Source organism: Bombina bombina, chromosome 6 (genome assembly GCF_027579735.1).
Source record: "Bombina bombina isolate aBomBom1 chromosome 6, aBomBom1.pri, whole genome shotgun sequence".
NCBI lineage: Eukaryota > Metazoa > Chordata > Amphibia > Anura > Bombinatoridae > Bombina > Bombina bombina.
This window is the reverse complement of record NC_069504.1, coordinates 389,198,428-389,420,144: the sequence shown is the minus strand read 5'-3', so window position 1 is coordinate 389,420,144 and position 221,717 is coordinate 389,198,428. Positions and strand designations below refer to the sequence as shown.

At 39.8% G+C, this 221,717-nt stretch overlaps 1 protein-coding gene across 1 annotated transcript; it reads left to right on the top strand.

The window, feature by feature from the left end:
* Positions 1 to 80,975: 80,975 nt before the first annotated feature.
* PCYOX1L (prenylcysteine oxidase 1 like) lies at positions 80,976 to 219,174 on the top strand. The gene is made up of 6 exons (XM_053717104.1): positions 80,976 to 81,098; positions 88,574 to 88,780; positions 119,352 to 119,526; positions 160,250 to 160,461; positions 166,336 to 166,476; positions 215,686 to 219,174. Exons 1-6 carry the CDS (start codon positions 81,011 to 81,013, stop codon positions 216,351 to 216,353), a joined length of 1,491 nt encoding a protein of 496 aa, XP_053573079.1. The 5' UTR covers positions 80,976 to 81,010; the 3' UTR covers positions 216,354 to 219,174.
* The last annotated feature ends 2,543 nt before the right edge of the window (positions 219,175 to 221,717 follow it).

The window sequence follows — 221,717 nt, the reverse complement described above, 5'->3', positions numbered from 1 at the left end:
TAGAGCTGTGGCTTCCACTTGGGCCTTTAAGAACGAGGCCTCTGTTGAACAGATTTGCAAGGCTGCAACTTGGTCTTCTCTTCATACTTTTTCCAAATTTTACAAATTTGACACTTTTGCTTCTTCGGAAGCTGTTTTTGGGAGAAAGGTTCTTCAGGCAGTGGTTCCTTCCGTATAGAGATCCTGCCTGTCCCTCCCGTCATCCGTGTACTTAGCTTTGGTATTGGTATCCCATAAGTAATGATGACCCGTGGACTGACTACACTTAACAGGAGAAAACATAATTTATGCTTACCTGATAAATTCCTTTCTCCTGTAGTGTAGTCAGTCCACGGCCCGCTCTGTTTTTTAAGGCAGGTCTAAATTTTTAAATTATACTCCAGTCACCTCTGCACCCTATAGTTTCTCCTTTCTCGTTTGGTTCTCGGTCGAATGACTGGGTGTGACGTAGAGGGGAGGAGCTATATAGCAGCTCTGCTTGGGTGATCCTCTTGCACTTCCTGTTGGGGAGGAGTTAATATCCCATAAGTAATGATGACCCGTGGACTGACTACACTACAGGAGAAAGGAATTTATCAGGTAAGCATAAATTATGTTTTCTCCTTAATGTGTTTCAAATGATTTGTTATACCAGCTGCAGAGTTTAAAAAATATGGGAAATTGCTCCTTTGTGTATTTTTATATATGAAATAACAATCTCTGCTAATCGAAACTACAACCCAATAAAATGGACTGAGTTTGTAGGAAGAGCAGACATCTTTTTCCTATAAAAGTCCTTCTCTTATTTGTCACAGTTTTCTCAAGTACTATTACTTAGACAGAACAATGGGACATTAACATTTTAATACCTCTCTGTCACAACCCCCACTGGGAGCATGATTTTATCTAAACATGTTTATTTGTAAACAATTTAATACACTCCAGCAGGTAAAATTGATCACTGGGAACAAATTAAAGAGGACTTTTTTTTTTTTTTTTACAGTGTGCTGTCCCTTTAAGCACTGCATTGTAAACAACCTGCATGCAAGATACATGGTTTTAAAAGCATTGAAACTAATTGTATTAACAAAATGTATGTTTTTGCAGTCCAGGGACGCATTTTAAGAAATCTTTCTTATACCCCTTTAAGCATGTGTTGTTGCAGCTCCAACAGTATCTTGGTTTTACCTTACCAGTTATTTCACTCTGTTAACACGTCCCCAGTTAGTTAGCATTTGAAGTCTTCATAATGATTTTACATTTTTAAGCTTTTATAACTTGTGGGTAGATTTTTTTTCAGGGTTAATTGTAGGGTTTATTTTGGCTGCCAATTAGGAACCTAACTTGGGAATCAGTGTTTGCAGAATTTCCTTTCTAAATACTGGCTAATATTAGAGATGTGCATTCAGATCCTTTGTGAGGGTCCAAATGTGAAAGTAGGCTGCCACTTGTGCCGTGTAGATCTTTTCATAGCCAGGTGTAATTCTAGTGAAAGATCACCACATTAAGCTCTGTGTAAATCCAGAGCTTAGTATGGGTGTCTCTCACTAGAATCAATCCGCCTACGAAAAGATCTGAACAATACAAGCGGCCGCCTACTTCCGCATTCAGAATAGATTCTCACAAAGGATCCGAATGCACATTCCTAAATGGATATTGTGTTTGGCAAATGGGAAAGATTAATGAAACCTACAAGAAAAATACATTTCTTCCACCTTTTTTTTAAGTTAGGAAATAACCTACGTACATTCATACAGCTGGGAAGTGATGGCTGCACCTACCTCAGTTACAGACAAAATAGCTAAAAAAAATGTAAGTGTCTACAAATTAATACTTTTTACAGAGAGAGGATTTGTATTGTATGTAATGTTTTTTTGTTTGCAAACTATATCTAAATAAAAAGCTCTAATTTTTGAAAGAATCTTTTGCATTCTGTGTGTCAAATGTAAAGACTTGTTGAAATCGTATCACTTGCACTTATGGTAACCAGCTGTGTTTTGTCTTGCACAGCTGAATGTGTACAAGAGATAATGACTTGCCTTCTGATAACCTAACGGCAAACTGTGCAACAGCTGCTCCTGGGGCACTCCTGTCCTACACTCTATAAAAGAAAATTTAAATGTAAAAACATCTTCCAATTACAAAAGCTATCCTATCAAAAACAATAAAAAAAGATGTTAACTGTAAACTGGATTTTTGGCTCCAGCAGAAGACCATTACAAGAGGGGAGCAAGATATTATTGAGATTATTATTTTGCAGTCTTTAGCATGTTAACACCCTGAAATATTCCAAGTTTAATTTTACAGTTTTTTTTTTTTAGTTTTTTTTTATTTGATTCATCTATACTGTTGGTGTGTGCATGCAGTTAAGTAATGTACTGTTACACATGCAGCTGTTGGCTTATTTTTAAAGAAAAAGTAAACTTGTATTTTCCAGATATGGTAGCAACAACTAAGCCTTGTGTATATTACACATATATAATGACCATTTTAATTTCTGCTGTGACCATAGTACCTTATCAGATACTCCATGATTGTTGACATTTATAGAAAGTGTATTTATATATTAAAGCTTTTATTTATTTCTAATGACACGGTGAGTCCATCATTAATTACTGTTGGGAATATCACTCCTGGCTAGCAGGAGGAGGCAAAGTGCACCACAGCAAAGCTATTAAGTATCACTTCCCACAAACCCCAGTCATTCTCTTTGCCTGTGTTGCAAGAAAGTGGTAAAGTTAAGGTGTCTGATAGAAATTTCTTAAATCAAGATTTTGTTATTTTAAAGCAGAGCAGGTTTGCTCTGATCTTTTCTGGGGTCTAGCCGTAGCCCACGTCAGTCTCTTCAGTAGAGCAGTGGTGGCTTTTAAGCAATTGGGAACTTGTGGGGTATAATCCAAACTGCACCTCTCAAACAGTTGTTGCTGCCCTACCTTGAAAGCCTGAGTAAGATTATTCAGTCTTTCCTTTTTTCCCACAGGACAGTGTGAGGGAGGATACCCTCTCAAACTAGGTGAGCTATCCTTTTGTTTGATCAGGAAAAATATGGCACTTCAGCAGTTAACTCTGTATGGGACGCTAAATACAAGTAATTCTATTAAGGGTTAATAGGATAATTGTAGGCAGATTATGCAGGCACTGGGGATAAGAGGAGCATTTATTTGAAGGGCTCAGTTATGGGTTTTTCTCCGGTTTTGTTCCGGACATGGTGGAAAGAATCAGTAGTGTATTTTACAGTGTGCAAGGTACTTTTGGCGGCTCTATTCTAGAGTTAATGGCGGCCTCGAAGTTACAGAGCTTTAGGAATGCCCTCGATTAAGGAGGCGGTCTTCTGAGGCGGCAAGATAGTTTTTCTGCGCGCCTTTCCGGATTCACTTCCTGTGAGTTCCGGAATAGAGAAGAGGTTTCGTTGCGGCGCTGCTGTATCAGAGAAGTCTGAGGAGCGATCGCTTAGTAGCCTGTCTGAGCAGCTCCGGATCAAGACTGGATCGTTTGCAGCTCTTAATACCGGCAACCAGCAGGACAGGTAGGCACCTCGGCAAAATTGCTGAGGTGTAGAGGCTGTCTGAGGTTTCTAGAGATCCGCTGCTCTGTTGTTGAGAAATAAAAATTTAGTTAAATATTTAAAGTGACAGTAACATTTTTTGCCAGCAATATTATCCAAGTTAAATAAAAGCAGTTTTATTTTTTTCTTTGGTTACTGGTTAAAGATGGACCAAGAGACCTTACAAAATGTAACATGTAGCCTGTGTTTTGACTCCCAGGTGGAACCACCAATCCCTTTTTGTTCTTCATGTATTGAAAGAACATTGCATTACAGGGATGGACTTTTTGATTCTGAGCCATCATTAGCTAAGGCGGATACTGTTCAGGGGTCTCCTGTTAAGTATATGCCGCAGCTTTCTCCTCAAGCGTTCCAAACCTTGTCTACTCATGCAGTGCCCTGTATTTCCTCTCTCACTCCTCTGCGGTAACTGATGTGCTGTCTGCTTTTCCCATGCTGCTGGGAAAGCGCAAGAGGAAATGTAAAGAATCAGTGAGTAAGGTATCTGACACAGTGGCTATTCCGAATGCTTCCTCCCAGAAGTCTGAGGAATATAATTCGGTAGCATCTGAGGGTGAGATCTCGGACTCGGTGTAATTCCTTCTTCTGATGCTGAAGTTGTATCCTTCAGGCTCAAGCTTGAACACCTCCGTTTGTTACTTAAGGAGGTTTTGGCTACCTTGGACAACTGTGATACGACTGTAGTAGTCAATCCTAAGAAATCTAGTAAACTGAAAAAGTACTTTGATGTACCCTCCGCGGTGGAGGTTTTCCCTGTACCAGACCGTACTACAGAGATTATTGCACGGGAGTGGGAGAGACCTGGTATTCCTTTTTCTCCATCCCTAATTTTTAAGAGAATTTTTCCAATAGCTGACTCTATTAAGAAGTCTTGGCAAACGGTCCCCAAGGTGGAAGGGGCAATTTCCACTTTGGCTAAGAGAACCACTATTACCATAGAGGATAGATGTTCCTTTAAGGTTACTATGGATAAGAAGTTAGAGGCATTACTAAAGATGATGTATGTTCACCAGGGTTTACAATGGCAGTGTGTATTGCTACTGTCACTAGTGCGGCAGCATATTGGTTTGATGCATTTGTCTGATTTTATTCAGACAGATACGCCTCTTGAAGAGATCCAGAATAGGATCAACGCTCTTAAGTTGGCCAATTCCTTTATCACGGATGCTTCCTTACAAGTCATTAAGTTGGGAGCAAAGATTTCTGGCTTTGTTGTACTGGCCCACAGAGCCTTATGGTTGAAGTCAGCGGATGTTTCATCCAAGTCCAAACTTTTGGCGATTTCCTACAAGGGTAAGACTTTGTTTGGGCCGGGCTTGGCTGAAATTATTTTCCTCCCTCAAGATAAAAGGAATAAACAGGACGTCAGAGTAATTTTTGTTCCTTTCGAAACTTTAAAGGCAAGCCCCCCCTCTTCCAAGCAGGAACAGTCCAAGTCTTCCTGGAAGACCAATCAGTCTTGGAACAAGGGGAAGCAATCTAAGAAGCCCGCAAATGATTCAAAGTCAGCATGAAGGGTCTGCCCCCGATCTGGGAGCGGATCTTGTTGGGGGCAGACTTTCTCACTTCGCTCAAGCCTGGGCTCGGGATGTTCCGGATCCCTGGGCGGTGGACATCGTGTCCCAGGGATGCAAACTAGAGTTCAAGACCGTTCCTCCTCTCAATATTATCTGTAGACCAGATAAAAAAAGAGGCGTTCTTACATTGTGTCCAGGATCTTTCCACCCTGGGAGTGTTAGTTCCTGTCCCAATGCAGGAAGAGGGTCTGGGATTCGACTCCAATCTATTTGTGGTTCGCAAAAAAGAGGGAACTTTCAGAACGATTTTAGACCTCAAAAGTCTAAACAGGTTCCTCAGAGTACCATCCTTCAAGATGGAAACTATTCATTCCCTTCTTCCCTTGGTTCAAGAGGGTCCGTTCATGACAACAGTAGACCTAAAGGATGCGTACCTTCATGTTCCCATCCACAGGGATTATCACAAGTTTGAGGTTCGCGTTTCTAGACAAACACTTTCAGTTTGTGGCTCTTCCATTTGGCCTTGCCAAAGCTCCCAGAATTTTCTCAATGGTCCTGTTGGCGCTGTTGGCAGTGCTCCTGTCGCGGGGCATTGCAGTGGCGCCTTATCTGGACGGCATTCTCATTCAGGCGCCATCTTTTCAACAAGCAAACTCCCATACGGAGATCTTGTTATCTTTTCTGTGCTCCCATGGATGGAAGGTGAATTTGTGGTGGTTGTCTCTCCCAGGGAACCTGCTTCTGCAGACCTACCTGGGTGATTGTGACCATGGATGCCAGCCTGCTGGAATAGGGTGCAGTCTGGGGCTCATTAAAGGCTCAGGGTATATGGATCTGGGAGGAGTCAGTTCTCCCCATAAACATACTAGAGCGGAGGGCAATCTTCAATGCTCTTCTGGCCTGGCCTCCGCTTCAGCCAAGTTTATCAGGTTCCAGTTGGACAACATAACTTCAGTGGCTTACATCAACCATCAGGGAGGAACTCTGAGTTCCTTGGCCATGACAGAGGTAGCCAAAATTATTCAGTGGGCGGAGACCCACAACTGCTGTCTATCTGCATTCCACATTCCAGGAGTGGACAATTGGGAAGCTGATTTTCTGAGTAAACAGACCTTTCACCCGGGGGAGTGGGAACTCCATCCGGAAGTGTTTTCAACTTGATTCTCAAATGGGGTCAGTCGGAGCTGGATCTCATGGCATCTCGACAGAATGCCAAGCTCCCAAGGTACGGGTCGAGGTCAAGGGACCCTCAGGCTGTATTGATAGATGCTTTGGCAGTTCCTTGGAATTTCAGGCTAGCAAACCTATTTCCTCAATTTGCTCTCCTTCCACGGGTCATTGCTTGAATCAAACAGGAGAGGGTGTTGGTGATCCTCATTGCACCGGCGTGGCCTCGCAGGATCTGATATGCAAACCTAGTGGAGATGTCATCTCTTCCATCTTGGAGACTTCCACTGAGGCAGGACCTTCTACTTCAAGGGCCCTTCCTTCATCCAAATCTCATTTCTCTGAAGCGGACTGCTTGGAGATTGAACGCTTAATTCTATCTAAGCGTGTTTTTTCGGCGTCGGTCATTGAGACCTTGATCCATGCTCGTAAGCCTGTGACTAGAAAGATTTACCATAAGATATGGTGCAAATATCTGTTCTGGTGTGAACCCAAGGGGTTCTTGTGGAGTACAGTCAGGATTCCTAGAATTTTGTAATTTCTCCAGGACGGTCTGGAGAAAGGTTTGTCTGCAAGTACCTTGAAAGGTCAAATATCTGCTTTGTCTATATTGTTGCATAAATGTCTGGCGGATGTGCCAGATGTGCAATCCTTCTGTCAGGCCTTGGTTAGAATCAGGCCTGTGTGCAAACCTGTTACTCCTCCCTAGAGTCTTAACCTTATTCTTAAAGTTCTTCAGCAGGCTCAGTTTGAGCCTATGCATTCCTTAGATATTAAGATGTTATCTTGGAAAGTTTTGTTTCTCGTTGCAATTTCTTCTGCTCAAAGAGTCTCTGAACTCTCAGCGTTGCTGTGTGAATCTCCTTACCTTCTTTTTCATTCGGATAAGGCAGTTCTGCATACTAAGTTAGGTTTCCTTCCTAAAGTGGTTTCGGATAGGAATATTAACCAGGGAATCGTTGTTCCTTCTTTGTGTCTTAACCCTTCTTCTCATAAAGAGCGTTTACTGCACAACCTAGATGTGGTGCATGCTTTGAAGTACTATTTACAGGCGACTAAGGATTTTCGCCAGTCTTCTGCTTTGTTTGTTGTTTTCTCTGGGAAACGCAAGGGTCAGAAAGCTATGGCTACTTCTCTTTCTTTGTGGCTATCGAGTATAATTTGTCTGGCCTATGAAACTGCTGGACAGCAGCCTCCTGAGAGAATCACGGCTCATTCCACGAGGGCTGGTTCTTCTTCCTGGGCCTTCAAAAATGAAGCTTCTGTGGATCAGATTTGCAAGGCTGCAACTTGGTCTTCTCTACACACTTTTTTTGAAATTCTATAAATTTGATACTTTTGTCTCGACTGAGGCTTCTTTTGGGAGAAAGGTTCTTCAAGCAGTGGTTAGGTTCCCTGTCTTGTCCCTCCCTTATCATCTGTGTCCTCTAGCTTGCGTACTGATTCACAACAGTAATTAATGATGATCCGTGGACTCACCGTGTCATTAGAAAGAAAACTGATAAATGTATTTTTTTCTTGACACGGTGAGTCTACTGCCCGCCCTGTTTTTTTTTCAGACAATCTTTTTGTTTTTTAAACCTCAGGTACCTCTGCACCTTGTGTTGCTTCCTTTCTCTCCTTTTCCTTTGGTCGAATGACTGGGGTTTGTGGGAATGGAAGTGATACTTAACAGTTTTGCTGTGGTGCTCTTTGCCTCCTCCTGCTGGCCAGGAGTGATATTCCCAACAGTAATTAATGATGATCTGTGGACTCACCGTGTCAAGAAACAAATAAATTTATCAGGTAAGTATACATTTAGTTTTTTTACTTCTATTTCTAGACTTCACTTGTGGCTGCCTGTGATTCATCATTATAGCCATTGTTTCTTCTGTCTAGTTGAAGGTGGGTGGTCTCTAGAATGACCTGTTGGTATTTAAAGGGCCATAAAAGTGTGAGAGTATGCTGGGGGGGTTGCAATTTACATGTATTTCAAGGAAAGAGGAAAAAAAACTTTTTCAACCCTTTTTAACTTCCTTGTAATGTGCCCCCTACTGCTGATATGGATGCATTGATTGTTGCATATGAACTATACATGCTTGGTTGACAGCCAAGTATAACTGGCACTGAGCATGCAAATAAGTTGCTGATTTTAAAGATTATACAATAAAATATGCAGGTTTGTATTAAAATAGCATTATTCTTACCTGAAGAAAAATTAGCTTACCAGAACTTTAGACATTTTTGTAAGTTTTATACTTAAAGGGACATGAAACCCAAATTTTTTTTTCATGATTTAGATAGAGCATACCATTTTAAACAACTTTCCAATTTACTTCTATTGTTCAATTAGCTTCCTTCTCGTTATCCTTTGGTGAAATATTTATGTAGGTAAGCTCAGGAGCAGCAAAGAACCTAGGTTCTAGCTGCTGATTGGTAGCTGCATATATTTACTAATTGTCCTTGGCTCACCCATGTGTTCAGTTAGAAACCAGTAGTGCATTGCTGCTCCTTCAACAAATGATTCCAAGAGAATAAAACAAATGAGATAGAAGTAAATTAGAAAGTTGTTTAAAATTGTATTCTCTATCCTGAAAGATTTTTTTTGCGTTTTATGTCCCTGTAATTAAAAGGGCACAATACCCAAAAATTGTCTTTCGTGATTCATGCAAATTTTAAGTAACTTTCTAATTTACTTCTATTATCAAATTTTCTTTTTTGTTTTCCTTTGTATCTTTTGTTGAAATGAAGGGCCCTACACTTTGGAGCACTATATAGCAACAGTTTTGCAGGAATGTTATCCATTTGCAAGTGCTGCCATCTATTGCTCTTGCAAAGGGATAACATTCTTGCAAAACTGCTGCCATATAGTTCTCCAGAACTTGCTTTATAAGATTTTGGGTTTCCTATCCCTATAAATCCTCTACTATCATTTTTGTATTTATATAAAGCCAGTGAATAAAAAACTGATTTGCTCATTGTGTTTACACTTTCTAATAATTAGACCAGGTTATAACTTGGGAACATACTGCTTTCAAGTGTTTCAGAGCTGTGGATACACAATGTTGTTTCCCATGGCGACCCAACAGACTTTGTTAGGCCTCATTTCCAAAAATGGTTAATTCTACAGGATTGTGCGGAAGGAAAGGAAAATGTCTTCTCCTGGAACATTTGGGATGTTTAAATTTAATCTTGCAACATAGTTTTCTCACCAGAACAGGACTGGAATGGAGTAACATTTAACATACTGAAAGCGTATTAACTTTTTATAAATGGACAAAGTGAAAGTAAAAAAAAATGTTTTTTTTAATTTGTGGATTTTTTTTTTTTTTTTTTTTTAAATATAATTTTTTTTTTTTTAATATTTTTTTTTGTGATTTTTTTGAATGCACCACTGATTGCTACTTCTAATGGCTGTAGATACCAGAAAAAAAAAAAAAAAAAATATATAAATATATATATATATATATACATACACACACACACACACACACACACACAGGAATGAACAACTGGCTCAATACCATTGTTAGCCTGTTTACCACCTGGGTGCAGCTTCTTTTTAGCCCAGCAATGCTTTTCACAGAGTGGAACCTTCCTGTAGTATATCAGTCTGATCCCTCCTATTACGGTCAGTCCAGCACCAAAATACCAGGCAATTACTCTCTGAACAAGGAACACAGCAACCCCAGACGATTGTTTCGGCCTTCATTGGGCCTCGTCAGTGAGGTGTAGTCATATTCCTCTAAGCACACTGAGCAAGAAGTCCAACGTCTGGTTGCCCCTTTTTCCCATAGGGAGACTAAATACACACAGAGAGAAGCACAGGAACGAACAACCGACTCAATACCATTGTTGGCCTGTTCTATGGCGATATATATATATACATATATACATATCTCCAATCTGTAAAATAAGCGCACAAAGAAGCTTCTCATATCATAGTCTGTTTAATAAAATAACAAGAATAAAAACACTTCCAGACTCACGCAGGAGACCTCAATCAATATGAGATAAGAAGTGTATCCACCCCCCGGGTGTAGTGTAATCATCCACGGCAAAACCAACTGTAATTTAGCTGATAAGTCCGTTCATGTGAACAGTCCGCTGTGCGTTTCTCTCCTTGTCTGTTTCACTCTAAGGCCGCCAAACAATGTTGCGAGAGGATACAGAAGATATACACACCGTGGACAATGGAACCGCTACAATCTGGATACAAAGTAACATGTCTGTAACAACTTCCTGCACTGTGGCGTAAGGTGGGCGTGGCCTAACACGTTTCACAGAATGATTCTGCTTCGTCAGAATCATTCTGTGATGGAGTAAAGGTGATGGTTGTGTGAATGCCTGCTGCTCTATTTGAAGAAAAAAAGCAGCGAAAGAACACGCCTTCCTCTTTACTCCATCACAGGCTAGGAATATCAGCGAACACACTGCTAATATAAAAGTGCCAATCAATATTGCTAATTACTTTTATACAGAATAACACATTCTGAATACATGATAAGTTAAATAAAAATAAACCCAATATAAAAACTTCTATCAACCTGACAACTATAAGTGGTTAAATCGGAGCATATTCACATATCTAAGTTATATAATGGGCTAGAATATCAACTTAGCACAAGATTTGCAACAAATATTAAAATCTCATAATTTTTTTAAAAAGAAAAGAAAATTATCTTAATAAAAAATTGTGTGTTTATTAAACAAAACTTAGCTAGTTATTAGTGATGTCGCGAACATAAAAATTTGGCTTCGCGAGCGGCGAACGCAAACTTCCGCAAATGTTCGCGAACGGGCGAACCGCCATAGACTTCAATAGGCAGGCGAATTTTAAAACCCACAGGGACTCTTTCTGGCCACAATAGTGATGGAAAAGTTGTTTCAAGGGGACTAACACCTGGACTGTGGCATGCCGGAGGGGGATCCATGGCAAAACTCCCATGGAAAATTACATAGTTGATGCAGAGTCTGGTTTTAATCCATAAAGGGCATAATTCACCTAACATTCCTAAATTGTTTGGAATAACATGCTTTAAAACATCAGGTATGATTTTGTATCGATCAGGTAGTGTAAGGGTTACGCCCGCTTCACAGTGACAGACCAAACTCCCGCAGTGGGTACAACATCATCATCATCACACTGTACGTCCATGTGTGTAATGCTGCCTGACTGAGACATATCCCTGTTATCTACATCCTCTGGCAATAATGGTTGTGCATCACTCATTTCTTCCAACTGATGTGTAAATAACTCCTCTGACAGATCAAGTGAAGCGGCTGTGGTGCTAGTGTTGGTGGTGGCGGCAGGCGGGCGAGTGGTAACTTGAGAGGTGCCGAAGCTAAGCTGGAGGAGGATGGTGCGTCAAGGTTCCGAGCGGAAGCTGTAGAAGATTGGGTGTCCTGTGTTAGCCAGTCAACTATGTCCTCAGAACTTTTCGAGTTCAGGGTACGTGGCCTCTGAACACTGGGCATTATTCTAGGGCCAAAGGGAATCACAGCACCACGACCACGACGGTCCCTGCGGGGTGGCCTGCCTCTGTCATTTTTTTTTCGATTAGTGGTACTATGCGTGCAAGCTACTGTGACAACAGATATGAGTGGCTCTGTGCACTGGCAGAAGTTGGCAGAGTAGACGCTGTAGGCCTGACACACACGCTTGCAGAAAACTAACTGCTATTCAATCTATTACAGTCAAAATTGTATTTTTTTTTAATGTACACTACTGTTACATCAGATATGAGTTGCACTGGTGTGACACTGTGCCCTGGCAGGCCCTGAAACGCACACGCGTGAAGGAAACTGACTGCTATTATTTCACAGTCAAATTTCTAGTTTTTTTTAACCTCTTAAGGACCAAGGCCATTTTTCAATTTATTTCCCTTAAGGACCATGTGTGTAATGCTGCCTGACTGAGACATATCCCTGTTATCTACATCCTCTGGCAATAATGCTTGCGCATCACTCATTTCTTCCAATTGATGTGTAAATAACTCCTCTGACAGATCAAGTGAAGCGGCTGTGGTGCTAGTGTTGGTGGTGGCGGCAGGCGGGCAAGTGGTAACTTGAGAGGTGCCCGAAGCTAAGCTGGAGGAGGATGGTGCATCAAGGTTCCGAGCGGAAGCTGTAGAAGATTGGGTGTCCTGTGTTAGCCAGTCAACTATGTCCTCAGAACTTTTCGAGTTCAGGGTACGTGGCCTCTGAACACTGGGCATTATTCTAGGGCCAAAGGGAATCACAGCACCACGACGGCCCCTGCGGAGTGGCCTGCCTCTGCCTGTCATTTTTTTCGATTAGTGGTACTATGCGTGCAAGCTACTGTGACAACAGATATGAGTGGCACTGTGCACTGGCAGAAGTTGGCAGAGTAGACACTGTAGGCCTGACACACACGCTTGCAGACAACTAACTGCTATTCAATCTATTACAGTCAAAATTGTATTTTTTTTATTGTACACTACTGTTACACCAGATATGAGTTGCACTGGTGTGACACTGTGCCCTGGCAGGCCCTGAAACGCACACATGTGAAGGAAACTGACTGCTATTATTTCACAGTCAAATTTCTAGTTTTTTTTTAACCCCTTAAGGACCAAGGCCATTTTTCAATTTCTTTCCCTTAAAGGGACACTGAACCCAAATTTTTTTCTTTTGTAATTCAGAAAGAGCATGCAATTTTAAGCATCTTTCTAATTTACTCCTATTATCAATTTTTCTTCGTTCTCTTGCTATCATTATTTGAAAAAGAAGGCATCTAAGCTTTTTTTTGGTTTCAGTACTCTGGACAGCACTTTTTTTATTGGTGGATGAATTTATCCACCAATCAGCAAGGACAACCCAGGTTGTTCACCAAAAATGGGCCGGCATCTAAACTTACATTCTTGCATTTCAAATAAAGATACCAAGAGAATGAAGAAAATTTGATAATAGGAGTAAATTAGAAGTTGCTTAAAATTTCATGCTCAATCTGAATCACGAAAGAAAAATTTTGGGTACAGTGTCCCTTTAAGGACCAGGGCTATTTTTACATTTCTGCGGTGTTTGTGTTTAGCTGTAATTTTCCTCTTACTCATTTACTGTACCCACACATATTATATACCGTTTTTCTCGCCACTAAATGGACTTTCTAAAGATACCATTATTTTCATCATATCTTATAATTTATTATTAAAAATATTATAAAATATGAGGAAAAAATGGAAAAAACACACTTTTTCTAACTTTGACCCCCAAAATCTGTTACACATCTACAACCACCAAAAAACAACCATGCTAAATAGTTTCTAAATTTTGTCCTGAGTTTAGAAATACCCAATGTTAACATGTTCTTTGCTTTTTTTGCAAGTTATAGGGCTATTTCAAAACCACTTTTTTTTTTTCAAAATGAGCGCTAGTTACATTGAAACCCTGATATCTGTCAGGAATACCTGAATATCCCTTGACATGTATATATATTTTTAGAAGACATCCCAAAGTATTGATCTAGGCCCATTTTGGTATATTTCATGCCACCATTTCACCACCAAATGCGATCAAATAAAAAAAATTGTTCACTTTTTCACAAACTTTAGGTTTCTCACAGAAATTATTTACAAACAACTTATGCAATTATGGCATAAATGGTTGTAAATGCTTCTCTGGGATCCCCTTTGTTCAGAAATAGCAGACTTATATGGCTTTGGCATTGCTTTTTGGTAATTTGAAGGCTGCTAAATGCCACTGCGCACTACACGTGTTTTATGCCCAGCAGTGAAGGGGTTAATTAGGGAGCATGTAGGGAGCTTGTAGAGTTAATTTTAGCTTAAGTGTAGTGTAGTAGACAACCCAAAGTATTGATCTAGGCTCATTTTGGTATATTTCATGCCACCATTTCACCGCCAAATGCGATCAAATAAAAAAAAATTGTTCACTTTTTCACAAACTTTAGGTTTCTCACAGAAATTATTTACAAACAACTTATGCAATTATGGCATAAATGGTTGTAAATGCTTCTCTGGGATCCCCCTTGTTCAGAAATAGCAGACTTATATGGCTTTGGCGTTGCTTTTTGGTAATTAGAAGGCTGCTAAATGCCACTGCGCACCACACGTGTTTTATGCCCAGCAGTGAAGGGGTTAATTATGGAGCATGTAGGGAGCTTGTAGAGTTAATTTTAGCTTAAGTGTAGTGTAGTAGACAACCCAAAGTATTGATCTAGGCCCATTTTGGTATATTTAATGCCACCATTTCACCGCCAAATGCGATCAAATTTAAAAAAAAACTTACATTTTTCGCAATTTTAGGTTTCTCACTGAAATTATTTACAAACAGCTTGTGCAATTATGGCATAAATGGTTGTAAATGCTTCTCTGGGATCCCCTTTGTTCAGAAATAGCAGACATATATGACTTTGGCGTTGCTTTCTGGTAATTAGAAAGTCGCTAAATGCTGCTGCGCATCACACGTGTATTATGGCTAGCAGGGAAGGGGTTAATTAGGTAGTTTGTAGGGAGCTTGCAGGGTTAATTTTAGCTTTAGTGTAGAGATCAGTCTCCCACCTGACACATCAGACCCTTTGATCCCTCCCAAACAGCTCCCTTCCCTCCCCCACCCCACAATTGTCCCTGCCATCTTAAGTACTGGCAGAAAGTCTGCCAGTACTAAAATAAAAGGTTTCTAATTTTTTTTAGCATATTTACATATGCTGTAGTGTAGCATCCCCCCTTAGCCCCCAACCTCCCTGATCCCCCCCAAAACAGCTTGCTAACCCTCCCCATCTGCCTTATTGGCGCCCATCTTGGGTACTGGCAGCTGTCTGCTATTATTTCACAGTCAAAAAAGTGTTGTTTTTTTTAAATGTACACTACTGTTACACCAGATATGAGTGGTGGCACTGGGCAAGTGGGCACAGTATACGCTGTGAGCCTGACACACACGCTGGCAGGCAGGCAACTGCAATTAGATTACACAGAGAAAAAGAAAAAGCAGACTGATGTTCTAGCCCTAAAAAGGGCTTTTTGGGGTGCTGTCCTTACAGCAGAGATCAGATGAGTCCTTCAGGACTGTAGTGGACACTGAATACACTAGCCTAGCTATCGATTTCCCTATTAAATCAGCAGCAGCTACACTGTCCCTCCTCTCACTAAGAATACAGCTTCCGAATGAATCTAAAATGGATGCTGTCCAGGAGGTGGGAGGGTCTGGGAGGGAGGGTCTGCTGACTGTGAGGTACAGGGTCAAAGTTTACTCAATGATGACGAATAGGGGGCGGACCGAACATCGCATATGTTTGCCTACCGCGGCGAATGCGAACAAGCTATGTTCGCCGGGAACTATTCGCTGGCGAACTATTCGCGACATCACTACTAGTTATATCTATATTGTGCATCATAGATTAAGATGTCCTAAAATAAGAATGTTTGATATAATGTAACCTATGTTTATACTGAAGCAAAGAATACATTGAATGGAGAAAATTATGTATATATATTTGCTAATTCTAAATTAATAATAATAATATACTTATAAGAATATACTCACTTGGATAAAATTCCAAGGAGAAAAATATATATCAAACCCTCTTTACTTTCTAATACAATTGAAGATGTGAAAATATTCACTACTCAACAATCAAATTTAGCTCAATGTATGTGTACTTATATACAGTATATAACCACATGCATATACACCCTAATACTCTCATTTCTATGTATACACTAGGGTGTCTTTCCAGATATATTTAAATAATTACACTATAAAGGCCTGGATGCCGACTTCTCTATTAATCTCTAAAGGTTTAATGTTTTTAGTGCATGTATCCAGTATGTCTTGCGTTGTCTTAATTTGAGAAGTCTATTTCCTCTTCTTTTATCCAAAAACACCTGCTCTATACCCTTAAATTTGAGGCTTGAAGGATCATTTGTATGCACTTTTCTGAAGTGATCAGTGACTCCATGTGATATATCTCCCTTCTCTATGTTGTTTATGTGTTCCAATACTCTCCTCTTAATAGTTCTTTTGGTTCTTCCTATATATTGTGTTTTACACAAACCCTCCTCCCAACCACTGAGAGTGAAGTGGGTTCCCTATTGTCTTCCTCACACCTCACTTCCTGCCCACTTGACCCTATTCTTTCACATCTAATACCTTCTCTGTCTCCCACCTTCACTCCAGCTCTTACTCACATATTCAACCTATCCCTTTCTACTGGCTCATTCCCTGCCTCCTCTAAACATGGAAAGGCCACCCCCATCCTCACAAAACCCTCCATTGACCCTAACTCTCCTGCAAACTACCTCTCCATATCACTGCTCTTGCTAGCTTAAAAAAACATTGAAAAACTACTAGCCTAAACCACTTCCTATCCTCCAACTCATTGCTCGACCCCCTGCAATCTGGCTTCCATCCCCAACACTCAACTGAGACTGCCCTCACCAAAGGTTACTAACAATCTCCTTTCTGCTAAAAACAAAAGCTACTACTCTATACTAATCTTACTTGACCTCTCTGCTGCTTTGACACTGTTGACCATCCCGTTCTCCTACGGACTCTCAGCTCTCTTAGGCTCTGTGACACTGCCCTCTCCTGGATTCACTCTTATCTCTCTAACAGATCCTTCTCTGTCTCTTTTTCTGTTGACTCCTCCTCTCTATTGCTTCTGTTGAAGTACCTCAAGGCTCTGTCCTGGGTCCTCTACTCTTCTCTATTTACACTTCTTCAACTTATCTTCAGCTATGGCTTCAACTATTACCTCTATGCTGATGATAACCATATATACCTATCCACCCCTGCACACTCTTCTTCTGTCAATTCTCACATCAGTGACTGCTTATCTGGCATTTCCTCCTGGATGGCCTCTCACCACCTAAAAATAAACACGTCCAAGACCGAACTACTTCTAATCCCCCCCCTCTAATTCTACTCCAGTTTCTAATTTTTCTATCACTGTTGGAGGCACCACTATCTCCCAATCACTCCAAGTCCGCTGCCTTGGAGTCACACCTGACTCAAATGTGTCCTTCATTCCCCACATCTAATTGCTCTCTTCCTCCTGACGCAAAATTTGTTTGTTTCTGAGCGCTGAAACAGCTAATCCACTCCCTGGTAATTTCCCAATTTGACTACTGTAATAACCTACTAACTGGCCTCCCTCTCTCCAACCTCTCTCCCCTTCGATCTATCCTAAATGCATCTGCCAGGCTAATCAACCTCTCTCAATGCTCTATTTCTGCTGCACCTCTCTGTGAGTCCCTTCACTGGCTCCCCATTCACAGCAGAGTTAAATTCAAAATTCTCACCCTTACCTACAAAGCCCTCACCAATGGTGCCCTACCCTACCTGTACTCACTCATCAACAAATATACTCCAGCCCACCGATCCAACAATGACCTGCTCCTTGCATCCTCTACCATCACCTCCTCTTGTGCTAGACTACAGGACTTCTCTCGAGCGGTACCAACCCTCTGGAACGCACTTCCTCGAGCTGTTAGACTTTCCCCTAACCTCTCCTCCTTTAAACGTTCCCTAAAGACCTTTTTGTTCAAGGAAGCTTATCACCCGACTCAGTAACAAATGAATTTCACTTACCTAACAGTTGCCCTCATCTATCTCCTTACTAATATCATTCTCACCTTTGCAGTCCCTACCTCCTGTTTCCCATCCTCCTATCCATCTAGATTGTAAGTTCCCACGGTAACAGGGACCTCAATGCCCCCTATATTTGTCTGTAAAATTTTGTCTTTTATTGTATTGTTTCTCTGTTGTACTTTTTATCTTTGTACCCATGGGCAGCGCTGCGGAAACTGTTGGCGCTTTATAAATAAAGAATATACGTATATATATATATTTATATATGTATTCATATATATATATCATTTGTAAAAAAGGAGGGCACTCACAGGAATTATTGATTCCAGCAAATGATAATGTTTATTCTGAAAACATCACAATTTTTAAACATGAATGGTCATAGTCGACATTTCAGCTCTTTCTTTGAGCCTTCTTCAAGACAAGTTTTTATCTTAATCGGCTTGTAAGCCGATCTCCTTAAGGAAAAATCAACAAAAAAATCACTGGTTGATTTTTCCTTAGGGAGATCGGCTTACAAGCCGGATTAAGATAAAAACTTGTCTTGAAGAAGGCTCAAAGAAAGAGCCGAAACGTCAACTGTGACCATTCATGTTTAAAAATTGTGATGTTTTCAGAATAAACATTATCATTTGTTGGAATCAATAATTCCCGTGAGTGCCCTCCTTTTTTACAAATTATCTACACTCGACATTTGAGGACTGCACTCAGGTTATTACTACACCACAGAGGTTGGAGTGCTGGGCTACTGGCTATTTGAATATATATATATATATATATATATATATATATATATATATATATATATATATATATATATATATATATATATATATATATATATATAATGTTGTGAAGCAGAAGTGACCAGATGTTTCCTACAGGAAGGTATGAAATACAATATTACTTTATAAGTCACTAGTGAAAACTGGAACAATTATTTGTAGGGCTGTTTTTGTGCTTTAAACTAAAACCGACACAAAAGATGCTTGAATGATTCCCAGGGGAGGGGGTAGTGAAGTAGCCCATTGTTAAGCTGACCACATAACATTTAGTGTTCAATGAGTGGGCCTTATGAATTGTGTTTGATAACTAAGAGACAGCTTATGCTAATTTTCCTGGGCTCCTTACAAGCTTCCTGTATATGTTATGCTGTGTTTGGATGATACTGGATTCCTCATGTCATGTTAGGATTGTGTAATTTTCTATAGTGGTACAATATATAATTTGCTTATATTTTATCTGTTATGTCCTGAAGATTGGTGCAGCAAATCATGAGAACTAATGTCTGTGAATAGAATAGGTGTAGCAAAATCTTTTGGAATTATTTTAAAGAGACAGTCTACACCAATATTGTTATTGTTTAAAAAGATAGATAACACCTTTACTACCCATTCCTCAGCTTTGCACAACCAACATTGTTGTATTAATATGCTTTATAACATTAAACCTCTAAATTTCAGCCTGTTTCTAAGCCTCTATAGACAGACTTTTATCACATGTTTTTTTATTAGAGACTGCGAATTCATTTGTGGCATATAGTTAACATTGTGCTCTCTCCTATAGAGTTGTGCATGACACACATAGCACTAATTGGCTAAAATGCAAATTAATAGATAATAAATAGCCATGTGATTATGGGGCTGTCAGAAGAGGCTTAGATACAAAGTAATCACAAAGGTAAAAAGTATGTTTATATAACCATGTTGGCTGTGCAAAACTGGGAAATGGGTAATAAAGGGCTTATCTGTCTTTTTAAACAATAAACATTTGGGAGTAGACTGTCCCTTTAAGTATCACCTGTCTGTACAGGCAAAATTCATATATATTTTTAAAGGGATATTAAACCCATTTTTTTTCTTCCATTAATCAGAAAGAGCATGCAATTTTTAGCAACTTTCTAATTTACTCCTATTATCAATTTTTCTTCGTTCTCTTCATATCTTTATTTGAAAAGCATGAATTTAAGCTAAGGAGTCGAACCATTTTTGGTTCAGCACCTGGGTAGTGCTTGCTGATTGGTGTAGCCAATATAGCCACCAATCAGCAAGCGCTAACCAGGGTTCTGAACCAAAAATGGGCCAGCTCCTAAGCTTAAATTATTGCTTTTAGCCCGCTATACCACCAACGATAGGATCTGCAGTGTAAGTAAATTGCCAAATCAATGCTGTGATTGACTATTTCCATTCATGATGAGAACGGGTCATCATGCACTCACAGGCAGCAATTTGCAGGATTGCTCGTCTTGAGCACAGAAGTGGTTAAAAAAATCTTGCATTTCCATGGAATGCAAAACAAGTGCAAGGGCTAATGTTTCAAAGTCCATAATAATACATGTTTAAAAACATATAGGGCACAGTTAAAGGGTCACGAAACTCATGATTCAGATAGGGCATGCAACTGTAACTTTACATTTTACTTCTATTCTAAAATTTGCTTCATTCTCTTGACATCATTTGTTGAAGGAGCAACAATGCACTACTGGGAGCTAGCTGAGCACATCAGGTGAGCCAATGACAAAAGGAAACACCCAGTAGTGTTTTGCTGCTCCTGAGTCTACCCAGGTATGCTTTACAACAAATGCTTACCTGATAAATTATTTTTCTCTCATGGTGGTAAGAATCCATGATCCATTACTCTTGGGGAATTACTCTTCTCTAGTACTAGGACGAGACAAAGATTCCCAAACCCCAAGTACCCTATAAAACACCTTCCATCTTACAAGTAGCTTAGTTTAACGTATAGCCAAGCAAAGTGAGGTATGAAAAACGAATAAGAGCCATAAAATGAGCAGGGAAAAAAGATGTGCTGAAGAAAAAAAAAACTACTCCCATTACTCCTGGGAGTTACTCTTCTCTGCCACTAGAAGGAAGCAAAGATTCCCAAACCCAAAGAAATCTATAAAACCCCTCCCACCTCACTGGTAAATTAGCCTGACATATAGCCAAACCAATAAGGTAGAAAAAGTAACGAGCAAAAAAAAAAGCAGGGAAAAAAAGTAAAGTTGCCAAATCAGGGCTGTACGATGAATGAGGTACCACGGACTACCCCATTTTGGCAATCGCCTGGGTTGTGAACAATGATGTGTGTGGTCTTGCATTATTGTGATGGAGCTGTATGGAATGAATGTCTGGATGTGATCTCTTCTTTATGATTGCCTCCTTCGTTCATTGTGTGACGTCCATCCAAAACACTGTTGTCATCACCTTCTGTTTCGATCTGGCAGACTTGAATTATTTGGGATGTGGAAAACAACTATAGGCCATAAGATCTACCTCTGGGAGACTCCATATGAAGAAAAAAATCTCCCCTAGAAGCAGCGACTGACAACTGAGAACATTTGCTACCCAGTTGCCTACTTCTGGAATATGAACTGCAGAAATTAGACAATTGGCTTCTGCCCAATAAATAATTTGAGGCACTTTCTTCATAGCTAGGGAACTGCAAGTTCCCTCCTGAAGAATAATGTATGCCACTACTGTGACACTGTCTGTCTGAAAACAGAGATAAGACTCCCTTAAAGGGATATGAAACCCAAAATCTTTCATGGTTCAGATAGAGCATGCAGTTTTAAACAACTTTCCCATTTACTTCTATTATCTAATTGGTTTTGTTCTCTTGGTATATCTTTGTTGTAAAGGATACATAAGTAGGCTCAGGAGCTGCTGATTGGTGGCTGCACATAAATGCCTCATGTTATTGGCTCACCCAATGCGTTAGCTCCCAGTAATGCATTGCTGCTACTTCAACAAAGGATATAAAGGGAATGAAACAAATTAGATAATAGAAGTAAATTGCAAATTTGTTTAAAATTGTATTGTTCATCTGAATAATTAAATATTTTTTGGGGGAATTCAAGTCACTTTGAATGGATACTAAAAAAAATTATTTCATGATTCAGATAGCGCATGCAATTTTAAGCATCTTTCTAATTTACTCCTATTATAATTTTTTATTTGTTCGTTTACTCCTATTGTCAATTTTTCTCTCTGGTGGCTACATTTAGCCACCAATAAGCAAGCATAACCCAGGTTCTAACCCTAAAATGGTCCAGCTCATAAGCTTAACATTCCTGCTTTTTAAATAAAGAAAGCAAGAGAACGAAGAAAAAATGATAATAGCAGTAAATTAGAAAGTTGCTTAAAATTGCATGCTCTTTCTGAATCATGAAAGAAAAAAAATTGGGTTTAGTATCACTTTAACAACAGAGGCCAAGACTGAAGGGCTCTCAAAATAGCAAGGAGTACTAGAACATTTATTGGCAACCTCGCCTCCCAAGGAAACCAAACCCCTTGAGCCCTCTGAGCCCCAAATGACTCCCTAACCTGAAACACTTGCATTGTAAAGATTACAGTCCAAATAGAACTAGCAAAAGAAGCCCCTGCATAATAAGCTGATGATTCAGCCACCTAGACAGAGACTGACTTGTTCTGAGATTTATCTAAATCTCAGAACAAGTCAGAGTACAATCCTAGCACCATAGCTAAAGTATACAAAGCTGAAGAAGCCTCATGTGAAAACGAGCAAACAGAATAGCATCCAATGCAGCAATTATGAGACCTAATGCCTCCATGCAAAGAGTGACGGAGGGAAAAGAAAGAGACGGAAGGTTTTGACACGCTGAGTCAAGCTTCAACCTTCTAAGTTTGTCAAGGAGAGACTCATGAAAACGGAATCTAACTGAACTCCCAGAAAAACAACCCTTGTCTGATGAACTAGAAAAACTCCATGGAAAACCAATTCTACTAAATTTAAAGATATTATCCAGGTAAGGAGACCCCACAATACCCTGAATCCTGATTATAGACAAAAGGGTACCCAAAACCTTAGAGAATATCCTGGGAGTTGTAGCCAGACCAAAAGGATGAGCAACAAACTGAAAAAGTTTGTGTCAGGGTTTCATCCTGCTTTCAAATTGTTATTTGCTGCTTGGCTGCCATTTTTACTCACCTGTCTCTCTCCTCGCCTGCTGCACAGTGTGTAACTCCCAGGCTCCCTCTTATGGCCAAACTGGAGAACATCATCAGTGAGAGACAGGTGTCAAAAATCAGAGGGTCACGTCTCTCTTTTTTTTTTCTTTCTTTTTTTACTGAAGTATATAACATACAATAAGTAGGGACTTGGGCGGAGCTAGCGGGTGGAAGCAGGGACACGGAGCTCCGTGTTCACAGAGACCTAACTGCTTACACACAAATATTGCCCACCCACTCTCCAACGTAGACACCTTGCTGTTCAACACCCCACGAACCAGCTGGCCACTATAGCGTGAAGGATCGCATCATCACCTTGACCCGGGGAGCCCAAATAAGATCGCGTCTCGGCCGCGTAGGCGCCATCTTGAAAGGGCCACTCCATCTACATCTGAGTGTGCCTAACACAGAATGCAAGCCAGTGTGCTCCAGGGCAACATACGGCAGTGAGCAAGGAAAAAGCCTGCCGACAAACGCAACACCCTCTGAGAGCACAAAACAACGCCAAGACTAGACGGACATTTGTCCAGAACCCTGAGAGCCGCACAGATGCCACGTGGATCAGAAAGAAAAGATCCTACAATGGCTATTACATCACACTTACTTGCATTTATATTTCCATACCTAATTGTGCCTAGCGCTCACCAGCAAAAAAAGCATCTAATGTTAATGGACTAACACAGACATCCAAACCCATGCCACTGCACTAATACACAAGCAGTGCCGGCAGCAAGGTAATACTGATTGCTTCTCCACATTCTTATACCTTAAAAGCCCTGCAGAAATGCAGCAGCTAACAAGGTATAAAGATATATACTATACACCATTACGGTGTCACTGAAGACACTCCTGCAACTGTGTGTTTGTTGAAACTGTCTGACTTGTTGCTTTGCCTTTAGTCCACTGAGACCTAAACTTGCTTGAGTGACAAAATAGCCCTGTAGCACCACCTTGTGGAGAACTGCAAGTGTCGTCCTAGAATTCTACTACAATATTCTAGCAAGTTTCCAATGATTATATGAAGGTGGACAAGTATTTTAAAGTCATACCTAACACACTGGAAGGGAAAATGACCTCTAGGGCCAAACAACAACAAGATAAGAAATGCCTGGCAGTGGACATCCATGCTGAAAATCTATCTTCCCCCTCAAGAGCAGAAACTGCAGCTACAGACTCTTCTGTACTTCTACAAGAACTTAAAACTTTCTTTCTACCCAAAATGGAGTCACTGCAGGCGGGCATAGATAACCTTTCTAGTGAAGTGCATTAGTTTTCTACAAGACTCACTCAAGCAGAACAACGTATATCTGATGTTGAGGACAGACAAACTTCAACTTCTATCTACATAAGACAACTCCTACGCCAGAATCAAGCATTGCAAGATAAAGTGGATGACCTAGAAAACCCGGAGCAGACGCAATAACCTCTGTGTTGTAGGGGTCCCAGAAGCAATCAAGAATAAGGATTTATTGGAATTTACTGCGCTGACACTGCCAAGGCTGCTAAAAATGAACACAGACAATCTCCCTTTGGATGTGGAAAGGGCCCATCGCATAGGGTGTTGGGCCCTTGAAACCGCAGACAATGGCCTTGAAACTGCACAATCCAAACCACGGCAGGTTATATTTAAATGTCTGAACTATCAGGAAAAAATCGCCTTGCTGCGTGCATACAGAGCCCATTAGGCGATCTCATCATTGAAGGGAAGAAGATTTTAATTTTCCAAGACTTCTCGGCAGAAGTAACTAACTTTGCCCCATTATGCTCCAAGCTATACGAAGAGGGAACACAAGCTGCACTGTTATACCCTGCCAAACTAAGGCTGCAAATACCTGCGGGTGCAAAATTCTTTTGCACTCCCAAAGAGCTACAAGCATATCTAGATGCAGAGAAGCAAAACAACGCTGGGTGATAAAGGCCCTCAAATTTTGAACTTTCAGGACTAAAACCACGAGACACATGTCTCAGAAGCTTTCATGTACACAAAATACCGGCATGACACTATGCTGGTTTGCCCTTAAGGGCCCAAAGATTTTAGCTAAACTGAATGGACACTTAATACTTGACATTCAAGTTAATGCCTTCTCCTTCAGTTCTAGCTGCCTAGGTGGGGAAAGGGAGAAGAGGGTAGCTATAGTCCTTTTTGTTGTAATAGTTTATGCACTACAAAGTTATATAAACAAATAAGTACAAAATTCACTTGGTATATTAATAGTAAAAAAAATGAAAAATAAACCAATAATAAAATCAAATGCAATTTTTAAGGATATATTTGATCCGTGAAGTCCTCCTCAATCTTAGTGTTTCAAGTGTTTTCTTGCCTCAAAAGAACAAGAAAAATAAAATATAGTACAATAAATTTAAAAAATGGTAGATAATATTCACACCGGTGGTCCCGCCAAGGGATTACACTTTGTAGAGCCAGCCAGGCTCTAGGTTTGGACGCACACCTGGTTTTATACTGACAGGTCCCCAGTATGACAACAATCTCAGGCCGCTGCTTTAGGTAAATATAATTTATTTAAAAACAGATAAAAATTCTTAAAAAGCCACAAATAATTACTCGTACATATAGGGGCCTATTTATGAAATGTCTGTCCGACATCATCCGATCAGCGGATCATGTCCGACAGACATCGCTGAATGCGGAGAGCAATACACTCTCTGCATTCAGCATTGCACCAGCAGCTCTTGTGAACTGCTAGTGCAACGCCGCCCCCTGCAGATTCACCGCCAATCGGCCGCTAGCAGGGGGTGTCAATCAACCCGATCGTATTTGATCGGGTTGATTTCACGCGATCTCTGTCCACCTCCTCAGAGCAGGTGGACAGGTCATGGAGCAGCAGTCTTTAGACTGCTGCTTCATAACTGGTGTTTCTGGCGATTCTAAAGGCTTGCCAGAAACACGGCCCTTCAAGCTCCATACAGAGCTTGATAAATGTGCCCCATAGTCACTCGGGTATCTGTCCACTTGCAAAATTTAATGGGAGTGAAATCGCAACCCCTTCTCGAATGGAGTTGGATGGCGTGCCTGATGGCTATGCTACTACTAAGTTATATCATTTGTACTTTAATGGTTAATAATTTTGAAAATGTTTACCTAAATATTAGAATAGTAGATTTAAGTTTCAGGCAAGAATGTTTTGCGAAAATGTCTGATCATAGCCAGCTCCTGCATATATTTATATATATTTATATATATATATATATTTATATATATAAATATTCACTTTGTTATTTTTACCTTAACAGGGCCAGTGCCAGTCATGCCCGGCGAGTGGGTTGCTAGGAGACAAACAACTGACAGGTCAATTCCTTCAACACTTGGACCTCCATCGCTTCTTACAACAGTGAGTTCCTTTAATCACATATACTGTACACAAACCACAAGCAAATTGACATCCAACTTTCACTGTCCAATAGTAGACACAATGACATCCAATTCACATCCAAAAATTACCCCCTACACCCCGCAAGATCATTACAAGCCGCTTCACTCACCTACCTACCCAATCACATGACACTAAACTTTACTGTTGGTCTCTTGGAATGTGCGCGGTATATCTTCCCCAGCTAAGAGAAGCAAAATATTGCAATACCTCAATACCATTCATGCAGACATTGCTTTACTGCAAGAAACGCACATCACTGCAGAGGAGCACGAGAAACTAAAAACTAGATGGGTAGGCCAAATTATATATTTCCCAACGGAAAGCAGAAAATGTGGAGTGGCATTATTAATTCGGAAAAATCTACCGGTCACATTCTCTAACACCCAAATTGATATAAAAGGAAGATACATACTTACCTCAATCCATCTTAACTCACACACATATCAGTTATGTAACGTATATGGTCCAAACCACCCAGACCAGACTTTCTGGTCTTTCCATCAATCAATTCTTATCCAACAAGGTGATGTACCCACGATAGTAGGAGGTGACTTCAATATGGCTCAGGTCTTCCCCTAGACAGATTCCTCGACCCTTTGCACCCAGACATGGCAAAACAGTACTGAAATAAACATGAAAAGGAAACTAGACATAGCTATATTCAGAGAGGGCATGGGACTGATTGATCTATGGAGATCCCAACATCCAGACCATAGAGATTACACGTGCATTTCTAAGACCCATCACTTTCTCGTGCATTGATTACTTCCTCACCTCAAATAACCCCCAACATTATAAGTACAGCCATTTTGCCCATCCTCCAGCCCCTCAACATGACTCCCCCCCCCCCAAACAAAAAATGTGGAGGTTCCCCTCTTATTTATACAATAACGCAGAGTTCAGACAACACTTAAAATCCTTCTGGCTGGAATACGCCTTTGATAATGAACAACACAGATCCAATGCTGACTTGTTTTGGCACACCTCAAAAGCAGTCATCAGGGGAAGAATCACAGCAACAAGTCCCAAAAAAAAGACCACACAACTCTTATTGGATCTCACCAATGCATACTGTATAATGAAGACTTAAACAACCCCTCTTTACTTAACAGACAGAAATATTATAATAGGAAAAAGGACACACATTTACAAATTGTCAACAACAATTTTAACTTACACAGACAGGGTAGATATTACCGTCATGGAAACAAAGCTGGTAAACTATTGCCCAACCTGGTTAGAATACACATGCCTAAATCTATTATCACTGCGATTAAGGCAGGAAAGCAAATCAAGACTGACACTCATGACATAATGAAAGAATGAATTACTTATTATAAAATTATATACACTAAACAACAAGTTAAAGACTCAGACAAGCATACATTCTGGAGTGATGTCAAATTATCTAGACTAACTGATGACCAATGTAATACTCTCAATTCTCCTATTCACACACAAGAAGTCCTTCGAGCCATCAGTAACACTAAAATAGGGAAAGCTGCAGGTCCAGACTCCCTCCCCATCAAGTATTATAAAAGCCTCAGTATAGATATAGCCCCAACACTAGCTGTCAGCCGCTCTGGAATCAATCCGGGATGTAACCCAACTGCTAGCGTGAATTGAAAGCACACGCTAGCACACTGAGAAATATCCAGGACGTGACCCACTCAGGAAGCAGATTAGAAGATAACAAAAATGAATATTGTTCCAGAATGCAGGAAAGCCACAAAGGATAAAACGTCCCTTTAAGTAGTACAAAGAACAAAAAGGAAATGCTCTTACTTTGAAGCTTCTGAAAAAGGTCCTCTTTAGCAGGCTTGTAAAACAAAGGAAAAGTTCTCTTTTGCAGCTTGTAAAAGTATAATGTCCCTTTAAGCAGGTTTATAACAAACAGAAAGGCAAAGTTCTCTTTTGCAGCTTGTAAAAGTAAATGTCCCTTTTAAGCAGGTGTATAACAAACAGAAAGGCAAAGTTCTCTTTTGCAGCTTGTAAAAGTAAATTGTCCCTTTAAGCAGGTCTTGTTTAACAAAGAATAGGTTTAAAGGTAAAGGCCAAAGCAAGGTCAGGCAGGCAGAAGTCGGCATCCAAATATCAGCAAAAGGTATAGGCAAAAGACAGGGTCAGGCAAGCAGAAGTCGGCATCCAAGTGTCAGCAAAAGGGTAATAGCTACAGGCAAGGTCAGGCAGGCAGAAGTCAATGTCCAAATATCAGCAAGTAGGGATTAGGCAAGAGGCTTGGTCAGGCAGGCAGAAGTCGGTACACAGAAGAATAAAACTGATATGGTACTCACAATCCAGGGAAACAAACAAACGGGCCCAGATTCAGATCTCCCGCCGAGATTTAAAGGGCAGGAGCGTAACCGTCATCAGAGGGGTGTGAGAGAAAGCGTCATGTTGCTAAGCAACATGACGTCAGAGACACAGAGGAGTTCCGGGAGCCGCGGCGACACGGCGATGAACGGAAGCGCTCATGACAGCACCCCCTCCTCAAGGGCCCCTCCGGGGGACAGGACCAGGTCTATCAGGATGAGTCTTGTGGAAGGTCTTGACCAATATTGGAGCATTTACTTGATGAGCAGGTTCCCAAGAACGTTCCGTGACTGGATAACCCTTCCAATGAATGAGATAATACAATTTCTTGCCCCGCAATTTGGAATCTAGAATATGGCTGATCTCAAACTCAGGATGTCCATGCACCAATAACGGTGGAGGTTTAGAAAAAGGCTTAGAATACCTGTTAATCATCACAGGTTTTAAAAGAGAAACATGGAATACCGGATGGACTTTGAGAGACTTGGGTAAAGCTACCCGATAAGCAGTGGAACATACCTGACCCAGTATTCGGAAAGGACCCACATATCGTGGTCCCAATTTGTTAGAAGGTTGTTTCAGGCGAAGAAATCGAGAGGAAATCCAAACTTTATCACCAGGGCGATATTTGGGAGCCTTTTTCCGTCGAAGATCCGAAAAGAACTTGTAACGTCTAGAAGTTACAGAAAGAATACGATGTATCTTCTGCCAATGTCGAGTTAATCTTCGGGCTGTAAGATCAGAAGCAGGATTCACTGTGGAGGAAGTATGCAAAGGGAACGTCCTAGGCTGATATCCGTAAGCTGCATGAAAAGGAGAAGTCTGAAGGGAGGAATTGTACCGGGCATTATGGGCCAATTCAGCCAAAGGAAGGTAAGAAGTCCAGTTAGAATGATAATGATCCACATAATGTCTAAGATATGTTTCAAGACACTGGTTTACTCTTTCAGTCTGACCATTCGATTGTGGGTGGTGAGAAGTAGAGAGAGATATAGTAGTACCAAAATGTTTACAAAGTGACCTCCAAAATCGAGAAACGAATTGTACCCCTCTATCTGAAACAATATCAAGAGGAAATCCATGGATTCTTACAATATGTAGAATAAAAAGTTCAGAGAGTCTTTTGGCAGATGGTAATCCTGGCAAGGGTACAAAATGAGCCGTCTTAGTGAACCTGTCGACCACCACCCAGATAGTATTGTTCCCAGTGGACAAGGGAAGATCGGTAATAAAGTCCATGGATACATGAGTCCAAGGCTGGTGAGGTATAGGCAATGGTTGGAGTAATCCTGAAGGAAGTTGGCGTGGAGTTTTGTTCATGGCACATTGTGTGCATACTGAGACGTAATCCTTCACATCTTGAGAGAGTGTAGGCCACCAGACATGTTGTTTGAGGTTTCGAGTGGTAATACTGATGCCAGGATGTCCAGAAAGGGGACTATCATGAGCCCAAAATAAAATCTTGGAACGAAGGCGTTCAGGAACAAAGAGTAAACCATTGGGAGGTTTACAGGACAAAGGAAGACGCTCTTGAGCGGACTGTAATTCTTGTAACCAAGAAGTTGTTAACTGGGCAATGACTTCATGAGGTTGGAGAATGGTACCAGACTCAGGAACTGGGGTATCTTGAAATTGTCTGGAAAGTGCGTCTGCTTTAATATTTTTTGAACCAGGTATGTAAGACAAATTATAGTGAAACCGAGAGAAGAATAAGGACCAGCGTGCTTGCCTGGAATTTAGTCGTTTGGCTGTTTGGAGATACAGAAGGTTCTTATGATCAGTAAGTATAGTAAATGGCAAAGAAGTACCTTCCAGCCAATGTCTCCATTCATCCAATGCCATCTTGATGGCAAGCAACTCTTTATTCCCTACGTCATAGTTAAATTCGGAAGGAGTGAATTTTTTAGAGAAAAAAGCAACAGGATGAATCCTTCCAGTCTCTGGTATTCGTTGAGACAGAACCGCTCCAGCAGCAACAGAGGAAGCATCCACCTCCAGAATAAATTGAAACTCAGGATTTGGATGACGAAGGATAGGAGCTGAGGAAAAAGCTTCTTTGAGAGATTCAAAAGCTTCTATAGCCTCAGACGGCCATACTTTACAGTTTTGTCCTTTTCTTGTGAGAGAAGTAAGAGGAGAAGTAATAGTAGCAAAATTCTTGATGAACTTTCTGTAATAATTGGCGAAGCCTAGGAAACGTTGTAAAGCCTTCAAAGAATCAGGTCTAGGCCAATCCAAAATGGCAGAAAGTTTAGTAGGGTCCATTTCGAATCCAGATGCCGATATTACATAACCCAGAAAGGGTATGATTTTTTGATGGAAAGAACATTTCTCCAGTTTAGCAAACAGATGGAATTCTCTTAGACGTTGAAGTACTTTCTTGACGTGGTGCACATGATCTTGGTGGTTCTGAGAAAAAATTAAGATGTCGTCCAGGTATATGATAACAAAAATATTCAAAAAATCACGAAAGATCTCATTTACAAAATGCTGGAAAACCGCCGGAGCATTGCATAGCCCAAAGGGCATGACCAAATATTCATAATGCCCAAATCGAGTGTTAAAGGCAGTCTTCCACTCATCTCCTTTGCGTATACGGATCAAGTTGTATGCACCACGTAGGTCGAGTTTGGTGAAAATGGTGGCTCCCTGAAGATAAGTAAAAAGTTCAGGAATAAGGGGCAGAGGATAACTGTTCTTGATGGTAATCTGATTCAATCCACGATAATCAATACAGGGTCTTAATCCGCCATCCTTTTTTCCCACAAAAAAGAAACCAGCCCCTACAGGGGAAGAGGAGGGTCGAATAAATCCTCTAGCCAGATTGTCTTTTATATATTCTTCCAGAGCCATGTTTTCTGGTTTAGAAAGTGGATATGTTTTGCCTCGAGGATAGGCAGCCCCAGGAAGGAGGTCAATGGGACAATCAAAAGGGCGATGAGGAGGAAGACGTTCCGCTTCTTTTTTGGAGAAGACATCCACAAAGTCATGGTAATGCATAGGTAAGGATTCCGGAGTTTCAACTGTGAGAGCAATAGTGAGTGGTAACTTAGTAATCTCTTGAAGACATTTAGTCTGGCATGTAGATCCCCAGGAAGTGAGTTCACCGAAAGTCCAAGAAAAAATGGGATTGTGAATCTGGAGCCAGGGTAATCCCAAGATAATGGGAAATTGCGGAGTGGGAATGACATCGAAACAAATTGTCTCAGAATGAAGTATTCCTACGGTGAGGATTAAGGGTTGAGTAGAAAACTGAATGTATCCAGAACCCAAAGGATCTCCACTGACCGTAGAGACTGAAATGGAATACTCCTTCTTTAGTAAGGGTATAGAATGAGTAGAAACAAATGTAGAGTCAATGAACACACCTCCAGCACCAGAATCAATTAGGGCTTGGGTATAGATCTTCTTTTGTCCAATTAGAAGAGTTACTGGAACAAAGAGTTTCTTGTATAGGGAATGACCACTATTTTGGCTTAACTCAGTTCCCTGGACTAGAGTTAAGCCCTGGCTTTTACTGGCCTAGTAGGACAATCCCTTAATAAATGTCCTTTAAGGCCACAGTACAGACATAAGCCAAGAGTCCGTCTTCTTAAGCGTTCAGTCTCAGTTAATTTTATACTTCCTACTTCCATGGGTTCAGCCTGATCAGTAGTAGGAGAGGCTGGAGTGACTGGACTAGAAAAACGAGGAGCTAAACGAAAAGGAGTTCGAGTGGCAGTCCTCTGTGTTCTATCCTTTTCTTGTTGGCGTTCACGAAACCTGGCGTCGAGACAGATACAGAGATTTATTAAGGCTTCTAAGGACTCTGGAAGTTCACGATACACCAATTCATCCTTGAGACGCTCAGAAAGTCCTTTACGGAAAGCGGCTCTGAGTGCTCCCTGATTCCAAGTGGTTTCAGAGGCAAGGGTGCGGAACTCAATTGCATATTGAGAGACTGGTTGATTTCCTTGACGTAAATCCAGGAGAGTTGCTTCAGCAGCGGATGACCTTCCAGGTTTATCGAATACGTTTGAGAATGTAGATAGAAATGTATCAACATCCAACAGTATAGGATCATTCTTTTCTAGCAAAGGTGACACCCAAGCCAAGGCTTTTCCTTTCATTAAGGAAATAAGAAACGTGATTCTAGAAGAGGCAGTAGCAAAGAGAGTAGGGCTATTTCGGAAATGAAGACGGCATTGATTCAAAAAGCCTCTACATTCTTCAGGATTCCCATCATATTTATCCGGAAGAGGAATCCTGGGACTTAGTTGTACCTGAGACTGATTGTTAGGAATCGGAGGAGGTAATGCCTCAATCGGATTTGGATTGGGATTAGGATTGGGAGGTGCGGTAGCAACCAAATTTTGTAATAGAGCAGTAATTTGATCAAGTTTAGTGTCCAGAGACTGCAAGTGAGTGGCATGAGAACCCAAGAGCTGTCCCTGGTGAGCCACGGCCATAGATAATTCAGTGGGGTCCATTTTTATGGCCCGTTTGTAATGTCAGCCGCTCTGGAATCAATCCGGGATGTAACCCAACTGCTAGCGTGAATTGAAAGCACACGCTAGCACACTGAGAAATATCCAGGACGTGACCCACTCAGGAAGCAGATTAGAAGATAACAAAAATGAATATTGTTCCAGAATGCAGGAAAGCCACAAAGGATAAAACGTCCCTTTAAGTAGTACAAAGAACAAAAAGGAAATGCTCTTACTTTGAAGCTTCTGAAAAAGGTCCTCTTTAGCAGGCTTGTAAAACAAAGGAAAAGTTCTCTTTTGCAGCTTGTAAAAGTATAATGTCCCTTTAAGCAGGTTTATAACAAACAGAAAGGCAAAGTTCTCTTTTGCAGCTTGTAAAAGTAAATGTCCCTTTTAAGCAGGTGTATAACAAACAGAAAGGCAAAGTTCTCTTTTGCAGCTTGTAAAAGTATAATGTCCCTTTAAGCAGGTTTATAACAAACAGAAAGGCAAAGTTCTCTTTTGCAGCTTGTAAAAGTAAATGTCCCTTTTAAGCAGGTGTATAACAAACAGAAAGGCAAAGTTCTCTTTTGCAGCTTGTAAAAGTAAATTGTCCCTTTAAGCAGGTCTTGTTTAACAAAGAATAGGTTTAAAGGTAAAGGCCAAAGCAAGGTCAGGCAGGCAGAAGTCGGCATCCAAATATCAGCAAAAGGTATAGGCAAAAGACAGGGTCAGGCAAGCAGAAGTCGGCATCCAAGTGTCAGCAAAAGGGTAATAGCTACAGGCAAGGTCAGGCAGGCAGAAGTCAATGTCCAAATATCAGCAAGTAGGGATTAGGCAAGAGGCTTGGTCAGGCAGGCAGAAGTCGGTACACAGAAGAATAAAACTGATATGGTACTCACAATCCAGGGAAACAAACAAACGGGCCCAGATTCAGATCTCCCGCCGAGATTTAAAGGGCAGGAGCGTAACCGTCATCAGAGGGGTGTGAGAGAAAGCGTCATGTTGCTAAGCAACATGACGTCAGAGACACAGAGGAGTTCCGGGAGCCGCGGCGACACGGCGATGAACGGAAGCGCTCATGACACTAGCCTTCACTTACTTTAATTATTTGTCAGGTCAATCAAGCCCAGATGCCAGATTCTCAGATGTACACATCTGCATTCTTCTAAAACCAGATAGGGAACCTACACTTACGTCTTCCTACAGACCCATCTCACTACTCAACAGTGATTACAAATTGTTTACAAAAATTCTGGCAGACAGATTGGCTGAGGTGCTGCCAGACCCAATACACCCTGACCAGACCGGATTCATAAAACACCGTTCCTCAGTAGTCAATATCAGGAAAAACTTAGCTGTCATAACTCCTTATAATATTGCACAACATTCAGAATCCAACAAATCACACACAGACGCTTGCCTTTTCTCAAAAGATGCAGAGAAGGCGTTTGACAGAATAGAATGGGACCACCTACATACCTCCATCTCTGCCTTTGGCATATCTGGGAATTTCCTATTAGCACTTCAACAATTGTACAAAATACCCTCCACCTCCCTAATTATTAATGGCAATAATTCTTCCTCATTTCTCTCAGAACGGGGAACTAGACAGGGATGCCCCCTATCCCCTTTACTCTTCAATCTGGCGATAGAGCTCTTAGCCTACTTCATCCGACAGCATAGTGAAGGTCTAAAAATACATAACAATCTATACACCTATCTCTTTACGCAGATGACCTCCTTTTATATGTACCCAATCCACACGCAAACATACCTAAACTACTAAACATAATGGACCAATTCAGCAACATCTCAAGCTACAAAATAAACATTGACAAGTCCGAGATGACATGGCTACTCAACACACAATTAAGCGACATTGATCTGAAAACAACCACAGGGACGTTTAAATATCTAGGGATTTATCTACACATAGATACCAACCAATTGTACCGCATGAACATTAGCACGTCCATCACCAACATTCAGAATTTGCTGAGGGGATGTAGAGGCTTGCTCCTCTCACTGGTAGAATCCAACTCCTTTAAATGATCATCCTCCCAAAATTATTGTACCCTCTCCAACTGCTTCCTATATTACTAACAAAAAGAGACCTAAATGGTCTATCAACCCTATTCGGTACCTTCATTTGGCAACAAAAAAAACAAAAAATCAGTAAAACTCACTTAACAATGTCGATTAATTTTGGTGGACTTGATCTTCCCAATTTGCAATGGTACAACTGGGCTTATTTAGCTAAATTAGTAGTGGGGCGTTTAACACAATCAGACTACTTCTGCCCCCCTATAGAAAGAGAACTGTTGACACCTACAGTATACACCCTGCATTCTTGCCTCATATGACCCTCCCCCCCACATTAAACAAAACATTATTTTCATAGATCCATTGCGAGTTTGGGCCAAAATCTGTAAATTATGGAAGATAAAATTCACACGTAAATACCTACCTCTCCAAGGTAATCCAAACTTTTTACCTGGATACACCACAACTACCTTTAAGCATTGGGAACACTAAGGCCTATCATCAGTGGCTCAATTAATTAATCCCACCACATGCCAGCTGCAACCTTTCCTGGATCTCCAAATGCAATATACCCTTCCTAATACTTACAGATTTGCCTACTTTCAAAGCCGCCATTATGGTCAGTCCCTATTGTATGAGGGCTTAATGTCCCTTGACATCCCCAACATAGACATTTTATGTAACCTGACAACACAGGGCTTACACTCCATCTCTCCCATATATAAGTTGCTTGCAAAGCATCATGAAACTCAAACCATTCAACATATTCTTTCTGAATGGCAAAACCAGCGTATCCCTGACATTACCACAGAGCATGTATTGCAAAGCATAACTGCAGCTAGGGAGGCCACCTTGTCCTCATACCTACGTGAAACCCAAATACAATTCTTACATCATGCATATATAACTCTTAGGCTACGCTCCAAGTGGATCCTGAATGCACACAAAAAATTGCACCAAGTGCTCAGCCCCTGCCCCAGATATGGTACATCTGGTGAGGGATTGTCTAAAATTGCAGAGGTTTTGGGGCAAGGTGATTTTTTGGCTTACAAAAATACTCAAAACCCAAATAACCCTAACAGCGGAATATATATTCTTCTTTCAAAATAACACAACAGCTCCCAGTCATTACAGATTTCTGAACATGGTAGTACTTGTAGCAAGGAAATTAATATTGCAATACTGGGCCAAATATAGGGAACCCCCTTCAAGAACCTTACTAATGCACTACACCAACAAATCTTAATAAATCAAGCTGACATTCAAAGTAACTGGGATAATAGAATAAGACAATTCATACGTAAATGGGAACCTTTTCTGCTATACTTACCTAACCGCCTGAGAACCAAAATCCTTCACCCTTTCCAACATACCCGCTTTATACTCAATGAAAACCTACATAGATGTTGGTGCATACCAACAACTGACAGTGACTCCTGACTAGCCCTGATTTATTTTGAAAGGGCTGACTCCACTGGCTTTGACCCCACTTGCTCAGGTACCTATTTATTTATTGATTTGTTATAATATGAATGCTATGTACACATGTTTTTTGTAGCCCGTATATTTCTCCTCTGTTTAATAATCCCTGTATAAGAAAAGGAGATTGAATATTTATGTTGAATGGTACTATTCTTCTAAGCAGAACGGAATCCATAGCTTGAGGATCTCACTGCTCAATGGATAGACCCTGGGGCACAGGACGAAACAAAAGTTGGACACAAATGATGTTTTTCTAAATTCTAGAGTAGAATTTTCTCAACAAATTTTCAATATCATAGGAAGCCAGGGTGTTGTCTCTCAAGCACTATAGTACCTCATGTTTTTGTAATGTTTGATTATATTGTATGTTGTTGTTTTAGTTTAGTTTTTTGTTTTTAGTTTGATTAGTGGAGGAATTTTCCCTTTAATAGTAAAAATGAAGCTCGACTGTATCACAAGACCAATAGATATACCTATAGACACACAAACTCAATCTTACTTGTCATAATATGATTGGATTACCACAGCTGTATTATGTTTAACAATGATATCAACACCTTGTATTATTTCTGGTGCTGTTTGAACATTTTTTCAAAATAAAATAATAAAAAAAACATACAATAAGTAAATACACAAGTCCAATTAATGTATATATCAATACAGAAAAAAAAGAGATATGATAGGATATCAGGAATTACCAATAATACATGTACAGAAAAAAAGCAATTTACATTAAACATCAGATCCATCAGTAACTCCATGAACTTTAGGTAGTACTAGCAAATTAAATACTATTGTTATATCTTGCATATCTGTATATAAATGCTTAATTTTCTAAATAAAACAAAACTCAAAACAGAAGTAGAGGGAAAAAAAAAACCTCTCCCACTTACTCCATCTTCCAATGACTCCCTTACTTGTCCTAATCTTCACCCATAAAAAGGGGAAAGTACCATCAGTGATTTAAGTACCAAAAAGTTCCAAACTCCTGAAAGGGGACATCATTCGATATTGGACTGGGGTTGGTATATCTTTAATAACTACAAGCCACTTATTACAGAAAACTCTAGCTTGCTTTTCAGATGCCATCTGTACATTATAAGTATCAGAAATCATTTCTACATGGAGAGCATTAATAAATTTACTCTTTCAATTTAATATGGGATTCTTTCCAATTTATAGATGCCAGTGTTTCATCTACTAAATGTATGCTTTGTTTAACAAATGAGACTTCTCAAGACAAATAGTTTTTCCCCATTTTTGCACAATTTCATTTAAATATATATGCCCCTGGTTAATCAAATCACATTTATACAATGGAGAAGTTGAATAAGTACTAACACTGTAACATTGTATGTATTCTTCCAAAACTCCCCAATGTGTATCTAATTTGCATCTTTTAAGGTTTTCTAAGTAGTAATGGCGAATTTGAAGATATGCAAAAAAGTCCCTTCTAGAAAGATTAAACTCAGTGTGTAACATGTCAAAACATTTAATAGTATTCAAAGCCCCACCTATTTCAGCTACATACTGCAAACATTTCTGTGCCCTATCTATAAAGACCCCATGGTCCAAACCAGGTAAGAAATCAGGGTTACCCCTTATAGGCAAGAATTATGAAAACTTATATTCTAGGTCAAGTAACTGACTATCTTTGCCAAGCGTTTTACAATTTTTTATAACATACAAATTATTAACTTTTTGAGGGCAATTTCCTGTTAGTGCAATGGAGGGTAGCTTTTTAATAGAAAAGGGATATAATCTTTTCCTCCATTTCAAAGAAGGGTCACATAATTATTTTCTGTAATTCAATCAATGGCATATTTAGCCATCATCACCAAGTTATATATTTTAATATTTGGTAGCATAAAATCCATCAAATACCTTTGCTTTCATTCATTTATTTATTAAAAGACGTTGTTTATTGCCCTACCCTTCCATATAAAGGATGAACAAGCTCTATTAAATAGAGTTATATCTCGCCTCAAGATAAAATAGGAAGATTTTGCATGACATACATGATTTGAGGGAAGATTATAGTTTTAATAAACATAACCTTGGCTGACAGAGAAATAGGAAGAGATATCCATCTATTCAATTCTCATGAACATTTTAAGAAGACTTTAGTATAGTTAAAATAATACTATCAGGGTTCAAAGTTAAATAAATACCTAAATACTTAAAGGGACACTGAACCCAATTTTTTTTCGTGATTCGGATAGAGCATGACATTTTAAGCAACTTTCTAATTTACTCCTATTATCAAATTTTCTTAATTCTCTCGTTATCTTTATTTGAAATGCAAGAATGTAAGTAAAGATGCCGGCCCATTTTTGGTGAACAACCTAAGTTGTTCTTGCTGATTGGTGGATAAATTCATCCACCAATAAAAAAAAGTGCTATCCAGAGTTCTGAACCAAAAGAAAAGCTTAGATGCATTATTTTTCAAATAACGATAGCAAGAGAACAAAGATAAATTGATAATAGGAGTAAATTAGAAAGTTGCTTAAAATTGCATGCTCTATATGAATAGAAAAAAAGAAAAAATTTGGGTTCAGTGTCCCTTTAATAATCTCTGTAACTTTTAAGGGATGGGCTGTCAGGCTATCATATTTACAAAGCCACAGTAGCTCAGACTTATATGAATTCATTTTATAACCAGAACATAAACTAAAAATTGTAGAAAGATATAAAATTTGTGGTATACTGTTTTTAGTGTCACTAAAAAATAATAACAAATCATCCACATATAATGAAAGTATATTATCACCTTCGCCTAGTTGAATACACTTTAATTATGGCCTCAAAAGGATAGCCAGAGGTTCTATACCTATATTGAATAGTAAGGGGGAAAGAGGGCAACCTTGTCTTGTTTCTTGGGATAGTATAATATTAGGTGTTAAACCTCCATTTAACAGGATACGGCAAAGAGGATTTTTATAAATCAATCGAATAAAAATTTTAAAATGGCACTTCAAATCAAATGTATCCAGTGCTGAAAATAGGCGATCCCAAATGATCGAATCAAAAACTTTCTCTGTGTCATTAGTAAGCAGAGCATAATCTATTTTCTGATGTGATTTCTTGGTTTCCTCCTTATTCCAGAAATAATCTGACCGCAACAATACCTGCAAAAAGAGGAAAATTGGTAGTGTCTCCTATGACTTGCAAATACATATAGATAGCATAACAGCTTCAAAAAGTTGTTCCCGGGACTTATGTCCAATTGCCCACTCACCCCTTCATGAAGGCTACTCACAATACCAGAGCCTGCTCATCCAACCACAAAGGATTGTTATGCATCAACCTGGGAGACTGCATGACCACAGACCGATACTTTCACTCGGCGAGAAAACTGCTACCTCCCAGCGCGACCACCTTCCAGGTACTGAGATGTGATGCACGGCTCCAAACATGGCTCCAAGCTCGGCCCAAACCAACGACGTCAGTCTGACATAGGCGTGACAAGCAGGGGGCGGGGTTAGCTTCATCTAGGATTGCAACTCGCTAGAGAAGGGACTTGTAAGATTCACAGCTGGTGTAATGTAGATAGATAGAAAAAAGAGAGTGGACGGATCCCACAATGGATAATAAAATCAAAAATATTTATTGGCACATAAGTTAAAAAGCCAAACAATGTGGGCAACAGCAAGAGAGTACAAAAGGTGATTGCATGCTGTCAATCCGGGTGGTGACATCACACGCCGGTTTAATCGACACCGCTTATTGTACTGAAGGACAACAGCTATCATTGCACTCTAGAGGGTAAATTGGAAATAGAAGTTTTTACTTCTAAAATGCTTTTACCACTCCGATGTTTATGAGTAGTTTTATTTTGTACACATTAAAGTATTGCTGGAGTTTACACTATTTGTGGCTTTCTTTGATTTTGCGCTTCAGATCCCTGTCTTGATTTAGCATTATCTATCATTGATGTAACTTCCTCTTGAGATAAAGGCATCTATTTATCAAAGCGTCAACTGACTTGCATTCAACGGCACTAATACGCTCGCCTAACATCGCTGCAGCGGACCTGAATACGTTCTCCAAAATTATCAAAAAAGCTGCCAAAAAGCCACGCACCAAGTACGGTGCGAAGAGCAGCAGATTGTTGTTAACTAACAGTCATCGATCTCGCTGCTCTTCAGCTTTTTTACAGCTTTCTTGGTACCCTGTCACTAAACATCCACACTATACTATACTGTTTACCCCCTAAACAGCCGCTCCTGGAGCCCACTGCAACTCTAATAAATGTATTAACCACTAAACCGCCGCTCCTGGACCCCGCCGCAACTAAATACAATTATTAAACCCTAAACCGCCGCTCCCGGACCCCGCCGCAACTAAATAAACTTATTAACCCCTAAACCGCCGGTCCCGGAGCCCACCGCCACCTACATTATACTTATTAACCCCTAATCTGCCCCCCTACACCGCCGCCACCTACATTATATTTATTAACCCCTAATCTGCCCCACCTACACCACCGCCACCTACCTACATTTATTAACCCCTAATCTGCCGCCCCCAACGTCGCCGCCACTATATTAAATTTATTAACCACTAAACCTAAGTCTAACCCTAACACCCCCTAACTTAAATATAATTTAAATAAATCTAAATATATATTACTATCATTAAATAAATTATTCCTATTTAAAACTAAATACTTAACTGTAAAATAAACCCTAAAATAGCTATAATATAACTAATAGTTACATTGTAGCTATCTTAGGGTTTTTTTATTTTACAGGCAACTTTGTATTTATTTTACCTAGGTAGAATAGTTATTAAATAGTTATTAACTATTTAATAACTTCCTAGTTAAAATAAATACAAATATACCTGTAAAATAAAACCTAACCTAAATTACAATTACACCTAACACTACACTATAATTAAATAAATTCCCTAAACTAAATACAATTAAATACAATAAAAAAAAATATCTAAAGTAAAAAAAAACAAACACTAAATTACAGAAAATAATAATCAAAGTACAAGATTTTTAAACTAATTACACCTAATCTAATCCCCCTAACAAAATACCCCCCCCAAAATAAAAAAGCCCTACCCTACACTAAATTACAAATAGCCCTTAAAAGGGCCTTTTGCGGGGCATTGCCCAAAGTAATCAGCTCTTTTACCTGTAAAAAAAAAAATTACAACCCCCCCAACATTAAAACCCACCACCCACACAACCAACCCTACTCTAAAACCCACCAAATTCCCCCTTAAAAAAATCTAACACTAACCCCTTGAAGATCACCCTACCTTGAGAAGTCCCAACCGGGCCGAAGTTCTCAACAAAGTCGTCAGAAGTGGTCCTCCAGACGGGCACAAGTGGTCCTACAGCCGTCAGAAGTGGTCCTCCAGACGGGCAGAAGTCTTCATCCAGGCGGCATATTCTATCTTCATCCATCCGGCGCAGAGCGGGTCCATCTTCAAGACATCCGACGCGGAGCATCCTCTTCTCTCGACGGCGACTGAAGAATGAAGGTTCCTTTAAGTGACGTCATCCAAGATGGCGTCCCTTCAATTCTGATTGGCTGATAGAATTCTATCAGCCAATCGGAATTAAGGTAGGAAAAATCCTATTGGCTGATGCAATCAGCCAGTAGGATTGAAGTTCAATCCTATTGGCTGATCCAATCAGCCAATAGGATTGAGCTTGCATTCTATTGGCTGTTCCAATCAACCAATAGAATGCAAGCTCAATCCTATTGGCTGATTGCATCAGCCAATAGGATTTTTCCTACCTTAATTCCGATTGGCTGATAGAATTCTATCAGCCAATCGGAATTGAAGGGACGCCATCTTGGATGACGTCACTTAAAGGAACCTTCATTCTTCAGTCGCTGTCGAAAGAAGAGTATGCTCCACGTCGGATGTCTTGAAGATGGACTCGCTCCACGCCGGATGGATGAAGAAAGAAGATGCCGCCTGGATGAAGACTTCTGCCCGTCTGGAGGACCACTTCTGCCCGTCTGGAGGACCACTTCTGCCGGCTTCGTTGAGGACTTCGGCCGGTTGGGTGAAGACTTCTCAAGGTAGGGTGATCTTCAAGGGGTTAGTGTTAGGATTTTTTAAGGGGGGATTGGGTGGGTTTTAGAGTAGGGTTGGTTGTGTGGGTGGTGGGTTTTAATGTTGGGGGGGTTGTAATATTTTCTTTACAGGTAAAAGAGCTGATTACTTCGGGGCAATGCCCCGCAAAAGGCCCTTTTAAGGGCTATTTGTAATTTAGTGTAGGGGAGGACTTTTTTATTTTGGGGGGGCTTTTTTATTTTGTTAGGGGGATTAGATTAGGTGTAATTAGTTTAAAAATCTTGTACTTTGTTTATTATTTTCTGTAATTTAGTGTTTGTTTGCTTTTGTACTTCAGATAAAAAAATTTAATTGTATTTAATTGTATTTAGTTTAGGGAATTTATTTAATTATAGTGTAGTGTTAGGTGTAATTGTAACTTACGTTTTTATTTTACAGGTATATTTGTATTTTTTTTAATTAGGAAGTTATTAAATAGTTAATAACTATTTAATAACTATTCTACCTACTTAAAATAAATACAAAGTTGCCTGTAAAATAAAAAACCTAAGATAGCTACGATTTAACTATTAGTTATATTGTAGCTATCTTAGGGTTTATTTTACAGGTAAGTATTTAGTTTTAAATAGGAATAATTTATTTAATGATAGTAATATATATTTAGATTTATTTAAATTATATTTAAGTTAGGGGGTGTTAGGGTTAGACTTAGGTTTCGGGGTTAATAAATTTAATATAGTGGCGGCAACATTGGGGGCGGCAGATTAGGGGTTAATAAATGTAGGTAGGTGGCAGTGGTGTAGGGGGGCAGATTAGGGGTTAATAAATATAATGTAGGTGGTGGCGGTGTAGGGGGTGGCAGATTAGGGGTTAATAAGTATAATATAGGTGGCGGTGGGCTCCTGGAGTGGCAGTTTAGGGGTTAATAAGTTTATTTAGTTGCGGCAGGGTCCGGGAGCAGCGGGATAGGGGTTAATAACTTTTATTTAGGTGGCAGCATTGTAGGGATGGCAGATTAGGGGTTAATAAGTATAATGTAGGTGGCGGCGGTGTAGGGAGGGCAGATTAGGGGTGTTTAGACTCGCGGTACATGTTAGGGTGTTAGGTGTAAACATTCCCATAGGAATCAATGGGATATCGGGCAGCAGCGAACATAAGCTTTCGCTGCTTTCCGACTCCCATTGATTCCTATGGCATCCGCCTGTCAGGGTGCCAGGAATCAGACTGAGATGAGAAGTGCAAAAATAATCACACCTTTATTAATAGCAAAAAATAATAAAAAGTCCACAAGTCAAATAACAAGCCAGGAGTCAAAACCAGAGCTGGTAGTCAGACGAGCCGAGTCAGGAGCCAAAGCGAATAGTCAGACGAGCCGGAATCAGGAACAAGGAAAACAGCAGAGTCAGGAACAAGCCAGGGATCAGGAACCAGGATGGACGTCAGGCAGCCAGGTAATTCACAGGAACTCTCACAAACAGGTCTGAGACAACGCAAAGGCAAAGCATACTGAACAGAGGCCCTTTAAATAATAAGTGATGACATCACAATTCTGAGACTGCATCCTGTCTCACATGGATGATGCACACCAGTCTGGCCATAAAAAGAAGTGTAGGAAATGAGCAGCATCCCCTACAATGCACCATAGTCAGGAAGAGAGGTGAGTAAAATGGCTGCCAGCAGCACATGGCAAACAACAAGGAAAAAACCCTGACAGTACTCTCCCCTCAACGACCCCTCCCCCGCGGGAGGACAAAAGGCTTATTGGGGAAACGGGCATGGAAGGCACGGAGGAGGGCGGGAGCATGAACATCAGAGGAGGGAACCCAAGAACGCTCCTCCGGACCGTAGCCCCTCCAGTGAACCAAATACTGTACACGGCCCCTGGACATACAAGAGTCAATAATGCTGCTGACCTCATACTCCTCATGGTTGTCAACAAAGATAGGATGGGGACGAGGCAACACAGTGGTAAACCGATTACAAACCAATGGTTTCAAGAGGGAGACATGAAAAACATTGGAGATGCGCATAGCAGGAGGAAGGTCAAAACCGTAGGCCACAGGATTAACCCGTCGGAGTATTCGAAAAGGACCAACATAACGGGGAGCCAATTTATTGGAAGGCACACGAAGGTTCAAGTTGCGGGAGGACAGCCAAACTCTCTCACCAACCTGGTAGGAAGGTGCGGGCAGACGCCTACAATCAGCCTGGAACTTTAGGCGCTGCATAGAACGATGAAGGCATTCCTGAATCTGCACCCACGTGGAATGGAGTTGCTGGAGATGCTCCTCCAAAGCCGGAATACCCTGAGACATGAATGAATCGGGCAACAAGGATGGTTGAAACCCATAATTCGCCATGAACGGGGATAACTTGGAGGAAGCATTAATAGCACTATTACGAGCAAACTCTGCCCAAGGTAACAGTTCAGACCAATAATTGTGGTGATCTGAGACATAGCAACGGAGGAACTGTTCCAGAGCTTGGTTAGACCGTTCCACAGCCCCATTGGAATGAGGGTGATATGCCGAGGAGAAGGAAAGCTGGATCCCCATTTGAGCACAAAAGGAACGCCAAAATCTGGAGACAAACTGGCTACCCCGGTCCAACACTATCTCCTTGGGTAACCCATGTGGAAGACCTCCTGGGCGGTAGGCAGCTTCATCAAGGGAATGCAATGTGACATTTTAGAAAAACGGTCAACCACCATAAGGATAACAGTATTGCCATTGGAAACAGCGAGCTCGACAATGAAGTCCATGGACAGATGTGTCCAAGGACGCTCACCATTAGCAATAGGTTGAATAAGACCCACAGGAAGATGTCGAGGAGTCTTATTCTGTGCACAAACTGAGCAGGAGGCAACATATGCAGCAATATCAGAACGAAGACCTGGCCACCAGAATTGTCGAGTGACAGACCAAATCATTTGGTTCTTGCCTGGGTGACCTGCGGCTTTAGGGGGGTAAGTGTACAAAAGTTTAGTTCGAAGATTCTCAGGAACAAAACACTTACCACTAGGTTTCTCAGGAGGTGCATTGGTTTGTGCAGCCAGGATCTCCTCCCCCAAGGGAGAAGTCAAATTAGTACGTATGGTAGCCAAAATATGGTCAGGAGGTATAACAGGAGTAGGTACAGACTCCTCCTTGGACAAAGGCGAAAATTGTCGAGAAAGGGCATCAGCCCTAACATTCTTACTACCAGGCAGGTAGGAGACCACATAATTAAACCGAGACAAAAATAGCACCCATCTGGCCTGTCGGGGCGACAAACATTTTGCTTCAGATAGATAAGTTAAATTCTTGTGGTCAGTAAGAATGAGCACTGGCACGCTAGTACCTTCGAGAAGATTCCTCCATTCCTTAAGTGCCAAAATTATGGCCAGTAATTCCCTGTCACCAATTTCATAATTGCAGTCCGCTGGAGACAATTTCTTAGAGACGAAACCACACGGATGCAAGGAACCATCAGGCGTAGGACGTTGAGACAAGAGGGCACCTACTCCAGTCTCAGATGCATCGACCTCAAGAACGAAAGACAGAACAGGGTTAGGATGAGCCAGAACTCAGCAAAGGCAGTCTTAAGACTATCAAAGGCCTTAATGGCAGTAGGTGACCAATGGAGTGGATCATTCTCTTTACGGGTCATGTCTGTGATAGGTTTGACCAAGGAAGAAAAGTTTTTAATAAACTTTCTATAGTAATTGGCGAACCCCAAAAAACGTTGCATAGACCGAAGACCAACTGGGCGAGGCCACTGCAGAACTGCAGATAACTTGTCAGGATCCATGGAGAACCCTGCAACGGAGATAACATAACGTAGGAAGGTTACTTGAGTCTGATGGAACTCACATTTCTCGAGTTTATAAAACATGCCGTTCTCACGTAGTCTCTGAAGAACCTGTGAAACATCAGAATGATGAGCCTCAAGTGTGGGTGAGTGTATGAGGATGTCATCTAAGTACACCACAACACACTGTTGCAACATATCTCATAGGACATAATTAATAAATTCCTGAAAAACAGCAGGAGCATTACATAGGCCAAAGGGCATTACAAGATACTCATAATGCCCGCTCCTGGTGTTAAATGCTGTTTTCCATTCGTGACCCTGCTTAATCCTAATGAGATTGTACGCTGCTCTCAAATCAAGTTTATTAAAGACCGTAGCTCCCTTGAGGTGGTCAAAGAGTTCCGTAATGAGCGGAATAGGGTTAGCATTCTTAATCGATACATGGTCTTAACTCGCCACCCTTTTTCTTCACAAAGAAGAAGCCAGCCCCTGCAGGAGAGCAGGATTTGCGGATGATTCCCCGCGACAGAGCATCGGCAACATACTCCTCCATAGCACAATTCTCTGCAACAGACAGAGGGTACACCCGGCCCCGAGGAGGAATGGCTCCGGGTTACAGGTCTATGGCACAATCGTAAGACCGTTAAGGAGGCAATGTTCCGGCACGCACCTTGTCAAACATGTCTAGGAACTCTCGGTACTCCTCTGGCAATTGAGATACCGAAGAAGTGCACAAGACTTTAACTGGTTTCCGAAGACAAGTGGAAATACATTGCGGGGACCATGACAAAATTTCGGACCTGCACCAGTCGAGACTGGGATTGTGCTTTTGGAGCCAAGGATAACCCAGAACAACCGGAAAATGCGGAGAGTTTATCACCTGGAACTGGAGGGTTTCAAAATGGAGAGCCCCAACAGCCATGGACAACAGGGACGAGGATAAACCACCCAAGGTCTGCCCCCGACAGGTCCTTAGGTGTGAGCGTTTCCTGGCCGTGTAGGACAAGACTTCAAAAAGTGGCCCTGTAACCCACAATAGAGGCAGAGCCCCTCCCTCCACCTAAAGGCCCTCTCCACCGCGGAGAGATGCGTGAATCCCAACTGCATCAGCTCAGCAGTACCTGGTGACTCGGGACCAGGAGGCATGGGAGGAGAGAGAGGCATGGGTGGGAACGAACACGTAGGAGACAACGGAACAGGAGGCTTCTGCAAGCGCTCCTTGAAAGAGGGCCTCTCTCTGAGTCTGATGTCAATTAGGATCAAAAAAGACACCAATGCCTCGAGATCCTCTGGTAAATCTCTGGCAGCAACTTCGTCTTTAATTGCAACAGAGAGCCCATGAAAGAAGGCGGCAACAAGGGCTTCATTGTTCCAACCTACCTCTGCGGCAAGCGTACGGAACTTAATAGCATACTGAGCAACAGATCTTGTACCTTGCTGAATGGACATGAGTCGTTTAGCAGCAGAGGAGGAGCGAGCCGGAACATTAAATATCCTTCGAAAGGAGGCCGCAGGTTTATTAGTCTCCCACAAGGGATTAGCCCAGGCAAGAGCTGTGTCAGAGAGTAACGAGATGAGAAATACCACCTTAGCTCTGTCAGAGGGAAACGCCTGAGGTAACATCTCAAAGTAAATGCCCACCTGGTTCAGAGGTGCAGAACCGGACATGCTCCTGGTAGGCATAGGTGCAGCAGCAGAAACAGGAGCAGCCATAACTTGCGGGACACTTTGGTCCAAATGTGCAGTGCGAGTCAGCAGGGTTTGCAGGGCTAGTGCAAATTGATCCAAACGGTGATCCTGTTCATCCATCCTGGAAATGATGGCAGGTAAAGGTGGATTATTAGCACCATCAGGATTCATGGCCTTTGCGTAATGTCAGGGTGCCAGTAATCAGACTGAGACAAGAAGTGCAAAAATAATCACACCTTTATTAATAGCAAAAAATAATAAAAAGTCCACAAGTCAAATAACAAGACAGGAGTCAAAACCAGAGCTGGTGTCAGACGAGTAGAGTCAGGAGCCAAAGCAAATAGTCAGACGAGCCAGAATCAGGAACAAGGAAAACAGCAGAGTCAGGAACAAGCCAGGGATCAGGAACCAGGAAGGACGTCAGGCAGCCAGGTAATTCACAAGAACTCTCACAAACAGGTCTGAGACAACACAAAGGCAAAGCATACTGAACAGAGGCCCTTTAAATAATAAGTGATGACATCACAATTCTGAGACTGCATCCTGTCTCACATGGATGATGCACACCAGTCTGGCCATAAAAGGAAGTGTAGGAAATGAGCAGCATCCCCCACAATGCACTATAGTCAGGAAGATAGGTGAGTAAAATGGCTGCCAGCAGCACATGGCAAACAACAGGGAAAATACCCTGACACCGCCGCCTCCAGGGCGGTGGATTAAAAACCAGGTACGCTGGTCTCGTCCGACACACAGGCAATCACAGGCGGGCAGGGGGGCGGGATGGCACATGAGCGCAAAATAGCGCTTGTGTGCAATCTTAAATTCCTGCAGCAGTTTGCTGCCCACCAGATTTCAGCTGAGGCAGACAGGGGCACATATGTACACCCCTGTCCGCTCCAGCTTGATAAATCGAGCCCTTAAAGTGGCTTTACCAGCTTCCCAAAAAATCTCAATTTTATGATAGTAGTTCCTATTAGAAAAGCAATAATTTCTCCATTTTTGTTTTAACTTTCTTAAATTGTAGATTATTAATAAGATATTTTGGAAAAGAAAAAGTTTGTTATGTTCTAAATATCGGGTATTCAGGTGGATCTCAAGAGTGATAATAGTATGATCTGATATTACTATATCACATATATTTGTTTTCAGTTCCCGCTTAAACAAACTATCTGAAATTAAAAACAAATAAATTCTAGAGAGTGTACAGTTAGACTTAAATTCACAGTTGTATAGTCGAGCATCTGGGTATTGAACACCACATATATCTTTCAGGTTCAAATAGTTACAAAATTGTTTTAAAATGTTTGCTTCTTTAGAATAAGCATGTGTTCTACTGGGAGTTACTCTATCTATATCATGGCACAACATCATATTAAAATCTCCCGCAATTATCAAGTTATCCCCATTATAGTTTAACAATTTCAGCCTTAATTTATCCCAAAAAAAAACCAGATCTAAAGTATTTGGGCCATAAACATTACAAACAACTAAATGATTCCCTTGAATCTCCAAAGAAATAAATACAAACTAATCATATGATATACTAAACAAGAATGCCACCCCTCTCTTTCTATTCACAAAGGCCGTAGCAATAACCTCCCCAATCCCTCTACATTTTAATTTTACTAGCTTGTGTTCTTTTAAGTGGGTTTCTTGTAGGAAAACTATATCAGCTCTATATTTACCCAATTGCTTAATAATCAATTTATGTTTAATCAGAGAAGTTAAGCCCCCCCCCCATTCCAGGATAAAAGATTAAGCACTTCTTTCATAAAAATGTAAAGATACTGTAGAAAAAAAACAGAAGAGGAATTGTATAGGGATGTGGTGGGGGGGAGAAGAAAAAAGATTTTTAAAAAATGGTTAAAAACAAAACAACCTACTATTTTACTCATCATCATAACAAATTGAATAAGACAAATTCCTATACACATGTTTTTTACCAGCTTTTTTTCTTAAAAAAATCTTTAACTTCATCAATACTGTTCAAAACAAAAGATTTACCTTTATTAATCTTGCCTTAATAATCTTTTTATACAATTGACTACAATATGGTGCTATTTCCCTTCTTTTAGCAAGGGTTTCACTGGAAAAATCTTGAAACATGAGAATTTTACTTTCTCCTAACATACATGTAGTTTACTTTTTTTACTGACTAAACAACTCAATTTTATTTTGAAAATTAAGAAACTTACGGCTAGATTACGAGTTGTGCGTTAGGCTGAAAAAGCAGCGTTAACAGATCCTAACACTGCTTTTTCCCTACCGCTGCTATTACGAGTCTTGTAGGTTTAGGGGCACCGCACACTTCTTTGGCCTTACCGCAAAACAACTTAAGTAAACTTCGTAAAGTCTTTTTTCTATGGGACATCCATAGCGCCGGTATTACGAGTCTGTCCTTGGAGGCCAAAAAGTGAGCGGTACACCCTACCTAAGAGTCCTAACGCATTTAAAAGTCAGTAGTTAAGAGTTTTATGGTACAACGCCGCCACCTACAAACTCATAACTAAAGTGCTAAAAAGTACACTAACACCCATAAACTACCTATTAACCCCTAAACCGAGGCCCTCCCACATCGCAAACATTAAAATTAAAATTTTAACCCCTAATCTGCCGCTCCAGACACCGCCGCCACCTACATTATATTTATGAACCCCTAATCTGCTGCTCCCAACATCGCCGCCACCTACATTATATTTATTAACCCCTAATCTGCTCTATATTTACCCCTAATCTGCTGCCCCAATGTCGCCGCAACCTACCTACACTTATTAACCCCTAATCTGCTGCCCCCAACGTCGCTGCCACTATAATAAACATATTAACCCCTAAACCGCTGCACTCCCACCTTGCAAACATTAGTTAAATATTATTAACCCCTAATCTGCCATCCCTAACATCGCCACCACCTACCTACACTTATTAACCCCTATCAGCCAATCGGAATTAAGGTAGGAAAAATCCTATTGGCTGATGCAATCAGCCAATAGGATTGAGCTTGCATTCTATTGGCTGTTCCAATCAGCCAATAGAATGCGAGCTCAATCCTATTGGCTGATTGGATCAGCCAATAGGATTGAACTTTAATCCTATTGGCTGATTGCATCAGCCAATATGATTTTTCCTACCTTAATTCCGATTGGCTGATAGAATTCTATCAGCCAATCGGAATCTAAGGGACGCCATCTTGGATGACGTCACTTAAAGGAACCTTCATTCGTCAGGTAGTCGTCGGATGAAGAGGATGCTCCGCGTCGGATGTCTTGAAAATGGACCTGCTCCGCGTCGGATGGATGAAGATAGAAGATGCCGTCTGGATGAAGACTTCTGCCCGTCTGGAGGACCACTTCGCCCGGCTTGGATGAAGAATTCTCCTGGTTTCGTTGAGGACTTCGGCCCAGTTGGATGAAGACTTCTGCCGCTTCCTTGAGGATGGATGTCCGGTCTTCAGAACTGTAAGTCGATCTTCAGGGGGTTAGTGTTAGGTTTTTGTAAGGGTGTATTGGGTGGGTTTTATTTTTAGGTTAGGGTTTGGGCCTGCAAAAGAGCTAACTGCCCTTTTAAGGGCAATGCCCATCCAAATGCCCTTTTCAGGGCAATGCGGAGCTTAGGTTTTTTTAGATAGTATTTTATTTGGGGGGTTGTTTGTGTGGGTGGTGGGTTTTACTGTTGGGGGGTTGTTTGTATTTTTTTACAGGTAAAAGAGCGGATTACTTTGGGGCAATGCCCCGCAAAAGGCCCTTTTAAGGGCTATTGGTAGTTTAGTTTAAGCTAGGGTTTTTTTTATTTTGGGGGGCCTTTTTTATTTTGATAGGGCTATTAGATTAGGTGTAGTTAGTTTAAATATCTGTAATTTGTTTATTATTTTCTGTAATTTAGTGTTTGTTTTTTTGTACTTTAGCTAATTAAATTTAGATAATTGTATTTAATTTAGTTAATTTATTTAATTATAGTGTAGTGTTAGGTGTTATTGTAACTTAGGTTAGGTTTTATTTTACAGGTACTTTTGTCTTTATTTTAGTTAGGTAGTTATTAAATAGTTAATAACTATTTAATAACTATTGTACCTAGTTAAAATAAATACAAACTTGCCTGTAAAATAAAAATAAACTCTAAAATAGCTACAATGTAACTATTAGTTATATTGTAGCTATCTTATGGTTTATTTTATAGGTAAGAATTTAGTTTTAAATAGGAATTATTTAGGTAATGATAGGAATTTTTATTTAGATTTATTGTAATTATATTTAAGCTAGGGGGTGTTAGGGTTAGACTTAGGTTTAGGGGTTAATATGTTTATTATAGTGGCGGCGACGTTGGGGGCGGCAGATTAGGGGTTAATAAGTGTAGGTAGGTTGCGGCGACATTGGGGGCGGCAGATTAGGGGTTAATAAATATAATGTAGGTGTCGGCGATGTTTGGGGCAGCAGATTAGGGGTTCATAAGTATAATGTAGGTGGCGGCGGTGTCCGGAGCGCCAGATTAGGGGTTAATAAGTATAATGTAGGTGTCGGCGATGTCGGGGGCGGCAGATTAGGGGTTAATAAGTGTAAGATTAGGGGTTTTTAGACTCGGGGTTCATGTTAGGGTGTTAGGTGTAGACATAAATTTTATTTCCCCATAGGAATCAATGGGGCTGCGTTAGTGAGTTTTACGCTGCTTTTTGGCAGGTGTTAGACTTTTTCTCAGCCGGCTCTCCCTGATGATTCCTATGGGGAAATCGTGCACGAGCACGTACGACCAGCTCACCGCTGACTTAAGCAGCACTGGTATTGGAGTGCGGTAATGAGCAAAATTTTGCTCAACGCTCACTTCTTGTCTTTTAACGACGGGTTTGTAAAAACCCGTAATACAAGCGCTGCAGGTAAGTTAGGGGTGAGACAAAACTGCACCGCACAGCTCAAAACGAAAAACTTGTAATCTAGCCGTTAATTAATACCAATCTGTTCTTAGGGCTCCCATCCACATTAATATTAGGTACACCTACTCCGTGTGCCCTTTCCACTAAAAGTGATAACTTCTGTTGTTGAAAACCCAAGGTTTGTGGGAGCGGGACAGAAGTAAAACTTATGAAATCCTTCAGGGAGGCCTATGATCCTAACATTGTTACGTCTCAAGCTATCTTCCAATTCCTAAAATCTAGTCTTTAAAGTTATAATTTTCTTTTCTTGCTGTTTCACTGTATGACTTTAGTTATTTATTATCTCTTCTATAATATTGACAAATTGCCTTACTTCAAATGTTAAGGATGCTAATTCTTTTTTAACTGCATCAAATTGAGGTAAAATGTATTCTGATATTTGAACAATTATGGATTGTGCTTCTGGTTTAGTACTAGGGGGTTCACTACCAAGTTCTATTCTAGTATCCATATTCCTTCCTTTTCTCTCTTTCTGCTTAGTGGGCATCGCTGGGGATTTAGTTTTAGATTGCATTATAAATCTTTCCATATAAATAATGAATATTAAAACAAACAAAAAAGTGCAGTGAGTGGATCACAATACTGGTCTCTATTATACCAAAAAACATTGAATTCTCATATACTCACTAATTGAGTATAAAACAAAATGATACTCCCCCCCCCCCCCAACACAGTTTTTGTGAATGAATCAGTGATAGAGTCTTGCAATGTGTGAGAAGGCCCAGATATGCAGATTTCAATTTGCCAGGGGTGTCCCAAAAACGGGATAAATAAAGAAAACTTAGCTCTATTCAACAGTCACCAAATCTCTACTTTCTGGAGTCTTAAATAGGTTGATGTATCTTCCAAAAACTTGATACCAGACTTCTCACCATATTTAGCCTTATATACACACAGAAAAAAGTTATGTTAAGAGAAATGACTGTAAATACTATAGGGATTGAATCCAGCCAGCATCAAAAGTAACCCTTCATATATTAATTAGGTGTACCAGAAAAGGGTGCAAACAATCCAACTGTTATGGATATTTTCAAAATTAATTCCACTTACTTATCTTGCTTTGTAATAACCTCAAGTTCGAATGTAATGTTAGCTTCTTCCAGACAAAGCTTTTTCATAGACCTTATAGAGTTGCAAGCAAGGAGGTGAAATAGAGCCAGCTAACTCTGTATTTAATCCTTGTGTCGAGGTGAATAAACAAGTTACACTTTAAGGGTATATAGTTTTCCACAGGAACTTGATACCGTGGTCTGAATATTAAATATCAATTAATAAGGTATATGAGGTAAATCAGAGGATAAAAACTTCAGTCTGCTCATTGTAACACATATTCTCTTATTATAGGCAGAGGAATCCACAGATTAAAGGCTTTTTTATTTTTAAGATTTCTCTTATGATTACTTAGGATGGTTTCCTACTCCCACCTTGCCAAGTGAGTAAGCTAGTAGCGAGGACCGCGGTATCCTTTTTCCAGTGTGAAGTAGAGCTGGTATCGTGCCCTCAGGTCCAGCTACCTCTGTTTGCTGCACCTCTGTTAGCCCCTGCCTCTGCCGGTCTCTATCCTCAGTGGCTTCTTCTGTAGAAGGTTAGGGCTCCACCAAATGAGCCAATAATGGCTAGGGAGAACCTCCTTATGTTCCGGCCCAAAAACATTTTTTCACCAGTATCCAGAGGAAATGGGGTATCTGCAAAAATGTACTTGTACTCCAGTGACGGAAAAACGGATAGAGGAGGTGGATGTTTAACTCTTTGCACGTGTCTGCTTAGCTCCGCCCCCACAGAAATTCCTCCTCTAGAAAAAACTCACAATATAACTTCAAATGATATACAACATCTTTCTCGCCTAGTATACGACCAAGAGGAAACAATACATAATTTATTGGAAATGGACTTAGACAACAGAGGTCCCTAAAATAATCTATGTATACGGAGCATACCGGAAACTATACCACCAGCTGCCTTGATGGGCTGCCTTCAGGAGTTATTCAGAACAGTGAAGGGCACTAGTAGTGCTCAATATATAATAATAGAAAGAGCACATAGGGCCCTGAGGGTCAAACCACCAGCAAAAGCCCCACCGCATGCCATCATAGTGAAACTTCTTAACTTTAAAGATGGATAATATCATGAGGCATGCCAGACTGAAACAACAAATAACACATGCCGGTTATTCTATTCAAATAAACCCTAAAGAAACAAAGATAACTGTATTTTATAACTTGTGTTCTAAGAGAATATAACTTATTTTCTTATATAATATAAAATAGCCTATAGATGGGGATTCCCCTTCAGTATTATAGCTTTTAAGGGTGATTCTACTGCCATTTTTAAAACAATGGATGACCTCCCAAGTTTCTATGATACCTTGCAGATCAATATATCCCCACCAAGACATAGAAAGAATGACCCCGCAGTGCAACCTGAAGGAGAAATCACCACTCTTCAAAGACTGCAGACAACTGACAAGCTACACCTTCAACCTTCCTCAAAAACACTAGATCGAGATAACTGAACACTTAGACCAATGCAAATGAATGAAATCCAAGAGGGACTTTGAAAGATCCAGTGATAATCCTTCTATTTCCTGCAACTCTGAACTTGATGACAAATCTTCTAGACAGATATGTATCACAAATTGCCTTTTACACCAAAATTTTTTGTAAAAGTGTAGTAAAGTTTAGCATATAGTGACACCATAATTTATAGTGTACTAGTAAACTAGGACCAGTAGCATTTTATGTGTTTATATATACAGTATATATATATATATATATATATATATTTATATATAATAGATATTCACACTCTGGCCCCAATATTCAAAGCATTGACTGCCTTTATGTCCTCATTGATCTCGCAGTCCTCGCTGTCGATATTTTAAAAAACAGGGGGGGAACCAGGTAGTGCTGGTGAGTGGCGATGTGTCTCCCATAGGATATAATGGGAAGCGCTACGTCAGCTAAACATTGCCAACATTGCCACTTGTCAGCGTATTTGAAGTGTTTCTACACACTGCACTCACTGAAACCAAACACAGTTTCTGTGTCGGAACACTTCAAATAATTCCTGTGTGACCTAACTCTAACTACACCTACACTACCTGCATCACACTGTAAAGTCTTGTCACATGAAAATGAAGAGGACTGCCACAGAGCACCGCCAACATGAAGAAAGAAGAGGAGCACTCTTGGAGTCAAGTTGGTGAGAACAAACCTTGGGGCAATCTTTTTTTAGGGTAGGGATTATTTTGGGCAGTAAAAGAGCTTTGGGCATTGCCCTACTAAATGCCCTTCTAAGGGAAAGTCCCAACCAAATGCCATTTTCAGGGCAATCTTTTTTAGGGATTTTTTTTTTTTTAGATTAGGGTTTTTTGGGGCGGGGATTACTTTTATTGTAGAATAGGGTTTTAGTATTTATTTTAAAAGAGCTGTGACACTTTAGGGCAATGCCCTACAAAAAAATCTCTTTATTGGGCTATTATTATAGTAACTGTAGAAGTAATAGAAGTAGTTGCGTTGGGGTATTGTGGCAGTGTTGGGGTTAATGGTTATGGGTGGTGGTTGGAAGTATAGGTTTAAGTAGTGTAGGGGGGTTTGCATTGGGCTGTTGGTGATATAGGGGTAAAATAGTGTAGGGGGTGTTTGTAGTGGGCTATTGGTGGTATGGGGGTAAAGTAGTGAAGGGGGTGTTTGTGGTGTTTAGGGGTTAATAGGTTAGGCAGATAATTGTGGTGGGCTATTGGTGGTTTAAGGGTTAGTTAGTGCAGGGTTAGTTTGCGGTGGTAGGTTATGTCAGTTTAGGGGTACATAGGTATAGTTATTAGGTTGTGTGCAATACATTTAAAAGGGATCCTTTTCTTTACATCGCCAATGTCAGTGCCGATGCTGCATTGAATATTTTACCAACATCGCCACCCATTGCGATGTATAGTAAAACGTCCCTTTGCGATGATGCCTATAAAGAGTAATGTCAGCACTTTTGAATATTTTGCCGGCATTCTCAACATTTCATTTGGATCCCTTTTAAATATATCTCTGCCTCAGAGCACTTTCGATCATCGGGGCTTCTCACACACTCTCTCTATCTCAAACACGCACTCTCACACAAACTCTAATACACACTCACACACATACTCTCTCACACAAACTCTAACACACTAACATACACTCAACATACTCTCTCTCTCACACATACAAATTAATACACTCACTCTTTCACACACAGAATCACACACACAGAAAGACACCAACAAACACAAAGACACACACTCTTACAAACAAAAACACTTACAAAGACACACGCCCACACTGTGGGCCTGGCTCAGCTTCAAACCTGGACATACAAATGGAAACCCGAACTGTACAGGTATTTTAGGTGTCTATCATCCTAATTCAGCTGTAGAAAAATCAGTCAGTTTGATTTGTTTTTTCTACTTCTGCTAAAACGTTAGATTTTTTCCTATTCCTGAGGATATTTCAGAATTAATTTAGGACACCACAATTTATTTACTCAGTTTTCTGAGTTTTTAAAGATGTTTCCTTTATGAATCTTTTCCAAACTGGATGTGACAACCACCACTTGGTTTGCTATTCCCTTTTTGATTAGTACTTTTTTTATGCACCCTATGGATAATAAGATTGGACTGTTTCTTTTAAAAGGCGTTGTTTTCTACAAGTGGATTTCTTGTTTTTAACAGCTTTCTTGACTTTGATGTGAAAATTCATCTGTTTTAGTTCAGGAAGATTCTGCTTTTAAAGATTTTCAAGACCTTTTGAATCTTCTAAAATCAGCAAATTCTATTTTCGTAGTAATTTTAGTAATTTATATTAATGCTAAGATATGTATTTTACAGTCCACTCTGAAGAGCTCTGTGGCTCAATCCATGGTCTGCAGACATCGTCTTTATGGTAGACTTTTTCTCTGCTTTTCCTGGATAAGGTTAAATACCTTTATTCTACTATGGAGACAGATTTGGTAAAAACCATAAAATGAAACGCTATATAAGCTGCAATACAAAAAGTGTTATATATACTACTGTGCACGTGCAACCTATTCTATGTTGGGATGACATCAAGAAAACTCCACATAAGACTTTTGGAGCATCTCAGAAATATAAAAAAATGCCACCAAAGACAGAGAAGAACATAAAACTTTGAGTAGTGTGGCTGCACATTTTCTAAAATTTCACAATTCCAACCAGAATGATCTACAATGCTGGGGGATCGAAAAAGTTAGTCTTGGTATAAGAGGAGGTCATTTGGAGTCAGCATTACTTAAGTCTGAAAGCCGCTGGATATATTTATTAAATTCAGTCCAACCTTGGGGATTGAATGAACAAAATAACTATTATGTTTATCTGTAATACTGGCAATCAGTCACTAGGTAATATTTATTGCCACTTGGTAATATTTAGGACCAATATATAAAATGGAATTATCGCAACACAGAGCACTATACACGATATGGACGTATGGTACATATGTTCATGATATTCACGTATTATTCTGTTCATCTGACTAGACATTTGTGTGAAGATCTCACCAAACTTAATTTAGGAGAACATTCAATTTAAATATGATTGATAGTAATATAACAGCACTCAGTATAGTAAGCATTAATAACATTGTTCACTTGATATATGTAGTCTTGTAAAGATTTCACCTATTTAAAGGGACAGTCTAGTCCAAAACAAACATTTTTTTTATTCAGATAGGGCATGTAATTTTAAACAATTTTCACATTTACATCTACGACCAATTTTGCTTTGTTCTCTTGGTATTCTTAGTTAAAAGCTAAGCCTAGGAGGTTCATATGCTAATTTCTAAGACCTTGAAGGCCGCATCTCATCTCAAGGCATTTTGACAGTTTTTCACCACTAGAGGGTGTTCATGTGTTTCATATAGATAACACTGTGCTCACGCACGTGGAGTTCCTAGGAGCCAACACTGATTGGCTAAAATGCAAGTCTGTCAAAATAAATGAAATAAGGGGCAGTTTGCAGAGGCTTAGATACAAGGTAATCACAGAGGTAAAATGTATTTTAATATAACTGTGTTGGTTATACAAAACTGGGGGTTGGGTAATAAAGGGATTATCTATCTTTTAAAACAATAAATATTCTGGTGTACACTGTCCCTTTAAATACTGAAAAAATGTATTAAGCACCCAAGATTTTGGAGTTTGATAATAATTCACAGTTAACACAGTATTCACAGCACATTTAAGCATCACACAATCTGTGTCTCAGTTATGTATAGGGGAATATTACGGCACTAGTATGCAGTTGACATAAAGTATGGAAAGTCCCTATATACCACAGAGATAAACATACTCAAAATAGGGATTATTATTCCATGAGACTAGTGCACTATACTATATCAGCCCCAGATTGATGTCACTCCTTTTTATTCAAGTACTGGATAGACCTTAGATCCTTTGTACACTAATCCACAATTAATACTGTTATCTTATTAACTGTGTATGGAATGGTACGATGTATAATCAATTAAAGTACAGCTAAAAATTGTAACACATCAATTCATTGTTCTCTCCTCTACCTTTATTTACCTGCTGTCTATAATTTGGAGACCAGATTTTGATACCACCAATCGGAATTGTGATAGGGCGGGACTTCCGGTGAACTAGGGTATAAATCCCCCAATATCCAGCGGCTTGCCGCCTTTGATAAAGCCTGGAAGGGCGAAACGCGTCAGAGGAGAGGTTTGAGCGTGGAGGCACTCATGTCATTTTTAATTGCCTGACACTGGTTTCTCTATGTTGCTCATTCTAAGCCACTATAGTTAATTTCGTTATACAGTCTGGGTTGTGCCAGACTTAGATAGCACATTGTGTTATTACTGAGCAATTCTCCCTGCTAAATAGTTGGTTTACATAACACGATTATATCAGTACCTGACCTGGATAGAGTTACTCCTCCGCATCGGAGGTGATAGAGGTCTGAATCACAGTTGGCTCATTAGACCTTTTATCTATATTTTAATAAGTGAGCCACTGTGCTATGACCCATAACCCTTTGTATGTAACTTGTGGAAGGGGGTACATTATTCTATGTACAGAATAGCAGGAATGAACTTATTAGAACAGTCACATAGTGGTAAATATACAGAGCGTACACACTTGTATCCCACTCCTGCTAACTGTTACTAAGTGTGTTTAAGAGTTACAAACTTTTACATATGCACTGATGCTTAAAGGGACAGTCTAGGCCAAAATAAACTTTCATGATTCAGATAGAGCATGTAATTTTAAACAATTTTCCAATTTACTTTTATCACCAATTTTGCTTTGTTCTCTTGGTATTCTTAGTTGAAAGCTTAACCTAGGAGGTTCATATGCTAATTTCTTAGACCTTGAAGGCCACCTCTTTTCAGAATGCATTTTAACAGTTTTTCACCACTAGAGGGTGTTAGTTCACGTATTTCATATAGATAACACTGTGCTCGTGCACGTGAAGTTATCTGGGAGCATGCACTGATTTGACAGACTGCAAGTCTGTCAAAAGAACTGAAATAAAGGGGCAGTTTGCAGAGGCTTAGATACAAGATAATCACAGAGGTTAAAAGTATATTATTATAACTGTGTTGGTTATGCAAAACTGGGTAATGGGTAATAAAAGGATTATCTATATTTTAAAACAATACAAATTCTGGTGTAGACTGTCCCTTTAAGCACTAGCCCCATATTTAGGCAGATATAACAGATATCTAATTGGTGTGTTAAGCATTGGATTATATAATACTCTTAACGTTAACCTACTAGAGCAAGGGAGATAACATTATTTTATTTACAATTAAAGAGACAGTAACTCTATCATTATAACTCTAAGTATATTATATTTAAGAGGTGTAATGATTAAAAAGTTATCATAATTCACAGTAATCTGTTTTTCAATATTACCACGATAATATACAGAGTTAAAAATCATTGCGAGAAGTATACACAACATATGATTAACACTGATGATAAACCCTGTTTGAATACTCTCGATAACAACTGTATGAGGAATGATCCAGAACAATCTCAATAGATGATTTACAACAGTATACCATTTCCGTGTGATTGCGGAACCTAAAGATATTCAATCCATGTACATAAATGGTATTAGATCTAAAGTGTGTTAATAATGCCACAAATCTAGCTACCTAATCCAAAACTGGGATCCCCTAGCACAGAGTGGTTCAAGATTATACTAACCTGTTTGTCATCATCATCTAGCAAATGAGTGGATAAACTATTTTGCTATAGATTGGATCTTCTACAACTACATAATGAATTGAGAGTTTAATTCTCACATGACAGGGTTCAACCTGTATGAATTTTTTTCAAGTGATACTTCAATACACTGAGTACTCAATAGTGAACACCAACAGTACACTATGAACTATAAGAAGTACACTACAGCGGTCGATACATAAACCCAAATCGGGTGATTTACTTGATTTTTGCTGAGCAATTTTATTTCTGACATTAAGGGGTATTATCTATGATTTACAAATAGGCCTGACTGACCTATATAACTATCCCCCTACTTTACTTATTTACATAGAACCAGAACCTGTGTCTGAGACGTTTTTATAAATATATTGTGTTTGTTACTCAATTTTAAGTTTTTGTAAATAAAAGTTAAATTTTAACTAGTTTGGATTTACACTGCCCATTACTCAGGGCCCAGAGTGCTATATATGCATACTTTATGAGGTTTGGCACGCTGTCTCTTTGCGCTATCCCTCTTTGTGTTCTTATCCTTTATTCTACTATAACTGGAGGATGTAAGGGTTTGCTTCCTCAGGACAAAAAGTATAATAGCTTTTTTTCATTCCCTAGTAAATCTAGGAACCTAAATCCTCCTCTTTTTCACAACCTCTAGATTTGTCCAGATTTGCCTGGTAGTCTAGTGTTATTTGGAATAAGGCCATACATACTTTTACAAATAACTTGAACCAGCAATTCAGATTATATTCTGGTAGACAGTAGGTTATTCTTTTCTCAAATGGCCTACTCATAGCATGTCCAGAATCTCTCGATTCTAATCATATTTGCCTATGGTTACAGTATGGGCATGAGATTAAAATTCCTTTGAAAGTTATTGGATTCTTTTCGGAAAGATCCTGTACAGGAGTCCTTTTCTCTCTCAGCCTTTTACATGGAACCTAGGAGGTGTTAGTTCTGGTTCCAGTTTTTGGAATAAGATCAAGGATCTTTTTCCAATTTGTTCTTTGTTCACAAGAAAGAGTGGACTTTTATGGCTTATTGTATATTTTAGATCTTTAACAGACTTCTTTTAAGAGGGATTCTGTTTGGTCAATTTTACCGTAGTTTATCATGGTTCATTTACGTTCGCTATAGATTTGAAGGATGCTTTTCTTAATATTCCTATCCTCAAGGACCACCACCAGTTCCTAAATCTTGTCATTCTAGACAAATGCTTTCTGTTTGTGGACATTCTATTTTCTTAGTAATCATTTTCGACTCCACTGTAAAATAATTTGTACAAAATAACTTAGTCAAGGACTTATCTGCAAGTTTCTTATAAGATCACTGACATTTAGATCTTTGTTCTAGATCTAGTCACAGTAAGGCTAATAGTTACACATTTTCTCTTCCTGAGAATCTTAGTGGTTTTAAGAGTTTTACAAACTCTTCTTTTAAACCTATGAATGGTTTAAATATTCTGCATATTTTGAAAGTGATTGTTTCTTTTGCAATATTTTCGCCAGCAGAGTGTCTGGCTTGTTTGCTTTTTCTTGTGAGGTACCTTCTCTTATTTTCTTTTAGGATATTTTTTCTTTGAATTTTTATATGGACTCATTTACCCTGATTTGACATTTCCTACTTTTCTATTTTTCTCAGCTATACGTTAGACTGGGATATCAGTGAAGTGAGAGGGATTAAAAGCTTGTAAAGCGTTGGTTATCTTTGCCTCCTCCTAGTGGCCAGGAGTTGAATTCCCAGGAGTAATGACTCATGGCCTCTCACCACCATAAAATAAATTAATTTATCAGGTAAGTATTTTCTCATTTTTAATTTGTTTTTGTACTGCTCAGAAAAAAAATCAGCATAAAAAAAACAATAAAAGAAAATCATATCTATTCACTGCTTTAATTAAATTATTATCTAACCAATATACTGGCTTGAACTTAACACCCCTGTGTTTGATATGAATTTAGATTAAAAGTGCATATTAATTAAAAGCTATTAATTACGAGGGTAGTTAGCATTATCATATGATCGCATTATTAATTGACTAATTATAAGTGAGGCAATAAGAATTATACAATCATTTTAACAGGTATTGAACAAAGTACAAGGTATAGGGCACATTCTGCTGTAACATTGTTATTTGATGTTTCCTACTGATAACCTTTTTTAAACATGCTTTGTATCTTAATGTTCCTTGTATCTTAGAGTTCTAAATTCAACACCACCTTCACTTGTGCATACTGGAACTCTCATAATGTCTCTTCTTTTATATGGGGTCTCCATTTCAGTCACACTCCTAGGCCTGGAAACAGACAAGGAGGTGGTGTAGGTAATTTTGTCCTTATCCCTTTGCTGTCTGGATACCCTATTTCCTCTCTTCATATACCCCTTCCCAATCCAGTGGCGTATTTAGGTTTTGTGCTGCCCTAGGCAGTGAAAATTATGCTGACCCCCACCCCTGGTTTTAGGCCTTTATACACACATACACAAAGAGTTATACACATACATGTGTTCCCACGTGCACACACACAAACATATACACATATCTATCTATCGTTGCAGTATACATAAAACAATACTTCCCCAAACACAAAACTGAGTGCTGAAAGCCAACAGAACTAAAGGCAATAGCTAGCTAAAACAATGAAAGCTTCTGAGTTACCTCTAAACTGATGGCCACTCTCTTATTTTACTCCCCTAGAATGTAAGCTCCTTGGGCAAAATCTCACATTCTATACCTGTATAATACTGCTAAAAGAACTGCAAGCTTCTTAAAAATATAGACACAAAAAATGTGCTGCCCCTCCAATCTGATGCCCTAGGCAAGTGCCTTGTTTGTCTAGGCCAAAATACGTCCCTGTGCCTATCGCACTGACCTAGAGCAGCAAATATTAATCCATCTTGTATCCTCTTATCACCTGTCACAATGGACCATTTAGCCCATTCACAAAGATGAACATTCCCTTAATCTGAATTTAAGCCATCAATACATTTTTTCACACCTCACAAAATCCCATTTACTTCTTTCTGATAATAATCTCCTCACAACATACATCACAAGACTTCCCACTCTTCCAACTACAATCCTCACACATCAAATTCCACTGAAGCGTAAAATCATTAGATCCGCAACATCTCTCCAACTACCTCAAACATCTGCTCTCCTCCATTGCTTCTCTCTCTAGTTCAGGCCAATCTATAGGTACAACTCTACTTACATAGGTCATTGATAATTAAAGGGACAGTTAACACCAGAATGTTTGTTGTTTTAAAAGATAGATAATCCCTTTATTACCCATTCCCCAGTTTTGCATAACCAACACAGTTATAATAATACACTTTTTACCTCTGTGATTAACTTGTATCTAAGCATCTTCTAACAAACCCCTGATCACATGACATTTTATTTATTATCTATTGACTTTCATTTTAGCCAATTAGTGCAGTGTCTGCCACAATCCACGGGCATGCTTACAATGTTATCTATAGGGTTTACCTGAACTAGCTCTCCCCTACTGTGAAAAGCAAATACAAAGCATGTGATTAGAGGCGGCCTTCAAGGGCTTAGAAATTATCATATGAGCCTTCCTAGGTCTAGCTTTCAAGTAAGAATACCAAAAGAACAAAGTAAAATTGGTGATATAAGTAAATTGGAAAGTTGTTTAAAATTACATGCCCTATTTGAAACATGAAAGTTTTTTTTGGACTTGACTGTCCCTTTATGTCCCTCTTACTACAGCTCACAAATCACATGACACACTCATCCTCAATCCCGGCATACTCTTCTGACACTCTACCTACCCATATGTTGCCACACTGCTGAGCGACATTGGAGAAAATCTTGCATTTCAGATGACTTTCTACACTACAAGTTCATATTGTCATCCTACTACTCTGCCCTCAACTTCTCTAAAGAAGAAAACTTTTCTACTCTTATTTATTGTTTTTCCTTAAACCCAAAACATCTGTTCTTCACTTTTAAGCCCCTTCACTGCAAACCCTCACTTCCTATTACTACCTCTCTTGCAGTTAAAGATTTGGCCAACCCCTTCAACAAGAAAATAGACTACATCAGGGGGGACGGAGCCAGCCAGCGACTGAGATGGCCGCATTCTAGATCTGCTCTGTAAGCCCAGACCTTATTAAAGGCACTATATCATGCATCCTTACAGTATATATCTCAAAAGATGCTGGACTGACCCTACCAAACACCGGAGGTACTTGTGATTACATCTGTTCTACAAGTTGCGGAGATGGAGATCCGCCACGGCGCCTAGAAAAAGAACCACCATCTACTGATCAGGCCCTAGCCACACGCATGTTCGCCGGCACCGCTGGATGAGTGATCTGCTGACTAACATGGCTTAGCGGTCGCATCTTTGTCACACTCGAACACAGAAGAGTCACTTTTAACTAAAAGATCTAAGTCAATAATAAATCATGAGGTGTCTGGATCACATGGAATGTATCATGGTGCCTTGCGCTAGAGACTTACTGCTTGCGTTGTCAGAATTATTGGATTACCATGCAGCGGTGCTTTCAGCAGAAATTAAGATAACATTCTTGCCTACTTCCCCAAAAGAATCCTGTGCAGAAGTATCTGTTTCGGTCGATACCCAGAAAAGCTTAATCCAGGTGTTTACAACATGCCCAGTGGCAGCAGAGTCCAGAATTGCTATCTCACCTGCCCAGAATATGGCTTCCTTGTCACACAATAACAAGAGGCATGGCTGCGACCATCTTGCAGAACACCCCACGTCACTCTCCGTTCAAAGAGAGGGTGGAGAAAACATGAAGTACCCTAGCAAACAGCCGTACAAAAGATCTGACCTGCAGGATATCCATTTACAATATCAGAACTTACGACAACTCAGTGGTTGTGACATTCTTACAAAGTATCTGGCTGTTAAACAGCGAATCTCCCACTACCTAGGGTCGCTAATAAGTGCATGGCTGTGGGATCCAGGGGGAGTTTGTATCACATTAAGTAACCTAGGACTAGCACCAGGGTTGGAATTACCTCATCCCTGGCTTACAACTTATGCTCATGCTTATATCCACATGAAGTCTACCAGAGACAGTCACCTTCTCAGGCGGTGGTTCCTGGGCTTGGAGGGGGGACTTATGGCTAGATGTGCTTGTCCTTTTAGTGTGGGTGAGGAGGGGCATTAATTTGTGGACTTGCACATCTCACTCATTGCAGAACACACACACTACAATTTAGGGCTGTTTTCTAATATATGTTTAGTATCTAGACTGACTTTCTGGCATCTTGACCCATAACTACAAAAAAACATTGACATACCTCCCTTTCATTCGTGCCTTTATGCTTTCATACAAGACACACTCTTGAGACCTCGGTGTACTAGAGAGCTGAGCTCTCTACTTTGCAATTATAGTTTAAGCTCCATAGTTAATGTTGTTCTGATATAATTACAAAAGGCATCATACAATATGTGTTAGTTGAGTCATCACAATACAGGTTATATTTTAGTTAAGTCCTCCTAGCTTTTAATCGACACTGGACACATGGAGACCCATATCAGTAGGCTGCCTGCGGCCGGGACAGTCATATCTGTTAAATTATACAGTTGAAGTGGGGTTTTACAGCCTCATATTAGCAGAGGACTATTAACATCCTTTGGTTCTTCTTTCTTTAATCTTTCTCTGCATGCTAGGAGTGCCTTATGATGTATACCTATTATAGACTGAATACTGATAAGTGTTTTGTATCCTTTTTTATTCGCTGCCCCCATCCTATTATATAAAAGGCCAAGTGTGTTTGTCCGAAGCTGTCATGCGCAGTAGAGACAGCACGAGGACAAACACACCTGGCCTTTGAGTCCTGCTCCCTACCTAGCCGATGTGAAGAGGGCATGGCCAGGTAGGGCCACGAAGGGGGCGTGGCCGGGGCGGGAAGGGGCGTGGCCGGGCGTGGTCGAGAGATAGAGAGGGGAGAGAGAGAGAGGGGGGAGAGATAGAGAGAGAGGAGGGGGAGAGAGAGAGGAGGGGGGAGAGAGGAGAGGGGGGGAGAGAGAGAAGGGGGGAGAGAGGAGGGGGGGAGAGAGGAGGGGGGGAGAGAGGAGGGGGGAGAGAGGAGGGGGGGAGAGAGGAGGGGAGAGAGAGAGAGGAGGGGGGAGAGAGAGAGAGAGGAGGGGAGAGAGAGAGAGGAGGGGGGAGAGAGAGAGAGAGAGAGAGAGAGGAGGGGAGAGAGAGAGAGAGGAGGGGAGAGAGAGAGAGGAGGGGGGAGAGAGAGAGAGGGGGCTAGAGAGAGAGAGGAGAGGGGAGAGAGAAAGGGGAGGGAGAGAGAGAGGAGGGGGGAGAGAGAGAGGGGAGGGAGAGAGAGAGGGGGGAGAGAGAGAGGGGGGAGAGAGAGAGCTCAAAAGAGAGGGGGAGAGAGAGCGCAAAAGAGATGGGGGAGAGAGAGAGCTCAAAAGAGAGGGGGAGAGAGAGCGCAAAAGAGATGGGGGAGAGAGAGAGCAAAAGAGAGGGGGAGCGAGTGCGAAGAGAAGGGGGAGAGAGCACAAAAGAGAGGGGGAGAGAGCGCAAAAGAGAGGGGGAGAGAGAGCGCAAAAGAGAGGGGGAGAGAGAGAGAGCAAAAGAGGGGGGGAGAGAGAGAGCACAAAAGAGAGGGGGGAGAGAGAGCAAAAGAGAGGGGGGAAGAGAGTGTAAAAGAGAGGGGGGAGAGAGCGCAAAAGAGAGGGGGAGAGAGAGAGCGCAAAAGAGAGGGGGAGAGAGAGAGCGCAAAAGAGAGGGGGGAGAGAGAGAGAGAGCAAAAGAGAGGGGGGAGAGAGAGAGGGGAGAGAGAGGAGAGAGAGAGAGATGAGGGGAGAGAGGGGGGAGAGAAAGAGGGGGGGAGAGAAAGAGGGGGGGAGAGAGCTCAAAAGAGAGGGGGAGAGAGAGCACATAAGAGATGGGGGAGAAAGAGAGCTCAAAAGAGAGGGGTAGAGAGAGAGCGCAAAAGAGATGGGGAGAGAGCTCAAAAGAGAGTGGGAGAGAGAGCGCAAAAGAGATGGGGGAGAGAGAGAGAGCAAGGGGTGGGACCGCTGTACTGCAAAAAAATGGCCCGTGTGAACGGGCTTTAGGACTAGTAATGTATAATATACTCCCCTTCAAGATATTGAACTACTGAAAAACCAGCAATAGACCTCTCAAATCTACTATTAGTTATCTGAACTCTTATATATGTACACAGACTCCTCAGCTACATGAAAATAGTTAGGGATTTTTATACGCAATATATCCCAAATTCTCGTTGGGGTCCATATTGTATATACCTTATATGTCACTACATAGTTTGTGTCAAAACATTGCCTATCCGATCTAATTAAATTTATATGTTTATAGTTTCATAAGGCACTATCTAAAATACTGTTGCTATTGATCATGAGGGGTTAATATGGTGTATCACGTTGGCTTCTATCTTATTTGTTCTGTTTTTTTATTTGTCTGTACCCATTACGAACTTTGTCATAATTTGGCTAATTGTGTTAGTACTTGCTGTTTGATCTTTTTACTAATGCACCTGAGTTCTGGTTTATATGGCTATGTTAGCTCCAATAATATATACCCGGAAAGGGAGGAAAAGAGAAAGGAAAGAAAGGTGTCTACCCTCACCCTTTTCCGCTCTGCGGGGTGGAGCGGGTCATATCCACTACCCCTTTCCCGTCTTCGTCCAGTGGTGACAGCAACCCCTGAGGGGAGATACCACTTATATCCCTTTACTATATAGGTCCGGGGATGTTATGTTTCTATACCAACCCGGCCTCAAAGTTATATTTCCTTATACTTGCCCCCTAGCCTCTAACCTCACTCCTTTGAATTTCGGTTGGCTCCGTTCCCCCACTATCCCTTGTTTCCCCCCCATCCTTACACCATTGAGCTTACTTTGTAAGCAAAGGAAAATAAATCCTATAGAAACATTTATTTTTTCTCTCCATGATAACAACCTAATTCATCCATCAACTATATTTTATTTTTATGATCTTAAAAATGTACAGTTATAAATAGACTTTGAAGTGTGAACAATTCATTTTCTGTACTGGAACGGAGTAGACAGATTGCTAAAAGATCTAATATATCATTGATAGTATTTTGGTATTAACTGTATTGATATGTCTGATCACTTGCATCTTTCTAGACAGTGACGATTTGTTGATGAGTGTACTTCATATGTTTACAGAAGAACGAAATGTTATTCATAATGGTTGAAACTTATTACATAATTTCTTGATGATATATATATTTAATGTTCTATACTCTATTAAGCCCAAAAGTGGCTATAGACTCAACTCACTTACCTCCATTGCGTACTTTTACTTTACCATGGTCCAAGAGTGGTCTACTTATTTAAGAAGAGGTATATATAATTACAAAAATGAGGTTACTGATATCTCTGCCTATTTCGTTTGGATTATAGATTAACCTGACTGTACACTGTTTTATTACCATGAATTGTATCCCAACGTTTGTACTACTCAAGTTTTGGCAATTCTACATACATTGTATATGTTTATAGAAACCTCAATAAATAAAAAATAGAAAAATAAATAAATAAATAAATAGACTACATCAGAAATTAAATAATCTCTCACCACACTAGCAATCTCTGCCCCCCCAATCATTCACAAATATTGAAAACTCACATATCCTCAAACTCAGCTCTTTTTAAACCTGTTACAAAAGATGAAGTATGTGTCTATATATCGTCCTTCCATCTCACTACCTGTCCTTTCGATCCAATTCCCTCACAACTACTGACCTCACTCTTATGTACCCTTATTTCTCTCCTCACACAATTTTCAATCTCTCCCTCAACACTGATATACACTCACTGGCCATTTTATTAGGTACACGTCAGGGTTTTTTCCCTGTTGTGTTTGCCATGTGCTGCTGGCAGCCATTTTACTCACCTCTCTTCCTGACTATGGTGCATTGTGGGGGATGCTGCTCAATTCATGCACTTCCTTTTATGGCCAGACAGGTGTGCATCATCCATGTGAGACAGGATGCAGTCTCAGAATTGTGATGTCATCACTTATTATTTAAAGGGCCTCTGTTCAGTATGCTTTGCCTTTGCGTTGTCTCAGACCTGTTTGTGAGAGTTCCTGTGTATTACCTGGCTGCCTGACGTCCTTCCTGGTTCCTGATCCCTGGCTTGTTCCTGACTCTGCTGTTTTCCTTGTTCCTGATTCCGGCTCGTCTGACTATTCGCTTTGGCTCCTGACTCGGCTCGTCTGACTACCAGCTCTGGTTTTGCTTCCTGGCTTGTTATTTGACTTGTGAACTTTTTATTATTTTTTGCTATTAATAAAGGGGTGATTATCTTTTCACTTCTCGTCTCAGTCTGATTCCTGGCACCCTGACATTACAAAAAGGCCATGAATCCTGATGGTGCTAATAATCCACCTTTAACTGCCATCATTTCCAGGATGGATGTACAGGATTACTGCTTGGATCAATTTGCACTAGCCCTGCAAACCCTGCTGACTCGCACTGCACATTTGGACCAAAGTGTCCTGCAAGTTATGGCTGCACCTATGCCTACCATATGCTGCACCTATGCCTACCAGGAGCATGTCTGGTTCTGCACCTCTACCTCAGCGATATGGAGGCAATCCTATTCAGTGCAGAGGGTTTTTGAACCAGGTGGGCACTTACTATGAGATGTTACCTCAGGCGTTTCCCTCTGACAGAGCTAAGGTGGGATTTCTCATCTCGTTACCCTCTGACACAGCTCTTGCCTGGGCTAATCCCTTGTGGGAGACTAATAAACCTGTGATTTCAAATTACCCTGAATTTGTGGCCTCCTTTTGTAGGGTATTTGATGTTCCGGCTCGCTCCTCCTCTGCTGCTAAACGACTCATGTCCATTCAGCAAGGTACAAGATCTGTTGCTCAGTATGCTATTGAGTTCCGTACGCTTGCCGCAGAGGTAGGTTGGAACAATGAAGCCCTTGTTGCTGCCTTCTTTCATGGGCTCTCTGATGCGATTAAAGACAAAGTTGCTGCCAGAGATTTACCAAAGGATCTCGAAGCATTGGTGTCTTTTTTGATCCTAATTGACATCAGACTCAGAGAGAGGCCCTCTTTCAAGGAGCGCTTACGGAAGCCTCCTGTTCCATTGTCTCCTACGTGTTCGTTCCCACCCATGCCTCCCTCTCCTCCCATGCCTCCTGGTCCCGAGTCACCAGGTACTGCTGAGCCGATGCAGCTGGTATTCACGTGCCTCTTCACGGCGGAGAGGGCCTTTAGGAGGAGGGAGGGACTCTGCCTCTATTGTGGGTTACAGGGCCACCTTTTGTAGTCTTGTCCTACATGGCCGGGAAACGCTCAGACCTAAGGTCCTGTCGGGGGCAGACCTTGGGTGGTTTATCCTCGTCCCCGGAACCGCTTAAGGAGAAACCTTTGGTCACGGTTGTCCTTTCCTGTGTGGACTCCTCCATAGTCACCCAGGCTCTTGTTGACTCTGGTGCTGCGGGCTATTTCATTGACAGTGCTTTTGTATCAAAGCACTCCATTCATGTTTTGCCTCGGTCCGTTCCGCTTGCTATTGAGGCCATTGATGGCAGGCCCCTTCAGCCCGCACTCGTTACTCACGAAACTGCTCCGTTGTCCATGGCTGTTGGGGATTAAGGAGGGCCACGAATGGAAAACAGCATTTAACACCAGGAGCGGGCATTATGAGTATCTTGTAATGCCCTTTGGGCTATGTAATGCTCCTACTGTTTTTCAGGAATTTATTAATGATGTCCTACGAGATATGTTGCAACAGTGTGTTGTGGTGTACTTAGACGACATCCTCAAACACTCACCCACACTTGAGGCTCATCGTTCTGTTGTTACACGGGTTCTTCAGAGACTACGTGAGAACGGCCTGTTTTTAAAACTCGAGAAATGTGAGTTCCATCAGACTCAAGTAACCTTCCTAGGTTATGTTATCTCCGTTGCAAGGTTCTCCATGAATCCGGACAAGTTATCTGCAGTTCTGCAGTGGCCTCGCCCAGTTGGTCTTCGGTCTATGCAAAGTTTTTTGGGGTTCGCCAATTACTATAGAAAGTTTATTAAAAACTTTTCTTCCTTGGTCAAACCTATCACAGACATGACCCGTAAAGAGAATGATCCACTCCATTGGTCACCTACTGCCATTAAGGCCTTTGATAGTCTTAAGACTGCCTTTGCTGCTGCTCCAGTTCTGGCTCATCCTAACCCTGTCCTGCCTTTCGTTCTTGAGGTTGATGCGTCTGAGACTGGAGTAGGTGCCCTCTTGTCTCAACGTCCTACGCCTGACGGTTCCTTGCATCCGTGTGGTTTCTTCTCTAAGAAATTGTCTCCAGCGGAGTGCAATTATGAAATTGGTGACAGGGAATTACTGGCCATAATTTTGGCACTTAAGGAATGGAGGCATCTTCTCGAGGGTACTAGCGTGCCAGTGCTCATTCTTACTGACCACAAGAATTTAACTTATCTATCTGAAGCAAAATGTTTGTCGCCCGACAGGCCAGATGGGCGCTATTTTTGTCTCAGTATAATTATGTGGTCTCCTACCTGCCTGGTAGTCAGAATGTTAGGACTGATGCCCTCTCTCGACAATTTTCGCCTCTGTCCAAGGAGGAGTCTGTACCTACTCCTGTTATACCTCCTGACCATATTTTGGCTACCATACGTACTAATTTGACTTCTCCCTTGGGGGAGGAGATCCTGGCTGCACAAACCAATGCACCTCCTGAGAAACCTAGTGGTAAGTGTTTTGTTCCTGAGAATCTTCAAACTAAACTTTTGCACACTTACCCCTATCCTAAAGCCGCAGGTCACCCAGGCAAGAACCAAATGATTTGGTTTGTCACTCGACAATTCTGGTGGCCAGGTATTCGTTCTGATATTGCTGCGTATGTTGCATCCTGCTCAGTTTGTGCACAGAATAAGACTCCTCGACGTCTTCCTGTGGGTCTTCTTCAACCTATTGCTAATGGTGAGCGTCCTTGGACACATCTTTCCATGGACTTGATTGTCGAGCTCCCTGTTTCCAATGGCAATACTGTTATCCTTATGGTGGTTGACCGTTTTTCTAAAATGTCACATTGCATTCCCTTGATGAAGCTGCCTACCGCTCAGGAGCTTGCTTCAATTTTTGCCCGGGAGGTCTTCCGTTTACATGGGTTACCCAAGTAGATATTGTCAGACCGGGGTAGCCAGTTTGTCTCCAGATTTTGGCGTTCCTTTTGTGCTCAAATGGGGATCCAGCTTTCCTTCTCCTCGGCATATCACCCTCAATCCAATGGGGCTGCGGAACGGTCTAATCAAGCTCTGGAACAGTTCCTCCGTTGCTATGTCTCAGATCACCACAATAATTGGTCTGAACTGTTACCTTGGGCAGAGTTTGCTCGTAATAGTGCTATTAATGCTTCCTCCAAGATATCCCCGTTCATGGCGAATTATGGGTTTCAACCATCCTTGTTGGCCTATTCATTCATGTCTCAGGATATTCCGGCTTTGGAGGAGCATCTCCAGCAACTCCGTTCCACGTGGGTGCAGATTCAGGATTGCCTTCATCGTTCTATGCAGCGCCAAAAGTTCCAGGCTGATCGTAGGTGTCTGCCCGCACCTTCCTACCAGGTTGGTGAGAGAGTTTGGCTGTCCTCCCGCAACTTGAACCTTCGTGTGCCTTCCAATAAATTGGCTCCCCGTTAGGTTCTTTTCGAATACTCCGACGGGTTAATCCTGTGGCCTACGCTCTTGACCTTCCTCCTGCTATGCACATCTCCAATGTTTTTCATGTCTCCCTCTTGAAACCATTGGTTTGTAATCGGTTTACCACTGTGTTGCCTCGTCCCCGTCCTATCTTTGTTGACAACCATGAGGAGTATGAGGTCAGCAGCATTATTGACTCTCGTATGTCCAGGGGCCGTGTACAGTATTTGGTTCACTGGAGAGGTTACGGTCCGGAGGAGCGTTCTTGGGTTCCCTCCTCTGATGTTCATGCTCCTGCCCTCCTCCGTGCCTTCCATGCCCGTTTCCCCAATAAGCCTTTTGTCCTCCCGCGGGGGAGGGGTCGTTGAGGGGAGGGTACTGTCAGGGTTTTTTCCCTGTTGTGTTTGCCATGTGCTGCTGGCAGACATTTTACTCACCTCTCTTCCTGACTATGGTGCATTATGGAGGATGCTGCTCAATTCCTGCACTTCCTTTTATGGCCAGACTGGTGTGCATCATCCATGTGAGACACGATGCAGTCTCAGAATTGTGATCTCATCACTTATTATTTAAAGGGCCTCTGTTCAGTATGCTTCAACTTTGCGTTGTCTCAGACCTGTTTGTGAGAGTTCCTGTGTATTACCTGGCTGCCTGACGTCCTTCCTGGTTCCTGATCCCTGGCTTGTTCCTGACTCTGCTGTTTTCCTTGTTCCTGATTCCGGCTCATCTGACTATTCGCTTTGGCTCCTGACTCGGCTCATCTGACTACCAGCTCTGGTTTTGCTTCCTGGCTTTTTATTTGACTTGTGGACTTTTTATTATTTTTTGCTATTAATAAAGGTGTGATTATTTTTGCACTTCTCGTCTCAGTCTGATTCCTGGCACCCTGACAGTACACCTGTTTAATTGCTTGGTAACACAAATTGCTAATCAGCCAATCACATGGCAGCAACTCAATGCATTTAGGCATCTAGAAGTGGTGAAGACGACTTGCTGAAGTTCGAACTGAGCATCAGAATGGGGAATAGGGATTTAAGTGACTTTAAACGTGGCATTGTTGTTGGTGCCAGACAGCTGGTCTGAGTATTTCAAAATCTGCTGATCTACTGGGATTTTTACGCACAATCAGAGAATGGTCAGAAAAAGAGAAAATATCCAGTGAGCGGCAGTTGTGTGGACAAAAATGCCTTGTTGATGTCAGAGGTCAGAGGAGAATGGGCAGACTGGTTAGAGATTATATAAATGCAACAGTAACTCAAATAACCACTCGTAACAACCAAGGTATGCAGAATACCCTCTCTAAATGTACAACACATCAAACCTTGAAGCAGATGGGCTACAGCAGCAGAAGACCACACCGGGCGCCACTCCTGTCAGCTAAGAACAGGAAACTGAGGCTACAATTAGCACAGTCTCACCAAACTTGGACACTAGAAGATTGGAAAAATGTTGCCTTGTCTGATGAATCTCGATTTCAGCAGCGACATTCAGATGGTAGGGTCAGAATTTGGCATAAATAATATAAAAGCATGGATCCATCCTGCCTTGTATCAATGGTTCAGGCTGGTGGTGATGTAATGGTGTGGGGGATATTTTCTTGGCACACTTTGGGCCCCTTAGTACCAAATGAGGATTGTTTAAATGCCATGGCCTGCCTGAGTATTGTTGGTGACCATGTTCATCCCTTTATGACTACAGTGTACCCATCTTCTGATGGCTACTTCCAGCAGGATAATGCACCATGTCACAAAGCTTAAATCATCTCAAACTGTTTTTTTGAACATGACAATGAGTTCACTGTACTATAATGGCCTCCACAGTCACCAGATCTCAATCCAATAGAGCACCTTTGGGATGTGGTTGAATGGGAGATTCACATCATGATGAATCTCCCAATGATAATTGAATATAACTGATATAATTTGCGCATCCTGTAACTGCACATGGTCAGACATATTGCCAGGTACTGTATGTATGTGCTATATAAAGTTACACTTGCATATATAATACATTTCTACGCTGCACTTAAGCCACTCTTCTTATGAAGACGGCGCTCCTACTTTGCACTTTGTATATTTAGAAACTAGCTGCTGAAAGGTTGCTGCACATAAATGCCTCTTGTCATTGTCTCACTAGATGTGGTCAGCTAGCTCGAAGTAGTTTATAAGGGATATCAAGAGAATTTGATAAAGAAGTTAATTGGAAAGTTATTTAAAGCGTATGCTCTGTCTGAACCATGAAAGAAAACATTTGGGTTGCATGCACCTCACTTTAGCCCCTTAACGACTCATGTCGTACAGGGTACGTCTTACACAAACTGGTCTTTAAAGTAAAAGTAAACTTAGTTGTTCAGCTCTGCACATTTACACAGTCAATCTAAAAACAATAGGACTTTCATTCATCGTTTTGCTCTCACAGATATATAAATACCGTTTTCGCTGCATCTAAACTCATAATTTTTTTGTTTTAAATTCAACCCGTTGTTGATACCGCAATTGACTTCCTGGTCACGTTTTTGTGATCCTCCAATTGACTTTCTGGCCGATCGCAGCCGTGAAGCTACGTCACACAAGGCTGTAACCCATTGCGCATGTGCCGAATCTAATCTAAATATGATTCTCTCTGTCGCGCGTGCACAATTCGCGCATGCGCACAGCTACTTCTCGTTTTGTGCCAAGAAAGTTAGCATTTGACTCGTCTTAATTAATATTGCATGCCCGATCTATACGTAATGGATAGAAAATACAGGAAGAGGAGGGTGGGAGGAGCGACGACGATAACTGTAGGAAACTAAAGTATAAAAATATAAAGTCGGTTATGAAAAAAAAAAAAAAACATAGCGAAACTGTAATATTACTTATAAATATTACATAGATATGTGGCACAGGTGAAAAATGTACTTTCACTTTAAAGACTAGCGACGTACTCTGTACGACGTAGGTGTTTAAAGCGGCTGGAAGCGATCCTGATCACTTCCAGCCACTTTCAAGTTATTGCCGTGATGCCTCGATATTGAGGCATCACTGCAATACCTTTTCTTGCACACCGATGCAGAGAGCATCGGCCAGAGATGGTGACGATCGTTGGTGGGTGGGAGCATCTGCAGGGAGTAGGGTGTGTGGCCCATCGCTGGGAAATTTAGCTGGATTAGTCCCTGTGCATGCAGGAACGCGCATGGGGCGGGCTGTGTGCGCACCCGCATGTGCGTGTGCGCCCCCGCGATCTACACCGGTTGTGGTGTTGTGGTGGGAGCGGGTAGTGTTGTGGTGGGAGCGGGTAGTGTTGTGGTGGGAGCGGGTGGTGGGAGTGGGAGAGGGGGGAGGCACCAAATAGTGAGAGGGGGGAGGGTTAGAGAGCTGTTTGGGGGGGCTCAGGGAGTTTGGGTCGTAAGGGGGGATCCTACACTGAAGAAAATATATAATTTAAAATACAAATAAAAAAAACAAAAAACTTTTTTTTATACTGGCAGACTTTCTGCCAGTACTTAGAGGGACAGTCAAGTCCAAAAAAAACTTTCATGATTTAAATAGGGCATGCAATTTTAAACAACTTCCAAATTTACTTTTATCACCAATTTTGCTTTGTTCTCTTGGTATTCTTAGTTGAAAGCTAAAACTAGGAGGTTCATATGCTAATTTCTTAGACCTTGAAGACTGCCTCTAATCTGAATAAATTTTGACCACTAGAGGGCATTAGTTCACATGTTTCATATACATAACATTGAGCTAATGCATGTAAAGTGACCTAGGACTGAGCACTGATTGGCTAAACTGCATGTCTGTCAAAATAACTGAAATAAGGGGCAGTCAGCAGAAGCTTAGATACAAGATATTTACAGAGGTAAAAAGTATATTAATATAACTGTGTTGGTTGCGCAAAACTGGGGAATGGGTAATAAAGGGATTATCTTTCTTTTTAAACAACAAAAATTCTGGTGTTGACTGTCCCTTTAAGATGGCGGGGACATTTGTGGGGTGGGGGAGGGAAGAGAGCTGTTTGGGAGGGATCAAGGGGTGGGATGTGTCAGGTGGGAGGCTGATCTCTACACTAAAGCTAAAATTAACCCTTCAAGCTCCCTACAAGCTAACTAATTAACCCCTTCACTGCTGGGCATAATACAAGTGTTGTGCGCAGCGGAATTTAGCGGCCTTCTATTTACCAAAAAGCAATGTTAAAGTCATATATGTCTGCTATTTCTGAACAAAGGGGATCCCAGAGAAGCATTTACAACCATTTGTGCCATAATTGAACAAGCTGTTTGTAAATAATTTCAGTGAGAAACCTAAAGTTTGTGAAAAAGTGAATGATTTTTTTTATTTGATCGCATTTGGCGGTGACATGGTGGCATGAAATATACCAAAATGGGCCTAGATCAATACTTTGGGTTGTCTACTAAAAAAAATATATATACATGTCAAGGGATATTCAGGGATTCCTGACAGATATCAGTGATCCAATGTAACTATGGTTAATTTTTTTTTTTTTTTTTAAATGGTTTTGAAATGGCAAAGTGATACTTGTATTTATTGCCCTATAACTTGCAAAAAAAGCAAAGAACATGTAAACATTGGGTATTTCTAAACTCAGGACAAAATTTAGAAACTATTTATTTTGGTTGTTTTTTTGGTGGTTGTAGATGTGTAACAGATTTTGGGGGTCAAAGTTAGAAAAAGTGTGTTTTTTGCCATTTTTTCCTCATATTTTATAAAAAAAAATTATAGTAAATTATAAGATATGATGAAAATAATGGAATCTTTAGAAAGTCCATTTAATGGCGAGAAAAACTGTATATAATATGTGTGAGTAAGAGGAAAATTACAGCTAAACACAAACACTGCAGAAATGTAAAAATAGCCCTGGTCCTTAAAGGGACACTGAACTCAAATTTTTTTCTTTTGTGATTCAGATAGAGCATGCAATTTTAAGCAACTTTCTAATTTACTCCTATTATCAATTTTTCTTCGTTCTCTTGCTATCTTTATTTGAAAAATAAGGCATCTAAGCTTTTTTTTTAGGTTTAGAACTCTGGACAGCACTTTTTCATTGGTGGATGAATTTATCCACCGCAAGGACAACCCAGGTTGTTCACCAAAAATGGGCCGGCATCTAAACTTACATTCTTGCATTTCAAATAAAGATACCAAGAGAATTAAGAAAATTTGATAATAGGATTAAATTAGAAAGTTGATTAAAATGTCATGGTCTATCTGAATCACAAAAGAAAAAAAAATTGGGTTCAGTGTCTCTTTAAGGGAAATAAATTAAAAAATGGCCTTGTCCTTTAGGGGTTAAATAAGGTTTCATCAACATGGCCATTTTTATCTAAAAAAAAGTTTCGAGACTGGGGTGACTGCTGTACAATACAAATTACTGACGGCAGGATTTCTTTCAATCATAAACTACATACATCCAGTAGCTCCCATAGTCATACCCCCCAACTGTCTTGATTTTTGCGGGACAGTCCCGATTTTAGGGGTCTGTCCCCCTGTCCTGGGTTGCTAGTCATTTCTCCCGATTTGCTCCATGCATTAAAAAAAAATTCTATTGGGCCCATACTCAGAAGCAGCTGGCTTTGCTCTCACAGGGTTAGATACCTGTTAGATTCCCTGTGGAAAAGGAATGGTGTGTGGGCTAAGCAGGAGTAAGAAGGCTGTATACACTCTGACCACGGGTAATGGTGATCTCTCTAACCTACCTCTGGTAGTGATGATGTCTAACACCTGGTGATAATACTAGCATGCCTTCAGTTTTATACAATGAGCAGTGCTAATACCAGGGTAATGAATAGTGACAGCCGCAGACTGCCAGCTAATGTGCTTGCCAACCCCAGGACCCCATATAATGAATTACAGATACCCATATATGATGTAGTGTGTGTGTCTGTCTGTATCTATAACTGTGTGTCTGTATCTGTATGTATAAGTTTATGCTATGAAGTGTGTGTGTGTCTGCATGTATAAATGTAAGCTATGTAGTGTATGTGTATCTGCATGTATAAGTGTACGCTATGTAGTGTGTGTGTGTCTGCATGTATAAGTGTATACTATGTAGTGTCTGTGTATTTGCCTGTGTAAGTGTATGCTATGTAGTGTGTGTGTATCTGCATATATAAGTGTGTGCTATGTAGTGTGTGTGTATCTGCATGTATAAGTGTATACTATGTTTGTAGTGTCTGTGTATCTGCCTGTGTAAGTTTATGCAATGCAGTGTGTGTGTAACTATCTGCATGTATAAGTGTATGCTATGTAGTGTGCGTGTGTATCTGCATGTATAAGTGTATACTATGTAGTAGTGTATGTGTATGTATAAGTGTATGCTATGTAGTGTGTGTGTATCTGCATGTGTAAATGTATGCTATGTAGTGTGTGTGTATCTGCATGTGTAAGTGTATGCTATGTAGTGTGTGTGTGTATCTGCATGTATAAGTGTATGCTATGTAGTGTGTGTGTATCTGCATGTGTAAGTGTATGCTATGTAGTGTGTGTGTATCTGCATGTATAAGTGTATGCTATGTAGTGTGTGTGTGTGTATCTGCATGTATAAGTGTATGCTATGTAGTGTGTGTGTATCTGCATGTGTAAGTGTATGCTATGTAGTGTGCTACTGTGCATTTTTGCTGACTTTAAAGGCCAGAATCTAGTATATTAATGGGGAATGCAGAAAGCAGTTTTAAAGAATTTATTATTAAATGTCCAATTAAGATAAAAATATTTAGCAATGTCTTTGCAAAGGCTTATTAAATACATAGCTCACATAACCATACCAGTGGTTTGAGCTTGTGTTTGATTTGCTGCCTAAGTGTATTAAAATATATAACTTTATTTAGAATTTTATTTATATTACTTTAATCTTATGATTTTTTTAAGCCCGCTCTCTTTTGAATTTTGAAATGTTGGGAGGTATGCATAGTTTATATCTGTTATAAAATATCACCTTTTTTATTAAACATAGTAAAAATCATTTTTCTTTTAGAATTAAAGTGTGCGCATTCGGTATAATAATGTCAAATGGCCTGGTACATCATAACACCATAGCTCTGAAAAGACGAGGTTTGGTTTCGAAGACAGCGCATGCGTATTGCGTAATGGTTGTAAGCATTAGCAAATACTGCGGATGTGTGTCACTTGGCTTGCGGTTCACACCTCGTTTTCAATTGCATAGCTAGCTCATGCAAGTGATTGGTCGGAGGTAGTTCCAGCATCTTTGCACAGGTTGACAAGGTACCCTGATAATGGCTTTGGTTCTACTACTATTTACTGCCATTATCTTCCGTCTCAGTAACGGACAGCACAGATCGCCGGATCCCCCTGGCAGAATCGGTAAATTAGGAGAGGAATGAGCTATGATGATAACAGATGCATGTGACAATGTGTAATGATCGTGCGCGGATGCGGATTCATTCAATATATTCTCTTAGCACTTGCCTGCTATTGATGGTTAGCTATCTATACGATAAATATGCTATCTTGGCTGTCATTACCACGTTGAAAATCACTCTCTTATCTCTATAGATCCTTATACTGAAAAATCTTTTATTTGTATGCGTTGCCAAGCATAACAGACTAATTTAACCAACGTGAAATTCAGTAATTACAAGAAAAAGGCAAAATGTGTTTATATGATTTAAAAGAAGAGATCCGAGTAAAACCAAAAACCTTTGATGAACAGCTGCACGAAGACATTAGAAAATACCATCTTTACTCGTGTTGTGTTTGAAATGTGCAATTCACAACATATTTTAGTTTATATATAGCAAGCATTGCACAATATTACACGAATCATTCAGTATTCTTAAATGGACATTAAACACCTAGAGACATAAAACCCAAACATTTTCTTTCAGTATTCTGATAGAGAATGCATAAAAAAAAGGAAAAAAACAAAAAACTAATTTACTTCTGTTATTTTTTTTTGTTCTCTTGTAATCTTTTGTGAAAAAAAGCTCAGGAGTGAGCACTATATGGCATCAATTTTGCAAGACTGTTATTCATTTGCAAGATCACTAGATAGCAGCACTATTTCCTGCCATTTAGTGCTCCAAACACCTTCCTAGGTATCTCTTCAACAAAGAATACCATGGAAACAAAACCAATTTGATAATAGAAGTACACTGGAAACTTTTAAAATTGTATACTCTGAATTACAAAAGAACATTTTTGGTTTTCATATTCCTTTAATAAGTGCTTTTTAAATTGTGTTGTTTAAAAGTTAAAAAATATATGTATACGGTTTTAGTGTTCATAAAAGCAAAGAACAGTCATGTTGTACCCAAGGTTTTCTTCTCTGCTGAGGCCAATTAGGAACAATTATAAATGAACGAATGAGTGTGTAACCAGTGGCTGTGTGAAATGTATCAGTGTTGAGTCGGGAGCTTGCACTTCTACTTTTAACAGGATCTTTCAAAGTACGTAGTGCAAGGCAGGAGAGGAGGTCACAAGGCAAAACAGGATTCAGCAACAGGTAGACAGTCCATTCTTTCAATAGTGTCAGAGGGCAAGGCAGGAGAGAAGGTAACAAGGCAAAGCAGGATTCAGCAACAGGTAGACAGTCCATTCTTTCAATAGTGCCAGAGGGCAAGGCAGGAGATAAGGTAACAAGGCAAAACAGGATTCAGCAACAGGTAGACAGTCCAACCTTTCAAAGTACCAAAGGGACAAGGCAAAAGAGTAGTAAGTAGACAAAGCAGAGTTCAGCAGCTGTAGACAGATAATCAAAAGACAAGCGCACCCTAGGTATCACAAGGAAAACCTTTACTTGGGCAAGGAAGTCAGAGAGAAGCTCCTATAAATAGGCGCCAGTTTGCGTCAAAAGCGGCACAAACGTGCACACAGTATGGTTGCAAAGATACACTCCAAGTGATGTCAGAGATGCGCCCGAAAAGGCGCAGCGCGCAACAATGACGTTAATAACGTCAAAATTGTGCCAATGGTGCACACAATAAGCACAACAACTAGGAAGCGGCCAAAGCAATGATAGGTGTCCTAGCAACAGCCAGGTATGTGACAATAGTGCAGTATTGATGTACAAATATATAGTGCAGGATGAATAGAAATTTGCCAGCTCACATTAGACTATGCACTCCATTTGCAACGCTAGAGAGCCGGGTCATCTGAGCCACCTGGCGGGCTTGCCTCCAGCCGGAACTTCCTTGAGCTTCGGTCATAAGTTGATGCGTGTAAAGCCTCAGCACAGACCCAGTTAAAAACAAGCAGCACGTTTCTCGGCGGTAAAGATGCAGTTTCATCAGGCTCACTAAATAATTTAGAAAGTGTTGAAAGTAACGGCGCTGTGTCACCTCCAGGGAACCAAGCTGCCCACGTCCTCTGAGTCAACCTTGTTTGTTTCACCTCCAAAATAAAAGATCTTACAATAGTGTAGCAGATTTCTGAGGATGTGGTAGGCGCACAAACTGGTTATACTCACGAGATTGCAGTTAAAATAAGCTTTTTATTAAAATCTTCACAAAAGTGTCTTCAAATTTGTTCGTGTTTTAACTTTATGCTCTTGATAAAGGCTTCTTTTAGCTGAAACGCGTTGAGCTGTATTTTAAATAAAACTCAAAGCTGCACCTGAACACACTTTTGTGATGATTTTAATAAAAGGCTTATTTTAACTGGAATCTCGTGAGTATACCCAGTTTGTGCGCCTACCACATTGTCTGAAATCTGCTACACTATTGTGAGCTCTTTTATTTTTGAGGTGAAAGCAACAAGGTTGACTCAGAGGAGGTGGGCAGCTTGGTTCCCTGGAGGTGACACAGCGCCGCCACTTTCAACACTTTCTGCTTCTATACACGGTTTGGGAGAACCGGGGCTGGCAGCGGGCACCTGAAGCGAAGTGCTAACATTGCTTCATACTTTATCCTTTCTAATTCACTATACAATTTACACTCTTCTGTTCATATACCATTATCAACCAATAAAAAGCAAACTTCCTAATGGTCCAGCCCCTAATCACATAGACTGGACTTGTGGTTAATGCAAAGTATCTACTTGACATGCACAAAAAAATACAAATAATTGCACTTTCACATGGTTTATCTTTGCATATTTGTACATTGCAAGAGTCTAAAAAAAAAATAACATGAGATGCAAATCAGGTGTGACAATTTAAGAATATTAAATATATGGACCTCACTTTTACCAATTGATGACTATATGCCATTAATGGACCCAGCTTGCCAGTGTTGCACATTGAGTGCATATTCAAATGTGAGTTGGCATTTTTCTTTTAGAATTCTTTGAGGTGATTGGCTCTACCTGTTTGGAGTGCTGCCTATATCATTTGTACTACCTCTGTGGAAAATACACATATCCGCTACATATGCACTTGTCTGTTCTATAAGACTTTACTAGAGACTCCTTTGTTGGTTATTGCCAACAATATATTAACTTTTAACAGGAGTTAGATTACAGGAAAGTGAGACCAAATAAATAATGAAATAATATTGCAAAGTTATTTTTACTAAAACTAATCAAACATTTTATAGTACAATCTCAAGTTAGAAAAATAGAGTTTGACGGTAGATAAGAACCATAAAGGCCCATCAAGTCTACCCATATTACATGTTATTTTTTTCTTAGGATAGCCTTATGCATGTCCTAGACATTTTTGAATTTCTTTACAGTCTTTGTGTTTACCACCTCAAATGGATGTTTATTCCATGAATTCACCACCCTTTCTGTAAAGAAAAATGCTTCCTCGCATTTCTCCTAAATCTGCTACCCTCTAACTTTAGATTGTGACCCCCTTGTTTTGGCATTTATTTTTTTGTGGAAAATGCTTTCAGCTTCTACTTTATTAAGTCCCTTCATATATTTGAAGGTTTCTATCATGTCACCTCTTTCCCTTCTATCCTCTAAACTATACATATTTAGATCATGGAGTCTTTATTTGTATAGTTTATATTTTAGACCATTTACCATTTTAGTAGCTCTCTTTTGTAGTGCTTCTAATTTATTTATATCTTTCTGAAGATATGGTCTCCAGAACTGTACACATTATTCCAGATTTGGCCTAACTAATCTGTAAAGTGGCATAAGAACCTTGCTATTTCTTCTACTAATACCTCTCCCAATGCAGCCAAGTATTCGACTGGCCTTACTGGCTGCACTACTGTATTGTGTACTAAATTTGAAATAATCTGAAATAATAATTCCCAAGTCCCTTTCTTCTTTAGTTACAGTCAGTAATGTACCATTGATACTATAATTGGCCTTAAGTTGTTTGTCTGAAGGAAAGACACAAGTCTTTCCTTTTAAAGAGTTTCCAATAATTTCCCTGCAATTGAGGTCAAACTGACTGGCCTATAGTTAGCAGAAACTTCCCTACTACCCTTTTTACGAAGAGGAACAACATTGGCATTTTTCCAGGCTTTTGGAACAACTCCTGTTAGAAGTGACTGATTAAATAAATCCACTAATGGAGTAGCTATTACGGATTGAAGTTCTCTTAGAACCCTTGGATGAATATTATCTGGACCCACAGACTCATTTACTTTTATTTTTGATAAAGCCCTTGAAACCTCTTCCTCTGTAAAAAGGAAAGTACTACTAACATGATCATTTACAGTAACATCCCTTAATAGAATCTCACTATCTTTACCATCTGTTGTAAAGACTGAACAAAAGTAATCATTTTAACAGTTTGCTATTTATCTTCTTCCACTTCTCTATCCTCATTCTTGAGTCTTACTATCCTTCCGTTCGTTTTTCTCTTTTCACTGATATATCTAAAGAAGGTTTTGTCACCGTTATTTACAGATCGTGCTATTTTCTCTTCTGCATCAGCTTTAGCCTTTCTGATTAAAGGGACAGTCTAGACCAAAATAAACTTTCATGATTCAGATAGAGCATGTAATTTTAAACAATTTTCCAATTTACTTTTATCACCAATTTTGCTTTGTTCTCTTGGTATTCTTAGTTGAAAGCTTAACCTAGGAGGTTCATATGCTAATTTCTTATACCTTGAAGCCCACCTCTTTCAGATTGCATTTTAACAGTTTTTCACCACTAGAGGGTGTTAGTTCACGTATTTCATATAGATAACACTGTGCTCATGCACGTGAAGTTATCTGGGAGCAGGCACTGATTGGCTAGACTGCAAGTCTGTCAAAAGAACTGAAATAAAGGGGCAGTTTGCAGAGGCTTAGATACAAGATAATCACAGAGGTTAAAAGTATATTATTATAACTGTGTTGGTTATGCAAAACTGGGGAATGGGTAATAAAGGGATTATCTGTCTTTTAAAACAATAAACATTCTGGTGTAGACTGTCCCTTTAACTGCTTTGTCATCTTTTGATAGGTTCTCCATTTTTCCTTATCCTCTTCTGAGCCAGTGAGTTTGATTTTTTTTTTATAGACTGTCTTTTTTGTCTTAACTGCATGAGCTACTTCTCTTGAAAACCATATTGGTTTTCTGTTTCTTTTACAAACAAGCCTAATACAGTGTTTAGTTGCATCTAGAATAGCATTTTTAAAATATTCCCACTGTTCTTGTACTCCTGTAATCTGTGCCATCCCTTTTAGAAATGTATTTAGGTATCTGCCCATGTAAGAAAAATCATTGTTCTAAAGTCGAAAACATTTGTTTTGCTATGGTTGCACAATACCTTTGCCTGAATATTAATCCATACAGACTGATGATCACTAGAGCCTAAGTTCTCAGCCACATATACTTCAGATACTATATCACTGTTTGTAAGTACTAAATCTGATATAATTCCTTTACCTGTTGGTCCACAGAAAAGGACACAGATGCAGCCCCATGATCTAAACTAGTTGTTCAAGGGATTTCCCTTGTAAAGATTCCAGAATATATTTACTTCTAGTAGATTTGGCAACCAATACTTCCTAGTCTATATCAGGCATTTTAAAGTCCCCTACTACAATAACATTGCCCTTCGTTGTAATTTTTGGCAATTTCATCAATTAATAAATTATCTGATGCTTCATCCTGTAATGGTGGTCTATATACTACCCCTATTCTAAACACTGTTTCCCTTCAGTTACCCAAACGCTTTCTACAATGTCATTTTGTTTCTACAATTTCAGTTACTTTAATATTTTCTTTCACGTACAGAGCAACCCCCCCTTTTTTCCAACTTTATTTTTTTTTAAACAAAATGTAACCAGGTATGACTGTTTCCCAGTTGTGAGTGTCATTGTACCATGTCTCTGTTATAGCTATGAAATCCAACTTATCTTGAATCATTATTGCAGTAAGTTTAGGTAATTTTACTTACTAAACTGCGGGCATTTGTGCACATTGCACAAAGAACATTTCAAGAATTCTCCAATCCTTTTGCGTGGTCAATACATACCCTGCCTACATTATTCAAAGTCTTATTCCTAAAAGTAGTGTTTTTTTTTTTATAACCTAAACTAGAATGTAAAATTTGGTTGACTGTCTTGTCATGCTCTGGGGGACAGATGGGTATGTTAACACTGTCCCCCTTCTTTAGTTTAAATTAAATTGCTACTAATAAAGTCTTTAAAGGGCCAGTAACCCCACCAAATAAGGTTATATAATAATGCACACAGTGCAGAATTATATAACTTTAGCCTAGCGTCACGTTTCTTAAGCAGCGTATAGCAAAGATATTTACCTACGATAATCTAATTTTCAGAACGCCGCTCCTGGTTCTACTGAGCGGGTCTGTTTTTTACCTAAGCGCATCAGGCACGCTGTCTAGTCACAGCACGCCCGATCGCGCCATTAAACTGAATGTAGCTCGCTCTCGCTACCATACCCGAGCGGGAGCGAGCACATTCAGTTTAATGGCGCGATCGGGCGTGCTGTGACTAGACAGCGTGCCCGATGCGCTTAGGTAAAAAACAGACCCGCTCAGTAGAACCAGGAGCGGCGTTCTGAAAAATAGATTATCGTAGGTAAATATCTTTGCTATACGCTGCTTAAGAAACGTGACGCTAGGCTAAAGTTATATAATTCTGCACTGTGTGCATTATTATATAACCTTATTTGGTGGGGTTACTGGCCCTTTAAATTCTTTACTCAATACTCCTGTTTTTTTTATTGAGGTCAAAATCACATAAGTGTACAAGAAATATTTCACTACACATATGAAAACAGAAATAGAGCGGAAGGCACCCTTCCGGATTAGATACAGTACAGTACATATCCTGGCCCTTTTATTATCCAGATGCAAACCATCCTTCTTATACAAGCTACTATCAAGCCAAACAGCGCTTTGATGGCTAACAAAACCATATCTTCTCTCCCTGCACCACCTCTCTAACCAAGAGTTAAATTCTATAATATGCTGCATTCTTCCTTCTTCCTGTCCATACACAGGTAAAACCACAGAAAAGGACACAGATGCAGCCACATGATCTAAACAATTTCCTAGTTTAAAAAAAACTCCTTTTGCACAGCAACATCATTGCTAGCTAGATCATTTGTACCTAGGCGAACAATAACATCTAATTCACTGTCTTTTCTAGCTGCCTTAACAATTCTTGAAACACGATTTAAATCTCTGTGAGCGGTAGAACCTGGAAGACATCTATCCTCTCTCTCAAATCTCCTTTATTATCATCTATCTGTACATTTAATAAAAGTCTTTTAATGTTAATGTGATAGTAAAATAGATGATCAGTACATTTTCTACCTTTATGACTTCATCAGCCTAATGTTGTTTTTATATATTTGTATTTATCTAATTGTGTTTATTGTACTTTGTGCCATACCGTCCCATTGAGCTTTTTTTAGTTGGATCAGTCTCTAATAACACACCTTTATGTAATACCAATCCATTTCCCCTCTATTTTCAGCTGTGGTTGGTGCTGGAATTGGTGGCTCAGCTGTAACTTATTTTCTGCAGCAGCAGTTTGGCCCTCAGGTGCAAATTGATGTGTATGAGGCTGATCGTGTTGGAGGACGGCTGGCGACATTGACTGTGAATAACCAGCAATATGAATCAGGGAGTCCTTCTATCCACTCATTGAATCTGCACATGCAAAACTTTGTCAAGTTGCTGGGTGAGCCTGGAATATAGGGGTTGTGTACCTGGTATATGTGTTGTGTCTGCCTACAAATAACCTCTCTGTTAGTCATCTGTCTTGTTCAGTACAATGAAATGTACAGGGAATCTTTTTTTTTTTTTTTTTTTTTTTTTTTTTTTTTAGTGATTCATATACAGGGAGTGCAGAATTATTAGGCAAGTTGTATTTTTGAGGATTAATTTTATTATTGAACAACAACCATGTTCTCAATGAACCCAAAAAACTAATTAATATCAAAGCTGAATAGTTTTGGAAGTAGTTTTTAGTTTGTTTTTAGTTTTAGCTATTTTAGGGGGATATCTGTGTGTGCAGGTGACTATTACTGTGCATAATTATTAGGCAACTTAACAAAAAACAAATATATACCCATTTCAATTATTTATTTTTACCAGTGAAACCAATATAACATCTCAACATTCACAAATATACATTTCTGACATTCAAAAACAAAACAAAAACAAATCAGTGACCAATATAGCCACCTTTCTTTGCAAGGACACTCAAAAGCCTGCCATCCATGGATTCTGTCAGTGTTTTGATCTGTTCACCATCAACATTGCGTGCAGCAGCAACCACAGCCTCCCAGACACTGTTAAGAGAGGTGTACTGTTTTCCCTCCTTGTAAATCTCACATTTGATGATGGACCACAGGTTCTCAATGGGGTTCAGATCAGGTGAGCAAGGAGGCCATGCCATTAGATTTTCTTCTTTAATACCCTTTCTTGCCAGCCACGCTGTGGAGTACTTGGACGCGTGTGATGGAGCATTGTCCTGCATGAAAATCATGTTTTTCTTGAAGGATGCAGACTTCTTCCTGTACCACTGCTTGAAGAAGGTGTCTTCCAGAAACTGGCAGTAAGACTGGGAGTTGAGCTTGACTCCATCCTCAACCCGAAAAGGCCCCACAAGCTCATCTTTGATGATACCAGCCCAAACCAGTACTCCACCTCCACCTTGCTGGCGTCTGAGTTGGACTGGAGCTCTCTGCCCTTTACCAATCCAGCCACGGGCCCATCCATCTGGCCCATCAAGAATCACTCTCATTTCATCAGTCCATAAAACCTTAGAAAAATCAGTCTTGAGATATTTCTTGGCCCAGTCTTGACGTTTCAGCTTGTGTGTCTTGTTCAGTGGTGGTCGTCTTTCAGCCTTTTTTACCTTGGCCATGTCTCTGAGTATTGCACACCTTGTGCTTTTGGGCCCTCCAGTGATGTTGCAGCTCTGAAATATGGCCAAACTGGTGGCAAGTGGCATCTTGGCAGCTGCACGCTTGACTTTTCTCAGTTCATGGGCAGTTATTTTGCGCCTTGATTTTTCCACACGCTTCTTGCGACCCTGTTGACTATTTTGAATGAAACGCTTGATTGTTCGATGATCACGCTTCAGAAGCTTTGCAATTTTAAGAGTGCTGCATCCCTCTGCAAGATATCTCACTATTTTTGACTTTTCTGAGCCTGTCAAGTCCTTCTTTTGACCCATTTTGCCAAAGGAAAGGAAGTTGCCTAATAATTATGCACACCTGATATAGGGTGTTGATGTCATTAGACCACACCCCTTCTCATTACAGAGATGCACATCACCTAATATGCTTAATTGGTAGTAGGCTTTCAAGCCTATACAGCTTGGAGTAAGACAACATGCATAAAGAGGATGATGTGGTCAAAATACTCATTTGCCTAATAATTCTGCACTCCCTGTAGAGCATACCATTTTTTTAACAACTTTTCAATTTACTTCTATTATTAAATCTGCTTAAATTTCTTGGTATCCTTTGTAGCAGTTTTACCAGGGCACTACTGGGAGCTAGCTGAACACATTGGATTATCCAATTACAAGAGGTGTATATACTGTATGTGCAGCAAACAGCAGCTTACTGCCAGTAGTGCATTTTTGCGCCTAAACCTACCTTGGTTACTGTGTGCTATTTTCATCAAAGAATACCACATTTTATAATAGAAGTACAAAGTATTTTTTTTTTTTTAAACTGCATGCTCTATCTGAACCATGAAAGAAAATAATTGGGTTTCATGTTCCTTTTAATGACAACAATGTAACCATATTAAATAGACTGTTTCTGTTTTTCTTTTTGTTTGTTTTTAATGATGCTTCTTTAGTGCATAAGCTTACTTTTTTCTTTTCAGACATGTGGTGACATCATGTCATTGTCATCCAATACAGATGTGAGAATTGTCATTATCATCCAGTCTGCAGTCATTACTTCAGTATGAACTGTGCTTGTTTAAGGCTTTATTTTATTGATTTTCCAAACAAAATAATAATTCTTTACAAAAATGAATTGACAATCTCAAGCCATACAAGACTATCTCAACACCATAACATTACAAAAGTATAATATATAAGATAAGAGAAAACTATTAATATATCTAGACATTCGATCGACTGAATTACCTCTGAAAATGGGGGGGGGGGGGGGAGTTCAGGAAAAGTTCAAGCAATCTGGGTGCCATTTTACCTACAATTCTACGTTACATTCGAGGGGTACATTTTTGCCAGCTTACTAGATATTGATCTTGTGAGATGGCATTATGTAGGAAAATTGTTTTATGAAATGGGTAGATAATTATATTTTGTGAATCCCAAGGTAAAGATTTATTGAAATAACCCCATTTCCCAAAAAAGAATTTGGTCTTTCGATCTGAAAGAATAAAGGGGTCAATTGTAATCTCATACCTTTAATCAAATCTTCCAAACGGGGTGAATTTTGGAATTCCATATTTTTAAAATTAGGTTCTGGCCTAATAATATCACTGTATTAGTTAAATCTGAGTTTACATTTCCTGTATAAGAAAAAAATATTTTTGCTTTTAAAACCTATTTTCTGTAAAATAAATTCGTTGACCTTGAAATTCGCCAAAAAAACATGAATTTTAGGGCAGAGCCAAAAACAGAATTTAGTATTAGATCTGCCTTGGGGAAAATGGCATATATTACCATTACCCTCCTCTCTAGTCCTCCATTTTGATAAGCATCCAGGTGTTAAATATGCTTTATTAGTTAATTTCATGTGAGATTCCTGAGAAATTAGAATTTGCTAGTCTGGGCAAATTCTATTTCAGGAAAATCCTTAAGCCATTTATGGTGCAAATTTGTATAAATGTTAACTGGTTTTGCTTAAGGGTTTATACCAAATAGAGACTGACATCTAGATTACGAGTTTTGCGCTAAACGGGCTGTGAAACTAATGCCAAAAAAGTTGCATTTTTTCACTCTCCATAGCGTTGCCTATTCGAGTTACTGAAAAGCCTCCTTGTGCGTGCGATATGGTGGCGTTAAGCTCCATTCCACACAAAATCCAAGGGCTGAGTTGACATGCTTGTGCACGCTTTTCCCCATAGACATCAATGGGGATTAAGGATGGGCACTAGTAAAATAGCCGAATGCCCTTTTAAGGGCAGTGGAAAAGAGCTGAATGCCCATACAAATGCCACTTTAGGGGCAATGGGTAGTTTAGGATTTTTTTAGAGTTAGTTTTTTTATTTTTGGGGGTTGGTTGGGTGGTGGGTTTTACTGTTAGGGGGACTTTGTATTTTTTTTACAGGTTTAACTTAGGGCAATGCCCTACAAAAGGCCCTTTTAACACCTTAACGACCGAGGACGTGCAGGGTACGTCCTCAGAAAAAAGGCAGTTAACGCCTGAGAACGTACCCTGCACGTCCTCGGTGTGGAAAGCAGCTGGAAGCGATCCTGCTCGCTTCCAGCTGCTTTCCGGTTATTGCAGTGATGCCTCGATATGGAGGCATCCTGCAATAACCTTTTACGGCCATTCGATGCAGAGAGAGCCACTCATGTGGAGGGGGGCGGGATCGTGGGCGGGTAAGTCCGGGGGCGCGCGCGGGCGCGCGCACATGCACGAGGGGGCGGGCGCGTGCACGGGGAGGGAGCGGGTGGGAACCGCTACACTACGGAAAAAATGTGTCCCAAAACAAAATAAAAGTGGGACATTTCATGCTTAAAAAAACCCCTTAGGTGTGATTTAGGTGGTGGGGGTTGGTCCGTGGGGGGATTGAGCTACACTGCAGAAAAAAATAAAAAAAAATACACATTTCATTGTTCAAACTGGGTACTGGCAGACAGCTGCCAGTACCCAAGATGGCCCCCAATAAGGCTGAGAGGGAGGCTTAGAGAGCTGTTTTGGGGGGGGATCAGGGAGGTTGGGGGTTAAGGGGGGATCCTAAACACAGCATATGTAAATATGCTTTTTTTTTTTTTTTTCCTTAAAAAAAAATAAAAAAATTTTTATTTTAGTACTGGCAGACTTTCTGCCAGTACTTAAGATGGCGGGGACAATTGTGGGGTGGGGGAGAGAAGGGAGCTGTTTGGGAGGGATCAGGGGGTGGGATGTGTCAGGTGGGAGGCTGATCTCTACACTAAACCTAAAATTAACCCTGCAAGCTCCCTACAAACTACCTAATTAACCCCTTCACTGCTAGCCATAATACACGTGTGATGCGCAGCAGCATTTAGCGACTTTCTAATTACCAAAAAGCAACGCCAAAGTCATATATGTCTGCTATTTCTGAACAAAGGGCATCCCAGAGAAGCATTTACAACCATTTGTGCCATAATTGCACAAGCTGTTTGTAAATAATTTCAGTGAGAAACCTAAAATTTTGAAAAAATTAACGTTTTTTTTACTTTGATCGCATTTGGCGGTGAAATGGTGGCATGAAATATACCAAAATGGGCCTAGATCAATACTTGGGGTTGTCTACTACACTACACTAAAGCTAAAATTAACCCTAGAAGCTCCCTACATGCTCCCTAATTAACCCCTTCAATGCTGGGCATAATACACGTATTGTGCGCAGTGGCATTTAGCAGCCTTCTAATTACCAAAAAGCAAAGCCAAAGCCATATATGTCTGCTATTTCTGAACAAAGGGGATCCCAGAGAAGCATTTACAATCATTTATGCTATAATTGCATAAGTTGTTTGTAAATAATTTCAGTGAGAAACCTAAAGTTTGTGAAAAAATTTGTGAAAAAGTGAACAATTTTTTTTATTTGATCGCATTTGGCGGTGAAATAGTGTCATGAAATATACCAAAATGGGCCTAGATCAATACTTTGGGATGTCTTTGAAAAAAAAATATATACATGTCAATGGATATTCAGGGATTCCTGAAAGATATTAGTGTCCCAATGTAACTAGCGCTAATTTTGAAAAAAAGTGGTTTGGAAATAGCAAAGTGCTACTTGTATTTATGGCCCTATAACTTGCAAAAAAAGCAAAGAAGATGTAAACATTGGGTATTTCTAAACTCAGGACAAAATTTAGAAACTATTTAGCATGGGTGTTTTTTGGTGGTTGTAGATGTGTAACAGATTTTGGGAGTCAAAGTTAGAAAAAGTGTGTTTTTTTTCCATTTTTTTCTTCATATTTTATAATGTTTTTTATAGTAAATTATAAGATATGATGAAAATAATGGTATCTTTTGAAAGTCCATTTAATGGCGAGAAAAACTGTATATAATATGTGTGGGTACAGTAAATGAGTAAGAGGAAAATTACAGCTAAACACAAACACTGCAAAAATGTAAAAATAGCCTTGGTCCCAAACGGACAGAAAATGGAAAAGTGCTGCGGTCATTAAGGGGTTAAGGGCTATTGGTAGTTTTTTGTAGTTTAGGGGGTGTTTTTATTTTGGGGGGGGGCTTTTTTATTTTTATAGGGCTATTTAGATTAGGTGTAATTGTTTTTATTTTTGATAATTTAGGTTTTTAATTGGTAGTATTTTTTTTATTTTATTAGAATAGTTATGTTAGATTAATTTATACTTTAATGTTTGGTTTATTTTTATTTCACAGGTAAGTTTTTATTTATTTAAATATAGATATATTGCAATTTTAATTTAAAGTTAGGGGGATGTTAGGTTTAGGGGTTAATACTTTATTATAGTGTTGGCGATGTGGGTGGGTGGCAGATTAGGGGTTAATAAATTTTAATTAGTGTTTGCGATGTTGGAGGGTGGCGGTTTAGGTGTTAATAGGAAGTTTATGGGTGTTAGTGTACTTTGTAACAGTTTAGTTATAAGTTTTGTGAAACATTTTTGATACACAAAATCCATAACTTCTACTCTCAGATCGTGGTATGAATTACAGCGGTATAGGCTGTAACGCAAGCATTTCTTTCATGTAATTGGCAAGAGTCCATGAGCTAGTGACGTATGGTATATACAATCCTACCAGAAGGGGCAAAGTTTCCCAAAACTCAAAATGCCTATAAATACACCCCTCACCACACCTACAATTCAGTTTTTACAAACTTTGTCTCCTATGGAGGTGGTGAAGTAAGTTTGTGCTAAGATTTCTACGTTGATATGCGCTTCTCAGCATTTTGAAGCCCGATTCCTCTCAGAGTACAGTGAATGTCAGAGGGATGTGAAGGGAGTATCACCTATTGAATGCAATGGTTTTCCTCACGGGATATCTATTTCATAGGTTCTCTGTTATCGGTCGTAGAGATTCATCTCCTACCTCCCTTTTCAGATTGACGATATACTCTCATATTCCATTACCTCTACTGATAACCGTTTCAGTACTGGCTTGGCTATATGTGGATGGGTGTCTTTTGGTAAGTATGTTTTCATTTACTTAAGACACTCTCAGCTATGGTTTGGCACTTTATGTATTTATATAAAGTTCTAAATATATGTATTGTACTTATATTTGCCATGATTCAGGTTTCAGTATATTTCCTTTTGCAGACTGTCAGTTTCATATCTGGGAAATGCATTTTTTAGGAAAATTTATTTCTTACCTGGGGTATAGTCTTTTTGCAATTGACTGTCATTTTAAATTTGCGGGCAGAATTAGGCTCGCGAGGGCACAAAATGCCAAACTATATTACGTCATTTTTGTCGCAAAGTTACGTTTGATGATGCAAATTCGTCATTTCCGGGGTCTTTGTCGACGCCGAGTCCTTTCACAAGGTTGCGTCTTCAATGACGCGAGTGTGTCATTTCCGAATGTTGTTAGCGTCAAAAAATGTTCTCTGTTTGTGCATCATTCTTGGTGCCAAATATTTTCATAATCTAAACCCCATTCCTATATGCCTCTTGCTTTTTTTCTCTTTCAGAAGGCTATGCTGTTGCATTTTTTTCTCATTCCTGAAACTGCCATATAAGGAAATTGATAATTTTGCTTTATATGTTGTTTTTTCTCTTACATTTGCAAGATGTCTCAATCTGATCCTGTCTCAGAAAACACTGTTGGAATCCTGCTGACTGATATCAGTTCTACCAAAGCTAAGTACATTTATTGTAATCTTATGGAGATTATGTCTAGAGCTTTGGTTTGTAATAAGTTGTCATGATAAACTTTTACATGCAGAGAATGTGGCCATCAGTAAAAGTACATTGCCTGTTGCTGTTCTTTTAAACATCTAATGTACAAGATATACTTGTGAATTTATAAGAATTTATTGCTGATACTTTTCAGAAGGCTTTGTCTGCCATCCCGCCTTCTAATAAATGTAAAGGTCTTTTTAAACTTCTCTCAAGTTGATGAATTTTCAAATGACCGACAACATACTGAATTATCCTCCCCTGATGAGGATCTATCTGATTCAGAAGATCCTTCCTCAGATGTTGACACTGACAAATCTACTTATTTATTTAAAATGGAGTACATTCGTTCTTTGTTGAAGAAGTGTTGATTATATTGGATACTGAGGAGACTAGTCCTCTTGATATTAAAGCTAGTAAACGTTTAAATTCTGTTTATAAACCTCCTGTGGTTATTTCAGAGATTTTTTCAGTTCCTGATGCTATTTCTGACATGATTTCTAAGGAATGGAATAGGCCTGGTACTTCTTTTATTTCTTCTTTAAGGTTTAAAAAAATTGTATCCTTTGCCAGCAGTTAGATTGGAGTTTTGTGAAAAGATCCCCAAAGTTGATGGGTCTATCTCTACTCTTCCTAAACGTACTACTATTGCTACGGAAGATAATATTTCTTTTAAAGATCCTTTAGATAGGAAACTTGAATCTTATCCAAGGAAAGCATATTTTTTTCAGGTCTTCTTCTTAGGCTTGTTATTTCTTTGGCTGATGTTGCAGCTGCTTTAACTTTTTGGTTGGAAACTTTAGCGCAACAAGTATCGAGTCATGATTTGTCTAGCATTGTTAATTTGATTCAACATGCTAATAATTTCATTTGTGATGCCATTTTTTAAAATTATCAAAATTGATGTTAAATCTCTTTCTTTAGCTATTTTAGCTAGAAGAGCTTTGTGGCTTAAATCTTGGAATGCTGATATGACTTCTAAGTCCAGATTGCTATTTCTTCCTTCCAAGGTAAAAAATCATTTGGTTCACAGCTGGATTCAATAATTCCAACTGTCACTGGGTGGAAGGGAGTTTTTTGCCTCAAGATAAGATCTAAGGGTAAATTTAAAGCTTCTAACCGTTTTCGTTCTTAAATAAGCAACAGAGACCTAATTCTTCCCCAAGGAATCCGTTTCCAATTGGAAGCTTTCTTCAAATTGGAATAAATCCAAGCCATTTAAGAGATCAAAGCCAGCCCCTAAATCCGCATGAAGGTGCGGCTCTTATTCCAGCTCAGCTGGTAGGGGGCAGATTAAGATTTTTTCTAAAATGTTTGGATCAATTCGGTCCAAAATTCCTTATTGGGACGATATCTTGGTACTTGCTCAGTCTTTAAGTTCTGCAGAATCTCACACGAATCAACTAGTGTTGTTTCTTCAAAGACATGGTTGGAGGATCAATTTACCAAAAAGTTCCTTGATTCCTCAGACAAGGGTCACCTTTTTAGGTTTTCAGATTCAGTGTCCATGACTCTGTCTCTAACAAGACAAGAGACCATTTAAATTGGTTTCAGCTTGTCTGCACTTTCAGTCTCTATTATTCCCTTCTGTAGCTATGTGCATGGAAGTTTTAGGTCTCATGACTGCAGCACCGAATGCGATTCCCTTTGGTCGTTTTCATATGAGACATTTCCAGCTTTGTATGCTGAATCAATGGTGCAGGGATTATACAAGGATATCACAATTACTATCCTTTAAATCCCAATGTTCGACTATCTCTGACTTGGTGGTTAGATCTCCATCGTATAGTTCTAGGGGCCTCTTTGGTTCGTCCAACCTGGACTGTGATCACAACAGATGCAAGTCTTTTCAGGTTGGGGAGCTGTTTGGGGATCTCTGACAGCACAAGGGGTTTGGGAATCTCAAGAGGCGAGATTACCAATCAATATTTTGGAACTCCGTGCAATTTTCAGGGCTCTTCAGGCTTGGCCTCTGTTGAAGAGTGAACCGTTCATTTTTTTTAGACAGATAATATCACAGCTGTGGTGGCATATGTCAATTATCAGGGTGGGACTCGCAGTCCCCTAGCTATGATAGAAGTATCTTGAATACTTTCTTGGGCGGAATCCAGCTCTTGTCTAATTTCTGTGGTACATATCCCAGGTGTAGACAATTGGGAAGTTTGATTATCTCAGCCATCAGACTTTACATCTGTGGGAGTGGTCTCTCCATCCAGATGTGTTCTCTCAGATTGTTCAGATGTGGGGTCTTCCAGAAATAGATCTGATGGCTTCTCATCTAAACAAGAAACTTCCCAGGTACCTGTCCAGGGATCTTCAGGCAGAAGCAATGGATGCGTTGACACTTCTTTGGTGCTACCAAGCTGCTTATATTTTCCCGCCTCTAGTTCTTCTTCCAAGAGTGATATCCAAAATCATCATGGAACTGTCATTTGTATTGCTGGTAGCTCCAGCATGGCCTCACAGGTTTTGGTATGCGGATCTTGTTCGGATGTCCAGTTGCCAACCTTGGCCTCTTCCATTTAGGTTGGATCTTCTGTCTCGAGGTCTGTTTTTTTCCATCAGGATTTCAAATCATTAAATTTGAAGGTATGGGAATTGAACGCCTAGTGCTTAGTCATAGAAGTTTCTCTGACTCAGTGATTAATACTATGTTACAGGCTCGTAAATCTGTTTCTGGAAATATTTTTTTATCGCGTTTGGAAGACTTTTTTATGGTGTTCTTCTTATAAATTCGCTTGGCATTCTTTCAGAATTCCTAGAATTTTTCAGTTTCTTCAGGATGGTCTGAATAAGGTTTTGTCTGCAAGTTCCTTGAATGGACAAATCTTTGCTTATTCTGTCTTATTTCACAGAAAGATTGTTAAGCTTCCTGATATTCACTGTTTTTAACAGGCTTTGGTTTGTATCAAACAGAGAAAGATGCTGAAATAGGGCAGTGCAAAGAAAATCTTCCGTCAGAGAGAGCCACACAGTGTTGCTTCAGCATGTCTTCGGCGAGTTACCACTAGCGCCCCCTCCTACTGCGTGACGTCACACTCCAGGAGCCAAACAGATGGTGTCTCCACCCGGACACCCAAAGCAAACAGCCAATAGTATAAACAAGATGTAAGGCTGCACCGGATACAATGACAGGATAATCCAACGATGATGAAAAAGAATAAGATTTATTGGGATAAGCATTAAAAACAGATTGCTGACATAGAAAAAACCCCTTTAAACAAAGGGGAACTGATCACTCCATAAACAGAGAGATCAGAAGGGCAGCAAAACAGGAAACTGCATACGCGTTTCGTGCGGGGCTACCGCACTTGATCACTGGTTTGTATCAAGCCTGTCAATGAATCAATCTCTCCTCCTTGGAGTCTTAATTTGGTTTTGAAGGCTTTACAGGCTCCTCCATTTGAGCCTATGCATTATTTGGAAATTAAACTACTTTCTTAGAAAGTGTTGTTCCTTTTGGCCATCTCTTCTGCTAGAAGATTTTCTGAATTATCTACTCTTTATTGTTAATCTCTTTTTCTGATTTTTCATCAGGATAAGGCGGTTTTGCGGACTTCATTTTAATTCTTTCCTAAGGTTGTGATTTCTAACAACATTAGTAGAGAAATTGTCCCTTCCTTGTATCCTAATCCTAAGAATTCTTTGGAGAAATCCTAACATTCTTTGGATGGTGGTAAGAGATTTGAAATATTATGTTGAAGCTACTAAAGATTTCAGGAAGACTTCTAGTCTATTTGTTATGTTTTCTGGTTCTAGGAAAGGTCAGAGAGCTTCTGCCATTTCCTTGACTTCGTGGTTAAAGCTTGGGTTTCATTCAGCTTATTTGGGGTCGGGTCAAGCCCCGTCTCAGAGAAATACAGCTCATTCTACTAGATCAGTCTCCACTTCGTGGGCATTTAAGAATGAAGCTTCAGTTGATCAGATTTGCAAAGCAGCAACCTGGTCTTCTTTGCATACATTTACTAAATTCTACCGTTTTGATGTATTCAGAAGCAGCTTTTGGTAGAAAAGTTCTTCAGGCAGCTGTTTCAGTTTGAATCTTCTGCTTATGTTTTAAGTTTTTTCTTTTCATTTAATGAGAATCAACTTATATTTTGGGTTGTGGATTATTTTTTCAGTGAGAAATGGCTGTTTCTCCAACATTGGTGTGTCCGGTCCACGGCGTCATCCTTACTTGTGGGATATTCTCCTCCCCAACAGGAAATGGCAAAGAGTCCCAGCAAAGCTGGTCACATGATCCCTCCTAGGCTCCGCCCACCCCAGTCATTCTCTTTGCCGTTGCACAGGCAACATCTCCATGGAGATGGTTAAGAGTTTTTTTGGTGTTTAAATGTAGTTTTTATTCTTCTATCAAGTGTTTGTTATTTTAAAATAGTGCTGGTATGTACTATTTACTCTGAAACAGAAAAGGATGAAGATTTCTGTTTGTAAGAGGAAGATGATTTTAGCAGACAGTAACTAAAATCGGTTGCTGTTTCCACATAGGACTGTTGAGATGAAGTAACTTCAGTTGGGGGAAACAGTTAGCAGACTTTTCTGCTTAAGGTATGACTAGCCATATTTCTAACAAGACTGTGTAATGCTGGAAGGCTGTCATTTCCCCTCATGGGGACCGGTAAGCCATTTTCTTAGTCAAAAACAAACAGAATAAAGGGCTTATTATGGGCTAAAAAACTGGTAGACATTTTTATGGGCTAAATCGATTGCTTTATTTGTGCATATTATTCAAATTTAGGCTAACAATTGACTTTTATAATCTTGGGGAACGTTTATAAAACGGCAGGCACTGTATTGGACACCTTTTTCAGTCAGGGGGCCTTTCTAGTCATAGACTGAGCCTCATTTTCGCGCCATTAATGCGCAGTTGTTTTTTGAGAACAGGGCATGCAGATGCATGTGTGTGGATCTAAGAATCTATGAAAAAGCTTTTAGAAGGCGTCATTTGGTATCGTATTCCCTTCAGGGCTTGGTTGGGTCTTAGCAAAGACTGTATCTGGGACTGTATAGGGGTTAAATTGAAAAACGGCTCCGGTTCCGTTATTTTAAGGGTTAAAGCTCTGAAATTTGGTGTGCAATACTTTTAAGGCTTTAAGACACTGTGGTGAAATTTTGGTAATTTTTGAACAATTCCTTCATACTTTTTCACATATTCAGTAATAAAGTGTTTTCTGTTTGAAATTTAAAGTGACAGTAACGGTTTTATTTTAAAACGTTTTTTGTGCTTTGTTGACAAGTTTAAGCCTGTTTAACATGTCTGTACCTTCAAATAAGCTATGTTCTATATGTATGATAGCCAATGTGTCTCCCCATTTAAATTTATGTGATAATTGTGCCATAGCGTCCAAACAAAGTGAGGACAGTACTGCCACAAATAATGATATTGCCCAAGATGATTCCTCAAATGAGGGGATTAAACATGATACTACATCATCTCCTACTGTGTCTACACCAGTTTTGCCCATGCAGGAGGCCCCTAGTACATCTAGTGCGCCAATACTTATTACCATGCAACAATTAACGGCTGTAATGGATAACTCCATAGCAAATCTTTTATCCAAAATGCCTACTTATCAGAGAAAGCGCGATTGCTCTGTTTTAAACACTGAAGAGCAAGAGGACGCTGATGATAATTGTTCTGTCATACCCTCACACCAATCTGAAGGGGCCATGAGGGAGGTTTTGTCTGAGGGAGAAATTTCAGATTCAGGAAAAATTTCTCATCAAGCTGAACCTGATGTTGTGACATTTAAATTTAAATTAGAACATCTCCGCGCACTGCTTAAGGAGGTGTTATCTACTCTGGATGATTGTGACAATTTGGTCATTCCAGAGAAATTATGCAAGATGGACAGGTTCCTAGAGGTTCCGGTGCCCCCCGACGCTTTTCCTATACCCAAGCGGGTGGCGGACATAGTAAATAAAGAGTGGGAAAAGCCCGGCATACCTTTTGTTCCTCCCCCTATATTTAAGAAATGATTTCCTATGGTTGACCCTAGATAGGACTTATGGCAGACAGTCCCCAAGGTCGAGGGGGCAGTTTCTACTCTAAATAAACGCACTACTATTCCTATTGTAGATAGTTGTGCTTTCAAAGATCCTATGGATAAAAAATTGGAAGGTTTGCTTAAAAAGATTTTTGTACAGCAAGGCTACCTTCTACAACCAATTTCATGCATTGTTCCTGTCACTACGGCAGCGTGGTCCTGGTTCGAGGAACTAGAAAAGTCGCTCAGTAGAGAAACTCCATATGAGGAGGTTATGGACAGAGTTCACGCACTTAAATTGGCTAACTCTTTTATTCTAGATGCCGCTTTGCCATTAGCAAAATTAGCGGCGAAAAATTCAGGGTTTGCTATCGTGGCGCGCAGAGCGCTTTGTCTAAAGTCTTGGTCAGCGGATGTGTCATCCAAGACAAAGTTGCTTAACATTCCTTTCAAAGGTAAAACTTTATTTGGACCTGATTTGAAAGAGATTATTTCAGACATCACTGGGGGAAAGGGCCACGCCCTTCCACAGGATAGGTCTTTTAAGGCTAAAAATAAGCCTAATTTTCGTCCCTTTCGCAGAAATGGACCAGCTTCTAATTCTGCATCCTCTAAGCAAGAGGGTAATGCCTCACAACCCAAACCAGCCTGGAAACCAATGCAAGGCTGGAACAAGGGTAAGCAGGCCAAGAAGCCTGCCACTGCTAACAAAACAGCATGAAGGAGTAGCCCCCGATCCGGGACTGGATCTGGTGGGGGGCAGACTCTCTCTCTTTGCTCAGGCTTGGGCAAGAGATGTTCAGGATCCTTGGGCGCTAGAAATAGTTTCTCAAGGTTATCTCCTGGAATTCAAGGAACTACCCCCAAGGGGAAGGTTCCACAAGTCTCACTTATCCTCAAACCAAATAAAGAGACAGGCATTCTTACATTGTGTAGAAGACCTGTTAAAGATGGGAGTGATACACCCAGTTCCAATAAAGGAACAAGGAATGGGATTTTACTCAAATCTGTTTGTAGTTCCCAAAAAAGAGGGAACTTTCAGACCAATTCTGGATTTAAAGATCCTAAACAAATTTCTCAGAGTACCATCGTTCAAAATGGAAACCATTCGAACGATTCTACCTACAATCCAGGAAGGTCAATTTATGACTACCGTGGATCTAAAGGATGCGTATCTTCATATTCCTATCCACAAAGAACATCATCAGTTCCTAAGGTTCGCCTTTCTGGACAAACATTACCAGTTTGTGGCCCTCCCATTCGGGTTAGCCACTGCTCCAAGGATTTTCACAAAGGTACTCGGGTCCCTTCTAGCGGTTCTAAGACCAAGGGGCATTGCCTTAGTACCGTACTTGGACGACATGCTAATACAAGCGTTGTCTCTTTCAAGGGCAAAGGCTCACACAGACATCGTTCTGGCCTTTCTCAGATCTCACGGATGGAGGGTGAACATAGAAAAAAGTTCCCTATCCCCGTCAACAAGAGTTCCCTTCTTGGGAACAATAATAGAAATTCCTTAGAAATGAGGATTTTTCTGACAGAGGTCAGAAAATCAAAACTTCTAAGCTCTTGTCAAGTGCTTCATTCTGTTCCTCGTCCTTCCATAGCGCAGTGCATGGAAGTAATAGGATTGATGGTTGCAACAATGGACATAGTTCCTTTTACACAAATTCATCTAAGACCATTACAACTGTGCATGCTCAAACAGTGGAATGGGGATTATACAGACTTGTCTCCAATGATTCAAGTAGATCAAAAGACCAGAGATTCACTCCATTGGTGGCTGATCCTGGATCATCTGTCCCAGGGAATGAGCTTCCGCAGGCCAGAGTGGGTTATTGTCACGACCGACGCCAGTCTAGTGGGCTGGGGTGCGGTCTGGGAATCCCTGAAAGCTCAGGGTCTATGGTCTCGGGAAGAGTCTCTTCTCCCGATAAACATTCTGGAACTGAGAGCGATATTCAATGCTCTCAGAGCTTGGCCTCAACTAGCAAAGGCCAAATTCATAAGGTTTCAATCAGACAACATGACGACTGTTGCTTATATCAATCATCAAGGGGGAACAAAGAGTTCCCTGGCGATGAAATAAGTGACAAAAATAATTCAATGGGCGGAGGATCACTCCTGCCACTTGTCTGCGATCCACATCCCAGGAGTGGAAAATTGGGAAGCGGATTTTCTGAGTCGTCAGACATTTCATCCGGGGGAGTGGGAACTCCATCCGGAAATCTTTGCCCAAATAACTCAATTATGGGGCATTCCAGACATGGATCTGATGGCATCTCGTCAGAACTTCAAGGTTCCTTGCTAAGGGTCCAGATCCAGGGATCCCAAGGCGACTCTAGTAGATGCACTAGTAGCACCTTGGACTTTCAACCTAGCTTACGTATTCCCACCGTTTCCTCTCATTCCCAGGCTGGTAGCCAGGATCAATCAGGAGAGGGCCTCGGTGATCTTGATAGCTCCTGCGTGGCCACGCAGGACTTGGTATGCAGACCTGGTGAATATGTCATCGGCTCCACCATGGAAGCTACCTTTGAGACAGGACCTTCTTGTTCAAGGTCCATTCGAACACCCAAATCTGGTCTCCCTCCAACTGACGGCTTGGAGATTGAACGCTTGATTCTATCAAAGCGTGGGTTTTCAGATTCGGTGATAGATACTCTGGTTCAGGCCAGAAAACCTGTAACTAGAAAAATTTACCATAAAATATGGAAAAAATATATCTGTTGGTGTGAATCCAAAGGATTCCCATGGAATAAGATAAAAATTCCTAAGATTCTCTCCTTTCTTCAAGAAGGTTTGGAGAAAGGATTATCTGCAAGTTCTCTAAAGGGACAGATCTCTGCTTTATCTGTCTTACTACACAAAAGACTGGCAGCTGTGCCAGATGTTCAAGCATTTGTTCAGGCTCTGGTTAGGATCAAGCCTGTTTACAGACCTTTGACTCCTCCCTGGAGTCTAAATCTAGTTCTTTCAGTTCTTCAAGGGGTTCCGTTCGAACCCTTACATTCCATAGATATTAAGTTGCTATCTTGGAAAGTTTTGTTTTTGGTTGCAATTTCTTCTGCTAGAAGAGTTTCAGAGTTATCTGCTTTGCAGTGCTCTCCTCCTTATCTGGTGTTCCATGCAGATAAGGTGGTTTTGCGTACTAAGCCTGGTTTTTCTTCCTAAAGTTGTTTCTAACAAAAATATTAACCAGGAGATAGTTGTACCTTCTTTGTGTCCAAATCCAGTTTCAAAGAAGGAACGTTTGTTACACAATTTGGACGTTGTCCGTGCTCTAAAGTTCTATTTAGAGGCTACTAAAGATTTCAGACAAACATCTTACTTGTTTGTTGTTTATTCTGGTAAAAGGAGAGGTCAAAAAGCGACTTCTACCTCTCTTTCCTTTTGGCTTAAAAGCATCATCCAATTGGCTTATGAGACTGCCGGACGGCAGCCTCCTGAAAGAATCACAGCTCACTCCACTAGGGCTGTGGCTTCCACATGGGCCTTCAAGAACGAGGCTTCTGTTGACCAGATATGTAAGGCAGCGACTTGGTCTTCACTGCACACTTTTGCCAAATTTTACAAATTTGATACTTTTGCTTCTTCGGAGGCTATTTTTGGGAGAAAGGTTTTGCAAGCTGTGGTGCCTTCCGTTTAGGTGACCTGATTTGCTCCCTCCCTTCATCCGTGTCCTAAAGCTCAGTCTATGACTAGAAAGGCCCCCTGACTGAAAAAGGTGTCCAATACAGTGCCTGCCGTTTTATAAACGTTCCCCAAGATTATAAAAGTCAATTGTTAGCCTAAATTTGAATAATATGCACTAATAAAGCAATCGATTTAGCCCATAAAAATGTCTACCAGTTTTTTAGCCCATAATAAGCCCTTTATTCTGTTTGTTTTTGACTAAGAAAATGGCTTACCGGTCCCCATGAGGGGAAATGACAGCCTTCCAGCATTACACAGTCTTGTTAGAAATATGGCTAGTCATACCTTAAGCAGAAAAGTCTGCTAACTGTTTCCCCCAACTGAAGTTACTTCATCTCAACAGTCCTATGTGGAAACAGCAACCGATTTTAGTTACTGTCTGCTAAAATCATCTTCCTCTTACAAACAGAAATCTTCATCCTTTTCTGTTTCAGAGTAAATAGTACATACCAGCACTATTTTAAAATAACAAACACTTGATAGAAGAATAAAAACTACATTTAAACACCAAAAAAACTCTTAACCATCTCCATGGAGATGTTGCCTGTGCAACGGCAAAGAGAATGACTGGGGTGGGCGGAGCCTAGGAGGGATCATGTGACCAGCTTTGCTGGGACTCTTTGCCATTTCCTGTTGGGGAGGAGAATATCCCACAAGTAAGGATGACGCCGTGGACCGGACACACCAATGTTGGAGAAAACAGAATTTATGCTTACCTGATAAATTACTTTCTCCAACGGTGTGTCCGGTCCACGGCCCGCCCTGGTTTTTTTAATCAGGTCTGATGAATTATTTTCTCTAACTTCAGTCACCACGGTATCATATGGTTTCTCCTATATATATTTCCTCCTGTCCGTCGGTCGAATGACTGGGGTGGGCGGAGCCTAGGAGGGATCATGTGACCAGCTTTGCTGGGACTCTTTGCCATTTCCTGTTGGGGAGGAGAATATCCCACAAGTAAGGATGACGCCGTGGACCGGACACACCGTTGGAGAAAGTAATTTATCAGGTAAGCATAAATTCTGTTATTTATTTTTATCCCTCCCTCTCTAGTGACTCTTGCGTGGAGTTCCACATCTTGGGTATTGCTATCCCATACGTCACTAGCTCATGGACTCTTGCCAATTATATGAAAGAAAACATAATTTATGTAAGAACTTACCTGATAAATTAATTTCTTTCATTTTGGCAAGAGTCCATGAGGCCCACCCTTTTTGTGGTGGTTTTGATTTTTTTTTGTATAAAGCACAATTATTTCCAAATTACTTTGTTGATGCTTTGTACTCCTTTCTTTATCGCCCCACTTCTTGGCTATTGGTTAAACTGAATTGTGGGTGTGTTGAGGGGTGTATTTATACGCATTTTGAGGTTTGGGAAACTTTGCCCCTCCTGGTAGAATTGTATATCCCATACGTCACTAGCTCATGGACTCTTGCCAATATTAAAGAAATGAATTTATCAGGTAAGTTCTTACATAAATTATGTTTTAGCCGGACCGCACAACCTGTAATACCGGCGCTATGAAAATCCCACACATTTTTTGAGTGCGGAATGGACGTTGCGTTACAGGCTAAAATGCTTGCGGTATAGCTATACCGCCGCAACTCGTAATATGTGTTCTTGGCCATTCCAGCGTAATGGCCATTTTTTCAGCGTTAAAAGCCGTAATGCACCGTAACACAAAACTCGTAATCTAGGTGTGAGTGATTACCTAATTTATATAATTTAATAAACTGGTCTAATACAACTAAAGACCATTTTGACCCACTTTTTTTAAAATTACCTTTATATAATAATTTCCGACCTGTAAATAGGCATACAAATCCTTAGATGATGGGGAAATGTTATTGGATAAATTATCAAAGGTTTTAATTTCCCTTAACTCATCATCTTTGAGTTAAAATTCCAACTTTAACCCTTTAAACTACCATTTATTAAATATTCAGATCCTTGGGCCAGGCTTAAATTTATATATAGACATTAATCCTATAATTCTTGCACTATCTTTTTCCTGGCTTCTATAATGTTCTTAAACATCACTCTATCTTGTATTTCCTTGGGTAAGTTCTTATAGGGAAAATGTAAAATTGCTTTCAATGATAGTAATTTGTCTCTGTTATCAAATCTACCACAACTTTAGCTAGACATTCCCAGTTGTACAATTTTATACCCCTGCAAATTTTCCCAGCTGTGTGAGTTTATGTATAGCTAAGCATGGTTTGATTCCCCCCTGCAAAAAATTATAACATATTGAGTTATAAAAAGCTAATTATTTTCTTTCTTAAGGTGGTAAGAGTGCACAATTCCTTACTGTTGGGAATTCATCACTTATCCATCAGGAGGTGACAAAGACACCCTACACCAAGAGCTTTAATATCCCTCCTACTTTCCTTTCCCTCTCAGTCTTTCTTTACCTCCAGGAGCAGGTGAAGATTGAGGTGCACAGGGTTTTATTTAGAATTTATAGGGATATTAATCCCATTTTTCCCTCATAAGGTAAAACTTGGAAGAGAGGGACATAGGAAAGTACTGGCTGTGCAATATAAATCTCCTGTGGGAGTCGTGGTCATAAGCCTACTTCTGGTATTACTGGGACTGTTCCCTTTAGCCTCCTCCTGTCTGGCCATGTAAAAGACTCCCTTAGTATATTTTCTACTGTCAGTAACAGTGCTCTCTACTGTATCCTCCGGAATAACATCTGGGTAACATCTGGGTAAGAGCAGAGGAGTGGGCATTCACTGAGTAAGTAAGTACTTTGTGTTATGTATCTCATAGCCAGTCACACAGAACAGCCTTATCACATAACTTTGGCTGGTTTAATATGATGTGTAGACTGTTTGTGCACAAACAGGGGTTTGGAATTTTATTATTATATGCTATACCTCATTGTATTTATTAAACCCTATATCAATGTATACTTGGGTTTACGTTTTGTTTATTTCCAGAGTGAGTAATTTACGGAATGTATAACATAATAGGTAACTGTTCCTTTTAAATGGACTTGCTCTCATTGCGGCTGGCATTCTTAGCGCTCCACTCTCACAGACCGCATCAGCGTTAAGAAGATACTGGAGTCCTGTTCCAGTACAATGAGAGGAGGCAGGGCGCATAGCAGCGGTTCTGCCATAAGGGATAGTGTTAATGCCTTTCCCTGGCGCACTCTCCACCTCTTCCTCTTTTCCTACGGTGTTAAGTGTGCAGCAGGAGTACTTAATTTTGCAGTGTTACCTGTAGTATCGGAGGGGGTAAGATCCCTATGCCAGGAGCAGGGGGCGCACCTTGCTAATTTATTAGGTGATAAATTATTTTTACACCTTGCTTTTTGGAAAGATTTATTATAATTTTTCTATAATATTTTACATAGCATATGTACTATACACTTTTTAGTGACTAGAGGTGTACTTCAAGTGTAGCTTCACATTTTGTGTTAAATAGATATGAAACCCAAATTCTTTCTTTCATGATTCAAAAAGAGCATGCAATTTTAAGAAGCTTTCTAATTTACTCCTATTATCAATTTTTCTTCGATCTCCTGGTATCTTTATTTGAAAAAGCAAGAATGTAAGCTTAGGAGCCGGCCCATTTTTGGTTCAGCACACTGAATAGTGCTTGCTGATTGGTATCAACTTTCACGAAAGCGATATTTATTGCTGCACTTTTAATCTAGCCTTTACTTTTTTTTAATAAATGTGTGCTTTGTAAATTGGTTACTTTTTGTCCCCCAACTCAATTTTGCATCACTTGCTTAAATTCTGTGTTACAGTTTCAGTTGTCTAATTCTACTTCTGTAAGTCCAGTTGTTCCTCCTCCTGTGTATACCACACCGGGTAGCGTTACTGATTTTTCCTCCGGTTTTAAGGATCACTTAAAGTCTGCTAATACTTTAGGATTTTGGCAAATATTTTCTCTAGTTCCTCTACTAAAGGTGACATTCCAGCAGTTTCTACGGTTTCAAGCCAGTTCAGATATCTTACTCTGAGGGATCTGTCTTCTGAGGACGTATCCTCAAATTCGGATCAGGAATCTGAGAAATGTACCTTTCAGTTTAAGCTTGAAGAGCATCTACGTTCCTTACTTAAAGGATTACTAACTTTTGGTTTTTATATTCAAAACGGACCATATATTTTCAATTACATTTATCAAACAAATGTAATCTACCTTATTATGTGTAGAAATGAAGCTCTATTTCTTTGTAAAAGAACGTTTTATTTTATCCGAATGACATTACATCATCCAGCCCTCAAATATGGGCCGTACACGATGTAACACAGTAACCAATGGGATGGCGAGTTTTTGCATGTAATTATAATTCTATTGCGTCACCCTACGCATGCGCAATTCGATTTGTATACTCTTGCATGCGCAGATTGCGGCACAAATGCCGACATTATCCACACTGGATTCCAAATAACGCATGCGCATTTTAAATACAAATAGCTTAGATAGGTACTCCAGCCATTCTACGTAGTTTACCTTGTCACTATGTTATAATGCTATCTGTACACTATTCTTTGTCTCTTTTTAATTTTCACTGTTAATATTTCACAAACCAATTAATTATATTATTCAGAAATGTAATTCTTTATTAATTAAATTTTATTGATGAGTTTATTTGGTCATTTTTAATATGCATAAGATAAATAATAAAATAAATGTCAGTTATTGAAATTTCATTTATAGCCTTTTGAAATGTCTGAACTGTAAGACCTACCATTATTATTTCTTGTCATTTAAAGTGGGCAAAGTGAGGCATTGATTATGGAATTGGTAAAACTGGGTGATAATTTTTTTTTTTTAAATATACAGGTAATGTTAGTTTATTAAACCCAATAGGTATCAAAACATGAAAAAGATATTACATGCAAACATTCTCCTTCCATTGGATGAACTCTGACTCACAAATCAACAAACTGCACAAAATATTAAGTTTTTATACATATATATATATCCATTTTTGATAAAAAATATTTTTAAAATATTTGATTATAATATATGTATCCTTATTTTTTATATATTTTATATATATCCATCTAATTAATTCATATATATATATATATATATATATATATATATATATATATATATCATATTTCGTTTTGAGCGCATATTAACATCTATATATTAATTATACTGTTTATATCTTTATACTATTTATTGTATTTATATTAATATATTTATATTTATTGATTTAGATATTTATACTATTTAGATATTTATACCTAAGCTTTACATTCCTGCTTTTTGAATAAAGATAGCAAGAGAACGAAGAAAAATTAATAATTGGAGTAAATTAGAAAGTTGCTTAAAATTGCATGCTCTATCTGAATCATGAAAAAAAATGGGTTTAGTGTCCCTTTAAACATTTTATGCATTGTTGAAATGTCAAGCTTAATGGTCCTGTAAGGGAGAGTAGAAAATTTGACCGTTTCTTTCATGTAATTGGCAAGAGTCCATGAGCTAGTGACGTATGGGATATACAATCCTACCAGGAGGGGCAAAGTTTCCCAAACCTCAAAATGCCTATGATTACACCCCTCACCACACCCTCAATTCAGTTTTACAAACTTTTCCTCCTGTGGAGGTGGTCAAGTAAGCTTGTGCTAAGATTTCTATGTTGATATGCGCTTCTCAGCATTTTGAAGCCCGATCCTCTCAGAGTACAGTGAATGTCAGAGGGATATGAAGGGAGTATCACCTATTGAATGCAATGGTTTTCCTCACGGAAATCTATTTCATAGGTTCTCTGTTATCGGTCGTAGAGATTCATCTCCTACCTCCCTTATTCAGATCGACAATATACTCTCATATTCCATTACTTCTACCGATAACTGTTTCAGTACTGGTTTGACTATCTGCTATATGTGGATGGGTTTCTTTTGTAAGTATGTTTTCATTACTTAAGACACTCATTAAATTTTGCGGGCAAAATGAGGTTCGCGAGGGCGCAATATGCCAAAGTTTATTGCGTCATTCTTGGCACGAGAATTTTTTTGCGAGAAGATATGTCCAATGACTCAAATTCGTCATTTCCGGCGTCTTAGTTGACGCCGAGTTCCTTACACAAGGTTGCGTCTACAATGACGCGAGTGTGTCACTTCCTGATGTTGTTAGCGCTAAAAAAATTTCAGTTTGCGTTGTGTGTCATACTTGGCGCCAAATAATTTCATTATTTAAAACCCCATTCCTATATGCCTCTTGCCTTTTCTTTTTTCAGAGGGCTATGCTTTTTGCATTTTTTTCCCATTCCTGAAACTGCCATATAAGGAAATTTGATAATTTTGCTTTATATGTTGTTTTTTCTCTTACATTTGCAAGATGTCTCAATCTGATCCTGTCTCAGAAACCACTGTTGGAACCCTGCTGCCTGATAACAGTTCTACCAAAGCTAAATGCATTTGTTGTAAATTTGTGGAGATTATATCTCCAGCTGTGTGTAATAGTTGTCATGATAAGCATTACATGCAGAGAATGTGTCCATCAGTAATAGTACAATGCCTGTTCCTTCAACATCTAATGTACAAGATATACCTGTGAATATAAAATATTTTATTGCTGATGCGATTCAGAAGACTTTGTCTGCCATCCTGCCTTCTAATAAACGTAAAAGGTCTTTTTAAAACTTTTCATAAAGTTGATTAAATTTCAAATGACCGACAGCATAATGAATTATCCTCCTCTGATGAGGATCTATCTGATTCAGAAGATCCTTCCTCAGATATTGACACTGACAAATCTAATTATTTATTTAAAATGGAGTATATTAGTTTCTTGTTAAAAGAGGTGTTAATTACATTGGATATTGAGGAAACTAGTCCTCTTGATATTAAAACTAGTAAACGTTTAAATTCTCTATTATAAACCTCCTGTGGTTACTCTAGAGGTTTTTCCAGTTCCTGATGCTATTTCTGATATGATTTCTAATTAATGGAATAGGCCTGGTGGTACTTTTATTCCTTCTTCAAGGTTTAAAAAATCATATCCTTTGCCAGCAGTTAGATTGGAGTTTTGGGAAAAGATCCCCAGAGTTGATGGGGCTATTTCTACTCTTGCTAAACGTACTACTATTCCTATGGATAGTATTTCTTTTAAAGACCCTTTAGATAGGAAACTTGAATCCTATCTAAGGAAAGCCTATTTATATTCTGGTCATCTTCTCAGGCCTGCCATTTCTATGGCTGATGTTGCAGCTGAATCAACTTTTTGGTTGGAAAGTTTAGCGCAACTGGAAATGGATCCTGATTTGTCTAGCATTGTTTGCTTGCTTCAACATCATTTTATCTGTGATGCCATTTTTGATATCATCAAAATTGATGTTAAATCTATGTCTTTAGCTATTTTTGCTAGAAAAGCTTTGTGGCTTAAATATTGGAATGCTGACATGGTATAAAATTCTAGATTACTATCTCTCTCTTTATTTCCAAGGTAATAATTTATTTGGTTTTCAGTTGGATTCGATTATTTCAACTGTCACTGGGGGAAGGGAGTTTTTTTGCCTCAGGACAAAATGATTTGTCTAGCATTGTTTGCTTGCTTCAACAGGCTAATCATTTTATCTGTGATGCCATTTTTGATATCGTCAAAATTTATGTTAAATCTGTCTTTAGCTATTTTTGCTAGAAAAGCTTTGTGGCTTAAATATTGGAATGCTGACATAGTAATCTAGACTTTTATACCATCTCTTTATTTCCAAGGTAATAATTTATTTGGTTTTCAGTTGGATTCGATTATTTCAACTGTCACTGGGGGGAAAGGAGTTTTTTTGCCTCAGGACAAAAGACCTAATGGTAAATCTAAAGCTTCTGTTTTCTTTTCTTTCGACAAAATAAGGAACAGAAACCTAATCCTACCCCCAAAGAATCTGGTTCCATTTGGAAACCTTCTTCAAGTTGGAGTAAATCCAAACCATTTAAGAAACCAAAGCCAGCCCCCAAGTCTGCATGAAGGTGCAGCCCTCATTCTAGCTTAGCTGGTAGGGGGCAGATTAAGATTTTTCAAAGACATTTGGGCAGATTCTGTCCAAAATTAATGGATTCAGAGTATTGTCTCTCAAGGGTACCGAATAGGATTCAGAGTAAGACCTCCTGTGAGAAGATTTTTTTCTCTCACGCATCCCAGCAAATCCAGTAAAGGCTCAAGCTTTTCTGAAGTGTGTTTCAGACCTGGAGCTTTCAGGGGTAATCATACCAGTTTAGTTCAGGAACATTGTCTGGGGTTTTATTTAAATCTATTCATTGTCCCAAAGAAAGAAAATTCATTCAGGCCAGTTCTGGATCTGAAAATTTTAAATCGTTATGTAAGAGTGCCAACTTTCAAAACGGTGACTATGAGGGCTATTCTGCCTTTTGTTCAGCAAGGGCATTATATGTCCACAATAGACTTACAGGATGCATATCTTCATATTCCAATTCATCCAGATCACTATCAGTTTCTGACATTCTCTTTTCTAGACAAGCATTACCAATTTGTCGCTCTTCCATTTGGCCTAACGACAGCTCCAAGAATCTTTTCAAAGGTTCTTGGTGCCCTACTCTCTGTAATCAGAGAACGGGGTATTGCGGTGTTTCCTTATTTGGACGATATCTTGGTACTAGCTCAGTCTTTACATTCTGCAGAATCTCACACAAATCAACTAGTGTTGTTACTTCAAAGATATGGTTGGAAGATCAATTTACCAAAAAGTTCTTTGATTCCTAAGACAAGGGTCACCTTTTTAGGTTTCCAGATAGATTCATTGTCCATGACTCTGTTTTTAACAGACAAGAGACGATTAAAATTGGTTTCAGCTTGTCGGAACCTTCAGTCTCAATCATTCCCTTCAGTAGCTATGTGCATGGAAGTTTTAGGTCTCATGACTGCAGCATCGGATGCGACCCCCTTTGCTCGTTTTCACATGAGACCTCTCCAGCTTTGTATGCTGAACCAATGGTGCAGGGATTATACAAGGATATCACAATTAATATCCTTAAATCCCAATGTTCGACTTTTTCTGACTTGGTGGTTAGATCACCATTGTATAGTACAAGGGGCATCTTTTGTTCATACAACCTGGACTGTGATTACAACAGATGCAAGTATTTCAGGTTGGGGAGCTGTCTGTGGATCTCTGACAGCACAAGGGGTTTGGAAATCTCAAGAGGAGAGATAACCAATCAATATTTTGGAACTCTGTGCTATTTTCAGGGCTCTTCAGGTTTGGCATCTGTTGAAGAGAGAACCGTTTGTTTTCAGACAGACAATATCACATCTGTGGCATATGTTAATCATCAGGGTGGGACTCACAGTCCCCAAGCTATGAAAGAAGTATCTCGGATACTTGCTTGGGCGGAATCCAGCTCCTGTCTAATTTCTGCGGTTCATATCCCAGGTATAGACAATTGGGAAGCGGATTATCTCAGCCGTCAGACTTTACATCTGGGGGAGTGATCGCTCCATCCAGATGTGTTTTGTCAGATTGTTCAGGTGTGGGGTCTTCCAGAAATAGATCTTATGACTTCCCATCTAAACAAGAAACTACCCAGGTACCTGTCCAGGTCCAGGGATCCTCAGGCGGAAGCGCTGGAAGCGTTAACAGTTCCTTGGTGTTACCAACCTGCTTATATTTTCCCGCCTCTAGTTCTTCTTCCAAGAGTGATCTCCAAAATCATCATGGAACAATCGTTTGTGTTGCTGCTAGCTCCAGCATGGCCTCACAGGTTTTGGTATGCGGATCTTGTTCTGATGTCCAGTTGCCAACCTTGGCCACTTCCATTAAGGCCAGACCTTCTGTCTCAAGGACCGTTTTTTCCATCAGGATCTCAAATCATTAAATTTGAAGGTATAGAAATTGAACGCCTAGTGCAGAGCTTCCCAAACATTTCATGTTGGCGACACACTTTTTAGACCAACATCATTTTGCGACACAGTAATTCAGTTGTACTAGCAAACAGGAGGTTAAACTAACTTGTTTTAAGAGATACGGACACAAACATAAATGATATAATAATAAAATGTATTTACAAGTAACAGTATTTATGTATGTGCAAGAATTAAAAAAAAAGTTTAATAACACAAATAGCTACTTACTATTTTAATGGGATGTATGAGGTTGATGGTATGAACACAGTTTCTGAACATTTGGTGGAATATTAGATAAAAACACTCACATTTCATCATCAAGCATTTTTAAGCTTCCACTTCCTATTCATATATCAAGAGCAGGAGCAGCAAAGCACTACTGGGAGCTAACTGCAAAAAAAAAAAACACTTTGACTTCTGCTCAGCGTTTAAGCTGCCACCCTCAGAGCTCTGCATGTTTGACTGACTACTGCCCGCGCTGCAAACACACTGCTGTCCCACTCATTGACTACACATGCAGTCACAAGCTGATTGAGGAGACTACATATGCAGTCAGGAGCCAATTTTCCCACCAAAGCCGCCAATGGGAATAGTTTCAGTTCCCGCTGAGCTGTGCCAATCGGTTAAGATGATCTGTGACCCACTCGGTATCAATCATGTGTCAACCACGTGATATGCGTAGCAGGTAGGTGGAAAGTCAGAAACCAAATTTTTTTTTTACAAAAATGTTAAATTAAAAAAAAATGGTGCTGAAGCAGGGACACACCTACACACTGCTGCCGACACACTGTGTCACGACACACAGTTTGGAAAGCACTGGCCTAGTGCTTAGTCATAAAGGTTTCTCTGACTTTGGTTTTGACCTTTGGAACCAAAGCACTTGCAGGTATATCAATTCTCCTTACTTTTTGTACACACACACAAAGCCTCCTTATGTTATTTATGTCTATATACTTAGAAAGAACAACTGGAAATGAATATTTGTGCTTTTACATAGCGAATACTTAAGTATTGAAATCTTCAGTATAGGTGAAGATAAAACGGGCAAAAGCAGCTATTTCAAATGACAAAATAAATCTTAAAAAGTTATTTGTAATATACTCCAGCAGGTAAAATAGGTCATTGGGAACACATTAAAGAGGAGACATTTCTACAGTACACTGTCTCTTTAAATAAATGCTGACAGGTGGATAAGCTGAGCTCTCTCTCTCTCTTGCGGTGTTACTGGTGGGCAATGGCATTACAAAACTTAAAAACAACATGTTTTTCTTTTTAAGATATGAAAGGATGGCCAAACTGTTAACATTCTTGACAGAAAACTCAATAATGCCCATAATTCATCATAAATAAGTAAAATATTCATAATTTTTGGTACAGATTTATGGAGTATCACTGATTTTAACCAGTAGCAGTATTAATTGTTATGCAACTGATGGTTAAACCCTAAAGACATTTCATAAATCTGCATAAAGCGTTTGTTTTTTTTAAGTATATATTTTTACTTGTGTTTGATATATATTAATAAAAAGAAAAGAAAATGAACTTGAGTGCAGATTTATAAAGGGTCTTAATGGCTTTAACCAGCAGTTGTATAACATTTAATACAGCTAGTGATTAAAGTCACTAAGACACTTTTAAGTGTTTGTATGTGCTTATATTTTCTCAGCACTATATCTGTCAACTCATACTCCTTTATGGCATTGGGGTCAGTGGGTTAAGGGTAGTCAGCCATTATTTTCCCTCACATTCTCTCAGCATATTAAACACCCTCCATTCCGTGTCTTATATATAGCAGGAGTGGGACACACTGAGCAGCCTGCATAGCTGACCTGATTAGCAAGAAGATAAACTGACAATGTTAGAGCCGGTGTTCTAAAATAAGTTGTATACCGCATAAGAATGCGTGACCTACGTCACTTTCGGTGACGTGAATCAGCTGCTGGAGGTGTGTAGCGCTCACTGCGCATGCGCAAGAGGCCCAACCTCCTCCAAACAGCTGTTTAAGGCGACTTATTTTAAAAAAATGGGTTGAGGAATTCTATGGGCCGTTATCTTCAATGCGCAAACAATGCCGCTCATGCGCACAACGCCCTACTCACTGATCATATACAAAGCACTAGTGACACACTGGAAACACAACCCTATTGGTTGTCAAGGCATTGCCTTCACGGACCAATCAGATAATGCAGTAACGCTTTTTTCCTATGTATTATCTGATTGGTCCGTAGTCCGTTTGATTTGCCCACCTCCATTCAATTTCAAAATTATATGGGGGTTAAAAGGGGATGCTGATGGGGCTTACGTAAGTTACACAGGGGGTGCTTATAGGGGTTACAGGGGATGCTGATGGGGCTTATAAGCACCCCCTGTGTAACTTACGTAAGCCCCATCAGCATCCCTTTGTAACCCCCATAAGCACCCCAGTGTGCCACTAGTGCCTTGTATATGATCAGTGAGGAGTAGGGCCATGTGCGCATGCGCATTGAAGAATATAGGCCATAGAATTCCTTGACCCGTTGTTCTAAAATAAGTCGCCTTAAACAGCTGTTTGGAGGAGGTTGGGCCTCTTGCGCATGCGCAGTGAGCGCCACACACCTCCAACAGCTGATTTCACGTCACCGGAAGTGACGTAGAGCACGCATTATTATGGTATACAACTTATTAGAGAACACCAGGAGAATCCCTGCACAGGACGTTTAGTGTCTTACAAAGAGAAGGCTCAGCCGGCAGCAGAGCAGATCAAAGCAGGTGTCCGACGCCACTACCAACCCAACCTCAATTAAACATAACCAGGCACTGTAGATCTAACCTGGTGGTGGCAACCTTAGCTGCTTCAGCTGTGCTAGGAGCGCTCTTCCTCCTAACTCACTGTTTGTAGTCCTGGCGGGAAATCCTTCCTCCCACTCCCATTTGAAATTTTTTTTTTTGCTGCACAGCATTGTGGATTTTGTAGTTTCCAGTGCCAGTCCTGTGCAGCTGGATGCTGCAAATAGTGGGGGTATGTTGGGGGGGGCCCGGTCGGGCACTTGACGGGCATGGGGCCCCTGACTGGAGTCATGACTATCACCCCCTGATGGCAGCCCTGCACCTCACTAACAAGGCCCACAAAATGTTGAAAATGGTGGATTGCCTGGTTTTTCAGGGCTGGAATGTCCTTTATAGGTGGGATCAAATTGATATACTTCAGGAAAGAACAAGTTACTGAGAAGCTGTTTGTTTATGTTTCAGCGCTACTCTTTATTTCTATTTGTTTATTTTGACCCTAGGGAAAGTCTCCCTAAGGGTGATGGGGAAACTAGAAGGGGTCTCTCTTCCCAATGTGCCTAGAGTAATATGGCTGCACCTCTCTGACAAGGTCTACAGAAGGCCAAAACAATCATCTGAGGTTGCCATGTTCCAATTTCAGAGGAGGATTGCCTGGTATTTCTGGACTGGAATCTATAGGCAGAATCAGACTGATATACTTCAGGATTCATTAATATCATTCATTATTTTATTTATTCTCTTTTTTTTTTTTGTTATACCCTTATTTTGTCATATGTTTGACATATGTTTTTCACAGTTGCTTTTTAAACATTTTACTTTAGATTGTGAATAACTAACCATAACTAACCATTTTTATTTTAAATTATTATTGTTTTCTGTAATTACAGTAATTCATTGATCTTATTTACTACTGATTGCATTGATAGTGCTAAAGGTGCCTCTTTGTTAATATTGTTTAGGGCTTAGACATAGACGAGAGGTAGCCGGCAAGAGTGCCATTTTCAATGGTGAACAGCTGGTCCTGGAGGAGACAGACTGGTACCTTCTCAACCTTTTCCGGCTCTGGTGGCACTATGGGATCAGTTTCTTACGACTGCAAATGTGGGTGGAAGAAGTCATGGAAAAATTCATGAGGTTAGTGATTAATTGCCCATGTGCTGTGCTACAAGACAGAGATGTTTTAAAATAGCACAGGGAAAATTAAGCTGGACACAATATTGCAACTGAAATGTCACATTTCAGTGTTGTTGAAATATTGCCCACTTTAACTGTTTTGCTGCCAAGGTGTGAAATGGACATTTTACTCAAATGTGTGCTATTACCCTTATGCAAGAGCAGCATTTAAACATGTTGATTCTCCACTCCCCCCACCCCAAAAAACGCCAAACGGAACAGTGTGCGCGCTGTTAAAAACCAACATAGCAGTATTGTTTGTGCACTTTATACTAATGGCTGATACAGTAGTTACTGCTAAAACTCACTAATGGCCACCTGCTGATACATGCGTTCTACAGACGTTCATTAAATATAATCCGGTGGACAATTAGTAGCAAGCACTTAACCGATATTACTTTAATAGTTTCGGTTTACTATTAAACAGCTTTTTGTTGACAAGGCCAAAAAATTTTCATCATGTTTGAATGCTGCTCTCTCATATAATAATATAACACATTGGGTATTCTGTACATTAAAAACAGGGAGGGACCAGTAGAGAGGCCCAAGAACAAAAAAAAAATCAGGACTAGAGACCATGGGGAATGACTACACAGAGCTGTTTTGGGTCAATGGCCTTTGACGTAGAGCAGAAATTGGTGAGTGCAGTGTCAAGAAATATCTGTTCCACCACTGTTTTTACTGTGAGTCAAGTGAGTCATTTAAATGACACCATTCCAAGATGACAACGTTTATATTTGCAGTATCCTGGTATTTTTTTTGTTTTTTTCAAAAGTTTTATGTCTGTCATTTTCTCTTGGATTAATCTTTAATTGGGGAATTTCAGGTATCAATGTGATGGATCATTATATAACTTATTAGCTTTGTGAGTTATTTGAACCTTATGTAAGCTATATAAGTACATTTTAAGCTATGAGAAAATATATTATATTATATATTAAGGAAAATTATACTCCATTCTTTGGAAAATGTATTGCAATGTCTTACACTTACAAGTAAATACAAACAAAGTAAACTATCAAACATACATAAGTATAATTAGGTCCAGCTACCCTGTTTTCCCACATGGTTCAAAGACACTATATGCAATAGATAATTTTGCTGCCATTTTGAAACCTAGGTTACACTGCAGGTATCTGAAGGAGAGTTGCTGCACATGTGCAACTAAGTTAGCACTGGAATGTAGTGAAAGACAGATTGCAACATTGCAGCTCTCATAACTACGAGGAGGTGGGGAATCATCTCAATACTATGCTTTATAAAATATATTTAGCGTTGAATGTCCCATTAGGAAGAATGGGCTGTCACGCCACTGCTAGGGACGCGGCGCGACCTGTCTGCTTGTTGCCTAGGGGGGAGTCGACTCCTCTCTGCGTGCGGCGATGACGTCATCACTGCACACTTTTTCCTTCAGAAGCCGGTTAGGATCTCCTGTGGCGCGAATCCTGCACCTATGTAAGTAACTTCAGTCACTGCCCAAGTATAGGTGTTACTTACTGTTCTCCTGGGTTTTGCTTATTTGTATGCTGGGCTGTTTTATTGTTGCTGACGCTTGCCTGTCTGACCACTCTGCGTGTTTACCCCTTAACTGCTGGATTGATACATTGCTGCTGAACCTTGCTTGTCTGACCACTCTGCCTGTTTAACCCTTAACTGCTGGATTGATATTCTGTTGCCAAACCCTGCCTGCCTGACATCCTAGTGGTTTACCTCTGGACTACCTTACTGTTACCAAACCCTGCCTGACCATCCTAGTGGTTTACCTCTGATTTGCCTTACTGTTGCCAAACCCTGCCTGTCTGACCATCCTTGTGGTTTACCTCTGGACTACCTTACTGTTACCAAACCCTGTCTGAACATCCTAGTGGTTTACCTCTGATTTGCCTTACTATTGCCAAACCCTGCCTGCCTGACCATCCTAGTGGTTTACCCTTGAACTGCCTTTCTCTGGTTTCCTGCCTGTTGCCGCCAAGGACTGTCCTATCTGTGGTAAGTGCCACTTATCTCATCTTGCAAACCTTCTCTGCTCTGGGATATTCCCTATCAGTCTGTCTCGACGCCGGATAACTAGACTACTGGCAGAGTTCGGTCTGACAGAGGAGTATCCCACGAGCATCACATTATACTTGGGCCATGGAGCCAGATGAGGTGGCACGAGTAGTTTATCTTCAGGGACAGATGTTGGGAACCCATACCACACAGTTGCAGAATATGGATTCCAAGCTAGAGGCTATTACCGCTCAACTCTCCTTACTAGTTACAGCGAAGAATACCGCTCCTGTTGTTATACTGCCAGTCTCTACTCCTAGTACTGCGGCTTCTTCCTCTGCTTCTGGAAGTATACCCCAGATACCATTGTCTGACAAATATGAAGGTACTACTGATTGCAGGGGTTTTCTCAACCAATGTAGGCTACACTTCCGCAATGATCCTCACACCTTTCAGTCTCACCAGTCAAGGGTAACATTTATCATTTCCTTACTGAAAGACAAGGCTTTAGCCTGGGTCTCTCCTCTTTTGGAACAGAACGTTCCACTCCTGCATGATGCTGATGATTTCATTTCTGCATTATCTTCTGTGTTTGGAACTTCTGGCCGTACCTCTGCTGCAGAATTTTCTCTCCTGGACCTCCGCCATTGCAATAGAACTGTGGCACAATTCGCATCGAGTTTCGCACCTTGGCACTTAAAACCACTTGGGATGGTAGTTCTCTCAAGGCAGCCTTTAGGAGGGGTCTTCATGAACGCATCAAAGATGAACTCACTTCTCGTGTTGTTCCATCTTCTTTGGATGACTTTATAATCCTTTGTATCAGTCTGGACTCTCGCTTCCAGTAGAAACAAGCCGGAAGAGACAGAACTAGGAGGCTTCTTCCCTCCTGTCCTATTCGTCCGGTTTCGGCAGTATCCTCTACCCCTTCAACAGCTCCAGTTACTCCAGTGGAGGAACCCATGGATCTCTACTCTTTCAAACCTTCAGAATCTGAAAGACAAAGAAGGAGGTTGAGACTATGCTTTTATTGTGGATCTAACACCCACCAACTAAAGGACTATGACATTCGGCCGGGAAAAGCCAATGCTTAGGGGATAACACTGGGGTACCTCTAAGCATGATCACTACTAAATCCCCTCATTCCACTCGGATTCTGGTACCTGTAACCCTTACCTTCCTTCAGAATAAATTCCACACTCAAGCCTTCATTGATTCAGGGGCAACTGGAAACTTTCTGGATCACCGTTTTATGATTCAAGCTGGTTTGCTACTATGGATGGCACCCCCCTTGGTTCATGGTTGATCCATTTTGAGTCAGCACCCCTGGCCCTGACTGTGGGAGTCCTTCATACTTAACAGCTGCAGTTCCAGGTAATTCATTCCCCAGCACAACCTGTCATCCTTGGTCTTCTTTGGCTTTGGATACACAATCCACAGTTCGACTTGGCTGAAGGACAACTGGCCTCCTGGGGTACCTCCTGTTTCCACTCCTGTCTTGCTAAAGTCACTCCTCTGCTCCGCGTCCCCATAGCCAGTATTCAGACTCCTCCAAACCTTCTCTCAGTATATGTGGACTTCGCAGATGTGTTTGAGAAAAAAGCAGCCGACGTGCTGCCACCCCACCGTCTTTATGACTGCAAGAACGACCTCTTTTCCGGAGCCCCACTTCCTAAAGGGAGGACTTATCCACTCTACAAAGCCGAAACCAAATCCATGGAGGAGTACATTCAAGAGAACCTAGCTAAAGGCTTAATTCGCCCTTCCTCTTCTCCTGCTGAGGCAGGCTTCTTTTTAGTCAGTAAGAAGGATGGTGGGCTCAGACCCTGAATCGACTACAGGACCTTGAACAACATAACTATCAAGAATCGCTATCCCATTCCTTTAATCACCGAACTGTATGACACTCCAGGATGCTTGCTTCTTCACCAAGATGGACTTGCGTGGGGCATACAATCTGATTCGTATCTTTCCAGGCCACGAATGGAAGACCGCCTTCAACACAAGATCTGGGCATTACGAATACCTTGTAATGTCCTTTGGGCTGTGTAACACCCTGCAGTCTTCCAGGCATTTGTCAACAATGTCTTCCGTGACCTCCTCAATCGCACTGTCATCGTCTACCTGGATGACATCCTTATTTTTTCTTTCACTATGGAGGAGCATCATAAGCACGTGAGACAGGTACTGCAATGTCTGAGGCAATTCTTTGGTAGCCAAACTAGAAAAATGTGAGTTTGACCAAGTTCAGATCCAGTTCCTTGGTTATGTCATCTCGAAAGAAGGTTTTGCCATGGATCCTGCTAAACTCAGCGCAGTTTTAGAGTGGCCTCAACCTACTTCATTAAAGGAATTGCAGAGATTCTTGGGGTTCTCCAATTATTACCGCAAGTTCATAAATAACTTTTAACTAACAGTCGCTCCACTCACTGAATTGACAAAACAGAACAAAGACTGTAAATATTGGCCCACTGAGGCCATATATGCCTTTACTCGTCTTAAAAAGGCTTTCTGTTCTGCTCCTGTACTCCGCCATCCTGCTCCTGACTTACAGTTTACTTTGGAGGCTGATGCATCCGAGATAAGGGCTGGAGCAGTTATAACCCAAAGGGATCCTTTAACCTCCAAGCCGCACCCTGTAGCTTTTTTCTCTAAACGCTTTACTCCTGCAGAGAGGAATTACGATGTGGGTAGTCGTGAACTCTTAGCCATTAAGATGGCCTTGACTGAATGGTGTCATTGGTTGGAAGGCACTGCTAATCCCATTCAGATTGTCACCGACCACAAGAATCTGACTTACCTAGAGACTGCTCATCGGCTCAATCCTCGACAGGCCAGGTGGGCCTTGTTCTTTTCCCGTTTTAACTTTGTGGTCTTTTATCTTCCTGGGACCAAAAACAAGAAGGCGGATGCCCTTAAACAATTCACAGAGGAAGACAGCACCTCACTCCAGGTCTTGGGGCATGGAAAAAAGGGTTAGCCAGACCCCAACATCAAAGTCAAATTCCAAAAAGATTTCCAGCCTCCAAATAATCAATAAAAACCCTTTATACAGGGTCCATAATCCAGCAACAACAATGTTTCAAACCAGCAATTGGTTCTTAGTCATGACTAAGAACCAGTTGCTGGTTTGAAACGTTGTTGTAGCTGTATTTTGGACCCTGTATAAATAAAGGTTTTTTATTCATTATTTGGAGGCTGGAAATCTTTTTGGAATTTGACTAGATTCCCTTTCCCGTCAGTTTCCTCACTCAAGTGATTCCTCTGAAGCTCCTATTGAACACATAATACCTCCCTCCTGTGTGGTTGCTCAATTGAATACCACCCTTCTTCAAAGACTGTAACATGCTCAGTCTAGTAAACCTGCTGAAGCCCCCATGGCTTCCGATATCTTTTTTGTACCTCTGAACCTACGCACTCCTGTACTGTCCTGGGCTCATGACAGTAAACTCTCAGGACATCCTGGTTTGACAAGGACTTTTGAGCGTCTTTCCTAGCACGTATGGTGGCCTACTATGAAGTCTGATGCTCAGGATTATGTTAAAGCCTGCAGAATTTGTGCTGCCAACAAAACAACCCCAATCTTTGCCTCCCGACTTGCTCCAACCATTGTCCATTCCCAAACAGCCATGGACACACATAACAATGGATTTCATTGCGGACCTTCCTGCTTCTTACCACCATATTGATTGGAACCACGGTTTCCTTGTCTTCTTGCTACCATCCTCAGACCAATGGACTGAGAGAGTAAATCAGGATCTTGAGGCCTATCTTAGAGCCTTTGCCAACATTCTCCATACCAACTGGTCCGAGTTGTTACCCTTAGCTGAGCTGGCAAGAAACACTCATTAGCTCTCTTCTCTTCGATGTTATCCATTTCAAGCCGCAGCAGGGTATCAACCTTGTGTCTTTCCTATTTCTGCTCAGTCCACTGGGGTTCCTGCTGCAGACCGACTCATTACTAAACTCGCCACTCATTGGCAACGTATTCGCTCTCAGCTACGTTCAGCTGTCTCTAGATATAAAAAGTTTGCTGATAGTCATAGAGCTTCTGTACGTGCCATCTCAAAAGGTGAACGTGTTTGGTTCTCTACTCGACATATTCGTCTACGTCAACCCTGTCACAAATTGGGGCCTAGGTTTATTGGTCCTTACAAAGTCCTGAAAAGACTGTCTCCTGTTGCCTACAAAGTGGCCTTGCCAAAAACCCTGCTCATACACCCAGTCTTCCATATCTCACTACTCAAGACTTACATCAAGAATAGATATATCCGACTCTGAGCTCCTCCTCCGCTCCTGGTCTGTGGTGACCCCGAATGTAAGGTAGCTAATCTAGACTCCAGATACAAGTGCAGACAACTGCAGTATCTGGTACATTGGAAGGGTTACTCTGTGGCGGATCGTTCCTGAGTTCCTGCCCATGATGTGCATGCCCCATCTTTGGTCTCTAGATTCCATGCTACTCATCCTTTGAGACCGACTCTGGCTATGTCACGCCACGCCGCTCTAGTGTTGCTAGGGATGCGGCGTGACCTGTCTGCTCGTTGCCTAGGTGAAAAGGTGTTTGAAATTACTAACGTTAGACCCTTAACTGCTGGATTGAAATTCTGTTGCCAAACCCTGCCTGCCTGACCATCCTAGTGGTTTATCCCTGAATTGCCTTTCTCCGGTTTCCTACCAGACTGGCTGAGCTTCCAGGCATTCAGTCCTTTGTTAAGGCTCTGATTAGGATCAGACCTGTGCTTAGATCTGGGGCTACTCCTTGGAGCCTAAATCTTGTTCTTCGGGTTTTGCAACAGGTTCCGTTTGAGCCTCCGTTGACATTAAATTGTTATCTTGGAAGGTTCTCTTTTTATTGGCTATTGCCTCTGCGCGCAGAGTTTCTAAGATCTCTGCTTTGCAATGTGAGCCCCCTTATCTGATTTTTCATGCAGATAAGGCAGTTTTACGTACTAAATTAAGTTTTCTTCCTAAGGTTGTGTCAGATCACAACATCAATCAGGAGATTGTGGTTCCTTCCTTGTATCCTAATCCTTCATCGAAGGAACGCTTACTTCACAATTTGGATGTGGTTCGCGCCTTCAAGTTCTATCTTCAGGCTACTAAGGAGTTTAGACAATCTTCCTCTTTGTTTGTTGTCTGTTCAGGGAAGCGTAAGGGGCGGAAGTCTACTTCGATCTGCCTATCTTTTTGGTTAAGTAGTGTCATCCACTTAGCTTACGAGACAGCGGGATATCGTCCTCCTGAGAAGATAACTACTCATTCCACTAGAGCAGTGGCTTCCTCTTGGGCCTTTAAGAACGAGGCCTCTATGGATCAGATTTGTAAGGCGGCAACCTGGTCCTCCTTACATACTTTTTCAAAATTTTACAGCTTTCGGAAGAAATGTTTTGCAGACTGTGGTGCCCTCAGAATAGGATCTGCCTCTTCCTTTTTGTTCCCTCCCGTTATTCATTCAGTGTTCTCTGGAGCTTGGGTATAGTTTTCCCAACAGTAAGGAATGAAGCTGTGGACTCTCCCTATCTTAGGAAGGAAAACATAATTTATGCTTATCAGATAAATTCCTTTCCTTCCGGATAGGGAGAGTCCACAGCCCCCCGCACATTTTTTCTCGTCTGTGGGCGGTCCCCTATTATTTATTTGATTCTTCTGGCACCATTTATACCCTAATATTTTTCCTACTTTTCCTTGTTCCAACGGCAGAATGACTAGGGTAATGAGTAAGTGGGAGGGATATTTAAGCTTTTGGCTGGGGTGTCTTTGTCTCCTCCTGGTGGCCAGGTGTTGTATTTCCCAACAGTAAGGAATTAAGCCGTGGACTCTCCCTATCCGGAAAGGAATTTATCTGGTAAGCATAAATTGTTTTTTTTTCTTGCTAATATTAATTTATATATAGATACAAGCACTGTTTTTTATCCGTTTAATTGAAAAAATAATTGGCCAACTAATTGATTATAAGAATAATCGTTAGTTGCAGCCCTTCATAAAAGTGTATTATAAAAAGTACCTCAGTGCATTAAAAACATTTTTGCGGGATGCTCATGTTTTTTACTATTTTGAAAAGTTAGCACTGCTTTAATGATAAACTTTTTATTTTCTGACTGCAAACTATGCATTTAAAATATGTCAGTAAACTGAGAACACACGCATACACCAATTGCTCATGCTCCAAGTTCTGGTGATGTCGCCTGTGGCACTTAGGGCCTGCTTGAGTGGCAGATGCGTGTAAGTACAGGCTACTGCTGGGTTGGTGGGAGTTTATATGCAATGGAAACTTTTTGAAGCATCAGTTTTTCAGACATTAATGTTCCTAAAGGAATATGAAACAGAGTTTATTTTCAGTGTGATTATTGAAACCGTATAATTTAGATTTTTTTTTACAATGGTGTAAATATTGTCTGTGTTTGTCATCAAAAAACAATGTCAAACCACAAATACTGGTAATCTAGTGAATGAAGGAAGAATAGATTATCAAAACTATACACGGTGATAAGAAAACTAATTTATACTACCTATTCCCAAGGAGTGTGTTTATTAAACCATTTAAACATTTGCTAGTGGCAGAACTAATGAGTGATTTAAAGTTATATCCTTTGGAGCAGCAATGCAGTGCTAGGAGTTAGTTAAACACATCTGCTGACAAGAGGCATATATGAGCATCAATAAGCAGCTAGCTCCTATTAGTGCATTTCTGTGTCTGAGCCTCCCTAGGTAGGTATGCTTCTCTACAAAGGATACAAAGAGAACAAAACAAATTACATAAAAGAAGCAATATTCTTTAAAATTATATGCTTTGTCGGATTCTTATTTTTGACGTTACTACCCCTCTAAAGATAATTTAACAGAATCGAGAGAGTTAAATTAGAGACAGTAGCGCAGGATTATTCTGTGTCTTTAAATAACAAAGAAAGAAAATCAGGGCGCACCAGCGGATAAAGATAAAAATTCACTTTATTTTATGAAGTTAAAAAGCTACAAAGCATTCATATGCAAATTGCATGTTAAAAGCTCCCACGCCGTGACTGACGGGCTTCGGCTTGAACAATGTAGTCATAGCTTGTCACAGGGCGTTATAGACTATAATGTGCTTATAGTAAGAAAGTAAATAGAGATGAAAAAATGAAAAGTTATAGCTTCAGTACCAGTATTTGATTAGATCGAACTCAGATTTCAGCCCATTTGGTACTCTTGTTACCAGTGTGAATATCCAAATACATTTTGTGCAGCCACTGATTTGTGGCTGCACATGTCTGCTTCTTGTCCGAGTAGTGCCTTGCTGCTCCTTCAACAAAGGATACAAAGCGAATGAAGAAAATGTATTAGAAAAAAAATGGAAAGTTGTTTAAAATTTTAAGCTATGTCTGAATCATGAAATAAAAAAGTTTAATGTCCCTTTAAGGTCCTGTTTGACGTATTTTTTTAAAGCTTAGATATGATTTGTGAAAAGGATCATGATAAAGTAATATGTTGGATCTTGTATACAGTGCTTTTATGAACGTTCGTATTATAGGCACATTATATGGAAGTAAAAAAATGGTGCACAAAATACATGACATACATTAAAATTTTAAGGGATTGTATACACCAATTTTCATATAACTTCATGTAATAGACACTACTATAAAGAAGAATATGCACAGATACTGATCTAAAAATCCAGTATATAACCTTTTAAAAACTTACTTAGCTGAATGCGAAGAAGGCATTTGATAGAGTGAATTGGATCTATATGCAGACAGTTTTGACGAAGATAGGCTTTTAGGTCTCTTTTGTGACAGTTATTAAAAGCCTATACTCCGACGGCCTATGTTCGTGCCATAGGGCACCAATCCAAAACTTTTGATATATTAGGGGGAACTAGACAGGGGTGTATGCTTTCACCACTCTTATTTGCCATGTGCATAAAACCATTAGCAGCAACTATTAGAAACTCCCATGAAGTGACAGAACTGATGGCAGGAGAAGTGAACAATAAAATAACACTTGCAGACTATGTCCTATTAACGTTATCTAAACCTCTAATTTCTCTACCAAATGTATACGATATTATTCACCAATTTTCCAATATTTCAAGTTACAAAATCAATCTGGATAAGTGCGAAGCCCTACTCATAGAATTACCTAGACACACCATTAAACTTATTGATGCAAATGTTAATACTAGATGGGCCAAACATTCTATAACATACCTGGGACTTCACACTCCTCTCAGCTCTACAAAGCAAACTATGTCCCACTATTTAGATCCATTAAAGACGACCTGGGTAGATGGCTGGCAGAAGTACAATTTTCCTGGTATGGCAGATTAATGGCTTTAAAAATTAACATTCTCCCAAGAATTTTGTATTTGTTCCGAGCCTTACCAATTGATATAGTTAGAAAAGATTTAGAGATAATACAATCATCGATGCATAGCTTTCTTAAAAGTAATAAACATGCTTGCATACCCTTCCAGACTCTGACTCACCATAGGCAGTTGGGGGAAGTGGGTGTCCCACACATCTTTTGGACTACTATAATGCAGCTAGCTTGGCCCAGATTTCACAGATTGGTAGAAGAGGGGGGGGGGGGGCTTGATATGGCCTAAACTGGAAGCAGCTATAGGAGAATTGGAGTCTACTGCAAATATCTAATGGAGTAAAGACACTACTATAAAGAAACAACAATATGAGTCACAGATTACCAAATTATCTGGCAGACAGTGGAGAAGAGTGGAGAAAGATAACAAACTGATATCACCAAAATCCCTAATTCAGCCTTTAAAATACCTTCCTTCTTCCCAGAGACTGTAAAACACTTATAGATAAATGGGAAAACAAAGGTCTCTATAGAGTAGCAGACTTCATGTTAAATAAGACATATCTTACCTACAATCAGTTACAAAATAAATTAGATCCTCTTCGTTTGCCGTGGTTTTTATATCTCCAGATCCAGACTGCCCTACATAAGTACATACTAAAGGCGACATTTGATCACCCTCGACTCTTGAAAGTCTCTGTAGTTCCTTAAACAGGCCAAAACACACTGTTTCTCAGATGTATCTTCATATACAAGCTACTAAAAGTAAGTCTAAATCCCCCATTATGTTAAAATGGAAAGCTGATATCAATACAAACGTAGATTGAAGTAAATGGGAATCTATATTTTATAATTCACACAGAGGATTATTAAGTGCAGATTTGAGGGAGAATTGTGTTAAATCCACTTTTTTATGGTATCTAACTCCGATACTGACGGCCCACTCGGTTAGTGGAAGCTCTAGAAATTGTTATAGAGGATGCTCAGAGACAGGTAAATATATACATATGTGGTGGGAATGTCAGAAAGTTTGTGTAATATGGAGACAATTATCTGAATTATTGAGTTCACTATTAGATGATATCATACTGAATATTTCACAAGCTTTATTAAATGTTAGAAATACTAAATATAATGCTCAGATTAATACTTTTATCAGAATATTGTGTACCATCACTAGATTCTATCTAAAATTCAGACAACATATAAATTGTATGAATCTGTTGCTTATATACAAAATACAGTGGAATTCTTCCACAAGGTGTGGTTTTACTGGATATTTTAGGATGGGAGAGATCAAAATATGAATTAAGCTAGAATCTCACAATTTCAAATGGAATAGAAATATCAACAAGAGGAATAGTTATTCATCTACTACATGGGGTTGAGCAAGAATAAGATTACTAATTTACAAGACAAACAGTGACATTGTTTACTAGTTTTATTTGTTTGGTTTGTTTATATTTTGTGTGTTAATTTAATAAAAATATATAGGGTTAAATGAGAACTGGGAGATATATACCTGTATCTCTCCAGAAATGGACTTACAAAGACCTCTTAAATGATATGGACTGAATGTAGCAGGTTAATTTCTGTTCTTAAGATTGATGTTTTTAATATTGATTTTATCTTATGTCATGTATCACTACTCTTATTCAATAAAACATATTGAAATCTAAAAACTTACTTAGAAGCTTCCAGTTTAGCACTGTTGATGGGGTTAGGCTGGGACACCCACTGAAATGGGCTGGTAAAGCAAGAAGAGCAGAACCTCCCCCCTCCCCTGCATATGACAAGACCAATTATGCTACCAGGAGTCTGTAGACATCAGTATACGTCCAAAACTTTTGGGCTTGGTTAGGAGTCTGAAAATCGGTACAATGCTATTTAAAAATAAGCAAAACTATATATTTTACAAAAACACTGCCATGGGCTATATAAATGGATCATCCACAAAACATTTATGCAAACAAAAGTCTAGTGTACAATGTCCCTTAATTTCTTCCCCATAGTGTATCCAAATATGTCATAATAGTGACCAAAAAGAACTTCCTCTAAAAGGAAGTTTTTGCTTCTAGTAGGTGTAGATGGTTTGTTTTTTTATTTCTACTAAAAAGAAAAACTTATTGGATACAGTGGTTTAAATATGATTTAAATTTGATTATATGATTTAAATAAATATGATATAAATATGATTGACAAACTAATAAATGGCACGCATCTTGAAGGCTACAAATGTGGATCAGGCCCCACTAAAACAACAAAGACCCAATATAGAAAAGTTCAAATTTACACCTGTACCCTTCAATGTCATTAAGAAACACCTCAATAATCTAAAAAGGAAAAACCAGTCAGGACCTGATCAAATCCCAGCAATGCTGTTGAAGCTCAGTGCGCCGGCAATTGCTAAGCCTGTCACAACCCTAATTAACGAATCCTTGGTGTCTGGATACATACCCAAACTCTGGAAAACTGCAAGAGTAGTGCCTATTCATAAAAGTGGGGAGTTAACCTTGGTTTCTAACTATCGTCCTATATCATTGCTTCCTGTATTGTCAAAAATCTTAGAAAAATGCGTACATACGCAATTATGCAAGTATTATCAACTTTCTAACTATCTGACCCCTGATCAATCAGGTTTTAGACCGAATCACTCCACTACAACTGCCCTCTTAAAAGTTTGCAACGACATCCAAACTGGCATGGAACAAGGAGACCTAACTGGAGCTATTTTCCTTGATTTTGCAAAGGCTTTTGACACAGTGGACCATGACATACTACTTCTCAAACTAAAAAACTCTGGTATTGCTGATCGCCCGTTAACCTGGTTTAAATCATATGTGTTGGATCGATCACAATATGTCTCTGTCTCTAACAGTGACTCCCTCCCTCTCCCAGTCACGTGTGGTGTTCCCCAAGGTTCCATTCTCGGCCCCCTACTATTCACAGTATTTATAAATGATTTGCCTAATGTCTGCAAATCCTCAACTGTACACATGTACGCAGACGACACAGTAATCTATGCAAACAAATCTGATCTGCCGCAGCTTGAAGCAGTGCTCCAAGACCAGTTCACAGAGGTAGAAAAGTGGATCTCGAAAAACAAACTCTTCCTAAACACTGACAAAACGGTCACAATGATCTTTGGAACGGGACCTAAAATACAAAAATTACAAAATTCCCATCTTCGCATCAAAACAAAATCCAATTGCAGGCTGACCGCAGTCCACTCTTTTAAATACTTAGGTATGTTGTTAGACCCCAATCTATCTTTTGGACTCCACATAGAAAACTTGCCTCTAAACTTTATCCAAAACTAGGTGCCCTGTACAGAAACAAATCTTGCCTCAGCCCTACAGTAAAGGAAAAGATTGTACAGCAAATGCTGATGCCTATCTTGGATTATGGGGACATAGTATATGCACCTGCTCCGCAAACTCAGCTTAATAAACTAAATACGTTCTATAACTCGTTCTGCCGCTTTGTGCTACAATGTAACTACAGGACCCACCATTGTGACATGCTAAAAGAACTAAACTGGCTGTCGCTGGAATCCAGACGCACCCTCCATCTTTCCTGCCTTGTGTTTAAGAGCCTTTCTGGGAAGCTCCCACCCTACCTTAGCAGAATGCTCTCCCCTGCTATTCCCACCTCCTATAACCTCCGATGCAATAACAGCACATTATTTAGCTTGCCTCAATACAAAAGAAAGCAGCTCGATCCTCCTTTTCCTACAGAGCACCACAATTATGGAATGACCTCCCTCACACTTTAAAAACTTCCCCAAGCCTAAAATCCTTTAAGAGATCCCTCTATACATATCTCAAACAGAATGCTCCTGTCATGTTTGATTAAATATTTCGTACCTGCTCTATGTTAAATGTTTGCATATATTGTGTATTATTATTGTTTTTGTATTTTATTGTACCCTATTGTATCAATGCAATGTTTTGTGATCCCAGGACATACTTGAAAACGAGAGAAATCTCAATGTATCCTTCCTGGTAAAATATTTTATAAATAAATTATAAATAAAATATGATTTTATGGCATTATATTTAATGTATTTACATAGTTTGACCACTTGATGGCGGTATACATATTGATTAAAAGAGTGCGTACATCATTAAAATACACTGTCTTGAAAAGGTGACAATATAGAATAGTGGTCAATTTGTGTCTTGATATACTGCTTATGTGTGTGATAGTATTGCTGGTTGCTGTCTGTTTACATTTCCCAATTCTATACTTAAATATGCTCCTAGGATTGTTGACGTTGGATATTGGTCGCATGGAGTGAGCAGCATCTATATAATGACTGGTAAATAAATTTGCATTTATAGATATCTGCAAATTGTGAGGAGTTCAGCTCAGTGCAAATTAATTTATTACAGTCAAAACTAATTTGTTAGGCCATTAAGCACTCATCCTAGCAGCTCATTATGACCTCAAAACTAATTTGTTAGGTCATTAAGCACTCATCCTAGCAGCTCATTATGACCTCATCACTTAGCTCACAGTGCACTCATGGATCCAGCTATTATGCTCTGAACTTAACAGCACACTTCACTCAGCATACATCCCCACAGTCAGCTCGAACAACCACCAATCCAGGCAACTTTATTTACAATGCCTATAGTGGACTGCCAAAAATGCACACACTGCTATGATCCTCATGGAACAATGTGCTGTAACACTAAGAGTGGACATAACACTTCCCATTCTCAAACCAAACGGATCTGTCATTACCATGACATACTGTGCACTCAGGTAACTGAAAAAACGGTCGCAATTGGCCACAAAGAGTTTCCCATTGCCACCCAGCATTCAAAGTCTTGCAAGGATCATCATGATCAGGCTTTTGCAGGTCACTATACTACGGAAGGACCTCGTCACTCTGCTGACTTTCCTAGGATCACCAGTGTGGATCACATCAGCTGTATAGACAAGCGCTCCATTAATGACAGCAAAGGACATCACTTTGGGGATGACACTGTAGGATCAAGTAAATGCAACACTGTTGCCTACAGTAAAGACCACACGGCATACTCCAGTAAATATCACCACCAACACTGCCCTGCAGACCACAAGAAAGAACACAAAGGCCTAAAATGCATTCACTACCATGTTCAAAACTAGATCCAGCCCCAGTCCCCCTGGCATACCATGGGATTTGAAGCAACATGCCAGGGAGAGGACTAGGCCACTTCACATGGACATCAAACGTTTGCAGGAGTGGGTTTGTAAATAGAAACTTTGGTTAAATATAGTAGGGATCTGTCACTGCAGGCTGAGCGCTGGGGCATCTCAGGACACTTAACCCCTAGACATGTTCTCAAATCCTGTCTGTCTGGATATCTTTGACTGGCCTGTCAGAATCACTTGTTATAACATCTTTGGCTTTCTGGAGTGTATGAAACAGTTTGTTGCTGTCCTTTATTACTTGACAAGAGGACATTAAATTTGCAGAGTTAGATGGAAAACACCTAGAAAACTTGCAAAGGCTGCAATTTAAAGAATGTATCTTTGTACCCTTGCCAACTCTTGTTTCAAAAACCAGATCAAGGTTTAAATTGGTAAGGATCAACCTTAACACACTAGAGATGTTCCAAATGGCTTCATATTCATCTCTCCCTATTGCTGGGTTCTGAATATTGACCAGAAGAGATCACTGGACTGTTATAGAAAGTTTCACTAAACTATGTGGTCTGTTTGATATGTACATCTATCTCATGGCGAGATCTGGACTTCAGGATTGCCATTTTCATGGGGTATAGCCAGCTTAGAAAAGCATCCTTAGCAGGTGTCTGTATGTATAATGCAGTGAAGATGATAGCATTTTCAAAACTTTAGAATCAAGAATTCCATGAATTGTTTTTCATGCGTCTAGGTGGTAGCTGTCTGTGTATGTGAAATAAAAAAAAAAGAAACTTAAAGTTGTTGTTTTTATCTGTATGCATAGTCCTTTTTTAGGTTGGGAAAAATGTTTAAAGCAAAGATGTAAATGGGAGGTAAAAATGTCACTAATATTAGATTACTTGAACTGGTGTATTGAATATTACCAAATTGTTTAGAAATACTTGTTTGGAAGACTGCTACCACAAGCTCAAAGTCTTTCCAAATGTATACTGTCTTTTATCTATATCTGTGTTTTAATTTGCATTAAAAAAATGCATCTTAACCATTGTAGGTAAAATTGTGTTACTTTGTTATATTGATTCAGATAATCTATTTGTCAATTATTTCCAAAAACTAACTGCTATGTTGAAATTACAATTTTTTAATAGTTAAATCTTCAGTGGTTCCTCTCTCTTACCTTTAGATCTTGTCATGTGATCATGTTACCCATAATGAGAGATCTCTGGTTTAGATCCATTGAGGTATAGAAAGGTCAAGATTCAGATGTGCTAATTTTTAAATAGAAGCATGTTTGCAGTATACGTCCATTAACAAAAATGCTTCTAGTAAATGTTATTACATTTTGCCTGTGGCATATGCACATATTCAAACACCACACCTTCTCAGAGTCCTCAGTGGCTTGCATGACACAAATTAAGTGTTCCCAGATGCAATTCACACCACCGCCAGCTCTCTGAGCATTTGAATACTAGTGCACAGACCCTCGCAGCATATGTGCGTATGCCACTGTGAAAACAGTAATAACTTTTACTAGAAGCATTTTTGTTAATGGACGTATACTGCACACATGCTTCTATTTAAAATTGAAACGCACCAATGCACATTTCAATTTTGACCTTTCTATCCCTTTAATGCTTGTTGCAACTACAAGTTACCAAAACTTGTCAATTGTCAACATTTCTTACTGAGAGTGACAAATGCAGTAGACAATGTACACAATGAAGAGTGAGATTTATTTATTTGCATTTAGTCTTTTATCTTCTTTTACATACACGTCTTAAAATGTGTGTGTGTGTGTTATATATATATATATATATATATATATATATATATATATATATATATATATATATATATATATATATAAGCTGAGTAGAAGAAAGCACTCACTGGACTTCAGTTTAATAAAGACAACATTAATTTATTTGTGACGTTTCAGGACAAAAAAGGACAAAAAAGCGTCCCTTCCGCTTTTTTGTCCCGAAACGTCGCAAATAAATTAATGCTGTCTTTATTAAACTGAAGTCCAGTGAGTGCTTTCTTCTACTCAGCTTATGATTTTTTCTACATAGCACCCTGGCAGTTGATGGAAGATGGTGAGAGTGCACATACCCCTCCTCCTTCTGAAGTTTTGGATATATATATATATATATATATATATATATATATATTTATTTTTTTTCCCACATAGAACTGCACACCATATCAATACTAGGATAACTGCCAGGGTGCAATGTAAAAAACGATATCCAATGTTCCAGAAAAAAAGACAGCACTCACTGGTCTTAAAAAAAGTAAAAATTAACTTTTAATCATGTAAAGGGTTAAAACCAAGGGATAAACATGACGTTTCGATGCCTTACTGGCATCTTTATCAAATGTCCCAAAAAGAGTTGTTGTTCCTGAGAAGGCACATCAGCTATGTAACTGGGATTGAGGCTGATTACAGCTGCAATCAGCCTCAATCCCAGTTACTATAAATTGGTAAAATATAGCCAGAGTTTTTATGCTTTCACCGGGACATCACATAGCCGATGCGCCTTCTCAGGAACAACTCCTTCTCTTTTTGGGACATTTGATAAAGATGCCACCTCAGAGGTGGCAGACGAGTTAAGGAGCAGCGGTCTTAGGACCGCTGCTCCTTAACTTCCGCTTCAGGCGGAACTGAAGCGGAGTGGGTCGGAAGCAGCATTCACTGCTTCATAAATCGGCCCCGAAGACTTGTTAACTTCAATTCGTGTTCTTGAAATATTAAATATAAAATATTAATGTTTATTAAAAAAAAAGTACATTTCTTATTACTTGATTGTTTTACTTCAGTTCCCTAATCCACAAGGTTAGACTGGGATACCTATTGAAAGTGGTTGGGAAAGCATGAAAAGCAGACACTCCCTCTTCCCTGCATATGAAAAGACCCATTATACAAACAGCAGCCACAGGAATCTGTAGCCATCAGTATACATCTAAAACGTTGGAACTTTGTTAGGAGTCTAAAAATCAGCACAATGTTAAAAAAAAGGAGAAACTATACATTGTTACAAAAACACTCCCAGTTAGGCTATATAAATGGATCATTTACAAAACATTTTTGCAAAGAAAAATCTGATCTGATCTGAAAAATCTGATGTACAATGTCCCCTGGACAGATAGGTCAGTATGCTAAGGCACTGTGGCTGAGCTCAAGGGTTGCAGGTTCGATCCCCGGCGAGGTCAACTCAGCCTTTCATCCTTCTGAGGTTGATAAAATGAGCAGCACCTTGAGACCCTTACGGGTGATTAGCCGTGCTTTACAAGTACATACATACATACCTTTAATCCTTTAAAGCTATTGATGCAAACAGATTGAGTGTGCGGGAGTATATTTGTAGTATTTAGTTTAAGTAAAAATAGGAAATTACAACAAAAATAAGTAAAGTGAGGCACAACATTAATTTCAGTGATTTTAAGTTTATTAACTGCTACTTAAAGGGACAGTGTACACTCATTTTCATATAACTGCATGTAATAGACACTACTATAAAGAATAAGATGCACAGATACTGATATAAAAATCCAGTATAAAACTGTTTAAAAACTTACTTAGAAGTTGTCAGTTTGGCTCTGTTGAAAAGGTAGCTGGAAAGCCCACTGCAAGTGGCAAATAAGACACTTACCCCCCTCCTTTTACATATGAAAAGACCCTTTACACAAACAGGAGCAAGCTGGAGAAGATAGCTGACTGTATTCACATAAAACTTTGGGGCTTGGTTAGGAGTCTGAAAATCAGAGCAATGTTATTTAAAAATAAGCAAAACTATACATCTATTTAAAAAAAAAACTTTATGGGCTATATAAATAGATCATCTACAAAACATTTATGCAAAGAAAAAATGAGTGTATAATGTCCCTTTAAAGGACCAACTAAATACAGTAAAATTACATAATTAACAAGTGCATAATAAAAAGACAGTACAATAACCCTTGCTCTAAATTTCAAATAAGCAGTAGATTTTTTTTTTTTTTTTTATTGAGGTTTTTAAACATTGACAAAGAAAATGAAGATACAAGGCATTGTCAGACCAAGAGATTGCAGTGATTATACAATAAAACAATACCTTGTTCCAAAAACAACTGTGTAAGAATAATGATTTGCAAGCCAAGTATATACGTTGAGACATGTTAAGTTATAGCAAACAAGCAAATATCAACAATAAAACACACAAATGAAACCTCTTTTTTCTTAAGGATTATAGAATTGGTGTAACTAGATAAGTAATTTTATGGCAATTGGTAGCTACGTGGAGGTCACTCTTGGACCATTTGATAAAAAATAGGGGTAAATCAGCAGACGAGAGCTGCTTTAAAGTGTGTGGGGGGGGGGGGGGACGTGTCCGAAAAATGTAATGATATAGCAGTGTTATTGTTATATAGCTCATTAGCAAATAAGTATATTGGCATCTGGTAGTATACATAAAATAAATGTGAGCATAAGCCAACAATTTATACTTTAGGAGTGAGAATATAATGGTTGCTTTATAAATAGGGATATGGGCATATACATATATGGAGGAAGTAGTAGTATTGCCTTTTCAATGTGACTCAGATGATATGTAAACCTCAACTCACAGAGCTCTATGTAATATAGAAATTTGCATTGTAGAAGCCTGACACCTCTTTCAAACAGCATGAGAGTTAACTCCTAGTGAGTGTGATGTGTCTATAGCAGTGATTTGCAACCTTTTTTTTGCCGTGGCACACTTTTTTACATTAAAAAATCCTGTGGCACACCACCATCCCAAAATTTTACAAAATCACACATTGTAGCCTAATACAGGATATATATACAGTATGTGTATATATATATATATATATATATATATATATACATACACACTGTACTGTGCTGTCATGCCATGCCTCCTACAAACTATACATGACATATTTACATTCATTCACAAACAATCATAATGATTGCCTGTGAATGAATGTCAATTTCATGGTTGTAAATGATGCCTGATGAGCCTGTCACATACCTCCCCAATATTTCAAAATTTGAAAGAGGGACACCCCCGCACTGTTGTCAGTCTGCCGCAGCACACCTGAGGATCTCTCACGGCACACTAGTTGAAAAACACTGCTCTGTAGGACTCTCTGTATGGTATTGGTACAAGAGGTTGTTCAGTAAGTCTTAGGCTCAGGTACAAGAGTCTCTCATTGGTGCTGTGTAAGGTTAATATAAAGGGTAAACATAATGACGGTTATATTTAGTACTGTAAGGATATATAAGGGGCTGCTACCAAATGTAATAGGTGAGAGTCAACTGTAAGCCGTAACTGAGTGAGAAGTATGGAAGACTGTATCAGGACTTAAATCCATTTTACTAAAATCAACACCTCTCCAACAGTCCAAGCTTTTTTGAAAAGTGTGTTCTTACACACTATAGCAGTGATTTTCAACCTTTTTTTTGCCGTGGCACACTTTTTTACATTAAAAAATCCTGTGGCACACCACCATCCCAAAATTTTACAAAATCACACATTGTAGCCTAATACAGGATATATATACAGTATGTGTATGTGTATGTATGTATGTGTATATATATATATATATATATATATACATACATACACACTGTACTGTGCTGTCATGCCATGCCTCCTACAAACTATATAGCCAGAGAGGTGTATTAAATTGTGTATAAAGAGGGAAGCAAGCTTACGATGTTATTTAGTGATTATGTGGCTACTCTAGGTAATAGTGTTCATATATATGTGCTGGTCACACAAAAAGACAAACATAAATTAGTGTAACTCATAAGTAATACAAGTTATAAACAAACTGACTAGATGTTCACAATGCTGCTATACATGTATAAGCTATAAGACATAAAATGTAAATATAATATACTGCGCTAGAGCATGAGTCTAAATAGGAAAACTTTTTGTCAGCCTTATTAGCGAGCACTTAATGTGATGAATTGAGTGTTTTCCGCATAGTTCTCCATATATTGTGCATTGAAAACGACTTAGTGGCGTAACATATAAATATTAACATAGAATCATAGCTTAATATTCAGCATACAAACACTGCTTTTAATAATGTAGTACAAGTAAACAGCAATGATAGTGGCTATAACACTGAACTAAAATCTAAACGGAGACACTAATGATAATAGTAGTAGATCTAAGAGCTATAGCGACTTGTGCTGTGATGCTATGCAAACTAAATGTGTAGCGTGCTAACTGTATACTAATCCAGAGAAGGAGCAATGGGACTGTGGGGGAAATTTAAAAACTATTTCAGCAGATGACTATGTATCTCTGATCACTTGGGGAATCTCAATAATGTTAGACAGTAGGCTCAAATTAACCATAAGGGGTTAATGACATATTATATATTGTATTATATATTATATTATAAATTTGTAAAACTAAATATCATTATATAGAAGTCTTATTAGGGAGACCCAGGGGGTGAATTATTGCTTGTAGAAGCTCTCCTGTATTATCAAAGTTATAGATCTTTTGTGAGTAAGCAGGCTGCCATATATCTATAGTGGTAGGGGTTTTACTCAAAGATAATTATTCTGCTCTGAACACAACAGACCCCAACATTACGGCCGCCGACAGGAGGGTCTACAGGGACCAGAGAGATATTTAGAGATAATAAGTAACACAATGCTGCTGAATGCAGGCGGAGCAACCATGCTAATGGTATACTAATATTACAACTTATGTTAACTTCCATAAATTGATTTAAAATAGAACTCAAAAGTGTGATGAGGTATTATAATATAGAGGGTCTCTCCACCTACAACCACCCAGCCACAAGCAATGAACAATTGTAATATAAGTGACCAGCTAGGTTTTTTAAGTAATGATTTGTAAAGACAAACATAAACCCCTATATTACATTAAAGGGATATGGTTCTAACACATACATGTGGAGGTTCCCAGAGTAAATGTTGCATACTAATTGGCATATAGACATGTATATCCTAGTTGTTTACGCTAAAAACTGTAATCCCTAATTCAAAGGGCTAAATCGTAGAAGAGCCATAGCTAAAATTGACAAAAATAGCTGGGTAAAATTGCTGTAGCTAACAAATATGGAAATAAGGTTTAATCTTATGTTTAGCTTCAGGTGTGTGTGAGGGTGCATATCTTGATTATTTACACTGAAACTGAAATCCCTAGGTCCAAGTGCTAATTCATAGAAGATTCATAGCTAAGATTGACAGAAATAACTAGGTAAATTAGCTGTAGCCAACAAGCTGGGGAGTAAGGTTTAATTCCAAATTTAACTGAGGTGCATGTAGGAGTGCTTATCCTAGAATATAGTTATAACATATGAACCTTGGTAAAGAGGTCTGAAACCCCTGCAATAGAAATTTCTTCATAGGAACTACTTGAACTCCAACCAGAAAAACATGTATAATTATGGGAGAGATTATTGGAGTGCCTCAACCCTAATTACGGTTTACGGTACATTTAGTGATTAACAAATACAACATTGAACATATAGAAGTGCTTCACTTATTCCTTGGTTGGTTTCATAATGGAGTCAGTCCAGAGTTCCTACATCGCTATGAGCTGTTAATTAGGGCTCAGACTAAAGTCACGATGAGGAGAGATCCATCTGTATGAGGTATTAGCCTATGCCAGTTCGGAGTTGTACTGGTGTGGAAGCGTCTATGAAAGATTGTATGTAAATGGAGCAATCGCACCTGAAGTGTGTCTCCCAGCGCAACAGATCCAGTCCGGCTGCATCTATTAGTGTCCCAGCAGATGTTCTACAAGAGAACCGCTTGCTCTCAAATCTCCAAACTGCCAGCGTATCCGCAGAGGCATATTCATATTCGAGAGGTCCGAGGTGGTAAGCATAGAAAGCTTGATCGTGGGGATCCAAAGGATATGCCTCACTGAATCTGTCTGCGCTACTGCCATCTCTCCTAATCTCCCACTGCGTGCCGGCCGCATCTACAGTAGAAGCTGAGGCAAGAGGCACAGGACTCGTTTCTGAGCTCCATGGCGAGACAGTAGGCACACTCTTTCTTGTAGGTATTGTAGCTCAGTGTTTTTCAACCAGTGTGCCGTGAGAGATCCTCAGGTGTGCCACGGCAGACTGACAACAGTGTGACATATTTTTTAAACTTTGCTTATTTTTTACTCCCAGTGCAGGGGTAGTTTGTAGGAGGCATGGCATAACAGCACAATACATACAGTATGTGTGTGTTTGTGTGTATGTGTATATATATATATGCTGTATTAGGCTACAATGTGTGATTTTTTTAAAATTTTGGGATGGTGGTGTGCCACAGGATTTTTTAATGTAAAAAAGTGTGCCACGACAAGAAAAAGGTTAAAAATCACTGTTGTAGCTTCTCTCTTCTGGCCGTTGACTTTAGCGGATACCTCCGGTCCATGTGTATATCCCTCACGATAGATTGCAGAATGCCAAACCTCTTGGACATATTTTGCTCTAGTATCGATAGCATCTTACAGATAGTAATATTGTCTTCCTCCATAGTCATGGATATATAAGGAGAGTAGATTTTTGACAAATTTATTTTTTCTCCTATTTTCCCCTGTATCATGTGACAGCCATCAGCCAATCACAAACTAGTATACATATACCTTGTGAGTCTGTACACATTCTCAGTAGGATCTTGATCCCCAGAAAGTGTGTATATAAAAAGACTGAGCAAAATTTGGTAATTGAAGTAAATTGGAAAGTGTTTTAAAACTACATGTTCTTTCTGAATCATAAAAGTTTATTTTGACTTGAGTGTCCGTTTTAAATGGACATCAAACCTACAATTGTTCTTGATTCAGATAGAGAATACAATTTTAAATGAAGTTACCAGTTATCAAATTTGCTTAATTCTCTTGTTATTCTTTGTTGAAAATATGTCTTGGTAGGTAGCGTGCACATGTATGGAGCACCACATGACAGGAAATAGTGCTGCTATCTAGTGCTCTTGCTATTGTATAAAGTTGCAAAATTGCTGCCACATAGTAATGCAGATGTGCACAATACTAAACTTACTTTCCTGTTTTTCAACGAAGGAGAACAAGAAAATAGAAGTAAATTGGGAAGCTTCTTAAAATTGTATGTTCTATCTAAATCATGAAGGAAACATTTGGGGTTGTATGTCCCTTTAATATATTTCTGAACTTTAGTGATGTTTAGCTGAGGTGGGAAATAATTATATACTGTATATACACACTCAAATTCATATGTACACACATAGCTTTTTTTTATTTTGCAATGTAATGCCCTGTCAGGTCAGCACACTTCTAAAACTATTTTTATGCCTTCCAAAAAAACTTTGTTTTTAACTGTCAAACCATTCATAAACAGCCACCATCACTGTACCATTGCTCACAAAACTCTTTCTTTGCAAGTGATCTTTCTGGTGAGTATTGTGGGTGATTCAGCAATGTGTATACAACTTCAGCCTGTTGGGTTTTTATATGTTTTATTTGAGTTTACTTAAAGTGACAGAGCAAGAAATGGGTTTATACAGGTTTTAAAAAGATGACACCCACAAGTAATGATAGCAATTGGGGTCGCCGGCAGCACTGGAGCAGGATACTGGAAATGAGGTAAAGACCAGACAGGCAGGTGAAAGGTCAAGGCAGGTGCCATAGGTTTAATGGGCAAATCACAGGCAAAAGTCAGGACAGGCAGAACATTTTCAAAGGTCAATAGGCACTCAAAGGATTAAAACAAGATCAAGCAAGAAACAAAACTACACTACTGGGATGGAGAAAAGCAAACAACATAGCAACTTTAGGGACTCTAACAACATCCCTAAATAGTTGATAGAACAGGAAGAAAACAGGCATTCAGATAAACTCCTTTCTAGATGAGTACCCCTTGCAGTATGTGTGAAGAGATCAGGCAGATTGCTGGTTCTATTGTGCAAAGAGGATGTGTTGCATGATCGGAGAATGTAAGTTCAAAATGGACACACAGCCATAGCAACAACGGACTTGTGCACATGCGCCTTATCTGGTTGGAACAGCAATTTGACTCAACTTTCTGCGTCAGTTAGGACACCCCAGTTGACTCCACTATTTTGTGTATTGTGAATCTGTGATCATTCATCACCATTTCATTAATTTTCTTTACAGTTTGTTCAGTATCAACTGTTGTTGGATGATCAGAGCAAGGAGCATCTTCTCATTACTTATTAATGTATTAATGAGTTATTTATAGACAGTGTTAAAGGGGCACTCAAGTCAAAATTAAATTTTAATGATTCAGATAGAGCATGTAATTTTAAACAACTTTCCAATTTATTTCCATTAACAAAATGTGCACCGTCATTTTATATTTACACTTTTTGAGTCACCAGCTCCTACTCAGTATGTGCAAGAATTTACAGAATATACTATATGGATTTGTGATTGGCTGATGGCGGTCACATGATACAGGGGGAGTGGAAATAGACATAACTTTGAAATTGGTCAGAGCAATATCTACTACTCTTTGAGGTTCAGACTATGGGGCTGATTTACTAAGCCCTGTATCGGGCCCCAATGCCTCTGTTTCTGCGAAAGCCTTCAGGCTTGCTGGAAACAGGAGTTAGTTTCTTAGCAAATCACGATTTTTTAATTATTATTATTTTTTTTATTTATAAAGCACCAACAGATTATGCAGCGCTGTCCATGGGTACAAAGATAAAAGTAATGAAAAATGAGAGATGTGTGGCGCTAAACTACAGACTCACTGCGCCCTCCAAATATCTCCTTCCCAAAGATAAAAGTAATTAATCAAACAAAGTGTGGATGGGCGCTAAAAGCGGAGTCAAACCAGTCAAATAATTAAACACTTTCACTCAACAGGTTAAAGGGATAGTAAACCCGAAAATTTTCTTTTATGATTCAGATAGAACATACAATTTTAAACAACTTTCCAATTTTAATTCTATTATCACCTTTTCTTCATTCTCTTGTTATCCATTGCTGAAGGGACAGCATTGCACTACTGACAGGAAGCTGAAAATATCTATTTAGCCAATCACAAGAGACAAATGTGTGCAGGCACCAATTAGCAGCAGCTCCCACTAGTGTAGGATATGTGCGTATTCATTTTTTAACAAGGGATACTAAGCGAACGAAGCACATTTGAAAATAGAAGTGAATTTAAAAGTGTCTTAAAATGACATGCGCTATCTGAATCATGCAAGTTTAATTTTGACTTTCCTATCCCTTTAACTTAACAATTTAATAAAGAATATAAAAATAAGACATATGTAAGAAATATATTTCTATATGTAGTAAAACTCCTTATTGCATAAGAACAACAACAATAGCTATTTGCAGATTTATATAATTCAATCTATTAGCTATTTAAGCAAAAAACTTCAATAAAAAAACTTCCAGCATTTATATAAAAACACATATAAAATTAGCTCTTTGAGGCTACCCAAATAGTAAAGGTGAACAATATAGTCCTGGGACGTCTCCCAATATGTAAACAATTAGACTTAGATGGTACACTTTGGCCTATTCGTACTTAGCCGTATACTGCAGACAAAATATTCCTTATTAATTTGGTGATAGGCCTAATAAAGCAGATATATAGGTATAGTCAGTACTTGACTTTATATATTCAATATGTGTAATAATGCCTTCCTGCTTATTGGTTAGCCTGCCGTGGCTAATGTGAAAAATATACCTTATAGTACCTCAGTGGTCCGTGATTCTGTGCAAATCTTCTATCTCTCAAAGGTGGGAGCAGCCGCAAGAGCAGCCTCCTTACTCCAGTGATTATTTCTCAATAGCGATTTCCACGATAACGTCACACACCAAATACCACCTGTTTAGGAGTTGGGATTCGATTTCTTACGCTTAATCTTGCTCTTAGTACAACGTACGCAGGACAGATTGACACCAATCTCTGATGTTAAGATACAAAGAGTGTCTCTTTTCTCAGTTGCGTTTGGCCAAACAATTCAATTTCAAAGTGTACAAACACAGCCTCAGACCATCAACATGTTTCACCCACTCATGGGGCTTTATCAAGATAGTACTTGGCTGAAAATTTAGACTTTAAATACACCTCCCAACATCTTGATTGGTTGCAATTCGGCAGGTAATCAGCAGGTGATCATAGCTTATTTAAGGTGGTACAATGGTGGAAACATTACAATATAAGACACCAGACAAAATTTAACAAACAAATACAGGGGGCATTGAGGGCCCTTTTCCCGTGGAAATTTACAAATTAGATTTTTAGCAAGATGAGAAACAGGCGGTGGGGACCGTAAAGGTGAGTATGATGTTCGTGCGGAGTTAGATGAGGGCAACTATTAGTCAAGTTGAATTAATTTGTTAATGATTTGGGTGATAGGCCTCCCTGAACAAAAAGGTCTTTAGGGATTGTTTAAAGGAGGTATAGGTTATGGGAAAGTCTGACAGCTCAAGGCAGTGCGTTCCAGAGGGTTGGTGCCGCACAAGAGAAGTCCTGCAGTCTAGCATGGGAAGAGGTTGATTGTACAGGATGCAAGGAGCAGGTCAAGGTTGTATCTAAGGGGGTGGGCTGGAGTATATTTGTTGATGAGTGAGGACCGGTGGGGGGGCAGCGTTGGTGAGGGCTTTGTAGGTCAGGGTGACAATTTTTAATTTAATTCTGCTGTGAATGGGTAGCCAGTGAAGGGACTCGCAGAGAGGTGCAGAGGAGACAGAGCATCGGGATATGTGGATTAGCCTGGCAAAGGCATTTAGGATGGATTGAAAGGGGGAGAGAGGGAGGCCGTTAGTAGGTTATTACAGTAGTCGAGTCGGGAAATTACCAGGGAGTGGTTTAGCTGTTTAGTAGTTTCAGCACTCCGAAACGGACACATTTTGGAGATATTGCGTTGGTGGTTGCGGCAGGATGAAGATAGTTAATTGGGTGTGGGGTATGAAGGACAGATTTGAGTCAAGTGGGACTCATAGGCAGCGGATTTGGGGTGATGGGGAGATAGTGGTGCTCCAACATTGATAGACAAGTTAGAAACCAGAGTAGAATTAGAGGGGGAATTAGAAGTAGATCGGTCTTGGACATCTTGATTTTAAGCTGGTGAGAGACTATCCAGGAAGAAATGCCAGATAAGCAGTCACTGATAAGAGAAATAACAGAAGGAGAGAGTGCAGGGGTGGATAGATAGATCTGAGTATCATCAGCATAGAGATTATAGTTGAAGCCTTAGCTGTTGATAAGTTTACCTAGTGAAGCATTTTACGCTAGAATGATGATTATTATATCAAAAATACATTTAAAAGTACAGTTAAACTCATGATAACACTATCTAATAAAATTATTTAAAAATGGCTTAAACATATGAGATATCAGGTGTTAGGTGACAAAAAGGGCTTTAACATGGAGATGCATACATATACATATCTAAATATGTATTATGTTTAAGGAAGACATACATTTCAGACATATTAGTGACAGAAGAAACGCAACAAGATTAACTCTACATACTTAGGATTGTCCGAAATTGCTCAGATTGGCCTCATTCCAGCAACTTAGAACTTTAACAAAAAATCTTCAGAAGTTTAGTAGGGAGTAAACAGTGAACATATTAGACAGACAAACACTTCTAACACATAAATTACACAGAAGCTCTGTTACTGCAACAAACATGAAACAAAAAGAAAAGGTTTTCACATACAATATCCTGTCATATTACATTACAAAACCTCTATGTACACAAAGTCAAGAATTAAATTATCTCCATGAGAATTAAAGGGACACTGAACCCAATTTTTTTCTTTTGTGATTCAGATACAGCATGCAATTGTAAGCAACTTTCTAATTTACTCCTATTATCAAATGTTCTTCCTTCTCTTGGTATCTTTATTTGAAATGCAAGAATGTAAGTTTAGATGCCGGCCCATTTTTGGTCAATAACCTGGGTTATTCTTGCTGATTGGTGGATAAATTCATCCACCAATAAAAAAGTGCTGTCCAGAGTCCGGAAACAAAAAAGAAGCTTAGATGCCTTATTTTTTTAAATAAAGATAGCAAGTGAACGAAGAAAAATTGATAATAGGAGTAAATTAGAAAGTTGCTTAAAATTGCATGCTCTATCTGAATCACAAAAGAAAAAATTTGGGTTCAGTGTCCCTTTAAGTTAACAAATCTAGTTTATCAGTCATTGTCTGAATAAAAATTACCCAAAGTCAGGAAATTAAGATCTGGGATTCTGATGTTCTGCGTAGCTTCTCATGAAAATATTGGCAAAAATATCTCTTTTCTTTCCTAAGATATGGTGAGTCCATGACGTCATCAATTACTGTTGGGATATCACTCTTGGCCAGCAGGAGGAGGCAAAGAGCACCACAGCAAAGCTGTTAAGTGTCACTCCCCTACCCACAATCCCCAGTCATTATCTTTGCCTTGGTGCATGGAGGAGGTGAAGTTTTGGTGTCTGAAAAAAAAATGGATTTCTTCGCTTCAAGCAAGATTTTTCTAATATAGAAAGCCAGAGTAGGTTGACTCTTTTCTTTCATCTTCTTCAAGGATTGGGTATAGCCATAAGTCCACGTAAGTCTCTTCAGCAGGGCAGTGGTGGCTTTAAAGCAGTTAGGAACTTGTGAGGTGAGCCTCACTGCATTTTCTTAACCTCTTGCTGCCCTTGTATAGAAAGCCAGAGTAGGTTTATTCTGTTCTTTCTTTCTTCTACAGGCCTCTGTTAGGAGCAGCGTCCTCTTATACCGGGTAGGCTGTCCTCCTGCTGGACGGCTAGATGCAGGTAAGTGCCTTTGTCTTCTGGGGCTAGGAGGCTGGCACTGAAGGGGTTAGCCTAAAATAAAGACTGCATATAATTTGAGACTAGAACCCTGTGGAAAGGGTTAAGATGGGGCAGTTGCAGGCACACTGTAATGTGATTTAAGAGATAGGGGTTAATCTCTTTGGTGACAGACAAGAATTAACTTCAGAGGCTTATTTTTATTTTTTGGCTCATTACTACTTTTTCCCCTTAGTTCCGGTCAAAGTAGGTGCTGGGGTGATCTTATCAGGGCACTGGAATGTTTAGTGGCGATATTAGCTGTTTTCTGTAGCTAAGTGCTACAGGTAGCGGTTTCATTTAGTTTTTCTTCTGACTGGAAGCATGCCTTTAGATTTATGGCGCAACTTCAAAGCCGATCACGTGACCTCTGACACGCTCCGGATATCGCAGAGAAATTAGTAACTACGCAGTGGTTACACAACGGGGAGAAGCGTGTCTTCTTTGAGGGTTGATTCCTCTTCCCTCGGTCACTACGAGGGGGCAGGTAAGCACCTCAGTCATATCTGAGGTGTAGAGATGCACATAGTGATTGTGTATTGACAATTGAAATATCGGTTTTCCAAAAATTTACTAATAGGTTAAGAGAAGGGGCTTTTCTAGACAAGTCTTCTTTCTCATTTTGACTTTAGCGGTTTATGCTTCTAAAGTACACTATTTTTACGGCAATTTTTATTTAAAGAGTCAGTAACAAAATAAGTAAATTTTCAAATTTAATTTGCCACAATTTTTCCTGCATTATGGATCAGGATCCTGCTCCTATGGACAGGTGTATCCTTTGTTTGGATAGTCAAGTGGTGCCACCCATGCAATTTTGTTCCTCATGCATAGAGAGGACTTTGAAAAATAAAGATAAACTTTTTGTCTATGAGCCAAATGTCTCTCAGGATGATGCCGTACAGGCTTTGCCACAGCTCTCCTCTCAACTGTCCCAAGCCTTAATGGTCTGACATGCAGTATCCTGCGGTTCCTCTCAATCTCCTGGAGGAGTTTATTTACAAGCAGAAATTGCTGCCCAGGTATCTTTGGCGGTATCTGCGGCATTAGCTGCCATTTCCATGCTTCAGGGAAGATGCAAGAGGAAATTTAAAGATTCAGATAGTAAGGTTTCTGCTCCAGTGTTGGCTACTCAGGTTGCCCTTTCTCATAAGTCTGATGATGAAGATTCGTCGGTAGCCTCTGAGGGTAAAATCTCAGACTCGGACAGTATAATTCCTTCATCTGATGCTGAAGTTGTATCCTTCAGATTTTAGCTTGAACACCTCTGTGCACTGTTAAAGGAGGTTTTGGCTACGTTGGACGACTCCGACCCGCCTGTCGTTGTTAACCCTAAGAAATCAAGTAAATTTAATAAATACTTTGATGTTCCTTCCTCTGTGGAGGTGTTACCTGTTCCAGATTGTGCTACAGAGATTATAGCACATGAATGGGAGAAGCCAGTGATACCTTTTTCTCAGTCGCCTGTTTTTAAAAGAATGTTTCCTGTCACTGACTCCATTAAGGAGGCATGGCAGATGGTACCTAAAGTAGAAGGAGCTATTTCTATTCTGGCTAAGAGAACTACTATTCCTATTGAGGACAGCTGCTCCTTTAAGGATTCAATGGACAAAAAGCTGGAGGCTTTTTTGAAGAAGATGTATGTTCTACAATGGCAACCTGCAGTTTATATTACCTCTGTGTCTAGTGCAGCTTCTTATTGGTACGATGCCCTATCTGATTCTCTTCATGTAGACACTCCTTTGGAGGAGATCCAAGATAGGATTAAGGCTCTCAAGCTAGCCAACTCCTTTATTTCTAATGCTACCATGCAAGTTATTAAACTGGGAGCCAAGATATCTGGCTTCGCTGTGTTAGCTTGCAGGGCGTCATGGTCAGCAGATGTTACCTCTAAGTCCAAGCTTCTAGCTCTTCCTTACAAGGGTAAAACCTTGTTTGGTCCTGGTTTAGCAGAAATAATCTCTGACATTACTGGAGGGAAAGGATCTTTTCTGCCACAAGACAAGAAGAATAGGCCTAAAGGATGTCAGAGTTATTTGCGTTCCTTTCGTACCTTCTAAAGGAAAGCCTTCCTCCTCTTCCTCCTTTTCCAAGAAGGAACGTTCCAAGCCTTCTTGGAAGCCCAATCAGTCTTGGAACAAGGGGAAGCAATCAAAGAACCTGCAGCCGAGTCTAAATCAGCATGAAGGGTTTGCCCCCGGTCCGGGACCGGATCAAGTGGGGGGCAGACTTTCTCTGTTTTATCAAGCGTGAGTACGAGATGTCCAAGATCCTTGGGCGGTGAACATAGTATTCCAGGCTTACAAGATAGAATTCAAGACTTTTCCTCCCAGGGGCAGGTTTCTTATCTCAAGATTATCTGCAAATCAAATAGCATTCTTAAATTGTGTTAGGTACCTTTCTTCCCTGGGGGTGATAGTTCCAGTTCCTGTAAAGAAACAGGGCCTGGGATTCTATTCAAATCTGTTTGTGGTTCAAAAAAAGAGGGAACTTTTCGCCCTATTCTAGACCTAAAATGTCTAAACAAGTTTCTCAGGGTACCATCCTTCAAAATTGAAACCATTTGGTCCATTCTTTCTTTGGTACAAGAGGGTCAGTTCTTGACGACCATAGACTTCAAGGATGCATATCTTCATGTTCCCATTCACAGGGATCATCACAGGTTTCTGAGATTCACCTTTCTAGACAAACATTTTCAGTTTGTGGCGCTTCCATTTGGCATTGCCACAGCTCCCAGAATTTTATCAAACGTTCTGGGGGCTCTCGTGGCAGTGATTAGGCCTCGGGGAATTGCAGTGGCGCGCCCTACCTGGACGACATATTGGTTTAGGCGCCATCTTTTTAACAAGCAAACTCCCATACAGAGATCTTGTTGTCTTTTCTACGTTCCCACGGAGGGAAAGTGAATCTGGAAAAGAGCTCCCTTGTTCCAGCTACAAGGGTGGTTTTTCCTAGGGACCATTATAGAGTCCCTATAGATTAAAATATTTCTGACGGAGGTCAGAAGATCAAAAATTCTTTCGGCTTGCCTCTCTCTGCAGTCTACTGTTGGGCCATCAGTGGCTCAATACATGGAGGTAATTGGTCTGATGGTAGCTTCCATGGACATCATTCCCTTTGTTCGCTTCCATTTGAGAGCTCTGCAGTTATGCATGCTCAGACATGGAACGGGGATCTGTCTCAGAGGATAGATCCAAATCAGTCGACAATAGACTCTCTTCCGTGGTGGCTTTCTCAGGAACATCTGTGTCGGGGCTCGTGCTCCTGGAGACCTTCCTGGGTGATTGTAACCACGGACGCCAGCCTACTGGGCTGGGGAGCAGTCTGGAACTCGTTAAAGGCGCAGGGAGTATGGACTCGGGAGGAGCCTGTCCTCCCCATAAATATCTTGGAGTTAAAGGGACACTGAACCAATTTTTTTTCTTTCATGATTCAGATAGAGCATGACATTTTAAGCAACTTTCTAATTTACTCCTATTATCAAATTTTCTTTCTTCTCTTGCTATCTTTTTTTTAAAATCAGGAATGTAAATCTTAGCAGCCAGCCCATTTTAGGTTCAGCACCATAGATAACACTTGTTTATTGGAGGCTTACATTTACCCACCAATAAGCAAGCATAACCCAGGTTCTCAACCAAAAATGGGCTGCCTCCTATGCATCACATTCCTGCTTGCGATTTACAATGGTCTGATAGCTTGGCCTCAGTTGTCCTTAGCCCGGTTTATCAGGTTCCAATCAGACAATATCACCTCAGTGGCTTACATCAACCACCAGGGAGGAACTCTGAGTTCCTTAGCCATGAGGGAGGTGGCTCGGATTATTTGGTGGGCGGAAGCTCACAATTGCTGTCTTTCGGCCATCCACATTCCAGGGGTGGACAACTGGGAAGCGGATTTCCTGAGCAGACAGACATTTCATCCCGGGGATGGGCACTCCATCCGGATGTGTTCTCCAGGTTAACCCTCAAATGGGGTCTGCCGGAGTAGGATCTGATGGCGTCTCGGCAGAATGCCAAGCTTCCAAGGTACAGTTCAAGTTCGAGAGATCCGCAGGCTGTTCTGACAGATGCTCTGGCGGTTCCTTGGGATTTCAGTCTGGCATATCTGTTTCTTCCGTTTGCTCTCCTTCCACAAGTCATTGTTCGTGTCAAACAGGAGAGAGCATCGGTAATTCTAATAGCTCCTGCGTGGCCTTGCAGGATATGGTATGCAGACCATTTGTTCCTTGCAGGATATGGTATGCAGGGTCCATTTCTTCATCTAAATCTTATTTCTCTAAAGCTGACTGCTTGGAGATTGAACACCTAGTTTTGTCTAAGCGTGGGTTTTCTGAGTCGGTCATTGGGACTTTGATTCAGGCTTGTAAGCCTGTTACTAGAAAGATTTACCATATAGTATGGCGTAAATACTTTTATTGGGGTGAATCCAAGGGCTACTTTTGGAGTAAGGTCAGGATTCCTAAGGTTTTGTCTTCTCCAGGAGGGTCTGTAGAAGGGATTGCCAGTCAATACTCTGAAGGGTCAGATTTCTGTATTGTCTGTTTTGTTGCACAAGCGCCTGGCAGATGTGCCAGATGTTCAATCCTTTTGTCAGGCCCTGGTCAGAATCGGGCCTGTGTCTAAGTCTGTTGCTCCTCCTTGGAGTCTTAAAGGGACATTAACAACTTTGAGATGGTAATATAAAATGATAAATTGTATATATAAAACATCTTTGCAATATACTTTCATTATTTATTTTGCCCTCTTTGCCTGTAATTCCATTCTGAAATTGTGAGCTTTTCAGTTCCTGTTAGAAATGGAAGTGCAGAACACTGTTAAATCCAGCACAACCATTGGCTGCACACTCTAATGACCTATGTATAACTGTCTCTAATTGGCCACAGCAGAGAAGGTAACACAAGTTACAACATGGCAGCTCCCAGTGTTTTATAGACACTAAAACTTTACACTTATTTTGTCACTTTTTAAACAACTAATGAAACTTAAAAAAATACATCTACATGTTAGTCATGGACTATTCTTTTCTTTGAATGTATCATTCTATCTAGCATGTATTTAGTGTTTAATGTCCCTTTAACCTTGTTCTTAAAGTTTTTCAACAGGTTCCGTTTGAGCCATTGTATTCCATAGATATTAAGTTGTTATCTTGGAAGGTTTTGTTTCTTATTGCTATCTCTTCTGCTCGGAGAGTCTCGGAACTCTCGGCTTTGCAGTGCGATTTGCCTTACCTTATTTTTCATGCTTATAAGGCAGTTCTTCGTACTAAATTGTGTTTTCTTCCAAAAGTGGTTACAGATAGAAATATTAATCAGGAAATTGTTGTTCCTTCTCTGTGTCCTAATCCTTCTTCTCTTAAGGAACGTTTGTTGCACAACTTGGACGTTGTGCATGCTTTAAAATTTTATCTAAAGGCGACTAAGGATTTTCGCCAGTCTTCTGCCCTGTTTGTCTGTTTCTCTGGAAAGCGTAAGGGTCAGAAAGCTACTGCTACTTCTCTTTCTCTTTGGCTGAAAAGTATTATTCGTTTGGCTTATGAGACTGCTGGTAAGCAGCCCCCTGAGAGAATTACGGCTCATTCCACGAGAGCTGTCTCCTCTTCTTGAGCCTTTAAAAATGAGGTTTCTGTGGAACAGATTTGCAAGGCTGCCACTTGGTCATCTCTGCATAATTTTTTCAGAATTTGATACTTTTGCCTCAGCTGAGGCTTCTTTTGGGAGAAAGGTTCTTCAAGCGGTGGTGCCTTCTGTTTTTGTCTGCCAGTCTTGTTTTCCCTCCCTAGTCATCTGTGTCCTCTAGCTTGGGTATGGGTTCCCATCAGTAATTGATGACGTAGTGGACTCACCATATCTTAGGAAAGAAAACACAATTTATGCTTACCTGATAAATGTCTTTCTTTCTGGATATGGTGAGTCAACAACCCCATCCTTAAATTTAAGACAGTTATTTTGATCTACACCTCAGGCACCTCTACACCTTTGTGTTATTCCTTGTTTCCATTTTCCTTCGGTCGAATGACTGGGGATTATGTGTATGAGAGTGACACTTAACAGCTTTGCTGTGGTGCTCTTTGCCTGCTCCTACTGGCCAGGAGTTATATCCCAACAGTAATTGATGACGTTGTGGACTCACAATATCCGGAAAGAAAGAAATTTATCAGGTAAGCATACATTTTGTTATTTTACATTTCTCAACATTCAAACTGCAAAAAAAACCCAAAAAACAATAGCTTGCACAGCAAACAATAAGCAGTGTTTTACTTTGAACAGACCCCCATATTCACTTAATACTTTATACACAGCACAAAAAAATAATAATATATATATATATACATACTGTGTGTGTATGTATGTATGTATGTATATATATATATATATATATATATATATATATATATATATATATACACAAAGCTATACCACCAGGGTGCTGAAATGACATCCAACAGCACAAGTAGAAGCTGGCACTCTCTGGACTTGAAGCAAAGTGAATTGTTCCTTTTTATTGCATAATAGTGCATTAAACCTGATTTAAAATTATAGTCACCACATCAAACATATATACGATGCACTGTAATTCACACATCTTCACTTTCTTTTCTCCAACATAGGTGTGTCCGGTCCACGGCGTCATCCTTACTTGTGGGATATTCTCTTCCCCAACAGGAAATGGCAAAGAGCCCAGAAAAGCTGGTCACATGATCCCTCCTAGGCTCCGCCTACCCCAGTCATTCTCTTTGCCGTTGTACAGGCAACATCTCCACGGAGATGGCTTAGAGTTTTTTAGTGTTTAACTGTAGTTTTTATTATTCAATCAAGAGTTTGTTATTTTAAAATAGTGCTGGTATGTACTATTTACTCAGAAACAGAAAAGAGATGAAGATTTCTGTTTGTATGAGGAAAATGATTTTAGCAACCGTTACTAAAATCCATGGCTGTTCCACACAGGACTGTTGAGAGGAATTAACTTCAGTTGGGGGAACAGTGAGCAGTCTCTTGCTGCTTGAGGTATGACACATTCTAACAAGACGATGTAATGCTGGAAGCTGTCATTTTCCCTATGGGATCCGGTAAGCCATGTTTATTAAGATAGTAAATAAGGGCTTCACAAGGGCTTATTAAGACTGTAGACTTTTTCTGGGCTAAATCGATTCATTATTAACACATATTTAGCCTTGAGGAATCATTTAATCTGGGTATTTTGATAAGATTATATCGGCAGGCACTGTTTTAGACACCTTATTCTTTAGGGGCTTTCCCAAATCATAGGCAGAGCCTCATTTTCGCGCCGGTGTTGCGCACTTGTTTTTGAGAGGCATGACATGCAGTCGCATGTGTGAGGAGCTCTGATACATAGAAAAGACTTTCTGAAGGCGTCATTTGGTATCGTATTCCCCTTTGGGCTTGGTTGGGTCTCAGCAAAGCAGATACCAGGGACTGTAAAGGGGTTAAAGTTAAAAACGGCTCCGGTTCCGTTATTTTAAGGGTTAAAGCTTCCAAATTTGGTGTGCAATACTTTTAAGGCTTTAAGACACTGTGGTGAAATTTTGGTGAATTTTGAACAATTCCTTCATATTTTTTCGCAATTGCAGTAATAAAGTGTGTTCAGTTTAAAATTTTACAAGTTTGATACTTTTGCTTCTTCTGAGGCTATTTTTGGGAGAAAGGTTTTGCAAGCCGTGGTGCCTTCCATCTAGGTGACCTGATTTGCTCCCTCCCATCATCCGTGTCCTAAAGCTTTGGTATTGGTTCCCACAAGTAAGGATGACGCCGTGGACCGGACACACCTATGTTGGAGAAAACAGAATTTATGTTTACCTGATAAATTACTTTCTCCAACGGTGTGTCCGGTCCACGGCCCGCCCTGGTTTTTTAATCAGGTCTGATAATTTATTTTCTTTAACTACAGTCACCACGGTATCATATGGTTTCTCCTATGCAAATATTCCTCCTTAACGTCGGTCGAATGACTGGGGTAGGCGGAGCCTAGGAGGGATCATGTGACCAGCTTTGCTGGGCTCTTTGCCATTTCCTGTTGGGGAAGAGAATATCCCACAAGTAAGGATGACGCCGTGGACCGGACACACCGTTGGAGAAAGTAATTTATCAGGTAAACATAAATTCTGTTTTTTGCCTCTCTCTGGGTTGGGTTCAAGGGGGGCGAAACCTCATTCCCCAAGGTTCACTTGGGGTGGATGCCAGAAGATCGGCGGAGTTACCTTCCTTGAACCCCCTAGGTAGAGGCAAAAAAATAGTGATGGGGGGGGATTACATTACATCGGGCTTTACCCACAAACGCTTGGGTAATGTCAGGTTTACCCATATATGTTTACCCGTAACATATATATATATATATGTATATGTGTGTGTGTGTGTGTGTGTGTATATGTGTGTATGTGTATATATATATATATATATATATATATATATATATATATATATATTGTGTGTGTGTGTGTGTGTGTGTGTGTGTGTGTGTGTGCAAAAATCCATCAGATATATATTTAAATATCTCTTTAAGAATAAATAGAACATATTGGAATATCAATTATGCAATATAATCTTCTTTTAAATAACCGCAGTTGTGTTTGCGTGACTTGTGGGTTTACAATGGTTGAAGAAGTACTACCTTTATTGCTTGGGTCATCTACTAGAGTGTCCATTGGAGCTGTGCATGTATATTAACACTTCTTTTTTGTTCCTATGATAACAAGATAAGTTAACACCTTCTGTTCTGGACATACCTTAGTTATACACCAAGGATTGATTATCTCTTCCACCTTTTGATGACAATTGCTCCCCCTAGGGATGTCTTGGGGAATTATTTTTTCACATCTTTGAATGTTTTTTCAGTATCAATATATGTATCAATATATGCTGTATAACTAATCTCATAGGAAAAGCAAAAAAACTCTGGCTCCTAATGTTATGGGGGGGGCTCCTAGATTTTGAACAAATTTGTAGAATGCCAGTAGTGTTAAAAAACAGAGTGTTTGTGGTCAAAGAGAGCATGTTTACCTACACCTTTCTACTGAATAAAAGTTAGGTTGAAAGTTGGGCTGCAGACTTGCAGTTATGTGATCCTCCTTTACATGCTACCTCGTAATAAGAATGGACAAATATCACCATAATTGTTTGTGAGTGTTCTAGTAACTTACTGCACTTATATTTTTACACACACAAATCGTGTTCTCCCCAGGACCTTTTTAGCGGGTGCACCATACGGCTGATTATACTAAAATTAGTTAATATTAAAAATGTAAATTTTTTTATTGTACAAATTATCATTAAAGGGACATAATACTCATATGCTAAATCACTTGAAACTGATGCAGTATAACTGTAAAAAGCTGACAGGAAAATATTACCTGAGCATCTCTATGTAAAAAAGGAAGATATTTTACCTCACAATTTCCTCAGCTCACCAGAGTAAGTTATGTGTAAAAAGTTATCTTTCAGTTACTGCCCAGCTGCAGGTAAAACAAAATATATGAAGAAATGAACTGCAGCCAATCAGCATCAACAGCGCTGAGGTCATGAACTCTTTTACTGTGATCTCATGAGATTTCACTTAACTCTTATGAGATTTCATAGTAAACTTCCTTAAACTGAATAGGGAAATAACATGAGGGTGCATGAGGCTCACTCCCTTGCCGGTCCCGGGACAGACATACTGATTTGCTGCTTAAAGTCCTTTTCAATGGGGGCGTGAATACTTAGGACATTTTAAGGTAAAATATCTTCCTTTTATACATAGAGATGTTCAGGTGATATTTTCTAGTCAGGTTTTTACAGCTATGCTGCATCACTTTCAGGTGTTTCAACATTTGGGTATCATGGCCCTTTAAATTTATGTTAAATTATGCAATTAATTTGTGCTTTGGATAGACGAAACTTATATAATTTATTAGAAAATGTTCTGTGGAGAACACTGTTTTATTATCTATATAGTTACTCCAATGAATTGTAAATATGTAGTAGATGACTTGCGGCACTCACAGGCTCTTTAAAATATTTTCTTTTCATAATTCATTAAAAAATTTTTTTTTAGAAATGATCAGAGTAATCTCTACTATGATCATTGTGGAATTTTTTTTTATTTTTTATTTTTTTTAAAGAAGTATGAATAAAAAAAATATTTTAAAGACCTGTAAGTGCCCTCAAGTCATCTACTACAGAGAGAGAGAGAGAAAGAAAGAGAGAGAGTTTAAAGGTGAATCTGGATGTTAGTTACTTTGCAACTCTTTGAATTTAAAGTATTTACATGTTGTAGATAAAAATAAATCAGGTTAAACGTTTTCTTTTTTCTAAAGGTGATTACAAACTTGCTTCAGCAGTACATTGAGCAGGGAAAACCAGCATGATGATAACCCTATTTTTGGGATTACCAGCTTGTTCCTTCGGGAAGTTTCTCTGTAAACTTTTGTAATTGACTACAATGTATATTGTGATGGAAAGATCAATTCCGTGATTTGTATGTATTGTCTTTGCATTAGGATATACAAATACCAGGCCCACGAGTATGCTTTCTCTAGTACTGAAGAACTCCTGCGCTCTTTAGGAGGAGAACATTTTGTCAACATGACACATCGTTCAGTTACAGAATCTCTTCAGGGAATTGGAGTGTCACAGAAATTTATTGATGATGTCATCAGTGCAGTGATAAGAGCGAGTTATGGGCAATCTGTCACCATCCCAGCTTTTGTAGGTGAGTTAGCTAATACAATAATATTTTTTTTTTAAAAACACCTTTTAACACAGAGTGCTTGTATACCTTTATTGGTATGTGATGTTAGTATTTCTTTCATAAGGCGGTGAGAGTCCACAATCCATTCCTGGCCACTAGGAGGAGCAAAGATTTCTAAAACTTTCAAGAGCACTTCATCCCTCCCACCTCACTGGTATTCCATTCTAAATATTTGCCTTACAGGATGTTGGTGAAGAATTTAGGTGCTCCAGATTCTTCATTGAGAGAGGTCCTCAGACTGATTTGAGGCTAGATTTTCTCCCTTGGAGAGATACAGAGGGGAAGTTTGGAGTATGGGGCAGTGAAACAACTACTCTTGGTATCTGATTTATTCACAAGCCTTCCACAGGTGTCGCAGGGACAGGTACCTAGCCCCCTTCTTTTGGGTCGTCAATATACTCCCTATCTATATACTCTGTTGTAATATGCACAGCACTGGATGGGCTATCCACTGGACAAAGTACTTACTACAACCGGTAAGCACAATGATCTGGGTGCTTGACAAGTAAGTATAACTCTTGACACTCGCCTAGCCCATAGGGTATTAGTATATCATAGCCAGGGGACTTTATTTTAGCAGACTTTCCTCTCTAGAATGTATACAGAATTACTGTCTAAAGGAGATTACTGTTTACAGGGGAACAGTGAAGACCTTCCTCACTAGACTTTATACAAATGAAGACCCTTTGTTTAATGTGCACGCATTGAAAACATTTTTTTTACTTTTTTTTTTCTTCCCAAATTGGGATTTACTACCTTGGGCACCAGCTTCTATCTTAAGAGTCTCTTAGGACTCAGAAGCCGATACACGCTCCTGTTAATTTTCCTGCATTGTCAAAGAGCCAGATACACGTTATTGCAACACACCTCGGTATAATTTCTGTATATTTATATATTGAATTCTTGTGCACTATGGGCTCCGCTTTGCAGGGGTTAAAGATTTTCCTCTGCTCTCATGCCCACCTTACCTTCCCACTCTGACCAGCACGCTATACCACAGCTGGCCACTTCAAGCAGCTCTATAAAGTCTGTTTGTACGCTTTGGAGGGGGTGAGATTGCCAAATATTGATAATCTATTATTATTCTTGAACTGTATTAGTGATATCTTTTATGTGCGCAGTATTATATAACAGTCTGTTCTGTGATAACTGTGGTTTTGTTCCTGTATGTTTTCTCAGACTTTAAGGTTTTAAGTTTGTTTTTTTTCTCATTTGTTGCCTGTGTATACAAATTATTTCTACTGATTTATTGTCTGCCAAATTTATATTGTATTACCATGGACCCCACTAATTTAGATCATTTAGAGGGTGGATCCCCTGATCACTTATTAAAGTGTATTCTCTGTAAATTAATTCCTATATATCCTCCAGCTCAGTTATGTAGCTCATGTATAGATCACCTGATGCATGCTAACCAGTCTAATGCTGTCCTTGCATTTTAAAGGAATCTGTCCTCCTTCTATTTGTACCACACATCAGGGGAGTTCTTCAAAGTTTTCTCCTAGTTTTAAAAATGTTGTGCTCTCTACTGTATCTGAGATGTTGACATCCATGCCACTTCCAATTAAGCACAAAAAATCTTCAAGCAAACAAAGTTACACAGCTTTACCTAGTTCCTCTGATTCTCTTAATCTCAGAACTGCTAGGCAGTTACTTACAGTTTCAGATTTTAACTCCTCAGATTCTTCTTCTGATGTACTCTCTGATGATCAAGACTCTTTCGCTGACCAAGAAGTAGAATCCTCTTCCTTTGTTTAAATTCAAGCATTTAAGATCTATTTTAAAAGAGGTGTTAATTACCTTAGGGGTACAGGATTCTAAGTCTACAAAAGTAAACTGTGTAAAACAATCAAATAAATCCCTGGAGATTTTCCCAGTTCTTGACACGATTATTTTATTATTATTATTATTATTATTATACTTTATTTATGAAGCGCCAACATATTCTGCAGCACTGTCCATGGATACAATTCATTTAAATAAAACAATACAAGACTTGTAAGAGACAGGACAAAATTTACAAACACATACAGGAGGAATTGAGGGCCCTATTCCCGTGTGAACTTACAATCTAGAAGGGTAGGAGGTTGAGAAACAGGAGGTGAGGACTGCAAGATTGGGAAAGATGTTAATACAGAGTTAGATGAGGGAAAAGTTAGGTAAGTGAATTTATTATTGAGTTGGGTGGTAGGCTTCCCTGAACAGAAAAGTCTTCAGGGAACATTTAAAGGAAGACAGACAGACACAATGACTGAAATCATTACTAAGGAATGGTCTAGGTCTGGCATTCCTTTTAATTTATCGTCCGCTTTCAAAATGGTGTTTCCTTTACCCTCTGCTAGTGTGGAGCTTTGGGAAACAATCCCATAAGCAGATGTACTCTTGGAAGACAAACTACTATTCCTCTAGAGCAGGGGTCGCCAACTTTCGGACCTCAGGGACCATTAAACTCACACTTTTGAATCCCGTGGACCACTAACATGAATTTTTTTAAAAGGTACAAACCTCTATAATGTTTGTGTGTGTGTATATATATCTATATATATATATATATATATATATATATATATTTACACACACATACTGTACATAACTAGTGTAACAATAGCTAAGTTTACATTATGTACAGTATATATTTACACATTTTTAAGAATTCTTTTTTGGAAATAACTAACTGAATGACGGAACTGAGAGAATACTTTTTAATTAGAGATGAAGGGTGACTGCCAACTTTTGAGCTGGAAACAGAGAGGCAGAAAGTGGGGAAAAAAGAATTATGTTTAAAAGGACCACAAGACTTCCAAGTTACCTCCCCAGTTAGGAATTATTCAAAACTACTTATGATCATGGACAGACATTGAAGTCATAAATTAAGTTTATACCAGAAAGCACTCAATATGGATGTGAGCTAACTACGACTGATGTTACTGGCAATTACTATAATACTGGTGGGATATGGCTGATCTTCTGGATGGCATTTACTGGAATTCAGGTGGAATAGCTTTGTGCGGGAACATTATTAAAATTATAAATAATTAATATTTAATAAAAAAAAAAAAAAAGATGGAGGGGAGGAAGAGAACAGTGATGTAAGTCCATCTGATGGAATTAGGAAAACTACTACAAAGAGACAGGTAAAGGGAAGAAAATAAATTAAATATAAGATCATTTTTTTTATATATATATTTTTTTTTTGTATATTCTTTAATTCCACTATTTCAAGCCAAGACTATACCAACCTCTTCTGGCTTTATAATGGAAAGATCTTCCTCTGAGCAGCGCGTCGGACGAGAGGAGTTAAAAAAAAACAATCAAGCTACGCAAGTTAAGCAGTACTATGCAACGTGCGTAGGGAGATTGTAATTCAACTCCTCCTCGTCGGTTTTCTCTGATGTCCAGTCAGGCACTGTAGGGAGTTGCGGCGCGACGGGGGTGACACCATCAGAGGAGATTAAATCCTGCTTGATGGTGTCACGGACCACCAACATCTTGTCGCTGACCACTGGTTGGCGACCGCTGCTCTAGAGGATAGTACTTCTTTTAAAGATTGTATGGACAGGAAGTTAGTCTTTTCAGAGAAGGGCCTTCAAGCATGTTATTTGTTCAAACCAGCAATGAATATTGGTTGTGTGGAAGCAGCCGATACATTTATGGTGTGACAATTTACCTGAAACAATCTTAGATACTGTATTGGATAAAGATTTTCATTCTCGTTTGAATCATATTCATTCAGCAATTGCATTCATATGTGATGCTATTGTTGACATTATCAAATTAAGTGCCAAAAACATGGCATTGTCTGTATTGACAAGAAGAGCCTTCTGGTTCAAATCTTGGTTCACTGACATAGTCTTTAAGTTTAGACTTCTAACGCTCCCTTTCAAGATAAATTTTATTTGGTTCTAATTTAGCTGCTATAATTCCAACTATTATTGGAGGTAAAGGGGCTTTTATTCCTCGTGACAAGGAGTCTAAGGAAAATAATACTTCTACCTGTTTGCCTTCCTTTCTTCACTCAAGGAACCAAAAATCCTCCTCTAATCAAAAACAAAAATGTTCCAAACCTTCCTGGAAAGCTAATCTTTCCTGTAACAAGTCTAAGCAGTCCAAGAAGTCTTCTTCCACCCCTAAATCACAATGAAGGGATGGCCCCCACCCCTAATTCATTTCTGGTAGGGGGCAGATTACGCATTTTTAAGGAAGGCATGCTCTCAAACCGTTCAGGATCCTTTGGTACTAAATATAGTTTCTCAGGGATACAGGATGGGTTTCAGATCAAGATCTCCCAGAGGAAGATATCTTCTGTCCCATATTCCAAAACACCCTGGAAAAGCTCAAGGTTTTCTTCACTGTGTCCAGGTGTGGAAATTGGTGGAAGTAATAGTTCCAGTTCTGAATCCAGAACAAGGCCAGGTTTTTTTTTTCCAATCTGTTTATGTTACAAAGAAAGAGGGAACTTTTCTCTAAAACGAATTACAGCCCACTCTACTAGATCTGTTTCTACTTCCTGAGCCTTCAAAAATGAGGCTTCAATCGAACAAATTGGCAAGGCAGCAACATAGTCATCCTTAAACACATTTACTAAATTCTGCCATTTTGATATATTTGCTTCTTCTGAAGCAGCCTTTGGTAGGAAAGTTCTACAGGCAGCAAAAATAGATGCTTGCCTGGTCCCATAATTTTTTTTTGTCCCGTCCTACATTACTTGTAGATTTCACACCTTGGAAATAATTTCCCATGTGTAATGGATCGTGGACTCTACCCACCTTATAAAAGAAAACAACATGTATGCTTACCTGGTAACTTAACCTCTTAAGGACATATGACGGAAAAATTCAAACTGAAAGCTGCGTCCTTAAAGGGTTTATTTCATTCACGGTGGTGAGAGTCCACGAGCCCCGCCCCAAAAAACTGGCAATTGGAAAATCTCACTTTAAGAATTTAGGACAAGTTCCTGTAAAACTTTGATGATTTGGTGTCCTGTGCTTTGTGTTTAAATTAGTATGTAGTAATGAAAGCTTAGAAAGTTCTGGTCAAGAGTCATGACCGTAAAAATAATAAGTAGGGGGTCAAAAAGGTTATTTAAAAGTGGAGCCACATAGAATAGAACTAGTCTAGAATTGTTACTGACTCCCTAGATTCTGTTCTACATTATTAGCATGTTCTGTAAACATTATCATGCTTTCTTGGATGTATATTGTTTGTTTTTGTGCTGGATGATAAGTTAATCATGTGGTACATTTCCAGATTTCAGCACAGTTTTGCCATAAGTAATTCGTCTGCATAATGCATGTTTGTGATTTTGTTGTAGTAACTACAAGAGGCTTTTGTGATTGTTTTTTCTCTAAAGAAAGTTTTAAAATATAATTTTCCAGATGCTGGTGATTTGAATAAACAACAGGTATAGGAAAGCAAAACCAATTCACATTTTGACAGAAGAGATATTTAAAAACAAGTTACAGATACAGTAAAATCGTAAACATTTTGCCAGTCCAGAGCCGATAGTAATATAAAGGTGTCCCCATAATAAGACAGTAGAAATTACTACTCGCATAGGTGATTTCAGTTGTTTTCTTAGGAGAAAATAATAACATTCATTTTTGAGTAATATTTAATAAAGATTTACTCATTTTTACAATTGTGTACCTTTATATATTATACGATTCTGCTTTGAAGCAATGGTATGATGCTATTATCTATTGTTATTGATCAATCCATTTTAATCACCTAACTTAATAAACTAGCGCATGCTGACTTCAGAATTATTGGATTTGTTTAACATTAATTTTCAGTTTATTCGTATTCTTTTTTTTTTGTTTGTTTGATTTTCTGCAGGTGCCATGTCTTTGGCTGGTGCTCAGGGAAATATGTGGGCAGTGGAAGGCGGGAACAAGATGGTCTGTTCAGGGCTGTTGAAGCTGACAAAAGCCAATGTGATCCATGCGAAAGTGATAGCTGTGTCTCTGCACAGCACAGGTACAGTATATTTGTATCTACTGTCATACCGCTAGATTTAGAGTTCTGCGACCAAAGGTGTGCGTTAGCTACGCATGATTTTTTTCTCCCGCACCTTTTAAATACCGCTGGTATTTAGAGTTCACAGAAGGGCTGCGTTAGGCTCCAAAAAGGGAGCGTATAGCATAATTTACCGCCACTGCAACTCTCAATACCAGCGGTGCTTACGGACGCGGCCAGCTTCAAAAACGTTCTCATGCACGATTCCCCCATAGGAAACAATGGGGCCGTTTGAGCTGAAAAAAAAAACCTAACACCTGCAAAAAAGCAGCGTTCAGCTCCTAACGCAGCCCCATTGTTTCCTATGGGGAAACACTTCCTAAGTCTGCACCTAACACCCTAACATGTACCCCGAGTCTAAACACCCCTAGCCTTACATTTATTAACCCCTAATCTGCCGTCCCCGCTATCGCTGACCCCTGCATATTTCTTTTAACCCCTAATCTGCCGCTCCGTACACCGCCGCAACCTACGTTATCCCTATGTACCCCTAATCTGCTGCCCCTAACACCGCCGACCCCTATATTATATTTATTAATCCCTAATCTGCCGCCCCCAATGTCGCCGCCACCTACCTACACTTATTAACCCCTAATCTGCCGACCGGACCTCAGCGCTACTATAATAAAGTTATTAACCCCTAATCCGCCTCACTCCCGCCTCAATAACCCTATAATAAATAGTATTAACCCCTAATCTGCCCTCCCTAACATCGCTGACACCTAACTTCAAGTATTAACCCCTAATCTGCCGACCGGACCTCACCGCTACTCTATTAAATTTATTAACCCCTAAAGCTAAGTCTAACCCTAACACTAACACCCCCCTAAATTAAATATAATTTTTATCTAACGAAATAAATTAACTCATATTAAATAAATGAATCCTAATTAAAGCTAAATACTTACCTGTAAAATAAACCCTAATATAGCTACAATATAAATAATAATTATTTTGTAGCTATTTTAGGATTAATATTTATTTTACAGGCAACTTTGTATTTATTTTAACCAGGTACAATAGCTATTAAATAGTTAATAACTATTTAATAGCTACCTAGTTAAAATAATTACCAAATTACCTGTAAAATAAATCCTAACCTAAGTTACAATTAAACCTAACACTACACTATCAATACATTAATGAAATAAAATACCTACAATTATCTACAATTAAACCTAACACTACACTATCAATAAATTAATTAAATAAATTAATAAATTAAATAATTAATTAAATAAATACCTACAAATAAATACAATTAAATAAACTAACTAAAGTACAAAAAATAAAAAAAGAACTAAGTTACAAAAAATAAAAAAATAATTTACAAACATTAGAAAAAGATTACAACAATTTTAAGCTAATTACACCTACTCTAAGCCCCCTAATAAAATAACAAAGCCCCCCAAAATAAAAAAATGTCCTACCCTATTCTAAAATACAAATAGAAAAGCTCTTTTACCTTACCAGCCCTTAAAAGGGCTTTTTGCGGGGCATGCCCCAAAGAATTCAGCTCTTTTGCCTGTAACAAAAAACATACAATACAATACCCAACATTACAACCCACCACCCACATACCCCTAATCTAACCCAAACCCCCCTTAAATAAACCTAACACTAAGCCCCTGAAGATCTCCCTACCTTATCTTCACCACGCCGGGTATCACCGATCCGTCCAGAGGAGCCTCCGAAGTCTTCATCCAAGCCCAAGCGGGGGCTGAAGAGGTCCATCATCGGGCTGAAGAGGTCCCTCATCGGGCTGAAGTATTGATCCAAGCGGGCGCTGAAGAGGTCCATCATCGGGCTGAAGTCTTGATCCAAGCGGGCACTGAAGAGGTCCATCATCGGGCTGAAGTCTTCTATCAAGCGGCATCTTCAATCTTCTTTCTTCCGGATACATCTTCATCCCGCCGACGCGGAACATCCATCCTGGCCGACGACTTCCCGACGAATGACGGTTCCTTTAAGGGACGTCATCCAAGATGGCGTCCCTCGAATTCCGATTGGCTGATAGGATTCTATCAGCCAATCGGAATTAAGGTAGGAAAATTCTGATTGGCTGATGGAATCAGCCAATCAGATTCAAGTTCAATCCGATTGGCTGATCCAATCAGCCAATCAGATTGAGCTTGCATTCTATTGGCTGATCGGAACAGCCAATAGAATGCAAGCTCAATCTGATTGGCTGATTGCCAATCGGAATTCAAGGGACGCCATCTTGGATGACGTCCCTTAAAGGAACCGTCATTCGTCGGGAAGTCGTCGGCCAGGATGGATGTTCCGCGTCGGTGGGATGAAGATGGATCCGGAAGAAAGAAGATTGAAGATGCCGCTTGATAGAAGACTTCAGCCCGATGATGGACCTCTTCAGTGCCCGCTTGGATCAAGACTTCAGCCCGATGATGGACCTCTTCAGCGCCTGCTTGGATCAAGACTTCAGCCCGATGATGGACCTCTTCAGCGCCCGTTTGGATCAAGAATTCAGCCCGATGATGGACCTCTTCAGCCCGATAATGGACTTCTTCAGCCCCCACTTGGGCTTGGATGAAGACTTCGGAGGCTCCTCCAGACGGATCGGTGATACCCGGCGTGGTGAAGATAAGGTAGGGAGATCTTCAGGGGCTTAGTGTTAGGTTTATTTAAGGGGGGTTTGGGTTAGATTAGGGGTATGTGGGTGGTGGGTTGTAATGTTGGGGGGGGTATTGTATGGTTTTTTTTTTACAGGCAAAAGAGCTGAATTCTTTGGGGCAGGCTGGTAAGGTAAAAGAGCTTTTCTATTTGTATTTTAGAATAGGGTAGGGCATTTTTTTTTATTTTGGGGGGCTTTGTTATTTTATTAGGGGCTTAGAGTAGGTGTAATTAGCTTAAAATTGTTGTAATCTTTTTCTAATGTTTGTAAATTATTTTTTTATTTTTTGTAACTTAGTTCTTTTTTTATTTTTTGTACTTTAGTTAGTTTATTTAATTGTATTTATTTGTAGGTATTTTATTTCATTAATTTATTTATTGATAGTGTAGTGTTAGGTTTAATTGTAGATAATTGTAGGTATTTTATTTCATTAATTTATTGATAGTGTAGTGTTAGGTTTAATTGTAACTTAGGTTAGGATTTATTTTACAGGTAATTTTGTAATTATTTTAACTAGGTAGCTATTAAATAGTTATTAACTATTTAATAGATATTGTACCTGGTTAAAATAAATACAAAGTTGCCTGTAAAATAAATATAAATCCTAAAATAGCTACAATATAATTATTATTTATATTGTAGCTATATTAGGGTTTATTTTACAGGTAAGTATTTAGCTTTAATTAGGATTAATTTATTTAATAAGAGTTAATTTATTTCGTTAGATAAAAATTATATTTAACTTAGGGGGGTGTTAGTGTTAGGGTTAGACTTAGCTTTAGGGGTTAATAAATTTAATAGTAGCAGTGAGGTCCGGTCGGCAGATTAGGGGTTAATACTTGAAGTTAGGTGTTAGGGAGGGCAGATTAGGGGTTAATACTATTTATTATAGGGTTATTGAGGCGGGAGTGAGGCGGATTAGGGGTTAATAACTTTATTATAGTAGCGGTGAGGTCTGGTCGGCAGATTAGGGGTTAATAAGTGTAGGTAGGTGGCGGCGACATTGGGGGCGGCAGATTAGGGGTTAATAAATATAATATAGGGGTCGGCGATGTTAGGGGCAGCAGATTAGGGGTACATAGGGATAACGTAGGTTGCGGCGGTGTGCGGTCGGCAGATTAGGGGTTAAAAAAATTTAATAGAGTGGCGGCGATGTGGGGGGACCTCTGTTTAGGGGTACATAGGTAGTTTATGGGTGTTAGTGTACTTTAGAGCACAGTAGTTAAGAGCTTTATGAACCGGCGTTAGCCCAGAAAGCTCTTAACTCCTGGCTTTTTGCTGCGGCTGGAGTCTTGTCATAGAGTTCTAACGCTCACTTCAGCCAAGACTCTAAATACCAGCGTTAGAAAGATCCCATTGAAAAGATAGGATACGCAAATGGCGTAGGGGGATCTGCGGTATGGAAAAGTCACGGCTGGAAAGTGAGCGTTAGACCCTTTCCTGACTGACTCTAAATACCAGTGGGCGGCCAAAACCAGCGTTAGGAGCCCCTAACGCTGGTTTTGACGGCTAACGCAGAACTCTAAATCTAGCGGATAGTTATTAATACTTTATGGATATATGAATTAGATAATTAGGCCATGGACTAAAATGTCATATATTTTTGTAATAGTGCATAATTTATTATTATTTATTAGTAGCAACTTATTAGCTATATAGTACCATCCTTCAATTACTGTGCATATTGATTTACAGACTTATGTTAAATGTATTAAAGGGACAATGCACTGTAAACGTTTCTTGCCTTTAATGTGTACAGGAGATACTTCATGAATATAGATAAGCTATGTAGACAAGAGGCAGCAGCAGAAATTAACCTCTCAGTTGGGGTGGAGCCCATTTTAAAGGGTGTTCCTGCACCAGTTTGACTACATTGATGTCTCGTCAGCTGCTTGCCTGAGTACATTGTCTTTTTAAGCTGCAAGCTCTCCAAACCATTTACTCCCTCACATCCATCAAACTAAATTGTGCATATATTTGTGTTTCCTTCAGTTTAGCCATTGTTTTAATACATTGCATTAGCGTCATATGTAAACCTGAAAAATCTCCAAACTCAATGAGTTACATAGGATAATGCATTTTACTTTGTGTCTTCACATTGAATCATGATTACTGAATCTCCATATTTCTTCTTTTTTTGTTTTGGAGTAAGGTCAATTCCACCATTTCTCAGTACTAATACCCGTGCCTTTCACGCAGGTAGTGAGAGTCCATGGTCCATTACTCCTGGGAATTACTTTTCTATACCACTGGGAGGAGGCAAAGATTCTCAAACCCCAAGAACCCTATTGAACCCCTGCCCCCTCACACATACCTCTAGTCTTTACTTTGCGTCTGCTGGAGGTGGTTGAAGAATGAAGATGTGCATTTGAGTCTTCAGAAAGAGTGGGGTTTTGTGTCTTTATTGAAGACCGGTTTCCCTTCAGAGTACAGTGCTTCTCAGAGGGATGTATGTGGGGTATGGATTGTGATTCTTTTTTCACCTCATGGGAAATTTTTCATACACCTTCCATAATTGGTTGCAGGGACTTGTCTTTTGCCTCCCTCTATGGATCTTCAATATACTCCTATTCTATATCGTCTGCTGATATGTGGCAGAACCTTTTAGTGTGTGTGTATATATATATATATATATATATATATATATATATATATATATATATATATATATATATATACATATATATACACTCACAGGAACGAACAACTGGCTCAATACTATTGTTAGCCTGTTCTATGGCGATTTACCACCTGGGTGCAGCTTCTTTTAGCCCAGTAATGCTTTTCACAGAGAAGAGCTTTCCTGTAGTATATCAGTCTGATCCTGCCTATTGCGGTCAGTCCAGAGCCAAAATACCAGGCAATTACTCTTTGAGCAAGGAACACAGCAACCCCAGACGATCGTTTCAGCCTTCATTGGGCCTCGTCAGTAAGGTGTAGCCATATTCCTCTAAGCACACTGAGCAAGGAGTCCACGTCTGGTTTCGCCTTTTTTCCAAAAGGAGACTAAATACACACAGAGAGAAGCACACTCACAGGAACGAACAACTGGCTCAATACTATTGTTAGCCTGTTCTATGGCGATTTACCACCTGGATGCAGCTTCTTTTAACCCAGTAATGCTTTTCACAGAGAAGAACTTTCCTGTAGTATATCAGTCTGATCCCGCCTATTACGGTCAGTCCAGCGCCGAAATACCAGGCAATTCCTCTCTGACCAAGGAACACAGCAACCCCAGACGATCGCTTTGGCCTTCATTGGGCCTCGTCATGAAGGCCGAAACAATCGTCTGGGGTTGCTGTGTTCCTTGTTAACAATATACTATTACTGGATGTAAAGGGGTTTCTTTCCTATGGCATGGAGAGTCCACTAATCATTCCAATTACTAGTGGGATATTCACTCCTGGCCATCAGGAGGAGGCAAAGAGCACCCCAGCAGAGCTGTTAAGTATCACTTCCCTTACCCATAACCCTCAGTCATTCTATTTGCTTCTGTCAAGGGAGGATGTGCGAAGATGGTGTCTGAAGATTTTTAATCCTTTTATGGGTACTTTTCCCTGCAAGCAAGGATTGGGGTCAAGCTGTGTCCATGTCAATCTCTTTAGTAAGAGTAATGGTGGCTATTAGCAGTTAGAAGACGGCGAGGTGGTCTTTGCTTAACTTTTCTAACATTATTGCTACCCCTATTATAGAAAGCCAGGGTTGGTTACTCTGTTCTTTCCTTTCTACAGGTCTCTGGTAGAAGTGGAGAAATCTGCCACACCTTAGGAAACAGTCCCTGCCTGACAGAGCAGGATCCACAGGTAAGTGCTTTCCCTTCTAGGTTAGAAGGTACCACAGGTAAATGCTTTCCCTTCTAGGTTAGAAGGTACCGGCACTCTAAGGGTTAATCCCTTTGTGGTATTTTCTTGGGGCTTTCATGTATTTCTTATGAGGGATATACTTTAACAGAGAGGGCTCTGCTGGTAATGTGAGCGTGTTTGAGGCTGACAAGAGGCATCCTTTATTGTATTAGGGGCTTGGTGAGTGTATGGACAAACTCTGAGGGCAATTGAGACTCTTAAGGCAATCCCTATCTAGGAGGATGGCTAGCTTGTTAAAATTGCTGTTATTTTTCCCGGGCTTGTTTTCGTGCCGTTTTTTACTGACTGTGGGGCAGTTTTCTTAGTTGCGTCATGTGACTACTCCTCCGCACTTAAGTTTTTCGTCTCTGATCAGATCGGAGTTTTGCCGTGACTAGTGTGGAGGTTTGCAGCTCAGTGGATTTGGGCAGCTCCGGTGGATAGGAGCCTTTACTCCGGTCTGTGCTTTTCCCTGTGCTAGTGGGATAGCTCCTTCAGGAGGGATAAGACCTCAGCAGAGCTGAGGGTTTAGGTCCATTGTGTTAAGTTTTACTAAGTAGTGCAACTTATTATTTGCTGGATTGAAATGTTATACAACTTTTTCTGAGCACTATTTTGAAATATTTTTTTATTTATAATTGCTGGTGGAATCAAGTATTTGATTATGGACACTAATGATGTAAATTAGTCTTTTGAAAAGTGTTTATTTTGCTTGGAGGCTAAGATATTTCCTCCTGTGCAGTTTTGTTCCTCTTGTCTAAATAAAGCTTGATCGTTTAAAGATATGTCTCTCTCTGAGCCCCCTCTCTCTCAGGATAGTGTTGTCCTAGCTATGCCTCAGCTTTCCCCTCAGACGTCCCAAGCTTTACCAGTTTCACATGCAGTGCCCTGCGGTTCCTCTCAACCTCCTTTTGGGGGGGTCTATTTACCAGGGGATTTTGCTGCACAGATTACTTCTGCAGTTTCTGTGGCTTTGTCCGCTTTCCCTGTTACTGGTAAGCGCAAGAGGAAATAAAATTTATTGATGTTAATAAGGGTTCTGACTCCGCTAAGGCTGCGTTAGTCAGTATGTCTCAGTTATATGATGAGGAGGATGGTTTCTGAGGGCAAATTATCAGATTCTGATACTGTAGTGACCAATTCTGCAGATTCAGAGGAGATTAATTTCAGATTTAAGTTGGAACACCTCTGAGTATTTTTAGAGGAGGTCCTTGCTACTTTGGAGGAATCCGATTTGGCTGTCGTGGAGAATCCAAAGAGGTTTAGTAAACTTGACAGGGTATATGATGTTCCCTCATTTATGGAAGTGTTTCCAGTTGCGGACTGAATGGCAGATATCATAACTGAGGAATGGGATAAACCAGGGATTCCTTTTTTCCCGTCCCCTGTTTTTTAAAAAGATGTTTCCTGTTGCTGACTCTATTCATGACTCGTGGCGCACAGTGCCCAAAGTAGGAGGAGCTATCTCTACTCTTGCCAAGAGAACTACTATTCCTATTGAAGATAGTTGTTCTGTCAAGGATCCCATGGATAAGAAGCTTGAGGCTTTTTTGAAGAAGATGTACATTCATCAGCGATTACAGTGGCAGCCTGTTGCTAGTATTGCTACAGTTGCGGGGAGAGCTTCTTATTAGTGCGATGACTTATCTAATCTTATTTTGGAAGAGACCACTATAGAGAAGATCCAAGACAGGATCAAGGCTTCCAAGCTAGCCAGTACCTTTATTTGTGATTCCAATATGCAAGTTCTTAGACTGGGAGCTAAGATTTCTAGTTTCACCGTTTTAGCTTGCAGAGCTCTGTGGTTAAAATCTTGGACTGCAGATGTCTCATCCAAGTCCAAGCTTTTGTCTTTGCCTTATAAGGGTAAGACCTTGTTTGGTCCAGTTCTGGCTGAAATAATTTCAGAAATTACAGGTGCAAAGGGCTCTTTCGTACCTCAGGATAAAAAAAATAGACCTAAGGGTGCCAGTTTTCTAATTTCCGTTCTTTTCGTAACTTTAAAGGACAAAAGTCTTCCTCCTCCTCTTCCAAGCCGTAACAATCCAAGTCTTCTTGGAGGTCCGGTCAGCCTTGGAGTAAAGGAAAGCAAGCCAAGAAGCCTTCTGCTGATTCTAAATCAGCATGAAGGGACCGCCCCCGATCCTGTATTGGATCAAGTGGGGGGCAGACTCTTTTTTTTTTCCGGCAAGCTTGGATACACGATGTTCCGGATCCTTGGGCTGTAGACATAGTTTCCCACGGTTACAGAATAGGATTTAAATCCTGTCCTCCCAGGGGCAGATTCCACCTGTCAAGGTTATCTGCAGACCAGATAAAGAAAGAGTCCTTCTTAAACTGTGTAAAGGACCTATCTTCCCTGGGAGTGATTGTTCCAGTTTCTCTAGAGGAACAGGGTCTAGGCTTCTATTCAAATCTATTTGTAGTTCCCAAAAAGGAGAGCACTTTCCATCCCATCCTAGACCTAAAGTGTCTCACCCAATTCCTCAGGGTTCTGTCCTTCAAAATGGAGACCATCCTCTCCATTCTTCCTTTGGTATAGGAGGGTCAGTTCATTACAACCATAGATCTGAAAGATGCGTATCTTCATGTTCCCATTCACAGGGATCATTACCAGTTTCTGAGGTTTGCCTTTCTGGACAAACATTTCCAGTTGGTTGCCCTTCCTTTTGGCCTTGCTACAGCTCCCAGAATTTTCACATAGGTTCTGGGGGCTCTTCCAGCAGTGGTCAGGTCCCAGGGAATTGCTGTGTTGCCTTACCTGGACGACATCTTGGTTCAAGCGTCATCTTTTCATCTAGGAAGATCTCATACAGAGATGTTATTGTCTATTCTACGTTCCCACGGGTGGAAACTAAATCTGGGAAAGAGTTCCCTTATACCAGATACAAGGGTGTGTTTCTTAGGAACAATTATAGATTCCCTGTCTATGAAGATTTTTCTGATGGATGTCAGAAAATCCAAACTTCTTGCTTCATGCCTTTCTCTCCAGTCTGCTATTTGTCCATCAGTGGCTCAATGCATGGAGGTGATTGGTCTGATGGTTGTCTTTATGGACATCATTCCTTTTTCTCGGTTCCATCTGAGACCTCTGCAGTTATGCATGTTCAGTCAATGGAACAGAGACCACTCGGATCTCTCGCATAGGATAGATCTGGATCCTCTGACAAGAGACTCTCTCTTGTGGTGGATTTTTCAGGACCATCTGTCTCGAGGCACATGTTTTCTGAGAACTTCCTGGGTGATTGTGACCTTGGATGCCAGTCTGTTAGGCTGGGGAGCAGTCTGGGGCTCCTTAATAGCTCAGGGCCTGTGGACTCAGGAGGAGTCTTCACTTCCAATAGATATATTGGAGTTGAGTGCAATCTTCATTGCCTTGACTGCTTGGCCTCAACTAGCCTCAGTCCGGTTTATCAAATTCCAATCGGACAACATCACCTCGGTGGTTTACATCAACCACCAGGGAGGAACTCGAAACAGGGAGAACAGAGGTGACTCTCATTCTCCAGTGGGCGGAGTCTCACGATTGTCATCTCTCTGCCATCCACATCCCAGGAGTGGACAACTGGGAAGCAGATTTTCTGAGCAGACAGACTTTTCATCCAGGAGAGTGGGCTGTCCACCCAGAGGTTTTCACAATGATAATCCTCAGGTGGGCTGTTCCAGAGTTGGATCTGATGGTGTCTCGTCAAAACGCCAAGCATCCAAAATACGGTTCAAGGTCAAGAGATCCTCAAGCCGTTCTAATCAGATAGATGCTCTGGCGGTTCCTTGGAACTTCAATCTAGCATACCTGTTTCCTCCATTTGCTCTCCTTCCACGAGTAATTGCTCCCATCAAGCAGGAGAGAGCTTCTGTGATTCTAATAGCTCCTGCATGGCAGCGCAGGATCTGGTTCATGGATCTGGTGACGATATCATCTCTTCCGCCCGGTTTGTCCATCAGTACTCTGAAGGGTCAGATTTCTGCACTGTTTTTTTTGCATAAACGTCTGGCAGTTCTGCCAGATGTTCAAGCCTTGGTCAGAATCAAGCCTGTGTTTAAATCTGTTGCTCCTCCTTGGAGCATTTATCTTGTTTTTAGAGTTTTGCAGCAGGCTCCGTTTGAGCTGATGCATTCTGTTGATATTAAATTACTATTTCTTTTACAAAGGTATGACGAGTCCACGGATTTCATCATTACTTGTTGGATATTAACCTCCTGCTAACAGGAAGTGGCAAAGAGCACCACAGCAGAGCTGTATATATAGCCCCTCCCCTTCCCCTCCACCCCCAGTCATTCTCTTTGCCTGTTATACTGTTATACTAGGAAGACATGGTAAAGTGAGGTGTTAGTTTTAGTTTCTTCAATCAAGAAGTTTTTTATTTTAAATGGTACCGGTGCATACTATTTTCCTCAGGGGGATATGGAAGAAGATTTCTGCCCTGAGGTTTGATGATCTTAGCATTTGTAACTAAGATCCACGCTGGTTCCCACAAGACTTCTGAAGGTAACCATGAGACATCTTCAGTGTGGAGACCGGTTTCATGCTACAAGCAGCATTAGGTATCTACAGCTTTTTTTTCTGAGGAGACTTGGTGTATCAGAACTGGCTGGCATTATTTCCCTGTATGGGAATGGGTTAAGCAGTAAAACCTATTTTAATAAGAGGGATGTTACTGGAGTCCCTATTTTATATTTATCATTAGTTGATATTTGGGCATTTTGTGACATGGGAGACAATATAAAAAACGATGTTTTATGTTTTTTTATTTTTGGCACTTAAAACTTATTGGTTTTATGCTTGAGGGTTATATTGTGTGTGTATATTTACTTTAGTGCAAAACTGCATTTCCATGCGGTGTTGTTTAGGCCTACTCCAACTTTTGACCTTAAGGGGCGGAGCCTATTTTGGCGCAATTTCTTCAGGCTTAGCAGCAGCAAACAGTAACTCGGTGGCTCCTGGACTGTGTAGCTGGTCTGAAGGGTTGGAAACTTGATTTGAAGTACCCTGGGGGCAGGTAGGCGTCACAGCAGACTACATGTTGCTATAAGTACTTCTAAAGTCTTATTTCTGCCTTGCTTCTGGGTGCAGTAATTTTTGGATTAACCAACGATATTAAGTTAAATTTGAGAATATAATTTAAAAAGGCAAACCAGAAAGCAAAATTATTAGGACATATGTAAATGTCCCAAAAAAGCAAGGGAAATAAAAGCACACAAAATATTATTTTGAAAAAATCCAATTTCTTTATTTAAATCTCCCACCTCACATTCAGTGATTAATCTGTTCCACCGGGCTGCGGTAGTTAGAGCAACATCTTACAATTAAAAATAAAACTTCAAGGTCTACGTAAAGCTAACTCAGAATGCCCTGACGAACCCCTGGGACACATGCTCTGGAGGGGGGTGAAACGTGCTTTGGCACTATGTGTATAGCACCTTGGAAAAAGTTAACAACTTTCTGAGGTCTTTTTGGTGACACGTTAAAGCTGAAGTCTTATTCCAGCACTTAATCAAGCTTCTACTGCTGTTTCTGAAAATAACCTAAGTAACAGGACAAGTCTGTGAACTGAGAATCTGCGCTGAAACAATAGCGCATGGATGATATGCCTGTGAATCGACATTGGAGCTTGAGGACAGCTAACAGAACCGGTGTTTAACTACTAAAGTGTGCAAAGTACTTTCTCATGTCAGCAATACAGCTTGGTATCTATCTTGGACGTCCTGACAAGGATATACAGAGGTGCGATTGGCTAATTCTCCTTTGGATTCTCCTGGACCAATAGATACAGATTCAGGTACTAGGAACCAATTGAAGTTGCAGTGACGAGCTGGCCACCCCCACTGGGGGTTACGTCACACGCCGAGGAATCACGGATCAGTAAAGAAGAAATAAGTCCCATCGCAACTATACTTTGAAGGAGGAAAAGATAAGTACTGTCTTATATTCATAAAAGCTGTGTATCGGTTTTTGACCTAGTGTGCAGCAGGTTCTGTTGCGGTCTTTCACCTACCGATACCTTCCGTGAATTACCACTATATGGTTTTCAATAGCCATTATTTATATCTACAGTGGGAACATGGACTGTTAAGCTGGTATTGTGTTTATTTGCAGTATGTAATGCTGTTAGCTTGACATCCTAGGATAATATATAAGTGTCCTGTATTTAGACATTGTGTATATTTCTTTACATATGTTATCCTATAGGTTGAGGCATCTTTAGTTTGCATACGTATGCATAGGGAATAAGATATTTTGTTAGCTTTACGTAGACCTTGAAGTTTTATTTTTAATTGTAAGATGTTGCTCTAACTACCGCAGCCCGGTGGAACAGATTAATCACTGAATGTGAGGTGGGAGATTTAAATAAAGAAATTGGATTTTTTCAAAATAATATTTTGTGTGCTTTTATTTCCCTTGCTTTTTTGGGACATTTACATATGTCCTAATAATTTTTCTTTCTGGTTTGCCTTTTTAAATTATCATTCAAGGGTAGCACCGAATACTAACATACAGCAATATTTTCTACTCTCTCAGTCTTCAAACTTTTTTTGTATAAATTTGGAAATAATTTAACGTTTTTTGTGCATTTTGGAAATTTTTTTCACTTTTTCTTTTCTTAAAGGCACAGTACACGTTTTTTCTAATGTTTATTTTATGCTATAAATAAGTGTTTAAACGACTTTTGTAGTATTACTAGTCTGTTCAACATGTCTGACATTGAGGTTTCTCATTGTTCTATTTGTTTAGAAGCTATTGTGCAACCCCCTCTAACATTGTGTAACTTTTGTACTGAAAGGCTTTTACAATGTAAAAAGCATATTTTAAATAAAGTAAGTGTGCCTAGGGATGATTCTCAGTCTGAAGAGAATCAGGATATGCCATCCAATTCTCCCCAAGTGTCACAACCTTTTATGCCCATACAAGCGACGCCTAGTACTTCTAGTGCGTCTAAACACAGTAGGTCAAGTATTAATGTAAATACTGAATCCTCTGATGCTTTATTAGCTATTTCCGATGTTCCCTCACAGTGCTCTGAGTTGGGGATTAAGGAATTACTGTCTGAGGGTGAAATTCCTGATTCAGGGAATGTTTTGCCTCAGACATATTCAGATGCTATGTCATTTAAATTTAAGCTTGAACACCTCTGCCTGTTGCTTAGGGAGGTTTTAGCGACTCTGGATGATTGTGATCCTATTGTGATTCCTCCAGAGAAATTGTGTAAAATGGATAAATATTTGGAAGTTCCTACTGATGTTTTTCCGGTTCCTTAGAGAATTTCGGAAATTATTAGTACGGAATGGGATAGACCAGGTAAACCGTTTTCACCCTCTCCTAATTTTAAGAAAATGTTTCCTATATCAGATACCATTCGGGACTCATGGCAAGCGGTCCCTAAGGTATAGGGAGCTATATCTTCCCTAGCTAAGCGTACTACTATACCCATTGAGGATAGTTGTGCTTTCAAGGATCCTATGGATAAGAAATTAGAGGGTCTACTAAAGAAATTATTTGTTAATCAGGGATTTCTTTTACAACCTTGCATTGTTCCAGTAACTACTGCAGCAGCTTTTTGGTTTGAGGCTCTAGAAGAGTCTCTTAAGGTTGAGACTCCATTAGATGACATTCTAGATAGAATTAAGGCTCTTAAGCTAGCTAATTCTTTTATTACTGATGCCGCTTTTCAAATTGCTAAATTAGCGGCAAAAAATGCAGGATTTGCTATTTTAGCACATAGAGCATTGTGGCTCAAATCTTGGTCTGCTGATGTGTCATCAAAACATAAGCTTTTAGCTATTCCCTTTAAAGGTAAGACCCTTTTTGGGTCAGAATTGAAGGAGATCATTTCGGATATTACAGGAGGTAAGGGCCATGCCCTACCTCAGGATAGATCGGTTAAAATGAGGGATAAACAGAATAATTTTCGTTCCTTTCGGAACTTTAAAGGAGGACCCCCCGCTTCTTCTTCCACAAAGCAGCATGAAGGGGTGGCCCCCGATCCGGGACCAGATCTAGTAGGGGGCAGACTTTCTTTGCTCAAGCTTTGGCAAGTGATGTTCAGGATTCCTGGGCACTAGAAATAGTGACCCACGGTTATCAATTGGAATTCAAGGATTTGCTCCCAAGCGGGAGATTTCATCTTTCAAAATTATCTGCAAACCAGTTAAAGAGAGAGGCGTTCTTACGCTGTGGGTAAAAGACCTTTTTACTATGGGAGTAATCTGTCCTGTTCCAAAATTGGAACAGGGACAGGGGTTTTACTTAAACCTATTTGTGGTCCCCAAAAAAGAGGGAATGTTCAGACCCATTTTAGACCTCAAGTGTCTAAACAAATTTCTAAGAGTTCCATCATTCAAGATGGAGACAATTCGAAATATTTTGCCAATGATCCAGGAGGGTCAATATATGACTACTGTGGATTTGAAGGATGCTTACCGTCATATTCCAATCCACAAAGATCATCATCGGTTTCTAAGGTTTGCTTTCTTGGACAAACATTATCAGTTCGTGGCTCTTCCTTTCGGGTTGGCCACAGCACTCAGAATCTTCACAAAGGTTCTAGGGTCTCTTTTGGCGGTTCTCAGACCTCAAGGAATAGCGGTGGCGCCTTATCTGGACGATATTCTGATTCAGGCGTCAACATATCATCTGACAAAATCTCACACGGACACAGTGTTGTCTTTTCTGAGAACTCACGGCTGGAAGGTGAACATAGAGAAGAGTTCACTTGTTCCACAGACAAGGGTTCCTTTTCTGGGAACTCTGATAGACTCGGTAGCCATGAAAGTATTTCTGACGGAGGTCAGAAAATCAAAGATTTTGAATACTTGCCGAGCACTTCTGTCCATTCCTCGGCCATCAGTGGCTCAGTGTATGGAGGTAATCGGATTAATGGTAGCGGCAATGGACATCATTCCATTTGCTCGCTTTCATCTCAGACCACTGCAACTGTGCATGCTCGGTCAGTGGAATGGGGATTATGCAGATTTATCTCCAAAGATAATTCTGGATCAAGAGACCAGAAACTCTCTTCTTTGGTGGTTGTCGCCAGATCATCTGTCCCAGGGGACTTGTTTCCGCAGACCCTCGTGGGTAATAGTGACAACAGATGCTAGCCTTCTGGGCTGGGGTGCAGTTTGGAACTCCCTGAATGCTCAGGGTGTTTGGACTCAGGTGGAGTCTCTACTTCCAATCAATATTCTGGAACTGAGAGCAATATTCAATGCACTTCAGGCGTGGCCTCAGTTGGCTTCGGCCAAATTCATCAGATTCCAGTCAGACAACATAACGACTTTGGCATATGTCAATCATCAGGGGGGAACAAAGAGTTCCTTAGCGATGATAGAAGTATCCAAGATAATGAGTTGGGCAGAGGCCCACTCTTGTCATCTGTCAGCGATCTACGTCCCAGGGGTAGAGACCTGGGAAGCAGATTTTCTAAGTCAACAGACTTTTCATCCGGGGGAGTGGGAACTTCACCCGGAGGTATTTGCCTCATTGATTCTCAGATGGGGCAGACCGGAATTGGTTTTGATGGCATCTCGTCAGAATGCCAAGCTTCCAAGATACGGATCCCGGTCAAGGGATCCTCAGGCTGAACTGATAGATGCCTTGGCAGTACCTTGGTTGTTCAGCCTAGCTTATGTGTTTCCGCCGTTTCCTCTCATCCCACGCGTGATTGCTCGAATCAAACAGGAGAGAGCTTCAGTTATCCTGATAGCGCCTGTGTGGCCACGCAGGACTTGGTATGCGGATCTAGTGGACATGTCCTCTTTGCCACCGTGGAAACTTCCGTTGAGACAGGACCTTCTCATTCAAGGTCCTTTCCAACATCCAAATCTAATTTCTCTGCAACTGACTGCGTGGAGATTGAACGCTTGATTTTATCGAAGCGAGTATTCTCTGGTTCAGTTATCAATACTTTGATACAGGCTAGAAACATGTCACTAGAAAAATCTATCATAACATATGGCGTAAATATCTTTTTGGTGTGAATCCAAGGGTTACTCATGGAGTAAAGTTAGGATACCTAGGATTTTCTCTTTTCTCCAAGAAGGATTGGAGAAAGGGTTATCAGCAAGTTCCTTAAAGGGACAAATTTCAGCTTTGTCAATTCTGTTTCACAAATGTTTGGCAAATGTATCAGATGTTCAGTCTTTTGTCAGGCTTTATCTAGAATTAAGCCTGTATTTAGACCTATTACTCCTCCCTGGAGTTTGAATTTAGTTCTTCGAGTTCTGCAAGGGGTTCTGTTTGAACCTATGCATTCCATAGATATTAAAATATTATCTTGGAAAGTTCTGTTTTTGGTTGCTATTTATTCTACTCGAAGAGTTTCTGAGCTTTCAGCATTACAGTGTGATTCGCCTTATCTCAAATTTCATTCTGATAAGGTTGTTTTTTACGTACCAAACCTGGGTTCCTTCCTAAGGTTGTTTCGAATAAGAATATTAATCAGGAAATTGTTGTTCCTTCCTTGTGTCCTAATCCTTCTTCTAAGAAGGAGCGTCTGTTACATAACTTGGACGTGGTCCGTGCCTTAAAGTTTTACTTACAGGCAACTAAGGATTTCCGTCAATCATCTTCCTTATTCATTGTTTATTCTGGAAAGCGTAGGGGTCAGAAAGCTACGGCTACCTCTCTTTTTGGCTGAGAAGTATCATCCGCCTGGCATATGAGACTGCTGGAAAGCAGCCTCCTGAAAGAATTACGGCTCATTCTTCTAGGGCTGTGGCTTCCACATGGGCTTTTAAAAACGATGCATCTGTGGAACAGATTTGTAAGGCTGCGACTTGGTCGTCCCTTCAAACTTTTTCCAAATTTTACAAATTTGATACTTTTGCTTCTTCTGAGGCTATCTTTGGAAGAAAGGTTCTTCAAGCAGTGGTGCCTTCCGTTTAGGTTCCTGTATTGTCCCTCCCTTTCATCCGTGCCCTATTGCTTTGGTATCGGTTTCCCACAAGTAAGGATGAAATCCGTGGACTCGTCATATCTTTGTAAAAGAAAACTAAATTTATGCTTACCTGATAAATTACTTTCTTTTACGATATGACAAGTCCACAGCCCACCCTGTTCTTTTTAAGACAGTTTTTCTTTATATTTTTTGTAAACTTCAGTCACCTCTGCACCTTTTTAGCCTTTCCTTTTTCTCTTCCTGTACCTTCGGCCAAATGACTGAGGGTGGAGGGGAAGGGGAGGGGCTATATATACAGCTCTGCTGTGGTGCTCTTTGCCACTTCCTGTTAGCAGGAGTTAATATCCCACAAGTAAGGATGAAATCTGTGGACTCGTCATATCGTAAAAGAAAGTAATTTATCAGGTAAGCATAAATTTAGTTTTTGGAAGGTTTTGTTTCTTATTGCTATTTCTTCTGCTCACAAGGTTTCCGAACTTTCGGCTCTGCAGTGTGATTCCCCTTACCTTATTTTTCATGCTATTAAGGCGGTCCTCCATACTAAGCTGGGGTTTCTCCCTAAGGTAGTGTCGGATCTCAATATTAATCAGGAAATTGTTGTTCCCTCCTTTTGTCCTAATTCTTCTTCCCAGAAGGAACGTCTTTTGCATAACTTGGATGTTGTGCATGCTGTAAAATTTTATCTTCAAGCAACTAAAGATTTTTGGCAGACTTCTGCCCTGTTAGTATTCTCTGGTAAGTGTAGTGGTCAGAAGGCCACTTCTACCACTCTTTTTCTCTCTGGTTGAGAAGTGTTATTCGTTTAGCTTATTAGACAGCTGGACAACAGCCTCCTGAGAGAATTATGTCTCATTCCACTAGAGCTGTCTCTTCCTAGGTTTTAAAAATGAAGCTTCGGTGGAGCAAATTTGCAAGGCGGCCACATGGTTCTCTATTCATACTTTTTCCAAAATTTCCAAATTTGATACTTTTGCCTCAGCTGAGGCTTCTTTTGGGAGAAAAGTTCTTCAAGCGATGGTGCCTTTGGTTTAGGTCCGCCTGCTTTGTTCTCCCTCTCATTCTGTGTCCTCTAGTTTGGTATTGGTTCCCACTAGTAATTAGAATGATTTGTGGACTCTCCGAGCCATAGGAAAGAAAACAAAATTTATGCTTACCTGATAAATTTATTTCCAGGCATGGCAAGTGCACGACCCACCCTTATTTATATTTAGGCGGTAGTTTTTTTGTAAAAACCTAAGGCACCTCTATACGTTTGTGTTATCTTCTTTTTATATTTCCCTTCGGCCGAATGACTTGGGGTTATGGGTAAGGGAAGTGATACTTAACAGCTCTGCTGGGGTGCTCTTTGCCTCCTCCTGCTGGCCAGGAATGAATATCCCACTAGTAATTGGAATGATTAGTGGATTCTCCATGCCTGGAAAGAAAGAAATTTATCAGGTAAGCATAAATTTAGTTTTCCTTCTTAATATAAGGAGGGTCCATGGCATCATTCCTTACTGTTGGGAAATACTGAACCTGGCCACCAGGAGGAGGCCAAGACACCCCAGGCAAAGGCTTAAATACCTCTCCCACTTCCTCCATCCCCCAGTCATTCTTTGCCTTTCATCACAGGAGGATGGCAGAGAAGTGTCAGAAGATTCTGAGTAGTTCCTTAGGAAGGGTATCTGCCCTTTGATATGGGACTGGAGTTTTAGGTAGTCTTGTCAGCCTCTCAATGAGAGCATTGACGAAAGTTAGAGTCTGGAGATGCAGGGAGAGTCTTTCTGCGAACCCATCCAGACTGCCTGCTAACAGCTCCTAAGCAATCAGTGTTGACGAGTTTCATTGCCTGCTTGTTTCCTCACCTCCTCTCCTGAGGGGGATTATTGAACAGTGGGGATTAATCAAATGTGATGCTTTGATTTTATGCTGCTTTATGTGTGAGATTTATTGGGCTCATAGACTGTTTATGTGGCTGGAACGCACAGATCTTTACTTTCACTTTGAACGCTGCGCAGCTTGTAGCTCAGCATGGTTTTTCTCATTGCAGGGGCGGGAGTGGTCTCGCTTTCATTTCCTCTTTCCTGACCGAGCTGGCTGTCGGAGAAGACGCTTTTTTCCTCTGTATTGTCTGGGTCTAGGAGGTGGTGAGTGCCCCAGCCATTGGGAGTATAAAGGTGCCATTTATAGCTTATGCTATGGAGGATTCTGAAATACTAGAGGGTACTCCCTCTATTCCAAATAGTAATACCTGTTTATATTGTGAGGAGGCCCGCCCTCTCAACTATGTTCCACATGCCTTGAACACGTTATTAGGTCTAAGAAGGTTGACCCCTTTAGTACCACTGAGCCGTCCACCTCTGAGGACTCACTGTCCCATGAGGTGCATACCCATCAGTCTTCTCCTTCTACACACGCAGCTTCCCGTAGCACGCCTGATCCTCCATCTGGAGGGAGCCTTTTACCATCAGATTTTACTGCACAGTTAAAAACGGCTGTCTGAGATCCTCAGTGCTTAACCTCGCCCCGTTAAACGCAAGTGAAAGGTTAAACGTAGCTCTCCTGACCAGGGGTCATCATGTGATTTATTGGATTTATCTGTTCTGACTCAGGATGAATCACGCTCTGGGGCTTCAGAAGGTGAACTTTCTGGGTCGGAGTCTGCTGCCTCTACGCCTCCTGCTGCGGAGGAACCGGCCTTTAGATTTAAGATTGATCACTTACGTTTCTTCTAAAAGAGGTCCTGTCTACATTAGAGGTCAAGCTGCCTGATGAACCTTTGATTCCTAAATTAGACAGAGTGTACAAGGACAGGGTAGTGCCATTAACTTTTCCTGTAAAGATGGCGAACATTATTAAAAACGAATGGGACAGAATTGGATCTTCCTTTTCCCCTTCATCTTCCTTTAAGAAATTATTCCCGGTCCCGGACTCTCAATTGGAATTGTGGGGTTCTGTTCCTAAGGTGGATGGCGCTATCTCCATGCTTGCCAAACGTACTACTATCCTGCTTGAGGATAGCTCGTCGTTCAGAGAGCTGATGTATAAGAAGATGGAAACTTTTCTAAGAAAGATGTTCCAACATATGGGATACTTGTTTCAACTGGCAGCGGCTGTTGCCTCGACTGCTGGAGCAGCTACCTATTGGTGCGACTCCTTATCGGAATTGATCGAGGTGGAGGGTCCTCTCGACGTTATCCAGGACAGAATTAAAGCATGGAGAATTGCTAATTCTTTTATCTGAGATGCAAACATGCAGATTATTTGCCTAAATACTAAAGTGTCTGGTTTTTCAGTTCAAGTCCTCTGGGTGCTCTGACTGAAGTCCTGGTCTGTGGACATGACTTCTAAGTCCAGACTTCTCCCTCCCTTTTAATGGAAAGATTTTATTTGGTCCAGACCTAGACTCCATTATCTCCACGGTTACAGGGGGCAAGGGTGCCTTCCTACCGCAGGATGGAAAGAACAAGTCTAAGGTTCTAATTTTCATTCTGATAAATCCCAACAACAGCAGCCCTCCGCCAAGCCCGAGCAAACCAAGAGTACTTGGAAGCCGGCTCAGTCCTGGAATAAATCCAAGCAGAACAAGAAGCCCGCCGAGATTAAATCGGCATGAAGGGACGGCCCCCGATCTGGCCGGGATCATGTAGGGAGCAGACTGTCGCTCTTTTCAGATGCTTGGTTCAGGGACGTGCAGGATCCATGGGTCCTGGAGGTCATAGCTCAGGGATACAGGGCAGGTTTCAAGTCTCATCCACCCAAGGGCAGATTTCTCCTCTCAAGCCTGTCTTCCAGACCAGAAAAGAGGGAAGCCTTTCTGGGGTGCGTGCGGGATCTGTCCTCCTTAGGGGTCATTGTCCCGGTACCTATTGCAGAAAGAGGTTTGGGATACTATTCAAACCTTTTCGTGGTCCCAAAGAAGGAGGGAACTTTTCGCCCGATCCTGGACCTAAAATGCTTAAACATATTTCTAAACGTCCCCTCATTCAAGATGGAGACGATAAGGTCCATCCTTCCCTTAGTTCAGGAAGGACAGTTCATGACCCCTATAGATCTGAAGAATGCTTACCTTCATGTTCCAATCCACAGGGATCACTTCCAGTTCCTAAGGTTTGCGTTCCTGGACCATCACTTCTAGTTCACTGCACTTCCGCTTGGTCTAGCTACTGCTCCAAGAATTTTTATGAAGGTTCTAGGGGCTCTTCTAGCCGTTTCCAGAACCCGGGGTATAGCAGTAGCTCCCTACTTGGACAATATTCTGGTACATGCACCATCTTTTCTTCTGCAGAGGACCGTTCGGAATCTCTTATTCCAAGCACCAGGGTAGAATTCCTGGGTACTCTAATAGACTCCATATCCATGAGGATATTTCTAACAGACCAGAGACGTTGCAAGCTTGCTTCGGCGTGTCTTGCCCTCCGGACCTCCTTAAAGGGACACTGAACCCAAATTTTTACTTTTGTGATTCAGATAGAGCATGCAATTTTAAGCAACTTTCTAATTTACTCCTATTATCAATTTTTCTTCGTTCACTTGCTATCTTTATTTGAAAAATATGGCATGTAAGCTTATTTTTTGGTTCAGTCTCTAGACAGCACTTTTTTTTATTGGTGGATGAATTTATCCACCAATCAGCAAGAATAACCCAGGTTATTCACCAAAAATGGGCCGGCATCTAAACTTACATTGTTGCATTTCAAATAAAGATACCAAGAGAATGAAGAAAATTTGATAATAGGAGTAAATTAGGAAGTTGCTTAAAATGTCATGCTCTATCTGAATCACGAAAGAAAACATTTGGGTTCAGTGTCCCTTTAAGTCCTTCTGTGGCTCAGTGTATGGAGGTAATTGGTCTCATTGTGTCCAGCATGGCCATCATTCCCTTTGTCAGGTTCCGTCTCAGACTGCTGCAACTGTGCATGCTGAGACAGTGAAACGACGATTATTCCGATCTGTCTCAACAGATCTCTCTGGACAACCGGTCGAGAAAATTGCTCTTTTGATGGCTCTGTCCAGAGCATCTGTCCCGAGGGGCATCTTCCTTAAGACCATCCTGGGAGATTGTGACTACGGATGCAAGTCTATCAGGATAGGGAGAGATGTTTGAGGTGCCAAGAGGGCACAGGGCCTGTGGTCTCAGAAGGAATGCTCCCTCCAGATCAACATTCTGAAACTTCGAGAAATCTTCAATGCTCTGAAGGCTTGGCTCCTTCTGGGTTCGTCCCGGTTTATCAGATTCCAATCAGACAATATAACCTCGGTGGCTTACATCAGCCATCAGTGGGGAACAAGAAGCTCCCTAGCAATGAGGGAGGTATCTCAAATTCTGGAGTGGGCGGAGGCCCACAGCTGTTCGCTATCAGTGATCCACATTCCAGGTATGGACAACTGGGAAGCGAATTTTCTCAGCAGACAATCCTTTCATCCGGGGGAATGGTCTCTCAATCCCGAAGTGTTTGCAGAGATATGCAACAAGTGGGAGACGCCGGAGATAGATCTCATGGCGTCTTGTCTCAATACCAAGCTACCCAGATATGGGTCGAGGTCCAGGGATCCTCAGGCGGAGCTAATAGACGTGTGTGTGTGTATATATATCTATATATATATATATATATTTTTTTTAGTATGCTTAATAATTATTTATTGTATTTTATATAGTTCTCTGTTTGGGTTAACGTTTTGAATGTCTCTATTTATGCTTTAAGAGAATACTTTTGTAGCAAGAATGATTTAGCTGTTGAATGTGGTTGTTATATTAATTATTGTCCAACAGAGAGCGCTGTTCCATTAAGTATAAATTACAAACGGAAGCCATGGAACTTATTAGTTTTTATTCAATCATCTGACAAGTACCCTTGAAAAAGTCCAGCTGGGATCTGTACGAAACACGTTAGGAATATCGTTGACGTGTCCTGTACCTGTTTGAATTGAGGACTACCCGCCTGCTGGGGGACGCTTCAGCTGACAGTCGTGACGTCAGACGCCGCTTCTTTTGGGGCTGGTGTTCGATAAGATTCTGGATGTCGGGCTGCTTATATACAAACATCCTGATCTGGAGATTGACACACAGACGTTTTTATCTTTACCCTCTATCTGGACTTTTGCGGTACCATATTGGACTGTGTTTTTATTTACCAGAAGGTATTTGTGTGTCATTTGAATATACATCTGTGACCCTGGGCTCTAAACAACCTTTGTTCTTTGTTTTTTATGCTTATTATGCATTTAACTATTGAATTTATTAACAATTAGGAAAGGGTGTATCGTATATATATTTTGTTTGTTCTATAGTTCTGGTGTTATATTGAGTCAATTGTACAAACTGGTTATTTGTTTGTCCATATATATATTGTTGGGGAGATCCAGTAGTGAATTAGCGCTGATTCACATTTTTCTTTTTATGTTCCAACATTCCTTTTTCCTCATATCAGCAGCTTCTCACTATTTCCTTATTAATTTATTTATTTTTTATATATATACCGTTTTATGGATAGCTTGTTTTTTCTTTTACATAAATATGGCTGAAAATCCTAATGATAATTTTGGTAACAATTTAGCAAGATAAAATAGGCAGAGAGCTTTTAATTAATATTGATTCAGACACTGCTGCATCTATCTCTGACCCTAATGAATTATTTAGGAAATTGTAAAAACTTTTACAACAGCATACAAAGGATTGGCAAGACCTAATCCTATTATATAATTACATCTTACATAATGTGGTCCCAAGGGGACTCAGGTTATTCAAATATCCCTCCTTTGATTCAGAGGAAGTGGAATATACATCTGAATCGGAAAGTGCTCTGCACGATTGTTCTATCAAATTAATTAAGATCTTAATCAAATATTGTGAATATAAATTGGGAAAACTAAAAAATAAAATTGATGATGTTATATCTAAAGTTCAACCTTATAAGTCTGTTGAGAAATCACTAGAAATAATAATATACAATTTAGGATTAATAACCTTGAGAAGGAATTACAAATTAAAAAACTATCTAAACTTAATAGAGACCTAACGGATTTCAAAGATGATAAAGTCTTTACTTTTAAAGATAAAATCACAACATTTCACATCAAAACTCTAATATTGGAGAATGAAAATGAGAGTATTTATGTTAATGATAATACACTTAATAAGAACATTCCTAATAGTCGTGGAACACGTCTCAACAGCAAATGGTAAATTCATCCCAAATATCCTGTACAGGCAAAAGAGCAGCAAAGACCTTATGTAAGAAATCAGAATGATCAGAACTATGGATATGACAAAGTGGTTAACAAATCACCCTGTGGCCATCATTACCCATATAGACATAATAGATACAACAATCGTGGGTGGAATAGGGGCAAAACAGATTATTATGGAGGGAGGGGATCCAATTTCCATAGAGAAAGGGAACATAAGCATGTTAGTTTTTCTAATGAAATCTCTTATAATGGCCATGTATATAATAATAGATTTGACGGCTATGCACATAATAATAGATTTAATGTTCTTACACAAGAACCAGATCCTTTTTTCTGACTATGGAGTAGAATGGGAAGCACAAGGTGCCAGACCAAAATGGCATGATAAAAATGAAGGGGAGAATAATAATATGAATAGGAATAATTTTTTAGAGGTGAACAGGCCGAGAGGGCCACCATACACGAACAGACCCAAAGAGGACCAGAGAGCCTTAGAAGTAGGGAGAAATTATCTGGAGGAAAAGATTTTACCCTCACGGAAAAGATCATTAGAACAAGATCCAGAAGGGGAGCACGAGCTGGACAGAGAGTGGAGGCAGGTAGACAGAAGACCAAGGTATTAGAGGAGGCTAGAACAGCGGTGTTTAACTTATCAAGTGTCATTTTGGATAATACTGATATCATATTACTTAGTAAAGGTTTGAACTTCGCACCTAAAACAGGCCCAAATAAATTAAAGTATTTATAGATGTGCAGAAGTTTGTATGCAAACTCACCCTAAAACGATACTTCAGTAAAAATCCATGTAATAGAACAGGTTATAATCCAGAATACATTGAATATAAAGATTTGGATACCCTTAAAATCTTGCGTGAACTAGAAAGGACTAACATCAACAATGATTATCAACAGATACCCCCTGAACCCATTGACGTAGAAGCTCTTATCAATTTATCTGTTTATGATAAAGAACAACAGATTATTCATTCCAATTTTAAAAAGAAATCGAGCTTCTACCCAATAGGGGCTCAGGGGGACCAAATACCTGTATTCTATAAACTGGTGATGAATAACATAGAAAAATCTTTTACACATACAAAACAGTTTATGAATAAATATGTAGATAATCTTAGTACTCTAGAACGCAAGTCCCTTAAGAAACTGGTTGACAACAGGGGGCGCTGACAAGGGTGGTGGGATCATCATTCAGGACAGGGACATATATTTGGGGGAGGCTCATCGCTTATTGGATGATTCTGCCACCTATAGTGTGCTGGATGGGGATCCCACCATCAAATATATGAGGGACCTAAAAATTATGCTTTGTAAAGCTAAAGATAATCTTATTATATCTAATGAAGAGTACCAATTACTAATAGAAATTTCACCTAAAAGTTTAGTATTTTATCATCTACCGAAAGTACATAAGGATTCCCGGAACCCTCCAGGATGGCCCATAGTTTCTGGGATTGATTCTTTGTGACCATCTGTCCCAATATGTGGATTTTTTTCTGCAGCCGGTTGTACAGAAAACTAGGGCCTACCTGAGGTACAGTACACAGGTGATTACTACCTTTGAGGGAATCCACTGGGAACAAGGTTTTTGGTGGATTACCTGCCACATCACTTCGCTCTATACCTGTATCCCTCGCGATCAGGGAAGCAGAGCAGTGAATACAGAACTACAAAGGTGGAATATTCCAAATGTCCAAACTGATTTCATTATAAAATCCTTATTGTTCTTTCTCGAGCACAGAAAAAATACTATAAACAAATCAAGGTGACTGCAATGGGGATGACATTTGCGCCCTCATACGCTAATCTTTACGTCAATGATTATGAAAACAAATACATTTGGTATAACAATCCCTTCCATGAAAATATAATTAAATTCCATTGCTATATTGATGATCTAATTATTTTATGGAAGGGAGATGAGAACAGTATTAAAGGGACACTGAACCCAAATTTTTTTCTTTCATGATTCAGATAGAGCATGCAATTTTAGACAACTTTCTAATTTACTCCTATTATTATTTCTTCTACAAGATACGACGAGTCCACGGATTTCATCCTTATTTGTGGGATATTAACCTCCTGCTAACAGGAAGTGGCAAAAAGCAGCACAGCAGAGCTGTATATATAGCTCCTCCCTTCCCTCCATCCCCAGTCATTCTCTTTGCCTGTGTTAGTAATAGGAAGAGGTGTTAGTTTAGTTTCTTCAATCAAGAAGTTTTTTATTTTTAAATGGTACCGGTGAGTACTATTTTCCTCAGGGAGATATGGAAGAAGATTTCTGCCCTGAGGTTGATGATCTTAGCAGATGTAACTAAAATCCATGTTGGTTCCCACAGAGCTTCTGAAGGTAGTGCAAGAGAAATCTTCAGTGTGGAAAATGATGTCATGCTACAAGCAGCATTGAGGTATGTTCAGTCTTTTTATTCTGAGGAGACTTGGTATATCAGAACTGGCTGACATGATTCCCTTTAAGCGAAGGGTTAAGCAGTAGACCTGTTCACAAAGAGTATTACTGAAAATCCTGTGTTTATTTTATTGACAATATTGGGCTTGAAGCAGCATATATAAGGGACACTGGGAGAGGCAGCTTAACGGTTTTTATTTGGAAAGATCAAATAATCAGTATAGCTGTAGTATTAATGTTGTGCTTTGGGGACCACATGGCTTTATTTGCTAACCGCTTCCCATGCGGTTGTACAGTCTAATTCGAACGTCGTCCATGATGGACGGGGCCTATTTTCGCGCACTCAGACGCGCAGTTTACTCTGACTGAGAAGGCAGCAGGCATTAGCTCCTGTTGGGCCTAAACTGGTGTTCTGTTAACCGGATCGTTGTCGAGTCATTTTGCAGCACCCTGGGGGCAGGTAGGCGCCACAGCAGAGCTGTGGCGAGGTGCAGGGGTCATTTTTTCAAATCAAACATATTTTTTGCTATAAATATCTTTTAGAGGTTAATTTCACCCTTTGCTCTTAGGGTGCAATCATTTTTGGCACTATTGAATATGTGTAGTTAATTATATAGCGTTATTTAACGTTTTTAGGCGGTTTGGGAAAAATTGTGCGCTTTTTTATTTCTTAAAGGCGCAGTACACATTTTTCTAAAAATTGTTTAAATCAATAAATAAAGTGTTTAATGACTATTGTGGTTATTGCTAGTCTGTTCAACATGTCTGCCATTGAAGATACTAATTGCTCTATGTGTTTAGAAGCCATTGTGGAACCCCCTCTTACATTGTGTACCGCTTGTACTGAAAGGGCCTTACAATGTAAAAAGCATATTTTAGGTAAAGAAAGTGTACCTAAGGATGATTCTCAGTCTGAAGAGAATCAGGATATGCCATCCAATTCTCCCCAAGTGTCACAACCTTTAACGCCCACACAAGTGACGCCAAGTACCTCTAGTGCGTCTAATTCTTTTACTCTGCAGGAGATGGCTGCAGTTATGTCAACTACCATTACAGAGGTATTATCTAAATTACCAGTGTTACAGGGTAAACGCAGTAGGTCAGGTATTAATGTGAATACTGAATCCTCTGATGCTTTATTGGCTATTTCCGACGTACCCTCACAGTGCTCTGAGTTAGGGGTCAGGGAATTGCTGTCTGAGGGAGAACTTTCAGACTCAGGAAAGATGTTATCTCAGACAGATTCGGACGTCATGTCCTGTAAATTTAAGGTTGAACACCTCCGCCTGTTACTTCGGGAGGTTTTAGCGACTTTGGATGATTGTGACCCTATTGTGATACCACCAGAGAAATTGTGTAAGATGGACAAATATCTAGAGGTGCCTACTTACACTGATGTTTTTCCGGTTCATAAAAGAATTTCGGAAATTGTAAAAAAGGAATTGGATAGACCAGGTATACCGTTCTCTCCTCCTACTAATTTTAAGAAAATGTTTCCCATATCAGACACCATTCGGGACTCTTGGCAGTCGGTCCCTAAGGTGGAGGAAGCTATATCTACCCTGGCTAAGCGTACAACTATACCTATTGAGAACAGTTGTGCTTTCAAAGACCCTATGGATAAGAAGTTGAGGGTCTTCTAAAGAAATTATTTATTCTATAATATTTATTCAGGGTTTTCTTTTACAACCTACAGCCTGCATTGTTCCAGTTACTACTGCAGCAGCTTTTTGGTTTGATGCTCTAGAAGAGTCTCTTAAGGTTGTGAGACCCCATTAGAGGATATTTTGGATAGCATTAAGGGTCTCAAGCTAGCTAATTCTTTTATTACAGATGCCGCTTTTCAAATTGCTAAATTATCGGCGAAAAATGCAGGATTTGCCATTTTAATGCGTAGAGCGTTATGGCTCAAATCGTGGTCTGCTGATGTGTCATCAAAATCTAAGCTTTTAGCTATTCCTTTCAAGAGGAAGACCATATTTGGGCCTGAATTGAAGGAAATTATTTCTGACATTACTGGAGGTAAAGGCCATGCCCTACCTCAGGATAAGTCTGTTAAGATGAGAGGAAAACAAAATAATTTTCGTTCCTTTTGAAATTTTAAAGGAGTACCCTCTGCTTCCTCTTCCTCCACAAAGCAGGAAGGGAATTTTGCTCAATCCAAGTCCGTTTGGAGACCCAAACAGGCTTGGAATAAAGGTAAACAATCCAAGAAGCCCGCTGCTGCTACAAAGACAGCATGAAGGGACGGTCCCCGATCCGGGACCGGATCTAGTAGGGGGCAGACTTTCTTTCTTTGCCCAGGCTTGGGCAAGAGATGTTCAGGACCCCTGGGCATTGGAAATCGTGACCCACGGGTATCAACTGGAATTAAAGGATTTTCTCCCAAGAGGGAGATTTCATCTTTCACGATTGTCTGTAGACCAGATAAAAAGAGAGGCGTTCTTACGCTGTGTAGAAGACCTCTCTACCATGGGAGTAATTTGTCTCGTTCCAAAACTGGAACAGGGACAGGGGTTTTACTCAAATCTTTTCGTGGTTCCAAAAAAAGAGGGAACTTTCAGACCCATTTTAGATCTCAAGTGTCTAAACAAGTTTCTCAGAGTCCCATCGTTCAAGATGGAGACTATACGAACAATCTTACTAATGATCCAGGAGGGTCAATGTATGACTACCGTGGACTTGAAGGATGCATACCTTCATATCTTTATTCACAAGGATCATCATCAGTTCCTGAGGTTTGCCTTCCTGGACAAACATTATCAGTTCATGGCTCTTCCCTTCTGGTTGGCCACAGCACCCAGGATCTTCACAAAGGTTCTAGGGTCCCTTCTGGCGGTACTCAGACCACGGGGCATAGCAGTGGCGCCTTATCTGGACGATATTTTGATTCAGGTGTCAACTTATCATCTGACAAAATCTCACACGGACACAGTGTTGTCTTTCTGAGAACTCACAGCTGGAAGGTGAACATAGAAAAGAGTTCACTAGTTCCACGGACAAGGATTCCCTTCTTGGGAACTCTGATAGACTCAGTAGACATGAAAATATTTCTGACGGATGTCAGAAAATCAAAAATTCTAAATACTTGCCGAGCACTTCAGTCCATTCCTCGGCCATCAGTGGCTCAGTGTATGGAGGTCATTGGATTAATGGTAGCGGCAATGGACATCATTACGTTTGCTCACTTTCATCTCAGACCACTGAAGCAGTGCATGCTCGGACAGTGGAATGGGGACTATGCGAATTTATCTCCTCAGATAAATCTGGATCAAGAGACCAGAGACTCTCTTCTTTGGTGGTTGTCGCGGGATCATCTGTCCCAGGGGACGTGTTTCCGCAGACCCTCGTGGGTGATAGTGACAACGGACGCCAGTCTACTTGGCTGGGGTGCAGTCTGGAATTCCCTGAAGGCTCAGGGTGTTTGGACTCAGGTGGAGTCGCTACTTCCAATCAATATTCTGGAACTGAGAGCAATATTCAATGCGCTTCAGACGTGGCCTCGGTTGGCTTTTTTCCAAATTCATCAGATTCCAGTCGGACAATATCACGACTGTGGCTTATATCAATCATCAGGGGGGAACAAGGAGTTCCTTAGCGATGATAGAAGTATCAAAGATAATCCAATGGGTGGAAGTCGTCAGAATTTTCATCCGGGGGAGTGGGAACTCCACCCGGAGGTGTTTGCCTCATTGATTCGCAATGGGGCAGACCAGAATTAGATCTGATGGCTTCCACGTTACGGATCCAGGTCGAGGGATCCTCAGGCCGAACTGATAGATGCCTTGGCAGTACCTTGGTCGTTCAGCCTAGCTTATGTGTTTCCACCATTTCCTCTCCTTCCACGCGTGATTGCTCGGATCAAACAGGAGAGAGCTTTAGTAATCCTGATAGCGCCTGCGTGGCCACGCAGGACTTGGTATGCGGATCTAGTGGACATGTCCTCTCTGCTACCGTGGAAACTTCCTTTGAGACAGGACCTTCTCATTTAAGGACCTTTCCAAAATCCAAATCTAAATTCTCTGCAGCTGACTGCTTGGAGATTGAACGCTTGATTTTATCTAAGCGGGGATTCTCTGAGTCGGTCATCGATACTTTGATACAGGCACGTAAGCCTGTCACTAGAAAAATCTATCATAAGATATGGCGTAAATATCTTTATTGGTGTGAATCCAAGGGCTACTCATGGAGTAAGGTTATGATTCCCAGGAGAAAGGGTTATCAGCAAGTTCCTTAAAGGGACAGATTTCTGGTTTGTCAATTTTGCTTCACAAATGTTTGGCAGATGTGCCAGATGTTCAGTCTTTTTGTCAGGCTCTAACCAGAATTAAGCCTGTATTTAGACCAATTACTCCTCCCTGGAGTTTGAATTTAGTTCTTTGAGTTCTTCAAGGGGTTCCGTTTGAACCCATGTATTCCATAGATATTAAATTGTTATCTTGGAAAGTTTTGTTTTTAGTTGCTATTTCTTCTGCTCGTAGAGTTTCTGAGCTTTCAGCGTTACAATGTGATTCGCCTTATCTTATTTTCCATCCTGATAAAGTGGTTTTGCTTACCAAACCTGGATTTCTTCCTAAGGTTGTTTTGAATAAGAATATTAATCAGGAAATTGTTGTCCTTCCTTGTGTCCTAATCCTTCTTCTAAGACGGAGCGTCTGTTACACAACCTGGACGTGGTCCGTGCCTTGAAGTTTTACTTACAGGCGACTAAGGATTTCCGTCAATCATCTTCATTATTCATTGTTTATTCTGAAAAGCGTAGGGGTCAGAAAGCTACGGCTACCTCTTTCTTTTTGGCTGAGGAGTATCATCCGTCTGGCATATGAGACTGCTGGACAGCATTCTACTAGGGCTGTGGCTTCCACATGGGCCTTTAAAAACGATGCTTCTGTTGAACAGATTTGTAATGCTGCGACTTGGTCGTCTCTTCATACTTTTTCCACATTTTCCAAATTTGATACTTTTGCTTCTTCTGAGGCTGTTTTTTGGGAGAAAGGTTCTTCAAGCAGTGGTGCCTTCTGTTTAGGTCTCTGTCTTGTCCCTCCCGTTTCATCCATGTCCTGTAGCTTTGGTATTGTATCCCACAAGTAAGGATGAAATCTGTGGACTCGTCGTATCTTGTAGAAGAAAAGGAAATTTATGCTTACCTGATAAATTGATTTCTTCTACGATACGACGAGTCCACGGCCCTCCCTGTCATTTTAAGACAGATTATATTTTATTTTTACATCTTCAGTCACCTCTGCACCTTTAGCTTTTCCTTTCTCTTCCTAAACCTTCGGTCGAATGACTGGGGGTAGAGGGAAGGGAGGAGCTATATATACAGCTCTGCTGTGGTGCTCTTTGCCACTTCCTGTTAGCAGGAGGTTAATATCCCACAAGTAAGGAAGAAATCCGTGGACTCGTCGTATCATAGAAGAAATCAATTTATCAGGTAAGCATAAATGTCCTTTTTTTTCTTCATTCTCTTGCTATCTTTATTTGAAAAAGAAGGCATCTAAGCTTTTTTTGGTTTAGACCTCTGGACAGCACTTTTCTATTGGTGGATGAATTTATCCACCAATCAGCAAGAACAACCCAGGTTGTTCACCAAAAATGGGCCGGCATCTAAACTTACATTCTTGCATTTCAAATAAAGATACCAAGAGAATGAAGGAAATTTGATAATAGGAGTAAATTAGAAAGTTGCTTAAAATGTCATGCTCTATCTGAATCACAAAAGAAAAAATTTAACAAATTTATGGAGTACATGAACAATAATGATCATAATCTAAATTTCACTGGGAAATATTCTCAAAATATGATAGAATTTCTCGGTTTGGTCCTCTATACAGATGCAAATAATTTGATTTCAGTGACCAATTATAGAAAACCAACTGAGAGAAATAGCTATATAGAAGCTACTAGTGGACACAAACCAAGTTGGATTTTGAATGTTCCCTATGGGCAATACCTTTGAATGCGAAGAAATTGTACACATATGCCTAACTTTCAGAAAGAAGCAGCCGTTCTAGATAAAAAATTCAGTGGAACAGGATATAAGATTGAATTATTAGAAAAAGCTAACGCAAGAGCCTTAAATATAAACCGAAACAGCCTTCTTTTTTTTTTTTTTTTTTTTTTTTCATGAATGAAAGTCACTTTATTTTTTAACTTTACATACTATCGCATGTTTCACTGGGTCTTAGTTTACCATCACTTTAAGCTTGATAAAAAAAAAAATTTCATGAAAAAGTAAAAGCTGTTTAAATGTAATGTGATTGTAACAGGAATAGCAAATTTGTGTACAACTGAAGACTGGGACTGACTGCTTATTTGGCTATAAGGCAACTTACACGGAGAAGATGGTTTCATTCAGCACAGTAGCATAAGGTTTTTTCAAAAACAAAGTTGCATTTAACATTTTTCAAAAAGTCCTTTAAGATGGTACAGAGATAATTCTTGAGTAGCATGTGCCTTTTTTTTTTTTTTTTTTTAAATAATTTTTATTGAGGTTAAGAATGTGCTATAACAAGCATAGTGAAGTACAAAAATCACATACATAAATTAAGAAGAAACATAAAAATCGTATTGCCACAATGTACAATCAAATCTGTTGCTTCACAGGTATGCAGATGATACTAAAGATAAACCTCACATTTTTGCTGTTTAATTACATAGAGAATGATTGCCCCTCCATTGTTTAAAGGGGCCACTCATGGGCCCATGTAGATTGAAAGACTCAGGGAGGTGCCCTAATGTTCAACATGGTCACTCTTGGACCTAAATAAGTAAAAATAATAAAACAAAGAAAAATATAGCAGGCTAAGCAGCTTATGAAAAACTTACATAACACAATGATAAGGAGTCTGAGATAACTGGTCACTAAATCTTCCTCATGACAATCATAAACTAAGGTTACAAGTCTATAGGGGCCATTCAAGACTGACAGAGTGGGCTTTGGAGTTGTCAGCGGCGTGGAGTTAATACTAAAAGAAAGAGTGCTTGAATATGGTTAGGTTGTGGGAATTCCCATAGAATTAAATATGGTTACTAACTATACTACATAACAAGCCAGCTCACATTATACTATACCTATAATAACAGCAGCAGGCTATATATTCATTGAAGCCACACTAAGACCCCTTGAATGCTGTAGCTACCTCACATCAGGTTTGTGCCAGATATATATGTTTGTAGGAGTCGATTAAGTCTGGTGTAGCACTAAGGTTGTCAGTAACATAAGGTTTAAACCAAGGGAGGTGCTTAACCATGGTTAGGGTGCAGAGACTTCTGTAGGAGTAAAGGGACTGTGGTAGTTAACTATTTTCCCCAGTAACTAGGCTCATACTGTACCATTTCTGTGCTAACTTCAGCGCTTCATACGCTCAATGAACTAAACATAATGCCACGAGGAGACCCCATGAATACTATATCATTCACATAGCTGGTTTACATTAAATAAATATGTTTATAACGGCTATTTAAAGCTAGTACAATGCAAGCGCCAAATCTGCCTAAAGTATGGAGTTAAATATAGGAATAGTTCTTAACCAAGGTTAGGTTCTAAGGATCTATAGAGAGAAATGAGCTACACTGACTGGTGGCATTACCTGACATGTAGGATCATATTGTGCTAAATCTAGATTATTAGCTGTAAGCAATATATGTGGGGAAGCGAACCTAAAACCGCAAAGGGACCCTATCAAGATCTAACTGAAGCAAGGGCACCACTGACCGAAGCCACAAAAGACCCCCCAGCCCCCCGCACCACCCCGGCCGCAGGCAGCGCGGAAGGATGCCAGATCATCTCAATCCCCTTACAACAATGTTAAAATCGGGAGCCCACATTTAACAACCTCTTAAGACACAAAACATGAGCAACTAAGGATAGAGATAACTAGTGAGGTACATGAAATCCCCCTTAACACTAACACAGTTACTACAACCATTCAGGGGTATATGTTATGTAAACTCTATACAAAATAATTAGACATATAGCTGTATACCCAAACCTTGTTGGAAAATGAGTTGGATTGGATGTGTCCATAATCAACCTCTAATAGACATGTAAGAAAGCATGAAACAGAATAAACTTAAAACCACACTTTAACTGAGTATTATACTTTGAGCTGATATGGAGGAACTTTCAGGGGACATATGGGGCAAGGTGAAAGAAACATTTATTATAGCATAACGGAGCTCCCAATCTAAAGTAAGCCCAACCCAGTCCCTAGCGTCCATCTTGTCTCAGGCTGGATGACTGAACCTCCTTGTCCGTTATTAATTTTTAGCCAATACCCAACCTTATGTGATTAGGGACACTGACCAACTGATCAGGCCAGCTTGTTACAACACTGAGATAGAAATACTGTGTAGGATCACCTTCATATTTGAGTTCTCTAGGGGTAATGGAAGTCTCTAGCTGCAGAATAAAGATAGATTTCCCCAGCGCCAGCAGAGCAGACCTGTTACATGCAAAAGCAGAGATTACTAGGTCATCTTGGTTTCCACAGTCCCAGTATATAACTGCTTTCCTTTTGCTGATGGTCCGTGTCTTCATTATGTTAGACGGATCAGCCGCCTCAGTGTCTGTGCCAGAAGAACCGTGAATAGGGTGCTGTGACGCAGCAACCTCACAAGCCTGAATACAGTAAGCAGGGGGACCTCCAAACTCTACCGGAGGCTCCGGGCAAGGAGAGCTCTCACCTGATCTAAAGCATCGCTCAGAGGGTTCCAGGGAGGGTGCGGCACACTGAACCGTAGCAGCTAAGATTAGCGAGCGAAGTTCTTTCTGCAGTTGCCTATAGCTCTGTGAGATCGCAGTACGTATGTTGTGCTCCCAGGCATCCACGGCTGTCAGAGCCTCCATATTAAGTTCAAAAAATGTCCTCCAATCTTCCCCGCAAGTGAGAGCTGTGACACAAGTCACTGTCCAAGTAGACCCCAAATTAAGCTCCAACTCCAATCGACTGAGATCTGCTGCTTAGTCCTGCTAACCCCGGAGGACCGGGGGGGGGGTGTTATATATGATTCTTCTCTCCAACTAGGCCGCCAAACTTGAAACGCTCCGCTTGAGTTTAGTTATGGTAGTAGCAGTAGGAATGATGGCATTACTTAGTAGCAATCGATCCAGCTAAGATTCCTCAACCAGTATATTCTGTTGTAGCACGGAAAAATAGAAATATAGAGCGGTATATAACCGATTTTCTCAAGTTTTATGAGGAGCTTATCTTTTTGCGACTGATCATGGCGGCTGCTAGGACACGCCCCCCGAAACAGCCTTCTTAATAACAACAATAGAGATAGAAGACAAGGACACCTCAGCTAAATCAGAATAATGATACTCTTAGATTTATCACTACTTATAATGAAGGGGCAGAAACAATTAAAAAGATTCTTAAAAAACATTGGAGCCCAACTTACCGAAAATCCCCCAGTAATTTTCAGGAAAGGGAAAAATCTAAACAATTTACTGGCAACGAGTAAACTTAGGGACCCTATACCAGCAATAAACAGATCTTACAGCTTTAAAAGGAACATATGCTTGCAGAAAGACAGTGTGTAACATGTGTAGCCACGTAGATAAATCCCCCAAATTTATGAACTGGAATGATACAATAGAATTTGACATTAGATATAGAACCACTTGTGATTCCACTTTTGTGGTATATATGCTCATTTGTGGGTGTGGCCTTTTATATGTTGGACGCACTAAGAGAAAGATAAAAACAAGAGTCAAAGAGCACATATATAATATTAAAATGGCTAAGGAAAAAACTATTTAAACACAGTATCCCTAATCATTTCTGTGAAATACAGAACTGTAATCCCTCTTCTCTTAAAGTGAGGGTCATTGATTGGATCCCTCCTAATGTACATAATAGGCTGTTGGCTCTGAGACTACTGGATTTATAAAATTGGATGTTTACATCCCAGAGGTTTAAATGCTGAATTGGACCTAGCAGCCTATATGTAGACATACATATAAACATATAGCTGATCCATCAGATATACATTTAGTCATTATTTGTTTTTGTATTATGGGGATTGAATGTATTAATATATTTCCTTCTATTGATCAATTCATGTTAATGAGTACATTTATTATAAGTAGGATGTATTGTTATTAATGTGTGTGTGTGTATGTGTATATATATATATATATATATATATATATATACACACATTTTTATTCTGGATGCTTAATTATTTATTGTAATTTTATATAGTTCTCTGTTTGGGTTAATGTTTTGAATGTCTCTATTTATGCTTTAAGATAATACTGTTGTAGCAAGAATGATTTAGCTGTTGCATGTGGTTGTTATATTACTTATTGTCCAACAGAGAGCGCTGTTCCATTAAGTATAAATTACAAACGGAAGCCATGGAACTTATAAGTTTTTATTCAATCATCTGACAAGTACTCTTGTAAAAAGTCCGGCTGGGATGTGGATGAAACGCGTAGAGATATTGTTGATGTGTCCTGTACCTGTTTGAATTGAGGACTAAGCAAAAGAAGGTAGTCTCCAGCAGTGAACAAAGTGACTTTTTATTTTTTAAACACAGGTCAAATACAGCAACGTTTCGGGCTAACAATAAGCCCTTTCTCAAGCCTGACATAAATTAAACAAATCATCATTTAAATAGCCATAATGGCGCCAAACAATTGTGAAGAAATTGCACATATATCACCCTCCAGTGGTGGACTTGAATATTGCATGTCAAAATACATTTTCTTGCAGTTACAAAAATACAAATGTGTTGCAAAACATTATACATTGTATATATTGCAAAAATCAACTTCATAAACAAAGTGCCAAGTGATCCTATAAAAATAGAAATAGAAAGTAAAAAGTTAGAATTGAATAATATTAGTGACAACTAAATTCAATGTGAATATACTAGTGAAAATAGGTATATTAGAAATATTCAAATATATTAAAATTTTAAATTAATCACAATACTCATATCAGAATCTCTTAATTACCATATATATATATAGAATCACAATCAACCGAATGGACTATATATAGAATTAAAAATTGATATATATGGGAATCCTTCAACAAAGGATACCCATATAACAATAAGTCAGAAATTAAAAACTAATGGATACTCAGTACATAGATAGATAATGCCAAAAATATATGTCCAATAATGTCACTCAAATGACCTTTTTGACTTACTAATTAGGGCATAATCCATTATGATGCTAGATTTAAATATATAACCAAGGAAATGCAAACCCCTAAGCTTACTAACAGGATTAACCTATTTGTCTTGCTTGATTTTTTAAATTTTAAATGTTGTCCAATTACACTCCCTATTAAGGCCTTTAGGCCATAAGGTGTTAAGTTCATTAATCCAAAAGGCCTCCCTTTTATTCAATAAGGCCTCTCTATCACCCCCTCTCCTAGGCATGTGTATATGTTCCAAGATCTGAAAACGTAATTGGCTAATACTGTGCCCTGCTTGTAAAAAATGCGCAGACACTGGAGCATCCTTGCCACATCTGATATTTGACTTGTGCTCAGATATTCTCTCACGTGCCTCTCTTGTCGATTGTCCAATGTATACCAATGAACATGGACACTTAACGGCATAAATGATAAACTCTGTCCTACAAGTCAAATATTCTTTAATTCGGTATTTTCTACCTGTATAGGGATGAAAAAATTCTCCTCCCTTAATCATAGAATTACAATTTATACAGGAAAGGCAAGGATAACAACCAGTACGTCGCTTACCAGTAATAGTTTTCTGGTGATGCTTATGACTACCAACATCAGCTCTAACCAATTGATCTTTAATATTTGGACTCCTGAATTGAGGACTACCCGCCTGATGGGGGACGCTTCAGCTGACAGTCATGACGTAAGACGCCGCTTCTTTTGGGGCTGGTGTTCAATAAGATTCTGGATGTTGGGCTGCTCGCGGGCCTCAATGAACAGATGCATATTTCATCAGACATTGATTTCATATGGATGCTGAATGTTCTTTATTTTAACGTAAGTGCTTATGTGTTATTGCACTTGTTTAATCTATTAAGCCGTTTTTTGAGCTTCTCTTACTATTTTTCATACACGCATTAGCAGTGCCTTGGAGGTTTAGTCTAATTTACCTTTTCCCATTGTTACCACTTTTTCCTCGTGTAGTGGCCCGCATCAAGCAGGATCAGGCATCAGTGATACTGGTTGCTCCATCGTGGCCTTCGCGGATCTGGTGAGGATATCATCTTCTCCTCCGTGGAAGTTACCTTGTCACAGGGATCTGCTGGAACAAGGTCCTTTTGTTCATCAAAATCTAGATTCTCTGAGGCTGACTGCCTGGAGATTGAACGATTAGTCCTAGCCAAGAGAGTTTTTTCTGAGAGAGTGATTGATACTCTCATTCAAGCTCGTAAGCCGGTTACTCGTCGCATCTATCATAAGCAGGGCCGGATTTGCCATTAGGCACAGTAGGCATGTGTCTACAGGCGCATTGCAGCAGGGGCACCACAGAGTCAGTGTATTTTTATTTTTTTTTTGTAACTTTTTTTATCTAAAAAAAAAACCAATTAACATTTTTTAACTTTTTTTTTTTACTTTTTTTTTTAAATTAGTTTGCTGTGAGTGAGTGCTGTGTTACTGTTGGCTGCTGACTGTAGATATTTGAAACGGATTGTAGTGTTGTACTGGTCTGTACAGTGGTAGTTAGTTGCTCTGAGCCTCTGAATGACTGGGCAGGCGGCGGCTGCTGCTTAGCAACTTACTTTATCAAGCAGTCAGAACAGAGGAGCAGAACTAATAACAGCAACTAAGTTAGCAAGCAACTTATTAACACGACAGAGAAATCTCTTCCTAGGCTGTCCCTCCACCCCCTGACTCCACCCTCTCCAGACGGCACTCATCTCTAGTCTCGACTCTGAGGTCTCACTCAGACAGTAACTCCAGTTGTGAGTGCCGCTGTGCTGCTCGTGGTCGGCGCCGTGCACATGCACCATCACCGCTGATTTGTGGGTTGTTTCTTGTTTGGGGCTGGCCGGGCGGCGTCACACCCTACATCATGAATTCAGTGATGCATCATACCGGCTGCTGCCCTCTGCCTCAGACTGAGTACTAGCAGGAAAGACAGTGAGCTGACTGAGTGCTCTTTGCTGCTGGCTTGAAGTTGTTGCTCCACTTGCTGTCGGAGCCTGTCACCTGCTCTGGGCCTTGAGATACCTGCCTGCAGCCTGAGTGAGTGACCAAGCGCTGTCTGACAGTGACTCAGTCTGTAGGCACTGCTTTAGTAAGTTGTTAGTTCTCTAATAACTAGACTACAGATATTGAATTCCTGATAGAAAAAAATATTGTAGAAGAAATAAATTCAATGCTGTAGTATTCATATTTTACTTAAAAAAATAATTGCCTGGCAACTCTTATAAATTATTAAGGAATACAGATTGTTTCACATACTTTATAAACTGTGCGTGCTGTAGACTACAGTGACAGTCAGTATCAGTAACTAACAGTAAAAGTTATCTGACTGACTGTCTGTGAGTCTGTGACGCAGCAAACCTAGTACAGACTACTAGTCTACAGCAAGCACAGTGACAGTTAGAACTAGTTTACTAAAATTACTAACTAAGTTACAGAGAAAGTGAGTCAGACAAGCAGGCTGAAATGGATGCTCATGTTTCCAGACCTGAGACAAGACCCTAATTTTTTTTATTTAATTACCCTCTGGATTGGGAACAGCCAGAGAAAAGGGGCAGGCATGCAGGCTGTTTGGTTTGCTGCGTCACAGACAATCAATCAGAATACTTTTACTGGTGTTAGTTACTGCCTGTGTAGTACTAGTCTACAGCACAGTACTAGTTTACTAACTGTAAGTTACAGTTACAGTCAGAGAGAGTCAGACAGGCTGTGAAATAGATGATCATGTTTGTTCCAGACCGGAGACCAGACCCTAATTTTTTTATTTAATTATACTCTGGATTGGGAACAGCCAGAGAAAGGGGTAGGCGGGCTGTTTGGTTTGCTGCGTCACAGACAGATAACTTTTACTGGTGTTAGTTACTGACTGTCTGTAGTACTAGTCACAGACAGTCAGATAACTTTTACTACAGTCAGTAACTAACACCAGTAAAAGTTATCCGACTGTCTGTGACGCAGATAATTAAGGGTAAATAAAAAAATTAGGGTCTGTTCTCCGGTTTGGAACATTATCATCCATTTCACAGCCTGTCTGACTCTCTCTGTAACTGTAACTTACAGTTAGTAAACTAGTTCTGTGCTGTAGTATAGACTAGTACTACAGACAGTCAGTAACTAACACCAGTAAAAGCTATTTGACAGTGACGCAGCAAACCAAACAGCCTGCCTGGCCTTTTCTCTGGCTAATATTTATTTTTAGTTGTCCTAAATAATAATTTTAAAAAAATCTACTAGAGCAGTGGCTTCCTCTTGGGCCTTTAGGAACGAGGCCTCTATGTATCAGATTTGTAAGGCGGCTACCTGGTCCTCTTTACACACTTTTTCTAAATTTTACAAGTTTGATATTTTTGCTTCGGCTGGAGCAGATTTCAGGAGAAAGGTTTTGCAGGCTGTGGTGCCCTCAGATTAGGGTCCACCTCTCTTTTTGTCCCTTCCGTTATCATTCAGTGTCCTCTAGAGCTTGGGTATAAGTTTCCCAACAGTAAGGAATGATGCCGTGGACTCTCCTTATATTAAGGCAGAAAACAAATTATGCTTACCAGATTAATTTCCTTCTGTATAAGGAGAGTCGACGGCCCCCGCCCGTGTTCTCCAATGGACGGCCCTCTAAATTATATTTTTCTTCTGGCACAATTAATACCCTGATATTTCTCCTACTGTTCCTTGTTCCCTCGGCAGAATAACTGGGGGATGGGGGAAGTGGGAGAGGTATTTAAGCTTTTGGCTGGAGTGTCTTTGCCTCCTCCTGGTGGCCAGGTTCAGTATTTCTCAACAGTATGGAATGAAGCTGTGGAATTATCTGGTAAGCATAGAGAGAAATCTAAAGCTTCTAATAGTTTTCGCTCCTTTCATCAGAATAAGGAACAAAAAGTTGACTCCTCTGCTCAGAAGCAAGGCACCTCTTGCTCAGTCTGGAGACCTAGTGCTGACTGGAGTCAAAACAAGGGTAAAAGATCTATCCCTACTACTAAAACTGCATGAAAGTGCGGCCCCCGATCCAGAAGTTCTTATAAGGACAGGTTAAGCCTCTTTCAGAAGGCTTGGTTTCAGTTTTTTCAGATTCCTGGGTTCTGAATATAGTTTCTCAGGGATATCGAATAGGATTCAGAATAAGGCCTCCCGGAGGAAGGTTTTGTCTATATAATGTTCAAAGGAATCCTGTAAAAGCTCAAGCTTTTTTCCAGTCTGTCTCAGATCTGGAAGCTATGGGAGTGATTGTTCCAGTTCCTTTGCAGTAACAGGGGATAGAGTTTCATTCAAATCTCTTCACTGTTCCAAAGAAGGAAGGTACTTTTAAGACCAGTTCTGGATCTGAAAGCTCTGAACAAGTTTGCAAGGATTCCATCTTTCATCATTTTAGTCTATTCTGCCTTTTTTTTCCCCAGTAAGGTCCGTTTATGTCCAAAATAGATTTAAAGGATGCTTACCTCCATGTTCAAATTCACAGAAAACATTTCCAGTTTCTGAGGTTTGCCTTTCTGGACAGGCATTTTCAGTTTGTTGCTCTACCATTTGGTCTGGCTAGAGTTCCAAGAATATTCATACAGGTTCTGGGTGCCCTTTAGTCTGTAATCAGAACTCAGGGTATTGTGGTTTTTCCATACCTGGATAACATTGTGGTTCAGGTTCTGTCTTTTTTCTTTAACAGAATCTAACACCAACCAGCTCTTGTTGTTTCTTCAACAATATATTTGGAGGATCAATTTTCCAAAAAAGTTCTTTGATTCCTCTAACACAGGTAACTTTTTGGGGTTTTCAAATAGATTGGAGAGCAGAGAAGGTTAAGATTAGTGTCAGCCTGTCTGAACCTTCAGTCTCTCTCTTTCCCCTCGGTTGTTATTTGTATTAAGTTCTAGGTCTGATGATTGCAACTTCAGATGCAATTCCATTTGCTTGTTTTTACATGAAGCCTCTTCAGCTTTGTATGCCTCGTTAGTGGAGCAGAGACTATACTCCACTGTTTTAAAAGATGTTTTTGAATCCCAATACAAGTCAGTTTCTGACTTGGTGGTTGAATCATCAGTTTATTAGAGGCTTCTTTTGCTTGTCCTACCTGGACTGTAAATCACTACAGATGCAAGTCTCACAGGCTGGGGAGCTGTTTTGCGGTCTTTAAAAGCACAGGAAGTTTGGGATCCTCGGAAGGCGAGATTACCTACAAATGTTCTAGAACTCTGTGCAATTTTCATGGCGTTTCAAGCTTGGCCTCTGATGAAAAGAGAATCTCATCTCTGTTTTCAGACAGATAATGTCACAGCAGTGGCTTATGTCTCGAATTCTCTCATGGTCAGAAACAAATTGTTGTCTAGTTTCTGTGATTCATATTCTAGGGGTGAACTAGGAAGCGGACTTTCACAGTCGTTAATCTCTACATCCTGGAAAGTGGTCTCTTCACCAGGATGTGTACAATCAGATTGTGGATCTTTGGGTTCTCCCAGAGATAGATCTGATAGTAACAAACATTCCCAGGTACTTTGCAAGGTCCAGGGATCCTCCTCATAGTACTTCTACCCAGAGTGATTTCCAAGATAAGAGAAATCTTCAGTAATCCTGATTGCTCCAGCCTGGCCTGACAGGATTTAGTAGGCAGGTCTGGTTCAAATGTCCAGCTGTCCTCCTTGGCCTCTATCTCTGCGGTCAGACCTTCTGTCTTAAGGTCTGTTTTTTTACTTGATGGCATGGAATTTAAATGTTTAGTCCTTAGACTTAGTGGTTGATTGAAACCTTAATTCATTGCTTTTAAGCCTGCAATTAGGAATATCTATCATAAGTTCTGGAAGGCCTCTATTTCTTGGTGTGTAAAACATGTTTTTTTCCTGGCATTCATTCAGAAATCATAGGATTTTACATTTCTTACAGAATGGTCTAGATAAGGGCCTACCTACCAGTTCTCTGAAGGGGCAGTTAATCTCAGAAGGGGCAGTTAATCTTCCTGATATTCATGGTTTGGTTCAGACTCTAGTCCATATTAAACCTATAATCAAGCCAATTTCTCCTCCATGGAATCTTAACCTGGGGTCAGATATTTAGCTTTTATATTGTGTTTCCCAATATTAGGGCTTCTGCATTAGCTGATTGATGTTGAAAAAAATGGCACTTTTATTTATGTTATTACAACAGGAAGAACCCCAGCATGGATAGCATCCATAATTATTAGATGTTTGTGTATCATCCTAAGTACTGGGTGGAGAAATATGATATAGTGATGAAAGAAGACAATGTAATATTGCTGCTAATCTATAAGGAACAGAATGTTTCATTCTCAATAGTAACTCAACACTATTTCTTCTATGAAAAATAGAAGCACACACTAGGATTTTTTTGTAGTCCTAGAAGGGGATAAAAATTTGCCAGTATACGGGATCTGAATGAAATTTAGTTATAATCCTCTTTTACAGGAGGCAGAAGAGTAGGTGAATATGTAAAAACTCGATTTTGAAATATTACAAGCTGTATAAAAATTATCTAAATCAGTGCTCAACAAATCCGTGTGCTTAGGTGCCACTGGCGCCTTGAAATTAACCCCTGGCGCCAATATTTTGATCCCCAAAAGTGTCCTGCCAGTTGTCTCACCTACCGCTATTTGCCGTTATAAGCCGCATCTAAATTTAGCCTGGTGCGGCTCATTAATTTCTAGGCCGCAACCAACTCATTTACAGGCCCCAGAATGCTGCGCGGGTAGAGGGGGTGCGGTTCTGTGGGCTGTTCACATGAACTTTGTTGTTGTGCCGCAAAGTGAGAGTCATCATCCAGAGGGGAGTTCTCCTGTCAGTACGCCCTGTGTGTGAGGCTCATACATGTCCTTGCATATATTTACCCTTTCCTGGCTCCCTGTCTAGCCGTGGCTTTATTTGAAAAGCATCTCATTGTGCAAAACTCAGAAGGAGGCAGTTACCACTGCTAATAGTGTAATGACTCCGCACTGCAGCCCGCCCTGTTTGTTTCCAAAGTAGCCCAGTTTCATACTGCACTGTGCACAAATAAAGCTAGTTCCTACCCTCAATGCTTTATTTGTGCACAGTGTAGTATGAAACAGGGCTACTTTTGAAACAAACAGGGCTGTAGTGCAGCGCCATTGCACTACTAGCAGTGGTAACTTCTTCCTTCTGAGTCCTGCACAATGAGATGCTTTTTCAAATAAAGTCATGGCTAGACAGGGACCTGTGGGGAGTTTTCTAAAGCAACCAATTCTTAAAATATTTTTCAATAAGTTAAGGATCTCTGCTACTAAGCACTAACGTCAATAAGAAGGGGTTAATAGGGAATTAATTATCTAAGCTCCCTGTGATAAATGTAATATTCTTTTGTGAAGCCATAGTGTATACAGTATTTGATAGCAGTAATATTGTTATTATATTTATGTAAGTGAATAAAGCATTCCTAAACTCTGTGTGACCAATATTTTACTCCCTTATAAAGCCATAATATTCAGCCGAGATATTTGCTGCAGTTTGTTTATTAACTGTTTTTTTTATTCATTTTTTTTAAATAAACATTATGCTTTAATTAAAATACCACGAGTGGTACTAAAACTTTATTAATAAATTTAAATACTTAGGACCATGTGTGCTGATATGCATATTTTTATTTCTTCTGTTTGTATTGGTATGACACAAAAAAAGTGGAGAAAAAAAGCCAAATCTAACAGATTTCACGCAAAACTCCAAAAATGGACTGGATAAAATTATTGGCACCTTCTCAAGAGTGTAAGAAATAATTGCATTCCAAGTTTCTGATGCTCCTGTAATTTGTAATTAAACTCACCTGTATCAATTAACAGGTGCTGACAATATAGAAATCACACTGGCAACCAATTAAAATAGTGACACAACCTTTCTGTTGTGTGTCTCTGTGTGCCACACTGAGCATGGAGAAGAGAAAGAGCAGCAAATAATTGTCTGAGGATTTGAGAACAAAAATTCTGGAAAAGCATGGACAATCTCAAGGTTACGAGTCCATCTCCAAAGGTCTTAATGTTCCTGTGTCCACTGTGCGCAATATTGTCAAGAGGTTTACAGCCCATGGCACTGTAGCTAATCTCCCTAGACATGGACAAAAGAGAAAAATTGTTTAAAGATTGCAAGGAAGGATTGTTAGAATGGTGGATAAAGAACCTTGATCAACTTCCAGACAAATTCAAGCTGACCTTCACAGCCACAGAGTACAAATGTGTCAGTTGGCACTATAAATCGCCATCTGAATGAAAAGAGACGCTATAGTAGGAGACCTAGGAGGAGCCCACTGCTGACACAGAAACATAAAAAAGACAGATTGGAGTTTGCCAAAACTTACCTGACAAAGCCAAAATCCTTTTTTGTAAAAATGTGCTGTGGACAGACAAAACAAATTTACAACTTTTTGGTAAAGCCCATCATGCTACTGTTTTCAGAAAAAGAAATGAGTCTTTTAAAGAAAAGAATACAGATCTACAGTCAAACATGATGGAGGTTCACTAATGTTTTGTGGTGTTGCTTTGCTTCTTCAGACACTATATGTCTTGACTGTGTGCATGGCATTATGAAATCTGAAGACTACCAAATAATTCTGTGGTGCAGTGTAGGGCCCAGTGTCAAAAATTTTGGTCTCCGTCAGAGGTCATGGGTCTTACAGCAGGACAATGACCCAAAGCACACGTCAAAAAGCACCCAGATATGGTTTAAGACAAAGCACTGGAGAGTACTGAACTGGCCAGCAATGAGTCCAGATCTCAATACCATAAAGCATCTGTGGAGAGATCTCAAAACAGCAGTTGGAAAAAGGAACCCTTCCAATCTGAGAGACCTGGAGCAGTTGGCGAAAGAAGAGTGGTCACGCACACACTGCACTGACAGGAGAACTATGCCTCAGCCTGATGCCCTAAAACGTAACCCTTTTGCTGTCTGCTATGTGAACATAAGTGCAGATTGGGAGTGAGTTTGAGCAAACCATTTAAAAGTGACAAAAAAAAATATGTCTCTGTAAATAATGTCTACCTCTCAGGACGGTTATGTATAATGTTTTACCTAAATACGATGTATCATAAATACAAGTAGTTCAGATGTCTCTTATGTTAAAATGTACGGACAGCAATCAAATGGACTCATATCAAGCAATAAGGACATTTATGAATCTTGTACGATAAATGAACATAGGTTTGTTCATGAAGTTCAATGTTTATTATTTAATTCTCACTGAATATGTATTCATTATTCAAATACGACTCAAATACAATGTCTTATGTATAAACCTGTTTAAAACATATCTTCAATAAAAACTCTTAGGGAAAAAAAAGTGACATAAAATACCATCACATATATTAAAAGACTATATTGACATTCAGGTTTGTAAAAATTATGGCATGGAGAAAGAAGTTAAAACCTATTTTATATATATATATATATATATATCAGGTGGCTGCCTAATAATTGCTGGCTCCTAATTTTTCCTGCTGGCTACTAGATTTTGGACAAATTTGTCAAGCCCTGATCTGAATATTCCTTGGTAAATGTTTGGTCTTTATTTTTTTTATTTTTTTGACCATATGAAAAAGTTACGTTTTATCCATTGACATTTTGTGCTTTATCCACCAACATATTTTGTCCATATTTTGAATTTCTAAATTTCTTTTTAATAACCTCTATCCATTATACTGTGTCAATGGGCTTTTATAGGAAATGTACAACTGATACTTCTAAAAGTAATTGTTGACTATTAGCAGCATATTGTATAACCTTTGGAAGCCTATTGTTTAGTAGTCAGGTACTTGATTACTCTATCAGCGCACCCTTTCACTGGGTGTCCCAGCCTAACCTTATTAACAGTGCTAAACTGGGAGCTTCTAAGTAAGTTTTTTAAAAGGTTTTATACTGGGTATTGATCAGTATCTGTGCATATTCTTCTTTATAGTAGTGTCTGTTACATGCAGTTATATGAAAATTGATGTACACTGTCCCTTTAATCACTGATGAAAAATACAATGTAGAGCTTTACATTGCCTCTTTAACCCTTTGACTGCCAGAAAGTGCTATAATACCTATGACAGGAAAGTTATTAATTAAACACTCAGCCATAAAGAAATAGGCAAATCTAGTTGGCATTGCTAGGCTTTGCACACTGCTGTATTCCCATAAGCCAGTAGAGAGCACTGTAAATTTAATCTATCATATAGAAAGGCTTCAAGGAAGGAAAATGTAAAAGTGGCTGGTGGTAAATTCAATCTGTCCAATGCATTCATATTGCTTGAAGAATTGCTAGAATTGATATTTTAAGGCCTTGCTCTTGTTATATATATATATATATATTCACAACGTCATAACAAAGCACCAGTTTTTTTCCTATTGTTTGCTATAAATACCTCCAAAATACAAAAACACTTACTGTTACTATTAACACATGTAGGATACACCATTAAGTCCAATATTAAAGCTAAACAGATTTTCTTCATCATCCAAAGCTGTGTTGATTCCATCATAAATTGACAATAATCCATATAAACTGCATGATGCATTTAAAATAGGATCAGTAGCTAGAATCACTATTGTGGTATAGCAGCAAACTGTCCCAAATAAATATGCTGTAAAACATCACTTGTGCAGAGCAAAATATAAAATCAGATTCCTCTAAATATTATCTTTTTCAACTGCAAATTTTAGCTCCCAGGCTACAGTTTGTGTACAACGACAGTTAACCTGTGATCAGTGCTCTTATATACACGTTTGTGTTCATCAGCCTCACACACCCAAGCTTACCCAGTATCAGTGTCCAATGTTATACCAGTCTTCTACTCTTCCAAGGGGGTATCTGATATTCAATCCAACAGCTAAATCCTACAATGTCCTTAACACCTAATGTATACAGATAGGCTTTCTTTTATAGTGTGTTCAGAAAAAATAGACGTAATTTGCATGTCCTGCTAGGGCGCACATAGAACTATTGTATCTTCTTATAAACAGTCTGAGACATGGATTTGCTATACGTTTTTGAACAGGACTTAGATTAGATGAGCTACATAATATGCAAATTATATATTCTGTGCACTCATTTAGTTGTCGTTTCTGTTTCATTTCAGAGAAAAGGGCTCAGTATGAAGTTCAGTTTGAGCAAGATGGAAGCCTTGGCTCTGATTACTATGACCTGGTGTTTGTGGCTGCTCCATTACACAAGGCTGGTTACTCCATTTCATTTCTGAACTTCCAGCCTCCAATACCAGAAGTCCCCGGTTCTTACCACCGTTTGGTGACCTCCATTGTACATGGCTACCTTAACTCTTCTTATTTTGGCTTCCCAGATCCAAAGCTTTTCCCTTTTTCTAGTGTCCTGTCTTCAGACAATCCAGACTCTTTCTTCCACAGCCTAGAAAGCCTTTGTCCCACCAATGTATCCATGGGCTACCGTCGAAAGCCACCACAGGAGGCTGGAGTTTGGCGAGTGCTGTCTCCACGTGCCCTGGATAGACATCAGTTAAAAACCCTATTTAAGTCCTACTACTCTGTGCAGGTGATAGAATGGCAAGCTTTTCCCAGCTATGGATCCACAGGTTCTTCACGCACATTGCCCCCCATAGTCCTCCATGACGGTTTGTACCATATTAGCGGCATGGAGTGGGCTGCTAGTTCTGTGGAGATGAGTGCTGTAGCTGCTAAGAATGTTGCCTTGCTAGCCTTTAATCGCTGGTTTGAACTAAATGAGAAAATAGATCAGCCAGACTTGCTGCATAAATTGAAGACTGAACTTTAACAGATTCACTTAAGTGCAGGTTCAACTGTTTCCTGTCACGAGTTGCTAACGCTGCACTGAGACATTTATAATTTAACATTGGAACAAATACAGCATGGACCAAAGTATCAGCCTCTTTGCCCCTTTATAGAAGGTATGCAGGTTTATGATTTTATGACAGATTGTGAAAAATGAAAAAGATTTTTTATTTTGAGTAAGATGAAAAGGTTTTTGACTTAAAGGGACATGAAACACTTTTATCACAAATCAGCAATTAAGTACTGCATTGCAAAAGGAATGTTTTTGTACCACTTAACACTAATTCTGTCAACCCAGATTACAAGATTTTGCAAATTAAGAGCAGTATACCACTTCCAGCCTGGAAGAACCCATGTTCCTGATATCCTTTACTTCGGCTAATTATGGATTGATGTAAATGAGCTTGTTCTCTGTTCTAACCAATCACTGTATAGCATTTTACAGGAATAATTTGCCATACTCAAATATAATAGTCACCCCAGCCCCTATGGAGGATGTAGAAATAAAACAGTAGTCGGAGGTATTTTATTGCAAAACCAGGCAAAATAAAGAATAAATATATATCACTGTGTTATTTTATTTCCCTTAACTAAACATCTTACTGGGAGATTAAAGCTAACGAATATGTTGGATGATTACTAATAGGAAAACATTTAGTAGTTTGGTTATAGCGAGGGATACAGTGATTGCTTTTAATTTATTTATACATTCTTATTTATATTCCTGAACTTTTGACCTTTTAATGCATTTTGACTTCCTGACTTAATGGGAGCTGTGGTTTCTCTATCCCCTTCAGACAGAAAACACAGCATGGTTGTGGTTTATATCCACATTGTAAACTAGTGCAATGCATGAATGTTGGTGTACTCAGAACCAATCCGATTCCATGTGAAAGATTGGCCTGCAGTGGTACATGATTTGTGGAAACTAAAGCACAAGATCAAAGGTAGCAAGCTCATTTTGTTAGCAGAACTTAAAGGGACAGGAAAGCCAAAATTAAACTTGCAGGATTTATATAGAGCATGTAATTTTAAGACACTTTTAAATTCACTTCTATTTTCAAATGTGCTTCGTTCTTTTGGTATCCCTTGATGAAAAAGTATACGCACATATCCTACACAAGTGGGTGCTAGCTGCTGATTGGTGACTGCACACATTCGTCTCTTGTGATTGGCTAAATAGATGTGTTCAGCTAGCTGGCAGTAGTGCATTGCTGTTCCTTCAGCAAAGGATAAGAAGATAATGAAGTAAATTTGATAATAAAAATAAATTGGAAAGTTGTTTCAAATTGTATGTTCTATTCAAATCATGAATGAAAATTTTGGAGTTTCCTGCCCCTTTATTGTTTTACAGTAACTTATTTGTTGATTCCACTTAGGGACAGATATGGGGCAGGGTTAGTATAAAATGTGTGAATAACTCATAAAAAAAGAGTATACTAAATAGTACTCAATCCCATCTAAATCATGTATAAACAAAATAATAAAATTTAGCTTTTATCAGAGTATTCTAAAATTCTGTGGTCAGTAATAAACTCTTATATAAGCCTAAAGTTATTCACAACAAAGCCGCAAGTTAATATAAAAAGCAATCACACTGCCATACTTTGACATTGAAAAAAAATATAGGAGCAGTCTGTAACTATGAGAGCAACTTTGTATTTGTTGAGCTAAGTTTATCTTGATTGAATACTTTAAATGTAGCAAATAAATCAGGAAGAAATAACAAACTTAAATGAAAGGCCTCTGTGTATCAATATGTTGTAACTACTTTCCCAGTAATTTCACGCCCGTGTGTGGCTACAACTCACAGTATTGGAGTCGATCTGTTTACTGACTTTCTCTTGCTACTGCTGAGTACTTTAACAATGTCCCCCCTCTCCCCCTTTGTATATCTTATGGCAGAATTAGGTTTGTAAAGCCTTCATTATACACTACAAATTCTCAGAATTAGAAAACCCACAATTATTAGAGATATATGACTGAAAAAGGGGCAAAATAAATAGTGAAAATATATTGCAAAGTTTGTTTTACTACTCATAGTTAGTAAACATTTTGTATTACAATCTCAAACTGTTTCATGTCCCTATAAATAATGCTGATTTCGGTTTACTGCTGTATCGCCCACAGTGTGCATATTTCTTATGAATGGTGCAAATTGAGATTGTCTTTGTATCAAAGTACATTTTCCCAGATCACAAATGTGCTATATAAATGCTAAAAAAAGGAATAGATGCATTAATGTTATTTAAACACAACTAAACTGATCAATGTTATTGAGTTGGAGTTACTGTATCTTTTATGAACTTGTTTATCAGAGATGAGACTTGCTATAAAATGATAGTCCATACACAGATTTACTTCTTATTATGTACTAAAGCATTACTCATATTGCCTTTACAATGTTAAGCATTGAGTTATTGTGGTTGTTACAATCTTACCAGCTGTATGTATAGTTACTTGTCATGTATTGTACAGGTGCAGACTGTTTAACCCTTAAGCTGCTAAAAATTGCAGCAATGCACTGCTAATGCCTTTTAACCATCACGTGGTTAATATCAGCTCGTCAACTCAGACCTATCACAAAGTTCTGTTTGATTAAAAGCTTTTTTTTATGTGTTTTTTTTAAGTGTTTAAAGTAAATGTGTGGTGCAGCTGAATCTGCCGATGTCATCCAAAACGTTCTATCTAAGGTTAGTTTGTCATAATTTTGTTACATTTGTGTTTACTAGCCAGCTTTCTATATTGTAATAAAGAAATGCCTAAAATAACAGTTGCCACAATAAAATGTCCATGTGTCATTATATGAGCTCTGCCTGGTTCTGTTACTGGTTTTCTAACACGTTTGCACTGTGTATAACAAAACACTGCTTTCTGTATTTAGGATTCCATTTGACTGATGACATAATATAAAAAATAAACAGTCCTGTGTAGCATTGTTTTTAACGTTTTCATTTAGATGGGAACTAGAATGATGCCGCAGGGACTATATGCATCAGCATGTGCTAAGAATCATTTGATGACTTTTTTTTTTTTTGGGTTAAATGTTTTATTGATTTTTCAAAACAGCAAACAAAGAAACAAAGGTACAGAGTATTCACATTTGTCACATGAGGAAAAAAAAAGGGGTAAATTGAACCTGTGGAGGTTCAGGTCATCAATCTTAAATAATAGGCAATCCCTCGACACATATGTAAGATTAAGAACACAAGTAAGCATAGGCAGGTATAGTTCAGGTTTGATCTTAACAGGAAAACCAATATTTGGACAGAAAGATAAATATGACTATCACAGCTTTTATTGTTCCCACAAAAATAGGAGATCTGCAAAAAAGTCTTGCCTCCCTTTAAACGCATAGTGTATTTTTTCTAATGCTAAAACATAATCCACTTAATTTAACCACATAGTTGTTGTAGGCAATACATGTTTCTTCCATAGTCTAGGTATTAAGCACTTTGCGCAATTGAGCTTACATTGAAATAATCGCTTCCTATAGCTGCAGGGGATGTGTGGTATGTCGTTTTGTAGAACAGTAGTAGGTGTAAGTGTTATTGAGGTTCCCAATACAATATTAATGCTCTTAGAGATTTCAGTCCAAAAAGTGCAAAGGAGAGGACAGTACCACCAGATATGGGATAATGTACCCTTACCTCCACAATGCCTCCAGCATAGGGAAGAGAAATTTGGAAATATACTGTGGAGGCGGTGCGGAGTCAGGTACCACCTGGAGAGTAGTTTGTAGTTCATTTCGGCAATGGTTATGGAGATGGATGACCTTTTTGTCTCAGTAAATATATGGCTCCATTGACGCTCTGTCAGGTTGGTTTTAAGTTCTGTTTCCCACTTAGGGATATAGGAGGGTTTTTTATCGGGGAAGGAACCTCTTAACATTTTATAGATCATGGAGATGTGGGACCGAAGGATTGAGGGGGTAGTGCATAAGGTTTCAAAGGGGGTGAGTGGTCAAGTAAGGTCCTGTTTATGTGAGCTTGTGTATATGGCGTGTCTAAGTTGAAGATAAGGAAACCATTGATGGAAAGGAGGCCCCAGTAATTGGGAGAGTTCGAGTTGTGGACGCACTGTGCCTTTATCTAACACCATAAACTGGAATATTTGTAGGTATCCCTGCCAAATTTGGCGTTTGGATAGCTTGGGAATCTAAGAGACTCGGGTTGTTAAGGAGGGAGGTTAAAGGGGACATAAAGCTAGATATCGTTTTGTCATGGGCCACTAATCTGTCCCAAACCCGTAAGGTAGTCGCTACGAGGTAATTTGTATTAGCTCTGCAAGGTCTCGATTAGGTAGGGATCCAGCACAATTCACCCATATTATGGCCTCCTATCAGGTTGCTTTCTAGTTGGACCCAGGGCTTACTTGGATGGTAGTCGCTACGAGGTAATTTGTATTAGCTCTGCAAGGTCTCGATTAGGTAGGGATCCAGCACAATTCACCCATATTATGGCCTCCTATCAGGTTGCTTTCTAGTTGGACCCAGGGCTTACTTGGATGAGAGTGATTCCAGGCAGTGATACATGCCAGATGGGCTGCTCTATAATAATCTATAAGGTTTGGTGCCCCCATGTTCTCTTCTAAGGTATAGAGTGTGCCTGGACACCCTTGTTTTTTTATGTGCCCATATGAAAAGTTCAAACTGTTTTTGCTGACGGGATAAATAATGTAGGGGAAGGTCTAACGGAAGAACCTGAAATAAGTACAGGAATTTAGGAAGTAAATTTATTTTTATGGCATTAATGCGTCTCATCCAAGAGAGATGATCTTGTCTATGCCAAGTCTCAAGGGAGGACAGTGACTCATTCTGCAGGGGTAATTGAGGTAAAAAAGTTCTGTCGGATTAGCAGGAACATCCATCCCCAAATAGCAGACTTTATTCGTAATCTGGAAATTAGTTTGACTAGAGAGAAATCGGGATTCGTCCTCCTTAGGTGTTTAATGGCATTAGTATCGATTTCCCCATATTAATGGTAAAATTAGAAACCTGTTTGTACGCTTCTAGCTCTGCCAGAAGGAGAGGTATAGAGGATATAGGGGAGCTAATCGTAAAAGTAGCATTTTTAAAGTACTTCACCAAAGGAAATGCCCTGAATATTGGCATTCTTTCTGATTCTAGACGCTAATGACTCCACCACTAGAGCGAATAGCAGGGGAGAGAGCAGGCAACCCTGCCAGCTCCCGTTGTTAATGAGAATTTGTGAGGATAGAGTGTTATTAGCGGAGACTCTGGCAGTAGGATTGTGATATAACGCTTTTATTTGGGTGATCAGTGTATTTGTGAATCCAAACCTTGACAGTGTGGCCCATAGAAAATCCCAGTCCACCCTGTCGAATA

Excerpts from the sequence above, each read along its gene's own strand:
- PCYOX1L (XM_053717104.1), top strand. The coding sequence starts at position 81,011 with ATGGCTTTGGTTCTACTACTATTTACTGCCATTATCTTCCGTCTCAGT. Across the intron at positions 88,781-119,351 it reads AAACTTTGTCAAGTTGCTGG|GGCTTAGACATAGACGAGAG; the intron begins GTGAGCCTGGAA and ends AATATTGTTTAG. Across the intron at positions 160,462-166,335 it reads CACCATCCCAGCTTTTGTAG|GTGCCATGTCTTTGGCTGGT; the intron begins GTGAGTTAGCTA and ends GATTTTCTGCAG.